This window comes from Macaca fascicularis, chromosome 1, assembly GCF_037993035.2.
Source record: "Macaca fascicularis isolate 582-1 chromosome 1, T2T-MFA8v1.1".
Lineage (NCBI taxonomy): Eukaryota > Metazoa > Chordata > Mammalia > Primates > Cercopithecidae > Macaca > Macaca fascicularis.
In genome coordinates, this window is record NC_088375.1 from 210,594,359 (window position 1) to 210,881,912 (window position 287,554).

At 46.1% G+C, this 287,554-nt stretch overlaps 6 protein-coding genes and 2 long non-coding RNA genes across 16 annotated transcripts; 4 read left to right on the forward strand and 4 right to left on the reverse strand.

Annotated features, from left to right (window-relative positions):
- Positions 1–27,562: 27,562 nt before the first annotated feature.
- On the reverse strand, positions 27,563–82,156 carry NIPAL3 (NIPA like domain containing 3). Of its 4 annotated transcripts, none has more exons than XM_045377991.3 (11): positions 82,054–82,156; positions 58,041–58,109; positions 56,057–56,228; positions 53,093–53,152; positions 48,717–48,862; positions 45,148–45,244; positions 42,397–42,532; positions 39,703–39,791; positions 38,176–38,239; positions 36,085–36,179; positions 27,563–31,536 (listed from the first exon to the last, which is right to left on the reverse strand). In XM_045377991.3, the coding sequence occupies exons 1-11, from the start codon at positions 82,141–82,143 to the stop codon at positions 31,337–31,339; spliced, it is 1,218 nt and encodes a 405-aa protein (XP_045233926.2). In that variant the 5' UTR covers positions 82,144–82,156; the 3' UTR covers positions 27,563–31,336. The 4 variants fall into 4 exon arrangements, with proteins under 4 accessions (XP_045233926.2, XP_065383778.1, XP_065383779.1 ...); XM_065527706.2 differs by lacking the exon at positions 82,054–82,156 and adding an exon at positions 78,408–78,664; XM_065527707.2 differs by lacking the exons at positions 27,563–31,536; positions 82,054–82,156 and adding exons at positions 33,824–34,551; positions 78,408–78,664.
- A 2,044-nt stretch (positions 82,157–84,200) lies between these two features.
- STPG1 (sperm tail PG-rich repeat containing 1) lies at positions 84,201–143,343 on the forward strand. 5 transcript variants are annotated; one of them, XM_074016818.1, is made up of 10 exons: positions 84,201–84,309; positions 89,092–89,210; positions 99,475–99,612; positions 109,774–109,892; positions 117,470–117,606; positions 121,666–121,836; positions 127,493–127,601; positions 131,143–131,308; positions 139,331–139,521; positions 141,736–143,343. In XM_074016818.1, exons 6-10 carry the CDS (start codon positions 121,771–121,773, stop codon positions 141,810–141,812), a joined length of 609 nt encoding a protein of 202 aa, XP_073872919.1. In that variant the 5' UTR covers positions 84,201–84,309; positions 89,092–89,210; positions 99,475–99,612; positions 109,774–109,892; positions 117,470–117,606; positions 121,666–121,770; the 3' UTR covers positions 141,813–143,343. The 5 variants fall into 5 exon arrangements, with proteins under 5 accessions (XP_073872919.1, XP_015296269.2, XP_073872920.1 ...); XM_015440783.4 differs by having other exon boundaries at positions 117,470–117,571; XM_074016819.1 differs by lacking the exon at positions 89,092–89,210.
- Positions 85,881–87,215, reverse strand: LOC123570031 (protein cornichon homolog 1). Its single transcript, XM_045378056.3, has one exon. The coding sequence runs from the start codon at positions 87,200–87,202 to the stop codon at positions 86,792–86,794; it is 411 nt and encodes a 136-aa protein (XP_045233991.2). The 5' UTR covers positions 87,203–87,215; the 3' UTR covers positions 85,881–86,791.
- A 1,394-nt stretch (positions 143,344–144,737) lies between the features above and the next one.
- On the reverse strand, positions 144,738–180,955 carry GRHL3 (grainyhead like transcription factor 3). The gene is made up of 16 exons (XM_005544433.4): positions 180,744–180,955; positions 168,484–168,670; positions 165,385–165,446; positions 163,584–163,929; positions 163,260–163,333; positions 162,622–162,775; positions 162,308–162,419; positions 160,984–161,078; positions 158,490–158,648; positions 158,002–158,080; positions 157,749–157,882; positions 155,854–155,888; positions 153,365–153,453; positions 152,467–152,552; positions 149,885–149,949; positions 144,738–145,682 (listed from the first exon to the last, which is right to left on the reverse strand). Exons 1-16 carry the CDS (start codon positions 180,758–180,760, stop codon positions 145,568–145,570), a joined length of 1,809 nt encoding a protein of 602 aa, XP_005544490.3. The 5' UTR covers positions 180,761–180,955; the 3' UTR covers positions 144,738–145,567.
- On the forward strand, positions 168,548–193,453 carry LOC102129010 (uncharacterized). Its single transcript, XM_065519961.2, has 7 exons — positions 168,548–168,612; positions 175,634–175,719; positions 177,576–177,754; positions 177,950–178,144; positions 178,432–178,668; positions 189,409–189,547; positions 192,812–193,453. Exons 1-7 carry the CDS (start codon positions 168,548–168,550, stop codon positions 193,090–193,092), a joined length of 1,182 nt encoding a protein of 393 aa, XP_065376033.1. The 3' UTR covers positions 193,093–193,453.
- A 22,624-nt stretch (positions 193,454–216,077) lies between these two features.
- On the reverse strand, positions 216,078–262,176 carry LOC141408614 (uncharacterized). 2 transcript variants are annotated; one of them, XR_012424472.1, is made up of 3 exons: positions 262,104–262,176; positions 261,778–261,859; positions 216,078–216,240 (listed from the first exon to the last, which is right to left on the reverse strand). It is a non-coding gene; the product is annotated as an uncharacterized lncRNA (long non-coding RNA). The 2 variants fall into 2 exon arrangements; XR_012424473.1 differs by lacking the exon at positions 216,078–216,240 and adding an exon at positions 252,552–252,668.
- Positions 243,252–249,882, forward strand: LOC141408616 (uncharacterized). The gene is made up of 2 exons (XR_012424474.1): positions 243,252–243,352; positions 245,400–249,882. It is a non-coding gene; the product is annotated as an uncharacterized lncRNA (long non-coding RNA).
- A 3,721-nt stretch (positions 262,177–265,897) lies between the features above and the next one.
- LOC102116449 (small ribosomal subunit protein eS27-like) lies at positions 265,898–266,263 on the forward strand. Its single transcript, XM_005544436.5, has one exon. The coding sequence runs from the start codon at positions 265,910–265,912 to the stop codon at positions 266,186–266,188; it is 279 nt and encodes a 92-aa protein (XP_005544493.1). The 5' UTR covers positions 265,898–265,909; the 3' UTR covers positions 266,189–266,263.
- The last annotated feature ends 21,291 nt before the right edge of the window (positions 266,264–287,554 follow it).

A 287,554-nucleotide genomic window follows, 5' to 3' on the forward strand; every position in this document is an offset into this window, starting at 1 on the left:
ACTGGGCTCAGCTCCCACCTGCAAGGACCCGCAGCTGCGCGGTGGTGCGCACCCATAGTCCCAGCAACTCAGGAGGCTGAGGCGGGAGGATCGGTTGAGGCCAGGAGTCTGAGACCAGCCTGGACAACATAGCAAGGCTCCGTCTCAAAAGAAAAAAAAAAGGAATGTGCAGTGCAGTTAGAAGAAAATCAGCTCTGATTACCCACTCAAGGCCTTTCAGAGGCAAAGTGAGGCACGGTGAAGGTTAACATCAAAGGCACTCAGTGCCTGCATCATGGGGCAGGAAGATGGACTAAAATGTGTACAGCACATCTAATCCCTGTTAGATGTAAACTGAGGAATCGGGGTTGGATTATGACCCCAAGGGCTCTCCAGCAGTTGAGCCCAGCACCGTCACAGAGGTATACCCAGCAGATCACCCTTCCTGCTTCCTGCTTGCTGCTTCTGTGGTTCCTGCTGCCTCCAACCCTGCTGCTCCTGCTCCCCATCTTGTCTTAACTAAGTTCTTCACTTTCATTCGTTTAACTAATGTTGATTGCAAACTGCTTCTTTTGTCAAAGTCACCCTAAGGACTGCAGTAATTTTTTTTTTCTCTAAATTCCTCTAACACAGCAACTTTTGCAAAAGTTGAGGGTTTTTTGTTTTGTTTTGTTTTGTTTGTTTTGAGATGGGGTCTGCTCTGTTGCCTAGGCTGGAGTGCAGTGGCACAATCATAGCCTCAACCATCCAGGCTCAAGCGATCCTCCCACCTCAGCCTCCTGAGTAGCTGGGACTACAGGTACATGCCACCATGCCTGGTTAATTTTTCTATTTTTTGTAGAGACGAGGTCTCACTATGTTGCCCAGGCTGGTCTTGAACTCCTGAACTCAAGCAGTCCTCCTGCGTTGGCCTCCCAGAGTGCTGGGATTATAGGCATGAGCCATTGCACCTGGCCAAAACATTGAGTTTTCACATGACATGAGATTGGAAACGGCTGCATTCCATAGCCCTGCCTGGAGATGTCTGATGCATGTTCACACACACACACACAAAATGGCCTTGAGAGATCCTAAGTCAAACAACCAGGTTAAGTTTGTTTAACTGAGTTTCCCTGAGGAATTAGGCCCTGTGCGGGTGTTGGGCTTGCATGGGTAAGGCCCATACAAATCTGCCACCTGAGGAGCCCACAGATAGGGGACACAGTGATTGTGACACAATTGTAGGTGTGCACTATTTGAAACGTTGGCGACGCGCTGACAAAGCAGAGGAAGAAGTGAGCAATCTACATGATGGGCCAGGGAATGGGGTTCACATTATCCGGTATTATTCAAGATTCTCTCTCTTTTTTTTTTTTTTTCATGGAATACATCACTCAGACTGGGTTAAGCAGCAAATGGAATGCATTGACTCACATAACAGAAAAGTTTGGGGCTTCAGGCATGGCTGGATTCAGGGGCTTAAACTACGACATCAGGATTAAGTCTTTTCTCTCCATTTCTTGACTCTATTTCCTGTTGACTTTTCATTCTTAGGCTTCCTTTTCCCCATGAGATGGCAGAATGGCTGCTTACAACTTCAAATCACACCCTTTCGAGCAGAAAGGGAGTTTCTTTTCCCTGATGCTGTCAACAAAAGTCCCAGGACTACATCTCATTGGTCTAACTTGTGTTACCCGTGCATCACTAAACCACTCTCCTGAGAAGGAGCATGGAACATTCTGACAGCTCCTCTCAAATCGCATGGGCTGAGATTTGGGGAGAGCTGGCTTCCTGTGCTAGATCATTTCTGTTGGCCCTTCCAGATCTACTCTCCACCCTTCTCCTTCCTGATTTGAGCCTCAAGAGGCCAACCTGCATGGACTGCTTCCACAGGTCCCTTGTCCTCTGACTTACAGTTGAATTCACCAAATAGAAGACATTGGAAATGAGACCGAAAGGTTGGAGGAGGAGGAATGTAAGGGTTTTATTCCTCTGGCCCCTGCCCTTCTGGGTTGCTGCAGGTTGGCAACATGCATTTATTGAAGCTTCTCTCAACTTGCCTTCTTCACACAGGTACTCTCTCCTAGTTCTAGTAAATTCTCCTTTCTCCACCTCCAGAATTATCCACCCTGGAGGTGATAATGGCTCCCCTCTGTTGCTTGCCACAGTGTATCACACCATCAGACCTGCTTTTTCCCTCAACCCTGCCCACACATCTGTATGGAACCTTTACTAAACCCTCTTTAGATTAATCATCTGCTGGGATGCTGATGGTTACATTCACCAAAGGAGATTCAAGTTTCTATTACCAAAAGAAAGGGGAATGAATCAAGGGAAGGCAACAGCACTACTGTAGTGATACTGGTTTGGAAGAAGTATCACAAGTGCAGACCAGAGATGACTGTGGCTTGGACAGGGTCGTGATGGGGGAAGCAATGAGAAATGGTAGGATTCTGGCTATATCTCAGAGGCAGTGTTAACACAGTTTACTGAGGAATTGTATGTAAATTATGAGTGGTAGAGAGGAGCTGAGGATGGAAGCAGTTGGAAAACATGCATCTGGAGCCTAGGAGTGAGCTCAATGAGTAGTGATTTGGGACGGAGGCGCGGTAGTTAGTTGAAACCACGGGCTCAGATGAAATCACCCCAGGAGCGCATGTAGAATAGAACACAGAAAAGGCAAAAGGCAGAATCTAGAAGAACAAACACCAGCCTTTCCATGGTGAACAGAGGAAGAGTTGCCATCTTGTATCTATCATCTAGATCGTGAGCAACTCTATAACTTGAGAACAAGAACAGAATCTTCCACATCCTTCCTCTTTACTATCATGTCTAGCGAGGTGATGACCACACGGTGGGTAATAAATGCTTGTTATGAATGAACTTGACACAGTTTCACATTTCTAACACTCCCTCCCTCTCCATCTCATGTGAGGTTTGAGTTACAGGCTGAGAAAAAGAGAAATTGATCCCTGTGGCTCAATCCACTGAAACCTATGCCCAGGTTGCTAAGCATTTCGCTGCCCTGGAAAACTGAAGCGGAACCTCTCAGACAATGCCACAGATCCTGAGTAGCACACCTCTTGCCTTTCAGGAGAATTTCCAGACCGGCGACTTCATTTCAGATTTTCTTATTCTTATTTGAGTAGATTTAACAGCAAATATCCTAACAAATCCTTATTAGGTTTGTTTTGGGGCTGTGCTATGACAATAATACAAGTGGCAAAAGATCTCCATCTCACATGCATACATTGCTGGTGGAATGTAAAAGGATGCAACTGCTTTTTAGAAACTGCCAGTTTACCAAGCTAAATGTACACCTACCCTATGACCCAGAAATTCCACTCCGAGATGTAGACTCGAGAAACCTAGGCAAATGTCTACCAAAAAAAGAGGCTGGTGCAATAATGCTCTTAACATCTTGGCTGGGTGCAGTGACTCACCCCTGTAATCCCAGCACTTTGGGAGGCTAAAGTGGGTGGATCATTTGGGGTCAGGGATTTGAGACCAGCCTGGGCAACATAATTAAATACAAAAATTAGCCAGGCGTGGTGACAGGCACCTGTAATCCCAGTGACCCAGGAGGCTGAGGTGGGAGAATGGCTTGAACCCAAGAGGCAGAGGTTGCAGTGAGCCAAGATTGTGCCACTGCATTCAAGCCTGAGCAACAGAGTGAGACTCCATCTCAAAAAAACGAAAACAAAAACAAAACAACAACAAAAAATCTTTACTCATACTGTTCTCCAATTGTAAATATCCCAAATGCCCATAAGAGGAATGGATAAGAAAACCATGGTATATTCAAACAATATGATACTACACAGCAATAAAAAAAAAATAATGAAATACTGATACACAAAACAACGGATAAATCTCAAAAGCAATTGTTGAGCAAAAGAAGTCAAAAAGCATAGATGTATGATTTCATTTATATGAAAGTCAAGAAGAGGCAAAACTAATGTATGGTAATAAGCATCAGATTAGTGGTTGCTTCTGAGGATAGGGATTAACTGGAAAGGGGCACAGAACATTCAGGGGTTATGGAAATGTTCTTCCCATGCCAGTAGGTTTACTAGACACGGTTCTAGGCATTGGGAATATAGCAGTGAACAAAACAAACCGAGTCCCTGCTTTTATACAAATCCATCTCAGTTCTTTTAATTGGTTGCATTGTTTAATGCATTTTAAATAGGAAAAAACGGCCTTTCTTTAAATATAGTCTATGGCAAATCTGAGGAACTTTCTTGCTTCGTTTTTAGTTGCTGATGGGAAGGCAGAAAAGTACAATGGAAAGAGTATGGGCTCCAGGAAGTCAGCTCTACCACTGACTGCTTGTGTGATTTTTGGGCAAGTTCTTTAAGCCTGTGAAGCCTTACTTTTCTCATCTGTTACAGTGGGTTTTTTAATTATGATTTTTATAATTTACAAGCAAGGTCTCGCTTTTGTTGCCCAGGCTGGTCTCAAACTCCTGGGATCAAGTGACCCTCCCACCTCAGCCTCCCAAAGTTAAATAGAATCGATGATACCTGCCTTGCAAAGTTGTTTTGTAAAGTGCCAGACACATTGCAGATGCTCAGGAAACATGACCTGGGTTATAAGCAGTTTACAAGAAAATTTTTACTTTTGCCCCAGTGAGATATGAGCAGAGGGAGGCTGACTTGGCTGGCAGAGGTACCCTTTTGCTTCTTTTTTTCAAGATGGAGGCTTGCTCTATCACCCAGGCTGGAGTGCAGTGGTGTGATCTAGGCTCACTGCAACCTCGCCTCCCGGGTTCAAGCAATTTTCCTGCCTCAGCCTCCTGAGTAGCTAGGATTATAGGCATGCGCCACCACGTCTGGCTAATTTTTGTATTTTTAGTAGAGACGGGGTTTCACCATGTTGGCCAGGCTGGTCTCAAACTCCTGACCTTGTGATCCGCCCACCTCGTGTTCCCAAAGTGCTAGGATTACAGGCATGAGCCACCGCGCCTGGCCCAACCTTTTGCAGTTCTTTCTTCTAGCCTGCAATGTGAACACGATGGCTGGAGCTCCAGCAGCCACTTTGGACCAGGAGGTAATCTTGAAGATGGAAGCCACATGTCAGGATGGTGAATCCAAAAGATGAGGAGCCTGTATCCCTTGTGACACCAGAGCTGCCATACCAGCCCTGGGCTCCTCCATCTATACTGCCTTCATATGGTAAAGATATATTCTTGTATCTTGTTAGGTGTCTGTTGCAGCCAAACACAATCCCAACTGATATTCACCATAAATGATTCCATGGCTCCCTGTAGTACTTTTTCAAAGCATCTATCACAATTGTAATTAATAAAATAATTATGCAATTACTGGTTTAATGCCTAAGTCCCAAGTAGAATATCAGTTCCATGCGGGCAGGGATTAGTCTGTTCATGGATGTATTCCCAGCTCCTATAACAACATCTGGTTCTGGTAGGTAGTAAGTGCACAATAAATGTAGTGGAGTGAAAGGGAGAGAGGAAACGGAGCTGCTTCTGATGAGGAGAGAAATCGCTGCATGAGAGAGCATGCAGTGAGAAAGAGAGAAGGGGAAACTAGAGGCCTGCCTGCTTTAACTCTAGGAATCGATCGATCTCTATCTCAGACTCATTAATATGCATCTGGGTGTGCTGGATATTTTAGTTCATGTTCTGCCACACACTCTAGATCTCCTATAGGATTTGCATCACAGATGGCACCTTTTCCTGAAGAGCCTTAAATTAACCTGCCTCCCTGGTAACACCCTCATTTGTCTCCCATTCCTGGCAAGTCAGCCATTCCCCCAAGAAGAGAGTTGCAACACGATCCAATAGTTTGCTGGAGGAGTGAAACTTCTTATCAGCACCACATCCAACATTGGTTGGGAGATGAGTCATGTCGATTCTTGATATTTAAAATTTTCTCATCAAAATTGGACTTGGCCTTTATAGAACATTTGAAAACAAAAAGATAAATAAAAAAAATTCAAATCACGCACAACCGCAGGATCCAGAGATAGTCATGTGCAAGGAAAATACCTTGGGTCCCCCAAATCACTAAGCTAAAGGGAAAAGTCAAGCTGGGAACTGATCAGAGCAAACCTGTTTCTCATTCTATTCAAAGTCACCCCTCTGCTCACTGAGATAAATGCATATCTGATTGCCTCCTTTGCAGAGGCTCATCAGAAACTCAAAGGAATGCAGCCATTTGTGTCTTATCTACCTATGACCTGGAAGCCTCTTCCCCACTTCAAGTCGTCCCGCCTTTCCAGACCAACCAATGTTCATCTTACATATGTTGGTTGATGTCTCATGAGTCCCTAAAATGTATAAAACCAAAGTGTGCTCTGACACCTTGGGTACATGTTGTCATGCTGTCAGGACCTCCTGAGGCTGTGTCATAGGCATGTGTCTTCCACGTTGGCAAAATAAACTTTTTTTCTTTTTTGAGACAGAGTCTCGCACTGTCGCCCAGGCTGGAGTGCAGTGGTGCAATCTTGGCTCACTGCAAGCTCCGCCTCCCAGGTTCATGCCATTCTCCTGCCTCAGCTTCCCTAGTAGCTGGGACTACAGGTGCCCACCACCACACCCAGCTAATTTTTTTATATTTTTAGTAGAGACGGGGTTTCACCATGTTAGCCATGGTGGTCTCAATCTCCTGACCTCGTGATCTGCCCACCTCGGCCTCCCAAAGTGCTGGGATTACAGGCATGAGCCACCGCACCAGGCCCAACCTTGGCAAAATAAACTTTCTAAATTAACTGAGAACTGTCTTAGATTTTTGGAGTTCAGAGTCACTATTCAATATTTTAGTATAGAGTATTTTTCTCCAATTTTTTGGGTAAGATTAGTATACCATTAATCAGCCAATTTGGATCTCCTATCTATTTCACTTAACATATTGCAAACATTATCTTGTGCTTTAAAATACTATTTAAATTTTTTAATGACTACATAATATTGCATTGTGTGTTCTGTTATTTATCTAATTATTTCCTTATTGTTGTAATCAAAGTTTCATTCCAATTTTCTCTTACATGATTAACCGTACAATGAATATCTTTATATGTAAAATATACTGTTGCATGTATGATTATTTCCTCAGCATAGATTCCCAGAAGCAGTTACTAGGCAAGGGGCATGAACATTTAAAAAAACTCTTACCGGAAAATGACAAAATGCATTTCAAAAAGGTTGTTACTGTATTTAGTTATAAGTGCCTTTCCTGATTGATAGGCAAAAAAAAAAAAAACCCAAAAAATAAAAAACCTTCCCAAACATGACATCTTGATTTTTCATGTGCTTCATCTGAGATCTGCCCAGGTTCTCTGTCCATTCTTCCACTGAACTATTAGCATTGTTTGTTTATAAGAACATATACACTGTGGATAGTAACCCTGTGATTACATTTGTTGAAAATTTTCTCTTCATAATTTCCCTTTCAAAAATTTTCTTTTTTTAATATAAAGATGTTTTAAAATTTTTATTTGGCCAGGAGTGGTGGCTCATGCCTGTAACCCCAACCATTTGGGAGGCCGAGGCAAGAGGACTGCTTGGCTCCAGGAGTTCGAGATCAGCCTGGGTAAACAAGTGAAATCTTGTTTCTACAAAAAATAAAAAAATTGGCTGGGTGTGGTGGCATGCACCTTTGCTTCCAGCTACACAGGAGGCTGAGGTGGGAGCACTGCTTGAGCCCAGGAGGTCAAGGCTGCAGTGAGCCATGATTGCACCACTGTACTCCAGCCTGGGTGACAGTGTTTTGAGACCTTGTCTCAAAACAAACAAAAAACCCATGTAATCCTAGCACTTTAGGAGGCCCAGGAGGGAGAATCACTTGAGCCCAGAGGTTCAAGACCAGTCTGCGCAACATGGCAACCCCCCAATCTCTACAAAAAAAAAATTAGCCTGGGCATAGTGGCAGGCTATACCTGTGGTCCCAGTTACTCAAGAGGCTGAGGTAGGAGGATCACTTGAGCCCAGGGAGGTTGAGGCTGCAGTGAGCTGTGATCACACTGCTGTACTCCAGCCTGGGTGACAGGGTGAGACCCTGTCTCAAAAAACAATTATTTGTATACAGTGTATTGATCTTGTACTTTATGATCTCTTAGCTTGCTGAAGGCTGATTAATCATGACCTTTACTTTCTTTTTTTGGAGACAGGATTTATCAAGATGTAACACCAACATAAGTCAAGGTAAGCCTCAAACTTAAATACTATTTCCAGTGGTTCTAACATTAATAATGAAAGAACCCACTGCTTCATATATATGCAATTTAGTACAGATGCTCCTTGACTTATGATGGGTTATGTCCTAATAAATCCATTGTAAGCTGAAAATATCGCCGGGCACGGTAGCTCAAGCCTGTAATCCCAGCACTTTGGGAGGCCGACACGGGCGGATCACGAGGTCAGGAGATCGAGACCATCCTGGCTAACACGGTGAAACCCCTTCTCTACTAAAAAATACAAAAACTAGCCGGGCAAGGGGGCGGGCGCCTGTAGTCCCAGCTACTTGGGAGGCTGAGGCAGGAGAATGGCGTGAACCCGGGAGGCGGAGCTTGCAGTGAGCTGAGATCCAGCCACTGCACTCCAGCCTGGGTGACAGAGTGAGACTCCGTCTCAAAAAAAAAAAAAAGAAAATATCGTTAAGTCATAAGTGTATTTATTTATTTAGAGATGGAGTCTCACTTTGTTGCCCAGGCTGGAGTGCAGGGGTGCGATCTTGGCTTACTGCAACCTCCACCTCCTGGGTTCAAGTGACTCTCCTGTCTCAGCCTCCCGAGTAGCTGGGACTACAGGCACATACCACCACACCAGGCTAATTTTTTTATTTTTAGTAGAGACAGGGTTTCACCATGTTGGCCAGGCTGGTCTCGAACTCCTGACCTCAAGTGATCTACCCGCTTCAGCCTCCTAAAGTGCTGGGATTGCAGGCGTGAGCCACCATGCCCGGCCCATAAGTGTATTTAATACCGTATATGTAACCCACTGAACATCATAGCCTACCTGAAGCATGCTCAGAGCACTTACGTTAGCCTGCAGTTAGGCAAAATCATCTAACATAAAGCCTATTTTATGAAGTGTTGGATAGCTCACGAAATTCATTGGTGACGGTACTGAAAGTAAAAGCAGAATAGTTGTGTGGGTACTCAAAGTACAGTTTCTACCGAATGCGTATCGCTTTCACACCATTGCAAAGTGGAAAAATCATAAGTTGAACTATCAAAAATTAGGGACCTGGGCAGGGTGTGGTGGCTCCCACCTGTAATCCTAGCACTTTGGGAGGCTGAGGCAGGAGGATTGCTTGAGTCCAGCAGTTTGAGACCAGCTTGGGTAACTTGGTGAAACCCCATCTCTACTAAAAATACATACACACGGAAAAACTAGTCGGGCATGGTAGCATGTGCCTGTGGTCCCAGCTACTTAGGAGGCTGAGGTGGGAGGATCACTGGGGAGGTGAAGGTTGCAGTGAGTCACTGCACTCCAGCCTGGGTGACAGAGTGAGACCCTGTCTCCATAAAAAATAATTAAAAAAGAAAATTGAAGGCTGTCTGAATATATAAGAACATACTACATGTATATTTCCAGATGATTTCTTCTGTTGCATTGATCTAGCTGTTAATAAAAACAGTTTAGATCATTGTAATTTTATTACCTGGAAGGGAATGTCGGTGCACATATTTCCAAATACTTTTCAGAAAGGTTGTACCAATTTCTACCTGCCTCCTCCTGGCTCCTGCCCTGACTCTGTGTCCCCCTTCCACAGTCTCACCAGAGCTGCAGGCATTTTACTTAAAAATCTTCACATCCTCACAACACTCAGGCTCCCATCCTGCTTGCGCTGCTAACTACAAGTGGCTGTTACACATTGAGCAAACCTCACATTCGTTAAGCCTGCCTCTTCAGCTCGGTGGAAATAACAGTGCTACTGCCCTTCTAAGATGGTTTGGAGGCTCAAATGAACCGTTTGTGACAGCACCTAGAAAAGTGTAAACTTTCAATAACAAGGCTGGCAATCAATAACTATTGCATTTTCATTAAAAAGAAACACGTCTAAAAAAAAAAAACCACTCCGGCATACTTTTGAGGATCAGGTATGGAAATATGTCTTCAGCATGTTTGGAAGCCTGGATGCTGGATAAGGTTTCATCTTGCAGCGCTGCTCTAAATTAGAAAGAATCAATCCCATTTGCCCGAAGATTCGGAAGCTGCTGAATTAACTACAGATCTGTTATCTTCAAGGGCATCAGTACCTACAGCTTCACACTGGAAGGAGCTGCTCTTTAAATGCTGCAATCCTGGAATTTGGGGGGAGGAGATTTTATTTCCTGATTAATTTGAGCTGCAGATGGTGAAGAATAAGAGCTAGATGGCCATAATCAGAAGGAAGAAGGGACAGGCAGAGAGCAAAGGAGAAAATGGAACATTAAAAATGGGCAGCTGCTTGAGCAGCCCAGGGATTCAAATGAGTCTGAATTTTCTTAAGTATCCATCAGGGTTTGGTCAACAGACAGAAATCACATCAGTGAGTTAAACAGGAAGAATTTAATGTAAAGAATTGTTGGCCAGGAGCAGTGGCTTGTGCCTGTAATCCTACAACTTTGGGAGGCCGAGGCAAGAGGATCCCTCAAGGCCAGGAGTTCGAGACCAGCCTTGGCAACATAGAGAGACTCCGTCTCTATGAAAAAAAATTTTTAATTAGCGGGTGTGGGGGCGTGTGTTGGTAGTCCTGGCCATTTGGAAGGCTGAGGTAGGAGGATTGCTTAAGCCCAGGAGTTCAAGGTTGCAGTGAGCTGTGATCGTACCACTGCACTGCAGCCTGGGCAACAGAGTGAGACCTCCTCTGAAAAAGAAAAAAGAAATTGTTACCTAGACATAAAGCTATTACCTAAGTAACTGAACGGGTAAAACCCCAAAGAATCATGGTGGTAGCAACTATACAGAGCTATGTCCATTCCTAGGACCAAGGGAACCAAAGGAAGAGGCTGTAATGATTAAACTTTAGAAGAGGTGATTCAGACATGAAAAGGAAGTACGTGCTACAACTTGGGTGAACCTTGAAAGTATTATGCTAAGTCAAAAAAGCCAATCACCAAAGCCCATATATTATTTCATTCCTAGGAAAATCCAGAATAGGGAACTCTATAGAGACAGAAGATAGATTGGTGCTTGCCAGGGGCTAAGAGTTAGGGAGTACCAGGAAGTGACAAAGAGTATAGGGTTTCTTTTTAAATTGTGGTAAAATACACCTAACGTCAAATTTACTCTTTTCACTATTTTTAAGCATACAATTCAGTGGCATTAAGTACATTTTCACTGATGTGCACGGATGTAATAATTAGAGCTTCTTCCTTGGTGCCCTTGGTCTGAGGAATGGACATAGCTCTCTGTAGTCGCTACCTCCATGATTCTTCAGAGCGTTTACCTGTTCAGTTACATAGGTAATACCTTATGTCTAGGTAACAATTTTTTTTTTTTTTTTTGAGAGTAGGTCTCACTCTGTTGCCCAGGCTGCAGTGCAGGGTGCCATCACAGCTCACTGTAACCTCAAACTCCATCCATCTCCAGAACGCTTTTCATCTTGCAAAACTGAAACTCTGTAACCATGAAACTGTACCCTTTAACTCTGTACCCATGAAACCCTGGACCCATTGACTTCCCAGTTCCCTCTCCCCCAGCCCTTGGTAGCTGCCTTTCTACTTTCTGTCTCTATAAATTTGATCCTCTAGGTACCTCATATAAGAGGAGTCACATAATATTTGTCCCCTTGAGACTGGCTGATTGAACTTGGTTTAATAGCTTCAAGGTTCATCTATGCTGTAGCATGGGTCAGAATTTCCTTTTTTTTTTTTTTTTTTTTTTTTTTACGGAGTCTCTCTCTGTCACCCAGGCTGGAATGCAGTGGTGTGATCTCGGCTTACTGCAAGCTCCACCTCCCGGGTTCATGCCATTCTCCTGACTCAGCCTCCCAAGTAGCTGGGACTACAGGCGCCCGCCACCACACCCGGCTAATTTTTTTTTTTTGTATTTTTAGTAGAGACGGGGTTTCACCGTGTTAGCCAGGATGGTCTCGATCTCCTGACCTCGTGATCCACCCGCCTCGGCCTCCCAAAGTGCTGGGATTTCAGGCGTGAGCCGCTGCGCCTGGCCAATTTCCTTCATTTCTAAGGCTGAATGATATTCCATTGTGTGGAGAGACCACGTTCTGTTTATCAACTGATGGGCACTTAGCTTGCTTCCATCTTTTGGCAATCATGAATAATGCTGCTGCGAATGTGGGTGTACACATACCTGTTTGAGACCCTGCTGATATGGTTTGGCTGTGACCCCCACCCAGATCTCATCTTGAAATGTAGCTCCCAGAATTCCCACGTGTCATGGAAGGGACACAGTGGGAGGTAACTGAATCACAGGGGCAGGTCTTTCCCATGCTGTTCTCCTGGTAATGAGTAAGTCTCACGAGATCTGATGGTTTTATAAATGGGAATTCCCCTGCACAAGCGCTCTGTTGCCTGCCATCATGTAAAATGTGACTTTGCTTCTCATTTGGTTTCTGCCATGACTGTGAGGCCTCTCCAGCCATGTGGAACTGTGAGTCAATTAAATCTCTTTCCTTTATAAATTACCCAGTCTCAGGTGTGTCTTTATTAGCAGCGTGAGAACAGACTAATACATCTGCTTTCACTTTTTTGTGTATATATAACTCAGAAGAAGAATTGCTGGATCATGTGATAATTCTATTTTTAATTGTTTTTTAGACTTGCACTTATTTATTTATTATTTTTGAGATGGAGTCTCACTCTGTTGTCCAGGTGGGAGTGCAGTGGCACATCTTGGCACACTGCAGCCTCCACCTCCCAGGTTCAGGCAATTCTTGTGCCTCGGCCTCCCAGGTAGCTGGGACTATAGGCATGTGCCACCACACCCAGCTAATTTTTGTATTTTTTAGTAGAGCCAGGGTTTCACATGTTGGCCAGGCTGGTCTTGAACTCCTGACCTCAAGTGATCTGCCCACCTCGACCTCCCAAAGTGCTGGGATTAAAAGCCTGAGCCACTGCACCTGGCCTATTTTTAATTTTTACAGAAACCACCATACTGTTTTCCACAGTGGTTGCATCATTTTTCCTCTCTCTCTCTCTCGTCCTGTTTTGTCACCCAGGCTGCTGTGCAGTGGCGGAATCTCGGCTCACTGCAACCTCCACCTCCCGAGTTCAAGTGATTCTCCTGCCTCAGCCTCCTGCGTAGCTGGGATTACAGGTGTCCACCACCATGCCCAGCTAATTTTTGTATTTTTAGTAGAGATGGGGTTTCCCCATGTCGGTCAGGCTGGTATCGAACTCCTGACCTTGTGATCCGCCCACCTCGGCATCATTTTCATTCCCACCAGTGCTGCAGAAGAGTTCCCAGTTTCTGTACCTCGTCTCCAACACTCATTATTTTTTTTTTCCTGTATTCTTTTGAATTGATGAAAATATTCTAAAATTAGCTGTGGTGATGCATATACTTGTGATATACTAAAACCATTGGATTGCACACTTTAAATGAATACATTGTATAGTATGTGCATTATATATAGAAAACAGTTTTTTTAAAGAAAAGTAAGAGGAGGGGGCCCTATGGACCTGGGACATAGACCTCTGAGGAAGGAGAGCTGTTGTCTCGGCTTGGGGGAGGTTCTGTGAAGCTGGTCGTGCAAGAATTGGAAAGAATCACACAACTAGATTCAGCTGCTGCTATGCTAGAGCAAAGTTGCGTTCCTGGGGTGATGTGTGTAGAAACAGGAAGTAGATAAGAAAGAGCAAGTCCTTTCTGCCTCCTCCAGCCTCCGTTTCCCTCACAGGCCCCTCACAGGAAGCAGCTGGTAAAGCAGAGAGATGCTTTGGAGAGTTCCAGCTCCAACATTCCAAAGCCAACAATAGGTTTGGAGCTGAGAGAAAACAGCTTAAGAACTTGCACTTGATCTTGGCAACAAAGAGGCTTTTATCCCTTAGCAGGAATCAGACTGGTTTTGTCATCTCAGAGGCCCCAAGTGGGTCTTCAAAAAGATACCCACAAATTTGGAGGCACAGTTAAACTTGTAAATGTCCGTTGAGAAGTGGATCGATATCTTTGGAATAGTAATCCCTCTCCCTCCCTGTTGTGTCCAAAATGTAGCCTCAAGACCCACATGAAAGGCAGGAAGCTACAAGGGAGGTACAAAGCTCTTTGCCTTCTGCCTGGCGGCTGCATCTCTACTTACACTGCTCCGTGGCTTAAAGAAAAATAGTAGCAACAGCTAACATTATTGGCCGGGTGCGGTGGCTTATGCCTGTAATCCCAACACTTCAGGAGGCCGAGGCGGGCGGATCACGAGGTCAGGAGTTCAAGACCAGCCCGGCCAACATAGTGAAACCCCGCCTCTACTAAAAATACAAAAAAAATTAGCCAGGCACCTGTAATCCCAGCGACCTGGGAGGCTGAGGCAAGAAGAATCACTTGAACCTGGGAGGCAGAGGTTGCATGTGCCATGATCCCGCCACTGCACTCCAGCCCGGGCAACAGTGTGAGACTCCGTCTCAAAAACTACAAAACAAAACAAACAAAAAAACCCAGTGAGTATTATTGAGGTCTTACCATGTGCGAGGCATTGTTCTATATTCAGTCCTTATAAACACCTACAAGGAATGGAATATTACTATCGCAGTTTTACAGATGAGGAAACAGAGGCCTGGAGGGGTTATGTACTTTCTCAAAGTCATCGCGGAGAGTGAACACCAGAGCCTGGCACCCTTTGCCACGATGCCATGCTGCCTCCCGGAGTCCTGCCCCTGTGCTTGTGATGACTTGATAGGCCACGTGGTCTTCCTTCTACCTATGCTGCAGGTAGCATCCCGAAAGATCCAGATGACATTGAAAACCCACCTATGCCTGGGAACTGAACAATGAGGACACTTGGACACAGGGTGGGAACATCACACACCGGGGCCTGTAGGGGGCTGGGGGGCTGGGGGAGGGATAGCATTAGGAGATACACCTACTGTAAATGATGAGTTGATGGGTGCAGCACACCAGCATGGCACATTTCTACCTATGTAACAAACCTGCACGCTGTGCACATGTACCCTACACCTTAAAGTATTAAAAAAAAAAGAAAAGAAAACCCACCTATGCCATCAAACCAGAGATCATGGTGAATGGTCCTGCTGCAATACACGCAGCCCCTTGAATGGTTTCAAATGCTGCCAGCATTTGCCTTGATGTTGCTGTGGCCTGACCGGCTGGATTGACATCACCCTGAATGCAATGGGTTACTTGGTGAAGACCTGAATAAAAATTCTGGGCTGGGCACGATGGCTCACACCTGCAATCCCAGCACCTTGGGAGGCCAAGATGGGAAGATTGCTTGAGGCCAGGAGTTTGGGACCAGCCTGGGCAACATAGGGAGACCCCACCTAGAGAAAAAAATGTTTAAAATTTAAAAATTAGCTGGTGTGGTGCTGAGCACCTAACTGTTCTAGAGGATCGCTTGAGCCCAGGAGTTAGAGATCGCAGTGAGCTATGATTGCACCACTGCACTCCAACCTGGGCAATGGAGCGAGACCTTGTCCCCCCCCCAAAAAAAAAATCTGAAGCTGAAAAAAATCTACCATTTGAAATGTTTTTCTTTTCTTTCTTTTTCTTTGACACCAAGTCTCACTCTGTTGCCCAGGCTGGAGTGTAGTGGCGCAATCATAGCTCATTTTAACCTCCAACTCCTGGGCTCTAGCTGTCCTCCACCTCAGCCTGTCAGGTAGCTGGGACTACAGGTGTGAGCCACCACACCTGGCTAGGTTTTTATTTTTTATAGAAACAGGGTCTCACTATGTTGCCAGGCTGGTCTCAAATTCCTGGCCTCAAGTGATCCTCCTGCCTCAGCCTCCCAAAGTGCTGGGATTACAGGCATGAGCCACCTTGCCTGGCCTGAAATAGTTTTTGACTTTAAGGGTGAAGACTTGAGTTGCCTCAGTTCTGGGAGGGCCAGAGGTGTCGGACTCTTTGAGAAAGGAGATGTAGCTTAAGTTCTTGAGGAAAGACTTGGGCCCAGTGGAATCCAACAGGTCTAGCTTCTCTGGTACTTGGAGATTCCGGGTGGAGGGAAAGAGAGCTGCCCCTGAACCGTGAAGGTTTACGTGGATGGAGGATTGGTGGGGGGAACCCTGCTCATTAAGTCTTTTGAGGTTGGGCATGGCCTGTAGGCTCACATGGAGCCATTTCCAGGGGCTGCTGAGGGCCTGTGCCCTGCTTTGTGGGCAAAACCCACGGGGGAAGGCAGAGCAGGTGGGGAGCCCCTGGCAGTGGGAGGTGAGCAGCAGGGGGCTGCCGTGTGCTGGTCTTGAGGGGCAACAATAGCTGAGCAAGATGAGAAAACCCAAGAGATGTTGCAGAGTACACGGTACGCTCAAAGCATTCCCTGAGAATGTCTCCAAAAAAAACAGAAGATGGGGATAGGGGAGAGAAAATGTCACACTGAGGTCAGATGATTTCCAGCTATTAGGAGCTTGTGATGGAGTCATCTGATACAAAAAGGAAAAGCATTATTAGCCAAAGTCATGGTATGGTGAGGCCTGAGATATAAGGGTCCAATTGAAATATAAACTTTTTTTTTTCCACTGTTGCCCAGGCTGTAGTGCAGTGGTATGATCTTGTCTCACTGCAACCTCCGCCTCCCTGGTTTAAGTGATTCATCTGCCTCAGCCTCCCTAGTAGCTGGGATTACAGGCGCACGCCACCACACCTGGCTGATTTTTGTATTTTTAGTAGAGACTGGGTTTTGCCACGTTGGCCAGGCTGATCTCGAACTCCTGACCTCAGGTGATCTGCCTGCCTCAGCCTCCCAAAGTGCTGGGATTACAGATGTGAGCCACCGCGCCTGGCCAAATTAGCATTTATCCAAGCGGGACATTAGACCAATCAGGCTGCTGGTGTCAGGTGATTTGGCTTGAAGTGAATTGACTCAGAGCCCTGCCATCTGTATCTCTCTTTCACTTCAAAGGTTTCCCACGCAGTGCTGAGCTTTTTCTTGATTTACAAGTCTTTGATTTTTCAGAAGGCAGCGGTGTAGTGCAAGTGCCCACAGAGCAGCAGAGTCTATTTTCCTTCTTTCTTTGAATCACTACAACTTATTTCGATGGAAACTGATGCCTACAACTTTTAGGAACGTGCTCTTTCTCTTAGATGAGGCATGTCTTGAGCTGGCTTCAGAGCAGCTTTCACACCAAGAACCTACCAGTTTGTGACTTTTAGTCCAAAGAAGTGGGCATTCCCTGAGTGTCCTGGAAAGGCCTCCACTGGACAGATATCCGGGGCCTGCTTCCCGGGCACTGTGGGCTGTGCAGGTGCACAGTGCCCCACATTCCAGTGGCATCACACTTGGTTTAAATGCCCTGCATTTATCATCTTGAGATCCTTAACGATCTCATCTCTGAATATTTTTCCATCTGTAAGTAAAGTCAGACGGGACAAGGCAGCCATGGGCAGACTGGCACAGTATATGTGTCTGCTGTTTTTTGCTGCCCATTCACATATAGCATTCGCCATGCCCCTGAGCACCGAGTTCTGTTGGATCCATCACATGTGCACAAAGCAGGTCCAAGGTAAGTGTGTGATGGCTGGGTGCAGTGGCTCACACCTATAATCCCAGCACTTTGGGAGGCCAAGGTGGATAGATCATTTAAGGCCAGGGGTTTGAGACCAGCCTGATCAATATGGCAAAATCCCATCTCTACTAAAAAAAAAATATAAAAAATTAGCCAGGCATGGTAGTGCATGCCTGTAATCCCAGCTACTCGGGAGGCTGAGGCATGAGAATCGCTTGAATTAGGGGAGGCGGAGGTTGCAGTGAGCCGAGATCGCCCCACTGCACTCCAGCCTGGGAGACAGAGAGCGAGATCTTTATTATTTTTTTTCTTTTTTTGGAGACAGAGTCTTGATTTGTTGCCCAGGCTGGAGTACAGTGGTGTGATCTCGGCTCATAGCCACCTCTGCCTCCAGGGTTCAAGTGATTCTCCCGCCTCCCCGCTACCCAGTAGCTGGGATTATAGGCGTGCCACCACGCCTGGCTAATCTTTTTGTAGTTTTAGTAGAGGCAAAGTTTCACCATATTGGCCAGGCTGGTTTCAAACTCTTGACCTCAGGTGATCTGCCTGCCTCAGCCTCCCAAATTGTTGGGATTACAGGGCGTGAGCCACCATGCCAGGCCGACCCTGTCTTTAAACAAGGTAGGTGTGTTATGTTTATGATTCTGTGGGGGGGGGGGGCGGGGGTGGGAATGGGGAAGGGCTGGCCTAATAGGGAGGCCACGCTGTCTCCTCCAACCCAAACTTTTTTAAACACAGAAAGGCGGCTGTGGACAAGGAACCCTATCATGTCCTCCTTACTAATGTTACCTCCTGTGTCAGCCAACTGCTTACTCTGAAAATGACGACATACAGAGACAGGAAAAGGTGGGGCAACCCACAGTGGCTTTTCCTTTCAGTCTTTTTTTTTTTTTTTTTAAGTGTTGGGGTCTTGCTGTCACCCAGGCTGGACTGCAGTGGTATGATCATAGCTCACTGCAGCCTTGAACTCCTGGGCTCGAGTCATCCTCCCACCTCAGCTTCCTATCTGTGGGCAGATAGGACCACAGGCGTGTGCCACCACTCCTGGCTAATAATTTTTAGTTTCTGTGGAGTCAAATTCCTGGGCTCGAGCGATCCTCCTGCCTCGGCCTCCTGAGTAGCTGGGACTTCTGGCATTTCCTTTTAGTCCTTCTTGACTCATCAGCAAGCTGAAGGCAGAGAGAGGTGGTAGAACGTGTGCAATCAATGAAATAAACACAGTGGAGTGTGTTTCATGCAGGGTTCTCACTGTTCTGGTAAGAACAATATACGTATGTATGAGCTATGAAATACAAATTCTATACTTTCAGTGATTACAGATACGAGTTAAGTGCTCTTATACTTGCATTTAAAATGGGTATTGAAGAAAACAAAGATGAATGGGTAAAAAATTCATGCTAATCATTTAAAATTTTAATTTGCCTTTACTGAAAATGACATTAAGTAACACATTTAAAAAGTCAAGAGACTCTTATTAAAGAGAGAAAAAAGCTTTTAGAAGTCTCTTGGTGGCACTTTTTCTTGGTTTTTGAACTAAGGGCCCCTCCGTTTTCATTTTGCCCTGCGTCCTGGGGACCGGGTCAGGATAGGCTCTAGGCATGAGATACACCGCCTGCTCTGTCACTGCTAGGGCCACGCCCGCAGCTTCCATTTCCCTTTCCTGGTTCTCTCGCTGCCTGCTTAGTCCTGACACTATGAATGTCATTGCTCCCTCAGTTATAACATTCACCACACTTTATGTGGTTTGCTTTAATTTCTGACTGCTCTGCATGGGAGTGGGCACTCTCTCTCCTTCTCCACTGTATATCCAGTGCTTAGCTCCTAGTAAGTGCTCAGTGACACTAAGTTTTCATCTTTTACTCTGAAAACTTCACATAGGCCGGGCACGGTGGCTCATGCCTGTAATCCCAGCACTTTGGGAGGCCAAGATGGGTGGACCACCTGAGGTCAGGCATTCCAGACCAGACTGGCCAACATGGCGAAACCCCGTCTCTACTAAAAATACAGTAATTAGCCAGGCGTGGTGGCGGGCTCCTGTAATCCCAGCCACTCAGGAGGCTGAAGCAGGAGAATCGCTTGAATCTGGGAGGCAGAGGTTGTGGTAAGCCGAGATCGCACCACTGTACCCCAGCCTGGGCAACAAGAGTGAAGCTCAGTCTCAAAAAAAACTTCATGTAGACACAAAATAGAGAAGGTAATTTAATGAACCATTGCCCTGTCTACATTATCCTGCCACTCTTATATATTAACTCAATTATTGTATTTTTTAAATGATTTGAGACAGGGTCTTGCTCTGCTGCTCAGGCTGGAGTGCAGGGGTGCGATCACTGCTCATTGCAGCCTCCATCTCAATGGGCTCAGGTGATCCTCCCACCTCAGCTCCCCAAGTAGCTGGGACTCCAAGTGTGCACCATCATGCCCATCTAATTTTTTGTATTTTTCATAGAGACAGGGTCTCATCATTTATAGAGACAGGGTCTCACATGCACCATGCATTGTGTGCATTTTTTTAACCATGTTGCCCAGGCTGGTCTCAAACTCCTGGTCTCAAGCAATCCTCCCGCCTTGGCCTCTTAAAGTGCTGGGATTGCAGGTGTGAGCCACTGTGCCTGGCCTCAGTCATTTTAGTCTCTCAAGCTATTGAATTTCCTCTAATGTCTTGTGATTCTTGGTGGACAATCCCATTTATGAATAAAGAACCAAGTTGCTTACTAGAGATTTCCTTTGCAGTTGTGTGCGTTTGTTTACCCGAAGGCCTACCGTCATCCCCTGAATGTGAGGGGGGATTTTCATCTTGGAGGAAGTGAGCAGTGTCTGGTCATCGGCTTCCTCTTCAGGTGCGTGAGCATGGAGTTGCTGGCTGCCTTGGGACGAGTCACCTGCTGAAGGACGTGGGACTCGGCTCCGGCTCTCCACAGGTGTGTCTCCCGACAGAAGAGAGCTGGAGGTCCGTTTGTTTCCTCACCCCCTGCTCCAATATCCCCACCATGGGCTGACCACAGCCAAATCTGCCACTGTTTTCTTTTTTCTTTTTTCTTTTTTTCAGATGGAGTCTTGCTCTGTCCCCCAGGCTGGAGTGCAACGGCGCAATCTTGGCTCACTGCAACCTCCGCCTCCTGGGTTCAAGCGATTCTCCTGTCTCAGCCTCCTGAATAGCTGGGATTACAGGTGTGTGCCACCACGCCCAGCTAATTTTTTTGTATTTTTGGTAGAGATAGGGTTTCACCATGTTGGCGAGGCTGGTCTCAAACTCCTGACCTCAGGTGATCCACCCACCTTGGCCGCCCAAAGTGCTGGGATTACAGGTGTGAGTCACCACGTCCGGCCAGCTTCCCCTGCTTAGAGTAATTCTTAGGGTTCCCTCTGGGGCTGATGTTGTTCTGTGTCCACAGGACCGATAAATAGTCTTCCCATTAATCCAGATTGCTGCCCATAGCACAATTGTTCTTCGCACTTACTGTCTAAGCTCAGAGCCCCTCTGGGGCTGAGAGGTGAATGTGTGTGCCTAGGTTGCCATGTTGAACAGGAACCACTAACAGATCTTCTTGGCATGGTTAAATAATTGTTTTCTCTCCCACTTAAGGTCAAGGAGTGACCCTTTTTCAATCTGTGGTCTCCAGGGCTCATCCAGAGCCTCATGGGTCTGGGTCTCCTTTTTTTTTTTTTTCCCCTGAGATGGAGTCTTGCTCTGTCACCTAGGCTGGAGTGCAGTGGCGCAATCTTGGCTCACTGCAACCTCCACCTCCCGGGTTCAAGCAATTCTCCTGCCTCAGCCTCCCAAGTAGCTGGGACTACAGGCACGTACCACCACGCCTGGCTGATTTTTGTGTTTTTAGTAGAGATGGGGTTTCACCATCTTGGCCAGGCTGGTCTTGAACTCCTGACCTTGGGTGATCTGCCCACCTTGGCCTCCCAAAGTGCTAGGATGACAGGCATGAGTCACCACTCCCGGCCTGGGTGTCCTTTTTATAGGGCCTCTCCTCTAAGCTGAGACAGCATCAGCTAGTGAGGCTGCCTCCTCACTGCTTGAGTTTCAGCTCCACAGGGCCCCTCCTCCAGGCACCTGCATTTTAATGATTCCAACCTGTTACCTGTCTTCCCCCAGCCCTAAGGGTGGCGGCTTCTGACAGTGCTCTCTCCACAATACCTTAGCCCTCTTTTGCCCTTTCAGCTACCTTGTGAAAAAAATGTATACCTAGTTAACAATTATGTATGTATTTATTGTAGAGATAGGGTCTCACTATGTTGCCCAGGCTGGTCTTGAACTCCTGAGCTCAAGCAATCCTCCCCACTCAGCCTCCCAAAGTGCTAGGATTACAGGCATAAGCCACTGCGTCCAACCCTAGTTAACAATTATTTATATTAAATTTTCTGTTCCAATAACTGCTGTGGCTTCTGTCTCCTGACTTGACCCTGATGGACATGACTGCCTAAGAAATGATACATACCTGGGCCAGGCAGAGTGGCTCATGCCTGTAATCCCACACTTTGGGAGGCCAAGGCAGGCAGACTGCGGGAGTTTAGGAGTTCGAGTCCAACCTGGGCAACATAGCAAATCCCGTCTCTACAAAAAAATTTTTAAATTAGCTGGGCATGGTGGTGCCTCCTGTAATCCCAGCTACACAGGAGGCTGGAGTGGGAGGATCACTTGAGCCTGGGAAGTCGAGGCTGCCGTGAGCTGTGATCGCACTACTGCTCTCTAGTGTGGGCAACAGACTGAGACCCTGTCTCAAAATAAATAAAATAAAGAAATGATACATGCTGGGCACAGTGGCTCATACCTATAATCCCAGCACTTTGGGAGGCAGAGGTAGGTGAATCACCTGAGGTCAAGGGTTCGAGACCAGCCTGACCAACATGGTGAAACCCTGTCTCTACTAAAATACAAAAATTAGCCAGGTGTGGTGATGGGAGCCTGTAATCTCAGCTACTTGGGAGGCTAAGGCAGGAGAATCGCTTGAACCCAGGAAGCAGAGGTTGTAGTGAGCCAAGATTGCACCATTGCATTCCAGCCCAGGCAACAAGAGCGAAACTCTGTCTCATAAAAAATAAATAAATAAATAAATAAATAAAATAAAAAGAAAAAAGTAAAAGACATGATACACTAGGTATATCAATGAAAGGACAGATGGCCTGGCCCAGGGAGTTTATGAAGATTGACAAGCTAATAGCTGTCGTGCTACTCAGAACCTAAGGAAGTTTCATTCTGTGCAAAAAATAAATAAAAATAAAGAATTTAGAATAATTGTCTATTGATATACAATAGACTGAAAATTTTTTAAAAATACAGACTTTGAAGTCAGTCATATCTAGGTTTGAATCCAGGCTCTTCCACTTACCCACCAGGTGGCCCTGGGCAAATAACTGAACTTCCCTGAACCTTCGTTTCCACATGTGTATCATATAACAGGGGTTGAACAGCTTCCTCGTGGGGCTGTTGTGAGAAGGAAATGCATAATGCATGTAAAGTGCCTGCCCAGAGTGAAAGCTCAGTAAAGGGTAGTGGACCTAGGATATAGGAGGTGTTAAGAGGAAAAGACCAGAGATCATAAGACCTGAGTTCAAGTTCTGTGCCTGCAACTGACTAGCCAGTGACATCCTCTTTGTGGCCCTCCCTCTCCTTACACCGGTACCAAGACCAAGCGTGGCTCTGCAATGCTGCTCTCATCTTATCGGCCTGCAGCAAAACAGGCAAATAATGACAATGTCTGACATTTTTCATAAAGCTAAATTATTCTGTTTAAAGGATTACTATCTGGGATTTTGCTCTTCTTACTGTTTTGGTGTTAATGTCTTTTTTAAATGAAATGACAGGATAGTAGAGTATTTTTTTTTTCCTTTCTATATTCTGATTTGACAACATAAGTTTGAACAAGAGCAAGGAGCTGAGACTTGTCCAAACAGATTTGAAAACATATTGGAAAGCCTCGATAATTGACACAGTATTACTGGTGAATGTACAGGCAGACCAATGGAACAGAATGGCAAGTCCCAAAAATATAGATATTTAGTGTATTATAGAAGTGGCATCCAATTCTTTAGGGCACAGCTGGACTATTCCATAAATGGTATTGGCCTAGCTTGGTAGCTATCTCAGCAGAATAAAGTTGGATCCATACTTTGAACTGTGCACCAGAATAAACTCCAAGTGGCTTTCAGATGTAAACACACAACCAGACTATTGTCTAGTAAGTCCAATATTTAAAAACAACAACAACAATAACAACAAAAAAACCCTAAAAAGACTCAAAGATGACATGGGGAATTCTTTTATAATCTTGGAATAAGTTAGACCTTTCAAACTATGATTCGAAATCCAGAAGCTATAAAAGACATTCAATTATGTAATGCAAATATTTATATAAGTAAATAACATTTATATAGAAAAAATTATATGTAAAACAAAAAACACAGAAGAAAAAGTCTTTTCATAGTAAAAGTAAATACTACAAGCAAATCAAAAGGCAAGTAACAAACTGGGGGGAAATAATTGTAGGTGTTATCACAAAGAAAAGGTTAATTGATACCAAAGAGCACTTTCAAATCAATAAGAAACCAAAACAACCACAGAATGGTGAGCAAAGCATATGGACAATTTACAAAAAAAAAAACCACAACAAATAGTGGCCGGGCGTGGTGGCTCATGCCTGTAATCTCTGCACTTTGGGAGGCCGGGGCGGGTAGATCATCTGAGGTTAGGAGTTTGAGACCAGCCTGACTAACATGGTGAAACCCCGTCTTTACTAAAAATACAAAAATTAGCCAGGCATGATGGTGCACACCTGTAATCCCAGCTACTTGGGAGGCTGAGGCAGGAGAAGCGCTTGAACCTGGGAGGCGGAGGTTGCGGTGAGCCAATATCACACCATTGTACTCCAGCCTGGGCGACAAGAACAAAACTCCGTCTCAGGAAAAAAAAAAAAAGTACATGAACATGAACATATGCAAAGATGCTTAGTCTCACTCATATGAAGAGACATTTGTGACTTGACAATTTGATAGAAGATATTTTCATAATTATAAGACAATATAAGAGATTGCTATCTAGTTTTCTGAATCATCCCAGGACACCTACACAGCTGAGCTTTGTAAGATCAGAGTGTAGGGACAACCACATAGCTGTATTTCTGATGTTGTTGTTTAAAAGACAAACAGGAGAGTTAAAGATAGGGCTTTCTGGGTTTTTTGTGTCTTTTAACTTCTTAAAAAGTCATCCTGAGAATTAAGCGCATCAAAGTTTCCATCCAGAGTGCCTCACATTTCAGTATAAGCTGGAGAAGGCAAAAAGCAATGCGCTCGCTGCCATGTGAATCTTGTCTCTTTACACCTGGGCAGCTTTCACAGAACTATGCTCCTACCTGAATACCTTACGGCATCACAATGGGAAAATGTTTGTTTCTTGGCTTGCATTTGCTTTATAATTTAATTTTAATATTCTGCTTGGTGCATTTTGACATTTAATAAGGTCATGACAGAACACGGTGCTGCTGCACCAAACATCATCTTTTTCTTAAGCAAGCCTTGGACTTTGTTTCCTTTTTTACTGTTTGTTTGAACAAAGAAAGCTAATTTTGTAGTGAAACTAATAAGAAATATTAAACAGAACAAGATTAGCTACAGAAAGAGTTAGTAGCCTTTTGCCAATCTCTATTTACTTAAAAATTTTTATTTCATGAAACCAAAAAGTAAAATATAAACTAACTGAATAAACAAAAAAATTAATGAGAACAAGATTAACGACATAACCTTTTGCCAATATCAATCTCAATACTTTATTATTTCATGAAACCAGAAAGTAAAATCTAATAAAAATAACAACTGAATAAGCAGCAAAAAATTAATGAGAACAAGATTAACTATAAAAAGTAACTCTTTGTCAATCTCTATTTTAAAATTGTACTGTTTCATGAAATAAAGTCTGAGAGTTGTGGATGATTCTAAAATTCCCTCCAGCTCTGTGACAGACTGAATTTTTTTTTTTTTTTTTTTTTTTTTGAGATGGAGCCTTGCTCTGTCACCCAGGCTGGAGTACAGTAGCTCAATCTTGGCTCACTGCAACCTCTGCCTCCCGGGTTCAAGCGGTTCTCCTGCCTCAGCCTCCCAAGTAGCTGGGACTACAGGCGTGCACCACCACGCCCAGATAATTTTTGTAAATTTAGTAGAGACGGGGTTTCACCGTGTTAGCCAGGATGATCTCGATCTCTTGATCTTGTGATCTGCCTGCCTTGGCCTCCCAAAGTGCTGGGATTACAGGCGTGAGCCCCTGCGCCTGGCTGATAGACTGAATTTTATTTACTCATCTGGCTAGCAGGTGGGACCATTGCAAACGTGGTCCCCAGAGACTCAGCTAATGAGCTTCTGTCCTTCAAGTTCACACCTTCCCTTGAAACTGGGCCAGAGGTGATGTCCTAACCCATGGCAGACCTTACTCCCACTAAAATCCCACTTGCCCACACCAGGAAAGGCAGCACAGTAGAGGGAAGAGCTCAGGTTCTGGAGTCAGGCAGTCCTGGGTTCAAATACTGGCTCTGCTGTTCACCAGCTCTGAGACCTGAGTCTCAATTTTTTTTCTCTTTGAGATAGGGTCTTGCTGTGTGGCCCAGGCTGGAGTGCAGAGGTACAATCATGGCTCACTGCAGCCTCAGTCTCCTGGGATCAAGCAATCCTCTCGCCTCAGCCTCCTGAGTAGCTGGGACTATAGGTGCACACCACCATGCCTGCTAATTTTTATTATTATTATTGTTTAAGTAGAGACGGGGTCTTGCTATGTTGTGCTGGTCTCAAACTGCTGAGCTCAAGTGATTCTCCTACCTTGGTCTCCCAAAGTGTTGGCACTACAGGCATGAGCCACCATGCCCAGCCAGTCTCAGTTTCTTCATCTATAAAAGGATATGATTAAAATTTACCTTGTGGAACTGTTATAAAGGAGAAATGAGATGTAAATATGAGGTCTTAATATATCATTTGGCATACAGTAAGTGCTTAATATATGTCTGTATGACTCTGTATTTTTGTGATTATACCAATAAATATATAGGTACCATACTATACCTGCCTTTGTAAATTGGAAACTCAGAATGAAGAGACATATGTGCTTGGAAATACTTAAGATCAAAAGTGTTCATTATATAATTTAAAAAAGAATAAAGAGGATAAAAACCCATTGTTTCAATATAATACAATGCCTTGATGGGATGCTCAATATAGTTCCAAGACTTTACATCTATTAATCCCTCCAATCCTAAAACAATCGTTAATAATGCTGTTATTCCTGTTTCACAGATGAGGCACAGAGAGGTTAAGTAACTTGCCCAATGCTACACAGCTAACAAGTGAGAGAGCCAGGAATCAAACCCAAGCAGTGTACACAGAGAGTCTGTGCATTTTTTTTTTTTTTTTGAGATGGAGTTTCACTCTTGTTCACTCTTGTTGCCCGGGCTGGAGTGCCATGGTGGAATCTTGGCTCACCGCAACCTCCACCTCCCAGGTTCAAGGGACTCTCCTTGCCTCAGCCTCCTGAGTAGCCAGAATTACAGGCATGCGCCACCACGCCCTGCCAATTTTATATTTTTAGTAGAGACGGGGTTTCTCCATGTTGGTCAGGCTGGTCTTGAACTCCCGACCTCAGGTGGTCTGCCCGCCTCAGCCTCCCAAAGTGCTAGGATTACAGGCGTGAGCCATTGTGCCCAGCTGAGAATCTGTGCTTTTAACCACGGTGAGGGTTGTGGGGTTGCGGAGGAAGTGCAAGTGAGCCTCAACTGCAATTATGGGCATCTCTAGATCTGTACTGTTAATGTATGAGCTATATGGAAATGTAATTAGATGAAATTAAACATTCAGTTCCTTGGTTGCACTAGCCACATTTAAAGTATTCAACAGCCACATGTCGAGAGTGGCTACCATGTTGGGCAGCACAGACACAGAACACTTCCGTCATCACAGAAAGTTCTACTAGACAGTCTGTTCTAGATAATTCTAGGAAGTATTAGCCAAACATAAGACACGAACTCAGCTGTCACTGCATGGATTTTTAATTAAATACCACTTCATAATGTTATTCACACTTAGTACTTTTTTTTTTTTAAATAAGACATGCCATAAGTCGTGAAGTTAACAAAATATAAGCATCTGCACAGAATATATTCTAAGGTGACTTCATTTACACCGCTTCTCAGAGAAACACACAAGTAACCTTTTGTCTATCAGCCAGTGTTGGAACAGATATGGAATTCACATGGAACGCTGCCAGGCTGGTTCCCCAACACTAGCCTGATGGAGTCCTGTACCCGCGCAGCGCCGTCAAACTGGCTGGTTTCCACTAGAAAAGCAATGGAGAGTCAGCTCTCCCTTCTCTACCCAGAATTAAACTCCACACTACAAGATCTGTATAACCTGAACCTTGATGTGACAGCAACTGAAGTTTAACCCAAGTTTGGTGACCTTGCTTTAGGGACCTGGGCTGCTCGGAAGGAGACCGAGGTGTGATATTTAACATTGCTTGCAACATTCAAGAAGACTTGGGGACGTCAGAGCCGTGAGTAACAATAACGAACCAGGGCTATGAGTGGAAACCTGATGCACCCCTTCCCCATCCTAATAGCCAGTGCTGCGTATGGCCATCAGCAGACAGTCCATTTATACCACGGGACAACAATAGGGAGGAACTAGCCTTCACATCAGCTGTGCTTCCTGACTACTCAAGTGACCTACGCGTGGTTTCCACTCAGGAAACCACCATTTAACTTTCTGCTCAGCCCTTTCAAGGCTCAGCTTGGTGGGATGACGCCACTGCCCCAAACCCTCAGGCAAGGGAGCTTCCCAGGCCTCAGCAGCAGTACCAGGATCTGCAGGATCCCATGATCCACAGCCGACCTGAAATTACAGTGCACTTTATTTACTCATCTCAAGAAAGCCGGCTGGCCCAAGGCTAAAAGGCCCATACCAAAAGCAAGGGAAGGAGGGGGGCAGAGCAAGTTTGGGAGCGTATATATGCCCAAATTATTACTGATCACCTGGGTTTGACACATCGAAATAGCCTCCCTGCTCACCTTCTCTTTCTCCCTCCTGCCCCCACTCCAAGCTTTAGAAAAATCATTTGGGAAAGGAGGAATACACAAATAGCAGTGAAACCTGATTTTAATTTCTGCTTTTTGTTTTTTGTTCTTGTGGGCTCGGAGAAGGTAACTCATTCCCCCTTCTGATTCTTCCTCCACAATGAACAAGCCCTCCTTTTCCATCAGGGCTGATCCTGCCCTTCTCTTCCTCATGAACCATCAATGGCTTCCATGTCCTCTTGGATACACTTTAAACTCCTTAGCCAGGTATTCAAGACCTTCCATGATTCGGCCTCCACTGCTTATCCTTTTTTTTTTTTTTTTTTTTGAGACATGGGCTCATTGTCACCCAGATTGGAGTGCAGCAGCATGATCACGGCTCACTGTACCCTTGGCTTCCTGGGCTCTAGCAATCCTCCCACCTCAGCCTCCTGAGTAGCTGGGATCACAGGCATGCCCCACCACACCCAACTAATTTTTTTTTTTTTAATTTTTAGCAGAGGTAAGGTCTTGCTATGTTGTCCAGGCTGATATAAAACTCCTGGGCTCCAGTGATCCTCCAGCCTTGGCCTCCCAAAGTGCTGGGATTACAGGCGTGAGCCACTGTGCACAGCTTCCACTACTTAGCTTTGAGATTCGTCTCCCACCACCTTCCCTGGCTCTCCTTTCTTTGCCCTGCTCCTCTTATCTCTGTGCCTTTGCAAATGCTGGCCCCTCTGCCTCGGGGGTGATCACCCTACTTTCATATGCTTTATACAAATCCTAGATTTGCCACCCATCTATGAGTGGGACCAAAATCATCTCCACTTCTGAATACCCCTTTGGGCTCAGGGTCGGAACTTTGACAGGGTCTCCATGATGGTCATTTTCTGTGGCCCACCACCGCACTTTACACCCATCAGAGATTCCTGGGTATTTGTGCCTCCCTCTGCTGGCCTGGAGGGCAGGAACTATGTCTTATCTTTGTAGCTTGGGTCTTCCAAATGCTTAGCACATAGTAAATGCCTTATAAATCTTGTTGAATTGAGTTGATCCCCATCCTAAGGGAAGGGAGTCCACTGCCCGCTGCCGCCTTAGGTAGTTAAGACCACACAATACAGAAGTGGTTAAGACACAATACAGAAGTGGTTATCACAGACAACAGATGTCAGTTTTTGAAGTCAAGGTATTAAATCAGTACTGAATCAGTATTAAGCACAATCCACAAAGATAAGTGATCTGTCACACTGGTCTATTAACACTGTTATCATGCCTATTAAAGGCTGTCTAGGGAAGTGGTGAGTGTAGCTCTAAGTAGTATTCACTGGATGGAGAATGCCACAGATCCTATGGGGATTATTTAACCTTCCAAAGGAACCCTAGGGAGGAAACTTTCTGGCAAGGTTGCATGGGGCCCTGGGGGTTTTAGCAGAACATCTTTTTAAATTCTTAAGCTTTCCAGGTGTGAAATCTCAGGATTGTGGCATTGTAGCAGAATCACTGGTGGTACCAGTTAAGAATGCAGACCCCTGGGCCCCACTCCAGTCCCACTTAAGAGTGTCTGCAGTTGGGGTGCAGGAATCTGCATTTTACATACACTTCTAGGGGATCCTCATGCCCACTAAAGTCTGCAAACCTTTCTCTGCGCCTCTCAAAGTACACCATCAGTCTAGGGGAGGACAGTCACATAGGCAGCCAGGAAGAAAGCAACAGCCCTGTTTTTGAGAATGCTTGCTTCTCCCAGACATACATGCATGGGGATGAGGACCCAGAGAGTCTCTATTGACTTCAAGGAAATTAACCAGTAACTTGAGCTTGGCTTGTGGCTCTGTAATGGAGAGACGGAGGACAGGTGAAGAGGCTGTCTCTGAAATGAGCATCCCCACCTTTCCAGGGGGCACTGGTATGCAGGAAAAAATAACACATAAGATGGCCAGATTTTCTACCTATCCCTTTTTAAGTGGTGAAATCACCTTTTGTAAGAGTAAGGGGGACTTTTCTTCCTTAATGGGCTGAAGCATCATCACCCTCTCCTAGCCTCCTTATTCTTCCCCTTCTCCTAACTTCCTAATTCCTTTGGGGGCAGGAGGCAGACAAACAAGTAGTCCTCACAGGACCAAAATCAAATTCGTTTTCAGAGTAGATCCAATTTGAACATATCAAGCACATCTTCGCTAGAAGGGCACAGATGACTGGAAGGCAGATGTACATTTCTGAAACACAAATGGCAGAACCTTCCACCCAGGGTTGGCCCAGCCTGCCATGTGAAGGCAGCACAAGTGCTATCACAGATACGGCACCAGGAGTGTTGGGGAGAGATCAGGCATGCACGTGAAGTGGAGGAAGACGAGATTTAGAGGTGTCCAGCCTTTCGCTGGATTTGAGAATTAACAGCAGACTCTCCGTCTTGTCTTAGCTCTGAAGGATACAGCAACCTTTGGTCACTGTCGGAGGAAGCTCAGTTACCATCCTCAAGGATGGTAGACAGGCTTTCCAAATCCTGCTGGGCTAATCCAGGCAGAAGCTGGATTCTATCCCGCCCACCTGGAATAATGCTTCCATCCCCCCACCCTCATCATCTGAAATTTCCAAGACCAAGATAACGCATCCTTTCCCAGGGACAAAGGCTTTCTGAGATCATCGTCCATAGCGTTCTCAGTTAAAAACAAAATGAGACTTGAAAGGCAAGTTTTAGGATTCAGGGTTGAACCGCTGTCAGCCTGGTGGGGACAGTTATAAATAGAGGGAGGCGAGTCTCATTCCTTCTTGGTGTGCTCTAGGACTCGGTAGGGGACCCCAGAGGCACTTCTGGAGCCGTGCTCTTCTTGCATGACTGGCAGTGTGGCAGGAGCGTAGATCTCAGAAATGTTGTCATTGTTTTCCAGAGCCCCATAGGAAAAAGAAGCTTTGAGGTCAGGCTGGACAGTCATCCCTTTATCGTGCATGTTCTGCATACCTGAAATGAAATCCATTTTCCCCAAATCATTACGTGGTAAGGGGGCCAAGGAGGCCGCATCTCCCTCTATCCTGCCACAGACTAATTATAGTGCTCAGCAGCTAATCATGTGCATTGTCAATTTCCCGAATGCTTTAGATTTAAAAGAGAACACCCACAAATACACACTGGAACTATTACGGTTGCTAAGCAACAAGAGATGAATCTTCAGGAAATATGCACACAGACCAGCTGCTGTCAGGAGGAACCCTCAGTTGGCCTAAAGTGAGGTGGGAATGTCGGTGTGGGCCCCAGGTGGAATGGAACTAGCACTGTGCTTTGAACGTGGTAGATGCCAACGCTTCACTGTTGAATTAAATCAGGATCCAGGAAACTCTGTTACACTGTCGAGGAAAGAGAGTAATTTTTGTGCATGGGCACCTGAAGGTGACAGATGCATCATGATGCCCAGAGACAGCATCTTGGCCTTTAACTTTAAAGTCCCTGCTACACATACAGGGGAAGGTGAGATTTGCTTATTATTACTTCTGGGTACTTTGACAAGGGATTCCTATTTACATTTGAGGGCAAAGCCTTTAATCTTTAATTCCTTTATCTTTGTCCTACAATTCCCCTAGTCAGGTCAGGAGGGACGTGTTTTGTTTGTTTGTTCATTTATTTATTTATTGAGACAGGGTCTTGCTCTGTCGCCCAGGCTGGAGTGCAGTGGAACGATCTTGGCTCACTGCTGCCTCAACCTCTGGGGCTCAAACGATCCTCCCATATCAGCTTCCCTCCCGAGTGGCTGGTGCTACAGGTGCATGCCACCATGTCCAGCTAATTTTTGTGTTGTTTTGGTAGAGATAGGGTTTCACAATGTTGCCCAGGCTGGTCTCAAACTTTTGGGCTGAAGTGATCTACCTGCCCCACCTCCCAAAGTGTTGGGATTACAGGTGTGAGCCGTTTCGCCAGGCCGGTTACTTTTGAGGCCAACTTTTCCTGCCAGGGAATTAAGACTCTTCAAATTCTGCCTTCAGGCCGAGTCATAAGAAATTGAATGCAATGAAACTATGATGATAATAACAGCTGACATCTAACTATTTAATATGCCCTGAGCACTGGGCTAAAGGACTTTCTTTTTAAAGGCAGAGTCTATGTTTTCCAGGCTAGTCTTGAACACCTGGGGCTCAAATGATCCTCCTGCCTCAGTCTCCCATAGCTGGGATTACACGTGTGAGCTACGACACCCGACTGGGCTAAGCACTTTAAATAGTAACTGTAACAACAATAGCAATGACAATGGTTATGTGTATTGAGTATTTAATTGGTGGCAGATACTGTTCCAAATAGTTACAAAGTTCTATCTCATTTGATCCTCAGGATGACTAATAAGGAAAACGAAGCAGCAGAAATGACGCACGTAATTTGCCTGAGATCACGCAGCTAGTAAGAGGCAGTGCCAGGGTCCAAACTCGGGGCTTTCAACTCAGAAGTCCATACTCTTAACTGAATGCTGTGTGGCTTCCCTATGTACCCGCACTTAATCTCCAAACAATCCAATGACAGAGATGAACTACTGTCCTCATATTCTGGAAAGAGATTCAGAGAGGTGAAGTAACTTGCCCAGGGTCACACAGTTAATGAGAGACCGAGGTGGGATCTGCCACCAGAGCCTGTGCTCTTATCCACTCTGCAAATGGCCGGGGAAGACCCAGTCCGTGAAAGGCCCTTCGGCTCCCTAATGCGTAAGACTTAACTGATGGTTCTTTGAAGGGCACAGTTTAAGAGTCTGTGGTTTGGATTTTGGGGGAGGGCAGAAGAGGGAAGTGGAAGAGCTGAGGAGGTGCCTGTCCTCAGGCAAGAGAGTTGGCTTAACAGGTCTGGTTTACCTTTTGGATTTTGTCAATGCCCTCCAGCCAAAGACCAACGGGAATACACCTCCAGTCTAACAAATGTGGGTTTATTGACACATTGCAATGTGAGAGGTGTACATGGCAGGGAACCATGAACTATCTAAGAGGGGGTTAGAAAGGAGTTATTGTGGGGTTGGCTTAGACTAGGTGATTTTGGGGTGGGTTCAAGGAAGTGAGGCTTTGCTTTGGGTTGGATGCTGTCAGGAAGCAGGGCTAATTCTGTCATTGGGGATCTTAGTTTTTATCTAGAAGATGACTAGGTTGGAGCTAAAGCTGTGACTGGTAAAGAGGTGGCTGTCTCTCACAGCCAGGTAAGAGGGATGTTTGGTGTTTTTCATGATTTGGACAATGTCCATTTTTTGTCTGTGTTTAGACAGGATAGCAGAGTAGTCCTGTTTGTGTTCTTTCATTTATTTATTTATTTATTTATTTATTTATTTTTAACTTTAGGAAAAAAACCCTTTTCTTCCCATTCCACCTGCTTGTGTCCTGATCTGTCACAGCTGCAGAGTGGCCTTGCTTGCTGTTGATGTTCTGTGAAATTGTTTCTGCTCAACAGGAGAGGGCCAAGGCCCGGCTGAGAGTGCCAGGCCAGCTCCTGGAGGTCAGGGGCTATTTCTTGTTCTCATTTTTAAGAAGTGTTTCAGGTGCATGAATTACTCAAAGGCTCTCCAAATAGTGATGTGGTACATTTCTGGAATTGGAATATCTCTTGAACAGTAGTTGTCTGTTGTGAAGATATGAATCTAGGTAGACAAAAGGCAAGGTCCTAATGCTGACCAGGGAAACCAAGTGGCTGGAAAAGCACCTCTGTTTAGGCTGAGACTGTTCAGCAGTTTTATTCTGCATGTTCTACCTGCCACCAGGTCAAACAAATGTGTGAAACTTCCAAAGGTTTTTAAAGCAAAAGGGAAGTGAAACCAAATGTAACCAGGCATCTACCATGTCCCAGACACCGCGCAAGAGGCCTTTACACATATGACCACTAGCCTGAAAGAAGGAATCCCAGTTACAAGTGAGGATGAGAGGCCTTGGGAGGTCACACAGCAGGAAGCTGGTAGAGCTGGGATTTGAATCCAGGTCATCTGAACTCCAAGCCCACGTTCTTCACAGGACAGAACACCTACAATCGGAAGTGTCTTGACAAGCCACTGCAAGGGCAGGGTCTCCCTGATTCAACAGCTGACTTCCCACTGGTCGCAAGGTACAAAGAAAAAGCTGAGAGCCACACCCACAAACAGACCACAGAATGTTGATATCTAAGATTACCTTAGGTTACCTTCTATTTTCCACCAGAAAATACATCTATCTATCTATCTATCTATCTATCTATCTATCTACACACACAAATACTGATATTGATATATATACATACATAGTTTATAAACACACAAACACACGTATACATACACATACTTGCACACACAGAGTTGACACCTCACCTATCTGGAATTCAGCTATCCAGCGCCCTCATCTATCCGGAACACAGCCGAGAAACAAGGAAGTTAGCAAAAAAGGAATCTGAGCAGCCAGATTAGACGTTTAAAAAGTTCATGCACCAAAGCTCATGCACTTAACTCCTAGTAGAAATCTTAGGCCCCCAACTCAGAGCTCCTTCATTTTGATTTTATTTGTAATTTGAACAAGTTGGGCTGAAGGAGCGCATTGACATTGAGTTGCTATACTCAGGCAGGCTGGCTACAGCAAGAAGGACAGACAACAGCTTAATAACAAGAGAGGAGGAACTAATATAAAAAGTACACACATAAACCCTGGGGCCATTTAATGTAGGGGCACACCAGTCAGCCCTGAGAACACACCTGCATCACAGGGTTACAGCATGAAAACCTCTCGAGTAAGCAGTCCTCTAGACCATCAATGTGTTTATATTTTGTTCATGAGATTGTGTTAATGAAGGACAGGAGATTATGTTTTAGAGACAGTTCCATCTTGTATAAATAAAATTAAAATGTTGAGTTAAGTGCGAAAGCTAATGGTCACCAGCAACCTACAGAGTTTAGGTCAGCAAATCTGAGGTTGGTCCAATGTCTTAACTTTTCTAATCTGAATTCCTTTAGGCTAGACAGGCACTCTCCAGTCCTCCACAGGTCCCACCACTCCCTGCTGGGCAGTATTTGGCTGATTCACATGTTTATGTTATTGTCAGGGCTTACAGGCATTTACATTTGTGTTTCTCAGTATGAATCCTTAGCTCGCTATGAAATTAGGCTTTCCAGAATGATCCACTCCCTTGTGGCATCCAGCGAGTGAGATTATAATATTTTAATTTCATTCCACTCATTTTCCTTCCCTTCTCTGATCATTTCATTCCAACTAGATGAATGGATTTTTCCATTTGCAGGCATGAAGCCTGGGGCTGCAGATCCTAATTATAATGAGTATGAATCAGAATTTTCTTTAAAAGATCCCCAAATAGACACGGAACTGGCAAGATGTGCTCAAAACCAACTGAGGTGCCTCAGCCGTTGCCTACCCTTTTGCACAAGATTAAAAAAAAAGAAGAAAAGAAAAAAGACAGTGAGAGAACAGTCACACGATAAAGGCACAGCACAGCAGTTGGTTGTCTCTTTTTAAACAGGAAGTAGCAGTCATTCTACATGGATGGTCAGCTAGACCCATGGGGCTTTAACCTTACCTGGCATGGCATCCATGGAAATATAGGGCTCAAATGGAATGGCCTTCTTCCTGTTACGCGTGATTAAGAAGACGCCCAGGAATGCGATGAGGCACCTGAGGAATGGAGATAAGACAGGAAGAGAAATAAGGCCAGGAGCAAGGTCAGGGAGGGACACACTTTCAAGCTCAGGTGACGCGAAAGAGGTAAAAAGGCTTGCAGGCTTCGGAGGAAGGCTCACCGCCCAAGGAGCCCTGAGAGGCTGCCAGCCTGGGATCAGCAGGGGCAGATGCAAGTTGAATAACAATAGCTGGAGTGGCCTCACATGCCCTACACTCTCCATGAGCTGTAATCAGAATAAATTAGACTCTCCTGGGCGAGCTTCTCATGGCTCTTCACTTCCATTTAATCAGGATTCTCGGAACCTTGCCTTTTAAAACTTGTTTTTTTTTTAAATTGAAGTCATTCGTTTCAATCACTACTGAAGTATAGATAGTAAAAATCAACAAAAATTGGAGAGTCCGTGTACTCTTGGTCTCACTCGGCCAGGCAGGTGTATAGCCTTCCAGGTTATTTTTTGTTTTGCTTTGTTTTTTCCCTTTTTCCTATAGCTTACATAAACAAGCATACTTTCTAAACATTAAGGTATCATTTACAAGCAGCAAAATGCACCAACCCTAGATGTCTAGATGAATGGATTTTACTTGTGGAATCATCACCCAGGTCAAGACAGAAAATACTTCCATCCCCCTCAGAAAGTTTTCCTGGGCCCCTTTCCATTTCATGCCAGCCCTTCCCCACTATCCTGACTTCTCTCACCATGGATGAAATTAGTCTGTTCTTTAATTCATGTAAGTTAAATAATACACTATGTACTCTTTTATGTCTGGGTCCTTTCATTTGATAAAATGTTAAGATTCATCTTCTTTTTTTATTTTTTATTTTGATCTCTTTTTGAGATAGAGTCTCACTCTGTTGCCTAGGTTGAAGTCCAGTGGCACGATCCCAGCTCACGCAACCTCCACCTCCCAGGTTCAAGTGATCCTCCTGCCTCAGCCTCCCGAGTAGCTAGGATTACAGGTGCCTGCTACCACACCTGGCTAATTTTTTTCTGTGTCAGCACCTATGGACTGGCCTCAAGTTTTCAAAATGGCAGCATGGCACGCTATTATCTAGATATGGCATAATTTTTTAACACCTGTATTCTACTGCTGAGTATTTCTATTATTTTCTTTCTTTTTTTTTTTTTTTGAGATGGAGTTTCACTCTGTCGCCCGGGCTGGAGTGCAGTGGCCAGATCTCAGCTCACTGCAAGCTCCGCCTCCCGGGTTTACACCATTCTCCTGCCTCAGCCTCCTGTGTAGCTGGGACTACAGGCGCCCACCACCTCGCCCGGCTAGCTTTTTGTATTTTTTAGTAGAGACGGGGTTTCACCGTGTTAGCCAGGATGGTCTTGATCTCCTGACCTCGTGATCCGCCCGTCTCGGCCTCCCAAAGTGCTGGGATTACAGGCTTGAGCCACCACGCCCGGCCTCTATTATTTTCAATTGTTTGCTTATACAACTAATTTAAAAATTAATAAATAGCCCCATACATGTGTCTTTGCATCCCTGTTGAAGCATTTTTTCCAAGATAAATGATTAGAATGGAATACTGTATCAAAAAGTATGCTTGTTTGGATTTTTGTTGCTGTTGTTAAATTTTCCTCCCACATTAAAGTATGCTAACAGTGTGGTAGTGGGCTGGCCTCCTCATCCTCTTGCCAATGTGGAATACTATTAATCCTGTTAGTTTTTGCAAAAGGATGGTATCTCATGTGGTTTCAATATGCATTTCTTAGATCCAAGGTGAGGTTGAGAGACTTTTCATGTGTCAAAATGTGATATTTGAGAAATGCCAAAGAGATTAGAGTCCAAAAGAGAAGAAAGGGGAAGATAAAGCCCTTAGAGGAAGAAAATGCTTACCTCTGGGGAGAAAGCTCCCAAACCCCACAGCTCCTCTGACTCTAAAGGATGGGGCAGCTGTAGCAATAAGAGAGCAATAGAGAGCGGGGCAACCTGCTTGGAATTCTACACACGACATCTTGTGGCTGGCAAGCAGGACAGAACTCACCCCAGTGCAAACATGCAGATGTGCAGCACATCCTCCCCGATGAAGTCCAGGTAAAATATTGCACCTGCAGCAGCAAGTCATAGAAAATACCGCTGAGCTGTTTTCAAGTCACCCATTTGCAAGTCTGTCTAGGATTTGGCTAAGCTCTCTTCCCTTTAGGAAACCAAAACGATCAAAACTTATTATGACCGTGCCTTACAAGAAGAATGGAATAAAAGCCATTTAGGGGATCAGGTTGTCAACTTTTTTCCACCTTAGGCCCCTCTGATCTCCATGTTTCTTAACTTATATTGGGAGATAATATTAGATTCACAAAAATGGTGTAGAGTCCCCATGCACTCTTCCTCCAGCTTTCCCCAGTCATGTCTTCCATAACCACAGTGCATAATCAAAGCAGGAAAACGACAATCAACACTTACTAACTAAACCACAGACCCTATTTACCAGTTTGTGCCTGCAATCGTCTCCCCTCCATCTTTCTTAAGATGGATAAACAAGGCTTTGTGCTTATGTTGTTAGAGCTTTCTAACCTCGTATGGCCAGTAGATGCCAAGTCTGTGGGTCTACTCCTGTGGTATGGGCGTGGGGTGGGCCTACTGCCTCTGCCCTGAGCCAGCCTTTGTCTGGAATCATCTCACCCACACAGGCCTCCAGCTGTATTCCTGAGCTCCTGATTCCCTGCCTTGACTTGTGTTCTCACTCAACCATGGTGTTTGTGATTCCTTTCAACCTTGACTGGACTTCACGCTTCTTGACCAAGCTTCTTGACCATGACTTAGCTTATGGCTTCTGGCTGCTCTGGGTCAATGCCTCATGGCCCCTGATGCTGCTCACAGCATGAGCCCTGGAAGCTGTGTGCCTTGTGTGTTCCTCCTGTGTAGACAGGAACGGCGGCACCACTTGTCTTAAGTGCTGCGCAGAGCATAGGGCTTTACAGCCAGGCTTTCATCAAAGGAAAGCACTTAGTTCTTACTGGATTTTTTACTCTGAAGATTTTAGTTACCTATCGTGCCATTTAAACAAACAAACAGCTTTATATGATTGCAGCCTCTAAGGCCACTACAGAAAGAAAATGAAAAAAAAATTAGAGGTGAAATAGAGGAAAAGGGGGCTGTAATGCTAATGATCACTTATTGAGCATCGACGTATATAGAAGAGATGTGTGGTCACTTAGCCAGTGGGGGTTGTGGAGTTAGAAGATAGCAAAACTTGTGAAAGTACACACAGTATGACATAGGGCACATTTGGATCATTCCTATTACAATTCTCGGAGGTGTTATCACTCCCATTTTATGAATGTGGAGCTGAGGCTCAGAGAGGTTAAGTGATGTTTGCAGAGCTGATGTGTGTCTGTGCAGGTGTGGATACAAACCTGGATCTCTCTGTCTGGAAATCCTGCACATTCTCCATGAACCCATACATCACTCTATGGGAAGAACGAGTCAGCGGAATCAGCCTCTCTCCACCCTGCGATAATACCCTGCTGCTAAAGTAGAAGACAGATATCTAGCAACGGACCACCCTTACCTGCTGTGATAGCAATGGTTGTGGACAGAATGTAGCCCACACTGGCAATCAAAGAGGAGTCGTACATCTGTGAGGCTTGACTCAAAAACCTTCAAAACAAAAGCACTCCAGTCAGTGGGCTGTGGAGATGTTGGAAAGGCTAAGAGCTGACAACTGTAGAGTTTGGTTTGAAATATGAAGATGATACATTTAGGAACGTTCCTTGGGTTTCTAAAAATGCCACCCTCATGTTACAGGGCACCGTGTATCCCTGGTCTGGGGTCCATGCTTGATTCCCACTCTTCCCCTAGACACACAGCTAAGGCCCATCCCCATTTCCCAACTGAGCCATGCCATCATGGTCTCACACCTTTGGCCGCATGGTTCCTGTCACCTGAAATGCCCTTCTCCTCACCCCCCTGTATCCCCACCCCACTAAAAAGAGCCATTCCTGCATCTCTTATACCCCTGCCCCCAGAAACTCTTACAGCTCTAATCACGTTCTGCCTAGTGTTATAATTATTCGTTTCAACAAAATTTCTTTTTAATTTGAAAATGTGATCACTGCAATAAATATAGGAAAAAGAGAAAATTAGGGTCCTTCCTAATCACTCCATCTATGATAAAAAATACCCCAATTTTGGAAGATATTCTTTGCCCTTTCTCTGCATAGTTGCTTACACCATGCTCACCACTCAATTGCTTTTATTTTTTTACTTCGCTTTGTGGCCTGGGCTGGAGCGCAGTGGCACAGTGATAGCTCACCACAGCCTCTCACTACTGAGCTCAAATGCTCCTCCTGCCTCAGCCTCCTGAGTAGCTGGGATTACAGGTGTGAGCCACTGCATGCAGCTTGGCTGTACTAGTTTGTTCACTGGCTGTCCCCCAGCCAGGGCTGTGAATGCCTGAGGGCAGTGAATGACTACCCTCACCGTCCCTGGGTGCTGAGCACCCTCAGTGGGCTGCACTGGTTAGTGAATGAGTAGCTCCTTAGGAGTGGGCGGGGGCATCTGAGCCATGTTTGTGACACCTGGAGTGCTCAGCGCAGGGCCTTGGACTGGCAGGGGCTCCCTGGTGTTGACTGCAATTGTTGTAGTGGGACCAAAAATAATAATAACCAAAATAACAATAGCAAGGCCAATAATCATAGAAGCAGCTCATGTTTACTGGGCATTTCCCTAGAGACATTCTCCGTTCTCCTAAGAGCTTCATGTGATTCTCTTAAGTACGGACTGTTGTTCTCATTAGCAGGTGAAGAATCTGAGTCTTGGAGAAGCTGAGTAGGCAGCAGCAGAGCAGAGCGGTGAGGGCATGGGCTGGGGAGCCAGACACCTGGGTTCAGATCTCAGCTCTGCCACTTCCTAGCCTCTTACCCTCTGCCTCAGTTCCTCATATGCAAAGTGGGGATAATATCCTCTATGTCAAAGGAGCGTTGTAAGGACCAAATGAGCTGGTTCCATAAAGCACTGAGAAAAGAGCTGGGCTCACACCAAACACCGGGCCAGCAGCAGCTGCTCCTATGGTCCCTGGAGGCCATGTAGCTGGTGGACCTTGAGTCTGAGCCTGAGCTTTCCAGGCTGAATCAGCCTCGTGTGCTGGTGAGTCCTGTGTACCTACACAGGTTTTGTCACCTACAACATTCCTAGAGCCTCTCCTCTTCCCAGGCCCTCTGTTGGGCTCCAGGACTCAAACGCAAACAAGACACAGGCCCTGTCCTCAGGCTGCTGCCTTTTATTTAACTTCATGCTTAGGAAGAGGAGGGGGTACTTTGCCTTCCACTCAGGAAGATTTGGAGGTGATATATTGAAGGCAAGAAATGACAACTTTTCTTTCCAACCCAGAAGACAAGCAGGTGCGTCCTAGGGATGGCCATGCTTCCGAGGCCCCTGAGATGATCACCTGCCCCAGAGAAGATGGGAAGTAAGTCTGCTCCAGCCACAAATTTCTCACATTCTGGCCAGGCGTGGTGGCTCATGCCTGTAATCCCAGTACTTTGGGAGGCCAAGATGGGCAGATCACTTGAGGTTAGGAGTTTGAGACTAGCCTGGCCCACAATGTGAAATCCCATCTCTACTAAAAATATAAAAATTAGCCGGGTGTGGTGGCACACACCTGTAGTCCCAGCTACTTGGGAGGCTGAGGCAGGAGACTCACTTGAACCCCAGAAGCGGAGGTTACAGTGAGCTGAGATGGCACCACTGCACTCCAGCCTGGGCAACAGAATGAGCCTCCATCTCAAAACAAAACAAAACAAAACAAAACAAATCTCACATTCTGAGGCAGCAGGGAAAAACCCATCCACTGCTGGCTTCATATTTCTTTTTTTATTTTTTAAATCTTGTGCCTCAGCTTCCTGAGTAGCTAGGACTACAGGCATGTGCCACCATGCCCAGCTAATTTTTTTTTTTTGTATTTTTAATAAAGACAGGATTTTACCATGTTGGCCAGGCTAGTCTCAAACTCCTGGCCTCAAGTGACCCACACACCTCAGCCTCCCAAAGAGCTGGGATTACAGGCGTGGGTCACTGTGCTTCATCTTTTGAGTGACCCTCCAGGTGACAACTCAGCAACTTAGTAGCTCCTCTCTCCACGCTGGATGCCAGGCCCTGTGGCATGTTCGGCCCTCCTTGTAGCTTCACGGCATACGTCATCAGGCCCCCAAAAGAGAAGCAGCCTGAATGGTGGGGCCCAGCAGGAAAAGGATTTGTAACTCACGCAGCCTGATAGACGGCGGTTGCCACCATGCACACGAACATCACGTAGAAGATGGGGTAGTCAAGCTGCAGGTTCCCTTGAATGGACAAGACAAGCATCCCGGCCACAGCCTTGACTGTCACCACCGTCATGGAGCCTGCAGATGGGAGACAAGGGCGAGTGGGGAGCCTCAGGGAAATGCAGAGAGTTACGTCCGGAAAGCCAGTCTATAACCCCAAAGGACTTGGGGAGACAGAGGGGAGGGAACAGGAACAGAGTCAAACCGGTAGTTTGCATGGTGACAAACACCGTTTGCACTGGGTCTCGTGTGCACCTCTCCCGTGGACTCCCATGCTCTGTGCTGACTACACCCTAAAGGAGGGAGGAAAGCCAAACTCCTGAAGGGAATCCTAGATGTCACTTCTAAACTGCCAAGCATGGGCAGTAAGTTCAGTTCTCTGAGGCTCAAAGTGCCCAGCACTGTGGCCAAAAGGATCCCTGAGTGGATCAATGAAATCACGAGTCTCATAGCAACCACAGGAAAAAACATGTGCTGTGTAAACAGCTTAGGAGTTGTTGGGTTTTTTAGTGCTCAGTCACTTGTATTTTTTTGTTGTTGTTGTATTTTTTTTTTTTCCTTTTTGTGGAGAACAAGGTCTCGCGATATTGCCTAGGCAGGTCTTGAACTCCTGGACTCAAGCTATCCTCCCACCTCTGTCTCCCTAAGAGCTGGGATTGCAGGCGTGAGCCACTGCACCCGGCTGGTCACTTGTATTTTTAAAAACATTTCTCCAGTGTTTTGGAAGGCACACCCCTGTGCACATGTGCAAACATTTCCAATATGTGTGTACTTATTTTCAAATTAAAGTCATGTGACCCTGTACTTAAATGGTATGCACGTTATAAAATTTGTACAGGAATATAAATTAAAAGGCAGAGAAAAAATGATTGAAGTTCTAATATTCTCTCTGTGTACCCAGCGGAGCATCCTGCTCACCTCCCTGTGGAGACCCTCGCTCTACCCTACTGTTCAGAAATGGCTTCTAACTACAGACCATCAGACTGCCCTGCCAAACAGGAGTTAGAGACAGCCCCCAAGAGTGGTCCAAGTGAAGTCCTGGTCCCAGCTGCTCTGCTTTGCTTTCCTGTTCTTCAGCTTTGGTTTATTTCGCTTTCTCCTGCCAATACCCACCCCCGCCCACAGTGTCTCTCGGGCTCCTCACCCATTAGGCTACAGTTTCCAAACACTGGCAGCCACTTAAGCACTTGTCATCAGGGAGTCCTCCTTAGTGAGAAGGGGATTGGCCAATGGCCTCAGAACCTTCTAGCCTTCCTACGTAAGAGGAGAGGATGTTTTAGGGCCGTGATCCTTCCCATCCACTTTGAAAACAAAGTCATTGAGGAATGAAGGACTGATTCATGCTATGACGTGGGTGAACCTCAGAATTATCATGCTCAGTGAAAGAAGCCAGTCACAACAGGCCACAAAGCATATGACTTTATTTATGAAGGAGTTCAAAAAGGCAAATCTACAGGGACAGAAGGTAGCTTAGTGGTTGCCTGGGGCTGGGAAAAGGGGAACAGGGAGTGATTGCTAATAGGCACAGGATTTCTTTTTGGGGTGACAAAATGTTTTAAAATTAGATTAGGATGATGGCTTCACAACTCTATGAAATACTAAAAACCACTGAATTGTAAACTTTAAACAGGTGAACTTTATGGTATGTAAATTATATCTCAATAGAGCTGTTAAAAAATTAATTAATGAAACCCTGTCTTCAGTGACAGATATCTATTTGGCTGATGGCTTGTGGCCGTGGTAGGGTGCACAGTAGGAAGGTTGGAAGAAAAATGTACATGCACATATTAGGCACCTGTGCACATCTCATTTAACCCCTACTCCCTTCTGTGACTTGGATGTTCTCATACCCCTCTTTAAAGAAGTGGACGGTGCGGCTTAAGGAGTGAGGGTCACTAGCCTGAGGCCTGAGACACAAGACCAGCGCGGCAGCAGACTCCACCAGCCCTGACACCAGCCTGCTCCTCCACCTCTGTCCGCTTCTCCTTCTCGGAAGGATGGATTCCCCACAGCTCTATTTAGCTATAAAATTATACACAGTTCTAGCCAGGCACAGTGGCTCATGCCTGTAATTCTGGCACTTTGGGAGGCTGAAGCAGGGGGATCACTTGAGGCCAGGAGGTCAAAGCTACTGTGAGCTATGATTGTACCACTGCACTCCAGCCTGGGTGACAGAGTGAGACTGTCTCAAAAAAAAAAAAAGAAAAAAAAGGAAAAATTAATATGCGGTTCCAGCCTCAAGGTGATTCAGGAGCTATCTCTTCCACAGCACCCATCTTTGAATCTAGAATGAATTCCTAAGCTCTGGTAGGTTTTGCATGGATCTTTTCAGGGCCCAATCACTGGGGCGTGTTCTACTTCTGCCATCTCTGAAACAACGTAACTCACCTCATCCTCACTCTGCTTAATTCTTCCTCATTGGAATTGTTATTGCCCAAACTTACATAACCTATGAATTTGGCTAGGTGTTTACTGCTATTTTCTCCCTTTAGATTGGAGGCTCCTGGAGGACAGGAGTTTGTCTCCAGTCAGCAGGGACTCAGCTCCCCAGAGCCACTGATGGAGACAGAACAACCTGAGCCAGTCTCAAGCAGCTTCTGTGTCCAGGTGCCAAAGCTCTGCAAACAAAACCCATATCTCCATTTGGTGCTTCTTGGTGGTGGCAAAACTCAATCATCTAAATGCCAACTTACCGAGTAACGCCACCAAGAGAAGAATCACGACAATGTTGTTGGCGTTCTTCTCCTTGTAGAAGTAGAGCAGCAAGCAGAACAGAATGATCTCCACCAGCTGTGGAAGGCAGCGAGCAGGGGGTCAGTGGGGACCACAGAGGTAGGCGAGACCGGGAGACCCTGGTGGGCTGGGCCATCATCAGAGTTACAGGGTTGAAAGGGAATGACTGAGCTATGAGTCAGCATTTCCCAAACTACTGTTAGACATTCAGGGGAAAAGGGAAACACAGAGTGAATCTCTCTAATCCCTGGCTAGTACTGAGAAGGAATTCCCCGTTGTCCTGAGGCTGAAGCTTTGAGGGTGAGGTGCTGCCCTCATGTCCACTCTTTCTTGGAGGGCCAAGATTCATCAGGCTGAGAAGGTTTCTTCCCACTCCACTGCTCCATGGGTATCCCCATTAAAACAATGGGTCAGTCCAAGAGGGAGACACTTGTTCACCAAGCTCTTTGGTCAAGAATAAGAAGTCAGGTGCAGTGGCTCACTCCTGTAATCCTAGCACTTTGGGAGGCTGAGGCGGGCGGGTCACCTGAAGTCAGGAGTTTGAGACCAGCCTGGCCAACATGGTGAAACCTGGTCTCTACTAAAAATAGAAAAAACAAATTAGCTGGGCGTGGTGGCATCTGCCTGTAATCCCAGCTACCCAGGAGGCTGAGGCAGGAGAATTGCTGAGATCATGCCACCGCATGCCAGCCTGGGAGACAAAGCGAGGCTCCATCTCAAAGAAAAAAAGAATATGAGTATATACTCCCTGTGCCCCCAGCCAAGCTTCCAGTGTGAGGTTTAACAGAATAGAATGAGGAAGGCATGTGGAGTCAGGGAGACCTGGGTTTGACCTTGGATCTGCCTCTAAACTAGTTGTGTGACCTTGGGCAAGTCACTTAACTTCTCTAAACCTTAGTTAACCCTGTGGGAAATAGAGATAAGAATTCTTTTTAAGGAGTCCATAATCACAGCTTACACTAAATGACGTCTCCTTGTATGCCAGGTAGTATTCTAAGCATTTTATCTACCTTAATCTCATGAAATCAGCACAAGAACTCTAGGAAGCAGGTACCACCACGATCCCGTGCATGACACAGAGAAATTTAAACCTGGACAGTCTGGCTCCCAGGCCCATGCACTTTCCTGCTAGACTACACTGTCTGGAGATGGGCGGCCCAGTGCCTGCTGTTTAGAAGTGCTCTATCAGTAGAAACTTACCATTAGACGACGGCAAGTCCGAGTTTGAGAAGCTCCCCCTCCTCGCGTCGACAACTTGTCCTTGCCACCCCTTAAGAGCCCAGATATTTGCTAACACTTTCCCAAGAAGTTGAGCCAGCCCTAGCACCCAGTGCAACGAAAGCAGAAAACTTTGACAACAGCCTAGTCGCATTTGCCTACCCCAAACCCCTTATCAAAGCTCATTTAGTATAAAAAACAACACAGAAACATTAATGGGCATTTTGAAACATTTAAAACATTCCTTCTAATTAGAGACCACTAAAACACAGCTGCTTTCATTTCCCTCTGTTTCTTCTTTGTCTTTGTTCCAGGGAATCCATATTTTATCGAGTTGTCATTATAGTCAATGCGCAATTTTGGACTGGGCTGTTTTTAGTTACCATAAACAATCTTCATGTTGTGTGAAGTTGTCATAATTATCTTTAATTGCTGCAGAACACTTCATCAAGTGGATGTGCTGCCAGTCATCAACATTCCCAACCACTGTGCCTGCATTTGAGGGGCCCCAATTGTTCAGCCATTCTCCATGATGCTTTTTTTCTTTTTCTTTTTTTTTTGAGACGCGGTCTCACTGTGTCACTCAGGCTGGAGTGCAGTACTGTGATCATGGCTCACTGCAGCTTTGACCTCCAGGGCTCCAGCTATCCTCCCACCTTAACCTCCTTAGTAGCTGGTACTACAGGCACGCGCCAACACACCCGGCTAATTTTTAATTTTTCCTAATAGAGATGGGGTTTTGCCACATTGTCCACACTGGTCATTGTCCACACTTGAACACTGTCCAAGTTCCTAGGCTCAAGCAATTCTCCTGCCTCGGCCTCCCAAAGTGCTGGGATTACAGGCGTGAGCCACCACACGTGGCCCATTCTCCATGATTCTAAAATGAACGCGGGAATAGCACTGGATATTATATCATGAGATGGATGTGCCTCCCAACAGTCCATGAGTTCTGTGGGCATGTCTCGTTTATTTTTTATAACCATAGTGTCGAGCACACAGCAGACGCTCAATAAATATTGACTGAATTTGGTTTGGCCAATCTCTCCAGCTGGCAGCACTGCCTCCTGGTCATGATGAAGTAAGACAACAGAGTCATTCACTGAGCACCTACCACGTTCTGGGTGACTTAAATGCTACTTCCTGGATCTCCCAATAGCAATTCTAAGTCCAGAGATTCTTGCCATTTTACAGAGAGGGAAACAGAGAAGGAAAGCGACTTGGCTAAGGCCACACAGCACTTAGAGGATTGAAGCCCAAGACTTCCTGAGTGAAAGGCCTGTTCTGGGGTAAAGCTTTGCCCAAGGAGGCGGTCTTTTGCTCTGTCACCAACTACATGCCGGGGCTGGCTGCCAGTTGGGAAATGACACAGCCCCCATTTCAGGGGAAGTGATCCTCTGCCTTGTGGATAAACTGAGGAAAAAGGATGTTCCAGGGCCTCTAGACTCAGAGGAAAACAGTGAACACCTTTGTTGGCAGGCCACGGGGAAGGAAGATGGCACCTGAGGCCAGGCGGGCCCAGCCTTCAAATCCAACTCTGCTTTTATGGACTCTGAGCAGGTCAGCTAACCTCTTAGAGCCCTGGTTTTCTCATGCATAAAATAGGAAGAACATTTACTTTATAGGGTTAAGAGAATCTGAGATGATATATAAAAATGTATTTAGCACAGCGCAGGGCATGGAACAAGAACGTACCAATAGCTTTATCAAATACTTTAGATGTTTTCCTTAATCAGTTGATTTATAGACTTAAAATGGGATAGAACTGGGGCAGAGGACTGAGCTCTGGCAGAGGGGTTAGGAGACAAAGTTTCCCGTGTCTCCTGGGCTCCTACCAGCAGTGTGATACTGGGAAAAAAAATAAAATAACATTCTTAAATTGTTGACAGTTTTAACTTTTTCTTCCCCTTACCATCAAAGTTTGAAATGGTTACTGTAGACATTTTGGATAATTCAGAAAGATGAAGAGGAAATAAGAACTGAGTCATAACATTATCTCCCAGAGCCAACCACTGATGGAATTTGCTTTCCCATCCAGGCCTTCATAGATCTATTACATGACCATATCTATACCCACCTCTAAAAAACAAAACTGGCATCAGACTATATAATGGTTTTGATATTACTCAGGACATAAATACAACAAGCATTTCACCATGAACTGCATACTCTCCAGAAGCACGGTCTTTCATGCTGGTACAATGTGCCACAATTCACGGGACGCCCTATTGCTGGGTATTCATGTTTCTGGTTTCTAGGACTTGATCTCCCTCCTGCCATCTCAGGGGGAAGGACTGGAGGCTTCTCTTACCATGTACAAAAGGAAAGGCCAGCTCACGAGGTGCTTGGTGACATTCTCGCCCGTCATCTTCTCGTGACTGTTGGGTGCAAATGTCACCAGCAGGTAGGTACCCACGACAGCCAAACCGCAGCCAACAAAGGACAAGACGTAGCGCCCTGCGGGGAAGAGAGGCTGTCATGGACTCATTGTAACAACAAGCCCGAGATACAGTACACATTCTCAGCCACGAAAAAACAGGCTTCTCCTGCAACATACCATGACCTGATATTGTTTGTATTTTTGGTTTTTCTTTACTTTAAAAAATAAATGATCTTCCTTAATTTTGTTAAAAAAAAAAAACATTTAATGTAAAAAAAAAAAACAACAAAACTTTAATGAAGTATAACATGCATACAAAAAGTGCTTGAGGAATTCTCCCAAAGTGAACACACTCATGAAACCAGCTCCCAGATGGAGAAAGAGAACATGAGTCAGATCCTGAAATTTCTCATTTGTGGAACTGATCGCTCGACCCCACCCTCAGGGTAACACTATCTTGACCTGTAACAGCACTGATAGCTTTTCCTGGCTTTGTGCTTTATATGAATGGACCCATACAGTGTGATCTCTTTTGTATGTATCCACTCAACATGTTTCTGAGATCCATCTGTCTTGTGGGGCACGGTGGCGGTTCATTCGTTCTCACTGTGTACGGTGATCCACTGTGTAAATACAACACAATTTATCCATTCTACTGCTGGGGGGCATTTGAGGAGTCTCCAGCCTGGAGTTATAAAAAATTATGTTGCTGTGAACATTCTCGTACACGTCATTTGAGAAACACATGTATGCATTTCTGTTGAGTATAAAATGAGGGGTGGAATTCCTCCATAGGATATGTGGATGTTCAATTTGGTAGTTAGTGTCAAATGTTTTTCCCAAGTGGTTGTCACAATTTACACTCCCACCAGTAGAGCAAGAGAGTTCTAGTTACATTCTTGTCAACACTTACATTTTGTCTTCTTCATTTTAGCCATGATAGTATTGCACTGTGATTTTAATGCACATTTTATAGGTAACATTTTAAAACTAAAATCACTTTATGGGCAAATAAACCAAAAAAACAAATAAAACAAAACATAAAGGCCAACCTTCAGAGTTCAACATGTACCTTTTAAAAATTACCTCATCCTTTCCCAACTGGTTATGTAACCTAATGTCAAGGGAACTATATAATAACTATATAACTACTATCAATATTCTACTCCACAGACCTGTCAGAGACTGTTAGTGGTCCAGGTGGCATGGCTCTTGTCTCTTCCCTGGAGTCTTGTCACACTCCTATTGAACTCTGTAAGGTTGGTGAAAAGCCTCCAAGGTCCAGCCCAGCCCCAGGCAGCCAAAAAACAGCTGACAGTTCTAAGCCACACTTATGGTGACCACAGGCCTCTGGACTTTTCTGGGATAGAACAAACTTTGCCTATTTCATCCCACTGTCTAGAGAAAATGTGATTCTATGTTAAACGTCTTTTATCTTTATTCTTAGTACTAGGCCTCGTAAATGTAGGAGGTGTTCAAAAAAACGGTTGTTCAATGGTTCAATGAATGAATAAGCCACAGTTAAGCTCAACAAAGTAAGTCTGTTATCTAAAGTTTTCTTCGGGCAGGGATGGGTCTTACTCATCTCTACACCTGCAGTGTCCAACACAGGTCTAGCACTGAGTGAATGTTTGCTGAATGTAATGGAACTCCAGGTAAGACAGCCATGTTCAGCTGTGCAGGTTGCTTACTGCACAAGGGCACCTGGCTGAATGGGTGAGATGGGCTGAAATCCAGCCCATGCTCTGCTCATCAAGGCTTGTGCCTACAAAACTACGAATATCCAGAGGGGCCTTCTTTTTCCAAGTCACATAGCGTACTGCTTGCACTAGCATGGCTCTCATCCTAGGACTACCTAGAGTATTCCCAAAGGGATGCAAACTTCTATACTGGTCTTAGAACCAGCGCTAACCCCCCGCCCCATCATTAAGACTACTGAAATTCAGTCTGTCGTTTGGTCTTCTTGGCAGTAGCTCCAAAGTCTCTACTTTTTTCTTTTGGCAAAGTTCTGCTTTTTTTTTTTTTCAGACTAAAATTCTTTTCTTTTTGGGCCTCTTGGTCCCACCTTGATCTTATTCTATATCAGTGATGCAGAGTCGTCCCCAAACCTGGCTGTATATCCACAACATCTTGGAAATTTTCTCTCCCTGAAGTTCTGTTTTAAAATTTTTCAGACGTACATTAAAGTTCAAAGAGTTGTATAATGAGTACCCATAGTCCCAACAGCTAGATTCTAAATTGACCTTTCATACTTGTTTTCTCACATATCTATCCATCTCTGTATCCATGCATTAATCCATCTTATTTTTGATGCATTTCAAAGCAACTTGCAGACATCAGTATACACTTCACCCTGGTGAGCTCTGTAAGAATGCCAATGCCCCGGCCCCAGCCCAGAGCTCGGAATCTCTGAGTACAGAGCTTGGGCCACCATCACCTCACTCCTCAATTCCTCAGTATGGCACATAAGGTCTACACATCAGCCAGTCCTCCACGTCTCCCTGATCTCACTCTCACTTTATTCATTACCCTCTGGCTACACAGCCTTACTGAGACTGGACAAACCAAGCTTGTTCCTGCCTCAGATCCTTGCACCTGTGGCTCCCAGTATGTGGAAAACCCTGCCCACAGACCTGGGGATGGAAATCGCCTTAGCATTAACTGGATCTGGGCTTAAAAATCATCTCCTTGTGTAAATTAGTTCAATGATTGTGGAAGACAGTGTGGTGATTCCTCAAAGTCCTAGAGGCAGAAATACCACTTGACCCAGCAATCCCATTACTGGGTATATACCCAAAGGAATATAAATTGTTCTATTATAAAGATACATGTGCACATACGTTCACTGCAGCACATTCACAATAGCAAAGACACAGAATCAACCTAAATGCCTATCAATGACAGACTGGATAAAGAAAATATGGTAATATACACCATGGAGTACTATGCAGCCAAAAAAAAAAAGAATAATATCATATCCTTTGCAGGGACATGGATGGAGCTGGAAGCCATTATTCTCAGCAAACTAATGCAGAATGGAAAACCAAATACTGCGTGTCCTCACTTGTAAGTGGGAGCTGAATGATGAGAACATATGGACACATGGTCGGGGACCAACACACACTGGGGCCTGTTGGAGGGTGGGGGTTTGGGGGAGGGAGACCATTAGGAAGAATATCTAATGGATGCTGGGCTTAATACCTAGGTGATGGGATGATCTGTGCAGCAAACCACCATGGCACACGTTGCCCTATGTAACAAACCTGCACATCCTGCACATGTGCCCCTGAAATTAAAATAAAAACTGGGGGGAAAATCACCTCCTCAGAGAGTCTGACCCTGATCAGTCTAGAAAAGTGTTCCCATCTCCCCAGGCCCCAAAAGCATTCAATTTTCTCTGAAAAACTCACTATGACCTAAAATTATTTCATTTAGTTACTTGTTTATTGTTATCTCTTCCCTCCCCCAACACACACACACACACATACGACCATAATCTCTGTGGGCAGAAGCCCCATCTATCCTACTGCTGTGTCCCCAGCACCTATAACACAACATGGCACTCAGTAGGTGTTTTGGGGGGAACGCTTCTTCCCAACTCCTTGGGTTTCCATGTGGAGAGACCTCCATTAAAGTGACACTTCTGCCTCTTGCCCCGTTGGTCTACATTGCTCAACTTGGATGGAGCTAATCTACTTAAAAATTAAACACTGGGAATTTGATCTTTTTTCTTCCTTCTCTGGCCCAAACTATGTGAAGCAATAATTCTTGCTAAGTGTCTCCACTCTGTAAACCCAAGTGTTTCTTGGGGGGGACCCACCCAAGGTCTGACTGGGAGCTGGAGGGTCCTGTGGGGAGAGTGCAAGGACATTCCCTTGGCTGCTCACCTAAGCAGCTTCATGCTTTAATCTAGCTCACCTAAAATGCCCTAATCTAGCTTATATTAGGAGTAAAGCATGACTTCTGATCGCCTGTGTTTGACTCCCATTGCTTTAGAACTTGGTCAGGGAGACAGGGTTTCTTTTATTGGGCCTCTTAAAACCCCAATAATAGATGCTGAAAATTGATCCAATGGGGTGGATAAAAGTCCATTTTCAAAAGCTTCACCGATGATTCTGATGTGTTTCCAGGCTTGAGAACCCCTGATTAAAAACTCCAGCTTTCAGGAGCCTGTTGAGGGCAGAACATAGAACCACAGAGGACAGCAGAAGGCAGATAATCTCTGAATTAGAGTGAACTGGTTTTACAATTTTAAAAAAAAAGCATTCATATAAAATTAAGGACACAGTTCAAATCCCTGAACTTACTCAGAAAGTCTTTCGGTTTCCACTTTTCCTTGATGAATATGATTCCTATGATGGCACTAGCTGAAAAATGAAGCACAAAGAAAAGGGAATTGAGGCTGCCGTCAGTGAAAGGGCATCCCTTCGCCCAGGCCCTCTGGGTGGCTCCTTTGCACTGGAACTTGGTACTTCCTAACCTGTCACTCACGCTGCCAAGAGCTTGGTTCCTGTGTGATTCCATCTAGGAAAGGGAGGCTCAGAGAGGAGCCTTCCTTCCTGAGGATTTCCTACAAGGCCAGAAGCATTGAGTACCTGCTGTGTGACAGGCGATTTACACAAGTTATTTCTGGCATGTTCACCCTTGGGGGTGGGTACTCTCATTATTCCTATTTGACAAATGGGGACACTGAAGCTGAGAGAGGTAAAGGGCCCACTCAAGATCATGAAGGTGGTAGGTGAAGGCAAGACTTGAACCCAGGACTGCAGGAGGCTCTTACTTCTTCCACCGTAACACCCACCTCTGACATTTCCCTGGCTCTTTCCTCTTCCTGGTTCTTCCATGTTCACAGATGTACTCAAACACCCTTGGGACTGCCCAAAAGAATAGGGCTGGCAGTCACTGTGAACAGACCTGGATCACTCACTACCCTAGTTCTGCCTCTTCTGGCTGTGTGTCCTTGGATATGTCACTTCACCTGAGTCTCAGTTCTCTAATCTATGAAATACGGTGTTAGATCCAGCTGGCACCAGCTCATAGAATGTTAAATATTTTGTTAAACATTCAGAAAACCATCCGCAGTTTGAAATCAGCCACAGTAGGAGTAATAATGTCTATACCATATAAACTGGCAAGTGCTACAAATCAGGTCTTCCTTTTCTCCTTTCCACCTTTCCATCCCTTTTCTCCATCTCTCCCTCTCCTCTTCTTTTTCTTCTCCTTTGTCTCTCTGAGAGGTGGTTTACCAGCATACCATTGAAAATTACTTTTCTGAATGATAGGGGTAATTCAATGATATATGTAAGTCATTTGGCACACAGTCAATCTCAATAACTAAGCTAGTATTATTACTAAAAGTACCTGGAGCAGTGATGGTTAAGTCATAGATATCCAATAAGTGATAATCATTATTATTTTTAATATTACTCCTCACTGGATGACTTCAGAAGCTCTAGGGCCCCTTAATTCCCAGTGGCTGATATCTGAAGTTTTATCATTATAACTTGGCCTCTTTAAAAAAATAAAAGAATTTGGTTATTTGAACCTTATTAAAATTCAAAGACTAATATTTAAAGCACCAGTCACTTAGACACTTATTTCTCATTGGGAAAAAGGTTTGGGAGCCCTCTGGAGATACCTGCAGTGGGCAGAGCAGAGTGATAAGGCTACAGGTATGATCACATAGAGGGGCTGGGGAGTAACATAACAGAAACACAGAAAATGGTCCGGAAGTAAGACAATAGGGACAGGCTGAGACTCTGGCAAACTACTTGCCTCAGCTAAAGACATTCAAATTACATTTAAAAAATACTGTGTGGGAAAAAACACATGCCATGTCTGAGGACCTCATTGACTTTGTAAGCTGTCAGTTCACCAACCCGGGTTAGAAAAAACAGGGCCTTATGACAGGATCAGGGAAAGTAAATAGGTTTCTGCTCCTTTGCCAACTCCTGGTGATTGGTAGTGACTGTTGGAAACACTGAGAATTCTGAGGCCCCATCTCTGCTCTCTGGGAGGGAGTGCCATGATTGATTAATGATCTCTGCCTTGAGCACAGGAAGGGAGGGGCACATAGTTACCATGCATCTGCCATCCCTTGTATAGAAGAGAACCTCTTAACTCAAGGAGGAATAAGACCCAAAATATGACTTTCCCCTTTAAGAGCAGAGGAGAGCATCTGGGCAGAGTAGTGCTTGCCAGTAAAATAGAAAGAAATATTTCAAAGCAAGTTCATTGTCCTGGCTGCTATGCATACAAAAAAGCTATTGTTCACTAATCTACTAACATCTTTTCTTTAAGAAGAAATTCTTTTTTTTCTAATTTTGTTTTGCTTGTGTTCTCATGAACATTAAAGCTCCCTTGTCTTTTAGTTGGTTCAAAAGTTCTGATACACTGGTTCAGTGATTATGGAAATCATAGAAAGCCGGCAGATGAGAAAGTTAATGGCCAGGTGCAGTGGCTTACGATTGTAGTACCAGCACTTTGGGAGGAAAGGCAGGCAGATAGTTTGAGCTCAAGAATTTGAGACCAGCCTGGCCTGGCCCCAAACCCTACAAAAGCTTAATTTGTGTTTGTGCAATCAAAGCTCACTGCAGCCTCAAACTCTAGACTTAAGAGATCCTCCTGTTTCTGTTTCCCAAGTAGCTAGGGCCACAGGTGCACACCACCACGCCCAGCTAATTGTTTTTCTTTCTTTCTTTTTTTTTTTTTTGGTAGAGATGGGGTCTCTCCATGTTACCCCAGCTGGTCTCAAACTCCTGGCCTCAAGTGATCCTCACACTTCAGCCTCCCAAGTAGCTGGGATTATAGGTACAAGCCACTGCACCCAGTGACAAACTTAATGTATCTTGACGGTGAAAAGATACAGGGGTTAAGGTTTATCTTCCTTCTTCTTTTAGAAATAAAAAGCAATCCTAATAAACTTTCTGAATCTTAAACAGATCCTGGAGCCACACAGCCCAGTTCATATCCCAGCCCTGTTACTCACTAGTGTCATTTGGGGAAAGTAATTTCATTACCCCGTGCCTTAGTTTCCTCATCTGTTAAATGGGGATAACAACACCACCTTCCTCAACAGGTGGCTGGAAGATTAGCAGAATTAATATCTGTAAGCACTTACAGGGCCTGGTGTGTCTGAAGTCCTTTGTATTAGGTTATTACTATCCAAGCTAAAGCTGGTTTGTTCAGTGGACACCTTTGATCCTGGCAGTGGCACTCTGGTCACACAGCTGGAAGCACCCCAGGGGAGGGTGGGGCAGCCCTGGTCTTACCTATCACGGAGACTGCGCTGAGGGGCACGATGAGTGACAGCGGTGCGAAAGCGTAGGAGGCGAACACACCCAGCTCACCCAGAAGCATCAGGAACAGGCCCAGCCACCATGTCTTGGTCTTGAAATAGGCCCGGGGATCCTTGCAGCCTGCCAGGCGGATGTGGCAGTACTTCTAGAAACCCAAGAAATAATGTAATTTGCTCATATGTTTGGGGGAAAAAATGCTATGATGTAGTTACCCTAAATCTACCCCCGACTTGAAAATAAATTGGGAAGACTTGTCAGGTTCTTGTGGACTGCTGACTCACAGAAGAGTAAAACAGTAGGGATCTAAATACTAGACGGTTATTCTAGGACAGTAGTACTCCAACAGGCTGGGAATCCTTATAGGCCCCTGGGAAGCTCTGACAAAATACCCGCCTGGGCCTCATCCTGAGTCAGTCCCAGAGAGGTGTGGGTGAGCCTGAGAACAGGCATTTCTAATGCACCTCACAGGCAATGTGCAGTCTCAGGGTGGGAGCCACAGTCTAAGGATCCCCCGTGGCCTGGCCCTTGGGTCGACCCCCTCCCTTTCTCTGCAGTTTCCAGGATTCCTCATGTTTGGATGCCCAAGTGTACGGCACACTCCTTCCTGTCTACATGGCAGCAGCTCTCACTGGGCAGTTGTGTGGGTATCAGTGGACCTTGCTCTCCCTGGGGTGGTTACGTGGCTCAAGTATGATCAATATTCTTTTTTGGAGAAATGTGAACCTGTGACATGGAAACTGAGGTGGTAACTAACAGGCTAGAAAGTCACATTGACTTAAAGGACCAAGTCTGCCATTTGGGGAGGATCATGATGTGGGCTGCCCAGAGGCAGATAAATAACCAGAGATGCTGCCCTGGAGAAAGAAGAGAATGAATCATTCAAGTAGCTAAGAGACCACATGGTCTCAGCGACACATGGAAACATACACACCCCAGAGCTGAGATGCATAGGGTACAGGTGTGTGCCCATGCGTGTGCCCACAGGGATCACAGTCTCCTGCCTGCTCCAGGGCCAGGGAGAGCAGCCCACTGCAGGCAGAAGCTGGGCAGTGCTGGTGGAGTGAAGCCGGCCAGTGTGCTGTGGGATTCATCCTGTTAGCAGGTATCAAGTCTTATTTGGGTTTCCCAGAAGCAGTCCCTGAGACAAGAACGTGGGAGCAGGTAGTCTGTATGAGATGATTCCAGGGAGCTCAAGTAAGGGAGGGGGAAAGTGAGGCAGGGAACGGAGATGAAAGGTGGTTCATGAGCGAATTAGTCCCGTGGGCAACTGGGGCTCAGTCCCACAGGGGACCCTCTGAAAAACCCTGTGAATCTCACCTTAGAATCATCCTAGCAGAGGATAAGAGCCTGGGCCTTTTATTCCCTGCCTCCCACCCCTCCTGGCAGAAGGCAGCCTCCAGGGGCATTAACTGTCCCACTCCCCCAGTGCAAACCCCAGTTGTGCCTGCATGCCAGTAGCACCAGCTCCCTGGTGCCCCCATGAGAAGCTCATTAGCTATCAACTTGCTCCACACCACAGCTGCTTGTGAAATCAGACAGGCCAAGGGGACCTGGAGGTCAGTAGGGGGGTCCCCAGCAGCTATACAGGGCATCCCAGAGGCTTGTAAGTAATGAACAATGCTGTAATTCGAGTTGAGTTTGACAAAACTATGGTAATTCCAGCAGCTATGTGGCAAGGCAAAGAGAGGATGATACCAGAGCCAGGGAAGCTAGCAGGAGGTCACTGCAAAGCCCAAGGAGAGATGGTGAGGACCTGGCTAGGAGAGTGAGGGCAGGATGGAGTGGGGCCACCAAATCAAGAGAAATCCTGGAACGGCCCACAAGGTATTGTCCCAGGTGCAGCCCAGGGATAGAGTAGGCAAGGCCCTGCAGAAAGGAGGCAGCTGGACCTGGATAAGACACCCTGACTTATCTGCTGTGTCTCTGCCCCCAGACAGTGCTGGTGACTGAAACTTACCTGGAGGTTAAGTGCAATGCTGACCACAAGGTGCCCAAAGATCGCCAAGAGGGCGCCGATCAGGTTTTCCTGTAAGGAAAGTTCACAGGAGTAGACATGATTTGGGCACAAGCCAGGGGGCCCCAGGACACTTTTGACACTCAACCATTTGCTGCCCCAAAACAAAACCAGAAAAACAGTATCAGTGACAAAGCCACATTCCAGACCCACAACTGGAATTTTACTACTCCAGGTTAATCTGGCTGCTTTGCTAGTTTATAAAACGCTGTCCCGAATTGGATACTTTGGTGGCCCAATCACACTGACCTGACAAGGTCGAAACCTGCTGTGCTATTCCCTTTAAAGTATTAACTTGCCGGCCGGACACGGTGGCTCACATCTGTAATCCCAGCACTTTGGGAGGCCAAGGCAGGTGGATCACGAGGTCAGGAGATCGAGACCATCCTGGCTAACACGGTGAAACCCCGTCTCTACTAAAAATACAAAAAATTAGCCGGGCGTGGTGGCGGGTGCCTGTAGTCCCAGCTACTCGGGGGGCTGAGGCAAGAGAATGGCATGAACCCAGGAGAGTTTGCAGTGAGCCGAGATGCGCCACTGCACTCCAGCCTGGGTGACAGAGCTAGACTCCGTCTCAAAAAAAAAATAAAAGTATTAACTTGCCATCATCTTGTGCAGAAAAGCAACATTCCAAAATCAGAATTTACAAGAGAAATACAGGCCAGAGAATACTTTTTGCTATCTTGTCAACAGAGTCTTCAATTTCCCAGAGGGATTTCAATGAAACTCTTTTAACTGGCTCACTTGCTTAGGGCATTTTCAATTATTCAATTTATAAAAAGTTAATTTACATCACCTATGAGTTAGGTTCAGACTTCCTGGCATGGAATTTTTTACTTTATAAAATGAGTACCAAACACATATTCATTGTAGAGTAATTAGGAAATACATATAGATAATAATAAATTAGACAAGGTAGCATGAGAAAAAAATGAAAAATAAAAATAACAATAACACCAAAACCATAATAGAAAAGTCACCTTTAATTCTATAACCCAGAGATAATGACTATAAACATTTTGGTTCTTATTCCTGCAAACATTTTCCTGTCCATAAATTTACATATCAATGGAAATGTTAATGTACTTTATAAAAATAAGATTACCATCTGTTTTATAATCTGTTTTTTTATTTAGCATATTATGAACACATTTCCCTGTCAGGCATACCTAATTTGTCATTTTTATTAAATGTCAAATAACTCATTATTTTTGGATGTGTCATGTTTTATATCATAGCTTTGCTATTACTGGATATTTAGGTTGTTTCCTTTATTATTAATTTTTCATTTAATTTTACTGTAGACTCAGGGGGTACATATGCAGGTGTGTTACATGGGTATATTGTGTAATGCTGAGGTTTGGGTTTCTAGTGAACCCATCACCCAAATAAGTGAACACAGTACCCAATCGGTAATTTTTCAACTCTCGCCCTCACCCCAACCCTTCCCCATTTTGGAGTCCCCCGTGTCTATTATGTTTCCTTTTTAAAAAACAATGCTGTGATTGAAGAGCCTAGTGCACACATTTTTGTGCATTTGTCTGGATTAGTCCCTTGGGACAAATTCTTATAAGTGGAATTGCTGGGCCAAAGTGTACTAGCATTTAAACCACACTATAGTGAGTCCCCAGTACACCCTTCAGCCTTATTCCACCACTGGACACCAAGGAAGGCTCTATGCTGGCCATTGCTGCATCCTCCTTCCCAGCATGTTCTCTTCCCAACCCCAGCTGGCTCCCCTCCCTGGTGAAATCCTGCCCATTCTTCAAGGCATGGGACAGGCCCTAGGGAATCAGCAGTTAACAAGACAAACAGTCCTCCCTGTCATATGTTCAGTCCATCTGGAAAGACAGATAACTAGCAAGCTGCCCCGCAGTGGCCAGAGCTGGCCAAGGCTTCCTCCTCAGGACAGAGTCAGCAGTAATAGTGAAGTCAATCCTCCCTCGAAGCTTCCCTCTCCTAGATCGCGGGGCTTAGAGAGCTGAGGGCAGGTCTTCCCTGAGAAGGGGCAGTTGGCCAGGGACAGGCGAGGGCAGGAGGACTGAGAGGGAGGCCCACCAATTGAAATCACCATGGACAGTTGTCCTGAACTTCTCTCCCAACAAGGCTCAGGGCTGCCACAGAAGGGAAAAACGTGAAGCCAGGGGACTCCAGTCTAGTCCCAGCTCTGCCATCATGACCTCACCACATCTGAGATGTGTCCCCCACGTGGAAAAGGTCAGAGCTGGGAACTGATTCTGACTCATCTGATGAGCAGCAAGATGGAATAAAGCCACCTGCAGGCAGAACACGTCCTTCCTGTAGGATCACAGGATCTCAGAGCTAAAAGGTTGCTGGAGACCTGCCCAGCCAGGGTTTCCCCAGCCGAGTTCCCAGAGATGCTAATGGGGTTCCAAGGCAAGCAAAGCACCATGTAGTTAAAGGCAATGCATCCTGTACCCACTGCTGGGAGGCCCCCAGAGCATGTTAGAGGCTCTCAGAGGAGTTTCTCCTTGTCTCACTCAGGTTCTCAAACTCATTTGGCTCTAGAACTCTTAACTTGGAATCCAGCCATGGGTGTCTGGAGTAAGTATCTATGACTCTCACTTGACTAACATTTTAATCCTTTCCTTTTCTTCTGATAAAGGGCACCCTGATTTTGCTGGGGAGGACTCTTCTCCACCCCCTCCCCATTGGACACAGTCTTATTGGAACTGTCATTCCCAGTGCTCCATCTTCCCTAGACACCATGGCCCAAGTGTGAACCAAGCCAGGCAGGCCAGAATCTCTTTCTCTGGGATCCAGATCTTGGACTGAGAAACACAAAGGCTGAAGAAAGGTTGGCTCCCTTCAGCCCAAGGTGAGGCCCGAACAAATCATTAGTTGCTGCTCCTCAGGACCCTGGAGCCATCCTCGCTCTGGACCTTCCTGAAGCCAGGAACAGTCCGGTCTCTTGCTTAAGAACTTGTTTCTGTTACTTGCAACTAAAAAGCTCAACAGAATCAACACTTTGGGGAAAAGCAGTTTGGGACATATTTATTATTAGTCCAACTTCTCATAAACATGAGTGAGGTTTTTTCTTCCCCTTTCTTAGAGGCATGGCTTTGGTGGACAAAAAAGGCAATCTGCTTTTCTTTTGTAAAAAGAAATATGTTATTCAAATTTAGTTTTTTGAAATAAAACCTTACCACAGAACTAATTATTATAAATCTAACAAATTATATTTACAAATATAATGACTCTTAGTTTCAATATTTTAATGCTCCTTGCACACACAAAAAATTAGCTTATAACTTTCCATTTAAAAAGTCAATTATAGAACATCTGCTTCTGGTAAGATAGAGTAGATGCACTTTTCCCTATTCTTCCTGCTATGTACAACTAAAACCCTGGTCATCACATATAAGACAAACATAAGGCCAGGCATGGTGGCTCACGCCTGTAATCCCAGCACTTTGGGAGGCCGAGGCGGGTGGATCACCTGAGGAGTTCCAGACCAGTCTGGCCAACTTGGTGAAACTCCATCTCTACTAAAAAAAAAAACCACAAAAATTATCTGGGTGTGGTGGTGGGTGCCTATAATCCCAGCTACTCAGGAGGCTGAGGCAGGAGAATCACTTGAACCCAGGAGGCGGAGGTTACAGTGAGCCGAGATCGTGCCATTGCACTCCAGCCTGGGTGACAACAGCGAAACTCTGTCTCAAAAAAAAAAAAAAAAAGACAATTCTGAAGGCAGAGAGAAGAAGGCAGACAAGCTAGAAAAGAATGGCATATGGTGAGCTTCTTGGGTATTCTCTATTCTTTTTGCCTCATACATCCCAAACTTGTAGATGAAGCAGCCAGCACTCTGGAAATACTAACAGGGGCGGAGCAGGGAAAACAAAAGCCGCAAGAAAAGCCTCTTCTCACTACCAAAGGACAAGCTGATGGGAAGCTTGGCAAGAAAAACACTTTTAGACAATAACCTCCAAACTCCAAACACCACAAGGAACAAGGTACCTGTACGTCTGAATGTTTGAGCCAGCTATCCCCTAAGTTTATATGTTGAAGTCCTAACCCCTAAGGGGATGGTATTAGGAGGTGGTGTCTTTGGGAAGTGACTAGGTCATGCAGAGGAGCCCTCATGAATGGGATTAGTGTTCTTAAAAAAGAGGCCCAAGAGAGGCTGCTCGCCCCTTCCATCACGCGAGGACACAGGGAGGAGGTGCCATCTATGAGATGGCAGGCCCTCACCAGACACCCAATCTGCTGGTGACTTGATCGTGGACTTCCCAGCTTTCAGAACTGTGAGAAACACATTTCTGTTGTTATAAGCTACCCAGTTTATGGCATTTTGTTACAGCAGCCCAAATGAACTAAGTCAGCCCCCCAACTCCCCTGCTGGGACTATCAGGAAAGGCTAAGTAGGGAGCCAGTCCTCCTCCCCATGGTGTCAACGGAGAGCACACAGAGAGCCTAGACTTCTACCTTTGATGCAGAAAAGTTTTAAATTTTGATGAAGTCTAACCTATCTATTGTTTTCTTTTGTTGTTTATGCTTTTGGTGTCATATTTTGTGACAATAATAGCATCATGGGTGGGGGAGAGAGATGGAGCTATATAGGTGCGACATTTCATGTACTACTAAAATTAAGTTGGTGTTAATCTGAACTAGATTGTTATAAGTTAAGGTGTTAATTGTCATCCTCAGCACAATCACTAAAATGATAACTCAAAATACATAGTAAAAGAAATGACAAGGGAATTAAAATGGTACACTACAAAATATATGTATTTAACACAAAAGAAGGCAGCAACGAAGGAACTGAACTAAAAGAGACAAAAACTGTTGCCTGATTTAAATGAACACCTTTATTTCCTTCTAAGAATTTTATAGTTTTAGCTCTTATATTTAGCTCTCCAATCCATTTTGAGTTAATTTTTATGCATGGTGTGAGGTGGGAATCCAATTTCATTCACTCTTTTACATGTGGCTATCCAGTTATCCCTGCACTATTTGTTGAAAAGACTATTCTTTCTCCATTGAATAGTCTTAGCATCTTTGTTGAAATCAATTGATCATAGATGTATGGGTTAATTTCTGGACTCTGAATTCTATCCCATTGATTTATTTGTCTGTCTTTATGCCAGTACTATATTGTTTTGACTACTGTAGTTTTGTAGTAAGTTTTGAAATCAGAAGTGTGAGTTCTTCAACTTTATTCTTCTTCCTCCAAGATTGTTTTGGCTATTTTGGGTCCCCTGGATTTCCATATGGATTTTAGGATCAGCTTGTCTCAAGGTAGTTCCTACAATTTCCCTTGGATTTTTTTCATTGACTTGTTGGTTATTTAGGAGGATGTTGTTAAATTTATACATATTTGTGAACTTCCCACTTTGTTTTTGTGAATTTCCTTTTGTGATTGATTTTTAATTTCATTCCATTGTGATCAGAAAACATACTTCGTATAATTTCAATCTTTTAAATGTAATGAGACTTGTTTTCTGTCCTAATATGTGCTCTATCCCAGAAAATTTGTATTTTGCTTTTGTTGAGTGGAAAATTCTATGGATTTCTGTCAGTTCTAGTTGCTTAACAGTGTTGTTCAAGTCTTCTATTTCCTTGCTGATCTCCTAATTATTCTATCCATTAGTAAAAGTGGTGTATTCGCTATTCAAGTCTTTGGCTATTATTGTCTATTTCTTCCTTTGATTCTGTCAGTTTTTGCTTCATGTATTTTGGGGCTCTGTAGGTGCATATATTTTACAATTGTTACATCTTCTTGATGAATTTACCCCTTCATCATAATATAATGTCCTTCTTTGTACCTTGTAACAATTTTATCTTCAAGTCTATTTTGTTTAATATTAGTACAGCCACTCCAGCTCTCCTTTGGTTATTGTTTACATAGAATATCTTCTTTTTTACTTTCAATCTATTTGTGTCTTTGAATTTAAAGACAATCTTTTGTAGCACATACTTGAATGTTTTAAAATATATATTCTGCCAATCTCTGCCTTTTACTTGGAGAGTTTAACCCACTTACATTTAATAATAATTAGTGATAAGAAAGGACTTCTGTCATTTTGCCATTTGTTTTCTATAGTCTCTTTTTGTTCCTCAATTCCTCCATTACTGCCCTCTTTTGTGGTAGATATGTTTTCTAGTGTACCACTTTAATTCCCTTGTCATTTATTTTGCTATATATTTATTTTCTTAATGGTTGTGCTGAGGATTATAATACCTTAATTTGTAACAATCTAGTTCAGATTAATAGCAACTTAATTTTAGTGTTATACAAATCTTTGCTCCTATATTGTTCCATCTCTCTCCCCCACCCATTATGCTATTATTGTCACAGATTTCTTAATTCCTTTTAAAACTTAATCATCTGATATGGGTAGACGGAATTCTGCCTTCCTTTCATTTAGAAATGATATCTAATTGGAGTCTCCATGTCTCTCTTTTCTTTCCCAATCAATAGAAGGAACTCAGTTTATGTTTCCTGAATACATGACTTAATCTAAGCACAAATCAATGGCAATAATTGAGAGAGTGCTGAGAAAAAGGTGGAATGTCAAAGGAGGAATTTACTCTGGGCACCAGACTCGAACTACTTGGCTTAATATTATGTAGCAAAGGCAGTATGGAAGGACCATAGCTAAAATTTAGGCTCTCAGACTTTCAGCCCGAGTTTTTTTTACAGGCCTGGCCTGCTCTTCCAACCTTCACATGGCACCCGGCCTAAGGCAGAGCATACCCAACCCCCTCAACCAACATTTGTGGCTGAAGAGGACTGCAGAAGGCAACCTACAACGTACAGTATTTTGTGGAAACTAAGAGGACATCATAATCCTAAGGAATTGCTCCAGCACAATAAGTGTGTGGAGTGTGGTTATTCAGAGGTTAGGCTCTAGAGTCAGGCAGACCTCACCTTGAATCCAGCCTCTGTCCTTCATGACACTGTGACTTGGACATACCTTTGGGCATTTGTTTCCTCAACTGTAAAATGGAGTTATTAAGGATACTTACTCCTCAGGGCAGTTGCAAGAATGAAACAAGATAAACCCATGGAAGTAACAAAGCATGATTCCTAGCACAAGTCAGAGGGCTTACGGATACAGATTTCTTTACTATGGGGCTTCTCAGAGCCTTCGATAAATACCTTCAATAAATATTAGCTATCATAGTTAGATTCAAACATCATTAAACAATAGGGCATCGTGAGAACCTCCTACGTGTTAGGCACATGCCAGTGGGAGGTGATCGGGTTTACTAGAGAGAGCTCAGCCTTTGGAAACTGACAGACTAGGCTTGTTGTAAAGATTAGAAATCATGACAACAATGATAATGATAAACTAACATTTATCAAGCACTTACTATGTGCCAAGTATTACTCTACGTACTTCAAACATACTAACTCATTTAATCCTCATAACAACCTTTTAAAGCAGGTACTATTATCATCTAATTTTCCTCAGTGAGGAAGCTGAGGCACAGCGGATAAGAGATAGCTAGTAAGTGGCTGAAGAAGGATGGGAACCCAGGTAGTCTGACACCAGAGCCCATGCTCATAATTATTATGTCAAACTATGTAATATATAAAGCTCTATAACAGGCCTGGAACAGGGTAGGTATTGAATAAATAGTAACTGTTGTTGGGAGCTGGTGAATTGGTTCTTGACCCAGTGACTCCCAGGCTAGTACAGAATACAGACACTTAAAATATTACAATCTGGCTGGGCGTGGTGGCTCATACCTGTAATCCCAGCACTTTGGGAGGTTGAGGTGGGCAGATCACTTGAGGTTGGGAGTTTGAGACCAGCCTGACCAACATGGAGAAACCCCGTCTCTACTAAAAATACAAAATTAGCTGGGCGTGGTGGTGTATGCCTGTAATCCCAGCTACTCGGGAGGTTGAGGCAGGAGAATCGCTTGAACCTGGGAGGCGGAGGTTGCAGTGAGCCGAGATTGTGCCATTGCACTCCAGCCTAGGCAACAAGAGTGGAACTCCATCTCAAAAAAAAAAATTACAATCTATTAGAGATGGGCACAGGAAGTACAGAGAAGGGAAGAATGGCACTACAGTCATTTGTTCCTTCAGTGCCTAGTTTGTGCCATGCCCTGTCCTTGTCATCACGTAACATACATTGAACTGACTATGTAATCACATTGTGGTTAGTGCTACACAGGAGAGGCACAGGGTACGCTACATGACAGGGACCTGACCTAGTGTTTGTATTGGGGGGTGGTCAAGAAAGGCATCCCTGAAGAATGATTTCTGAAGGGAGGCCTGAAGACCTGGAGTGGTAGGGGTGGGATGGAGAAAGCCATTCCACAACGCATAGGAAGCTCCTGAGGTGGGAACAAGCAAGGGAGGGAGAGAAAGATGGCTGGTGTAAGGGGAAAAGACTCAGGGAAAAATGGGATTGGGGAACTGATTAAAGGGAACCCCCTTTAATCCAGTTTTAAAAGGGGTCCAGGGAAGATGGAAAGAAACCAGAGAAGCCCTATTCCAAGACATTGGACCTGGACCTGGGCTTAGAGAGGACAGGGAGGCTCTGAGTGACGTTATTAGGACTATGTTTCTAAAAGAGAAATCATTTCACTTGAACCCTTAGAGGTCATAAAATAAAAAAATGAATAAAATAGAAATCAGGGTTGCAAGGACTAGAAGGCCATCTTCTTTGGACTGAGGCCAGAGATTTTCTTCCACGAGGTGATGCTGACAGTTTTAAGGGACTTGATCACCTATCTTCATGTCCCTCCATGTTCTTTGCTAGCTTTTCGTTATGTTTCGCTTTCTCATTTCACCCTTCACAGCAGCTTTTTCCCATTTGATCAAAGAGAGGCTTGTCCTTCGTTTACCTTAGAATCTGACTCTGGTACATTGCCAAGTTGTAAAACCACCAGGAAATCAAGGGGAATTCTGAAATTTTGTTTCCCACGTTTCTTTGGTGATAATCAAGATGCTGTAACACCCATTCCAAGAATGACTTTTCTTCCTTCTGTCATCCATATTCCTGTTAAGGCATGACACTGGAATAGGATAGTTTGGCCCTTGTTGGAATATTCTTAAGCCAGAGTCTGGTTTGGCCGATGTTTGGACAATAAGGACTAGCTTTGTTAATTAGGTTATATTCCAGATCTGTTACATAGATTGAATGAGCTAAATTTGCTGCTCTAAGCTTTGACAAAAATATATTCAAAGTTTGTTATAAAATAAAATCATTTATACTTGAAATATATGTACAAATACTTATATACTATACTACATAATAAATGTAAAAATATATGTGCATTAAAGTATAGCATAAGCAAAGGTATAGTAAAAATAATATTTCAATTTCCCTGACCCGTTCTAGATATATCAGGTTAACACAAGGTGTCTTTAGGTGAAAAAAGTTACAGGCATAATTGATAAGCCCTTTTGGTAAACTTCACAGAAATTGTGAAAGCAAAACAAATCTTGTTGTAAATTAGGTGCATCCAGTACTTTGCTTTGAACAAAAATGAAGGTGGCTCTAATCATATTGTTAGCTGATGAAAATAGTTTATCATAACGTGATTTTTAGCATGTAACTTGGAAAGACTTTAAAGAATTTAGTGATACTGGAGCCTAGCGTGGTGGCTCATGCCTGTAATCCCAGCACTTTGGGAGGCCGAGGCGGGTGGATCACTTGAGGTCAGGAGTTCAGGACCAGCCTGGCCAACATGGTGAAACCCCATCTCTAGCAAAAATACAAAAATTAGCCAGGTGTGATGGCTGGCACCTGTAATCCTAGCTACTTGGGAGGCTGAGGCAGGAGAATCACTTGAACCTGGGAGGCGGAGGTTGCAATGAGCCAAGATCGCGCCACTGCACTCCAGCCTGGGCAACAAGAGTGAGACTCTGTCTCAAAAAAAAGAAAAAAAAAAAAGAATTTAGTGATACTGCTATACCAACACTCCTTCCATTCTAGGTACTTATACTAATGTGAATAAAGTTCTTAGCACTTTAGCTATGGGAACCAAAACTTGCAATAGAATGGATGCTAAACTCTACCTCATTCTAGCAATCAGTAATATTTATCTTGAATACAGAAATTAATTTTTAAAGAAAGCCTCATTCTTCTCATTCAGATATTCATTTCTAATACACTGTTTTTTTTGCTTAATAATCATTGTAAAACTTTATACTGCATTAACAGCTTTCAGTCAATCATACCAATAAAAAACTCTTCTGATCAAATCAACACTTATGAACTTTATATCCAAGGAAATTTTAATAAATGAAATTTCACTACCTATTCTACATCTTTCTTATACAGAAGTATGAAAAATTTTTCACTGGGAGGCCATCAGACTGAGACAGCTGTAGGGCCTTGGGTTCCTATGTAAGCAAACTGAATTTCAATGTAACCAGTAAAATGAAACTTAAGCATAACCAATCAAAGCATCAACTAACCTCTAACCTGATAGGGACTTTCCTCCAATCAGACCCAAATAAGGCAAGCACCTATCTGTAGCCAATCAAGCCATTTCTTTGCTTTGCTTCTGCACTCAACCTATAAAAGCCTGCTGCTCAGGCCACTAAAGCAGAGTTCTCTGAACCTCTCTTCTGGTTCTGAGTGCCTGCCTGATTCATGAATCATTCTTAGCTCAAATAACTCTGTTACATTTCATTTGTCCAAAGTTTTCCTTTTAATGGAAGTATGGGAGGAGTCCACAAAACTTTCAAGTATTAAAATACACAATTTTGGAATAAAATTCTGAGGGAAATAGAATGGAAATACAAATTCAAGGAGAAAAGGGAATGATGTAAAATTTCCAACACTTAAAGAACAGCTTATATATTTTTCAGAAGGCTGATAGTGGGTACTGAATGGTCTTTATACCAAGGGCTTCAGTTAAGAGTATCTAACAGTTTTTAAAAATACCAATGTTTACATTTGGCAGAAACGGTTCAATCCATTCTCCTGACTCAGACTCCTGAGTAGCTGGGACTACAGGCATGTGCCACCACGCTCAGCTAATTTTTTTTGCATTTTTAGTAGAGATGGGGTTTCTCCATGTTGGCCAGGCTGGTCTCAAACTCCTGACCTCAGGTGATCTGCCTGCCTCGGCCTCCCAAAGTGCCGGGATTACAGGCATGAGCCACCAAGCCTGGCCAATACTCAACCATTTTTGATGCATAAAGATGGTAGTTTCATATTAGTTTCAAAAGCTACCTATAACTGGTAGCTATTTTATTTTTACCGCAAGGGACCAAGATGAGATGGCCTTGGATGAATGGTTGACTAAATCCACAAGGATTTAGTCTGTGAAGGTGTTAGCCTGAGAATGTGTTAATAACTCACTACTGGTGGAAGTGCAGAGCTGCAAAAGGGCCGAGGGAGGCCACTGTGGCCACAGAGACAAGTCAGGGAGTGTGGCAGGGAAGGGTGGGACCCAGAAGTGAAAACTATAAACCTCACAAGGGTGAACCCATCTAGGCAGCAAAAACACTGGAGGCTAAAAGGTTATGTAGGGGCCAAGGGAAGACTTCCCCATTGCCCTTGGAAGGTTCGCTGAAAATCGACTGATGAAAGGCAGATTAATAGGAGAAAAGGCGTATACATTGATTTGATCATCATTTTATGTGACATGGGAGCCTTCAGAGTGAAGACCCAAAGACAGAAGAGAAGCTGTCATTTTTAGTATGGACGGCTGTGTAGAAATATGATTGGACAAAGGGGCCTGATATAATGCTGATAGACTGAGTGGGGAACCCAGCCAGGTCTGTCTGTTGAGATTCTTCTCGGCCTCTCTGGGCAGCATTCCCTCCTTATATGAGGCAGGATCCTCTCTGGAATGGGGGTCTTCTGACCTATGATCAGACAAAGTAGGTCTGATAATTTCCTTATGGCCAATTTTTACAAAGAAAAGTGGAAGAAAATTGGAGTAATATTTTAGGTTGTATAGCTGGCTTTGTGGAAGGGAAGTTCTGGTGTCTGTCTCTCTCTTTCTAAGACAGGGTCTCACTCTGTCACCCAGGATGGAATGAGGCTGGAATGCAGTGATGTGATCTCAGCTCACTGCAACCTCCATCTCCAGGGATCAAGCCATACTCCTACCTCAGCCTCCTGAGTAGCTGGGACTACAGGTGCATGCCATTACACCCAGCTAATTTTTGTATTTTTAGTAGAGACGGCGTTTCACCATGTTGCCCAGGCTGGTCTCGAACTCCTGGGCTCAAAGGCCGCCTCAGCCTTCCAAAGTTCTGGGATTACAAGCATGAGTCACCTCAGTGCCTGCAGGGATTCTGGTTTCTATGACCTGCCTTGGGGAAGAGGGACTGTAGTTTCTATGGCTAGCCTGGTGGAGAAGAGGGGCCAGAGAAAGGAGAGCAAGAGAAGGTCAGAGAGGAACTTTTGCTTCTGAGGCTTTCTTTTTCGGGTGTGGTTTTCTGATCCCCAACACTTAGTATGATAATAAAGGCTGGTATTGATGGGGCACATGGTGTGCTAAGCCCTTTCTGTGCACCCTCCTCTTAGGGCCACAAACAATGCTATGAGATGGGTGTTACTATGAATCCTATTTTTAGCATCTAAGCCTGACTTCCAGCCTCTTGATGATAATTACTCCTCCAGACTGTCTCCATTGTGTTCTATGAAGTGTCCTTCAAAGGTGGCACAGTCAATTAGGAAAAAAACCATAATCTTATCAGTGCTGCATTTCCACTAAGGACACAGGTGGCTGAGGTTTCTTTTAAAAGCCATTTCCAATAACATGTGAATGTCCACATGTAATAACCAGTTAGAGACAGACCTGATTAGCAATAGCCTAATATAACTCCACCTAAGCGTTTCAAAGGGTTTCACCAACATTAATTACTCCCCCAAACCCTTGTGAAGTGATGACGGGTCCAATTTTATGAGCATTCAAGGACAGGCCAAGAAGTTGCCACCAGCCCTGGGTTACATGGCTTGTACACACACCTACGAGACGCCCTGCAGTGCCTGACACAGGGCAATGGAAAGCAAAAATGACTCCCGCCAGCAAGCCCTTCCTCCAACACTCAGGTTGGAAACCACAAATGTGGGTGCCCAGTTCTGCTGCAGGGAGGGAATGGGTAGTGCCTGGCTAGCTCCCACCTCTGGACCCCACTGGCAGCCTTCTCAACCTATTCTGCTCCTCTTTTTGCTGAGGAACCACGCTGTATGTCTTCATTGGGGTTATTTTAGAGGTGGAGCGTTCACAAGTACACGTGCATGGTTAACCCAGAACAGGGATATTCCACCTTGGAATCAGTGACTTTGTCCCTTAAGCAAAGACACGGCGCAAAGTGGAACATATGGTTCCCAGCTGAGAGGCAGGGGTGAGAACTGTCTTGGGCGGCCCCAGGCTTGGGCACTGCCAGATCAGGTTGATTCTTCTGAGGCAACTCCCAATCAGGTTCCCAACTGTTTATCAAGTTGACAAGGCAGAGTAGAATAGACAGTGTCGATTGAGGTGGAAGAGAGGGAAGAAGGCAGGCAAATATCTCAGGAGCTGCTCCCGGTGGAGATCTGTTACCCAAGAAAGCCCAAGACTCGGCCAAAGTCACGGAATAAGCGACTGTCAGGGTCTCCCCACACTGCTCTGGTCCCAGTATTTTATGGGTGAGGAAGTATGAGGCCTCCCAACTACCAGGAGCCTTATATTTAGGGTAACTATATACCTTCCAAATAGGGAGACTCCTCGGATCACGTGAGGTCAGGAGTTCAAGATCAGCCTGGTCAACATGGTGAAACCTCGTCTCTACTAACAATATAAAAATTAGCTGGCCGTAGTGGCACACGCCTGTAATCCCAGCTACTCAGGAGGCTGAGGCATGAGAATCATTTGATCCCGGAAGGTGGAGGTTGCAGTGAGCCAAGATCACGCCACTGCACTCCAGCCTAGGCAACAGACTGAAACTGCATCTCAAAAAAAAAAAAAAAAAAAAAAGAAGACTCTGAGAATGAAAGGGGGCTTTATTAACATACATAGGCATGAGGCACAAACCAGGACCATGGTCACTCTACCCATGCTGCAGTCTCTCAGTGGGGAGGGTTACTGGCAAAAGAAGAGCTACTCACCCCAGCTACGCTGCCCATTGACTGTGTGGCCATGGGCAAGTTAATTAACCTCTCTGTGCCAGTTTCTTCACAGGTAAGATGGGGTTATAACAGTACCTATCTCATGAGAGATTTTGTGAGGATTAGCACAGTTCCTGTCCTATAAGTAAATAATGTTAGCTGCTTTTATTATGATGATTACAATAGTCATTGTTAATTGGTTATGAAAGGGTGGCTAAAGGACCTATATTTTATTGCCAGGAAGACTGACAGAGGTTTCATGGATGAAAAGGTGATACTTGCGCTGGAAGGCTGGGTAGGATTTTCCAAAGGCAGAAGCAGGGAGTGGTGCAGGCAGCTTCAGTTTGCTCATCTGTAAATTCCAGTCATTCTCATAACTACCCTAGAGGACGGGTATAAAACTTACCCACAGAGGGGTTACATGATTTTCCCCAAGTTACAATGCTAGAAAGTAACAGAGCTGGTGCAGAGAGCTATAATCACTGTGCACTCAGCCTGGGCCACACAGGAGACTCTGTCTCCCAAAAAAATAAGAAGAAAGGTAATAGAGCCAGGGTTTGAAGCCAAACCTCTGATTCCAAAGGCCATGCTCTTAACACTCTGTTGTATCTCTAATTTTGGGTCGAATTCTGTCTTGGGAGTAGACACTTGTAAAAATGTATCTTCCTCACCTCCCTCTTAGATTATAATCAGGGACAATCTGTCTTGATGATCTATATCAGGGTGTCCAATCTTTTGGCTTCCCTGGGCCACAATGGAAGAAGAAGAACTGTCTTGGGTAACACATAAAATATGCTAACACTAATGATAGCCGCTGATGAGCTAAAAAAAAAAAAAATCGCAAAAAGTCTCATAATGTTTTAAGAAAGTTTATTAATTTGTGTTGGGCTGGATGCAAGGCTGTCCTGGGCTGTGGGTTGGAAACTTTATCTACATAGTTCCCGCCCCACCCAGCACAAGCTGGAGAGAGTAGGTGCTCAGATGAAATGTCTACTCGCTCAATAGAAGAATAGAGGCCTGACTTTTCCAGGCTGAGGTAAAGCTTCCACAGTGTCAATATCCTGCTGGGAGCTGCTTCCTGGGCAGCTCAGCCTTGGGGCTTCCTGTAGCAGAGTGCCCTCCCCAACAACCAAAATTTATACCCTGATGGGCAGGGCAGAGGGCAGGGCTGCAACTCAAGGACAAACAGCTTGCTCCTAACTTCATCCCACCCATCAAGCTGGACTTAAGACTTGTCTCTCAATATTTTCCTCCTCCCAAAGGTAAGAGATGAGTTGTGAGCAGCCTGCCCAGCCCACATGACCACTTTTCTGAGACCTGCCTGTAATGGTAGAGCCTCAGAAACCATGTTTGCCAGGTGGCATCAGCTGAGTGGCACTCCTTGGCCATCACCAACTGGACCAGGTAGATACCTTACCCAAGGTGGCCACTCAGGTCTTCCCTCTTTTGAAGCGGAGGCATGAGTTCCAGCACCTTCCAAGCCCCACTGCCTTTTCTGCCACAGGGTTTCAGGAGCTACCCTGTTAGCCTTATAATAATTTTCCTTTTTGTCTCAGCTTCTCTGAAATGGGTTTTTACTCCTTGCAATCAAAATAGCCTTAACAAAATCGAGAAAGGAGACAGCTTTCCCTCAAAACCCCTCTCCCCATCCCCACGCAGAATTAACCACACCTTCGCCTCTACTCTGTGTACCTTCATCTGTTCCTCTTGGAAACCCCGTGGCATTTCTGAGTCACAGGCTTCCTACATGCCTAGTACATGGTCAGACACTGCGTTAGGTGCTTTTTCATTGATCCACACAGCTGTTGGGAGGGAAGGATGAAAACCAACATTCTAGAGATGAGATAACAGGAGCTCTGCAGTGTTGCACCATATACCCAAGGTCACTTAGCTAAGAAGGAACAGAGTGTGGATTTGGATCCAGGTCCTCTTCTCTTTACCCCACCCAGTACTTCAGTCAGCTCGATCATCATCACAACCATGCCTGTCCCTCACCTCAATTCATACATCCTTGGTAGAGTCATCATGAATTATTCATCTTTGCTCTGGCAGGAAGATATTCCATACTAGGCAACTAAATTGATTTTGTGATTAAAATGGAAACTTACTAGAAATCTCATCAGGGAAAGTGCTCTGAGTTTTCTCAGATTCTTATATTTGTCCATTTGGCATCCATTTATCACAGGGCCAATTATATTAACTGATTTTTTATATTCTAAGGAGCATGCCTCTCATATGCTAACTAACCATTCCAGAGCTGCAAACTTCTCCTTTATTAAACCCTCACACCCCAGGTCAATATTTCCCCTGCTCTAAATCAACCCAGGGCTATATACCAGACAACCCAGAGTTCTTCAACTCAGCCAGTCCTAAACTGTTCGCCCCGTCCTGCCGTGCCTTTCCCACAGAGAAACACAATAAAGGCTCTGATCTAAGCTTTCCCTACATGCCCTCCGCTTCTAACCAACTGACCTTGGTGTGTCCCGTGTGGCCCTCTGCAGCACGATGTGCCTCCTTCTTTTAGGAAACGTAAGCAACAAAAATCTTCTTCAATGGCATTAGCCATCCATGGAGTCACTCTGTCATCTCCATAAATTAAGGCCCAGGGAAAACTCAAGATAACAGCTTTTATCATTACATTAGAAATGGTGTAGACTCTGAATATCGAAAGCAGAATGGAATGTTCTGGTTCCTTCACAGAATGAAAGCACTCAGCACCTTCAATATGTAAGGCAGTCTTCACTCAAGCTGACCAGCAGCTCCTGAATTTCCTCTGAAGTCAAGACTGTGCCACCATCAATGCGTTTTCTGACTTGAAGAGAGGGTGATTACCCCTGCGGGGAGGGGAGTGATTAGCAGGGGCACAAGGAGACTTTTGGGTACTAGTAATGTTCTGTTTCTTGATTTGGGCGTCAGTAACATGTATGCTCCCTTTTCATTAAAATTTAACATCTAGAGCTTATGATTTGTATATTTTTCTGTATGCATACCATACGTCGATAAAAAGGTTAGTTAGAAAAAGTGTTTTTGGACTTGAAACCCTGCTCCATTTTGCATAATGCTCTGTGAAGCACGTGGACACCTCCAAAGATGCAAACAGTAACACTGCCTACTTGAGAAGACTGTTTTGCTCACTTTGAATATCAGTGCTAAGACGTGGTGGCCTGAGATCCTGATTTCTCAGGATGATGGAGTTGGTGCAGGAAGGAGCTTAGTAGATCATGCGGTCCAGAAATTCCCACACCTGGCTGATTATCTGATTCACCTGAAGACGTTTTACAAAATGCACGTTCTGGGTTTCTAGCCTAGCTATGTAAAACCACAATTTGCAGGGGAGTAGAGATGAGGGGGTAAAAGGGTGAAGGCAGAAAGATGAGTCTGAGGCCTAGAAATCTGCATATTTTTTAGCTCCCCGGGTGTTTCAGGTGGTTAGGCAGGATTGGGGACCATCTATGAACTCTACCTCTTCATTTTACAGAGACAGAAACTGAGGCATAGCGAAGTGATGACACTTGCCCAAGATCACACAGCCAGAGATGACAGAGCTGGGCCAAGAACTCAGGTCTCCCAGTTCTCAGTCTGATACTCTTCCCAACAGAGCCCTAGATGAATACAGCAGCTGCACAGGAAGGGGAAACAACAGGCTTTCATGGAAAGAAAATCAAGGAGTGAGATGCTAACACTGAAACAATCATGCCATCTTGGCTCTGAAACTGGTCTGCTTGGTGAGGCAGAGTCCGCTGAGAATGTCAGAGTCAATCTTTGCTCTAGAACGAGTCTACTTCCAGACAAATGTTCACAATTTCCATACATATTCCACCTGGCTGGTCAGATAGAATTAAAATGGCAAAAGCCCTTTAATGACCTGCAGAGTCCCCTCCTTGGGCACGCTGGGGTGTGGTGGCAGCAGTAGGAGTCAGGACACTGGGGAGTCAAAGCAGTGCTGCAGTTAGGAGCATGGGTTCTGCAGCCGGTCTGACTCGGGTTTCAATTCTGGTTGCACAACTTACTAGTTGTGCCAGTCAGGGCCATTACTGAACTTCTCTGTGTCTCAGTTTCCTTGTCTCTAAAGTGGGGATAAAGATGGTAACAGCTAGCACTAGCACTTGACAAAGGTTGGCCATTATGTGTGGGTCATTGCCTAAGGGCTTCACATGAATAAATTCATTTTATCCTCACCACCACCAGGAGGCAGCTACTATTCTACAGAGGAGGAAACCTGGACCTACTGTGTAGTGCTAGTGTGAAGATTAACCGAGGAAAGGCATGTGACGAACTCAGCACAGTACCTGGGATAGCATAAATGCTCAATAAATATTAGTCATTGTTATTATGATCATCATTATTATCTAAAATAATGAAGAGCTAGAGGAAGTTCTAGCTCTTCCTCTCAACTTGCTATAGGATCTTAAGTACGTCACTTCTTACCTCCCAGCCTCACTGTTCCAATCCATCAAATGAGAGGTTTGATGAGATGATCTCTAAAGTCTCCTTTAGCTCTAGGGTATTAGCAGTCACTGATCTTGTTTCTTTCTTTCTTTCTTTTTGTTTTTTTTGAGGTGGGGCCTCACTCTGTCACCCAGGCTGGAGTGCAGTGGTGCAATCTTGGCTCATTGCAATCTCTTCCTCCCTGGCTCAAGTGATCCTCCCAACTCAGTCTCCTGAGTAGCTGGGACCACAGGTGTGCACTACCACACCTGGCTAATTTTTTGCATTTTTGGTAGAGACAGGGTTTCATCATGTTTGCCCAGGCTGGTCTTGAACTCCCGAGGTCAAGCCATCCACCCATCTTGGCTTCCCAAAGTGTTGAAGTTACAGGTATTAAGGCACCACACCCGGCCTCTCTGATCTTTAAAAAAATAACTTTCAATAAATCCAAGTCATTGGATGCTGCATTGATAGGTGTTTAGAAACACTGAAATCTGACATTAAAACCCCCTTTTTAAAAAAGGTTCATTCCCTTCTGCCTATTCATTGTACCTATATGACTATATCTAAGGAAAGGATGAGAGATCAGCACAGAGGTTTACACTCCAGGATGTTCACGGTTTACAGCCACTTCAGATTAGAGACAGCCTGAATATCCAGCAATGAGGATCTGTCCAGCAAATTTTGACACAGCAGCTCAACAGATTATTGGGCAATCATTCAAAAAGTATGCTTTCAGTCACTACTCGATGACATGGGGAAATATTCCACAAGCAAGGTCAAGTTAAACAACCAAGATACAAAACTTTATGTGCAATGTGACCCCAAATTTATAATACTAGAGAAAAACAAGGATCTATACTGAAATATGAATGAAAATTATCTCCAAATAATGGAGGTGATATACATACATACATATATGTATATGTGTGTGTGTGTATATATATATACATATATATAATTTTTTTTTTTTTTTTGGCAACAGGGTCTTGCTCTGTCACCCAGGCTAGAGTGCAGTGGCGCAATCATAGCTCACAGCACCCTCAAACTACTCTTAGGCTCAAACTATCCTCTCGTCTCAGCCTCTTGAGTAGTTAGGACTTCAGGCACATGCCACCACACCTGGCTAATTTTCCATTTTTCTGTACAGATGGGGTCTCACTATGTTGCCCAGGCTGGTTTCAAACTTCGGCCTCAAGAGATCCTCCCACCTTGGCCTCCCAACGTGCTGGAATTACAGGCACGAGCCACCACAACTGGTCCAGAGTAGGTGATTTTTTTAAAAATAAAATCTACTAAGTGGGAATGCATTCCTTTTATTCCATACCTTTTATGGTGTATCTCTGCCTCCCTATTTTTACGTATTTTAATGAGCATCTCTTTTTTTTTTTTTTTTCTGTTTTGAGATGGAGTCTCGCTCTGTTGCCAGGCTGGATTACAATGGCACCATCTCAGCTCACTGCAACCTCCACCTCCAGGGTTCAAGCGATTCTCCTGCCTCAGCCTCCAGAGTAGCTGGGACTACAGGCGGGTGCCACCACGCCCAGCTAATCTTCGTGTTTTTAGTAGAGATGGGGTTTCACCATGCTGGCCAGAATGGTCTCGATCTCTTGACCTCGTGACCCACCCACCTCCCAAAGTGCTAGGATTACAGGCGTGAGCCGCCGCTCCCGGCCCATCTCTTTTCTTTTGATTACACATTCCCTTGTCTGTGTGAAGGGCCTGCCTGTTTCTGCCAGTGACAGGCATACAGACCCCATATATATCTGTTAGCCAATGCAGAGCACTGTGTAACTTTCCTGTTAGGAAAATACAAATTCCCAAACCCCAAAAAAGCCCTTGCCTTGTAGGAGAAGGAAGTCTCGCTCAGGGCGCTGGCGCTACTTGTGGGAGGCAGCTGCTGCAGCTGCAGGGCTGCGCTGTGGGCTCCGTCCATGGTGGTCTAGTGGTGCATCCCGCTGGGCCGGACTCAGGAGGTGGAGCTGCTGCTAGGCCGGGTCCAGGCCAGATGCCATCTCTCCTCGTGGTGTTCACTTCCCTCCAGCAGCCATCAATTCCTCATGCCAAAAGAATGCTTCAAGGCTCTTTTGGCTGATTTACAGCCTTCTCCTCAGCTTCACTTAGAGAAGTGCCAATCTCCGTGGCTCTCCCAGCAGACAGAGAGGGGCGTGCTTTCCAGTTCTTGCGGTGCTCTAGGGTGGTGGAGAGGAACATTAAAAATGCATGGACAAGGAAACACTGAGCCCAGCTTTGTTACCTGAGAATACCATTCAGATAAAACATAACCGGCCATGACAAGTGAGTCCATTAAAAAAATTCTGCAAAATTCAATTCTAGCAGTTAAAAACAAGTTCTATCATGCCTTTGTCCTCCCCTTAATACAAACCTGACTCATCTATCTCAAAAGCTTTCTCTCTGGCTCTTAAATGTCCCCTTTCCTCCTCCACTCTGCTTCCTTCCTCCTATCGCACCCAACTTAAATCCTCCCTTTTTCCATAGCTCTTGAGCACAAGAAGTAGAATACTAACTTCTCCAGGTCTAAAAAAAAAAAAAAAAAAAAAAAAAAAAAAAAAAAAAATTCCACTACCACAAAAAGGGAACATTTAAGTTTCAACTTAGGAAGAAAAGAATCAGAAGAAAAGCTGCCTCCACGGAAGACAGAAGAACTGGCCTGCTACCGAGGGTCGGCCTGACACAGGTGAGGAAACACTGGTCTTGGAGGTGGAAAACCTGTGTGACCAGGTAACTTTGCCTCTTAGAGATTCAGTTGCCTCCTCTGTAAAGTGGGGGTAATAACATGGCCTCAAATAAACCCAGCACTGATGATAATCCCTGCTAATTTCATTGGACTTATATTTTCAGTGCTTCCCAAACTGTTCCCTTTTTTGGAGACAGAATCTCACTCTGTCATCCAGGCTGGAGTGCAGTGGCACAAACATAGCCTCCACTTGCTGGGCTCAAGCGATCCTCCCTCAGCCTCCCAAAGTGCTGGGATTACAGGTGTGTGCCACTTCTCAAACTTTTCTACCAGAGAAGAGAAAGTATACTCCTAGTGTCCTAGGAGGCATGGCCAAAACCCTACTTAAAAGTGTTAGGGGTTTCTTTGAGGACTTGTTATACATTTTTTAAAAAATGTATTGTACTGCGTAGTCTATATTTATTTTAATAGAAAAATGTTTTAAATTGCTTTTGATGTGCCACGTGCTACCTGTTTTACCTTTGCCAGGTCATTTAACTTTTCAGCCAGTTTCTCCAGCTGTGAAATATAGATAATAATGTTCCCACCCCACATGGCAGTCTTGAGAATTTGATGAAATCATACACGTAAAATGCAGGCATAGCAAATGGTCCATGAATGTGAGTTGCTGTTAGGATTAATTTTATTAATTAATTTTATTCTCCCATGTTTAATTATTTATTAATTATTTATTTTGCCCATTCTTGTCTCTCTCATGCATTCATCCAACAAATATTTACCGAGGGCTCACTGTGAGCTAAACAATTTCTGCCACTCCCTGAGGCTTCAGAGAGCTGCCTCCTGTGTATCCTGTAGCTGTCAGTTCCTTCTGCTATCCGGCCCTAGGCCCAGGATTCAGTTGCCTCCTCTGTAAAGTGGGGGTAATAACACGGCCTCAAATATTCGTGGTGTGAATAGCACATACATATGTGATGAGGCGAACACCATGTCCAGCACTAGGAAACAACAGCTGCAGGTTTTGCACAGGGACAGCTACAGAAACCATTTGGCTTGGTTTCACTTTGTCAAAGGGCCTCAGGATGAAATTATTGCTACTACCTGCAGACGAGGTTATGTATCCAGTACACAGACACGAGATGTGAGCATTCACCGGGTAACTTTATCAGGTAATTCACACCCCATAGCTAGACTTCCCTGCCTGCAAAACCCTATGAATATGGGTTTGCAATCTTGTGGAAAGCATAATTATTCACTATACTTTCACATACATGTGAAAAGCATTATTGCGTTAAATGTCTGTAACAATGTTTTAGCATTTGTAATAACCATAAGAGCCTTAAGAGTGGCTCAGGGCTCTTTCTACCTCTGAGAGGCCCCGAGAAGCATTCGACCATGAAGCAGTCACGAAATTGAGGAGCACACACTCCAGTGAGGTGTCTGCGGAATACCCTGTTCGGTTGCTCCCAGCTGAGATCTAGCCCAGAGCCTGACAGTGACTTGTATACATACCAACTGACTCACTAAATGCAGGCCAGTTAAGCACCCTGTGCGCTGTGGCCCCTTCACAGTCAAGAATGCCTTTCTAAGGCCTAATCCACCGCAACTCCAGAGCTCCAACAAGCAGATATACTCAGCCTCACCTACAGGAGGTCAGAGAAAGCCAACAGCCCTTAGCGACATGTCAGTCAAGGGAGTGGTGGGAACCCAGGCCTCTTAACATCCTTTAGACTAGTTAGTTTGCTCAAGTGCTTTTCTGGTTTTGCTTTTGTTTGTGGTAGTTGGCATTGCTGTGGTTTAATTTTTTTTTCTAAAAAGCAGCTTCCCTCTCTGCCTCAGGAACTCCCAGGCCTCTGAGGCATCACCTGCAAAGATAGAAGGGCTCTCCCTCAGCTGGGTGGGAGTCCGGACTGAAAGCCTGGAGGAACCCTTTGCAAGCTCTACTCCCTTACAAGACACATACTCTTTGCCTGGTGACTCTCTTTTCCTGATTTTGAAGCATTTCTCCAGGACCTACATATGCCCCAGAGGCAAGCAGTCACCTCTGCATTGTCAGCCACCCCACAATTAAAGCACGTGGTCACTGACCCAAGAAAGGAATGATAATTCACTAGGTGCTCTGCTTCCATTCCCACCCCGTTTATCTCGATGACCGATTTCACCAATCGCACCGAGCACGTTTTACAGACGAGAGAGCTGTGGCTCATGGCCGCTTAGGATAGCGTCTGTATTCGAATTTGCCTCTTTCCGAACAAATCAATAAAACACAGTCTTTCCCACCACCTGACGATCTGGCTTCTAGAGGTGAGCGCCAGTTCCCTGCCAAGCTTCCCGTTCCCGGACTTTGGCTCACGAGAAGGTTACATTTTTCCGTCCCCTCCCATTGAGCTGGAAACTCTACAACTCGAGGACACAGCACCTCTGTTCCAGAAGCGGGCTTAGACCAAGAACGCCTCCCCTCATCCCACCTGCTAACTCCACCATCTGCTGCCGCCAGGAAGTCCGAGCCGTTCGGCACGAAGAGGAGAAATTCTGGCAAAGTTACTCCATGTTACTTCCTGGTTTGGTAGAGCCTGGCATCACCTTTAGTAAGGTAGCCCATGCCCCTGTTCTTCTTAGCCTCGATACAAAACTGGAAAGAACATTCTGAGGCAACGGGACCCAGGTTGGCGAGGCTGGTGACAGCAACAAGGAAGGGTATGTATACTAGGGGACATTAGGTGACTTCGCTTTTTCCAGAAAAAACGAAGGTTAAATTCAATTCCCCTTCCTCCCAGTGTTAATTACTACTCACCGGCGGCGTCTCCTCTAAGGCCCACCTATCAAAACCTTCTGAGAAATGACTTGGACTCTTCGTGCAACCCGGAGGCACAGCCTCCTTCATCCCTTCCCAATTCAGAGCTGCCAAGATGCTGCAGTGTTTTGCTTTCAGAGGTCGCGATTTGATTTGCCAGGCTGCCTGCCAGTCAGAAGTTGGCAGACATTTCGCGCAGGCGAGTGGCTGCGAGGACGGGGGGGGGGGGGTGGGCGGGACAGCCCCCGGCAATTGGCTGCGCCGCAAAGCTTGCTTGAAGGATAGGGGAGCGACCTGGGGCTAGAGTTTGGCGCTCACCTGGAGCGGGGACCCCCTAGCGGCCACAGGAAGAACGTTGCAGCGACTCCCCTGCCCCCTCTCCCGCTGTCCTAGAGAGCTCAGGTGATTGCTCGCTTCCACCTGCCCGGCAGGTGGGCCTGGTTTTAGCAGCCTACCAGGTGTCCTCCCTTCTTACCCCCATAGCCACCTTCCGGGCTTTGCTCCTGCTGTTCCCCTACCCGACGCTCTTATCAACTATTGAAATCTAAAACGTCCTTGAAGACCCAGCGCTCCCTAAAGCCCTCGCGAGACTTGGGGCCAAACATCTCTCTCCTTTCCTGCCCTCCTGGAACACCTGTTGGATACCAAGCCTCCCAGCAATCCTGAAGGTCCTGAAACGAGCCTAGCGCTTGGTTGTTTCTATAATGTACATAATTATCACAGTTATGATAATTAACATGCGCATGGAGTTTTACAGATGACAAGCTTCTCATCGCTCACACGTTGTCATATACACGCATTTGCTTTCAGATCGTCACAGCCATGAGTGAGACATGAAGCCTGTTTACATACGATGAAATGCCATTTGGACCTAGACATCTACAATGAGAAAGAGGCAGTTCTGGTCTCAGATCGCGGGGCAGAGAAAGCTCCTTGGGAACACGAGAGAGGAAAAAGCTGGTGCATTGTGGAAACTGCCCGAAGGCCAGCAGGGCTGTTAAGAGATTTTTCTGGGGGCGTGGTTGGGGCTGCTCTCTGAGGAATGGGCCAGGGACAGTTTATAAATAATATATTTGGGGCCCGGCGCAGTGGCTCACGCCTGTAATCTCAGGACTCTGGGAGGCCAGGAGCATCACTTAATCCCAAGAGTTTGAGACCAGCCGGGACAACATAGTGGGACCCCATCTCTACAAAAAAATAAAAATAAAAAATTAGCCGGACGTCGCGGTGAGCGCCTGTGGTCCCAGCTACTCAGGAGGTTGAGGCGGGAGGATCGCTTGAACCCGGGAGGCGGAGGTTGCAGCAAGTCGAAATCGCGCCACTGCACTCCAGCCTGGGCAACAGAGCAAGACCCCGTCAAACAAAAACAAAAAAAACCTCGGATTTCACCCTAAATTTAAAGGGGAGCCATTGGAGGACTTTAAGCAGGGGAGTGACAAGGTCGCTGTGGACCACCCTGCCCTGAAGCGTGTGAAGAGGGTCTCCTGGAATATCAAGTGGCTGCCCTTGTATAGTCGCCTATGTCAATCTATTTTTTTTGTGTGTGTGTGCTGTTAGAAACAGGGCTTGGGGCCGCGTGTGGTTTCTCATGCCTGTAATCCCAACACTTTAGAAGGCCGAGGCGGGGGGATCACCTGAGGTCAGCAGTTTGAGAGACCAGCCTGGCCAACATGGTGAAACCCTGTCTCTACTAAAAATACAAAAAAATTAGCCTGGCGTGGTGGCGAGAGCCAGTAATCCCAGCTACTCAGGAGGCTGAGGCAGGAGCATCGCTTGAACCTGGAGGGCGGAGGTTGCAGTGAGCCAAGGTTGCGCCACTGCACTCCAACCTGGGCGATAAAGAGAGACTGTCTCAAAAAAAAAAAAAAAAGAAAGAAACAGGGTTTGGATGAATGTTAATTCTCTTAGGTATATTCCCTGAAGCAGGATTTTTGAGTAAGCAAAATTCTAAGGCTTTTGGTTTATCACAAGATTTTTGAGGCATGGCCTAGATAAATAAATCTCTTATTAGTTCCCCACCCCGCCACAGGTCCGGACGTAATTAACCTAAACCCTAAAATTCGGCCGGCTTCTCTGCGGACTTTGAAACGCCTCTAGTGATTGGTCAATAACTTTTCACGTTAAAGAAACAGAGGATGCCATTGGCTAGAGTTACCTCCGGGACGGCGGAAGGTGGACTTGCGAATGTTAGGCCTGTGGTTGCTATAGCGACCGGGAGGTTGGGCTGGCCAGATTCAGTCGCCGGGACCGGACCAGGTAGGAGGCAGTTCCGGCGGGGGGACCGTTTCTTGAGGTCGTGGGGAAGAGGACACGGCGCACCATGTCCTCCGCGTGGGACGCCCACGGAGATCCCCCGGCCTCCGGGTTTTTGCGGAATTCCAGGGTCGAGCTAGGTGGAGCCCCGAGGGCGGGAAGAAGCCACCATGGTAGTTGCCCCTGCGTCGGGGCGTGTCCTCGGTGGTTCCACCCGAAAAGTGGTGACGGCTGGGGCTTGCCTGCTCCACCGACCTCCTGCGAGAGGCGTGGGCGTCCGACCTTTGTGGCTCAGCCTCCACGAGTGCGCAAAAGTTAGGAGGCTTCAGTGCCTGGCAGTGGGGTGGATGCCAAAGACCTGATCTCTACTCATAGGTCCACCTTTGGCGGACCTGTCTTTGGCGTCCACCCACTGCCAGGCACTGAAGCCTCCTAACTTTTGCGCACTCGTGGAGGCTGAGCCACAAAGGTCGGACGCCCACGCCTCTCGCAGGAGGTCGGTGGAGCAGGCAAGCCCCAGCCGTCACCACTTTTCGGGTGGAACCACCGAGGACACGCCCCGACGCAGGGGCAACTACCATGGTGGCTTCTTCCCGCCCTCGGGGCTCCACCTAGCTCGACCCTGGAATTCCGCAAGCACCCCCAGCTCAGGGGGTGTCCCCCAGCAAATGACTTCCCTGCTCTGGGCCTCGATTTACCCATCTGTAAAATAAAAGGGTGAGATTGGAACCTGGTGGTTACTAGCGCGCCACTAAATTTCCTTCCAGCTCCCTGACACACACATTCGAAGACTATCGAATGGGTTATTTACCTGAGAGTGCTTTGAAAAAGTGTAGACTGCTTTCAAGATGCTTATAACTGAGTAGATAAAAATCCCTACGGTCGAAACTACTCAGGACATCCAAAAAAATTCCATCTAAAGTATACATAGTTTAGTACATGTTTGTGTACCCTGTACAGTAACATGTATGATGTAAACTATGTGATAACACTTAGCATATATAACTGTTTTAAAAACATAAAAGATGATAAAATGAAACTGTGCCTATAGTTGTGACCATGTGAGCTGTCCTTATGGAATCTAACTCCTGCAGGAAAGATGAGCACATCTATACACACAATTGCCAAAAAGGGTCTACCTCTAGTATTCATTCATTCATTCATTCCACAAATATTTATGGAGAAAATACTATTTTTTAAAAAGTCTCGCCGGGCGCGGTGGCTCAAGCCTGTAATCCTAGCACTTTGGGAGGCCGAGACGGGCGGATCACAAGGTCAGCAGATCGAGACCATCCTGGTTAACACGGTGAAACCCTGTCTCTACTAAAAAATACAAAAAAAAAAAAAAACAAAAAAACTAGCCGGGCGAGGTGGCAGGCGCCTGTAGTCCCAGCTACTCGGGAGGCTGAGCCAGGAGAATGGCGTAAACCCAGGAGGCGGAGCTTGCAGTGAGCTGAGATCTGGCCACACTGCACTCCAGCCTGGGCGACAGAGCTAGACTCCGTCTCAAAAAAAAAAAAAAAAAAAAAAAAAAAAAAAAAAAAAAAGTCTCATTACTATTATTATTATTATTATTTTTTGAGTCTTAATTTCAGAGTTTTATTGTATTGCACTAAAGGAACAGCAGGATGGTTATACAATTTTCTCTCGTTCAGTTTTGAAAATCTTAAGTACCTGCAAATTCTTAAGAATACCTTTACCACCAGATTAGAACAGTAAGAATAACCAATTTCTTAATAAGTAATGTCTTACAAATAAAAACACATTTAAAATACCTTTAAATGCATTCTTCACAAGTAATTCAGCATATATTTTTATATCATGTTTACTTATGCTTAAGAATTAAAGCAAGTATATTTATTACTCCAATGGAAATATGGGAAATCTCTCATTCATGCAATATACAGGGATAATATTCAAGTAGAAGGGAAAATTCCCGCTTTTACTTTTGTAAATGGATCCGTATATAATCATCTACATGACAGATAAGGAAACCCATGAAGTTTCCCACTAGTCAGATACACATTTTCAATTCATCAGAAGCACCTGATATCTACAGCTAATTTATAATTAGATACTGTTTCAATGAAACCAAAATGAGCCCTACAAGTTCCTATGAACAAAAGCTTCCAATGTACTAGGACAGTCAGTAATTAATGCATCATTCAGAGGATTATGGCTGTTCCTTAAGAAGTGCAAGTTCAAACCTGTCAACACCAGAGGTAATCATTTTATATTAATTTATACGTAATTCCATTTAAATTCTTTATCCAAGTATAATATATGAAAACAGTCTTTCCACAAGCAAAAAATGTGGAAACATTTAAAAATAAGGAGTCATTTTTTAAAGTAACTGATCAGATTCCACAGGCTACTCTTGGACAGGATCTTGCTGGATAGAATCCCTTCATTTGGTGGCTTTTTGCATGCACTTAACTGGACCAATTCTTCTGTGTGTTGTTCTAAGAGCTCACCAAAACATAGATCATGCCGTATAGGTAGTAAAAAATGCTAGAAGATAAAAAGCTAATTTGCACCATCCTTCCTTCTGACAATATGCTAGAATATCTGCATTCATGATGGTTGTAGGGTCATAGAGTCCTGGGCCACTCATCACTGGTCTACTCATATACCTCCAAATATGATATGCCAAGAGGGGCATGTTGAGGCCCAGTGTAAGCCACTCCGCTGCACAGAGAAACATGACACAGAAGAAAGCGTGGATGAGGTACTCTGGGAGTACAAGGGGATTCAGGGTATTACACTGGTCTATAGGATTCTTGTAATCAGTCTTCAGCTCATCAAATGCTATAATGTGCCAAATGGCGAAGAAGATGAGCGCGGCAGTGAGCAGCAGCGCCAGCATGTAGCAGAAGGCCGCGAACGTGAACGCCATGGTTAGGGAGGAGGCTACTATTATTATTATTTTTGTACAGACAGGGCCTCACTATGTTGCCCAGGCTAGTCTTGAACTCCTGTCTCAAGCCATCCTTCCCCCTCAGCCTCTCAAAGTACTGGGATTACAGGTGTGAGCCACCATGTCCAGCCAATGGAGCAAATACTATATACCAGGAAATAGACTGAAGATTCAGAGATGAACTTTCTTTTGGGGAAGATCATAAATAAATAAACATACAATATAATGTTGGGTAGTGAAAAGTGCTTTGAAAAAGCAGAGTAAGGGGCTAGAGAGAGAGAGATTGGTTAGTGCTGCTTAAGAGAGGGTGGTCAGGGAAGTCATCCCTAAGAAGGTTTGAACAGACAGTCTCGTGAATTTGGTGACAGGACCGCAGGATGATGCCCCAGTACGGTGAAGAAAGGAGCTCCCCGTGCAACAAGGAAGTATATGGCAAAAGCCAAGGAGGTCCCGTGTGGAGAAGAAGATTAGTCTTTAGGTGGTGAGGCATGACAACTGCCTTCAAATTCTTACAGACTAGTCATATAGAACAGTGGCTTTCAAACAGTTTGACTGTGACTCATGGTAAATGCATTTTATATTGTGATCCAGCACGCACACACGCATATGACAAACTAAAACTTCACAAAAGACTACAGACTCTGACTTGCATTTTGAAAATCACCAATGTGGAAGAGAAATGAGACTTATTTTGAGTTGATTCCAAGGGTAGGAATTAGGACGGGTAGAAAAAAAAAGAGAGAATCAGCTTTGATTCAGGAAGGAACTTTCTAGCAATCAGAACTGCCCAACAGTGAACTTCCCCCAGGAGTTTTTAAACTGTGTTCTGATGAAACCTAGCATTCTGTGAATATTCAAGAGAGTCAAATATTTGCCCTCCACCCAGCCATCCCTTATTTGCTTCATATTTTGAAAACTATATATAATATTCTAACTTCAGAAACCCAATCAGGTCAGGCACTGTGGCTCACTGTAATCCCAGTGCTTTGGGAAGCTGAGGTGAGAAGATCGCTCGAGGCTAGGATTTCGAGACCAGCCTGGGCAGCATAGTGAGAAATTGTCTCTATGAAAAATTTTAAAACTAGCCAGGTGTGGTGGCAGGTGTCTGTAGTCTTCCAGCTACTCTGGAGGCTGCGGTGGGAGGATCACTTGAGCCCAGGAGTTTGAGGTTGCAGTAAGCTATGATTGCACCACTGCACTCTAGCAACTGAACAATACAGCAAGATCCTATTTCTAAAAATAATAACAACAAACCAATCATACCCACTCGGGTACTAAATGTCAAAATTTAGCAAGTTAATATTTAGTGTGTGCTGCCTGAGAGATTATTAGAGGTTAAGGAGTGAGTAGAAGTCAGACTTCCTGAGTTCAAAGCCTGATTCCACCTTTCTTCTAATGTGACTTTGGGCAAGTCACTTAACCCCCCACCAAACTTCAGTTTTCTCATCTGTGAAAAATGGGGATTATACCTCACTGGATTGTTGTAAAAATTGCACGAGGTATTCCATAGAAGACATTTAGGACTGTACAGGCTCAATAAATGATAGCTATTATTTTAAGTTGTTAATTTGATATCCCTGTGCATATATTAAAACCTACATTAATACAAGCCTGCTGCAGGACAGGCAGTATTAACCACTTCACATGGATCAGCCTGAGAGGAAGGTACTGTTATCACTCCCAGTTTATGGAGGAGGAAATGGGCTCAGAAGGTTAAGTGACTCATCCAGAATCAGAGCTAAGTGGCAGAGCATAATCTTGAACTCAGGACTGGATACTCTGGACTGCTGCACTGGCCCCCACCTAGGAATTGCTTAAACATATGTTGTTGATTCACAAGGTGGTATATCTTCACTGCTCTTTCTTAGATTCTAGGCCCATGCCATCCTGTCATGAACAGTTATACAAGCAAGTGGACCAGTGAGGCACATTTGGGCAGTGCTCTGTTCACATCTGGCCTGCACCTGCTCTCATCCTGCCTTCACAGGTATGCAGTGAGAAGACTGGAATAGTGTAGTCGTTTGGTGGTAGGATTGGGGATTGTTTTTTATTTGTCTGTTTGTTTGTTTTGAGATGGAGTCTCACTCTGTTGCCCAGGCTGGAGTGCGGTGGTGCAATCTTGGCTCACTGTGACCTTCACCTCCTGACCTTCTCCTGCCTCAGCCTCCTGAGTAGCTGGGACTACAGGCGCACACCACCATGTCTGGCTAATTTTTGTATTTTTAGTAGACACGGGGTTTCACCGTGTTAGCCAGGATGGTCTCGATCTCCTGACCTCATGATCCACCCGCCTTGGCCTCCCAAAGTGCTGGGATTACAGGTGTGAGCCACCGCGCCCGGCCGTGGATTGGGGATTATTTAAAATTTTTTTGTAACATCATATTTTCTTAAATGTTGACAGTGTACATACATTATTATTACAGTAGTCCTCCTTTATTCAAGGGGTATATGTTCCAAGACCACCAGTAGATGCCAGTGAAACAGTGGATAATACCCAAACTGATTACTGTCAATCAGACTGTTTCCGTTCATATCTTCCACTCACAAATTTAATGCTTTTTCCATCTTGAGTAAGCACTTGTCATGCTCTGTGGCTACTTACAGTCTGAGGTGAAGCACCAAAACTAGCACCAATTTTTTTCCCCTTTGAAATTTCATGGATAAAAGTTTTATTCTTACTGTAGATCTTAGCAGCCTCAGAATACAGTTTTTTCTTGCCTTATTAAGTCAAGAACGTTCACCTTTTCACTTAAAGGAGGCACTTTACAGCTTCTCTTTGACATGTCCAAAGTGCTGGCATCAGTACTCTTGTGCTTTGGGGCCATTATTAAGTAAAGTAAGAGTTACTTGAACACAAGCACTGAGACAACGTGTCAGTGGATCTGACAATCGTGATGGCTACTGAGTGACTAATGGTGGAGTAGCAAATACAGCTTGAATGTGCTGGACAAGGATGATTCACATCCCAGGTGGGGTGGAGTCAGACGATACGAGATTTCATCACATGCCTCAGAATGGTGCATAATTTAAAGCTGATGAATTATTTATTTCTGGAATTTTCCATTTAGTATTTTCAAACCACAATTGACCATGGGTAACTGAAACTGGAAAATGAAGCTACAGACAAGGTGGACTACTGTATAACAGGAAGCTTACTATTTTTCTAATCACTCATAATTCAGGAACACTAATGCATTGTTTAATAACAGCTTTATTAAAGCTAGGGCAGTAGATGGTTCTTACTAAAATGGCATAACATTGAGGGGTGGTAAATGAATAGTGGCTGCTTTGGTTATTTTTTGAGACAGGGTCTCACTTTGACACCCAGGCTGAAGAGCAGTGGCATGAACATAGCTCACTGCAGCCTTGACCTCTTGGGTTCAAGTGATCCTCCTGCCCTGGCCCCTAAGGTAGCTGGGACTACAGGCGTATGCCACCATACCTGGTTAATTTTTATATTTTTTGTAGAGACGGAGTTTCACCATGTTGCCCAGGCTGGTCATGAGCTCAAGCTATCCCCCAACTTCAGCCTCCCAAAGTGCTGGGATTACAGGAGTGACCCACTGCACCCAGCCCTAGCGGCTGCTGTTATAGACACTAAAAGACCCTGTTAAGCTGGATTGGTGATTGTACTTTGATCATTATTGACTCGTTTCTGTTGTTTTGAATCTCTTAATTTCTTGAAGAATGTTGTCAATAATTCTATTAAATATCAAATTTTTGGTATAGATTGTCCACCAAAAAAAGTTGAGAATTGCTGCTGTGAGGATTACAGACTAAAGTAAGGAAAAATACTGTGGGGAAAGGGACTAGTAGAGCATCAAATCATTTATTCAATCCTTTACTCATTAGTATATATAAATGGTATAAGTTTCTTAGGGAAAAAAATAGGCAAAATGAAACCCAAGTCTGCTAATGAAAAATAATTGCTATGGAAATTACATTGTGCCCTTGCTATTAACAACTAAAAAGTAGTTAACTATGTTAAACAACTCACAATGGACAACAGGCACAGTATAATAATCCCTGAAGGAAGAAAAACAAGGTGAGTCCTACAATTGCCCCCATTTAGTACCGGGGTCAGTTTTTAGGTCATATTGTAGGAAATCCAAATGAATTCCAAATGAGTTGAGAAGATAAAAATAAGAACTCAGAGAGGCCAAAGAGGCTAGAATTTATAGGGAGAACCCTAAAGGAAGGAGCTGCACCAAAAATGTTCAGAAACCTGAAAGAGAGGTCTCTTTATGTTTTTGGCTGAGCAGTAATCTGCACATGCATGAGAATGTGCTAAGATGGTCATTAGCACATTAACATAAGATTCTCATGCACATGCATGAGAATAAACTAAGACTGGGGAAATACCCACCAAAAGACCATAGGCTGAACAATTTCTGGGGCTTAAACAGATCTGGGAATGTTTCATGTTACCATAAACCAGAATGGAGAGACATGGTATTAGATAGGAATTGGGTAGAGTTCACAGAAAGGTCATGCCTTAGTAGTGGGGATAAATTATTCCCAGAGTAAAAGCTGCTCTGGACTTGCCGTAACACAGTTTGAAAGCTTGAAAGGGTCAGATGGATCTACAAGTTACTGAAAAGTGTTCCACATCCTTTACAGGAATATGTCAAAACCCAGCACTCAGCAATGTAAAATTCAAAATGTCTAATATCTAATACAAAATTACCAGACATGAAAAGATACAGGAAATTATGACCCATATCTGAGAGGAAAATCAACCATAGGAACAGACTTAAAAATGACAGATTTTATAATTAGTATAAAGAAATGTTAAAGCAGCTATTATGAATCTTACAAATATGCCCAAGGATGTAAAGAAAACTGAACACGATGAGGCTAGAAATGGAAGACATGGAAAAAGAGCCCAAATGTAACCTCTAGAAAGAAAAAATACAATATTTGAAATAAGAATACAATAGATGGGATTTGCAGCTGAGTAGAGACTTCAGAAGATCAGTGAACTTGGCTGCGCATGGTGGCTCATGCTTGTAATCCCAGCACTTTGGGAGGCTGAGGCAGGTAGATCACAAGCTCAGGAGTTCAAGACCAACCTGGCCAAGATGGTGAAACCCTGTCTCTACTAAAAATACAAAAATTAGCCAGGCATGGTGGCAGGCACCTGTACCCAGATACTCGGGAGGCTGACACAGAGAATTGCTTGAAGCTGGGAGGCAGAGGTTGCAGTGAGCCAAGACTGCACCACTGCAATCCAGCCTGGGTGACAGAGCGAGACTCCATAAAAAAAAAAAAAAATCAGTGAACTTGAAGACATGACAATATAGACTACCCAAATGAAGGGCAGAGAGAAAAGAGACTTAAAAATAATAAACGGAATATCAATAACCTTTGGGAAAATATATCTAATATAACTGTAGCCCCAGGAAAGAAGGGAGCAGAGGTAGAAAAAATTTTGAAAAAATAATGGCTGAATATTTTCCAAATTTGATGAAAACTATAACCTGCAGATTAAAGAAGTTCATTAAAACCAAACCCAAACATTAAAGACACAAAGAAAATTATGCCAAGGTACCATGAAAATAAAACTGCTGAGAGGCACATAGAGTTGTCAAAGTAATAGAAATAGAAAATACAATGGTGGTTGCCAGGGGTTGCAGAGAAAAAGGAATGGGGAAATACTGAGGAAACACCATATTGTAGGAAATACTGGGGAAGTACCATATTAGTTAATGGGTATAGCATTTGAGTTTTTCAAAATGAAAAGATTTACAGAGACGGATAGTGGTGATGGTTGCACAACATTATGAATTTGAATTCCACTCAGCTGTACACTTAGAAATGGTTGAGATGGCAAATTTTTATGTTACGTGTATTTTAACATAATAAAAAATTGGGAAAAATCAAATAGCTGAATGAAAGTAATACACAGAAAAGCTTAAAATTTGATGGATAAAAAAAGAATTATTACTTACAGAGGAATCAAAATAAGAATTACAGTGGCCGAGGCGGGCGGATCACGAGGTCAGGAGATCGAGACCATCCTGGCTAACACGGTGAAACCCCGTCTCTACTAAAAATACAAAAAACTAGCCGGGCATGGTGGCGGGCGCCTGTAGTCCCAGCTACTCAGGAGGCTGAGGCAGGAGAACGGCATGAACCTGGGAGGCGGAGCTTGCAGTGAGCCGAGATTGTGCCACTGCACTCCAGCCTGGGTGACGGAGTGAGACTCCGCCTTAAAAAAAAAAAAAAAAAGAATTACAGTGGACTTCTCATCAGAAACTATGCATGTCAGAAGACAATGGAATAATATAAAAGTGTTTGGGAGAGGTAGGAAGACAAAAGAAAAAAACTATGAACCCATAATTCTATACCCAGTAAGAATAACTTTCAAAAATAAAAGAAAAATAAAGACCATTTCAGACAGACACAAACCTCGAGAATGCAGTATCAGAAGACCTGCACTACATGAAAAGTTAAAATAATTTCTGTAGATAGAAGGACTATGACACTAGAAAGAATCTTGAATTTACACAAAGAATTGAAAAGCACTGGCCGGGCGCGGTGGCTCAAGCCTGTAATCCCAGCACTTTGGGAGGCCGAGGCGGGCGGATCACAAGGTCAGGAGATCGAGACCACAGTGAAACCCCGTCTCTACTAAAAATACAAAAAATTAGCCGGGCGCGGTGGCGGGCGCCTGTAGTCCCAGCTACTCAGGAGGCTGAGGCAGGAGAATGGCGGGAACCTGGGAGGCGGAGCTTGCAGTGAGCCGAGATCGCGCCACTGCACTCCAGCCTGGGCAACAGCGTGAGACTCCGTCTCAAAAAAAAAAAAAAAAAAAAAAAAAAAAAAAAAAAAAAGAATTGAAAAGCACTGGAAATGATAAAGTTAAAATACATTTTTTTCTTATTTTAATTTCTTTAAGAGATAATTGAGTGTTTAAAAACAATATGAAATTAATAATATATGTAGAAGTAAAATGTATACAAAAGTAACAGAAAAGATGGAAGGTAGGAAATGGAAGTGTATTGTAAAGTTCTTACATTATATGTGAAGTAGCATACTATTATTTGACTGTGATAAATTAAAGATGTATACTGTAAACCTTAAATCAATCACTATACATAATTATAGCTAATAAGTCAGAAATGAAGATAAAATGGGATCATAAGAAATATGCACTTATTCTCAAAGGATCCAAGAAGAAAGAAACAAAGGCCCATATAACAAGTAGGAAATTGATAGGTTTAAGCCCAACCTTATCAAGTGCTACATTAAATGTAAAAGTTCTAAACACTCCAATCAAAAGGCAGAGTTTGATTAGATTAAAAACCAGGACCTAATATATGTTGTCTTTAAAAAAACATCTTTAAATATAAAGACACATTCCTTCCAGCAGAAGTGTGAAGAAAACTCAATAATTAAGTATAAAAATACAAGCAGGTTAAAAGTAAAAGGACAGAAAAAATAGAGTGTGCTAATAGTAATCAAAAGAAAGCTGGAATGGCCATGTTAATATCAGAAAAATAGACTTTAGAACAAGGAATATTACCAGGGATAAAGCAGGGTATTTCGTAATGATAAAGGGGTCACTTCACCAAAAACATAAAAATTATAAATGTTCATGCACCTGGTAATAATGCTTCAAAATACACAACAACAATCGACAAAGCTTAAAAGAGAAATAAACAAATTCACAATAATATGATATGGGAATTTCAACCCTTCTCTCTTAGTATTGATAGAATGAATACATTGGAAATCAGTAAGGATGTAAAAGACTTGAACAAACTATCAGCCAGTTCCACCTAACTGACATTTATAAAAACCCCCATTCAACAACAAAAGGAAAATTCAAATCAACAACAAAAAGATAACTAGAGAATCCCCCTGACTACTTGGAAATTAAACATCAGACTTCCAAATAAGCCATGTATAAAAAAGAAATTACAATGAAAAAAAAAAGATATTTTAAACTGAAAGAAAAATGAAAACACAACATGTTAAAATATATGAGATGCTACTAAAACGGTGCTTACAGGAACATTTAAGATATTAAATACATGTATTAAGAAAGAAGAAGGCACTGGGTGCGGTGGCTCATGCCACCTGTAATCCCAGCAATTTGGGAGGCCATGGTGGGCAGATCACTTGAGGTCAGGAGTTCGAGACCAGCCTGGCCAACAGGGTGAACCCCCATCTCTACTAAAAATACAAAAGATTAGCTGGATGTGGTGGCGAGCGCCTATAATCCCAGCTACTGGGGAGGCTAAGGCAGGAGAATCACTTGAACCTGGGAGTTGGAGGTTGCAGTGAGCCCAGATTGTGCCACTGTACCCCAGCCTGGGCAACAAGAGTAAAACTCCATCTCAAAAATAATAATAATAATAGTAATAATAAAGAAGGATCTAAATTCAATTATTGAAGCTTCCACCTAAAAAGCTAGAAAGAGAAGAACAAATGAAACCCAGTGTAAGCAGGAAGAGAGAAAAGATAATCATAGAGGTCAATGAAATAGAAAATTTAGAAAAACAGTAGAGAAATATCAATAAAACCACATGCTGTTTTCTTTTTAAAAAATCAATACATTGGTAAACTTCTAGCCAGACTTGCCAAAAATATGTAAAACACAAATTACCAGTATCAGGAATGAAGTAGGGACATTACTACAGAATCTGCAGATATTGAAAGGATGATAAATAACTTTATGCCAGTAAGTTTCATGACAGATGAATGGAAAAATTTTCTTGAAATATACAAATTACCAAAGCTCAGTTAAGAAGAAATAGATAATCTGAAGAGCCTGTATCTATTAAGTTAATGAACTTTATCGTTAAAAATCTTCCCACAAAGAAAACTCCAGGCCCAGATGGCTTCACTTGTAAATTTAAGGAAGAACTAACACCAATTTTATACAAACTCTGCCAGAAATTAAAAGAGAAAAAAAACACCTTCCAACTCATTTCATGAAGCAAGCATTACCCTGATGCCCAAATCAAAGACATTTTTAAAATGAAAAAGAAAGCTACAGATTAATAGCCCTCGTGAACACAGGTGCAAAAATCCTTAACAGAATTTTAGTAAATTGAATCCTTCAGTATATAAAATATATGATAATATCTTATGACCAGGTAGCATTTATTCCAGGAACACTAGGTTGTTTTAACATTTGAAAATCAATGTAATTCAATTAATATATTCACAAAGAACGATTATATGATCACTCCATAGATGCAGAAAAAGTATTTGATAAAATTGATCACCTATTCCTGTTAAAAACTCTTAGGAAACTAAGATTAGAAGTGATAACAAGGTTTTATTAAAAAAAACTACAACTAACAAACTAACATTATACTTAATGCCGAAAGACTGAATGCTTTCCCACTCAAGCTAGTAACAAGACAAAGATATCCACTATTGTCACTTCTGTTCAACATTGTACTGGATGCCCTAGTCATTGCAATATTACAATAAAAAGAAATAATAGGCATACAAATTAGAAAGGAAGAAATAAAACATTTTTTCATATATGACATGATTATATATGTAGAAATTCCTAATTGACAAAAAAGCTACTAGAACTAAAAAAAAAGTTTAGCAAGTTTGCAGGATACAGTATCAATATATATAAATTACTTAAATTTCTGTACACCAGCAATAAACAATTAGAAATTTAAAAAATTTTAAGGCCATTTTTATGACATAAAAATATGAAATACTTAGGAATCAGTTTAAGAAAATATGTGCAGTATTTGTACACTGATAACTGTAAAATATTGCTGAGAAATTAAATAATATCTAAATAAATGGAGAGTATACCATATTAATGGAATATAACACTCAACAAAGTTAAGATGTAAATTCTCCCTAAATTGTTCTATAGATTCAATGCAATCTCAATCAAAATCCAGGGAGGTTTTTTTTTTGTTGTTGTTTGTTTGTTTTGTTTTTTTGGTTTTTTAAAGCAGAAATTGACCTGTAAGTTATATGGTAAAAGAGCTAGCACAGGAGCTAATATAGTCAAAATAATTTTGAAAAATAAGACAAAGTTGGAACTACCTGATTTTAAAACTTATTCTAAAGCAAGATCGTGTGCTGTTGGTATAAGGATATACACAGAGTTCAAAAGAACAGAATAGAGGGCTGGGCGCGGTGGCTCAAGCCTGTAATCCCAGCACTTTGGGAGGCCGAGACGGGCGGATCACAAGGTCGGGAGATCGAGACCATCCTGGCTAACACAGTGAAACCCCGTCTCTACTAAAAAAAAATGCAAAAAATCTAGCCGGGCGGGTTGGCGGGTGCCTGTAGTCCCAGCTACTCGGGAGGCTGAGGTACGAGAATGGCGTAAACCCGGGAGGCGGAGCTTGCAGTGAGCTGAGATCCGGCCACTGCACCCCAGCCTGGGCGACAGAGCAAGACTCCGTCTCAAAAAAAAAAAAAAAAGAACAGAATAGATAATCTAGAAATGGCACTATATCTATCTAAATAAACACATACACACACAGTAGATTTTTGATGAATGTGCCAAGATAATTCAGTGAAAAAAGGATATTCTTTTTAGCAGATGGTGCTGGATTAATTGAATCTCCAAATGTAATAAAATGAATCTGACCCTTACCGTAATACCGTATACAAAATTTAATTCAAAATGGATCCTAGGCCTAAATGTAAAAGCTAAAACTATACAACTTCTAAAAGAAAATGTAGGAGAAAATATTTGTGACCTAGGCAAACGTTGCTTAGATCTGACAAAAGAAATCTTAAAACCTTAAAAGAAAATTTTGACAAATTTGATCAAAATTTTAAAATTTGCATTCAAAAGATAATGTTAAGAAAATAAAAAGGCAGACATCAGCTGGGGAGCAAATATTTTCAAAACATATATGGTAAAAGGCTTGTATCCAGAATGTATTAACTTTTACAACTCAGTAATAACCCAATGAAATCCAATCGTTTTTGGTTTTTATGGTTTTTTTTTTTTTTTTTTTTGAGATAGGCTCTTGCTCTGCTGTCCAGTCTGGGGTGCAGTGGCGCTATCATGGCTCAGTGCAGCCTTGATTTCCTGGGCTTAAGCAATTCTCCCACCTCAGCCTCCAGAGTAGCTGGGACTACAGGCTGGCTAATTTTTTATTTTTTGTAGAGACGGGGTCTCACTATGTTGCTTACGCTAGTCTCGAACTCCTCGCTTCAAGCAATCCTCCTGCTTCAGCCTCCCAAAGTGTTGTGATTACAGGTATGAGCCACCATGCCTAGCCCCAATTTTTTTGTTTTAAAGGCAGAAGATTTGAATACACTTCACTAAAGAAGATAAATAAGCACATGAAAATGACACTGAGATACCACTGTAAAATCACTAGAATGTCTAAAATTAACAAGATTGAGCAAACACATGTTGGTGAAATGTAGAACAATTGGAACAAAGTACTGATCTATGCAACAATATGGAATAATTTCAAAAGCATTACACTAAGTGAAAAAAGACACAAAAGAATGTCTACTCTATGATTGTACTTGTGTGACTTTGTAGAAAGGCAACAATTGTGACAGCAGAGCCGTGGTTGCCAGAGCAGTGGTTGGGAAGGTGCTGACTGCGAAGGGACACAGGGAGCTTCTCAGCATCATAGATAGATTAATATCTTAATAGTGGTGGTATTTAACTCAACTGTAAACATTTGCCAAAACCTGGAATTGTACAACTAACACTGATTAATTTTATTTGTATATACATTGTATCTCAGTAAAGCGAAATTTAAATAAAAATAAGCCAGGCATGGTGGCTCACACCCATAATCTTAGCACTTTGGGAGGCAGAGGCAGGCAGATCACCTGAGGTCAGGAGTTTGAGACCAGCCTGGCCAACATAGTGAAACCCCATCTCTACTAAAAATACAAATTACAGGTGGTGGGCGCCTGTAATCCCAGCTACTCAGGAGGCTAAGGCAGGAGAATCACTTGAACCCGGAGGGGGAGCGGAGGCGGAGGTTGCAGTGAGCCAAGATCACGCCGTTACACTCCAGCCTGGGTGACAAGAGTGAAACTCCGAATCAAAAAATAAAAATAAAAGCCAAGCCTTCGGTAGTTCTGTCAGCAACACCAACAGTGACTTCTTCTGCAGTTCCTACTGCAGTGTGCTTGGGGCTTTGGGTCACTGGACTTGGTAGATCTCAGCCGGCACCCATACCATTTCTGTCTACCCTGTAGATAGCACAGAACCCATTTGCAAGGATTAACCAATGTGAAATGATCTCTACAAATGCTGTGTTTTGCTGTTTCAGGTGCTTAGGAGAACATGCAGTAGAGCTTTTCATCAAACAAATGGAACACGTCATAGTATTTTGCTAATATGGCCAACTCTGCACAGAAAAATGAACTCACTGGCAAACACCCCAGACGTGCCATTGAAGTACAGAAAGGTACACGTGTCTTTGCAGGGAGGAGATAGCTCCTGACATATGCTTATTTTAGTACATAAGAGCAAATTTGGGGGGAATAGTAAATCCTGGGTTATATCCACAGGGCCATCCTTATAGGCATATCAGATAGATGATTTTAGGCCCTACTGTTTCAAGTGTGATGATTAGAAGAAACTGTGAGAAGAAAGGATGAGAGAAGAAGGAGGAAGCCTCTTTAAAAATAAAAAACAAATAAACAAAACCCAGACTTGTTATTTCCATGTATCTGGTAAGAATCTCTATCCTCAAATTTAGATATGTAAGATATCTTTTTTTATTTCCTGGAACCCAACTTGAGGTATGACTGCAAACCCCCATTCTGCTGGGTTGTTGGAAAGGATAACTCCAGCCATTATCAGCATAAATCCTATCTCCCTCATGGCTGTTTCAAGTTTGGAACTTTCCCAATAGTGTAATCCCGGGAGGCTGGGTTGGGGAGGGGAGGAATACTCAGGTCATTGGTCGACCATCCACATTGGTGAGATCCCCAGTGTCCCAGCTCACGTGCTCCCTTTGGTTTTGCTAGTTTTCTGGCAAACTAGTGTTCTGGTTTGTTAGTGTATTCTGGGCCATACCTGTGGTTTAGGAATTATTGCTGAGACTGGAAACATCATTTTGAGTCCTCCTAGGCTCTAGCGCTTTTTCTTTCAATGCTATTATCACCTCCCTGGTGGGCTTCCAGAGTCACTGCTGGTCTCAAATCCAGAGAAATCTCTCTCTCTTCCTCCCATCCTCTGATTTTGCACTCTCTTTTTCTTCAATATTTCTTTAAATTGAAGCATAAGTATACATTCAGGAAAAGCGCACAAATCCTAATTGTATAGCTTAATGAATATTCACAAAGAAGACACCACCTGTGGAATTACTTCTCAGACCAAGAGAGAATGCCAGCAGCATCTCAAAAGCCCTTGTCCCTTCTCAGATATGATCTCCCTTCCCCACAAAAGTAAACACTACGGTTATCCTGACTTCTCACATCATTAACAACTTTAGTTTGTTTTTGAACATTATGTAAATGTGAGTCATACAATATGAACTCTTTTCTCTCAGGCTTTTTTCACTTATGTTTCAGAGATTTAACTTCATGTTGTTTTATCTTATGTATCAGTAATTTGTTCATTTATTACTCTTGTTTGAATATACCACAATTTATTTATCTATTCTACTACTGAAGGACATTTAGGTTGTTTCCAGTTTGGGGCTATTATGAATAAAAACTTCTGTAACTATTCTTGTGCTTGTCTTGTGGGACACATATTTATGTATTTCATGGGTCTATACCCGAGGAGTGGAACCGCTGGGTCATAGGGTATGTTTAGGCTAAGCTTAGTTGATAATGCCAAACAGTTTTCCAAAGTAGGTGCGCCAATTTTACCTCCTTACAAGCAATATATGTGAATTCCACATGTTCCAAATCCTCACCAACATTTTAAGCTCATAATAGTTTTAATTTGCATTGCCTTAGATCAATGAGATTGAGCACTTCTTCATGTTGATTGGCCTTTTGGATATTCTCTTTGGAGAAGTGACTGTTCAACTTTTTTGCCCATTTTCTTCTGATGGGTTTTTCTTTCTTTTCTTTCTTTCTTTGTTTTTTTTTTTTTGTATATTTATAGGAGTTCTTTAAACCATTCTGTCCTTATTTATAGGGGTTCTTTAACTATTCTAGAAACAAGTCATTTGTTAGCTATAGGTAAATGTCTTCCCCTATCCTGGGACTTTCCTTTCCACTCTCTTAACAATGTGCTAAGAAACGGAAACTCTTGATTTTAATATAGCCCAATTTATCAATCTCTTTATGTTTAGTGTATATGTCTATTCTATTAATACTTAAGAAATCTTTGCCCATCCCAAGATAGTTTCTTCTAGAAACTCTATTACTTTACCTTTTACATTTAGATCTACAATTCACTTGAAATTGTTTTTGTATGAGGAAGACACCCAAGTCTGTTGTTTTCCATGTTGACCCAGCACCACTTATTGAAAGGCTGCTCATTCTCTACTACTCTGTATTGCTGTTGCTATCTTTGTCATAAATCAAGTGTCCAGGCATATGCAGCTCTGCTTCTGGATTATTTATCCTGTTCAAATATCATACTGTCCTAGTTACTGTAACTTTATAATAACTCTTTAGTAGCATAAGCCCTTCAACTTTGTGCTTCTTTGTTTATGCTGGCTATTCTTGACCCCAGTGCATTTCCATATAAATTTATTTTACTTTTTAATTTTTAATTTTTATGGATATGTAATAGTTATACATATTTATGGTGCACATGTGATATTTTGATACAAGCATACAATGTGTAATGATCAAATCGGTAGCTATAAAAATTTTACAATCAGCTTATTAAAGTCTTAAAAAAATCTCTACTCTCATTCTAATTTGGATTACATTGATTCTAGAAATCAATTTAAGGATAATTTACATCTTTACAATAAATATTAACTTCTCTAATCCATGTATAGATCCTTTTAAGTTACCTTAAATTGTTCTCAATGTTTTAGACTTTTCTTTGTAGAAGTCTTACATATCTTCGTTATATCTATTCTAGGCATTTGATTTTTATGCTGTTATAAATGGTAATTTTAAATTTTATTTTAAATTGTTTGTTGCTGGTATACAAAAATATTAATTGATTTTTGTATATTGACCTTGATTCTGGCGACCTCACTAAATCCAACTATTACCTCTTATAGGGTATCCATAGATTCTTTTGCAATTTCCCCATATTCAATCTTGTCATCTGTGAAAATGACAACTTTATTTCTTCCTTTCTCATCCATATATTTTATATTTTATGTATTTTTAATATATTTTATGTAGGCATTTGTATTGGCTAGAGACCTTCAGTACAGTGCTGAATAGCAGGATGATAGCAGTTGTACTAGTTTCACTCCTATCTCGAGGGAGAGCTTTTAATATTTCACAATTTGGTATCACGTTTGCTATAGGCTTTTGTTATAGACACCTTTTATCAGATTAACAAAGTTTGCTCCTATTCCTAGTTTGCTAGAGTTTTTCTTTTAATCATCAAAGAATATTAGATTTTATGAAAAGCTTTTTCTGTATATCTACTAAACAGTTACTTCACCAAAAAAAAAAAAAGATATACAGAGGGAAAATAGCATATGAAGGAATGCTCAGCATCATTAGTCATTAGGGAAATGCAAATTAAAACCACAATGAGATACCATTACATACCTAATTGGATGCCTGCGATTAAAAAGACTTCCCATTGCTGATGAGAATGTGAAGTCATGGAAATTTTCATACACTAATAGTGGGGATGTACGAAAGTACAATGACTATGAAAAATAGTTTGGCAGTTTTTTAAAAAGTTAAACATCCGATCTAGTCATTCCACTCCTAGGCATTTACCCCACAAAATGAAAGCTTATCTCCATTTAAAGACTTGTAGATAAAATGCTAATAGCAGTTTTATTTGTAATACCCCAAAACTGGCAACAACTCAAATTTACGTCACCAACGAAAAAACATCATGTTTTTATACAACGGAATACTACTCAACAATAAAAAGCAATGGAGTATTGATATATCAGCAACAGAGATGAATCTCTTAGTAATTATGGTGAGTGAAAGAAGCCAGATAAAAAGAGTACCTGTTACAGGTATATGATTTTTTTTTTTTTTTTTATCGAGATACTCATTTGGTTTTTCTTTTTTAGTTCGTTAATATGATGAATTATATTGATTTTCAAATGTTAAACTATTTTGGCATTACTGGGGTTGGTCATGATGTATTATCTTTTTATATATTGTGTGATTCGATTTGCTAAAATTTTTCTAAGAATTTATGTATTTACGTATATGAGGGCTCTTGATCCCTAGTGATCTTTTTCCCTCTTGTAATGACACCGTATAGTTTTGGTATCAGGTAGTGGTTGCCTCATTGAATGAGTTTGGAAATGTCTTTTCCTCTTCAGTTTTCTGGGACAGCTTGTATGGAATTGATAGGTGGAGTGTTCTATAAATGCCAATTAGGTCAGGTTAGGTAATAGTTTTGTTCAAGTTTCATATATCTTTACTGATCTATCTACTTGTTTAAATTATTGAGGGAGATGTTTTGAAATCTCTGACTCTAATTTTGAAATTTTCTATTTTTCTTGCAGTTTTATGAGTTTCTGCTTCTTATATTTTCTATCTCTTTTTTTTTTTTTTTTTTTTTTTTGAGACGGAGTCTTGCTCTGTCACCCAGGCTGGAGTGCAGTGGCCGGATCTCAGCTCACTGCAAGCTCCGCCTCCCGGGTTCACGCCATTCTCCTGCCTCAACCTCCCAAGTAGCTGGGACTACAGGCGCCCGCCACCTCGCCCGGCTAGTTTTTTGTATTTTTTAGTAGAGACGGGGTTTCACCATGTTAGCCAGGATGGTCTCGATCTCCTGACCTCGTGATCCGCCCGTCTCGGCCTCCCAAAGTGCTGGGATTACAGGCTTGTTTCTATCTCTTTTTATTGGGTACATCAGCATTTAGGACTGTTAGGTTCTCTTGAGGAGCTGACCCCTCATAATGATCCCATTATGAAATGACTCTCTTTAATGCAGGTAATATTTTTTGCGCTGAAATCTACTTTATCTGATAATATCTATCTTTTGCTTAGTGTTAGCATAATAAATCTTTTTCCATTATTTTACTTTTAACTTATTTCTGGGTTGATATTTAAAGTATGTTTCTCGGAGGTAACATATAGTTGGGTCTTTCTTTCTTATGCAGTCTGAGAATCTCTGTTTTTTAATTGGGATATTTAGAGTCTTTACGTTTAATGTGATTATTGGTATATAAGTTTGTCTGTCATCTTGTGACGTGCTTTCTATTTGTCCCCTCTGTTCTTTATTTACCTTTTCTCTGTCTCTTGTGTTATTTTTAATGCTTCAATTTTATCTCATTTGTTAGCCTATTAGGAATAACTCTTTGTAGTATTTTCCTGGTGGTTACCTTAAAGCAATGGTTGGCAAACTTTGCCCCTTGGACCAAATCTGACCCCCTGCCTATTTCTATTAATAAAGTTTTATTGGAACACGGCCACCCCAGTTTGTTTATGTATTGTCTGTGGCTGCTTTTACTCCATAATGGCAGCACTGAATAGTTGCCACAGAGAATAAATAGACTGCAAAGACTAAAATATTTACTATCTGGCCGGGCATGGTGGCTCACACTTGCAATCCCAGAACTTTGGGAGGCTGAGGCAGGAGGATTGCTTAAGTCCAGGAGGTCAAGGCTGCAGTGAGCTATGACTGCACCACTGCACTACAGCCTGGGCAACAGAATAAGATCCTGTCTCAAAATATAGATTAATTAGATAGATAGATAGATAGATAGATAGATAGATAGATAGATAGATAGATATAGATGGATAGACAGATATGTACTCTCTGGCCCTTAGAAAAAGTTTGTTGATCCCTACATACTTTAGAGTTTATAGTATATATCTTTTTGTTGTTGTTCTTTTTTTTTTTTGAGGTGGAGTCTCGCTCTGTTGCCCAGGCTGGAGTGCAGTGGGACAATCTCAGCTCACTGCAAGCTCCACCTCCTGGGTTCACGCCATTCTCCTGCCTCGGCCTCCTGAGTAGCTGGGACGACAGGCTCCCGCCACGATGCCCAGCTAATGTTTTTGTATTTTTAGTAAAGACGGGTTTCACTGTGTTAGCCAGGATGGTCTCGATCTCCTGATCTCGTGATCTGCCTGCCTCAGCCTCCCAAAGTGCTGGGATTACAGGCATGAGCCACCGCGCCTGACCTTTTTTTTTTTTTTTTTTTTTTTTTTTTTTGAGATCGAGTCTTGCTCTGTCGCTCAGGCTGGAGCGCAGTGGCGCAATCTTGGCTCACCTAGGCCTCCCAGGTTCAAGTGATTCTCCTGACTCAGCCTCCTGAGTAGCTGGGATTACAGGCACCTGCCACCATGCCTGGCTAGTTTGGTGAGGAGGACTCCCAAAGTGCTGGATTACAGGCTACCACGCCCAGCCTATAATCATTACTTTTTAAATGTTTAAAATGTTATATTTAAATTATTCAATTTATACTCATAGTTTTATGTTTTCTATTTACCCACATATTTACTATTTCCAGAGCTCTTCATTCCTTTATGTGATTCAGATTTCCAAGTGGTATCGTTTTCTTTGACCTGAAGGGCTTCCCTTAACATTTCTTGTAGCTCCCGTTTGCTGATGATTAATTCTTTCAATATTTATATATTTTTTAAAGTTTTTATTCTGCTTTTGCTTTTGAAGATGTTTTTACTGGGTACAGGATTCTAGGGTGACAGGTTTTATTTTTATTTTTTTTTCCTTTTAGTGCCTTAAGGGTGTTGTTTTCAACACCAATCTGCTGTCATTCTCATATTTGTTTCTTCACATGTGACATGTCTTTTTTCTCTGCCCAGTTTTAACATTTTCTTCTTGTCACTTTTTAAGCAATTTGATTATGGTTGGCCTACAGTGTCGTTTTCTTCATGTTTCTTGTATTTGACGTTAAGTGACTTTCTTGAATCTGTGAGTCAATAGTTTTTTTTTATCAAATTTGGAAAAATTTCAACCATTTTTTCTTGAACTATTTTTTTCTGTTTCTTCTCTCCTCATATTTCTTTTTTTGAGAGCCTGATTACATATATATTAGTCTCCTCAAAGTTTCCATACAGCTCACTAATCCTTTTTCTTGTCCTTTTTCTGTGTTTTATTTTGTATAGTTTTATTTCTATATCTTCAAGTTTACTAATCTTTTTCTCTTCTAATTTGCTATTCATCTCATCTAGTGTATTTTTAATCTCAGACATCTTAGTTTTCACATCTGAAAGTTTGATTTGGATCTTTTCATTATATCTTCCATGTCTACTTAATATGTTCAGTTTTTTCTCTGGCTTCTTGAACATATGAAATACAGTTAGTATAGCAGTTACAGTGTTCTTCTCCACTAATTCTATCATCTGTATCATTTCTGAGTTGGTTTTGATTGTTTATTTTCTCCCCACTTTGAAGTATAGTTTGTCCTTCTTCCTCCTATTAATTTTTTTATCAATGCCAGGTATTTTGAATTTTACCTCTTAGGTGCTGTCTATTTTTGTAGTCCCATAAACATTCTTGTGCTTTGTTCTGAGATGCAGTTAAATTGTTTGGAAACAGTTTGATCTTTTCAGGTCTTGCTTTAAAGCTTTGTTAGCTGGAACCAGAGCAGTATTTAGTCTAGGGGTAATTTGGCCCTATTTCTGAGGCGAAATCCTCCTGCATACTCTGTGTTCCATGAATTAGGAGGTTTTCCTGCTGTGACTCATGAAAACAGGAGCTATTCCTGGCCCTGTGGAAGCCTCTGGGATTGCTCGCTTGAATTCTGCCAGGTGGTTCCTTCTCCAGCCCTGGGTAGTTTTCTCATGTGCATGTGTCGGTCAATACCCAGGAACTTACTCAGGGGACCCTGTTGCAGAGCTCCATAGCTGTCCATCTGGGTAGCTCTCTCTTCTCCGGTACTCTGCTCTGTGAACTTAGCTGTCTTGGTCTTTCTGGACTCCCAGATCCATTTCCTCACCTCAGGAAGTCCACGGGGCCCCATCTGGATCCCTTCTTCCTGTGCTGTGGTCTGGAGATTTCCTCCTGGCAGAAAGCTGGGGGCCATCTTATTGCCAACCTCATTTATTTTGCTTCTCTCAGGGATCCCTGTCCTTTGTTGCCTGATGTCCAGTGTCTTGATTGCTTTGTATATCTTGCCCATTTTTAACTTTTTTTTTCCCAGCTGGGAGGGCAAATCTAGTCCCGTTTCAGTTAGAAATAGGAATTTAGTCATCCAGAGTGTTTTTCAAAAATTCTACTTTTTTAATTGTTTCATCAAGAGGGCTGCTCTGACAAATGCCATTCTGTTATAGCCAGAAGCCTTGGATCTCCTTTCCCGTCAGGCAGAAACCTCTCCTTTCCCCAGGAGAACATCCTTCCAGTAACCTTTTTAAAGCAACTCTCTTTCTTTACTGCCTCCTCTGCACACTCTCTCAGCTGTTCTATAGGCTTCGGTTTTTAGAAACAAAAGCCAGTAAGTCTTGCAGCTGCTTCTGCCTTTGGATTTGCTGTATAGCTCTCTTAAAGCAAACAAACCCAAAACACAGCCATTCATCTGCTTAAATGGGGAGGGGAGGAGAAGAATACATTTACTGTATATTGATATCCCCAAATATTTTCTACTTAAACATGTATTCAGCTCCTTTTACTTGCTTTGTCCTCCACCCAGGCAGATTAGGCTCGAGTGTCCCTCTCCCCATTGTATCAGTCATCTGTTTATTGAGCACTTGCTAGAGGCCAGCTCAGGAAGAGGAAGCACAGTTCAGAGCTCAAGAGCCTGGGCTCATTAGGCAAATCATGTTCACACCCCACCTGTTCCCCTTAAGTGCTGGGTGATTTGGATGAATAACCGAATCCCTCTAAGCCTCAGTTTCCTCATCTGTGAAGCTGGTTCATGATTGTACCCCTCGAGGGGTCCCTATTGTCTTCAGGCTTCCCACTCTGAAAAGGAGTATTGGTTTTTTTAAAAAAGTCAGAGATGAAGAAATGAGCCTTACTGATAGTCTCCATACACACCACCCTCTGCTATGGCTAACGCATACTTTCTTCTTTCCTTCCCTTGACTGTTTTTCCCCATTTCTGCACGTATTTTCTCTCTGAGGGTTAGGATTCTGGTGTTAAAATAATTTGGCTTACTGTTGTGAACAGCCTACAGAGTCAGGATGCACCCTCCCACCCAAAATTTGGTTTGGATGTCAAGACTTATGGTGCCACACACATGCTCAAGAGTGTAGGAAAAGGCTTATCACCCACATAGTGAGGCCTTCTGAGGACAGCAGCACAGCCTTCCTAACCCGATCCAATGATGGCTTGAGAGAGCAGGGAAAGGAGCCTAACTTGGGGGTTTTCTTCTTCTTCTTTTTTTTTTTTAGACGGAGTCTCGCTCTGTCGCCCAGGCTGGAGTGCAGTGGCCGGATCTCAGCTCACTGCAAGCTCCGCCTCCCGGGTTTACGCCATTCTCTTGCCTCAGCCTCCCGAGTAGCTGGGACTACAGGCGCCCGCCACTTCGCCCGGCTAGCTTTTTGTATTTTTTAGTAGAGACGGGGTTTCACCGTGTTAGCCAGGATGGTCTCGATCTCCTGATCTCGTGATCCGCCCGTCTCGGCCTCCCAAAGTGCTGGGATTACAGGCTTGAGCCACCGCGCCCGGCCGACTTGGGGGTTTTCTTGTGGTTGGAAAGCGGGGCTGGACTGAGGGCAGGGGTTTGCATGGTCTGAACTTCCAGCTGCTGCCACAGGAGGGAGCACTGGGCTTTCTCATCCACTTGCCCAGTGTTGGGGCAGAAGGGAATGAGGGAGTGGTGAAGCTGAAGAGCTATCAGCCATCAAACATCAGAAAACTGGAGTCAGAGTCCGTTACACTTCCAGGTTAGAGTCTATAATCAACCTGCTATGCAGACAGATGCCGCCAAGTTCTAGCAGTTGTGGAAGTCTCAGCAGGAGGGGAGTTTATACATCAGACATGCATTTACACATCACAACCTAGACAAATGAACTTTTAACTTCAGTTTCTATAGATAAGCCCTTTCTGCCTTTTAACCCCATGTCTGCTCAAAGCAGAAACGAAAACTTATGCCTGTCTTGCACAGTGCCCTGGAAAGTAAGAGCCAGCCCCACGCTGGGATTTCCCTAACCTCTTTCGATTTTAACGGCCTAATGCTGGTGTCTGAATCTAGGCCAAGGAGCAGTGAGGACGTTTCCTCTGTCCTCTGACCACGCCTTGTCCAGGCTGCTCCCAGAATAGTTTTGCTGTTTCCTTCCTGCCTGGCAAGAATGTCTTTACTATTATCTCCTTGCTTTTCCCCGGGACAGCCTGCTTTAAGGACTTTATGTAACCACATCTCACTAGTGTAAGAGCTGGACGGGGGAAGTCTGATAAATTGCCGAGAGGGAAAGAAAGTGGGGAATTTTTTTTTTGTTAATCCTGTTTCATGTCTATTTCCTGTCAAAAGGCAAGTTTCTCTTCTCTACCATTTAAAATAAAACTTTAATATACACCTTTGTGTTTTCCACATTTGTCAATAATTGTTTTGTATTCATTTTGATTTTATTTCATTTTTGTTGTTTAGGTTTTACTGCTGCATATCCAACACAATCCTCCATTCCTGTTAAATATCAAGCTTCAGTAATCCCAGAATCAGAAAAAAAAGGATTCAATAGTCAAGCCAAGAGATTTTCTCAAAAGAAGGTAATGACGTTGTCTTAGGGGTTCTTTCGTTTTAGTCTGGATTTTAGCCTTGCGGGACAGGCAGGTTCTGTCTGGCTGCTGTGTCTTTCTGTGGACAGTGGAGGGCAGTGTGCTCCCAGGAGCCGCGGCACCAGCTCCACTGAGGGGCACCGACTGGACTAAGTGTAAGAATGAGCCTGAAAAATGGGACATCCAGGGAAAAAACAACTATGTCTGGATTTATGGCGCCAAAAATATTGAACTGGACCAAAACTATTTAAAGGAAAAAATATATTTTAAAAATAATTATAAAACTGAAAAATTGCAAAAATTCCCAAGTGTTATCAATTAAGTAAAACGTTAAAACAAAAATCTTCCTCATCCTTGTGAGAGGAAATCACATGACTTCAAATAACACAAGAGGAAAAGAAGAGTCAAATACATCTAGAATTACCTTTGGAGGGCTGGGCATGGTGGCTTATGCCTGTAATCCCAGCACTTTGGGAAGCTGAGGTAGGAGAATTAATTGCTTGAGCCAGGAGTTTCAGACCAGCCCAGGCAACAAAGCAAAACCCAATCTCCACAAGAAAAAAAAAAGTACAAAAATTTGCTGGGCGTAGTGGTGCGTGCCTGTAGACCCAGCTACTCAAGAGACTGAGGAAGGAGGATCACCTGAACCTCAGGAGGTTGAGGTTGCATTGAAGCAAGATAGTGCAACTGTACTCCAGCCTGGGGGACAGAGCGAGACCCTGTCTGAAAAAAAAAAAAAAAAATTACCTTTGTAATGAGCCCTGCCCTACTTTAAAACAACAACAACAACAACAAAAAACAACTTCCTTAAACAATGTGTTATTAGCCAGGTGCAGTGGCTCATGCCTGTAATCCCAGCAGTTTGGGAGGCCAAGGTAGACAGATCACTTGAGGTCCAGAGTTCGAGACCAGCCTGGCCAATGTGGTGAAACCCCATCTCTACTAAAAATACAAAAATTAGCTGGGAGTGGTGGCGCGTGCCTGTAGACCCAACCACTGCCTCTCCTGAGGCAGGAGAATCGCTTGAACCTAGGAGGCGGAGATTGCAGTGAGCTGAGATCACGCCACTGGACTTCAGCCTGGGCAACAGAATGAGACTCCATCTCAAAACCACCACTACCACAACATGTTATCATATTCCTGTGTTACCCACCTCCCCCCCTTCCCTAAATCTTGCCGCATCTCTTTTCCTCTCTAACCTAGAAAGTTCTGCGTGGTTCCTGACCGGTCCTTATTTAATCTTTGGGATTTATGGGACCTGACTTTCTCCTCTCTCACCATCAGGGGACAGAAGCAACCAGAAGCAACTCACAGGCATCCTTAGAATCTAAAAAATTTTTCATTCCTTCATTCATTTCAGCAAGACCTTTAGAATAATGTTCTTTTGGAGGAGTCCTCATTTAACATGTCTTTTGCTGCTCTCTGAAAATGGTTTTCATGCTATCACCTTGCCCAGATGGCAGAGGAGGAATGAGGAGATCTAGGTTCTGAATGGAGCCAAAGCATGGACTGAGGGGCCTTGGCTAGCCCTGGTGCCCTCAACCTGATTCCTCCTTGGTAGATGAGAACGCTGAACTAGAGAAAGTTTTAAGTTTCTTCCACTTCTGATATTTTAGGATTCTAAGAAAGCAAATAATAAAGAATAGAGTGTACACACACAAATACACACACACAGTTTTAAATCACTTGCAGGTTTTCTCCAAAGACAATACATATTTGCTCAGGAGTTTTCTTCTCTCTCTAGTTTCTCTGTTTTAACTGTTTGATTCTTTCCCATTTTCTGTCTGGTTTCCCATTTGTCAATTTAATGGTAATATATTGTCCATCTCTAGGATATTTGCAGCCCAGCCTCCAATAAAAACAATAGCAGCCACCATTTACTTATCCTTACCATGTGTACTTTTAGACTGCCTTTTATCTCTAATCCTTGGAACAGTGCTGAAAGGAAGGGTTTATTATTTTAATTTAACACAAGAGGAAACCCAGGCTTGGGGAAGTTAAATGACCCACCCAAGGTCACACAGCGCAGAGTTTGGCACATAAGAGGCTCAAAAGAAATGTTTGCTGAATCAATGTTGAAAGAATTAGACCTCAACCCAGGTCTAGTTCACTCCAAAGCCTCTTGCTCTTTCCACACTGCACCACGCCTACCTTTGTGGCCCGCAGAGCTGTAACTTTGTCCTGTGAAAGTCAGCAAGTTTCTGAAAAGGCCTTAGCAAAACAGACCAAGCTGAAGACAGGGGAGGATGTCAGCTAGCGTGGATGAGCCCCATCCCCCATGATCTAGTTCTGAGCACTCAAATTCAGAAAGCAAACGGGCTGACTTCTCAAGTTAGTGTTTGAAAAGATGATTGCTTCTCAGAACGTTTTCAACTGAACGAACCAAGGAGGCGGGTAGCCAAACCTACAGGCAGCATTGAATGAAGACAGGAATTGCTCAGAGATTGGGTTCCAACTTTTAAAATGTGGTCGTATTACCTGACAACATGAAAACTTTCATCTCGGCATTTGTAAACATTTTAGAAATAAGGATGGAATTTTATGGAAAGGGCAGGGGATCCATCAATCAGGCTTTCTGTGTCCTACTCTGTCACTGACTGTGTGCCTTTAAACCAGTCACTTGACTTTTCTGGGCTTCAGTCTCCTTAACTGAAACATAAAATTTGGATTATATAATTTTTGAGGTCTCCTCAAGTTATAAAAACAGAAAAAAAAATCCTATTCTATGGTTCATTCTCATTTTTCCTGAGGGAAATAGGCATTGAGAAGTTAAAGATCTTGTTTAACATCACCTGATAATTTAGTGAGGCAATACAAATTAAAAACAGATTTTAAAACTCCAGGGCTTCGCCACCCTTCTTAAAGAATTAGTCGCACGCACCCTTGCTCCAGGTCGAACATGGCTGCCTCCTCACAGTAGTCCTGTGGCCCACCTTAGCACATCTTTGACGCAGAGAATCAGTGCCCTTTGAAATGCGCACTTACCTTCTGAGGCTAACTTTGCAGTGAACCATCAGGGCCCCCTTGCCCAGCTCACATTCCCCATGAGAATCTTACTGCAGAGTACAAGGAATCCTTCACAAAGCTCAGTGTCTGGAATGGCAATTTTGGCTGCTAGAAATGAAGTCTGTTTTCCTGAACATTTTCGAGTTATTTACAGATGTGCTGGTAACTTTGCGTAGGTGAAGAGACACGCCTGATCTGTGTGACAGAGCATGGCCCGGCGGCCTGTTGGACATTTTCTACCCCCGCCTCCGTGTTTCTGTCTCCACTACACCCTGGATTGTGGTCACTGTTTCCGAAACTGTGTACCCCTAAGGACACCACTTAATGTCTTTGCTTCTCTGTTTCCTCATCCTAAAAATAAAGATGTTGCAATAGGTAGGTAAACCCTTGCCAGGAATGACTATTTCATGGTTCTAAACCTCATCCCTTCCAGGCTTGAATAAATAAATACTGGTAGAACATCGGTACCATGTGCTCTAGATGGGCACAACTTAAAAATGTATGTTAATACCATTACATAGTAAATCTCCCCTTCCAGACGGGAAGCCAGCCAGTGGTTAATTTGTGATGAAATCATACAAAGTTAATATTGTTCACTTATTAACTTGATATGACACTAGACCAGGGATATTTAAATGAAAGGAGGTTCAGTTTGCGGAAGTCACCATGTTCAAGCGGACAGCCGCCCCAAGTGTGCCCTCAGCTGCATATCTGACCCACAGTAGGGTCTGCCCTGCCTCCCTGCTCTGTGAAGCCTGACTTCTCCATATCCAGTCACCAGCACCCCTTCCAAAGGGATCTGCAAACACTGGGCTGGCACTCATGACATGCCAGGTCCCCCTCAAAGACCTTTGCACTTGTTACCTCATTTAATCCCCATAATAACCCTGTGAGCTAAATCCCCTCATTATCCACACTTTTCAGATAATGATCCCGAGACAAAAACAGGGGGAAGTAGCTTGTGCAGTCGAGGCTGGGCAGAGTGAGGATGAACCCAGGTAGCAGCTCCTGGTCCTCAGATCCTGTTTCCCCAGCATCTTCCCCAGGTGGAAGTACCTCCCACAGTCCGTCTTATACCCTTGACACGAGGTTAATGTGTGTGCTGTCTTACCTCCACCACCTGCCTAGGGGCTTCTTGGGCAGTGGTCATTGCTGTCCTTTCCAGACCCCACAAATCCCTCAAAAATGGATTGAATGACCCCAACTCAAGTCTGCACATTTCCCATCGAGTCACGACCACACATCCATCCATGAGTACTGTTGTGATGCGTCTCCTTCCTCCCATTCCTAGACCTTGTGAGCTGCTAACAGGTTGCGCCTGTATCTTCTACGCTTAGCACAGGTCCTGATGCACAGTAGGTTTCAATCAGTGTCTGCTAAATTGCATGTTTGCCCCATTCCACTCAGGGGACTTCAAGAGGCTGCTAATAAGCTGCTCAGTCCCACTCTGAAGGTTTGTGACTCCCAAGGGAGGGTCCTGGCTCCATAGAGGCAGTAGTAGGCAACGTCATGCATGGTGATGGTGGTGATGGTGATGGTGATGATGATGGCAGGCTGCATCGGTGCTATTCCACCCGCTTTATGTGTATTGACCCCTTTAATCCTCACTCTAAGAGGCAGCGAAGGAGACAGCTGGTAGGGCATCCGGCACTGGGCTTCCATAGTGTGCTAGTAAATGTGAGTTATCTTCCCGTCTCCCTCCCCATACGTGTTTTTGTTTTGTTTGTTTATTTGGTTTTTGCCAAGAAACCAAGGAGTGGCTAAGTTCACACCAGTCACAACTTGGATTCTCGTTCTCTGGGATTTGCTCTGAGAGGCCTAAATTCATCCAAGTCACAGAACGTCAGTTGCAGGAACTATTATCGCACAGGCGAAAGTTCTCTCCTAGGGTGCTATCCGCCCACCTCTAGAAGTTGCAGGAGAATGCTTGACATTCCCCTCCCAGAGACCTACTTGGGCATTGCACGAAGGTGGTGGTGTGCTGGTCAACCACCATTTACCCTCCTTGAAGAAGACTGCTGAGTTGTAGCATCTGCCCATTTTTGTGGTATAAATACTCCCATCCTGGCCAGTTTCAAGCCACCACTAGCAACATTTTGGAATTTTTAACAGTTTTCCTCACAAGCTGCCGCTGGCCAGCTCCAGCTGCTGCTGCCTGGAGGACTGTCCTTTTGCTTGCTAAGAACAAACAGGCAGCACTCCGTTCCTCCGGGCGAGGTGGTAACAGTCCTCTTCTCATTTGCCCTGGACTCAAGCCAGTTTGCAAAGTGGCAGAATTAAAGTGTGGTTAAAGCACAGGAAGGTTGTGAGCTTCAGCAAATGAAAATACAAGATGTCCAGTTAAATTAGAATTTCAGATAATGGCAACTCTGTTAGTACAAGTATGTCCCAAATATTGCATGGGATATACTAAAATCATCATCTGCAGTTTATCTGAAATTCTAATTTAACTAGGCAGGTAGGATGGAGCAGGCATTTAGGTCTTGTATTTTGTCTGGAAACCCTGGCTCCTCAGACACATAAGCGTGCTCAGAAAATTCTTGCAAACTGATGGTCAGGTTCAGAGCGTGGTGATAACCGGGAGCTAGAGGTGTGTGTCTTCACTGTCTGCTATTTAAACCTAGAAGAGTCACAGTGACACTTCCTGCGTCAGCTTTCCTAGATTCAGGGACTCCGGAAGCTCAAAAGCACCCCAAGGCCCAACACCTTGGACTTACAAATAAGGAAGCCCAGAGAGGTGACTTGCTCAGTATCACTTAGCGTGTGGCAGCACCGAGACTACAATTTCTGATTCATAACCCAGTGGGGATTTTTTTAATCCTATACAATCTCATTTGAAAGTTAGTTTGGTTTCGTGGTTAAGAGCAGACTCTGTGGTCAGAGTGCCTCGGTTCTGGCTCTGACATTTACTAGTTATGTGGGCCTTATCTCTTTTGGCCCCAGCTTCTTTACAATGGAGATTAAGTGAGCTAATAGTACATGTAAAGTCCTCAGAACGGTGCATGGCACACAATAAGCACTCAATAAATTGATGCTTGCCTTGAAAACAGCTGCCTAGAAAAATCTCTTCCTTGTCTCCCCATAGCCCTTCGCATCTGCATCCACAACAGCAGGGTTCTCCTGAGCTCTTGGACTGGGGTGCTGGAGTACCTGGCTCCGCAGTGCCTCCTGCTGCCTGCCTCACTCTCCATGACAGTCAGTTCCTCTTCTGTCCACCGGGATCATTCTCACCTAAAGCAGGAAGCAGCTCCCCTGTCCCTACCTGCCATGGGGCAAGGGTGAAAGGGCTCACTGCATTTAAAAGGCAGCACAGAAGAACCTGTTAATTGCACTTTGACTCTATCCCCTATATGAAACCATAATTATACACTGTCCAGCCAGACTGGAAAGTCCTGGAAGGTACTGATGGTACCTTGGGCTTTCTACCCTAAGGCAGGCAGTAGGGACGGTAGACACAGGACAGGCCGGAGTGGCAGAGAGTGGAGATGGCAAGTTCTGGAGTCGGGCTGTCTCGGTTCAGCTCCGGGGTTTGCCACTTACTAGCTATGGCCCAATGTCTCTGGGCCTCACTTTCCTTAAAGTGGCCCTGACCATATCTCACGGTAAAAAGCTTGTGTGAGGAGTAAACAAGACAGCACACACCATGCACTTGGCACTGAAGTCAGGTACTGCCACTTACAGCAGTGGGACCTTGGGCAAATTCATCTTCATGTGCCTCAGTGTCTCCATCTATCAAAGGGGCAGTAATCCCCTCCTCACTGACTGATGGTGAACATGAGACCAACTTGGAAAAGCTTCTAGCACCAAGCAGGTACCCAGGAGCCTCTTGTGACAGTGGAGCATCCGTAGCGTTTCACACTGCTCAGCCAGCTTCTGTCAACATTTACCTCCCCCTGGTAACTAGCATGGGAAATGCGATGAAAGCCCAATGAGCTGCCGCAGCAGAAATGAACTTGGAAATGACCTCTCACTTATTCCTCTCTCACATGCCTGCATCGTTCAGCGCTTGAGCCTCAAGAGCTAGCCTCTTTTTGTCTGAGAGTTAGAAACGGCCTGGTTTGGGATGAAGGTTGTTTTTGTTTCATTTTGCTTTATAAACAGAGACACTCCCTGGTTTCTCTTCTGAAAGGCTGAGGAGGAAGCTGAGTCAGGTGGGGTGGGGTGAACGTGAAATCGCTCACCCTTCCCTTGCCGTGGGTCTGGCTTACCCAATCACTGCACACTGCCTTGTACATCAGCCATGTTCAGTGTCCCACTTTAGGCCCATTTCTCTAATGACATGAAAAACAACTGTGTTCTTTCGGAATGTGGCAGGGCATAGTGGAAAGAGCAAGGGCTTTAGGAGTCTTAGCCTGGCTTGGAATTCCAGCCCCACCACTTGGTAACTGAGCCGAAGATCGGGCAAGTCAGGAAATGGTACAGCCAGGCTGTCACCCGCCAAGTGGTGGTAGCGCCTGTGCTGTGGGATTACCGTAAGGTTCAGTGTTAATGGATGTAAATCCTGTGGAAAAGCACAATGGAATTGAAATATCTCCATGACGCCACCTTCTCTTCCCTTTCAGAATGAAATCCCAGGTCCTGGATTCTACAATGTCATTCACCAGTCACCAGTGTCCAACAGTGTCTCATTGTCCAAGAAAGGAACATGCATGTTTCCCTCGATGGTGAGAACCACTTCTCTTGACTAAAGCATTAACTGGTCAGTAATTTCCTTCATTCATTGCATAATTATATCTTGGACATCTGGTCCTTTCTCTCCAAAGGCCCATGGTTCTAATTAGGAGAGTAACTGCCTCCTCAAATTTCATGCAGGTAAATTGGACCCTGTGTCTCTAAGTAACTTTTTCCCATCTCTACCCATTGCCAGGGTGGGAAGAGAAACCAGAGGAATCTTCAGGACTTGGTCCTGCCAAACCAATTTTGTCATCAGTGAGTGGACTAAGCAAGTATTTTCCTGAGATGTTTAGGCATACCAGGAAATTGTTACTCTTACACATCTTGGTGTAATATGATTTTTACAATGCTTAATCTAATTGGTTGTCAAACTATTGAGAAATCTGATAGGACTAAAAAGAAAGCCAGCGGTGGGCCTGAAATGTACTGGCCCCACCCCATTCCTTCTCTTTGTAAGATATGGGACTTAATTTTGGTTGAGGGCTGTAGCAATCAAGCAGCTGTATGAATTGCCAATGACTCTGACCAGAGTTGGGCAAAGATAGGCTTCTTAGAAATATTTATACATTGTCAAGAAAAACAGATACAGCAAAATAGATAAATGATCAAGAAAAATAGATACAGCAAGGGGAAAGATACAAACTAGGGTAAGGCTACCTGAGGAAGAAAAGTGAAAAGTGGACAGGCATGGTGGCTCATGCCTATGATGCCAGCATTTCAGGAGGCCAATGCGGGAGCATCACTTAAGCCCAGGAGTTCAAGGCCAGTCTGGGCAACACAGTGAGTCTCCATCTCTACAAAATAATTTTAAAATTAGCCAGGAGTGATGATGTGTGCCCATAGATCCCAGCTACTCAGGAGGCTGAGGTGGGAGGATCACTTGAGCCCAGGAGGTTGAGCCTGCAGTGAACTATGATTTCACCATCACACTCCAGCCTGGATGAGAGAGGCAGACTCTATCCCCCCACCCCCTGTGCCAAAAAAAAAAAAAGTGAAAAGAAAGCAAGCCCAGACTCTAACATTAAATTAATAAACATATGCCATCTTTTTCCTTTAAAAGTTATAATAATTTCTTGCACAGATGTATTCTGATGCCTGACATTGGAATTGATTTTTTTTTAACCACACAAAGGGATCATTTAAGATACACTAAACATAGCCACGTCTTATTGGAATTCGAATTTGGCAGAGTTGGATACTCAAGGAACAGACCAGCTTTGGAGTTAACTCCCCATTACCGAAGAAGCTGAGTTTGTACATGGCCTCAGTAGGTTCACAGAACAACCATGCCTCTACTTATTTTTCTGCCACCAGCTCTGCTAGGAAAGAAATTCAAAAGAAGTGCCGTCTCATGAAGTCCTGGTGTAGAAGACAAGACTTCAGACCTGATCCTGCCTCAGCTGTGGATTCTTGACGTGACCTCAAGCACGTCACCCTTCTGTGTCCCAGTTGCCTCATGAAAGTGGAGACTCCCTGGAGGCACTGGGCAAATTAACATTGCAATGAGTGAAATACTCTTTGAAACAGCAAAGCATTATAAACATGCTGAATATTATGATTGTTACCACCTGAGTCACAAACAATACTTCCTGCAACACCTAGGTTTTCTCTCCGAGAACTTCTTTGCTAAATAATGGCACTGCCCATTCCTTCTTGGTGCCAAAAAAGAGACTGAATCAGAGGACATGATTGGTTGTCTACAAGGCTTTGCGTGCGGTAACTTTCCAAAGGAAAAGCCGGACTATCTGGAGGAGAAGGGGCCCAAGGCAAGAGCTGAGTGTTACAGAACCTAGCCACACCTTACAGGCCTTTAAAAAATTCAGAACCAAACCCCAAAGAAGGCAGACTTTTGAGCTGTTCAGGCTTCCCCCCTCCTCCCTTTCACAAATATGGGAATTTGTATTTATAGTTACGTTACACTCAAGTATAAACACTTAAGGTCCTGTAGCTGGGGATGGGTGCCTGAAGTGGTCGATGGAGATCTAGTAGGAGATCCCTGCATCTTACCTCATTCCTGTGTGAACTGGATGAGAATTTCATATCCCCCCACCCCACTGCCTCTTTCAGTAACTTTCACCTTTAGCACCTCCTCCACTTCTGGATCCCAAGACGTGAAGGGAATTAAAAGTAGCTCTCATCAGAGAAAGATCAGAATGACCAGTAGGAATGTGACTATGGGTGAGGCTGACCAAAAAACTCTGTGGGTCTATAAATTTTTGAAACTTCCTCATGACTGTTGAAACAACTACACCCAACCTTTTGAGAGACCTGTCATCTCTCTAAGTCCGAATGATATAAAGAGCTTTATTAGTATATTCCAAATCTTTGCTCCAGAATCTTCCACAGTACTGACTAGGAGCAGTGTATGAGGCAGGTGGGTGGAGAGTTTGATGGCCTGTCTGTATTTGCATGCTGGCAGGAGTGGCTCTAGAAAAGTTAGTAGGTGCTGGAGAGAAGTTCATAAATGCCGGCGTATGGCCAGATTGGAGGCCACAGGTCTGGCAAGTAAACCAAGGGGTGTGTAGTGTTGGTGAGTGAGTGTTACTGTAGCCACACTCTGAGACTAATTCTATTACAATACTTTATAAAACATTGCCTCTACTGGAACTTTTTCGGGAAGAATTTTTTTCATTTTCAAAATGTAAGTTGTAGGTGTTCTAAACCAAAAAAGAGTCTATGATTGAAAGGGCTTGCTGTTACCCCAGGGCCATACCACTCGACGTTTTCCTCTTTAGAATGGGATCTCTGATCCATGTCATGTAATGGAGGCCGACTGCTTGGGTAGGAATGCTGGTCCTCCACCTGAATTAGCTAAGGAAGTTCAGCTTCCTGATCTGTAAAAGTAGAGATAATCATAAGATCCACTGCTCAGGGTTGTCGTGAGGATTCAACACAAAAACCCACCAAAAGTATTGGTTAACTCTTGGCCAGAATGAAAAAGACAAAGCATGTTCAAGGCTGGGGTGACCTTACTTCTAGGAGCATCAGCAAATCCTTACACACTGCATGCGGCCACTTCTTATTAGAATTCGAGTTTGGCAGAGTTGGATACTCAAGGAACAGACCAGCTTTGGAGTTAACTCCCCATTACTGAAGAGGTTGAGGTCGAGCTGGGGCTTGAACCCAGGTTAGGCTCTGAACAACTTAGGCTCTGGACAAGAACACTCCCACTTCTGGTGATGCTACACCCACCCAAATGCTAGGGGTGGTCCATAAACCAGACGCTGAGGACCGTCACCACCAACCACAGAGTGAAGTAGGGGGGCCCTAATGCCTTCCTTTGGGCTCACCCATGTTCTGTGTTTGTGTAGTTATTGATTCCTATCAAGTGAGAAAATCCAGGGCAATGTTCTCCAGCTTTTGACCATTAAATAGTAGGAAATATTTTGTTTTATCAGACTCTAATATTTGCTATCTTAGGGGAAAGTGATGTTATCACTGAGTTTCTGTAACTTTTGTCCCTGTTCTTTTGACAAACATTGATTCTGTTTGTTTTTTAACTGAAGATAATTTATCGTGGCTTCCTGAAAGGAGTGGGATTGGTTGTGTTAAACAGTGAAAATACTGTAGGATTTGATGAAAACAGTAATTTGGTGGAGAGTAAGAGGCACGGAGGGACAACAAGCCCCCTGAGCTTTGTTTGAAGCAAACTCGTTGCTTAGGCAGTTCAGATCATTTAATCTTAGAAACAAGATGTGAGATTTTACTCAGAAGAAAAGCCTAGGCTGAGAAGAGCGTCTAAAGCTTCCTATCACGTAAATTACCCAACAGCTGATGAGTCAAGGGTAAGTGGCCTGGAACAGGATTGGGTGGAAATGCATTTATGGCAAAATCATTTTTGCCAAGTCCCAAACAGAAGATGAATAATTTGAGTTAGTTTACAGAAGCGAGTACAGGTCTCAACTTGTGTTTTCCAAGGGAAGATCCTTAAAGCCCGAGGTCAGTTTATCGTTGTTACCTGCCAGAGTTTTGCCTTTCATAAAATGCATTTAGACCTTGTGCTGGTCACCATCTCTTTGACATCTGTCCTTCAGAGCCAAAATATTATGTGACAATGCTGATTCCTTTTGTTGTCTCCTTACAGCGCGCCCGATTGGACACCATCATTTCTAAATACCCTGCAGCGAATGCATACACTATCCCATCGGACTTTATTTCCAAGAGAGACTTTAGTAATTCATGTTCCAGCATGTTCCAGTTGCCAAGCTTTATGAAAGTTCTCAAATTTGAAACTCCTGCACCAAACTATTACAATGTAAGAACTCTGCCTTTGCTTGCTAAATATAGATCAAATGAATGGTTTACTGAAATAAAAGAAAGAGGGGATCTTGGGGACATCATATTTTAATGCAATTGTCAAGCCAGTTAGCATTTGTTGACTACCCAATGGGTGCCTAAGGCTGTACACGTCTCTTTCAGGAAGTTTGCAGGCCCCGGAGATCAGGGTGGGCAATGTGGAGGCCAGTATAAAGTGGGGAGGCCACTGCCCTGAGAAACACATATTCTAATTACTCTCATCCTGTAACCTTTCTGGGACATAGTTTTCTCATCTGTAACAATGGGTGTATTATTTACCATTTTGTCTGCAGCCACTAGTGATTTACTTTTTAGGTTCTTCTAGGGAAAATAAACTTTCATATCAGAAAATAGGTGTTTTAACAGTTGTGCTCTGCTGTGCCAATTATGATCACTTTGTATTCACTGAGGCAGAATGGCATGGATGGTTAAGAGATGGATTCAGGAAGGTTTGGTTTAGCTCTCGTCTCTGCCACTTTCTAACTGCGTGGCCTTGGGCAAGTCCCTTAACCTTTCCAGGGCTTAGTTTATTGATCTGTAAAATGGGGATGTATGTTCACCTCATCGTGTCAATGCAAATATTAAATGAGATAATGTGTGCTGCATGCCCAGGACAGCACCAGTCACACAAGGACCACACAATACATGGAGATTGGTAGGGCTGTCTTTGTTAGTACATGAAGGGTATTTACTTACCCTTAAATATGAGGCAAGTAAGTCACAGCCCCCACAGTACAATGGAATCAATTCTACTCGCCCTACAGCGTTACCATAAGGCCACGAACATGAAAGCACTCTGAAGTGCGTAAGACATGAATTGTACTTAAGATATTAATGTTACTATGCCATTTTCCAAGCTATTTTGGTTTTATACCTTTATTATGCCATTTCCTTTTTTCCTTCATAATATTTATAATTAATAATTATCTTTCTGACTACAAAGATCCTGCCCACCTTCTATGATGGATTCAAGCAATTATAATGTGTCCCAAGTAATATAAGTGCCTGCTAGGCCAGCACTGTCCACTAGGAGTGAAATGGGAGCCACAGACATCATTAAAGATTTTCTTTCTTTTTTTTTTTTTTGAGATGGAGTCTCGCTCTGTCACCCAGGCTGGAGTGCAGTGGTGCGATCTCGGCTCATTGCAAGCTCCGCCTCCCTGCCTCATGCCATTCTCCTGCCTCAGCCTCCTGAGTAGCTGGGACTACAGGCACCCGCCACCACACTTGGCTAATTTTTTGTATTTTTAGCAGAGACAGGGTTTCACCATGTTAACCAAGATGGTCTCGATCTCCTGACCTCGTGATCCGCCCGACTCGGCCTCCCAAAGTGCTGGGATTACAGGCATGACCCACTGTGCCCGGCCTCATTTAAGATTTTCTAGTAGCCACATCTAAAAAGAAAAAGGGACAGATAAAGTTAATTTGAGTAATATAGTTTACCCAACAGATCTAAAATATTATCATTTCAACACTAATCAATATAAAAGTTATGAATTTTATATTTGAGGAAGATTATTTTCCTTGTACTGAGTCTTTAAAATCCAGTATGTGTTTTATTCTTCCAACACATCTTAATTTGGGCCAGCCACATTTCCAGGGCCAATAGCCACATGCAACCTGTGGCTACTATACTGGGCAGTACAACTCCAGGCAGTCTTCCCTCGGCATAATCAGAGCCTGAAAATAATGATGATGATGAGGAGGAGAAGGATGAAGCCCTTCTCATGTACTAAGTGCTGGTCTAAGAGTTATATATTAATCATATTTAATACTCACAAGTGAATCCATAACGTGGATTATCTTGTTCCCAGTATAAAGAAGTGAAAGCTGAGGCTCAGAGAGGTGAAGGGACTTGGCCAAAATTCCCCAGCTTGAAGGCATCATTTGCACATCAGTGGGCACTGGTGGATGACTGGGGTGGAAAGCTGGGGAAAGGTCAGAGTCACCTCATTCCAGCCCTGACAGGCTTCCCTCCGTGGATCCTATTGCTCCTCCGTGCCAGGCTGGTGATACAGCTTAGATTCCAGTGGGAAATTCAGAAAAGAACAGGTAAACAAACAAAATAATTACAAACTGTGATCAATTTGAGGGTCAGCTGGAGCCTGAGGGAGAATATGTGGGAGATATGGAGGTTGGCAGTACCACATACTTTAGACTTGGTGGTCAGAGAAGGTGCCGAGGCTGAGACCCAAGGATTGAGGAAGAGCCAGGGTTGGAGAAAGAGCATGTGCCAAGGTCCTGGGACAGCAAGGAGCTCAGCCCACGAGGACCTACAGGAAGGTCGAGTGGCTAGTGTAGCATGAGCAAGAGGAGGGGGAGAAGGGGGCACCAGACAGGCAGTGGCCAGTTCACGCAGGGCCCTGAAGATCCCAGGAGGAAGTTTACATTTTGTTCTCTGGGTCCTAGGAAGCCCATGAGGGGGTTGGAGGTATGGGGTGGCGTGATCTGATTTATTTTTTTTTAGACAGGGTCTTGCTATGTTGCCCAGGCTGGAGTGCAGTGGCACAATCTTAGCTCACTGCAACCTCCGCCTCCCCAGTTCAAGTAATTCTCCTGCCTTAGCCTCCCAAGTAGCTGGGATTACAGGCGCATGCCACCATGCCCGACTAATTTTGGTATTTTTTTTTTTTTTTTTTTTAGTAGAGATGGGGTTTCACCATGTTGGCCGGACTGGTCTCGAACTCCTGACCTCGTAATCCACCCACCTCGGCCTCCCAAAGTGCTGGGATTACAGGCATGAGCCACCGCATCCAGCCATTCTGATGTGTTTTTTTAAAAGTTCCTTCCGGCTGCTGTGTGGTGAATGGACTGCAGTGTGGGTTGGGGGTTCTGAAAAACCAGTGAGGAGACTATTATGCTGACAGGAGAGATGGCAAGGTGTGGTCCAAGAAACTGATCAGAAAGGGGCTTAACCATTGCCCCTTTGCCAATCCCAAGTGGCAACCAGGCTACTAGGGAGACAGATACAGGAATGGACTGTTTGTGCGGATGCCCCTCTCTGCAGCCTCCCAGTTGTAGCTGAGGGACGCCACCGTCAGTGTTTCATGCGCCATTCTCCCCAAATCGCTGTCTATTCCTTCACCTGGCTTCCTGTCTCCAATGCCCAGCACAGGTCCTGGGATGCAGTAAGCATCCATCAGTGTTTATGATATCAAAGGAATAACTTTCCAGTAATATACAGTTGTTAATCTAGAAAGGACCACTTCCCAAGTCAGAATTGTGTCCTTCTGCCAACAGATACATTTAGGTGCATATTTTTTGTTCATTATTGTCTTAATATGACCCTGAAAATAATACACGCTCATCAAAAAATATATTCAAGCCCTGTAGAAACCCATGAATTAGAAAGTGGAAGTCCCTTATAATTCTATTTCCCAAAGCAAACCACTGCGGTAGAAACCAGGTGCAGACTGGGCACAGTGACTCATGCCTGTAATCCCAGCACTTTGGGAGGCCAAGGCAGACAGATCACCTGAGGTCAGGAGTTTGAGACCAGCCTGGCCAATATGGGGAAACCCTGCCTCTACTAAAAATACGAAAATTAGCCAGGCATGGTGGCACACACCTGTAACCCCAGCTACTCGGGAGGCTGAGGCAGGAGAATTGCTTGAACCCGAGAAGCGGAGGTTGCAGTGAGCCAGCATCGCACCATTGCACTCCAGCCTGGGCAGCAGGGTGAGACTCCATCTCAAAACAAAACAACAAAACAAAACAAAGAACTAACCAGGTGCAGTTTCTTTCATATTCTCTCCTACCTCTGTCCCTCCACCAGTGTTAGCATTATGCTGTACACAGCACACATGCATTTTCTTCTTAGATTTCTTTCCATGGCAATACAATAAATCTGCTTCAGTCTTTTTTAACCTGCTGAATATTTTCCTGGCCCCATGGAGAAATCTTCCAGTGACGCACACTCAGCGTATACAAAAATGTTCCCTTTTTCAGTTGCTTTTCTGTCTGGGTGAAAAATAAAGCCGACATGCTGTTTTGTCTACAGGTGGCTTTTTTTCAGGCCAGGAGAACAATGGTTGAGTCAACTGGTGAGGAGTAGAAATGCAGTAATCCTGTTAGCCACACTGTGCTTTGAGGTCTGTCAAAGCCTTTCTCTGCCTTTGCTGCCACCATCCCTCATTTGTATATTCGAGTCCTCTTCCTTGGTACTGTGTTATTACCTTCTCTCCGGCAACCTGGCTCCTCTCCCCACTCCCCACGTCCAGTAATTAACCTGTCCCATCTGGTCTCTTTGTTTGCCCTCTCTGCATGCCGTCTAGCCATTAGGGCCCTGGGAAAAGCTAAATTCCTCCACCTTTGTAAACACAAAATCAAAATGCCATCTGCATTTCTCAAGAAACATTTTTTTTGACAAAGGAGTATCACAGCAAATCAAACCATCCTGGCCCCAGCAAATAGTTTCACTCATTCAGCAAATATCCCCAGCAATCACAGGTTTAATTTGTATTGCCTCTGTTCTCCAATGAATACAGGAGACTGCAAATTGGCATTTAAAATATTTATGATTCATGTGTAACAGAAGAATGATCTCAGGGTTTTTTCCTATTATTTTTAGAGTTCTGAACACATCGCACACTCTCAAATGTATTTCATGAGTCGGCCAGAATGCTTAATTTCTGATCAGTTCAGGAAAGTCGAGACAAGGGAGTGCTTGCAAATGTGATCACAATGTTAAATGATACGACTTTCTTGTGTGCCCCAAATGCTGCATTTATAGAAGGGCTATTTGAACAGTGAGCAGTGCACCTAGGAATGAGGATGGGGATGGGTAGGACTGTGTGTCCTGAAAACAGTAAAAATAGTAGAAAACCAAGTGCAGTGGCTCATGCCTGTAATCCCAACACTTTGGGAGGCCGAGGTAGGCAGATCATTTGAGTGTAGGAGTTCAAGACCAGCCTGGGCAACATGGTGAAATCCCGTCTCTACAAAAAAATACAAAAAAATTAGCCAGGTGTGGTGGCGTGTGCCTGTAGTCCCTGCTACTCTGGAGGCTGATGTGGGACGATTGCTTGAGCCCGGGAGGCAGAGGTTGCAGTGAGCTGAGATGGCACCACTGCCCTCCAGCTTGGGCAACACAGTGAGACTCTGTCTCCAAAAAAAAAAAAAAAAAAAGTAGCAACAAAATGAAGATAATTTTCAGGTGTAGCATTACACACTTCAAAAAAAAAACCACTTTCCTAGAGGTGATCTCTGTTGGCCCACCCCTACTCCCTGATGGAACTCCACAGCAAGTGGAGCCGACTGTCCAATCCGTTTTACAGATGACGAAACTTGGTTTCAGAGAGGTTACAGATGCAGGACCACACAGCCTGTCCTAACAGAAGTGAGCCTGGAAGCCGGCCTGCAGCTAGCTGTGTGCTCTGTTCCTTCTTGAGTGACCAGCATTTTCTGGGGATCACAGACTCATAGACCACTTGAGCTGGGATGACGGGGAAGCCACAGCCAGTGTGACCTTTACAGCTCACATCTTTACGTTTGCTAAGAAGGACAGGTTTCAGTTTGATTTTTTTTTTACGTACATTTGCCACTTGTCCAGGCATGATGACAAAGACAAAGAGAGGAAAGGCACTGAGTACATTGGGTGTATTTTCTCCCCCCAGGCCTCTGTCTCTTGCTGCAAGCAGAGAAACAACGTCTGTGCCCGAGCCGGGTTTATGTCAAAAACCCAAAGAGGATCTTTCATTTTTGCTGAAAAAGGACCTCCCCCAGGTAAGCAGCTGCTTTGCCCTGGCCTTGACCTAAGGGTTGAGTGTACCAGATTTGATTTGCAGGGCACCTACTTCTCCATAGGGAGTCTTTGGAAGGATTTAGTCTTTGGGTGGGGAGGAGTAGCAGGCAGGTACTGAACAAAGAGGAGAGGGGAGAAGACAGCCAGCTCTCCCCACCAGGAGGACAGGCTGGCTCTGGAAATGGGCCTCCAAAGCAGCCTCCGGGCCTCCCCTTTTATGACCTGGCATACCTGCTCTGGGCAGCCAAGTGGAGAAGTGACTTCTCACCTCAGAAGTGCGCACATTTGTATACCCCAGGTGCCATCAGAGGCCACTGGGGAGGGGTGGGAGATACAGGGCATGACCATACACCCTGTTCCTTCTACACTCAGCTGCCATGTTCCTTTTCTCCTGTGCCAGAGGTGACTTCATCATTAGTCGTGAAACGGAGGAGGCAGCTCTGTTTCCGGGGCACCCACTCAATGGTTTCCATGCAGTCTTGCAGGTCTGCCCTCGTAGGTTCGTCCACTTAGCCCTGCTTTTCAGATGCGGAAATGGAGGCTCAGAGAGTTGAAATGACTTGCCCAGTGTCACACAGCCGGTAAATGGCAGACACAAGCCCAGAGAGATCTCACTAAGGAGCCCACGTCCTCCATCATTCCATTGTCCCTTCTGGAACCTCCAAGATGCAGGAATAACAAGAGCTTTCCTCCAAGTGTTTCCCCTGCTGGCCTTGGGGCAAGGTGTTGCACCTCTCCTGTGCTCTCTGACCGCCAGTCCTGGAGCACTCATTATGTTAGATTATCCCAAATAGGTCCCACAGGCCACGCCCCACCCCCAGGATCCTTGGGCACCAGAGCTACCCCAGGAGCCTTGGGCCCAAACCAGGAGGAGCAGGGAAGGTTTGCTTCTGCAATCACGCCTCTTGCAGAGGGGTGTGGATAAAATTGTAGTGCATGTCAGATTTCAGCAAATCCAGATTAAAGTTGAAAAGATCAATCTGAAGCTGAATAACAAAACCAGCGCTAATTAGGAAGCTCAGCCCCAGTTCATGCTCCCCTGCCTTGCATCATCCATGGGCAAAACCCCACCTTGTCTGTTTATACAGAAGAACAAAGCCCATCCCTGGGGTTGGCCAGAGTCCCTGCCAGTGAGCCTTGGGATGCGGGCACCTCCACAGTCCACCACCTGCTCCTGCTCCCTCCTGGGGGGGGGGGATCCTGAGAAGCCCCCAGCCCCTTATAACACAGAACAGGAGGGGAAGGGCGGGTACTAGCATCTGTTAAGCTCCCCGTGGGTGCCGGGGCCTTACATTCATTATCTCATTGAATGCTCCAAAGCCCCATGGAGCAGGCACTCACCACGTAATCATGTGCTCAGAAAGTGTGAGCTGTTCTTACTTTATCCCCACTTCACCGACAGAGGTGATAGAAAAGCAGATGATGGGCCCAGTGTCCCACAGCTGGATTTCTTTTAGTTTTTGTTTTTGTTTTTTGGAGATGGAGTCTTCTCTGTCACCCAGGCCGGAGTACAGTGGCACGATCTCGGCTCACTGCAACTCCGCCCTCTGGGTTCAAGTGATTCTCCTGCCTCAGCCTCCCGAGTAGCTGGGATTACAGGCATGCGCCACCACGCCCAGCTAATTTTTGTATTTTTAGTAAAAACGGGATTTCACCACGTTGGCCAGGCTGGTCTCAAACTCCTGACCTCAAGTGATCTATCTGCCTTGGCCTCCCAAAGTGCTGGGATTACAGGTGTGAGCCACCACACCCAGCCCCACGGCTGGATTTCAATCCAGGCTCATCTAGTTCAATACCTGGTACCTTCTCACCCCCACCCCAGCTTCCTGGCGGCTGGCTCTCTCTGGTAGTGGCAGCATAAATGCCTTCTATTCCTTGCTTTTGCTTTTCATTGTTTTCCGTATTTTGTAATTCAAGTGTTGCTATAACCTTTTTAGTAGAAATATATATATGAAACAAAGAATATGAGAGTTATCCAATATTGTAAATGCTGCTGACATCTGCTTTTTTAAAAATTTAAGTATATACTGGGAACTTCTTTTTTTTTTTTTTTTTTTTTTTTTTGAGAAGGAGTCCTGCTCGTGATCACCTAGGCTGGAGTGCAGTGGTGCATCTCAGCTCACTGCAGCCTTCGCCTCCTGGGTTCAAGTGATTTTCCTGCCTCAGCCTCCAGAGTAGCTGAGACTACAGGTGTGCGCCACCACACCTGGCTAATTTTTTTTTTGTATTTTTAGTAGAGATGGGGTTTCACCATATTGGTCAGACTGGTCTCAAACTCCTGACCTCAAGTAATCCGCCCACCTTGCCCTCCCAAAGTGCTGGGATTATAGGTGTGAGCCACTGTGCCCAGCTGATACTGGGAACCTGTTTTCATGTTAGTAAAAATCCTTTTGGAACATCATTTTAAATAAATATATAGTATATTATTATATGATGGTACCATACATTAAGGAAGCAGTATTGTCTTATTGGAAATTGTGATTGTTCTGAATTGATTGCTAATATGAATAGAGTAGTGGAGAACATCCATGCACAGCGCTACTGACAACTTAGGGGTGAGATGGCTTCCTCTTCACCCCAGTTTTGGTCATTCTCTTCTTCCTTAAAGCTTTGTACACAAATTCATTTTATTCTGTCACAGTTTCTCAAGACAGGGCATTGTGGCACGGTGAGGAAGTGTGGGCTCTGGAGACAAGCAGACCAGTCTCTACATAGTGGTGCTCCATACATACATGTTAGCTGGGCATAATGGCTCACACCTGTAGTCCTAGCACTTTGGGAGGCTGAGGTGGGAGGATTGCTTGACCTAACGAGTTCAAGACCAGCCTGGGTAAAATAATGAGACCTCGTTTCTACCAAAAAAGAAATTTTTTTTTTTTAATTTTCAGGACGTGGTGGTACATACCTGTAGTCTCAGCTACTCGGGAGGCTGAGATGGGAGGATCACTGAGCCCAGCAGGTTGAGGCTGCAGTGAGCTGTGATCATGTCACTGCATTCCAGCCTGGGCAACAGAGCAAGACTCTATCTCAAAACAAACAAAAAAGATAGTTGTTGATTGCATGATATTTACAAAGCAACCACTATATGCTAGGAACTTAAAATATTATTCAACTATCATAACAACTCTGTTGTCAGAAGAATTATTATTCTTACTTTGTAGAGAAGGAAAACTGGGCTTCAGCAAGGTGGAGAGATTTATCTAAGTCCCTGGTTAGATGAATGTCCTTTGGCAAATTATTTAATATCTCTGAGTCTCGGTTTCCTCACATTTAGAATGAAAGCAGTAATACTCATCTTGCCAGGCTAGTGCGAGAACTAAATCAGCTAAGTGTGTGCTTCCCCTGCCATCTGTTCTCTGCTTGGTGAGGACTGTTTTTGTTTATCTCGGGCAGCCCTTCCACTTGACCATCCTAGAGTGATGTTGCCTTACAGCCATCAAGTGTGTTCTTAGGGGTAAGATACTACTTTTTATTTACTTGAGAAGAGTTCCTTATTCTGTCATAAAATTTCTTTCTCCGTAGGGCATTATGATATCAACGAATCCCTTGTGAAGCAGTCGCCAAACACATTAATGTCTTGTTTTAAATCAAAAACCAACCGTGGATTAAAACTGACGTCAACAGGCCCGGGACCCGGTTATTACAACCCTGGCGATTGCACAAAAGTTCCAAAAAAGACTCTTTTCCCGTGAGTCCCGATCATTCTGATCTTTCTTTTGAAAGGTGGTTGTGGGGAAGGAGCCCAACATAGAGAAAAGGCAGGGGTGTCACTGCTTGGCAGAACACAGTGCCAGGCCACTCTTCAGGGGCCCTTAGTCACACATAATGGTGCTCAATAAATGCCTGTTGAATGCCTGATATTTATTGAGCAACTACTGTGTGCCAGGAACTTAAAATTGTATTCAATTATTACTATAATCCTGTTGAAAGAATTGTTATTCTTACCCCATAGAGGAGGAAGCAAGGCTTCGGATTTGGCGGGAGATTTGCCTAAGTCCACACAGCTAAAGTGAGGAGCCACAGGGAGTTGGCTCAGGACGATGTCTGTCCTCATTCCCTGTGATGCTGGATTCCCCTGGTGCTGACATCGTTGTATTTTTGTAACATAAAATCCTCGCTGGAGTGGCAGGACATTCAGAAGCAGTCCGGCTCTCGCAGCTTTATACTGATGGAAGTTTGAGCCCCGACTTTGGAGTTGGTGATACCTGCTGGATTTGTACTTCAGCTCTGCTGTTTTTATGCTCTGTGACCTTGGGCAGAGTTCTAACCTCTCTGAGCCTCCATGCCCTCATCTGTAAAGTGGGAATAATTCCTGCCTCATAGGATTGCTTTCAGAATTAAAAATATATGTTTGGCTGGGCGCAGTGGCTTGCGCCTGTAATCCCAGCACTTTGGGAGGCCGAGGTGGGTGAATCACTTGAGATCAGGTGTTCGAGACCAGCCTGGCCAACATGGTGAAACCCTGTCTCTACTAAAAATACAAAAATTAGCCAGGCATGATGGTGCATGCCTATAATCCCAGCTACTCAAGAGGCTGAGGCAGGAGAATCACTTGGACCTGTGAGGCTGAGGTTGTGGTGAGCCGAGATTGTGCCACTGCACTCTAGCCTTGGTGACCGAATGAGACCCTGTCTCAAAAAAAAAAGGTAAATAAAATATATGTTTGGCATTGGCATTGCAGCTGGTGACTCAATATTAACACAGATTTTTAAAAATAAACACAGGGATTTGTGTTACCCTGTTTAATATCCTGCACATTTTATATTACTCTCACCTAAGAGTCTCAAACACTCACAGGGCTTATTTATTTCTTGAATGGTTCTAGAACTTCTGGAACTAACAGCAGTTAGGGTTAGTCCTCCTGTTACCATCTCAGCTCTCACCCTGGTGCAGCCCCTCCAGACACAGCTGGCCAATGGGAGGGCTGGCCAGGTGGGACCAACCATATATCCACCTGGGCCCCTCCGGAGAGATCAGGCAGGTGGTGGGAGCCATAGCCACAGTGGGTCAGAAGTCCAGGCAACCCAGGGAGGCTGACAACATTGGGCATAGTCTGATCATCAGCCTAGGGCAAGGGGACCACTGTTAGAGAGAGGTGAGAGTTGTGAATCTGCCAAGTTGAACTTAGAATCTGGAGAGGGGATTGAGACCTCCGCTGGAATCCACCAGAGGAGTCCCTTCTGCCCTCCAGGGCTAGGGCTCTGCAGGCTGGCCTTGTACAGGCTGTAGGGCCAGGGGCTGGGGCAGGCCAGTCTCCAGGAACAGCTCTCTCTCTGGAAAGCCTCTCTCCAGAGACCTCCTGCCTCCAGGTTGGCATGCGGCGTCTCTACAAGCAACTGTTCCTTTACTCTGCCAGAGGAAGGTGGTCAAGAGGACAGGTATTGGGGTTGGCCGACCAGAGTATGAATCCCAGCTCTGTACCTTCCAGAGACTTCTCTCTGAGCCTGAGTTTCATGTTATTAAGTAGAGATAAGAATCTTGTAGGGATTCCGTGAAGATTCGATGAGAAGATGTTGGAAAATAGCTATTACCGGCTGGGCGTGGTGACTCACGCCTATAATCCCAGCACTTTGGGAGCCCAAGGCAGATGGATCACTTGAGGCTAGGAGTTCAAGACCAGCCTGGCCAACATAGCAAAACCCCATCTCTACTAAAAATACAAAGCTGGGTGTGGTGGCGGGCGCCTGTAATCCCAGCTACTCAGGAGGCTGAGGCAGGAGAATTGCTTGAACCCAGGAGGTGGAGGTTGCAGTGAGCCAAGATCACACCACTGCACTCTAGCCTGGGTGACAGAGCAAGACTTGGTCTCAAAAAGAAAGAAAATAGCTATTACCCTTATAATGATAGCTGTGGTTATTGTATATCCTATAGACATATTAGGCTATATTATACAATATGGCTGTTATTTGGCATGGCAGCTCAAGCCCCCAGCCCAAATTTGGAAGCTTCTTCAAGGAAAATGGTGAAATAACATAAGAGTGGAGGACACTTGGTTTTTAACTGTTTTATCTGGAGAAGTATCTTCTGGCTTTTGCTCAAGTTTGAGCAGGTGGTTTGAGATCATTCTTATTTTATGGTGGTTGCATTTGTCAGTCATCAGGCTCTATAGATTTCTAGTTCTGTACTGGAGGCTCAGGTGAACAGGACACCACGCCTCCAGCCAGCCTCATCTGGGAACAGCCTCGAAGCCAAGTGGGGGAGCCTGCAGCAAAATGCTGGGTTAGGTGGCCTCAGGGGTGTGTGGCCATGCACATCCCGTGGGGCCGTCTTCCCACTGGGCAGTGCAGCGGGGCTGCGTGTCTGGGGCTTCTAGGGATCGCTGGCTGTCTGTCAATGCTTCATAAATAAAAGGTCTTTGGTTAATAAGTCTGAGAAGCACTGCATGGTAACCCTCTGCCCCTGAGAACATCGCAGTCTGCACAGGCATCTTAAAGGCTCTGAGAAGGGCAGGGAACAGCTGATCCCTCCTGGGGAGGCCATGGAGGCGGCGTGGGCAGTGGATTGATTAGTGCAGACTCCAAAGTCAGTACCGTGGAACCTCCACTTTCCCCTCTCACCAGCCAGGTGGGCCTGGGGGAAGGGAGGTCACTTAAATCCCAGTGAATTCAAAGTCGTCTTTGGTGAACGGGGATAAGAGTACCTCATAATGTGGTTGCAAGGATAAAAGGAGATAACCCACAAAACTCACATGGTAACTTGTATTTTTATCAAAGCAGGTGAGCAGGTCTTCCGAGTCTTCCTAGGGTTTCTAGTGTGGCCCCTTAGGGCAGATGCTGTGCTGGGGGCTGGCTGTTTGTTAGCACTGGCATTTCTGAGCTCCTTAGCTAAAGGTCACACCATCGGGTGTTCCTTGGCCATGGCCACCTTGCTGAATCAAAAGCTAAGAGGATTTCTCAGCTACCAGGGTGTCTTCAGAAGCAAAGTGAAGTGTCAGCCAAGGTTTCACTTCTGAGGTCTTCAATATCCGTCACAGTGGTGACTCAATGACTTAGGGTGAGTCAGGGTGAGAGTTTTGGAGATCAAAATAGTTCCTCCTAGGCACTGCCTTCCAACTCATGCTCCCCGGCAAGGAGGTGCAACACTCAGGGTCAGCTTTCTAACCCTTGATCTGCTTCCTGGAGTTTTAAGCCACTGGATTTGCACAGACACGCTGTCTTGTCACAGCTCGAGCTGAAAAATCAAGCCCCGTTGGCCCCACTCCAATTTTGGTAATTAGATTGGGCCCACCTTAACTTCCCCTGGGATTTTCAATTCGATATGGGATGCTTCCTCCCAAGCGGCTGTGATCTGTCACCCGCCACCCTGTTAAACAGATACTGCATTCCACCCCAGAGGCAATCGGCTGCCCTTTAATGATGAGAAAAATTGCCCCTTTATCCCTCCCAACCCTGGGAATCCCTGAGGCAGAGTGAATGTGTGCCTGGGAGTGGCTGGAGGGTCTCGGATGCCTTCCCCAAGTGGCCTGCTGAGTCCTCGAAGACATTCATTATTCTTAGGTGATTTGCAAACAGCTCGCATTGGAAGCTGCAAACACATTTAATCCAGCTGTGGCCAACTCAGAGCCTTTGATAGATGTTTTCTTTCCACGGGGCAGGGCCAGGTTGGCTTTTATAACTGAGTAATGAGGCTCATAAAAGCCCTGGTCACAGTGCACTGTGGGCTGCCCTGGGTTTGATCTGGCCTGACCTTTGTGATTTGCCAGCCCCACCTCGACATGGAGGGACCAGCCCTGGATGAGGATGAAACTGTCATGTGGGCCTCAGATGCCTGGGCGCCTTTACTTGCTGCCAGCCCTCTGCTTTTCTCTGCACTTCAGCAAATGTTCCTAGGATAGGGCTGGGGGCCTCAAAGCTGAGGAAGACACATTCCCTTCCCTTAAAGAGCTAGGCAAGTAAAAGCCATAGAAAATGCAACATTTTAAGTGCAAAGGAATAGCCAGAATGTATTCAAGGGCCGTATACTCTGAGCTGAGAGCTCTCAGATGCGATCTGCCATCATCCTTCCACTTCTCCTCCAGGTGGGCATGTCACTCCGAGTTTACAGTGAGGTGCAGGCTGTTTACCGTGGTGGGGCTGGGATTTGAATCCAGGTCCCTCTGCCTCCAAAATCCATCTCCAAAACCCATGTTCCTCACTTGAGTCACAGGATGGGAACATCCAAGACAGTCAGGTGCAGGGTGGTGAGATGGGTGTCGGTGGAGGAGAGAAGTTTCCCTGAAGGAAGTGAGAACGTCAAGAATTGAATTCAAGTTTGCGGGGAAAGTTGGTGTTCCTCACAGAAGGAACAGCAGGGACAAAGGCATGGAGTTGCTGAACTGTGTTGTGTTGGGTGTTTCTGGAAGGTAAAACGGAAGCAGCAGTACGTGGGAGATTAGGCTGGATTGAGAGGCCATAAATAGATCTTGCCTTTAACTTTTCGTCAGGGTTTGTAAGTGGGGAGGGTCAGAAGCCAGTGAACAACCCAGGAACTCGCCGGTGGATGGAGGGTTGAAGGCAGTCTAGGTGCTCAGCGTCTGTCTCCTTGTGTCCCAATTCCTGCCATAACGGCTACAGCTTTCCCCATTCCATGCTTTTGCACCTGCTGTTCCCTCGGCTGGAAATGCCCCTCACCTGAAGACTTTCTGGATTTCTGGGTGGATTTCTGGATTCATCCTGTTGGAATTAATGTCCGTCTGTCTCTCTCTCTTTCTGCTCTCAATGCAGTTTTGTTTGTTTGTTTTGGAGTTTTTTTGGTTGTTTGTTGTTTGTTTTTGTTTTTTTTTAACCTCTATTCTAACAGATTTCATGTTTTTAAACAAATGTTACAAGTAAAGCACTAGTTAATCTTCCTAACAATCTGGGTGGAAGTATTATTTCCACCATTTTACAGATGAGGAAATTGAGGCTTAAGGAGGTTAAGAGCCTTTTCTAAGAACACATAGCTGGTGAATGGAGAAGAGGGGATTCAAACCCAGTTCTGTCTGAGTGCAAAGCCCGTACTGCCTGAAGTTGTCACCAGTCATGGCTGTTGCTGGCAGCGGATTGTCAAGCCCTTAAGGACACTCGGGTCCGTGTCTTAGTACAGAACTGCCTGGATTCCCAAGCATGTCTGGCCCAGAGTCACACACATGGCTGGTGCTCATGAAAGATCCATAGAGCTAGGCTGAAGGTTCTGAGCCTCTCCTGGGCATATTGAAGGAATGGAAGGCAAGGGACCTCTCTAACCCATCTTGCCAAGAACACTGGTGAGTCATTAACTCAGCGTGCTCCAGCCTCCTGCAGGCTGTCCTTGGCTAAGAAAGCAGACACCTCATGGTGTTCTCAAAGAACAGGGTGGGAATCTTGGGCATGGAGTGACCCAGACCAGTGATGGGGTGACCTCATACAATGGTTGGTTCATTCCAGCTTTAATTTCCAGGAATCAAACCTGTCTCTCTATGATGCCAGCCACAAACTCATCAAATGTCTGGAGGTGTTTTGAAGGGGGAACCGCAAGCCAGAACAAGGAGAAGCCAGCTTTTATTTATAAGGGGAGAGGTTGTTGATTACACCCTATAACCAGTTCTTCCATGCAGATTCACAGCAAACAGGGAGGCAGCATGTCCCTGCTTTCCCTGTGGGTACCTTTGTTCTAAATATAAGCATCCACGCCAGCTGCTCCTCCACCACAAGATGTGAACCCAAGCACATTTATGATGACTTTTAGTGTCCTCCCTGACAAGGGGGGTGTCCCCTGCCTCAGCATGACTCTGAGGTGGAAGGGCCCTAAATCAGTCTTTTACGAGGCTCAATTGCCTGTCTGTCACCAAGCAGCACACAGTGACGCTGACACAGGGATCATCAGAAGAATAACAACTATCTTTATTGAGCACCTACTATGTGCTGGTGCTCTACTAGGTGCTTTACATACTTTTTCTCTAGTCATCGTAACTCTTTTATAAAGTTAGTGTCATTGCTCCGTGCCATGCTGTGTATACTGACACTAAGCTATGGAGAGATCAGGGGCCTTGTCTTACAGCCAGGAAGTGGCATGACTAGAATTCAGCCTCAGGTCTTTGTGACCCTTAAACTCAGTCCCCTCCGCCATCATGCTTTCCTCCATATTGCTAGGTGCCAAAGACTTGAGTTCCATGCCAGCATTCCTATGAACGTGCCTATAACTTTGGATCAGTTGGATCTGGACACCAACATTTTTAGAAAACTAAGGAGGTTGAAGAAGATATCACTTGGGTCCCCTCAAGCTCTCTGTGTTTGAGAAGTTGTTGGCTAAAGTGCAGTAGTGCCCCCGTGGCCAGGAATCCCAAGTCCCCTCCTTTGCTTGGATGGGTTGGCTCCCTTGGTCGTTGAGTGCTGGGGGAGGCTCCTTTGGCCATTCAGTGCAGAGTACCTCCTCTCCCCTTTTGGTGAGAAGCCTTTTAGAAGAAGCCCTGGGTGTGAGCCAGAAGGAGGCAGCCCTTCTATTGCATGGTTGGGAGAGTAGCATGATTCCTGTAACAAGCCCAGAAATCTCTGACAACCCAGTAGAACTTTGAATCAAGGCCTGATGAAAGGTCACAGCAGGAAGGGACCTCAGAGGTCATCTTGTCTAATTCCTTCCTTTTACAGATGGGGAAACTGAAGCCCAGAATGAATTAATGACCAAGCTGGGACTCAAGTACAGGTCCTATTTCTCTTTCATTTAATGTCTCAATATCAAAAGTAAAAGATAGACTCCCTTTCTTTTTTTTTTTTTTTTTTTTTTTTTTGAGACGGAGTCTCACTCTGTCGCCAAGGCTGGAGTGCAGTGGCCGGATCTCGGCTCACTGCAAGCTCCGCCTCCCGGGTTCCCGCCATTCTCCTGCCTCAGCCTCCCGAGTAGCTGGGACTACAGGCGCCAGCCACCTCGCCCGGCTAGTTTTTTGCATTTTTTAGTAGAGACGTGGTTTCACCGTGTTAGCCAGGATGGTCTTGATCTCCTGACCTCGTGATCCGCCCGTCTCGGCCTCCCAAAGTGCTGGGATTACAGGCTTGAGCCACCGCGCCCGGCCGATAGACTCCCTTTCTTGAAGGAGGGGAAGACAGACCTGAAAACAATGACAGTGTAAGTGTAAGGGTTATGCAGTCTCTTGATTTCCAGCCCAGTGCTTTTCCACTCATGCCTCCTGCCTCCCCAGGATGATATTTAGTAGGATTCTGGAACATCAATGTTACAGTGGCCTCTAAAGACCTGCTGGTCTTGGGATGGCAAATCTCTGGGCTGTGGGATGCTTCTTTCTCTTCCCTGATCATGGCAGACATCACAAGTGGCTCACCAAGGCCTCTTCGCATTGAGTCATGTGAGGCCTCAGTTTCTTTCACAGAACTCCAGCTAGGCACTACCAATCAATCAGAGTTGGCACATGAGATATACACTGCCTGCCATTTCTGATTAGCTCCACGTCTCCAACAATGCACACCGAGCTCTCACTGTGTGCCAGGCCCTGTCCTGAGTGCTGTGTTTTAGGTGCATCATCTCATTTATCCTGACAACCCTGACCTCAAAGTAGTTACTATCATGATTGCCATGTGCAGATGAGGAAACAGATCCCGGGGTTCCCAGCTCACCAGCAGTGGAGCTAGGACTCTGCCCAGGTGCCACGTCCAGTCCTCTTTCAGACAACCTGGTGCTGTGCAGGCCTTGGCTGTGTCTAGAAACTATGCCTTCCCCACTAGACTGCCTTAGTGACATCTTCCCATTTTTATCTTTCCCAAAGGAAAAACCCCATCCTGAACTTCTCTGCTCAGCCTTCGCCTCTGCCCCCGAAGCCGCCTCTCCCAGGTCCTGGTCAGTATGAGATCGTGGACTACTTAGGCCCCCGCAAGCATTTCATCTCGAGCGCGTCATTCGTGTCTAATACCAGCCGGTGGACAGCGGCGCCCGCTCAGCCAGGCCTGCCTGGCCCAGGTCAGAGGATTGTTTTAAATGATTATAAAAACCAAATCTTCTGGAATTGTCATTCTTGGGTCGTCACATGCCCCTGATTTATAGGTTGTTTCCCAAATAGGTGACAGGGATGAGAGTAGTTTGGAAGCGTTATCCGTTCACATTTTCACAGTACAAAAGTGTTTTGTTTTTTAAGGTGAAGGGGCTCTTAGAGATGGTCCAGGCCAGGGATTCGTACTGAGGACCATGAACATCTAAAAGGCTCAAAGATAGTCTTGAAGGGGTCTGTGACTCTGCAGTTGGCTGCAGACTTGGCACATATAGACATTATTTTCTGGGAAAGGAGGCCATAGCTTTTGTCAGCGTGTCAGAAAAGTTCTTTGTCTTTGTCATTATTAATTTTTTTTACTTTTTTTTTTGAGATGGAGTCTCGCTCTGTCACCTAGGCTGGAGTACAGTAGTGCAATCTTGGCTCACTGCAACTTCCACCTCCCAGGTTCAAGCAATTATCGTGCCTCAGCTTCCCGAGTAGCTGGAACTACAGGCACATGCCACCACACCCAGCTACTTTTTGTATTTTTAGCAGAGACGGGTTCTCTATGTTGGCCAAGCTGGTCTCGAACTCCTGACCTCAACTGATCAGCCCGCCTTGGCCTCCCAAAGTGCTGGGATTACAGGCGTGAGCCACTGTGCCCAGCCAGAAAAGTTCTTTTTCTTAAAAATATTTAAACTACTGGTCTAGTGTGGCCAGGTTATTTTACAGCTGAAGAAGCCCTGGAGAGCAGGTTGGCCACAGGTCCGTGGCGAATTCATGGCAGGCAGTGCCAGGCGTTTCCCCATTTGTGCCTTGTTTGTTAATAAAATTAACCAGGGATTGTCCAATGGAGCAGCACTTTTCAGCCATCTAGCGCCACGCCCTTTTTACAGGCAAGCATAAGTAGGGATCACCTGTTATATCTGGGATCTAGCTGGGAGCTAATATCAGGAGAGACTCACTCCAATGGGCAGTCTCTGTGCTTCCTGACCTATTTGTAGCTCTCTATAGAGCGCTTTTGCTATTACCACACCCTGACCATGGCCAAAGCATTGGGGATTGACATGTGTGGCAGGTGGCACAGGAGGACGAAGGCAGAGCTGTGATGGCCGCCAGCTTGGTTACACTCAGCCTTTCCGTGAATGTTGACGATGCTCCTGTGCTCGGGAGCCAAGATGACCTGGGCCCTGGGTTTGCCCCCAGAGGCTGCAGTCAGGTAGGGAGACTCCTTCCGCTCCATACTCACAGGTGAGACTAACATAAGGCAGACTGGGCAGGGAGAAAGTCACTCGCATAGCTTTGGCCTTGCAAATGTGGTGATAATCACACCAGCAAGGCTATAGAGGTTTGATCTGGGGCTCATCTGGTCAGTCAAGGAGAACTCAGCATTGCAAACATGTATATCCTCTATACAAGGGGTGAGCTCCAGAGAGGGCAGGGCATGGGCAGGGATCCTGGCTTGACCCTGCTCGGCCACATCCTCTAGGAGCATTGCCCGAATGACTTTTCCATGCCATTTGTGGTGCTAGACACCTGGCACACAGAGACAGGCAGCCCCTGCTACTCTGATCACCCATGCCAAGGTGGGCTTCTGCGAGGGGTTTCCTGGGCACATGTATGTGTCGGCATCTGCCTGCTCAGCTTCCAGTAAACTCAGATATACCTGGACTGCCATGGGCTCCCCTCAGCAGCTTCCCAAGTATAGGAACAGAGAGGCCGCACTCAGGACCCTCATTAACCAGGTCAGTATCAACAAGAGAGTTTCCGGTCACCTGGGGCTGTGATTCCCAAGCCCTGTTCATCTCCTAGAGAACCATGTCTGCAACTGTCATGGCTTCTGCTTTTATGGAAACCCCTGAACTAAATCAAAACAAGACCCCATGAAGCTAATACTTTGCTTCAAGAATATTGTTTTACTCAATTTCTTTTCGAATTTCATAGAAAATAGTTTTGTAAATTTTGTTCTGTTAAAGAAGTTGAAAAGAATTAAAGAAGGTAGGAAGCCAGAGTTTGACTCCTGCCTGGGCCCGTTAAGAGCCAAATAACCTCGGGCCAGTTCCTTCCACTCTGTCTCCCCTCGTGTAATATACAGGGGCTGGCACAGGGCTCCCCAGGCCTTTCCAGCTCTGAGGTAGAATGCCAGAGACCGCAGCACTGGGCCTTTTCTCTCTTAATGCCTCCTCCTCTCTCTCCCCTCGCAGCCACGTACAAACCAGAGCTCCCGGGAAAGCAGTCCTTCCTCTACAACGAGGACAAGAAATGGATCCCGGTGCTGTAGGGATGTCACACAAGGTCGAGGAGAACCCCTGCCATCAGCCCGTCCCGCCCAGCTTCCCCAGGACATTCCTCAGGAGGAGACTGACCATGTGTGTGGCAGCTGACAACTTGGGGGCCAGCTCTACCACTCTGGCCTGGCTCTACCACTCTGGCCTGGCGTGCTAGCCGGACTGCTGCCATTGCCTTTGTCTTGAGCTGGAGACATTGCTCCCTGGAGACTGCACCCCAGCCCCACGGACTCCAGTGGGTTCCTGAGCAGAAGGGAGGAGTGGACAGAGCCCCTGGCTGCTTCCCCACGCACCCATCCAGGCTGGCTTCCGGCACGACTCCCTGCCACAGACTGAAGGGACTCCTGAGGTGCAGACTTCAAGGAGGAGCAGTCCACCCTGAAGGTGGCCAAGCCTGGAAGCCCCACCCTTCCCTGTGTCATTCCTTCATTCATTTACACATTCATTCATTCCCTCACTCCTGCCTTTCTCATTTGTCCCTTCCTGACCTCACTCACTCACTCACTCACGGTATATCTACTGGGCGAAAGCTACCTGCAGGCAGGCGATGCTTTTTCCACCAGTCCACAGCTTCCTTTCTAAAGTGACCACCTGTTTGGAAAGGCCTCGCTTTACTCCTTTTAGACCTTTTTCTTCTTTGGAGTGGGAGATCATCTTGGAATGGCAGTGGCCGGGCCCAGGGGCTGCGCTTTTCCCTGACTTCCTCTGCCGGCGGGACTGAATTTTCTCAAGGCTTGCAGGCCCCTCCATGGAGTCCACATGGCCTGTCTAGGCCTGATAGCCTTGGTCTCTTTATGTGGAGGCCAAAAGAAATGTGCCCTGGTGGTTTTGGTGGAGGCTGCACAGGTGCACGGTGGGTGGGGAGCTGCCAGGTTCCTTCCCTCATCTCCCAGCAGACTTTGACTGACGCTGTAAGTCTCTCTGTGCATTCACCCCGCCAGATCTGAGAGGTTACAAAGGCTCCAGGGCCTGTACGTCTGTGGCCTCTCCAGAGAAGTGGTTCTCCGCCTTGACTGCGCACTGTAACCACCTGGGGACTTTAAAAAGTACTGAGGCCTGGGGCCCACCCACAAATGCTGATTTAACTCCTCCAGGGTGGGGTCTGGGCAGTGGGGAGGCGGGGGGGTAAAAGCCACCCAGGTGATTCCAGTGACAGGTGAAGGTTGAGCAGTGACACCTTCCAGCTTCTTGACTGGCTCTGGGAGGGGAGCTGGGAAGGACAGGAGGTGGGAACTTTATACACACGGAGCACCTACAGCGTGGCTGCGGTTCCACACTCCTGTCATTTAACCTCCACGCATCACCTCATTCTGACAGCACGGGGGCGTCACAGCCACAGTGAGGCCTGGCCTGGCAGAGCAACTCTGGGTGCCCCACTGGGGGCACGCCTAATGGGAACCCGAGGCAAAAGGAAACATCAGTAATACGAATCCTGTCTTCAAAACTGTGATGTTTTGTTCACCATGCATTTTTTTTTTTGCCCTAATTTAAAAAATATTGCATTAAACTTATTTATCTTGATTATTGAGCTTTTGGGCACTCCTTAATTTTTGTGCCTTAGGCTAGAGACTCACCTGCCCGTAGCCTTGACTCTAGGTAGGGGCTTGGGAATTAGGACCACAGACTCTGTCAGCGCTGGAAGGTTCTTATAGGCATCATGGTTTTCACACTTCTTTTAAAAAAAAGTTTTATTCAGACAAACGTTTACAAGAAATCCTATTTAAATGGGGAGAAGCAGAGCTGTGGTGATGGAGTTGGGGGGCGGATACACAGGGCCTACTGCAGCCCCTTCCTCACTTTGTAGTGACCTTGGAGACCCACCAGTGAGTCCTGAGGCTCTGAAGATGATAATTACAAACAAACAACGGAGATCATGTCCTGCATTTCATACCAGAGAAACTGAGGGCTACAGGTAGCAGTGGCTGGAAAGTCTGCTCTCCCAAAGGAAGAAAGACGCACTTCAACTTGGCAGCTTAAAAAAGCTAAATGAGGCAATGAAGGAATTGAACTAAGAGACAAAAACTGGCCGTTCATGGTGGCTCATGCCTGTAATCCCAGCACTTTGGGAGGCCAAGGGGGGGCGGGGGGGTGGATTACAAGGTCAGGAGTTCGAGACCAGCCTGGCCAATATGGTGAAACACCGTCTCTACTAAAAATACAAAAATTAGCCAAGCATGGTGGTGGGCACCTCTAGTCCCAGCTACTCGGGAAGCTGAGGCAGGAGAAATCGCTTGAACCCGGGAGGCGGAGGTTGCAGTGAGCGAAGATCATGCCACTGCACTCCAGCCTGGGTGATAGAGTAAGACTTCATCTCAAGGAAAAAAAAAAAAAAAAAGATAAATGAAAAGAAAGCAAGCCTGAATCTGTGATTTGTTCTCTAAGGAAAATAAAGGCCTTGACTTGTAGCATTTGTCAGTTTCTGACTGTCACCATGGCTGATTTCAGTGTGCCAGCACGACCACACTGCTGCAGAGTTGGGACGAGACGCGTGCGATTGCTTCTGTGAGCTGTAGGAGCTGGCTCCGGGGAAAGTGGCTTGGCCTAGGGAATAGGGGCAGAGCTGGCACAAGACTCAGGTCATGTGGCTCCCAGCCTTGGGTGCTGCCTGCTGGCCCCAGCTGTGAGGTCCTCTTCAAGCTCATTCTGCACCCTTCCCAGGACTTTCTCTTCAGAGTCAATGATCCTGAGGTTGTAACAGTCAAAGACAAACATCTGGGCATCAGGAATCTGCTGCCTTCCAGAGGCGGCACCTCTGCTCCACTGGTGCCCTGCACGTCCCAGCATCCTTCAAGTCCAGGACAACCCGCTGTCAGCACAGAGCCAGAGCGAAGGGAGACAGAGGAGCAAGACCCCGACCACTGTGGCCCTCTCTTCCCAACAGACTCTCCCAAAAAGAACGAGTGCAGCATGTGAAGTAATGTGACGTAATACATAGGTAGATTTTATTACTAAATACCACGTGAGTATACAAAACGCATCACTGAATAACAGCTAAAAAACAGCCCAAGAAATATGAAATACACATTTTTTGAAATGATAAAAACATATCCATGAAAAATATAAAATGTTGCATATATGTACAATATATTTATATATATATAGATAACATAAATGAAAATCGTAAATAAGAAATGTATACAACAGTAAGTGGCAAGGCAGTAGTTTCACACAGCGGTCACTTTGTCCAGTCAATCGTTGGTGCTATTTACATCTTGCGTTGAGGAAGTCTGGGAAAGAGACTCCACTATAGTGTCTTTTAAAAGTCATTTGCACTGAAAATCAAGAGTTTTCAAGTTAACTGACCAAAGGGTGAGAAACCCTTTGTCTGAAGTTGAAGGAAGACGGAGAGTGGGGGTCGCACCAGCTGGCGTGATGCTGCGGGAGGGAGCGTGTGCCGCCACCATGTTAACGGGCAGCCTGCAGGAGCGCCACTGCAGACAAGGGTCTTGGGAGGAGGGAACAGTCTTCTGGGTAGGTGGTAACCACGGTGACATTGTTTTGGGCTACGGGGAGGCACTGGCAGGAAGTTCAGGGAGCAGATTCAAGCATGCCATGGGGGTTCAGGCCAGGGAATCCGCCAGGTCTCTCCCTGGCCCTGAGGTCTATGGGTCTGTGACTCAAGGGCTTCCTCCCTCAGGGAAGGCATTCAAGTAACAGCGCTGAGGCATGTGGAGAGGTTGTGTGTGGCGTGGGGCCACGTCCCTGCTGGCCCCTTGCAGGTCGCGAGGGTTTGGATGCTCGAGAGGCCTTACAGCTCCTTAAGGATGATCTGAATTTTGCCATCCAGCTCCCCCATGTCCAGCAGGAAGGCGACGTGGTTGCTGTAATGCTGAATGATGTTGTTGTCCATGTTGACTAAGATTCTGGAAGGGAAGAGGGGATGTGGTTGGAACACAGCAGGCGCCCTGTTTTCAGGCCTTCTGAGAGACCAGGATGAGTGACGGGTCATACCCAGTGGGTACCTGCCACATTTTAGGCACCTCACAAACTTTCCCTCTGATCCTCACAACAACCCCGCAAGGTCGGGGAGTCACAGTCTCCTTTACTGCACAATGCCCAGTGGCCGAGCCACAACTCAACCCAGGCCTGCTGGCCCCCACGATCACAGCTATTGCGCCGGATTGCCTCTGTCCTGGTGCACCCGAGGATGGACACTCAAGCAACTAGTATGTAGATCTGGGGGGGATGCAGTGCTCCCTTAGTCACCATATTGAGGACTCAGACATGAAGTGTGAGTTCAAGTCCAGGAGGGGTGGTGGTTTGGGTTCAACAAGAGGCCTAGATGTGTCACTCAGCCATGCCTGCTTGAGCCTGAGGCAGCTGCCACACAAGCCCCTCCCAGTTCCATTCCCAGGAAGCTGAAATCTCAGGAGGATTGTCCAATAGACTTGAGGGGCTAGGCCCACTCTCTCCCCATATTCTCCAGGGAAGGACCTGGGTCAACCTGAGAGAGACAGAACCTTCATGGCTGTGGGCCCCTGCAGGGAGTCAGAGCCATTGTTTATGCCAAAGAGCAGCCCTCTAGGAGCTGCTCCTGATGAAGGACCCACCAAGATGTGACTTGAGCTGATCACATCAATCTTCTCTTTGCCCCTTCCCTGCTGTCTTCTGAGCATGTAATGGAGTTGGCTATATCCACCCACACATTCACCATCCACCATCCATTCACATATAGCCCCTATCCATCATCCACCCACCCAACCACAGCCCCACCTACCATCTACCCACCCATACACACCTCCATCTACCATGCACCCACCCACTCACATCCCCATCTACCCTCTACTACGCACCCATCCACCCACTCATGCACCATCTACCCACACACTCACCCATCCACCATCCTCCATCCACCTGCCCACCTGGCCTTCATCTTCCCATTCACCCCTATATTCACTGAGGCCTTTCCATGTGCAGGGCCTTGCTCAAAAACAAGGACCATAGGGAGATGAATTAGACCTAGTTCCTGCCTTCCAGGAGTTTTGAATCTAGTAGGGACTGGGAGGATGAATACTTATATTACCCCAGTTCATAGATGGGGAAGCTGAGGTTCAAAGAAACAGTTATTTGTCTAAGGTCACACATTTCCTAGATGGAAGGGCTGGGATTTGAACCTCTGTCTCTTTCTACTGTATCATTTTTAGAAGGAAACAAAGCCCTATAAGTACAAGTTCGGAAGCAGTGGATAGAAGGAGGGCAAAATCCAGGGCTACGGGAGAGTTCTTTGAAGTGGCGCAGGAGCGGCAGGCATGAGGACCCCCGACCCGAAGGCATGGCCCACATCCAGTTTTCTCTCCCTGCCACTTTCAGGAAGGAGATCCAGGCTTGTGCTCTCAGTGGTTTGAGTGCTGACTGCCAGTGTGTAATCACAGGCTCCCCTTTCTTGGGTCCTGCCTGGAGTTCCTTCATTTCACAGAGGGCTCTTTGTCTGGGCACTGGAGGTCGGAAACAGACCAGGGGAGACCAGAACTGGGCAGAGGGGAGGGCGCTTTGTCAAAATCAGGGTGCTTTTGTTTGCCATTTATTGGGTGCTTCTAGGTGCCAGGCGCTGTGAAGTACCTGATGTGCACCAGCTGGAAGGCTGGATCCCTCCCACTCCCCAGCAGGGCCTCCCAGCACGCTGAACTCACACCTGCTCACACCTGCCAAGCTCACACCTGCTCACACCTGCACAAGAGGGTTTCCAGATGGGCTCACAGACCCCTCCTCTCATAAGTCAGTGACAACAGGCCCCTGAGAGGCAGAACAACTGTCACCAAATGTGGGCCTCTTATTATTTTCCACCTTCTAGCTGTCTTCAGTCCGGGGTCACATTAAACCCCTGGCCAGCTGCCAGCAAAAACAATGTATTTGTTCATCTTTCCAGCACTTTGTGGTGCCTGTAAAGCTGATTCTATCCACCTTCATCCAGAGGACTTTCGGGAGGGTTTCATGAAAATAAACCAGGCCTTTGATCAGAATTTCCTGTTTCTCACATGAGGACTTGGAGGGAGGCAGAAGATGAGCCTGGACTCTCCTAAGAGGTATTTTGGGGAACACTGTCATTCAGACATTTCAGACAGTCCTGGGGCTGAGGTTTTCATGGCCATGGGGGTGTGTGGGGTGCCTCTGAAGGCTGCTGAGTGATGCCCTGGGCTATGGTGCTGGACAAATAAACTGAGCAGCCTGGCTGCATCCTTTATTTGCACATTGCTTAGCGGTTAGAGGAACAAGCAGGAGGCAGGATAACACAGTGGATGACTGTACAGGCTTTAGAAATCGGGGATGCTTCTGCCAGTTCCTAACTCATGACCTTGTAACTACTGCAGACTTCAGTTTCCCCATACATACAAACGGAGATAATCATACCCAGCTCAAAGGGTCTGTGAGTGGTGCTCGGGAGGGATGCAGCCCAGTGCCTGGTGTGTAGGAAATGCCCCATGAATGGGAGGTTTTAGAATTATGATTTCAATAGCTGGCTGGGGCTTAAGGGGAAGCCTCTGGCAACTCAGTCAGTGGGGCTGGGGAACATCCTTTATGCACACCCCACCCTCCCACCCCCACCCCCCCACGCAATCACACAGCCTGGCCTGGAGTGGGATTGGTAAGGGAGGCCTGCCACAGGTGGGGCTGGAGCCAGGGGGCGTGGGCACCGGTGCTGAAGGGAGAGTGCGGCTGGGCTTGTCTGGGCAAAGCAGAGCCTGCCCTTCGCCATGAGGTGGATTTCACTCTACAGAGCATGTGAGACTCAGTTGGAAACCGAAACTTGGAAAAAAAGACACACAAAAAACTAGACATGTATGCGACTAAAAGCAAAAAAAAAACCCTTCCCAGGGGCTACAGGGATGGACACTTTGCCCCACGCTCAGCCTTCTGTGGAAGGCTAGGTAGGAACCAAGGAGGAGGAAGGCAGGCAGGGCTGGGCCTGTGAGGAAGGCGGCCAGGCCTCTAGGCCTGATGAGATGGGGACTCAGCTTGAGTATAAAACCTGCCTCACTTTGCAGAGTCTTCTAAAAAGGAAGATCCACATGCAATAGCCACAGGGCAAGCGGCTGAGCACCTCCGAGGGGCTACTAGCAAATGTTGCTGGAGTTAGACTGTCCACAGCAAGAGGATCAGATTGGAGCTATGCGCAGAGGGGCTGGGAGTGCATTTCCCAGGGCTCTGGTTCCGGGGCCTCTGGGCTGGCAATAGCAGTGACAATTCCTCACTGTCTGGGGGCCCTATGCCAGGCTGGTGAAGTCACCTACTCAGGAAGGGCTGCAGAGGCCAGGCTCACTGACTCTGACCAGGGGACAGATGTCTGGAGGACAGTTACCATGTGACCCTACCTCTCTTTCCCAAGGGATCTTCTGAGCAGACAACAAAGGTACTGTGGTCCTCAGGAGCCCACGGTAGGCAGCCAGGCACTGCCTGCCCCTAGAGGGTACAGCTTTACTCTTGGCCTAGTCTGGCTAGCAAAGGTGGAGGAGGCCTGTGAAGCATCCCTGGCTGGATTCCCTCAAAATGACTCCCAATCACAATTCCTTTTCCAGACTCATCGCCAGCCACTCCCTTCCTGCCTACGGCTCTGTTAGTAGCAACTTTGTTGGGCCTGCCTGCCTCATGCCTTTGATCCACTTCTCCTGCCCCTGAACACTGCTTATTACCTCTGAGCCTCAGTTTCCTTATCTGTCAAATAAGGACTCTTAGTGTGGCTGTGAGGGTTAAGTGGGGTGTGTTCAGCCTAGTGTCTGACACATAGTGAGTGGTCAAGTGGATGGTGGTCACTATAATCATTATAATCAAATGGCTTGATTTCCCAGTGGCCTTGAACCTGGGTCTTCTGACACATGACCCTCCACTTCTCTCTCCACCCCACACAGCAGATCATATGTAAAGACACTTCCACTTGTCTCCCACTCCCATCCTTCCCAATTGTGACCCATGTCTTGTCTCTGCAGATGGAGAGGTGACCAGTGGCCCTGGCCTGGCTGGGGGGCTGTCCACCCCAACTCCACAGCCCCTCAGCCCCTTCACAAAGGCCAAGTACAAACATTGCTCAGCACTGAGCAACAAGCTGGGGGAGGGTGAACTAGGCACTCACCCTCGCTTGCATTTCTTGTAGACTTTGTAAATGTTCTCTTCAGGGAACCCATACTTCTCAGAGATCTGGAAGGAAAAGATAGGTGATTCATTGCCTGCTGCCCACGCTAGATTTAGACAAGTCTTTTATGCCATCACTTTTTTTACTTCCTGATTACAAAAGTAAAATATATGCATATTGTGGACAAATATGAAGAAGAAAATTACAACCATCTATAATCCTGTTTCTCAGAGACAGACACTGAGTATGTGTCTTCCCATCTTTTCTTCATGTGTACGATTATGTGTATAAATGTTTCTAGGCTCCACCTGGTTTTATATATCTTTTTACTTATCATCCTATTACAAGCCTTCCTATATCACAACAAACAGTTGTCAAGCAGCATTTTTAGTGGCTGAAAAATAACCTGAAGAGCATCTATCACTGCCCTGAACTGGTCCATCAGACACTGAAACTGTCCTAGTGCTGCGGGTGCACCCAGGTACCAGCTGGCCGGCCTCGTGCAAGCTACCTGTGGACACAGAAACAGTGCCCACCTCAGAGGGTTGCTGGAAGAATGAAGTGGATTGATCCACATTAAACACTTAGGACAGCTCCTGGCGCGTACTGAGACCTGAATAAGCGGTCAGTGTCGTTTTTTTTTAGAAGCAGAGCAATGAGGATGCTTCTTGCCCTGCTGTGACAGGGGAAAGCCCAGACATCTGCCCCGTCTAGGCCGGAATTATTAACCCCATTTGATGGGCGAGCATGCGGAGCTCAAACAGGATAAGCCACGCACCCAAGGCCTAGACCCCAGGTTAACTGACTCCATCACATTTGAAAATGTTGGAACTTAGTTCCCTGCATGAGGAGACTATGGGTCAGAGGCTTGTTGAGTGACCTGCCTGAGATGACAGAGCCAGCGTCAGCCTGTCTCCCCAGAGCTTCTGAAGATTCCTCTGGGGCAGGCAGATCCAGTCTGGTCCCAGCTGAGCCACCTGAACATGCAGAACATTGGACGGGTCACTCTTACTTCTCTGAGCCTCGGTCTCCTCACTTATAAAATGGGCATAGTAATAGGATGTACACACAGGGCAGTTCTGCACATGAACTGAGACAAATACGTAAAGGGCTCAGCCCAGTGCCTGTGCCAGGGTAACAGCTCTGTAAGACATCGGTGTGGATTAGTACCAGCTGCCTAGAAGCTGCAGCAAACCTCAGGTCCTGGGTTTCAGGTAGAGGTCATCCTCTCTGGCATTTTAGAAACAGGATCGGGTTCAACTCCTCAGTTATTCTCTGCCCTAACAGAGACTCCTCCTGGCAAGAAAAGTTCTTAGACTACTATTTCTTTTCATGATGATGTGACTGAAAGCTACCAGGAAGAAGATCTCAAGTCAGTCTAAGGAAGAACTCAGGAACTGTCTCACCCCAAATTGGACAAATTGGACAAAGACACCATGGCTGCCCCCCAGGTAGTGAACTCTCCATTCCTAGAAGTACACAGGTCAGAAGTGGGCACCAGCTTGGAAGCGCTGCTGGAGACAGGGAGCGCAGGCACTAGATGGGGAGCTGACCCTTTAAGGTATTGTCCAAAGCCTCTGAGTCCATATTTAGGTGACATTAATGGTCTTTGTGAGCCCAACTTCCTGGGGCTGATGCCAAGCAGGGCTGACGATGTGTAAAGAGCACGCAGCCGAGCAGTGTGAGGAGAGCCTGGGCTGGCATCCCGGCTCTGTCACCTGGAGCTGAGGAACCCTGGCAAGTCACCCGACCTCTCGGAGGCTGTATCCTCAGGAAATGAGGAGATACAAATAGTACCCACTTTTCAGGGTTGTTAAGGGCACATGATGAGCCAGCACAGGCGGCATGTCTGACCAGCTGCCTGGCACATAGTAGGTCTTCAATAAAGGTCGGACCAACTGCCTGGCACATAGTGGGCCTTCAATAAAGGTCAGCTAGTGTTACTATTTGATGCCATTTTCACTCTGCCAGCCTGAAATCTTGACACCATCTGGCTTTTCTGAGTGGTTTTACCTTCAGACACAGCTGGCCCTGGTAGAGGCTGTTTGCTTAGTTTTTGGTGGAGCCACAAAGCTGGCTATGGGTTTTACTCAGGACTGGGCTGTTCTGCCCGCTCTCTGGTGGTTTAGGGGGCTGGGGAAGGTCTCCTTGCACAGACGTTGCCTTCAGCCACCCCAGCCAGTGGCCCCCAGCCAGCCACAAGCAGGCGGAATGAGGCCCCCTGGGAAAGAAAGAGAGCCTCTCTGGGGCCTGGCCTTTTTGGGTTCCATTCCCATTAAAACAGAAACAGGTTTACAAAGCCAACAAAAAACCCTGGCCTGTCAGACAGCAGCCATCAGATTAAGGAGGATTTATGGTGTGTGCGATTCCCAGGGTGCAGTCAGGGTTCTGACTGGGAGATAACATCACGGAGGCACACCCCCGCCGGCAGGGCCCCTCAGGCCCCCTGAATGGGGTGGGACGGGTAGGCCACCGACAAGCCAAGGTTCCCTCCTGTGGGAAATCAGAACTGCATGGTGAGGAGTGGGGACAGGAGCCTAGAGGGGGTCTGCCATGGTGGGCGGGGTCCACAGGCAGCTTACCGCATTCCTCAGCCCCTTCAGGTCTGGGGTCTTCAACATGAGGGCGTCAAACACCTCCTCAGTCTCCCTCCGCACATACAACAGAACTGAAAAGAAAGGGGCAGCTTGAGGAGTGCAAGGAAGAGAATGTGAACAGGATCATGTCAGGGGCTGCGGAATCTGAAAACGTTACTTGAAGACTGACTTCTGCTGAGGGGCTGTGCCCAGCTGGGACGCCCTTCGGCCAGCTCTGCAGATTCCCATGTATCTTCTTAAGCTGTGCTGATGTGAGGGTGTCTGGACCCTGCTCTACTACCTGCCAGCCAGGTGACCTTGCAAACGTGATGTTAACATCACGGAGTCTCATTGTATTTGTTTATAAAATGGAGGCTCTGTCCGCTGTTTCGTAGAGTCACTGTGGGAATTGATGGCGGTGTCTGGAAACACGAGCTGCCGCGCATAGCTCGATTCACGGCTGCTGGAAGCTTTTGAGCTTAGCTGCCAGTTGGTTGCTTTCTGACGGTCAGCTACAGCCTCCAGAGGTTTGGGCTTGTTCCCTACCCCGAGAAGTCACAGATTTAGAGGGTCAAAGCCAGAAAGCCAGACATCAAAACCCCACCCTTCTCCCACTCCCCATTAGAAAAAGTGGGGGAGGGGGGCCCGCCCAGCATACTGAGCCTGTTGACTATGCCAGCTGCCCAGGGTGCCCACGTCCACACGAGTTCAGGAGACAGAAGCCACCAGTCCTGTGGTGGTCTCTCCAAGAGGCCTGAGGTGCCCTCCTTACCCCCACCCCCAAGTCTTGACCTAAACCTAGCTCCAAGGGGTAAGGCAGCTCCTCGTGCCCTCTCCAGGACGCCATGAGGGAGGGGGAAGCTGGGGTGGGCTCGGTGAGTAAATGTGGAGGGCGGGCGGTCACCTCTCTGAAGGTCGTCTTCCTTGGCCTGCTTGGAGGGCAGAGGCTCAAACTCCTCAGTGAAGGGCGAGCAGGTACGCTTCAGAGGCAGCCTGTGGGGATGGTAGTGGGGGAGCTTGTGAGGAACTCGGGGGCCCCTAGAGGCTGAAAGACACTGCTGGGCCTCCAGGGGCCCTAGAAATGGGGAAGAAAACACAAGGGTGGACACAAAGGAGAGGGACAGTGGGGATAAAGCAGCAGGTCTGGAGTTGGACTGCCTGGGTTCAAATCCCAGCCCTGCCACGCACTAGCTGTGTGACCTGGGTGCATCTATAAAATGGGGTGATGAGAAAGCAATGATAGCAATACTTCATAGAGTGGTGTGAGGCCACAGGAGACCATGCACACTGCTCTTAGAACACTGCGATGCACAGTAGGGCCTCAATAAATGTGGACTCATCGTCATCATCATCATCGTTCCTTTTTAAAAGAATTCAGGTCAGATGTGAGGCAGTGGGGATGGAAGGACTGTGGGCTTTGGAATAAGACAGACTTGGGTGCCAGTCCTGCTGCCGTGACTTAACAGCTGTGTGACTAGAAGGCACTTCACTTCTCTGAGCCTCAGTTTCCTCATCCATAAAGTAGGGCAATAACCCTGCTTGCCTAACTCTTAGGCTGTTGTGAGGTGACAGGTGACACAATTTGGGGTGAAAGCACCATCTAAAAAGTACATTTTGTTCATAGGGAAGAAACTGATCATAACAACAAATGATCTTCATAAAGCGCTTTCCCACTTACGAAGATTCCATATCCACGCCACCCTCCTCACCCTCTCAAGGCTGTTTTCCTCATCTGACAAATGTGTAGGCTGAGGCTCAGAGAGGGGAAGGGACTGCTCAGGGCACTAAGTTTGTGGCTGACAGAAGGAAGGACACGAAGGCCCTTCCTAGGCCCCAGCTAGGCCCCCCAGTGGGTGTGTGTTGGGGAAGGAGATGGCGGGTTTTCATCCCCTAAGCCTCCAGCACAGCTTCCCTCTTCTCTCTGAATCTGCACCGCCACAGACTCTTTTCCTTTCCCTTTTTTACAAGCGGGTGTCTCGCCAGAGATTCGCCAACTTTTCACATAAAACAAACCCATAAAAACCCAGGCAGTTTCAGTGAGAAAGGAGCAAGGATCTAGCTTGGGAGCTGGGGTAGGAAGCCTGTGGCTTCCTCCTCTGGCCCCACGCCCTAGCGTACAAGGAACAGGGAGAAAAGTAGGCTAGGGGCAATGGGCATGGTACAGAGGGCACAGGTGTGGAGGGGGCACAGGTGTGGAGGGGACACAGGTGTGGAGGGGACACAGGTGTGGAAGGGCACAGGTGTGGAGGGGACACAGGTGTGGAGGGGGCACAGGTGTGGAGGGGACACAGGTGTGGAAGGGCACAGGTGTGGAAGGGCACAGGTGTGGAGGGGGCACAGGTGTGGAAGGGCACAGGTGTGGAGGGGACACAGGTGTGGAGGGGGCACAGGTGTGGAGGGGACACAGGTGTGGAAGGGCACAGGTGTGGAGGGGACACAGGTGTGGAGGGGACACAGGTGTGGAAGGGCACAGGTGTGGAGGGGGCACAGGTGTGGAAGGGCACAGGTGTGGAGGGGACACAGGTGTGGAGGGGGCACAAGTGTGGAGGGGACACAGGTGTGGAGGGGACACAGGTGTGGAGGGGGCACAGGTGTGGAGGGGACACAGGTGTGGAAGGGCACAGGTGTGGAAGGGCACAGGTGTGGAGGGGGCACAGGTGTGGAAGGGCACAGGTGTGGAGGGGACACAGGTGTGGAGGGGGCACAGGTGTGGAGGGGACACAGGTGTGGAAGGGCACAGGTGTGGAGGGGGCACAGGTGTGGAGGGGACACAGGTGTGGAGGGGACACAGGTGTGGAGGGGGCACAGGTGTGGAGGGGACACAGGTGTGGAAGGGCACAGGTGTGGAAGGGCACAGGTGTGGAGGGGACACAGGTTTGGAAGGGCGCAGGTGTGGAGGGGGCACAGGTGTGGAGGGGCACAGGTGTGGAAGGGCACAGGTGTGGAGGGGGCACAGGTGTGGAAGGGCACAGGTGTGGAGGGGGCACAGGTGTGGAAGGGCCCAGGTGTGGAGGGGGCACAGGTGTGGAAGGGCCCAGGTGTGGAGGGGGCACAGGTGTGGAACGGCCCAGGTGTGGAGGGGGCACAGGTGTGGAAGGGCACAGGTGTGGAGGGGGCACAGGTGTGGAAGGGTCACAGGTGTGGAAGGGCACAGGTGTGGAAGGGCACAGGTGTGGAGGGGGCACAGGTGTGGAGGGGGCACAGGTGTGGAGGGGACACAGGTGTGGAGGGGGCACAGGTGTGGAGGGGACACCGGTGTGGAGGGGACACCGGTGTGGAGGGGGCACCGGTGTGGAGGGGGCACAGGTGTGGAGGGGGCACAGGTGTGGAGGGGGCACAGGTGTGGAGGGGACACAAGTGTGGAGGGAGGTGTGTGGTTGCTGCTCTCCATACCTGTTGGAGCTGCTGGGTCCTGCCGAGGGGGCTGCCTGCAATGAAGCGAAAAAGACATTTTCCATCACACACAGAAGATGAGAGGGGCCCCTGGCTGCTGGAGGCTCTCTGGGAGGAATATTTTTGGTGGGAGGTGGGGAGAATACTGTTACAATGCCTTTCTAGCCCATTCTGCTCAGACAAGTGCCCTTAGGTGACCTGAGATGTTGAGTGAAAAGGAATCACCCAGCCCAAGCTGGACGGGTCAGGGACTCAGTGAACACACAGGAGGTGCTAAAGCTGTGTTGTCAGAGCAGAGCCGCCCTGAGCCCCACCTGGGCCCCAGCACGCCCAGAAGGGCCGGAAATTGCAGATGGTCCTGTGGCCAGTATCTAGGCAGTTGGAGCTGAGGGCCAAGGGGGCGATGGGAAGAGGGGTTTTTTTTTGTTTTTTGTTTTTTTTGCTGGAGGGAAGTCTTCCAGGCTGGAGCGCAGTCCCACCATCACAGCTCGCTGCAGCCTCGACCTCCTGGGCTGAAGCAATCCTGCCGCCTCAGCCTCCCAAGTAGCTAGGATTACAGGTGTGTGCCACTAAGCCTGGCCACAGGCCCTCTTCTTGGACCCTACAGTGTACCTGGCACTGTCGGTCTGGGGCAGGCATTACCCAGTCTTGTGAGGTAAGAAGCTGAGGCCTAGAGAGAGCAGAGAGCCTCTAGAGATGACACACACGGCAGGAGGAGGAGTCGGGGTTCAAACTCAGGCTCTCTGTTGGCTGTTGCCCTGGGCTTCCCCTCTCCCAGGCTCACAGGTGTGGAAACTGGCCTGCCCTCATCCCCCACAGGTTGACTGTCAACCTAGCCACAGGGGCCTTCACCCTGAGTGGTCATCTCCTTACTTAGGGCCTCTAGTTGGTGAGAGAGTGAGGAGAGTCAAGAGAGAACAGGTTCACACAGCCGCCTGTGCTGTGGGGTCACAGTGCTGCTCCCAAGGCGGCAGAGAGAGGAGGGACACAGGCAGTGCTCTGCGCCTGTGCCAAGCTCTGTCAGCACTGGCTGCTCTTCTCAGCGCCACTGTCTACCTCACTGTCCTAAGTCAATACACTAAACATGCCTTGTACACCGAGGTCCATTTGTATAAATATTCCTGAGGAAACAGTGCGGAGCTGTACCCCTAAAGGAAGGAAGTGCTCAGACTCTCCAGAGGAAGGGCACTGGGAGACAGGCTCTGGGGTCTTGACCCTGCCACTGAATTGCTGTGGGACCGTGCCTGGAAAAGGGGGTAGGTGCAGTCTCTCGGAGGACAGCTGTCACAGGGAACCCAGCCCACTCCTGGCTGCCAGGCACTCAGTCCCGGCTGCTTGAGAGACGGAGCAGCTAGTGGGGAAAGGTGTGGATTCTGAACAGGTGCCTCAGTCCAGATCCTGGCTCTGCCACTCACTAGCTATGCAATCTCAGGAGGTTTCTTAACTTCTCTGTGCCTCCATTTCTACCCCACGGATCCAGGGAGACATTATTATTGACTTCACAGGGCTGTAGAGAAGGGTAAGGAAGGTGATGCCTGGGAAGCACTCAGAGCCACACCTGGCACACGGTGAGCACCCCAAGTGCTGCCATGAGAATTCCATGTGGCTGCAGTCAAATTTGGGGTCAGATATCAGAAGCCTCCTCTTTGTGTGCCCTAACCATGAACATTTTAATGGTTACGATATCTGTTTCTTCATAACATTCTTCTCTTCAGTTCAATAGGTCACTGAAGCTATAGGACCATAAATACATGTTTAAACCCCTGTGATTCAATAAAGGTCTTGAAACTGGCTGAATGGCAGGCTGCTCCCCACTGGTCTGCACTAAGGCAGGCCCCACCCAGGAGCCAGGACCCTCTCTCGGCCCCTCCCCGAGACCCCAGCCCTGGCCTCACCCCTCCAGAACGCTGCAGGCTGGAGAAGTGCACGTTGGGGATGAACAGCACAGGTGGCGTCTCCAGGTCGGTCTCTGGCCGAAGGTACGTCGTCTCATTGCCCCTGAAGCCTGACAGCAGGCAGCCCTTGACGCCTGATGGGAGAAGGAAGCCCATGTGCCCCCAGGTCCTTCCACTCAGGTCCCTCCCACCTCTGGTCTCCTTCTCCCCTTCACGCCAGACCAACCCACCCAGGCCCTGGATCCCCACTGACCACTGTTACTGGAGTCAGGGCACTTGACCTTCCTCCGGAACTGCTTCCGCTCGTCATCGCGCATCTTCCTCTCAGCTCCCTGCAGGGGACAAGGAGAGAGGGTCACCAAGGGCCCGGGAGGGGCTAGCTACTTTCGCAGCTGCTGCCTTGCATCTTAAATATGGGCCAGGCTTCTGGTCCTTCTTTTTTCCAGAACAAGACCAGGAAATGGGAAGGTACCAGCACTTACCTGGCCCAGCCTGGCCAGTGGGGCCTGGCCCTGCTTGCCTGAGGTCAGCAGAGACCATGAGAGAGGCAGACAGAAAAGAAGAAACTCAGAGAGACAGAGAGATGGAGGAGTGGGGGTGGAGGAGGAGACAGAGAAGGAGGAGGAGAAGGGATAGAAAAACAGAGACAGACAACCCAGAGAGGCTAGGAGGATGCGCGGGTCAGGGCTTGGCCCTTCTACCTCCCCGGGACCCAGCAGAGGGTCTGCCCGGTCCAGTCACCTTGTCACAGAAGATCTTGATCTGGCAGACAGCACGGTGTACCAGGCGCTCAGTGCCCGAGCCACAGTCATAGGTATCAATCTGCAGGTTCAGGGGGACACCCTTCACCCCCTTTTGTGAGGAAAAGTCTGTGCTCAGACAGTTTACGCCAATAAACACCTGGAGACAGAGGGGGCCGCTGGGTAAGTGGCCTGCCCAGGTGGCCAGCCCCACCGTCCCACAGTGGTCCTGTTTTTCTAGCGTTCTGTGTGCCTGCTGCTCACCCTTACGCCTCACTGGGCCCCTAGAAGGCAAACATCAGCACTCCTCTTTCACGGATGGGGAGCTGATGCTCGGCGGGGGGCAACTTTCCCGAGGTGACACGGGCAGTGTGTGGTGCAGCAGGGGTTTGAGCCCAGACTCACAGCCCAGGCCCTTCACCTCTGTTGGTACAGTTTCTGCTAGACTGCCAAGGGCAGCCCAAGGGGTGGAGACTGGGGGGGATGTCAAGAGTCCTGTAGGAGCTTAAGATCCAGAGCCTCATTTTTCTGCAACTCAGGACAAGGAGGTGGAAAAGGGCTGAGTCCCCTGTCCCCAGCACAGGGACACCACTTTCCTGCTGGTCCAGAGACACAGCCCCTCTCCACCCCAGCCACCCACTCCAGCCACAGCAGGACCCTCTAGTGAGAGGTTCTGCCCGCTGATTTGATCCCACCCCACACACAGCAAGGGAGCGTCCTAGCCACCCCATCTTACAGTCGGGGAACTAGAAGCTCTGCGCGGGGCCATAATTGCTGCTGTTCCCCCAGGAAGTCAGGCGTGAGGCATCACAAAGTGAGCCGGGCGGTGGGGCCGCCCACACCTGCCGCAGGAAGCTGGGCTCTGCCGCTCACTAGCTATGTGTGGCTTCAGACAAATCCTTTCACCTCACTGAGCCTCAGTTTCCTTGTCTGCAGAATGAGGATAATGAAACCTATCTTGTGAGGCTGTCGGGGGATGTATGCTTGATATGTTGTGACTATTGCCATGGGAGGGACAGCTGGAAGTCTCATCCCAAAGCCTATGCCCAACTGATGGTCGCCTGGGGTCGGTCTCAGCTGGGCAAACCCTGGCAAGATCACCTGGTGACTGTCCTTCTCCGGGGCTCCATGGGAACCCCGGCCCCTGCACCGCAGGCTGTTCCCTGGTCTTTGGAACATTTCCTTTGGAAATGACCCTGACCCAAACAGGATGTAGGGGGTGTGTCTGAGCAGACCCCCTTCTTTCCCTGGCTGTGCGGCCCAGGCCCCCAGGCACATGCCAGACATACCTCCCCCTCAGCCAGCTCTGCCCTCATGCAGCCCCCGCCCAGCTCGCACCTGAGAAAGACCCAAGCCTGGGGGCTTAAGAGGCTGTGAGAAAATCCCCACCGAAACCCATTTCTCCCTTCCCATGAAACTCCCCACCTCCCTGAACCCGAGGCCCCAGCTTCTCCTCCAGTCGGTGCCTGTCTGAATAATAATAATCCCTGCCTTTGTGCTCCCTTTGTGTTTTCTGAGCTCCTGTACCTCCATCTTCTCCAGGCAGCTTGGCCATCCCTGGAGGCAGGCAGAGAGGCAGGAGTTAGCTCCCCAGCCTCTCCAGGCCAGAAATGCCCCTGAGATGAGCTGGACCTGACCCTGGTGAGTGAGGTAAGCCTGGTCCAGGGAGAGAAGGGACAGGCCAAAGGTACTCAGCTCCCGACTCCCACACTAGGGCCTCTCCACCAGGCCGGCTCTCTAAACAGCAAACTAAGACACAGCGAGGCCCATGAGCACACGGCAAGCCCGCGGCTGGGCTCAAGCACTAAAGCTGGAAGGATCTTAACAGCTTAACTAGTGGCATGAAAACATCACCAGAGGCTCCATCTCTCAGGCCTCTCCGGTTTGTAGACATGCATGATCTTGTGGGGTCTGCACTCCAATCCTAGCAGGCAGGTTACTGTTCTCATTTTTATGAGCTCAGAGAAGTGAGATAACTGGTTTTCAAGCCCTCATTCACCGGACTCCTTCGCATTTCTCCTACATGTGACATTCTGCACTGGCCAAGAAGTCAGGAAACCTGGGTGCCCCCAGTGAACATGCAGAAGGCTCAGTTTTCCCATCTAGCAAATGGGTGGACTGGAGTAATATCAACAGCTGCCACTTTTGGGCCAGGTGTATGCTCCACCTGTTACTTATCTCACCTGCTCCTCACTACAACCTACCAGTTGGTGCTATGATGCCACTCCTATTTTACAGGCAAAACAACCGGGGCTCAGAGGGACTAAGGCACTGGCCCAAAGTCACACTTTGGACCAACAGGTGGAAAGGTGGGATGCAGACCCAGCCTGCCTGGCTCCAAAGCCTGAGCTTCCACACCACACTACGTCCTGCCTCCTCCATGGTTACACTCGTCAGAGCAAATGCCACTCTCCTAGGTGCAAGAAAGCCTCTCCCCCAGAATAGGGACTTCCGGGCAGCCCAGTCCCATCCCAGCCACTGCCCTCAGCACTGACCTTGGCCTCTTCATTCACGTTCCACACAAAGGACAGCGCATTGTAGGCCACCTCCTCGATGTGCTCCACAGTGTTGAAGTTTTCTTTGCAGTCAGCTGAAACCACAGGAGACCAGAAGCAGAATCAGGAAGGAAGGGATCTGGGGCCACTTGACTGGGCCTGACTCTTGGCAGGGGCATACATCCTCTCCCCCAAGAACCACACTTCGATCCAGGGAGGAAAAGGGATTACTGTGCCCTGGATTACAGATGGGAAAACAGATCCAGCCTGAGAAGCAGATCTGCCCCAAGCCCCAGAGGGAACCCCAAGCTTTGCCAAATAGACTCATCATATTGGGGGTGGAGGTTGTACTTTTCACCATGGCTGTGATTTGGGAGTTCTCCCAGATGAAGCGGCAGCAGCAGTATGGTAACAACAGTAATAGGGGTAGTAAGAGCAATAGCAAAAGTAGTAGGATTAGCAAGTACCATTCCTTCAGCACTTACAACATGCTAAGCCCTTAGTTCATCCTCACAACTATGCTTTGAATATTCAGTTTATATATGAGGAAAACGAAGCTCAGAGAGGTTTGGTTACTTGGCTAAGGTCACTCAGCTAATAAAAGGCAGAGTAGGGGCTGGAGCTCCGATCTGTCTGGCTCCTGAACCCATGCTCCTTACTACTCTGCTGTCCAGCCTCTCGGACAAATCGTTAAACAGTCCCCTGTGTGTATTGTGTTCCCCAGTGCACACAGCTCCAAAGCAGAAATCAGCACTGTAAGCAGGCAAGGCAGCTGGCCTCAGCCCATTTGAGAGGTGAACAAACTGAGGCTCAGGAAGGTGAGGTGACACAGGTCACACAGCCAGGAAGGGAGTAAGGGAGCCAGAAGCTGAAGACTTGAGGGCGGGCTGTGCCTCCCACTTGTTTCAGGGCTAGGGATGGGGACCAGGTGGCACCCACAGAGAGCCTTTCCTCTGCCCAGCTCCCAAAAGCTGAACATCCTGTGCTGTGCCTCAGGCCTTCTGAACCACCTGCTGCCTGCACCTTATCTTGTCCCTTTGTGTCTTCATCAGCCTCCTGATGGGGACAAACAGGCCAGCATCTCAGGGGCCTATTTATTTCACACTGCTAGGGTCCCCAGGGCCCTGTTTATCCCAAAGCAATACAGAAGAGAGGCCACGACTTCTCGTCAACAGATGCAAATCCTTGCAAACCCCACAGTGTTTGACCTGGAGACAGAGGTCAGAGCCGGGTAGGGAAACAGGGGTGAGCAAGAAAAAGGCCTGATTGGTGCGGGGTGGGGGGAGAGAGAAGAGCTGGAATGGAGGCTTGAGAAGGCGCTCACCCACGTCGATGACCCGCTGCTTGGCAGTGGGTTGCCGGGAATGCCAGTGCTTCCAGAAGCGCAGCTGCTCCACTGGGACCTTCTCATTGTCGAAGACAACCATCACCACACTCTGCAAGCACAGTTGGTCACAGTCACTCCCGGCCTCTTCCTAGAGCCTGGGTCCAGTGGCCTGCCCTTTTGCCTCAGTTTCCCCAACCCTGCGGCCATGGGCTATTATCAAACAGCCTTTCCCCAGGGTCCGTGGCTAGCCCAAGGAGGAGGTATATCTTGCCCCATTCCAGCCCTTCCGAAGCTGCTCCACGCCAACGCACCTTGACTTTGTTGGAGGACAAGGCAAGGCCTTTGCCACCTGCTGGGGTCCGCAGGGTGACGGGGTAGAACTGGCCTTTGTTGAGGTAGGCCATGGGTGACTCGCCTGACTTGATGTGGATGGCTTTGGGGGAGCCCAGGGTGTATTCAAAGTCACTGCAGGGAGGAGGGAGAGGACAGTGAGGCTGGGCTCCCAGGCAGGAAGTACCCTAGAGAGCAGTGGGGCAGGAAGCCTGAGGCTGTGTTACAGACTTGCTGTCCGACCTTGGAAAATAACTTTACTTCCTTGGGCCCCAGTTTCTTCAATGTTGGGGTTCTATTTAACGGCTTTGTTGAGCCACAATCCTGCTGAATAATGAGGGCCCAGTGAAAATTAGAGAGAACCTTGAGAGGTGACAAAACCAGGGGCAACTAAGGATAAAAGAACCTCAGTTTTCTGATAAGGTGCAAGTTCTGAGCTCCCTGTCACAGCCCAGGGACAGGAAGTGGGAATTGTTCTCTCTCCCTCTATCTATCTGCCTTCATCTCCCACTTCTCATTAATTGATTGTGCCTGCTATGCCCTGGGGACAGTGTGGGGCTCTGTCTGCAGCCTCCTGCCCACTGCCCAGGTGTCTGAGGGTCCAGGGAGGCCAAGTTACCTTTTGAGGCTGGGGTAGTCCTCTGGACATGGGGGTTCCGGGGAGGTTTTCAGGATATCCGGGAAGAGCATCGACTGCAGAGAAACGTAGCCCCAAGAGAATAAATGATCACATTCACTCCAGCAAGCCTCAGCCCAGGGCTGTGCATTACAGCTGTGCAGGTTTTACAGTGTACAACTTGGACAATAGTACATGGCAATCCTGTCTCAGCTCTAGGATGCTTTCCCCCATGGATTCCAAAGCTCTGATCTGTTCACTATCTTCTCTCCTTCTGTACATGCACACACCTATCTATGCTATAGGGAAATGGGGATGGGCCCTCACCTCCTGTGGGTCATCTTTGAAGGTGCTGTCTGGCTGCCAGCGCTGTGTGGGCGGTACCCCATGAATGCTCTCAAACAAGGAGTTGAGGGAGCCATTATCATATATATCACTGGTGGGCAACAGGTAGCTGTCCACAGAGCCGGTCTCCAGCTTGCTGGGGCCTGCAGGGAGGGGAGTTGCCTTGCCAGGGGTGGGCAAGGCCCCTTCCAAGCTCATCAGGTTATTCTTCTTGAGCAAATCTGGGTACTCCGGGGTTCCAGACACGTTCTCTGTCAGGAATTTCATGAGGTGTGTGGGGCTTTCAAGCGGGGTGAGGTCCGTCTCATATTCCATGCCATGGTAGTACCTGGGGAGAAGGAAAAGGGGCTCAGTATACTTCTCTCTGGGGGTAGAGGGGGGTCCTTGGCTAGAGTGGAAGGCAACTGACACGCTGGCCTTCGATCCAGTGTAATGTTCAGGCCCATCCAACATGCATGAAATAAGTCACTGTAGCAGCCCAACTGGCTACGGGGATGAGCAGGGAGGTGTTGAGAATGGAACCAAGTACAGGCTCAGGGTTAAGGGAGCAACATCTGTTTTATCTATTACAGTACTTGTTAATTTAAACAAACAAACAAACAAACAAAAAACCAGAAAACAAACAAACAAACCAAAAAAACCCTGAAAGTTTAATCATTTATTTTTAGCCAAAGTCAAATGTCTCTGTGTCAAAATGTCCCTACTTCAAAACAGCTGTATGGAGTCAACCCTAGCGGGGTGTGTACGAAGTAGGGAGGGTGGGGGAAATGTGTATCTGTGAGTATAGTTAACACATGTTTAGAAAAAGGTCTGGAAGGATGTACCCCAAACTGTTCAGCAGGAGAGGGGTACAGGATTATAGAAATTTTTTTTTTTTACTTTATACATTTCTGAAGAGTTTGAATCTTTTGCAAGAGACTGGTGTTGCTTTTGTAATCAGAAGAGCTAATGATATTTTTTAAAATTAGTTTTGAGAAAGGTCCCCATGTACCCAAACCCACTGTTCCTGGCAGTGGAGGGGACTGGCCCTGAGCCAGCTGCAGGCCCAGGCTGGGTTATGAGAAGAGCTGCAATGCCTGTTTGAATTTTTCAAAAGGCTTCCCAGCAGAGGCACGACAGGGTCATTTGTGAGAAGTCACCTGATTGGCCAGGAAGGAGAAAGTGGAGAAAGAGAGGCAAGGTCTTTCCAGTGCCCATCTAGCCATAAGCATGGCCTGGGCTGCTCTCTGAAGGAAAGGACCGTCAATGCCCTGGGGCACTAATGCCAGGGGAAGAAGTATGGGAACCCAGATGTCCCTCCCCCAACACAGGTCTCCCTCTCCAAGAGGCTGTGGGACTGCAGGGGAGAGGGTTTTGAAGCTGAGAAAGAAAAGCTTTTCTATTACTAAGGCTTTGAAGTTTGTTTTCAGTAAACTCCAGCCACATGACCTACAGGCATCTGGGGGTGTGTGTGTGTGTGTGTGTGTGTGTGTGTTTTCAAGCTGAGTTTCATTAGGACTTTCAAGAGCCCTAGGCTCTGCCTTCACTGGCCCCTTCCAAAATATTTAAAAATATCTTTAATAAGTACATTGGTATAAAGACAAATATAATCCAAGTTGGATTATATTGATTTTTTTTCTTTTAATTTTAAAAGAAATGAAAACACTATCATGGATCCCAAAATGTGTTGTGGGCCCTCAACACTGCGCCTCCTGTGCCTAATGGATAAGTCAAACCTGTGTGGAAGAGGCCCCAGGTGGAGGTGGGGAAGGGCAAAGAGGCAGAGGGTGTGGGCAAGCCTCACCTCTTTCCTTGGTCATTCCTGCCCCCAGTGCTGGAGGACAAGATCCGCTTCTCCTTGGGACCCTGAGAGGAGAGAAAGGAAGGATTTATGCATGGCTAAGCTTTTGCTGGTAGGAGCCTCAACCCCCTTTTGCAGCTTTGGCCAGGCAGGGGAGTAACTTTGGTGATATGGTTCAGCTGTGTCCCCACCCAAATCTCATCTAGAATTGTAGTTCCCATAATCACATGGGAGTGGGAGGTAACTGAATGACGGGGGCGGTTACTCGCAGGCTGCTGTTCTCATGATAGTGAGTTCTCATCGTATCTGATTATTTTATAAGGGGGCTTTCTCCCTTTTGCTCGGGACTTTTCCTTGCTGCCGCCATGTGAAGAAGGATGTGTTTGCATCCCCTTCCGCCATGATTGTAAGTTTCCTGACGCCTCCTGGCCATGCTGAACTGTGAGTCAATTAAACCTCTTTCGTTTAAAAATTACCCAGTCCTGGGTATGTCTTTATTAGCAGTGTGAGAACAGACTAATACACTTGGTCACTAGAAAACCCTCCAGTCCTTCCCACTGGCTGGAGCTCTAGCTATGATTAGTCTGAGCCCCAGGTCAGGGAGTGGGAAGAAGAACCTCAAGCTTAGTAGTTCAGGAGCATGAAATTTGGAGTGAGACAGGCCTGGCGTAAGTCCTAGAAATGCCACTTGAAAATGCAGTGTGACTCTGGATAAATGACTACGCCTCTCTGAGACTCAGTTTCTTCTTATGTCAAGTGAGTGGTTATAATACCTACTTAAAGGGGATTATAAATATTTGTTAATAAAAAATACTCACTTTTTTAATAGAGTACTTCTTATGGGCTAGGCCTCGTACTAAAGTGCCTTCTCATTTCTAAGTTAATCCTCACAATCACTCTGAGATGTCTACTAGTATCATCACCATTCTATGGATGAGGAAGTGGGGGCTCAGAGAGACTCTATTGTCTTAGTACTTATGAGCATGGACTCTGAATCCAGATTTCTTGGGTTCAGTTCCTAGACCTACCACATGCTAGCTGTGTGACCTTACACAAGTCCCTTAACCTCTCCATTCCTCATATCCTCATCTGTACAGAGATCATAATATAATACCAACCTCAGGGGTCACTTTGAGTGCTCAGAATAGCGTCTAGCACATGGAGAGCACTATATAAATGTGACCTTTCACGAGTATAATTATAATATTGTTATATCTTAGAACATTCTAATTCATTTGTCTCTAAGGCTGTTACAGCTAGAACCAGGACCCCAACCCAGCATAGCCTCCAAAGCCTGTACTCTTCATCACACTCCATGAGAGTATGAAGGAAGGTGCCCGACACAGTGGTGGACATTCAGTAAGAAATGGTAACCAGTTGCCTTTAGCACTATATTGCCCAAAGCCACATTTGTGGCAGGACTAGGTCTCAAATTCCTGACTTAGTGCTCCTTCTATACCATCAGACCATGTCCTCACTGTCCAGGGGGCTGCTGTGAATCCAGAGTGCTCTGGAATGGGGAGGCCAGGGCAGGTGTATCTCACTGAGACACTGTACTTCGCGAAAACCAGTATTATCGGTGGCACCTTCAGAGCCTCTCTTCTACCATCCTGGCCCCGGAATGGCTTCTTGCCAAGGGGACAAGGAGTCAGGTTGTAATTTATGGTCCATTCTCAACCTATAAATCCCAGGCTGGAGTTTGAACCTAGATCTAGAATTCTGGCTCCTACCATGGCCCCAAGCTGAGGCAGCCATTCAAACTCCTCTTCCACTGACCTGGGCTGAACACTCACTGGATGCTACCAGTCTGCTGGGGAGGAAGGAGGGTAGGGTAACCAGACCATTCCAGAAGGAGAACCAAAGCCAGAGGATGGTTTTGGGCTTTCTCCTGTCTGGAATCCCCTTGGCCTCTGAGTTCATGCAAAGAATGTGCCTTTATTCTTGAGGTACAGTGGATAAAATACTTCTTGGGCTAGTTAAGTTTGAGGTCTTATGTACAAGGTGGCTTTAAATCTTCAAGTTTCTCAATAATTGGCTAGCTGTGTGCCCCCATCCCCCAATCTAGGACAGTTTCTTGGAGCAGTTACCCAGCCCAGGGACAGCATGTCAGTTTGCTGTCTTGTGACAATTCAGACAGATGGGTAGGGCCTACCTGGACTACTACATTGACAAAGATTCTGCAGCCACCTGTACCCTTCATGAGAATGCAGGCTGCAATCCATTAGCAATGTCTGGCACATGCACTGGAGTTGGGAGGGGGGTTGTATCACGTATTATACCCTTGTGATTCCTGACTGGCCCAACCCCCTACTTATCAGATATAGGAGGGCCTAATTCCTATTCTTAGGAGCCAACAGCCTCCCAGAGACAAGGCCAAGACCCTGGAAGTAGTTAGAGAACAGTAAAAGACATAATGTCAGCTGGAGTAGGAAGGACAGTAAGACCCTTGGGAGAGGGAGATGAGGTGGCAGATGGCTTCTAAGAGAAGGTGGGCCTTGGGAAGGGCCCTGAAGGAAAGTTAAAGAGCAGGAGGTAGGCTCCAGGTGGTGGGGCTATACCACATGGGTGGGGATGACAGGGAAACGTAAGATCCGAGGGACAGGGGCAGAAAGAAGATGGTAGGGTACAAGAGTGTTGCTGTCATAGAACGTGCTTGGACCAGGCAAAGGGTGGGTCAGGCACTGTCTACTTGGTCAGCATGTGTCATGCACCGTGTGGCAGGCTGTATGGTGGGCTGAAGACTTGGTAATGATCCTCTAGGAGCTCAGTCTCATGCAGAAGATGGAAGAAATAAATGTGTAAACAGCAAGCTTCTAAGCATTCTTGATAGCATCAAGGATGACGATGGTGGTTGCTGAGGGCACCCAGACAAGAAAGCCTCCCCTCCAGTAAATGAATGAAGTGACACTTAAGCTGAGACCCAAAGCTGAGAGTAGGGATTAGCCATGGGAAAGGGAGGGTGCCAGGCAGAGGAACAGCACTGTGCAAAGGCCCAGAGATGAGGGGCTGGGGTGGTCATGGTGGGCTGCTGAGCCATGAGGCCTGAAAGCGAAGACACCCATTCAGTCAAAAGGGGGGCATGCCCAGAGGGGGCAGGCGTACCATGTAGTAATCGTAGAGGAAGCTCAAGGCTGCAACGCTGTCATCATCTCCATTGACTCTCATCATGGCCTTTGTGGCAGCTGTCAACGGGTTTTCTAGGTACGTCTTCCAGGCCTCATCCTCATTAGTGTAAGAGAATTTCTGTAAGTTGACTGGATCGTTCTTTAGCAGCCGCACAGACCTGAAACTGAATGCAAGTAAGGAGGGTCAAATTTAGGCTATCCCAGAGGAAGGTCCATGAATGGGCAACTGCAGGCCAATGCACAGGAATTCAGAGTTATTAGCTTTGAAAACATGAAACTGTCTCTTCTGCCACCATTAGGCAGTGTGGGGCAGTGGAAGGGACACAAATTCTGGTGCCGGATCAATTCCAAATGTTGCCGTGTAGAAGCTGATGACCTGGGCCTTAGTTCCCTCATCCACAGCATGAGGGCCATCATCCTGATCTTCAAGACTACAGAGTGGATTCAATAAAATACTTTCATAGTAGGTACTTATTCAAAGAGAATTAGTGTAAAGAATGGGAAATGCCAATGACAATCTGCAATGTGATAGGAATAAAATTTCCAGATAACCCCTCATGAGTTCTACTGAAGAAGTTGTCCTCAAGACTGTGAAAGGCACAGAAGGCTGTAGATCATTTCAAGTCTGGGAGAAAGTGTGGTCTATGACAGAGACAGCCAGGGCAAGGAAGCCCTTAGGCAGAACCTGGTCTGGGAAATGCCATTTCAGACCAATTTTATTATAGAGTTTCGAGCAGCTGCTCAGAAGCCAGGAACTGGAGTTGAAGGCTACAGAGCACACAGAGGCAGGCAGGACCCAGGTACTGGTGCTGAGAAGCTTGGACAAATACAAGGCATTATATCGCTTGAGAGACAAGCCACAAGGGCTCAAAGGAAAGAGATCAGGAAAGGCTTTCTGGAGCAGGCAGACATTTTAGTTGGGGAAACTCAGCACAGGGGATTATTTCACTCAGCAATCGGGGGAAGGAGGAGGGACCTAACACAGAAAAATAATGAGAATGGTAAAAATAAAAGTATTCTTTATTGAACACTGACCATGTGTTAGGCACTAGCTAAGCACATTTCATAAATTACCATGTTACTTGAAACAACCCTGCAAGGCAGATACTATTATTATTCCTATTATACAGTGGAGGAAACTGAAGCTCAGATAAGTTGAGAGTTGTCCAAGGTCCCAGCAAGTGAGTGGCCCAGAGGGGATTCAAGCTCCTTCAGGGTGATGCAATGGTACAGAATAATGTTCTCAAACTTTAGCTGCATGAGAATGACTTGGAAGGCTTGTTAAAACACAGATCGCTTTCACAGCAGGGTGACTACAGCAAAGAACAATGTAGTGTATATTTCAGGATACCTAGAAGAGTAGATTTGTAATGTTATCATCCCAAAGAAATGATAAATATTTAAAGTGATAAATATGGCAATTATCCTGATTTGGTCATTATACAATGTAAACGTGCATTGAAATCTTACACTGTACTCCATAAATATGTACAATTATTATGTGTCCTTTATTTAAAAATTAATTAAAAACACACAGATTACTGGGCCCCACCCCCGGGGTGTCTGATTCACTGGCTCCGGGTGGCTGAGAATGTGCATTTCTAGCAACTTCCCTGGTGCTGCTGATGCTGGTAGGCTGGGGACCACATTTTGAGGAATCACTAGTTACTGCACGTGCTCTTAACCACAAACAAAGGCATAGAAGCAGAAAAGTTCTGGTTGTGTTCCATTTAGAGCAAAGAGTATATGAAGATGGGATGGTCCAGGCTATGAAGAGAGAGCCCCAGTGATGAAGTGGGCACTGACTGGTCTCCTAGTTTCCCAGTGCCTCCCTTTCTACATGGGCCAGGCAAAATCTCCCTTGTTAGGAACCTAAGAACAAGGCCGGCTGCCACTTACTATGATGCATATGCATGTTCTGTGTTCCTTAGCCCTGCTTCTTACAAGGACAGTACAAGGTAAGGATCATTTGCGTCTGTTAAGGTAAAGGAACCTGTGTCTTGCAGAGAACAAGAAAATGTCCAAGATCATCCAGCTGGTCCATGAGACAACCAGGATTTCAACTCAGCCTTATCGAGCACAAAGGCACACACTTGCCACTCGGCCACACTGCTTTTCCGTTGATGCAGGGGCACAGTCTTTATCACAGCAGAAAAATGTGTTTGTGGTAAAATTGCGGCACAGCGGCAGACTAGTGGGTGGGCAGAGACCCCTATAATCAGGTGCATGAAGTACCCTCCTGCTGCCAGGCCACTCGGGCCCATATCCTCAGACTGCAGTGGGAACAGCCGGCCAGGCCATACCTCAGCACACAGGAGGCGGCAGCTCTCCCAGCGGCTTCATCCAGGACAGTGTCTCCCATCCCACCGGCCCCGAGGTGTGAGGAGTTGGGCTCTGAGAGGAAGGGAGGTGGAGCTGTCACACAGGAAAGAGAAATGACAGAAACTTTCCTGTTCTAGGGGTGCGGGAGGCACACCCTGAGTTTCTGTTGCTATAAATCAAGGGGCCTCAAGGAGAGGTGCGAAAAGGCCCCTCCTCATTGCCTCCTGGGCCTGGAGTTTAGAGGAGTTTACTGGGCAAGTCCAGGGTGACCACCCTCACTGTCTGCCCAACCCTGAGCTAATGGAAACTCCCAACCAACGAGGCATGGGAAAAGCAGGGAAATGCCTGATCGATCCCACCCCCTGGGTCAGTGAGGACCACCAGTGCTTAGCAGTGTTCCTCATTTGTAAACAAATCTAATAAAAGCACCCTCCACTAACATAATGAGGATAATGCATCAGCACAAGAAAAATGCTTAAAACTGTGCCTGGCACAAAACAAGTGTGCAATTCATGCAAGCCATCACTGCGTTCCAGGTCAGCTTGGGGTGAGACATGGAGGGGCTGCAAAGTAGTAGAAGACATGGTTACTCTGCAAGTCAGTGGCAGGTCTGGCCCTGGAGCCCCAATCTGCTGACTCTAGGGGTTGACCATTATCAGCTTTGATGCTGAGTTATCTTACCCTTTAAAAAAGATAAATTTTAGAAGACAACAATAAAGTAACACCGAAACAAAAGAACAATGTCTGCTATTCACCTGGGTGGGTCTCCTGGCCTATAAGGTCTCCAGTCTATCCTGTTGGGATCTCAAAGTCTGATTCCTTGATAAACAGCAGCTTCTGTACTTTAAACACTTACCACTGGCAAACACAGTGCCATCTGTTTTTGTGTGTCATCTCATCTACTCCACACAATAGCCCCGAGAGACAGGAATTATCATCTCCTTTTATAGAAGGGGAAACTGAGACTCAAATAGGTGACATCACCTGCTCAAGGTCACTCAGCCAATAAGTGACGGAGGCTCAGCTTGAACTTGGAGCTGTCAGACTACACAGTATAGCGCTCAACCCCTGTGCTAGTCTCTTCTCCAGATGCCTTTCCTATTCTGGAAATTTTCCTTCTCAAAACACATTGAACTAATTCTCTGCTGCAAGGCAGAAAGGAATTTCCCACCCACACAAGGCAGGAGGAAGGTGGCAAGATGATGACTGTAAGAGTTTCTGGTCAGGGGCTGGGAGTCCCAGTGTCCTGGTTCCCATACCTGCTCCTGCCACCAATAACCTCATGTTCTAGAACTAAGCATTTGGCTTCTAGAAAGTCTTAATGGATAAGGTTAGTATTGACTTGTGTGCTGAATCCTAAAATCCAAGAACTTTTGGCTGTCTACTCTCTGCTCTCTTAAAGATTACAAATGAGTATTGAGGAGCCAGGAGGTGAGAGAGAGGAAAAAAAAAAAAAAAAGTCGTCCCAGGAGCTGATACTGGATCAATGTGAAAAGAGTTCTAAGAAGGAGTGAGTCCTACTCACGGGTGATAGGGCCAGAAGAAAGAAAGGAAACCAGGGGACTCCCAACCTATGAGGTCAGCTTCCCCAGGGCCTCCACAGATTCTCTGTTGGTGTCCCTGTCCAAGACTGAACTAAACTATCAGAAAGTGAAAAGGAAATGAGGGAGGAGGGAAGACCTGCCATGGACAGCCTGCCATCAGATCTCTACCAGATACAGCACACCAGAACCTGCACCACCATAGAAGGAGGCAGCACCAGGGTCACAGTGTATGGGTGTGTTAACTACATGTCCTTGGGTAAGGCACTTAGCCCTTCTATTTCCTCATCTGTTAAATGGGTCTACTGAGTGTCTTCTATGTGCCAGTCAGGGACTCTTCTGGGCACTGGGAATCAACTAAAATGAGACAGATAAGTCTCTGTTTCCATGGAACTTACAGTCTAATTGGGGAAGACAGACCATAAACAAGTAGGTAAATTAGTTATTTTTAGTTAGTAATAAGTGCTGTGAAGAAAATTAACATAGTAAGATAATGGAGAGTCATTAGGGGTGGCTAGTTTAGAGTAGGGTTTGTCTCATGGGTTGTTAGGAGAATGAAGTACATTAAGGTAAGAAATGTGTTTAGCCTAGAGCCTGCCAGAGAATAATTGCTCAGTTAATAATAGCCATCATCACCATCATCATCCCAGAACCTCCAAATGGGAGTAAAGGGGAGATTCTGCCTGAGGTTCTTATCATCCCCCCACCAGCCTCCTGTCTGTGAATGGGGTTCTGTTCAAAAGAAACAAAAGAGATAGTGTAATAACACCTTGCCCAACTTCCATTATCTCACAGAGCCTCCCGACATATGTGATGTGTTATTATCCCTACTTTACAGACCAGGAAATATACAACAGAGATGTGAGGTGATCTGTTGCAGGGGACTGGATGACTGAAGCCAGGACTTCTAGGGTCTGGCCTGGGAACTCCATGGCTAGCACTTTTCCAAGAAGGAAAAAACCACTACTTTCCATGAAGGGATGTAGGAGAGATTTAAAAAGCAATAAACCTGGGTGGCATCCATCCATGTAACCATCCATCCCTCATTTTCAACAAATATTTATCAAGTAACTACTATGTGCCAGAACCTGTCCTGGGAGAAAAGATAAGGAGGTCATCCCTGCTGACATGGAGGTTGCATTTTAGTGGCAGCAAGACATACATGACCACAAAAACAAGCAGTTAACATTAGATAGGTGAGGAGAGCTATGAAGAAAAAGAAACAAGAGGACTTCTGACCTGCCTCAACCCAAGGGAGTGACGGATGTTGGTTGAGAAGAGGGGTGGAGGGGAAGAGGGAGAATGGAGATGAGTTGGGAGGACCTTGGACCTTCCAGATGAAAGGAAAGGCAAGATCAAAGGCATCAGCCTGGGACAGCTCCCAGAGCTTGTCCGCCTACTGTGTGCTAGGTGCTTTGCATATGCCACCTTGTTTTAAGGAAAGCCAGCCCACTAAGGAGGAAATCCAAGATTTGATAATCCCTCACATTTGCATAGTGTTGTATTTTTCAATGTGCTCACACATCTGTCATCACCTCTGATCCTGCAACGCCCTTGTCAGGGAGGGAGGGAAGGTATGACTGTCCTCGTTTGAGGAAAAACTGAGCCATGGAGAGGGCCACTGTCTTGCCTAAGGCCACCCAGCTGGTACCTCAAGGCATCAGGCGTAGAACTGAGGTCTCTGGCTCCCAGCATCCAGAACCTTCACAGAGCCGCCTCCTCAGAGTCTCCCGTCTGGCTTCTTCTCCATTTAGGAGAGAGTTGGCAACAAGATCAAGAGAGAGGAGCTCAGGGGTCTACCTGATAGGCCTCACTTCCTGAGGCCTCCCGTCCAGTCTGTGGGGAAGTGCAAATTGCCAGGGCCCCTGCTCTGGGAGGGGGGGATAGGACCTTTCCCCAGTTCACTGGCTCTCAGCACAGCAGGGGTGTGGTGCCAGCTGCTCCACGTCCAGTCAGCCTCAGCCTTCATGGCTCCAACATGCCTCATTCTGGGCACCAGGATGGTGAAAGTCTAGAGTGGTAAAGTGGGTTTTCATCCCAACAAGTCTCTTCTGACTCAAAATGCCCACTGCTTTCTGGCTGAGCTACTTAAAACCCCCAATAAGGCCAAGGAAATGCCGTCTCAGCCATTAGTTGAGAACTTTTGGTGTCTTTTCCTTCTGTTAGAATCCTAGCAATTGAGGATGCAGAGAGACCTCAGAGATCTAGTTCCAGAGAGGGACCTGCCTAAGGACATGAAGCATACGGCAGGATGGGACTCCATAGTTAAGCTACGGAAAAGAAAGTACTCCATTTTCCAGAAGGTGGGAAGAAAACCCAACACCAAAGGAGGTGGTCTCAAGTTCCACCAAAGGAGGTGTGTGGCACAGGACAGATCCAGCGGGCTAGACCCCACTTCCCTTCGGCCAGAGGAGGAAGAGTCCCAGGGGCCGCCTGAGCTGGGTGTTGACACCCAGATACTCCCAGTCAATGACTTGCTAAATCCTCCCATGAGCCACCCAACCTCATTAACGGTGATCAATCACTCTCTAATCACCCACAGGGAGGCCCTGACACAACTGCTCACAGAGGAATCATTTTCAGTCAGCCCCACACACGATGTTCCCTGGGCACAACAGGGGTGCCCCAGGGTTCTCGTGCCTGCCAGTGGCCCATCTGGTTTTCTGGGTGTACAGATTGTGAAATGTGCCTTGTCACATGGGCTGGGGGCTCATTTAGGGGCCTCAGTGGGGAAATGGCAGAGTGTAGGGCATGGCTCTGTAATGACTCCAGTTTGAATGAGGCAGTATGAACTCATTGTTACGGGAGTGGGCCCAGAGTTTCGCAGACCTGGGTTCCAGGTCCAGCTCTGCTACTTACTGTGTGACTTCAAGCAAGCAACCTGACATCTCTGTGCCTGTTTTCTTACCTGTAAAATGTGAGGCGATGAGAATGCGAACCTCACAGAATTATTATGAGAGCTACCGTTCACTGAGGGATTACCAAGTACCAGGTGCTGGCTGACAACAACTTCTAATCATTGTCTTATGTTTTTACAACTTTGTGAAGTATTACTGTTGGAAGATGCAATGAGATAATGCAGGTAAAGCAATCAGCATAGTGCCAGCACCTAATAATGTGAACTATTTTTATTATTATTACTAATACATTGTAGGGCAGTCCCCAGCAAATTGCACAACTCACAGCCTTTCTCCAGCCTATGAATTGGGATACCTCTTCCTAGCTGGCAGAATCAGACCTGATGCTTACAGATTTCCATTTAAGAGGAACACGCACTACCAGCTTCATCGTCAGGAGCCAGGCGGGCAAGCTGACGGTGGTCAGGCTCCAGCGGACACTTGTAGTTGCACGTAAATTATCTAGGTGCCCTTTCCTACTTACAGCAGAAACTCTCTTTCTTCGCTTTTAAAAATTCTTCTCTGTATGGGAATTTTTCCTTCGTGCTATATTCTCCTCTTGGTGTCTTCTCTAATTTTCCTTACCGCGCCCCCCGCCCCCATCTATTGTTCAATTGAGGTGTGAAAGAAGTTGAAATCCACCTCTAAACCCCGGGGTGCCACATCCCTTCACTTATTCACTCACAAACATTTACTGAGGATTACTCTGTAAATGGCCACGTACTGGGTGCTGAGGACAAAAAGGTGAAGGCCACTGCCATTCATGTGGCTACACTGTTCTGTCCCCTTTCAGCTTTCAGTCCCTGCCCTGGCAGTTCCCAATTCTTGCTGACCTTCTGGAAGCCTAGCAAAATAGCACCAAATAACAGTGAGATAATTTCCCTTCAAGATTTTCACTAGGTCAGTTGTTCTAACCTTTTTAGGAGGCAAAAGGAATAGAGGGAGGCAGCCAGCCAGGATTATTTGCTGCATTTTAGATGGGAACGGTGAGTTCCAGAGAGAGGAGGGAAGGCAAGAGAGGGAAAGGAACTCAATCATTTAAGAGTCAGGCCTTGTGCCTTTTTATTCTCATACATGCCTTGTGAGGTGGCTTTTTTTTTTTTTTTTTTTTTTTGAGACGGAGTCTTGCTCTGTAGCCCAGCCTGGAGTGCAGTGGCCGGATCTCAGCTCACTGCAAGCTCCGCCTCCCGGGTTCACGCCATTCTCCGGCCTCAGCCTCCCGAGTAGCTGGGACTACAGGCGCCCGCCACCTCGCCCGGCTAGTTTTTTGTATTTCTTAGTAGCTAAGAAATACGTAACACGGGGTTTCACCGTGTTAGCCAGGATGGTCTCGATCTCCTGACCTCGTGATCAACTCGTCTCGGCCTCCCAAAGTGCTAGGATTACAGGCTTGAGCCACCGCGCCCGGCCGAGGTGGCTATTTTTATCATCGTTTTATATGCGCAAAAACTGACAGGTTAAGGAGCTCATCCAAGCCACCCAATCTATAGGTGGCAGACCTGGGCTTTAAACACAGGTGTGATCTTAGAACTAAGCTCTCAGCCTGCTGACTCAGCAACAACACTGCAGGTCAGTAGTGGATTTGGGAACCTCCTGCTTCCCAGTCCTCTGCCTGGTCTCCCAGGCCAACAGTTTTACAACTTGGACACGCATCAGAATCACCTGGAGGGCCTGTGAAAACACATAACGCTGAGCCGTACCTCCAGTTTCTGATTCAGTAGGTCTAGGGTGGGGCTGAGAATTTGTATTTTTAACTAGTTCCCAGGTGGTGGTGATGATGATGATGATGATGGCCCACGGGCCACAGTTTGAGAACACTGTTCTAGGTGTTCTCTTTCAAAATAATGACTCCCTCTTCCCCCTAACAATTCCAAAGGTAACATAGGTTTGTAAAATACAACAAATACATAAAATGTGGAACCTACAGAAAAATAGGAAGAATGGAATTCATCCACATTCTTCTGCTCAGAAATAACCACTCTTAACAGTTTGGCGTATTTCTCTGCCTTCTTTTCAGAGTCTAAGCACAGAGGAAGCAGGGTGGCTTATGGCTGCTCGGCTAAGACGCGGTTATAATCCCAGTGCTTCCGTGAAACCTTGGGCAAACCTGAACCAAGTCTGGGTCCCCTCTTCGGCAAAACTGCATTTACACTCCCATCCCTCATTAGTTCGTTGGGAGGGTTAAAGAAGAGCGTGTATTTATCAAGGACTCGACACAATGTCAGATGCGGAGTCAGCGCTCCATAAATGTTGGCTGTCATTTTTGCTCTAACATAAGAGAAAGCTGGATGATCCCATTTGGGTTTCAGCCCTGTTGCCCCTCTTCACTCCTCCGGTGGTTCAGTGGGAGCTCTGCCGACCGCCTGGCTGCGGCCACTCACTGCTGGGACTGCGCGGCCTGCCCCTGGCCTGGGTCCGGGCGCCTGTCCGCTCCCAGCAGCTGGTGGAGCCGCGGGACCCCCGCGCAGCCCGGGCCGCCGCCGTTAGGGTTGGCTCAAGCCTCTCGGCCCAGTCCGCCAGTTTTATAGCCCGAACTCAAAGAGGGCTTTTAACTTTTCATTCAGCAGCAGCGTAGCTCCGACTTTTAATAACACACCTCGTGCACGACAAAAATTTGCTCCTGGCAATCATGGTTTCGACCACAAAACCACAGCGGGGAGGCGTTCCTGGTTAACTCTTTCAGCGCTCCAGGCAGTCTGGAGCCGGCGCTCCTGGAGATCAGATAGACCGGCGGCGGCGGCCGCGGTCAGGACTGCGACGCTTCTCGGCCCCATCCCCCAACCGAGTCGCGCCTCTGCTAGGCTGGGGGGAGACTCCAGGCGGCGGCGGTGGGGCCCAGAGAGCACGAAGCGAGGCTGCGGGGGACGTTCCGGCCTCGGTGCCTTAGACCTACTGTGTGCCAAGCCCCTTTGCGGCGAAACTCTACTGGGCTGTCAACGGGGCCTGCCTGGAGGGCCGGGGGATGGCAGGCGCTCCAGCGGGGAACAGGAGGTCACCAGCGAGGTCGCCAGCGGCTCCAATTCCCCGGGGCCCCGACGCACCTTCAGGAAAACCCGACGGCAGCCACCTCGCGGGCTCTAGCTGTTTTCCCGCGATACCCGGGCGGTCGGCAGCGACTTCCGGCGCCGTCGGCCGCAGCCCAGGATCCTTTGCGCCCTGCCGTAGCCCGGGGCTGCCCAGGGCTGCGGGCTCCAGGCACCCAGAGCGCTGCGACCACATGAAAGGCCCGGCGCTCAGCACCCGCCAACCACCGCCAGCTGGTTTCTAACTACACCGCCGGGGCCTCCATGCTTCTCAGGGGCCAGCCTTCGAAGTGCCGCCTTACACCCGGGGCCTGCCCACCGGGCGGGCGCGGATGGCGCTCCCGGGCCACACTGGGGAGCTCACGGTTGTTCCTGCCAGGTAGGTGTTACAGACAAATGAGCAGACTGAGAGTCAGGGAGGACAAACAAATTCACCAGGATCCTGCTGTTGGTAAGTGGCAGAATTTAGAGTGACAGGCAAGTCTCACTTTTTCCACTATATCAAGGCCTGGCCAGAGTTGGCCATTCCGTGAGGGCCCAAGCTGTAAGCTATGGCCAGTCCTCTTGGCACTTTTTAGGAGAATGCCGAGGCCGCAGCAGCAACAGCAGCTCAGAACTTGCAAGCCAAGCACGGGGTGTCCTCCCCTTATCAGTAGGGGCAGCCGAGCCCCCAGGCTCTGCCATTGTAATCTCAAATGGTGGCTTGGAGTCCGCCTGCAATTACTCAGCAGGCAACTGGCTTTCCCTCACCCCACCCCAAACTGAGAAGCCTCAACTGTCAGCGGATCTGACTTCAAATCCAAACCATTAGGGAGGAGAAAAGCAGGAAACCTTTCTGTTCAAGTAACCCAGCTTCGGAACACATACCCCCTAACGTACAGCAATGAATAGATTCTGTAGCCTCCGCAGTTTTAGCCAGCAAATTTAAGTGGGATGGAGACACATCTCAAAGATTTTTTTGTGTGTTCAAAGTATGGAAAAATAACAAGAGGTTCGGGAATGCTCATTGATTGGTTATTTCTACATGAAGGAACAATGGTGTTACTAGCATGTTCTCCACCAGCCTTAAAAGCAATCACTATTCTAAAGTTGTCAAATCCCCTAACAACCCCATGAGGTGGACACTACTGTTGGCCACAATTTACAGGTGAGGAATAAGTGACTTGCTCAACATCACACAGCTGTAAGTGCTGGAGCTGGGACTTGAACCCAGGTGTCAGCACCAATGCTCCTGCTCTTATTCTCATTGTGGTCCAATTGTCAATACATTGTCAACCCCGGGAAATTCATTCGAAAGAAATGTGCCTGTTAAACCAAGTGATTGTGCTGTGAACATGAAGAGCTGAAGGGCTAGCTAGAACATAGAATCCTGTCTGCAATCAGAACCTGGCACTGCTCTGCCCACAGATCTTCAAGTTCTTAAAACAGTCTGTTGAGGAGCAGTTAGGAAAAAGATGGTACAATCCTTGCCTCTGCCCACTCACCTCTGAGGGTGGCAGGAAAAGGAGAGCCTATGTTTAAAGGGTTCTGGCTTCTCCTGCCAGCAACCTGAACCCAATCTAAAGCAGTCCAGATCCCAGCCTCATCCTACCTTCTCTAAGGTCTGGACCCTAAGAAGGACACCATGGTGAAGATGAGCATAAGTCAGTCAGGATCTTAAATCTCAGATGTGGGCAGGAAAGCACATGCATCCTGCCAGCCCACAGAGGTGACCTACCAAAAATCCCTTCTCAGCTTCCCCAGCCTTAGAACTGCCTCTGAATAAGATGAACCACATTTTACTGAACGCATCTTTAGACCATAGCTTTACGCTAAGCATTTTACAGCATTTATCACACTTAACTCTTTCAAGAATTCTACAAGGCATTCTTGTACCTGTTTTCCAGATGAGGAAAATGAAGCCCAGAAAAACTGAGATCACCCAGGGACAGAGCCTGGATTTGAACTTAGGTCAAGCCCACTACAGAGAGTACACATGCTTAACCACCACACTGTAACCTTCCCACTTGGGACTGTTCCAGCCCACTAAACAAGTCCCTTTAGAGAAACTCAACTCTGCCTAAGACAGCTCTTAGAACTACCTCAAAGAAGTTCCTTTTGGCAAGAAGATAGAAAGCCTCGATGGGACTGGGATTGTCTGATTTCCAAGGCCCCTTCAGAGGATCAAAAAGTGGTGCCAGAAACCTTCACAGTTTCAGTCTTGTGTTTCCCTGCCTGGCTCGAAACTGCTCAGCAAAGAGAATGAGAAAAACTATTTTCCCAGGGAAACACTCACCTCTAGCTTGAGACTGGGGCTTGCCTTGACACGCCAAAGTAAGATCGTCAGCCCATTCATTTACCCTTACAAATTGCTCTGTGAATCCCGGTGCCGGCCTCCCCGCTCTTCCCCCTCCAGGAAACCCCATCCAGCCTCCACGCCCCGAGAGCGGCAGGTATCCACCGATGTTTACTCACTCAAGTTCATTCGACATCTTCCTGCTCCCAGGCTCCGACGATCAGCACTGAGGTTCTGCTGACCGCTTGTCTCTAATTCTTGCCTGACACAGACATTCTCTGCCCAGGGAAGTGTTTGATTTATGTTGAGGTTTGGGTGTCGAGATTTTGCTGACAGGTAGGTTCCCAGCAGCGCTGGCGCTGATTGGCTACAGGTACAGGTGCCCGCGACTGGAGGTATACCTCAACAGGTGCAGCTGTTAACTCTTAGCCGGCCGAGGAGGGCGGAGCTATGGGGGACTGGCTGGGTGGAGCTGGCCAATTCCTTCCTTGGTGAGGGGGTGGGGGGTGGAGATGAGGGAGGAGGGATGGAGAAAAAAATGTTGGAAAGAAGCAAGATAACTAGAGGAAAAGTACAGGGACAAACAGATAACCTGGCTTAAAGGAAAACTTGATTCCTGTTTCTAGTGGTCCCAGATACCCAGAAACATCCCCACCCGCACATTTCTTTGCCCCCTCCTTCTGTACCACTGGGGAATTCTCAAAGGAGAGAGCAACTTTTCCCAGGTAGATCTTTGTATAAGTTCCCTTTTTTTCGGTTTCCCCTTTAAGATAATACTTACGAATAATCTTTTACAGTTACTCAAGTGACTTCTTTTGGTTCTTAGAGTAACCCACTGTGATAGATTTATTATCGCTTCCCCCTTCCTCTTCAACACACATTTTACAGATGAAGGAGGAAACGGAGGCCAGAGAGGCAAAGCACCTTGCCCAAGGGCACAGCTAGCGAGGTCCCAGCCCAGATCCAATCTGCGGTCATCTCACTCCAAGTCTGGCTGCCCCTTGGGCTGAAGTCAGTGGCCTCAATTCAGCAGACATCCATTGAGCACCTGTTGTGTGCCAGACCCTACTCTGGGTTCTGGAGAAACTGAGGCCAGAAAAACAGGGTTACTGTTCTAGAGGAGTTTACAAGAGTTAAACGAGTTTATCTGGGGGGGATGTGTGTTGGTGGCAGGGGGTGGGGGAGTAAAGGAGACCAGGCTTTTATTGGGTGTGAAGGGGGTGGGGGCAAGCCACATACCTCTGCCTAGCACAGAAGGGATAGAAAAGTTGAAGGCACCTCCGAAGCCTCAGCCAGCTGGTCATTTCACAGGTGCCAAGTGCTTCGTTCTGTATGGGGAACTTGGGAGAAATTCAATGCCTGATAGATGAAGTAATTGTGGAGTAATTGCTGTGAGCTGTCTTCTATGAAGAACAAGCTTGGTAAACCCCAGAATATCCACAAACACAAACAGGAGAATGTTAGAGCTTTTTAAAGAGCTTCTTCCAGGATTAGTTTGAAATTAAATCTAAGCCAGAGATCTTGGCATCTTTGTTTCCCTCTCTCTTTCAATTCTCCCCTCCCCCACCCTTCCCCTTTTGGCAAATTATCTCTTTGCTCTATCTTCCTGGGAACCTCAACTTGGCCCACTCCTCTCTTTCTCTTCTCTGGGAACGGCAAATGAGGTTTCAGCTACTCCTGCCAATTTATGGAGGTTTTTCAGGGTAAAGTGGGAATTCAAAGGAGCCCTCTTGGGGTGGGGTCAGGGCTGTGGAGAGGGGGTACTGGGTTTGAGAACTCTCGGAGGTTGGTTTCTCCCTGGAGGCTGTGTTGGGGGAAGCCCAGGGGACCCTAATAAATAATAGTAAATAATTGCTAATAAAGCCACCTCCTCAGAACAGCTCTCTTCAGTCACCCTTGTTAATAAAGTAGACATTCAGTCACTCTGGATCACACTACTGTTTGTTCTCTGCAGAGCCCTTTTGACTTATGATATAATGTAATATGACCTATGATATTTTTCTAATTGTTTATTGTCTTTCTTCCCTTCCTCTGGAATGTAAACTCCATAAGAGCAAAGACTTTGTTTTGCTCACTATGGAATCTCCCGTGTCTAGCACCTAGTAGGTGCTTCATATACCACAGGCACCAGGCTGGGCATTGTGCCAAGCCTTTGCATGCATTGTCTCACCTAATCCTTACAGCAACCCTGGGAGAAAGACACTTTTGATATCTCCATTTTATAGATGAGGAAACTGCAGTACAGAATACTGAAGTAAACTACTCAAGCTGCAGAGCTAGGCAGTGGTAGAGCTAGAGCTGGGATTTAATCCAAGAGCGGAGCCTGGGTACCCAACCGCTTCACAGAGGTTATTGGTGGCCGAAGGGCTATTGGGTGCCAACTGTAACTGCAAAACTTATTGCAGTCCAAAGGATGGCACACTCCTCTGTATGTACCTGTCTGCCCACCTCTTGGAAGGCTGTGGAGTTTCTGTCAGCCGTGTTGCAACCCACAGGTGAAGGGCTGTGGGTGACTCATGCTGGCTGGGCTTAGGGGAGGCTGGGATTCCAGGTGGCGTGTCTGTGCTCGCTAGGCTTTTAAAAATGGGTCCTCTCCCTCTGCCTCTAGGTCTTGCCTCTTTCATCACCTGTGCCCATCTTCAGAGATCAGCAGAGACCCAAATCACAAGGCAGAGGGCTTCTATGTCTCCACACACAGGAAGGCCACAGAAGTATCCTGGATGGGATAGAAGGACCGGTGGTCTGGGCTAGGTAGGCAGGGATGCCATGAGCCAGTTTGTAAGGTCACCAGACCCCTCAATAGGAGTTACACCTCCTGGGCAGGAGGTACAAGTGCTGTTCCAGGCCTTCATCCCAACAACCCAGAAATGCCAGGCCTTTAAAGAGATGCCCCCCATGCTTTGCTGCTGCCCCCTTCCTGCTCCTGTGGGGCTAAATGAGGCTGGCACCTACTTCCCCTTCATGGATCAGCACAGCTCTTGGTTCCTCTGCAGAGGAGCTTTAAAACAGAACAGCTATTCCAAAAACAAAACAACAAAAAAAAAGTTTAAAAAAACATAAACAGAGACCAGCCAATTACATGTAACATAATAATTATATCCACAATAACGACAGTAAATAATGAGGGCTGCTGTTTAGTTAGCGTTTGTATTTTGCAAGCACTGTGCTAAGACTTACCTATGTGATAAGATAGTATTGTTCTGAGACTCACAGGCCTCCTTTCAAATCTCAGCCCAACCACCTACTAGCTACATGATGTTAGGCAAGTGGCTATAGCGCTTTGAGCCTCAGTTTCCTCACCTGTAAAGTGTATATAAAAACTATTCCCCCTTTATGGGGTTATTGTGAGGAGTAAATGAGATAATGCGTGTGAAGCACATTATCTGTACCTGGCATCTAGCACTCAATACTTGTTAGAAAAGCCTTTTTCTTTTTCTTATTTAATTCTCATTTAAATCTAATGAGGACGGTATTAACCTTATTTCACAAGTGAAGAAACTGAGACTCAGAGGTTAAATGATTTGTTGGAAGTCAAAAGTTAGCTGGGTGCGGTGGCTCATGCCAGTAATCCCAGCACTTTAGGAGGCAGGCAGATCATTTGAGATCAGGAGTTTGAGACCAGCCCGGCCAACATGGTGAAATCCTGTCTCTACTAAGAAAACAAATTAGCCGGGCATGGTGGTATATACCTGTAACCCCAGCTACTTGGGAGGCTGAGGCAGGAGGATTGCTTGAACCTGAGAGACGGGGGTTGCAGTGAACCAAAATTGCGCCACCGCACTCAGCCTGGGCAAACAGTGAGCTTCTTTAAAAGAAAACAACAACAACAACAAAAGCTAGTAAGTTAAAGAATTGAGATTTGAACCCACATCTTTCTGATTCCATTCTTGCAGGACTGGACTAAGTTAGGGAGTGCCCTGGGCTCAAGTTCTGCCTGGCCTCTGGCCACTTACTGTGTGACTGAGTAAATTGTCTCCTCTCAGAGCATCAATTTCCCTCTCTGTAAGACCAGATTAGTGAATCACTATGAGGGTGGAGTTCCCTATCAAAATCATCTTGATTTGCTTTTCTAGATTACTGATGTTCTTTCTCCAGACGTTATGATCTGCCCTCTTGGAGGATTGCACAGTCCTTCATCCCTCCCCTCATTTCCACGATCATGCCTGTCCAGAAGCCGCTGTTCCCAAAGAGTATGACACTTCTCCGTGGCACGCTGGGGAGCAGTAAAAGTTAGGGCCACTGTAAGGGAGTCCTGAGAGGCAGGGCTCCTCTGTGTGTCTGTGAAAGTGGTGTACTGAACAATGACGGCACCGTTTACCAGACGGGACACGCGCTGCCGAACACGAGGACCCTGCTGACAGCCGTCCTTTTCTAACACTTGAATGCTTTCTAATTATCCGGAACTCTTAATGCAAATCTGTTGACCTATATTCAAGTATTGAAAGAACATATACCCATATGTCAACAGTGCTTCTCTGTGGGCACTGAAATACTAGGATTTCAGTATTTTCCCTGTCTTCCCCCAAATGGGCTACGTTGAACTTGCATTGCTTTTGTAATTAGAAATTCTATACAAAGCCCCAGTTTAAATGTCATTAAACCAAAATAATTTCCCATTGACAAATGACCATTGTGTCCCCATCCTTCCTGGGGCAAGGGCAGGGATGAAGAGAGTGAAGACTGAGTCCTTGCCCAGAGATCCCCAGGAGGCACAGGAATGGAGACGGGGGGCTGTCTGGCTTGCAGGCTCTCAGCAGTGAGCTTAGCTATCTGATCTCATTTTGATTTTCCAATTAAAATTGCTATCATTTATTGAGCACTTAACGTTGTAATGCTAGCTGTAGATGCTCTATCCCATTCCTACCTGTAAAATGGGGTCACATGGTTGGCCAAGTTACTAAAGAACGTCAGCTCTGAGGGTGACTGCCTGAGGCCTTGGACAAGCAACTTCGCTTCCTTCTACCTCAGTTTGTCCTCAGTGAAATGATTGCTGTGAGGATTAGATAACAGTGTCCACAGATATATATGTCAAGCACTATTCTAGTGCTTGACATGTATATCATGTAATTCAAGAGGCCTCGAAGTAGCCGCCATAAGTATCCCTGTTTTACAGAAGACGTTAACAGTCCCAAAGCGGTGATATAACATCTAAGGTCACCTGGCTCTCCCCTTAGTGACAGATGAAATCAAACCAAAGTTGGCCTCATCCCAAAGTTGTGGAAATAGTCCTTTCAAGCTTCCTACTCCCTTTCTGGAACAAGGTCTAGGATAGATAAATAGAAGGGAGACTGGAGGGAGGGAGGGAAGAAAAGCAGATAGGTTGGTTGATAGTATCTGCAAGGCAGATAGGATTTGTAAGCTTCTGGAGGGCAGAAACCATACAAGGAAAAATAAATCTCACATAGCACTTGTCCTGTGTCTCAACATAATAGGTGTTCAATAAATGTTTGTTGAATAAATGAAAAACGGATGAATGAATATAATCTCACACATTACTGACATTTTTGGCAAATTAAGTATTGCCTTCTACCCCACCCCCCACCACTACCCAAGGGAAGACCTCCAAAGTTTGAATTCCTCTGCTCCCTCTTATTATCATGCACCAGTGCCTTCTCTTTGCACCCATGACTTCATGTCTGTAAGTAATTTCCCATCATACTTCAGTGGAGTCAGCCTGGGGATTAAATTAAATGAGATATTGACATAAAATCTATGGCAAATAGGTACCCAATAAAAGATAGCTAGTGTTATAGGGAGCAACCAGCTTAGAAAAAAGGCCTCTCAGCCACTTGCCATTTCCAGCCCCAGTGCACAGCTAACTTCACAGCATTCAGCCCTCAACCTCCCTTAGAAACAGTCTCTGCTAGATGCAGAGCTCTTTTCAAAGTGTTTTCCTGTGCTTCGTCTCCTCTGATCCATACAGCTGCCCCCCGAGGAGGGGACAAGAGTGCATGGTTGGCCCCATTTGTTAGACAGGTTCAGAGAGAGTGCCCCTGGTTACATGTAGAACTTTGGATTGACCCTTGACTTTTCGGACAAAGCATCACCCTAGATATAATTATGGGTCCTAAGGGATCACAGAAGTGCTGTCCTGGGCACTCATTCAAAGCTCATTAAAATATTCTGTAGCATTTCATTTGAACGTTCAACATTTAAAGTAAAAGCTTCATTATAATGTTCTTAAGCAGAGGGATAGGTCACACACCCTACATAGAGAATATGACCCTTTTTTTTTTTTTTTTTTTTTTTTTTTGGAGACGCAGTTTCGTTCTCGTTGTCCAGGCTGGAGTACAATGATGTGATCTTGGCTCACCACAACCTCCGCCTCCCAGGTTCAAGCAATTCTCCTGCCTGAGTCTCCCTAGTAGCTGGGATTACAGGCATGTGCCGCCACGCCCAGTAATTTTGTATTTTTTGTAGAGATGGGATTTCTCCATGTTGGTCAGGCTGGTCTCAAACTTCCAACCTCAGGTGATCCGCCCGCCTCGGCCTCACAAAGTGCTGGAATTACAGTCATGAGCCACCGCACCAGGCCATGAGAATATGGCCCTTCTTTGAAGGCATGGATGGACCTGGAAGTTGTGCCTGCAGAGCAGCAGGACATGAAAAGGGCAGCTCTCAGGCCCTTTTATATTCTGTACTTTAGATTGTTATCACAGTTCTTCCAATAACACCACCTACATTCCTTCCTGGAGCTTTCTTGGACATGAGGAATCATGGAGTCTAAAGTCACCCTGAAAGCTCTTCCTAAAAATAAAAGTCTCTGAAAGCAAACAAGCAGTTTTTTTTTTTTTTTTTTTTCATTTATCCAGTTGATAAAGATGAAAGAAAATGCTAATCACAGTATTGGCAAGGGAAAACAAGCGTGCTCCTTGCTGGAAGGAGAGTGAGCCCGTCCAAGCTTTGGCTTTCAAGTTTAGCTCATCCTTTGATCTAGCAATTTCACTCATAGGAATTTTGTCTGAGCAAATAATCTTTGTGTGCAAAGAGTTACCTACAAGGATATGCGTCAGAGCATTGTTTATAATCCTGAAAAATTAGAATTAATAAAAATACCCTTCAGAGGAGATTCAGTGAAGTAAATTAAGATACCTGAATGTAGCTGCATGCCCCGCTACAGTTTAAAAGGATGCTACGGAGGCTTCCTGAGTACCATGGAAGTTATTTACTGTGCTTTCAGTACAGTTGTTAGCAATTATGTGTCCTTACGATGTTCCAGGCACTGGGCTTAGTGTTTGACCTCATATTATTCTCACAACCACCTTATGATGTAAGTACTATTATCTTTATTTGGAAAATGAGGCCCAGGAGTGAAACTTACTAAGGTTATTTTCAGGGAGTTTCTGAGCTAAGTCTTGAATCTGGGTCTGATTCCCTACTTTTAAGTCTTCCGTTTACTCTACTTTTAGTAAATTAGTCCATTCCTCTTTTAAACATCCATTTATATGAATAGAGAAAACAATAATTCACCCCAGGGAGCATTATGGATATTGGGGTCAGTGGTGATTTTTTGCTTTATTTTTGTTTCTGTGGACATTATTTCTTCTGTTAATAGGAAAAAGAAACTTTATTTAAAAGTAACAAATCAGAGAAGGCTTATCCTCTGCTCAGGCAGAGAAAGAAGCAGCAGCCAGAGTGCTGTCTTGAGATTCTTCCTCTGTTGCCAGGAACTAGCCAGACCAGGAGGCAGCCAGGGAGAGGGGAGCCGGGGAGAATGCAGCCTCAGTCCTGGAAGGAAAGGGCCTGTTGGAAAGAACAGAACCCAGCTGCCTTGGCTGCAGGTGAGCCCTCACCTGTGCCTCAGGCCCCAGCAACCCAACCACTATGCTGGGTCTGTCTTAAAAGAGGCCATTAAACAAGACACTGCCCACTTCCAAATAAAAGACAGCATCGTGGAGAACAACGTATTTCTCCCCACTACCCCCACAGCAACCAACACTGAAAATGTATTTCCTCCTCTCTGCAGGGGTCAAACTGGGGCCTGGAGGGTTAAGATGAGGATTTCCTTGAAATGCTACAGAGGAAAATTGGCCAAGGTCTGGCTTGGACAGAGGGTCTTGGTGCCCCAGTGCTGAATGGAGTGAGTAGGTGGCTAGGGTCAGTGCTGCCTTCCTAGGTTAGGGTGGGGTGGGGTGAGGTGGGGCAGGGCAGGGCGGGACCTGCTCTGCTTAGAGAGGTTCAGATAGGCACAACTAATCCATAAGGTCCTAACCCATCCTGTTTCTTAGGAGTGTTCCTTCAAAGGCTGCCATTGGTGTTTGTTTAGATCTGATATCACTGGAGAGGGTAGGGAGAGGGAGAGTTTTGCTGAGGCCTTTCTGGGCCCTGTATCCCCTGCTAGGAAGGCAGAGGCAGGCCATGTGGTCAGAGGTTAAGCGCTCAACCTTGGGCCTTGAACATTCAGGTGAGGGGTTTTCTGAATCCACCGCTGGCCTGCTAGGGAATTTTTCAAGGCCATCAGTTTGGGGCCCTATGGTCCAGCAGTGGAGAAGACGAAGGACTTAGAAACTGTGGCCTGCAGGGGCCTAAGAACCATATCTTACGTCAAGATCAGGCCCCTCTGGCTCTTCCCTCAGGACGGTAACCGCTCAGAAGTCACCATCAATCTCCCCACCCCTCACTTGCCCCTGCTCACCCTTTCAGCCAGTGCTCGGGACACGCTGTCACATTGCTAGGCGCATGCGTTATTCATTTATCCATTCAATGAGTATGGAGAGTTATTTAATCATCACCAATTATAATAGCAGCTCTCATCTTTTGAGCACTTAACTCTCTGCCTGGGTCTGTATACTTTACCTGTCCTGTTTCACTCAGTCCTTACGAGTGCCCACTTCTATTTTATAGATGCAGAAGCTGAGACTTAAAGAAGCTATGAAACTTGATCAGGTCCTGCAGCGCCAGAGGACCCAAGCTGGGATCTCAACCCAGGCTGTTTGGCTCCAAAGCCGAACTGCTACATTATGTTGCTTCAGCAGTCATTCAGGTAACTTGGTGAGGACGCGCTCAGTTCAAGCAGCTATGCCACAGTCTGGGGAGATAAATGAATAAGGTATATTCCTGTACACAAGCCCAGTGGGGGAACCTTGATGAAACCCTTCTACTTGAAAACTTTTCCTTGGCTTGCAACTAGATGTTTGGAAACATTGTTTTGTTGTCAAGTTTCATAAAATCTCTTGTGTTGGAGGAGTCCATCAGACTTCTCTAATTTCACCCTTCAGGTGATGCAGAAGTCTCTACTGCCGACTCCCTGCCCTCACACACACACACACACACACACACACACACACACACACACACACACACACACACACACACACAGAAGGTGGAGCACATCGAGCTTGGATTTTAGAGCCAGTCTACGTGAGTCTGTATCCTGGCTGTCAACCCTTTACTACTTGTGTGACCTTGGGCAAGTCCTTTGAGCTCTCTGAGCCTCAGTTTCTTCATCTGTAAAGTAGGCATAATTTCACTGTTGTGAGGTTTTTGCAAATAAGGTAACACATGCAAAACATTCAGTACCACTCTGGTGTATAGTTAAAACCTGATAAGCGTCAGCCATTGTCTTTTATCATTAGGGATGGGCATCTCTTGCCACCCCAGTGAAACAGTTCCTTGTCTCTTTCTTTGCTTCTGCCACCTGGGGCACTCAGCCCAAGGCAAATGTGCCTGATGATGGGGGTTAGTCATCAGGTTCCCCTGCCTCAGAGGATGAGAGCATGACTGCTGCTCTCTGCCCAGTCTCCTTAGAAATCTGATTCATGCCTTGCCAATACTCTATGAATATGCATACTTCACCTGCAGCCCTGTCTCCTTTCACAATGAGCTCAGTCATTTGCACCTCCTGGGTCATGTGCAGACATCCTCAGTATTACCCACTGATGGGCGCTGGAGAAACCTCTAAGAAGATGAGTCTTGATAGGCAGGTGACAGTGGCTTGACTCTCTAACCTATGGCTTTGCCTGTTTGGCCATATTTCAAAACTACCAGGGGCCTCTGAATTGACTGATTACCCAGCATAGGGTCACAGTGTTTCATTTGGCTGCTCTTGGACTAAAGTGACAACTTGGGATAGCCCCATCAGAATGGGACCCGTTTGGGAGCCTTTTGTTTCACCCTCTTTCTCTCTCCAGTCCTTATGGGTTCCCTGAAACCTGTGAGGTGGTTTGGGGTGTTGAAAGTTAAGCCCCTCAAAGAGAAGTCTTATGCCTTAGATTAGTGTTAGTGATTACAAGCTCCGGGTTTTGAGACTGATCTGGTTTGAAACCTGGCTCAGCGTTTTGTTAGCCGTGACCCTAAGCTTCATAACTTGTTTCTCTGAGTCTGTTTCCTCATCTATAAATGGGATTAAGGCTGGGCATGGTGGCTCATGCTTGTAATCCCAGCACTTTGGGAGGCTGAGGTGGGCGGATCACCTGAGGTCAGGAGTTTGAGACCAGCTTGGGCAACATGGTGAAACCCTCTCTCTACTAAAAATACAAAACTTAGCCAGGCATGGTGGCACATGCCTGTAATCCCAGCTACTCAGGAGGCTGAGGCAGGATAATCCCTTGAACTCGGGGGATGGAGGTTGCAGTGAGCCGAGATCGTGCCACTGCACTCCAGCCTGGGTGGCAGAACACTCTGTCTCAAAAAAAAAAAACAAAAAACAAAAAAAAAACTATAAATGGGATTAGTAGTAGTATTTATTTCATAGGATGGTTTTAAGGATTGAATGCATATAAAGCACTTAATATATTGCCTGGCACACAGTAAATGCTCCATAGCGATTATCAATATTATGCAGCAGGAGAGACAGCACAGGACCGAGGGGCAAGAGATCAAGGTTTGAGTTCCAGCTCTGCTGCTTGCTGGCTGTGTGACCTCAGGCAAGTCATCTTCCTTCTCTGAGCCAGTTTCTTCAACTGCGAAATGAATGGTTTGAGTTTGAAGGTCACTCAGGTCCTTTCTAACCATCTGAGATCTGTGACTTTGAAGGTGACAAAAAAAGAAAACAAAAGAAAAAATAACAGCAGATGCCTTTATCAGCCAAGATAACATTTCATAAACCCCAGGGCCTTGACACCATCTTCAAAAGTCACCCCATCCTGCAGTTTCTAGGCAGGACCTTCTCTAGCAGATAGGGTGAATGAACTGTTTGCAAGACCGCAGAAAGCTTTCTGGAGCCCCAAGGAGGCCTCAGGGAAGGTGTAAGGCTAAAAAGCGAAGCCTGCATCACAAAGGGAGCAGGCCTGAGAAAACCAGCTGACCCCAAACATCAGACCTGAGGGATTCTGCTTTTTGGTGCCTTGGGCAAGAATCATCCTCCACTTGACCAGAATGGATTAGTTTATGGTGAGGGAGGGATGTTGTTCCTAGAGCCTGGGGATGTCCCCATCTGTTGTAAAACAGGCCCCACCTGGGAAATAGAACATTTTCTTTTTTGGGGCCTAGTGACCTCTGACACCCCCACCCCCTGCTTCCTGGCCCACTACGCAGTCTGAGTCACACCCAGCAGGAGACCAATGCTGGGAATGGAGGAGGCATTCAGCATCCCCCTTACTCACAAGAGTCTCCACCGAGTTATTCTTAAGCCCTGCTTGAACCCTGAGGGGGATGACACGGGTGGGATTTACAGAAAATAAAACACAATCAGTTTCAACTCGTTCTACCAGTTTTTGCCCCTTATAGTACAAAGTCTCTTAACCATCTTAATGTAACAAATTTCCCTTTACAGAGACAATGGGCTTTAGAGGAGTTTAGTGATGTTACTAACAAACATAAGTACCTTTTACTAAGCTCCTGGTGCCCAAGTGTTTCAGGTGAAAAAACCTGAAACATGAAAAGCCCAGAGAGGTAAAGTGACTGGCTCAAGGTAAGTGGTGGGGCTGGTATTTGCTCCCAGATACCCTGTTACTTCAGCACCTCAACTACCGTGGTGACTTTGTGTGCAAACCTGTCTGAAGCCTATTGGTGAAGTCTGCCAGCTATGAAGAGGCACAGATCTGCCTGCCGCCTTTGGAAGGTTCAGACTCTTTTTCTGGAAGGCCTACCTTTTCATCCTTTGATGGTTGGGGGAAGCAAAGCACAATGAGGGAGGTGAGTGTGCCATACAATGAGAAGACAGAACTCAGCGCTCTTCACTTCTCTGCCTGTGGGAAAGAGGCCAGTTCTAGGGGTGGGGATCACGAAGGAGCACACTGCTTCCCTGTCCTTGTCACATCCCATGGCCAGTAGCCATGTACTTTTTCCTCCTTTTTCTCCTGCCCAGCAAATATAGGCTCCAGCTGCAGCCACTTTGAAGATAAAGTTTCCTCCATAGGAATTCTGCAATACAGATGGCTTTCCATGGTCCCAGTTCAGCCCTGCACCAGTTCCTTTTCCCGCTGGGAAGTTTCTTTCCTCTTCCTGCTTCCATGCAACTGCGAGGCAAGGCTCAAGCACACTTCCTTCTCCTTTTCCTGTGCCTTCCTGTGGAAGGAGCTCCCTCTTCTTCACTGCTCCGGGCTCTTCCCTACTCTGGCCCAGCCTTATGGACATTTTGCTCCATAACTCTCCTGGATCTGAACTGCTTTGATTTCTCTCAAGTCATGTCAGCAAATCTCACAAATGCATTCTGAGAAATACAGGAATGCCTGAGATGTTCCAGGCAGAAAAGATTCACGCCTCTTCTTAGAAATGAACAAGGCATAGTCATCAAGCCTCTGAAAAGTCCTGCAGTCAGGAAACCTACTTTGTTTGTTTTTTAACCCAGTATTTCCCAAACTGAGATGGCCATGATTTCATTTCCTCCATCCCCACTGAATCCTATAACAACCTGCAGAACCAGTGATCCACTGTGGAACACACTTTGGGAAACACTGTCCCCAGCCCTCCAAGAAGGCATAGAGTTGACCTTGCCTTCATTTATTTAAACTCTTCCTGTTTCTCTGGGCTATTTACTTATTATCTCACATATAAAATAATCTAAGGTGATACCTGCCCAATTGAGTTTTTAGAAAAGATATACCCAATGGGAATGAAGATTTTCTTAGCAGGATTTGATGAGCCCACTACTAGAAAAAAAAGGATTTCCCAGAATTTTGGGGTGGGGAGAGAATTTGATGCAACCAGCAGAGGCTGGGTGCAGTGACCCATGCCTGTAATCCTAGCACTTTGGTAGACCAAGGAAGGAGGATTGCTTGAGCCCAGGAATTCAAGACCAGCTTGAGCAACACAGTAAGATCCCATCTCAATTTTTAAAAAAAGGAAGAACCAGCAGAAACGGTTTAGCAAACTTACTTGTTTCCTAGTCAATGGATAAAGCCAGAGATGTAATGGTCAGAAACCAAAATCTAGAGTTCAGTACCAGATAAATACTTTTTGAGTGAATGAATGAATGAGCAGACTGTTGATCACAAAGTTGGCAGACATCGTGAATGAATGGATGAACTAATAAACAATCAAATAACTGGTCTCCAGGCCTCCAGACTTCCTGAACTTCATTGTATCTACCTGCTGTGGCCACATACACATCTTCTCAAAACCCAGATCTCATCAGTCCACTCTTCTGTTCCCTGGCTGGCTCCCTGTTGCCTTCAGGATAAAGTCTACATGCCTTTGTCCTGGCATTGAAAACTCTGCAAAACAAAGCTCCAACCTTTCCATCCTTCTTTCTCTTCCCCATTGGGTACCCCTTTCTGTAGTCACACCAGTCCCCAATTCACTTTTATCTGTCTCCTTTTCTTTCTCAAGCTATTCCCTATACCTCATATTTTCTCCCCTGCCTCCATGGCTGCTTATTCAATCCTAGCGGTGCTTTCAGGCTCAGCTCAAACCTTATCACCCATGTTAAATGAAAGAAGCCAGACACAAGAAGAGGACATTCTGAATGATTCCATTTGTATGAAGGTTAAGAACAGGCAAAACTATTGTGGGGAAAAAACAGAACTGTGGTTGCCTTTGGGGAGGGAGGATTGATTAGAAGGGATTTTTAGGGTATGTCAGTGTTCTTGATCTTCATTCCAGTGGTAGTTTCATGGGTGAATACATTTGCCAAAATTCATTGAATTGTACACTGAAGATCTACATTTCTCTATATTGTCAATTTAATCTAAAAATAAAAATCTTAGCACCCAGATCTCCCTGGCAAGAATTCACTACTTTGTCCCTTATTCTCTCAGTGCACTTTGTCTATACTGGCAGCACTTCGCTTAACATAGACTGCCTTCTTTGAGAATAATTTATGTATATGTCTGTTTGCCTTCCCCACTACATAAGAGCTTGCCTCTAGGGCCTTCACACAGACACTCAACAAACATTTGTGAGATTGAGTTAAGGCCCAAAAGCAACAAACAACAGTAGTTTTCATGTATTAAGCACCTATTATGTGCCAGGCTGCATGCTAAGTTCTTTATACACATATTTAATTTTATAATATAAAAAAATATATATATATCTCCCATGAGTTCAGATCTATCTCATGAGCTACTCTGTATCTGAAAAGAGGAAAATATGCATAACAAATGTGAATGGTATAACTCGATTACATTAAAAGACAGGCAAAATAAGTGTGTTTCCAAACTTTATGGTTACTGTGTGATTAAGGACATGTATGTTTAATTTTCAGTCTCTAATTTACATTGGTAATACTGAGGCCCGAAATACAACAGCGTATAGTGCTGGAAATAGGATACAAACCCAGGACGGGCAGATCTCAAAGCCATCAAGCTTGAGTACCTCCAAAGTGGCATCACATAAATCTAGGGAAAACAAAACAAAACAAAACAAAACAAAAACCTTGTGAGATCTTTCTGGCCAAGAGACTTGAAAACAGCAAGTCTTGAAATTGAAAATGTGTGTAAAGTGTGTATATGAAGCACGCCCTGAGAAGAGGCTCTCTGGGGGCTCCCCAGGCCTCCAGGTGGGTGGTTAGCAAGAGGAGGACTTGAGTTTATGATCCTAACTGCTCCATTTAGCAGCTGTATAACCTTGAACAAGTTATTTAACCTTACTCAGCCTGACTGCTCTCTCACTTGCAAAACTGGTGTAATAACAGTGCCTACCTCATGGGGTTTTAAGGGAAGATTCAATGAAATAATGCATATAAACCCCCCAGCATGTGTAAGTACTCAGGAAACATTCGTTGTAGTTTATTAACATTTTGCTGCTTTTACTATGATTACAACCACCTGTATCCCTCCTCCGTGTCTTCCCTTACACCTCCACACCCCCCACAACGGTATTTTGGCCTTCTCCCCACGCCTTCCTTTCCTCAGGTGGTAGAAACCCAGCAGGTAGTTCTCTAACAGCAGTTGTGATGGACAGTTTCATAATGAACAGCTATCACAATAGCCAGTCAGCCCTGTGAGTACAAAAAGGGGTTAATTTCCTGGTGGGTAGTGACTCTAGGGATCCCTAGCTAATTTGGAGAAAAAAAAAATCTTTGTTTTTAAATAATCTTTGCCACCTGCTTTGGGCTTTCCTGCCTAACTCACTCTCAAATGAGGTGGTGGGAAGGCTTCCCACATGATGAATGGGACCACTGAGCTCTGGGTGCCCAGCTTTGAATTGCTAGCGAAGACTGGGCTATGGAATTCAGGGCTGATGGGAAGACAGGAACCTGCCGGTTGGAAACTCGCCCTTTGGGATTTGGCTTGAGGGCTGGCTGGGGATGAGGGTCCTCCATTGGAGTTCTGAAGACCAGACATTAGGGTTTTCTGTCCTCCATCTGAAACAACCCTCTGGCAGGTGGAGGACTTGCCAAGGATAAACTCTCTTATATTTCAAGCTTTTCATTTTTGTGATTTCTGAGTTCAACAGGCCAATGTTATTTGAAATAACTTTTTTTCTCCTAATTACAAAAACAACCAATGCTTATTGAGAGGAAAAAAAAATCAGTGAAAATGCAGATAATTATAATGAAGAAAAAATTAAGTATTCATAATTCGCCATCCCAAGAGAACCACCATTATTCTCCTGTATGGTTTTCTTTGCCTATAGGAAAGCAATTACATCCGAGTTAACCGCACAGGCTCTCAGAGCCAAACTTCAATCCCAGCTATAACATGTGGGCTAGTCTCTTACACTCGGAGAGCCTCAACTTTCTCAACTGTAAAATGAGAATAAAAAGAGCACCTATGAGGCTGGGTCCACACTGGTGGGCTCAGCTACTTGAGAGGCTGAGTCAGGAGAAACACTTGATCCTAGGACTTTAAGGGTGTAGTGCGCTATGGTCACACCTCGAAACAGCCGCTGTACTCCAGCCTGGGCAACAGTGAGAGCGTCTCTAAAAACAATATTTATTTATTTATTTATTTATTTATTTATTTATTTTGAGATGGAGTCTCACTCTTGTTGCCCAGGCTGGAGTACAGTGGCGCGATCTCAGCTCACTGCAACCTCTGCCTCCTGGTTTTAAGCGATTCTCCCGCCTCAGCCTCCCAAGTAGCCGAGATTACAAGCGCCTGCCACTACGCCCGGCTAATTTTTGTATTTTAGTAGAGACGGGATTTCACCATGTTGGTCAGGCTGGTCTCAAACTCCCGACCTCAGGTGATCGGCCCACCTCAGCCTCCAGAAGTGCTGGGATTACAGGTGTGAGCCACCGCGCCTGGCTATTTATTTTTTTTGGAGACAGAGTCTTACTCTGTCACTTAGGCTGGAGTGAAGTGGTATGATCTCAGCTCACTGCAACCTCCGCCTCCCGGGTTCGAGCGATTCTCCTGCCTCAGCCTCCCGAGTAGCTGGATTACAGGCACGGACCACCACACCGGCTAAATTTTATATTTGTAGTAGAGACGGGGTTTCACCATGTTGGCCAGGCTGGTCTTGAACTCCTGACCTCAGGTGATCCGCCTGCCTTCGCCTCCCCACAAAAAAAAAATTTAAAGAGCACCTATGATAGTTAAGAGTTTATTAAACAATTTTTTAAAAACGAGTATCTGTTACAGGGTTGAAATAATGCCTAAAAGTGACTATAGATGTTAGCTCTTACTGTAGAAAACATATATTCTTTTTTGTCTTTTTGAGATGGAGTCTTGCTCCGTCGCCAGGCTGGAGTGCAGTGGTGCAATGTCACCTCGCTGCAACCTCCGCCTCCCGGGGTCAAGCGATTCTCATGTCTCAGCCTCCCAAGTAGCTGGGATTACAGGCACCCACCATCACACCCAGCTAATTTTTGGAAAAAGCATATTCTTACTGAAAAAATGCTGCCACACTATCTGATGGCATTTTTGTATCCTGCCTTTTCTCCTCACTGGGTAACAATGTGAACCTCTGTAGCATTAAATATTCTCTGGTGACCTTTGTGTGGAAGACCCGTGCCTAATGTACCAGTCCCCCATTGACGTACAAGGGTGTATCCAGTATTTCATTATCATAACGCTGCACAAACATAATTATGGCTAAACCTTTGTGCACAGCCATAATTATTTCCTTGGGGCCAATTTCAAGAAGTAGAATTGCAGGGTTATAAGGGTAGGCACAGTTTTATGACTTTTGATAACTGTTACTGAACTGCCCTCTAGAAAGTTTGGACCATGTTCCTTTCCCACCAGCAGGGAATAAGAGTGACTGTTTCCCTACACAGTCACCAACACTGAGTTTTATCATTTTTGTCCATCTTTAAACAATTATTCTTGAGCAAGGGAATGTCTTCTATCTGCCTGATTCAACTGAGAACTCCCAGCGGGCAGGGCGGGAAGTAGTTCCTTCATCTCTGCATATTTCCAGTGCCTAGTACATGCTCTGCCCACAGTAGACACTCAAGAAATATTTGAGCTCAATCTTAGAAGCAGCCAAGAGTGATTTTAAAAGCACCCTAGACAGCCAATTCTTACTAAGTGTAACACTTAACAACTAAGAATTGTACCTGGATGAAATTCAGAGAATATGCACTGAGGAAGGCAAAGGCATTTCCAGAAACGCGGCCCTGATATTCAGATATTAATCAGCCAAGCGATACTTTCTGAGATCAGCCTGGGTTGGGGCTGCTTATCTGCCAATTGATTTGCATGTGTAATTTGAGATCCACTCCAGTTCCAAATACTTGGGGGAACTCTGAGTCAGGGTATCTGGGTTTTGCTCTGTCACCATTTTGGCGGTGGTCCAGAGCTCATCAGTTCGTCCTGTTGAGTTTGGTTTCTCCATCTGTTTAATGGGGAACATACTAGCATTTCCATCAGAAGTATTTTAACAGTCATAGAATTCTGCCTCCCTCTCCCTCCAGCATTTATTGAGGACATAGCCTCCTACCTGTACTGAAAGCAGGTTAGCATGGTGGACGAGGAAACAGGTTCTGGAGCTGGACTACTTGGGTCCAAAATCCTCTCTGTCACATTCTCACTATAGGAACTTGGGTTTGCTGGGAGGATTAAATAAGCTCATCTGTTCAAAGCACTTAGGACAGTGTTTGGTAATAGTAAGCACCAAGTGTTGGCAACAGTTACCTTATTTAAACCTTAGAGTAACCCTGTGAAGTCACTATTTATTATTTACTCCATTTTAAAGATAGAGAAACAAGGCACAGAGAAGTTACACAGCTGGTAGGATAAAGCCAGGCTTTGATCCCATCTCTGTCTGACTCAGGACTATTTTCAAAACTCTAAAATGTTAAAGCTGGAAAACACCCTATAGATTATCTAATCCAGTCCTGTCATCTGACCCATGAGGAAATCAAGACCCAGAGAGCAGAAAGAACTTGCCCAAGGACACAGCAAAATAGTGACAGAGCAGGGCCTGGGCTCTAGCCCTGCTTCCCAGAGACAATGAAGCCTCTCATGTTGCTGCCTTTGCTCCCCCGCAAAGGAGAGGAGCACAGGAGCTTGCAGGTACTTGAGCAAAAAGTGCCTTGAGCAACTCCGCAGCCTGGCGCAGGCCAGGTGCCAGGAGAAGGCAGTGTTGTCATTGGCCACTCCGGTTACTCCTTTTGTTCAATTAATCCAGCCCTGAGTCCCCTCCCAGGGGGAAATCTACCAACGCCTGCCTGGACTTGTGCTTTCTGCAGCTCCCCTAAGTGCCAAGGCACAGTGACTCCAAAAGCGGCTGCTCCTCCCAGGCCCTCCCTCGTCCCTCATTCTAAGTCCACCATTGAGTGCAGGAAGTTGAACAAAGAGACCTGCGGAGGAAGGTCCCTGCCGTCCCTCCCCTACAGTCACACCTCCTCTGCTTTGTTTCTAGGCTTGTTTTTTTCAATGGTATATTTTACCGAACTCCATATACAAACAATCTTATTTTGGGCCGGGCATGGTGGCTCACACCTGTAATCCCAGCACTTTAGGAGGCCGAGGTGGGTGGATCACCTGAGGTTGGGAGTTCGAGACCAGCCTGACCAACATGGAGAAACCCTGTCTCTACTAAAAATACAAAATTAGCCGGGCGTGGTGGCTCACTCCTGTAATCCCAGCTACTCGGGAGGCTGAGGCAGGAGAATCGCTTGAACCTGGGAGGCAGAGGTTGTGGTGAGCTGAGATTGCGCTGTTGCTCTCCAGCCTGGGCAATAAGAGCAAAACTCTGTCTCAAAAAAACAAACAAAAAAACTTATTTCAAAATGTATTGAATATAAATAAGTTATTGAGGTATTTTTATTATTTTTTCTATAAGTCTGATTTACCCTTACAACACATCTCATTTGAATGCTATATTTTCAAGGGCTAGTAGCCAAAAAAAATGGAAACACCCAAATGTCCATCAGCTGATGAATGAATAAACAAAACCTGGTACAGTCATACAGTGGAATATTATTCAGCCATAAAAGGAGTACATCATGGTTGAACCTCGAAAACATATACTAACTGAAAAGAGCCAGACATAAAAGACACATATTAAGTGATTGCATCTATGTAAAATGTCCAGAATAGGCAGATCCATAGAGACAGACAGTGGACTAGTGTTTGCCTGAGGCTAGGAGTTAGGGAGGAATTCAGACGGTTGACAGATACGGGTTTTATTTTGGGGGAGGGGTGATAAAATGTTCTGGAATTAGACAGTGGTGATGGTTGCATAACCTTGTGAATATACTAAAACCACTGAGCTGTAACACTTTAAAATGGTGAAATGTAAAAAAAAAAAAAAAAAAGCCCAGGTTAGTGGCTCACACTTATTATTGCAACACTTTGAGGGGCTAAGGCAGGAGGATTACTTGAGCCCAGGAGTTCGAGAGCAGCCTGGGCAACATAGTGATATCTTGTCTTACTAAAAGTTTTTTTAAAAATTGGCCAGGCATGGTGGCTCACACCTGTGGTCCCAGCTCCTCAGGAGGCTGAGGTGGGAGGATCCCTTGAGCTGGGGAGTTTGAAGCTGCAGTCAGCTGTGATGGTGCCACTGCACTGCAGCCTGGGTGACAGAGCAAGACCTTGTCTCAAAAATTTAAAAATGAGTAACAAAATGGTGAATTTTATGGTATGTGAATTACATCTCAGGAAAAAAAATTAACAATAAAATAAATAAAATTAAGAAGTAGTTCTACCAAAACAATACAGTTATATTTAATAGGAAAATCTTTTACACTGATTTGGTTTCTAAATTTAAATGTAAGTTAATTAAGATATAAAATTAAAAGTTAACTTCCCTCATTAAGGCAGCTACATTTCAAGTCATAATAGCCATGTGGGACCAGGGGCTACCATAAAGGATGTTGTACCTCTGAGAGCTCACTGCCCCTGGACACCAAATGAGGTCCTGAGTGGCCATCCTCGACCACTCCCTGGGTAAGTCCTGAAGGAACCAAAAGCAGGCTGATAAGAGGACGCTAGAGTGAACAAATGAAACTATACCCTACAGACCCTTTTTCTTTCCACCAAAATGCAGAATCATATCAATTACATCATTTTTTTCCAGCAACAACTCTATCTTATAGGTGAAGAAATCCATACAATGTCAAAACCAGAAGGAATCTTTGAGACAACCAATTTTTTTAAAAGTTTAAAAAAGTACAATTCAGGGCCGGGTGCGGTGGCTCAAGCCTGTAATCCCAGCGCTTTGGGAGGCCGAGGCGGGCGGATCACAAGGTCAGGAGATCGAGACCATCCTGGCTAACACGGTGAAACACCGTCTCTACTAAAACAAAAAATTAGCCGGGCGCGGTGGCAGGCGCCTGTAGTCCCAGCGACTCGGGAGGCTGAGGCAGGAGAATGGCATGAACCCGGGAGGCGGAGCTTGCAGTGAGCCGAGATGGCGCCACTGCACTCCAGCCTGGGCGACAGAGCCAGACTCCGTCTCAAAAAAAAAAAAAGTACAATTCACTCTTCATGGCATACAGTTCTATGGATTTTGGCAAAGGTATGGAGTTGTGTCCCCTCCACCACGATCAACACACAGAATGGTTCCATCACCCTCAGAGGTCTCTCATGCTGCCCAGTTATTGTTTGAAGCTTTCGTTCATTTCTTGACTATCCACTGTTTACCAGGCTCCTGCTCTGCACTGTGAACTTTCTTTTTTTCTTTTCTTTTTTTTTTTTTTTTTGAGACAGAGTCTCACTGTGTCACCAGGCTGGAGTGCAGCGGCCTCGGCTCACCACAACCTCTGCCTCCTGGGTTCAAGCGATTCTCCTGCCTCAGCCTAGGACTACAGGCACAGGCCACCATGCCCAGCTAATTTTTGTATTTTAGTAAAGATGAGGTTTCACCATGTTGGCCAGGATGGTCTTGATCTCTTGACCTCGTGATCCACCCGCCTTGGCCTCCCAAAGTGCTGGGATTACAGGCGTGAGCCACTGCACCTGGTCAACTGCAAACTTTCTTAGTCTGCCTAACCACCCTGTGTAGTGGGTGTTCGGTTCCCCTTTGCTCAAGGCCACACAGCTCTTGGTGGCAGAGCTGAGATGTGAACTCAGATCCACCAACTCTAATCTTAACTAGGAGTTAACTTAGTAGTTCTTAACTGCTGCTGTCCAAGACTCCTTCATTTGCTGACTGCCCACTAGAGCCTGGGTGTTCACTGAAATATTTATTAGCACCAGCTATGCGCTGCCCTCTTCCAGGAACAAACAGGCCATGGTCCCTTCTGGACTATGCAGCTTCTGCCCTGGTCCCAGACTGCGGGGGTGTTGGGCTCTCACCTGCCTCACCAGGGGCAAGTTCAGTGGTACAAAAGCACAGGGCTGCCCTCTCTTCTTCCTTCTCCTCCTCCTCCTCTTCCTCCTCCTTCTCCTCTTCCTCCTCCTCCTCCTCCTCCAGCTGCCCTCCCCTCCTCCTCCTCCTGCTGCTTTCCTTCTCCATGTGCCAAGCCTGACAGCTTTCACCAGTAGAACTGAGAAGCCTCTCCCGAGATCCTTTTCTGTTAACAGTGAGCTAAGGGCAGGTCCCCTCTGTCGTCCTTTTCCAAAGGAGAGGAAGATGCCCCACTTCACCAGCCCTCCTCCTCACCCAAGCCTTCCTTAGGGAGGACATAATCTCCTCAGAAGCAGCAGCAGGGCTGCAGGACCAGGCGCACAGGCGGCGGCTTGGAGGGCTCTTGCACAGACCACTGTGTTTTGCAACCAGGAGCAGAAGGGAGGCTCAGAAAACATCCCCAGGAGCAATGACCCTGGTGGCCTGAGGGCTGTTTCTCCCTGTCGCATAAGCAACTACTGTCTGGGGTTTCAAAATCCCTTTTCAGGCTTCATCACTAAAAAGTGTTTCACTCCCAAATGACCTGTTGTCATCCTCCTGATCGTCTAGAGCTTTTTTTTTTTTTTTTTAAATAAACCCCTCCCCTTGCTCAAGGTGAGGTGATGCCAAGACTGTCCAGGCTTCGCTTCAGGCTTCCAGCTGAGGAAGCTGAAGAGATTTAGTAGCGGAAGCCTCATAAAGAGAGGCTTCCCCCAGGGTCCTTCTTGTTCCTGGCTCGGGCTGAGGAGCAGACACAGGTCAGAAAGGCTGGGAGACAGCGCTGGTTCCATACTCAAAATCCTGGTTGCCTTAATCTGGGTTTAAACAGCACATTTTGATAAACAGCCCCACTCAGAACTGTACAGTGTTGCTAATCCCAGCCTCTCAGGGTAAAGCAGAGGCAAGGGGAAAACAAACATTTTATGGCTGTGGAAAGACAGCCACTCCTGCCCCGTGCCCTTCTGTGACAGCTCTCATTATAGGAGAAGCTAGGCCTAGAGGGAAAAAGGGGCCACTGAGTCAAATACAAATGGCAAACAATGATTTCCCTTTTTTGGTTTTGAAATGGAGTTTTGCTCTGTCGCCCAGGCTGGAGTGCAGTGGCGTGATCTCGTTCACTGCAACCTCTGCCTCTGGGGTTCAAGTGACTCTCCTGCCTCAGCCATCGGAGTAGCTGGGATTATGGGCGCCCACCACCATGCCCTGGCTAATTTTTGTGTATTTAGTAGAGATGGAGTTTCACCATGTTGGCCACGCTGGTCTCGAACTCCTGACCTCAGGTGATCCACCCACCTTGGCCTCCTAAAATGCTGGGATTACAGGCGTGAGCCACCGCACCCAGCCTAATGATTTATCTTTAGCTTCAACTCCCTGGGCTTTTGGGGCAGCAGGGCTGAATTGAAGAAGGCATAAAAGCAGAAATTAGCCACTGACCTTGAGATATTTTTGTCTGAATTTGGGAGACAATTTTAAGCTAAAGCTGGGGTTGGATTTACCAGAAATATCTGGGGGGTTACTTTTATTATTTATTTCAAATGTAATATATGTTTGTTGGAGAAAATTTTCAGAATTACCAAAGGCAATAAATAACTAAAAATTTAAAAACGTTACTCCACCATTCAATGTTGATATTTTAAAACCTTCCAACCTATTCTTTCCATAGTAGATTGTTTTCCACAAAAATGAAATCGCAGACAAGATACTATGTTTTATAAACTTGCTTTTTTCTTTCTTTTTTTTTTGAGATGGAGTCTCACACTCTCACCAGGGCTGGAGTGCAGTGGCACAATCTCAGCTCACTGCAACCTCCACCTCCTGGGTTCAAGCGATTCTCCTGCTTCAGCCTCCCAAGTAGCTGGGATTACAGGCACCCGCCACCACGCCCAGCTAATTTATTGTATTTCTAGTAGAGACAGGGTTTTACCATGTTGGCCAGGCTGGTCTCGAACTGACCTCATGATTCACCCAGCTCGGATTTCCAAAGTACTGAGATTACAGGCATGAGCCACCGCGCCTGGTCTAAGCTTGCTTTTTTCAAAAAAATGTATCAATAGATTTTGTTGTTATTAATGACCATATCAATAGTTCTTAAGCCCACTGGGCAAATTATTAATACTCTATAACTAGAAAATGGTTCCCCTGCAGCGTCCTGGGAGATGAATATGGTTCTGCACAGTGACTTCAGGAGATAAACTCCTCCATCTTGTTAAGCATGTCTGTTCAACAGTTCAAGCTCAAGATGAAAGGCAAGTGGCATGACTGAATCAGCACTTTGGCCCCACCGTGCCTGCCACCTGTTTTATGAAGCGTGCCAGTGTGTCAAGTGCTGAAGTATGAAAAGAAAGGTGGTGTTGTCAACCAGGACTTCATCCCCTCACTCCAGTCTTTCCCTCAGCCACCTCAGCTGGAGAGGCCTTGAGGCTGAAGAAAACGTGCCTTCCGGGAAAGCAACTGCACACACTGACCTCAGAAAATAGGAAGCCCCCAGGAGCAGTGAATGAAACATTGCTTTGTTGTCTTTGGAGACCAATTTCCAGGTCTCTCCATTTTAAAAGGAATGCAGATACAAAATCTCCTCAGTCCCATGTAGCCGCGTGGGTTGTGTTTGTCCCCTTGGGACAGAAAATGGTGAGTTTATGGCCTTTGGTGAGCAAGAGCCCCCCTTGACCCAAAGCAGCTTCCATCTGCCCCTCAGCCTCCCCCTTCTCCTTTCCAGTAAAGAAACCCAGTTGCCTGTTACAGTGTCAGACTTTGCAAGGCTGTTAACGACCTATAAAAGTCCAAAGACAGAATACTCCGGAAGGAGGAAACACTAATTAAGGAAATCCTGAATGCCCTAAGCCTGCTCATTAACAAGAGGCGCATAATAACAGCCAAAGTGGAGAAGCTCATAAATTACCCAAGGAAGCCCAACGCAGTTGGGAGGTGGGGCCTGGCCAATGGAACCCAGGGTTCACTTCTGGGGTTAATGGAATCCTGGCTGGTCCCCGGGATTGCCCAAGGCCAGGCGTGGTGTTTCCTTCCTGCCTTGCTGGGAGAGGTGAGTAAGTTTGAGGGAGGTGATTATTCAGAGTCACCCGCAAATCAGGGCGATACTTGCTCTGGGCCACAGAGGGAAGTGGGTCACGCACGGGAGAGTATTAGAACTCCAAGCTTTGTCTTGGCGATGTGCTCGCAGATAAGTAAACAACATCCCTCCCTTTCCCTCCCCCTACTGGGCATCTTCCACTCCCAGTCATTTATCACAGGCTGAAGGAAACACATTATTCAAAAGAAAAGGGAGAGGCGGGGAGAAAGACCTAGGACTTCTCAAACCCCTTTCCTTCCAAGAGCTCCAGGCTCGATGCTATGATCACTATGAGCTTCCCGGCAAAAGATTGACACATTCAGCTAGAGAGAAACCAAGCGACACAGAGGTTCACTGACGGGCGTCCGCCCCCCACCCCCGCCCCAGCAAACCGGGGGATGAGTTTAATTTGCTTTCCATTAAAGCTCCTGCTGCTTACTAAAGATTTCACAACGTGTTGGCTCAGTCTAAGCAAAATGGAAGCCCCATGCATGACTCAGCCCACCTTTTCATGACTCAGGATCTGGAAGAAATTGGAGAATGTATGATCAAATCTCACCCGTGGCACATCCAGTACGAAGATGTTTCCCAATGCCCTGATTTTTGTGTCTGTGTATTCGGTGATTTCATCACTCCACCAATAAAGCCTAACAGTATCAACAACAGCAAAAGAATGGCAGCTGACTCTTATGGAGCCTTATCCATCCCAGGCATTAATAGACACTTACACCTGTTTCCTCCTCTGGCCCTCACGCTGAACTCAAGAGGAAACCTAGGCTCAGAGAGGCAGCGTGACTGTGCAGATCGCACAGGGTGAGAGCCACGGCCAAACTCGGGGCCCAGTTTCCTAACTCTTTGACTGCAACCAGATTTTGGGGCCATATTTGATGCAAACTCAGGTAGAGGTTAAGATCATGGGCCAAAGAGCCCAAAAGTCCTTGGAGACTGTCTTGGCCACATACTTTAGGGTGAGTCACTTTGCCTTCCTGAGCCTCACCTGTAAGATGGGGGAAATAATACCGTTGGTGAGGATTAAATGAGATTCTTCACGTAAAACGCTTAGAACACTTGTAATAAGTTGTCAGTAACTGTAGGTTGCCATGGACTGGGAGTGCCGGCTTCTGGGGGCACCCAGGTGAGAGGGGTTAGGGAGGGCCCCAGCAGGGCCCTTAGAGGAGCCGCAGAAAGCAGCGCTTGTCATTTCCACAATTTCGATGAAACCCATAATTATAACCCCTCCTGCCGTCCCTGGCCCTGGGGCAGTGATAGAATCTTGCTGCTTTCGGGGTCAGGTCTAATCACCACATGGATGGGCAGGCACAGGGTGCTGTGGGAGATGGGTGGGGGACAGGTGGGAGAGGGCACTTGTCTCTGAGTCAGGCAGCAGGACACACCCAGAACTGCACCGTGGGGCACCCACCCAAATGGAGAAGCTGCTGCGGCCCCTTTCACAGGAGATCGCAGAGTGAGATTGCAAGCCCTAGAATTGCTGCCCAGGTTTTTTTTCTCCCCCCACCCTAGCAGCTCATATGTAACATGCTGAATTTGAGCCAAAGTCATATTAAATAACAGCTCCTCTGAATTGAGTTCTTACTGTATACCAGGCCCTAGGCTGGACACATTTTATTTATATTCTAATTTAATCCTCACAACCGCCCCATGGGATGGTATCAGTTGGGTACATGTATGTAGCAGTTACTATGTGCCAGGCACTGTTCTTAGCATTTCATGTCTATGACTTTTTCCACTCCTAAGAGGGGAGTACTATTATTACTCCCTTTTTCCAGCTGGAGAAACCCAGGCACATAGAGTTAAGTAATCTGCTCAAGGTCACAGGGCTGGAAAATGAGGGAGCCAGGTCTCAAAGCAGGGCAACTGGACCTGTGCACACACTTAACCTCTATATTACAAACCTTCTTTACCCCACAAGCTACTGTTATTATCCCCACAAGCTACTGTTATTATCCCCGTTTGGCAGATGAGCAAACTGAGGCTCAGAGACCAGAGCCAGGATCTGGCGCCAAGACCCATGCTCAAATTGTTATACCAGACTGGCCTACACTCCGACTGCAGTGGGTCTTTTTTTTTTTTTTTTGTGAGACAGAGTTCTGTTCTTGTCGCCCAGGCTGGAGTGCAGTGGCGCGATCTCACTCACTGCAACCTCCACCTCCCGAGTTCAAGCTATTCTCCTGCCTCCGCCTCCCAAGTAGCTGGGACTGCAGACGCATACCACCATGCCGGACTAATTTTTTTGTATTTTTAGTAGAGATGGCGTTTCACAATGTTGGCCAGGCTGGTCTCGAACTCCTGACCTCATGATCCGCCTGCCTCAGCCTCCCAAAGTGCTGGGATTACAGGCATGAGCCACTGTGCCTGGCTAGTGGGTCTTTTTTCAGTTGGACATGAATGATGTGATTTAGGGAGAAGAGAGGGGCAGAGAGCCCCAATGCCTAGAAATAACCACAACCGGTAGCCCTTACACCTGTAGGTGTTACTTTTCTTCTCATTTTATGTATGAAAAAAATGAGGTCCAGAGAGGTGAGGTCCCTGTCCTGCCAGGGAGCAATGGGGCTGAGACTTGAACCCCTGACTCCTGAGCCGAAGCCCCAGTGCGTCTCTTCTTCCAGGCAAGGTGTCTGAAATTCCACTCTAAGAAATTCATTCTTTGGATCCTGAAAGTGTTTGGCCTTCAAATCATTTAAAAAGAATTTGTTGAGCAGCGACCTTATTCCAGGTGTGGTGCTGAGTCAGGGGTTCTCACACTGTGTTGTGAGACCCGGGAGCTCCAGAGCTCTGAGAGAGCGTCCCTGGTGGGTCTGAGATGGTCACACAGGCAGGGCTGCCCCCAGCCCCCTTCCCCATTCTGCCAAGAACTGCTTTCTTGTATCTGTTTTATATTGAGATACCTATAGATTTTGCTTTTGAAGAGAGAGTTCCACCACTAAAAATGCTTTAAAATCACTGTATCTGGTCCTGGGGACATAGAGGTGGTCTGTCATGTCCCCAGCCTCAAAGACCCACCTGGGACAGACAGACAGGAAAACTCACTGCAGTATAGCTTAGCAACCACCCAGGCAGGTGTGAAGTGCAGAGACAACACAAAAGAAGTGATTTAGCTCTGGGGCAAAGGAGGGAGAAGGCTTTCTAGAGGAAGGGACGTTGAACTGAACTTGGGAAGACTCTGGATTCTCTGAGCAGCCGAAGCAGGAAGAGCATTCCAGGTGGAAGGAACAGCATGGCCAAGGATTGTAGTGGAAAGTGTATTGAGGGAACCTGAAGGAATCCTGGAACGGAAGGTGAGGGACACCAGCATGTCATCATCAGCTAGTGACTGAACACAGAGTAGGTCACTTTTAACCATCTTTAACTGTCAGTGTACTTATGCCGGGTCCTATGCTGTGCAGCGGGGACAAGGATGTGAGCTAGACAGAGCTCCTTGCTCTCCCATATCTCAACATCTGGGGTGGGGAGGGGTGAAGCAATTCAGTCCAGCCGCTGGTCAATGAGAGTTTCTTAGGGTGGGATGTTGGGGGCTGGAGATGATCAAGAGTTAGTTATTGAAGCCCAGAGCAGGGCAAGGCGCAATGCATTTTAAACAGGAACGGCCAGGAAGGGCTTCACAGGCAAAGTGGCACCTGAATTGGACTTGGAGAGGTGGGGATGATTGTGAGAGTCGGGGGTGGTAGAACACATTCCAGGCCAAGGAAGGAACAGCAGCAGCAAAAGCCTAAACACAGGAATGCACAGGGTGTGAGCAGGGAACAGGGAGCAGCTGGGTTGGGTGCAGCATCGGGTACGGGAAAGGAAGTAGAAGGAGATCAAACTGAAAATGTCTGTTAGAGCTAGACTGTGGAGAAATGGGCAAGAGGCAAGCAAAGGAGTCCACACCCGAGGATCTGAGCAACAGGATGAGCAGGACACAATACCAGGCCTGTGTCATCACCACCTGTGTGGGGGTCCACCTCCTGAAACACCTCGGAGGGACCAAAGTAATCCCAGCCCAGAGGGCAGCCTCTGGAACCAGCTGCTCCACTGAGCAGCCACATGACCTTGAGCTTGTTACTTGGCTTCCTGGAGTGTGAAATGGGCACAGAAATACGTCTCCTAGAATTGGTGTGAGAATTAAATTAGTTAATACACTCAAAATGAACAGAACACAGCTGGTCACATGGTAAATACTCCTATTATGCTAGTGCTTATTATTTAAAAGACCAACTTATTTAATTTCTCTCCTTTTCCAATGATGAGAAGGAGAGCTCTCCAGAGAATGAGAGCTACGAGAGGAATTCCATTTCATTTGTTTCTTGGTTCTTTCATACTTTGATCATCCAGTTGGTAGGTCAGGCATGCTTCTTATTTCCTTCCTTTTCCTCCCTTCCTCCCTGCTTCCACAAATCCTTTTTTTTTTTTTTTTTTTTTTTGTTGAGATGGAGTCTCGCTCTGCCACCCAGGCTGGAGTGCAGTGCACAATCTTGGCTCACTGCAACCTCCGCCTCGTGGGTTCAAGAGATTCTCATGCCTCAGCCTCCCCAGTAGCTGGGATTACAGGCACCTACCACCACGCTTGGCTAATTTTTGTTTTTTCAGTAGAGTTTCATCATGCTGGCCCAGCTGGTCTTGAACTCCTGACCTTAAGTGATCCACCCGCCTCAGCCTCCCAAAGTGCTGGGATTACAAGCGTGAACCACCGTGCCCGGCCCACAAATACATATTGAGTGCTAACTCTGTTCATTGCTTTCTTTTCTGTGTCAGGGAAGTTTGGGTGAGATGCCCAGTACACTCTAGGTCACTATTTTTTCAACTCATGGCCTTTCACAGGGCACTGATCTCTGCCAGGCCCTGTGCTGAGTATGGGGAATACTGATGTGTAAGCTGCTTCCTGCCCTGGGCGAGTTGCCATCCTGGCCCTGCGCCCAGGACTCTTGAATGTTAACCATAACCCAGTGGGATCCATGCAAAGTAGTCCCATGGGAAGCTCAAGGGGAGAGTGGAGAGCCAGGGCCACAGCAGAGGAGAGGAGAAAGGTGTCATTACAAAGGAGAAAAGTCCTGATTTGGCCTGTGTCATGAAATCATTTTATTGCCTACAAATTTCAACATTCAGATTATTTTCCGAGTACCCAGAGAGGGGCTGAATGGGACGATGAATTTATGAAAATGATGCCAGCCCAGAGTTCTGCTGCAGACAGACCTTCCCCAAACCTTGGTTAAAACCACCCTGCCACCCAGAGTATAGAACACAGGGTCCCGGGCCAGTGATGATAATAGTAACAATGCACTTTTTTTGTTTTTTGCTTTTATGAGACAGGGTCTCACCGTGTCACCAGTATGATCATGACTCACTGCAGCTTCCAGCTCCCAAGCTCAAGTGATCCTCCTGCCTCAGCTTCCCAAGTTGGAACTACAGACATACACCACCACACCCAGCTAATGTTTAAAAATTTTTTTTTTCTAGAGAGGGGATATTGCTATGTTGCTTAGGTAGGTTGCTCTTGAATTTCTGGCCTCAAGTGGTCCTCCCTCCTTGGCCTCCCAAAGCACTGGGATAACAGGCATGAGCCATATCATAATGGCCGGTTTTTTAGCACCTACTATGTGTCGGGCACTGTGCTAGGTGTTTTACAGACATCATTTCACTTAATTCTCACAACGACTCTGCAAAGGAGAGGAAGTCTAGTTGAGATATTGACACCCAAGGTCACACAGCTCTGGCATGGCACCAGGGAGCTTGTAGAATGCCAAGTCGAACCTCAAAAGTATCGCCAGTCGATCCTCATCCTTTGCAGATTCCATATTTGCAGATTTGCTTGCTTGCTAAAATATATTTGCAACACCAAAATCAATATCACAGGGTTTTCACTGTCTTTCACACACATGCATGGAGCAGCAAAAACTTTGAGTTGCCCGATGCTACATTCCCAGCTGAGTCTGAACAAAGCGAGACCATGCCCTCTTGTTTCAGCTGTCATACAGTCAACAAATGTCATATCATGCTCTATTTAATTCTGCACTTTTCACTTTTTGTGCTTTTTTTGGTGATTTTGCTGTTTAAAATGGGCCCCAAGGCTGAGTGCGGTGGCTCATGCCTGTAATTTCAACACTTTGGGAGGCCGAGCTGAGAGGATCGCTTGAGCTCAGGAGTTGGAAACCAGCCTGGGCTATATAGTGAGACCCTGTCTTTACAAAAATAAAAAAAAAATTAGCCAGACAAGGTGGTGCATGCCTGTGGCTCCAGCTACTCAGGAGGCTGAGGTGGGAGGATCACTTAGGCCTGGGAGGTCAAGGCTGCAATGAGCCGTGATCACACCCCTGTACTCCAGCCTGGGCAACACAGCCAGTCCCTGTCTCAAAATAAATAAATAAATAATAAAATGGCCCCTAAGTGTAGGGCTGAAGTGTTGTCTAGTGTTCCTAAGCTGTGATGTGCCTTACAGAGAGAAAATACACGTTAGATAAGCTTCATTCATTCATGAGTTATAGTGGGGTCAATGTTAATGAAGCAACAACTTACACTAAATAAAGTGTGTTTAACAGAATCACACATAAAACAAGGTTACATGTTGCTTGGTTGATGAAAAGTTGTGATCAGTGGCTCACAGGAATTTCACCTTGGATTTATCCTAGGAGCAATGGTTCTGTATTTGGGAAGTCAGTGTTTGCAGTGACTTTATAGGAGGAGAACTACCATAAGTAATGAGTGTCAACTGTACAGAACAACACAGAAATTCTTCATTCAATGATTCAATGTACTTCTCTCTGTCTCCTACACATGCACACACATATATACATAAACATTTATACTTTTTTTTTTTGAGACAGGATCTCACTTTGTTGCCCAGGCTGGAATGCAGTGGCACAGTCTCTACTCGTCAGGCTCAAGTGATCCTCCTGCCTCAGCCTCCTGAGTGGCTGGGACTACAGGCGTGCACCAGTACACTCAGCTAAGTTTTTTTTTTTTTTTTTTTTTTAAATCAAGACAGGGGTTTCACCATGTTGGCCAGGCTGGTCTTGAACTCCTGACCTCAAGTGATCCACCCGCCTCAGCCTCCCAAAGTGCTGGGATTACAGGCATGAACCATTGCATCTGGCTGGTTTTTGAAACATTTTTTTTTGTAGAGATGAGGTGTTCCTATGTTGCCCAGGCTGGTCTCAAACTCCTGAGCTCAAGTGATCCACCTGCCTTGGCCTCCCAAAGTGTTGGGATTACAGGTGTCTCTACACACACACACACAATGGCCAGGTGTGGTGGTGCACACCTGTAGTCCCAGCTACTCGGGAGGCTCAGGTGGGAGGATCACTGGAGCTGGAAAGTTCAAGACTGCGTAAATCGAGATTGCACCACTGCACTCCAGCCTGGGCAATAGAGGGAGACCCTATCTCAAAAAAATTATTAAATAAAATAAAATAAATGAACCTAAATGGGATCCTACTGTGTATATTCTTTTGCAGTGTTCTCTTTTTGCTTCACAGCAGGCTGTATGTGCTTTCTGTGTTGCTGTGCCCAGAGACCAGCCTCACTCTTTTTAAATATCTGTGTGATGTGAATGTTCGTTCTTATGTGTTTAACCATTTGCCCCTTTGACATTTAGGTTGTTTCTATTTTTTCATTATGACAAACATTTCTTGTTGATGACAATAGGGATCTGTAATGGGCCCTTCCATTCCTTCATAGAGGGTTTTCACTGGGAAAGACTGGGGCCAAGACTTGCTCCGATCTCCGGGCAGAGCTAGAGCCACCAGACCCAGAATCCCAGCAGAGCTCCAGTTACCTGTGAGAGAAATAGGTGCCTGTGAGGGCAGGGAGGGTGGGCGGAGGGCGGTGGGCACAGAGCCCCGCTCCCTGGCAGTGCGTGTGGTCCCATTCCTCAGGTCCTTGTGCAAACACCGCTTTGTCCCTGGCTGAATAGGAAAGTCAGCCCCAAATTAGCACTAATGTGAGGGCGTTTAACCCTCTTGTGAGGCCCTTTGAGAAAGCACAAAAGAACTTTTTCAGGGGCTGGGCTGTGCAGCCCAAACAGGTCTGACTTGGAGACACATGCCTAGCAGGAATGCCAGCCCTAGGGAGACTCAGCAGCTGCCCTCTCCCGGCAGGTAACCCAGCAGATGGAATCTGAACACAGCCCCCGGTCCTGGAAGGCCTGCACCCCGAGGGCTGTGGCAAGCAGAGGCAGGCCACGGTGCCAGAAGGCAGGATGTCTGGTTAACTAATGCTTTGACATCAGGGAGATCTGGGTTCAAATCCTAGCTCTGCTGTCACAGACTGAGACCCTCTGAGCACATCTGTTCCCCATCTGAGCCTCAGCTCTGTCAGCCATAACATGGGGATGAGAATAGTGATGACCAGAGGAGCTTATTAAGAAGGTGACCTGAGACGATACAGTGTCACCTTCTCCGGGAGCCTGATCAGGCTGTTTAAAACCACAACATTAGGTGGGGCACAGTGGCTCACGCCTGTAATCCCAGTATTTTGGGAGGCCAAGGTGGAAGGATCTCTTGAGCCCAGGAGTTTGAGACCAGTCTGGGCAACATGAAACCCTGTCTCCACAAAAAAGAAAAAAAAAAAAAAAAAACACCTGGGCACGGTAGTGCACACCTGTAGTTCCAGCTACTCGGGAAGCCGAGGTGGAAGGATGGCTTGAGCCTGGGAGGTTGAGGTTGCAATGAGAGCAGTGATTACACCACGGCCCCCTAGCCTGGGCAACAGAGCAAGACCCAGTCTCAAAAATAAAAACATTAAAAAAAAAAAAAAAAACCACAGCATTCCCCTGCCCAACTCCACTCCTCTCTCCTCCTTTCCTACCTTATGTCCATCCATAGCACACGCCCCTTCTAACCTGCTATGTAAGTTACTTGTTTGTTTCACTTACTATGTGCCTTTCCCCACCATAAGCTGCAGGAAGGCACAACTTCATACTTCCTCTGTTCATCGCTGTACCCCGAGAGCCTTACACAGAGCCTGGAGCACAGTGGGCCCTCAGTAAATATTGGTCATGTACAGAGGGCTTACTTAGCACAGTGCCTGGCACATAGAAGTCTTTGATTTTAAAAGACAGCTTTGGCAGCTGCCACTGTTGGCATTGTTCTTATTCTCAATGTAATTCCCCAGGGCACACAGACAACCAAGTCCCTGTGCCACTGGGCTGTGCCTATCAAGAAAGAGAAATATTTGGGCCCAAGCAAAACCACAGCAGAGGGCTGGGCCTTGCCCAGAAGTTGTCTCCAAGTAGAGTCTGTATGTGCGTGCGCGTACGTGTATTCGTTGACCTGTCTGTGTGTTTTCCTATCAGCACAGGTGCCTGCTGGGGCCACACTCTCCACCACAGGCTCTCCTCTCTCTCAAGATGGAGGTCGGGGTGTAGCTGCATTTGGGGAGCAGCTGCCGCATTTCCTTAGGCGTGTAGCAGCCTGCATGTGCTCCGGAGACGGAGCAGCGTGGGTGAGGCTCAGGGTTTGCCCGCCCCAGCGGCCTCTGCTCCAGAACAGGCTTGTCTGGGCCTGCCCACCTCTAATCTGACCACAGAATCAGGGAACTGACTGAACTTCAAGTTCTAGGGGGGCACAGCTTGAACGCCAAGGCTTATGCCACTGTCTCCATGGCCTTGGCCCGAACGTTATCCACAAGAGGCCAAGTCGAAGGGCCTCATGTGGGTGTTGGAGGTTCCAGACCCACAGGCCATCTCCTGGGTTCTGAAAGGGTCACTCGTGTTTCCCAAGTGCCCACTAGTGCCAGACCTGCATGAGGAGTGGGATGGAGGGATGAGCAACAGAGACCCAGCCCTACCCCATGGGGCTCCTGGGCTGGGCCAAGGAGGCAGATGTTAAACAAAGAGTTACTTAAATTACAGATGTGATGAGGCTGAGAAGGAAAAGTTCAAGGGACTGTGTGTGCTTTGAATTGTGCATCTGCGCTGGGCTGAGGTGCTCTCTGAAGAAATAATATTTATGTATTTATTTAATGTTGAGACAGGGTCTTGCTCTGTTACCCAGGCTGGAGTACAATGGCATGATGACAGCTCACAGTAGCCTCAACCTCCCAGTCTCAAGCAATCCTCCCACCTCAGCCTCCTGAGTATCTGGGACCACAGGCACACACCACTACACTGGGCTAATTTTGTTTACTTTTGTAGAGACAGGGTCTATGTTGCCCAGGCTAGTCTTGAACTCCTGGAGTCAAGCAATCTGCCCACCTTGGCCTCCCAAAGTGCCGGGATTACAGGCATGAGCACCTGGCCAGAAATGATATTTAAACTACAGCTGGAAGGATGGTTGGTGTTAACCAACTTGAGAGGCTGGAGTGGTGATGGGAAGAGAGGAATTGTGTCTCAGAAAAAGGGAACAGAATGTGCAATGGCCCCGAAGTGAGCCTGATCCACAGTGTGATTGTATCGAAAACTGCAACACCCTGAGAGGGAACTTTTTATTTTGCTGATGAGAAGACAAGGCTTGAGGAGGTTGGGCCACCGGCCTGGGACTCTGCACGTTGCATCCTGAGCCCCTGGGTTTTCCTGAGGACTCAGCCTGAGTCACCCAGGACTCAGCTGAGTCCAGAAGACCAGCCTCCTTTACCTGTGGAAAATGTTCAAAAAGTTTCAGGGTTAGTGAGGTTTCTGGGGAGGAAACTCATTGTGAAGGAGAAATCATAAAAAAAGAGAAGAATCCTGATTCTGAGGTGACTGAGGAGGCGATTCCGGGATTCCAGCATCCTTTCCCAACCCGGTTCCTCCTTGGATGTGGTCCCATCTGATACAGCTTTCCCAGAATGAATCATAATGCAAAACTGTCCAGATGCATGTAGATAAGTAAATAAATAAACCCAACAAGTGGCCCAATTCCTTCTTCCCGGAGGAAGTAGCTCAGTAGAGTCTACAGATACAAAACAGAGTGTGTCTTAAGATTTTAACTAATCACATTGTTGGTTTTCCCTGGGTTATTGAATAAGATCCACTCGGAAATAATGAAGACACCAATGTGCCCGGGCTCCTGGGCGAGTAAAGAGAAGGCAGCATTTGGCAATGCCTGGTGAAGGCCTAAGTGAGGTGTGGGTCATTCACTGTGATTTGCTCCACATTTATTTACAAGCCCAGCAAGCTGTCCCTACTGTCCCAAGGTAGGCAACCACAGCTTGACTTCCTGGGCTAGAGCAGGTGGTGTCTTTTTTGAGGAGGCCCCAAATGGCATCCCCCATACTCCCTGATATGATGACTATGACTGGGGCCTCCAAGTAGTGGGTGAGGCCTGGGCACCCACCTGTCTTGGGGTAACCACACCTACCTTGGTAAGCATTGGGTAACTAGGCATGAGGCACCCATCTGCATGGGCAATTTGTGCAATTACCCTGTGTGCCCAAGTGAATCAATGTTTACTTGCTGCAAAGCTGGGGAACCTCAACCTCGCCTGTGGTCCAGGGACCTCTAGGACAGCAGCACGAGAGGAATATCTGGTCCAAAGGGCTAAGGCATTCCTGGCCCAGTTTCAGGTACAGACTCCAGCAGACTCTCCTGTATCCATTCAGGGTTGAGAATGTTGAGGAACCTGGAGATATTTGAAAAATAACTCCAGAAACAAATGAAGCAATTTTTGAAGACAGGGCACAGTGAGGTGAATTAACTTGCCCTAGGTCACACAGTGAATACACAGCAGAGTCAGGACTTGAACCAGGCACAGGCAGACTCCAGCATCCCCTTCTACTCTTGGGTTAGTGTACTTATATCTATGGTTGCATATGTATGGAATAGAAGGTCTGGGAGCATGTACATCAAAGTGATTTTTCTTTACTAGTGAGATTATTGGGGAGGGAGGGGGCTTTCACTTTCTATTTTTCACAATCATGTATTATTTCTTCTTTTCACAAACTGTGTTAATTTTATATTTAGGAAAAAGTGAAAAGATGTGGTTTTGACCTGGTGCTCCAAATTGATAATGTTTATCAAATGCTTTAAAAATGTCCCAAGGGAATAATCACATGTAGTCAAGAGGATACAAGGCTGTTTCTGGAATCACTGATCTTCAACCCACTGCTTTATCACCTGACACAGTGCAGCACCTGTTGCTGGAACATTCCAGAGCCTTTAGGAGTGGAGCTTTGAAGAACATGCAATGACATGAGAAAATGTTAATGACATAGAGTTAAATATAGAAAGGAGGGTATGAAATTGTATACGGAGTATGATGCCATTGGTGTTTTTAAACAATTCTAGGCTAGGCACAGTGGCTCACGACTGTAATCCCAACACTTTGGGAGGCCAAGGTGGGAGGATAGCTTGAGCCCAGGAGTTTCAGACCAGCCTAGGCAACAAAGTGAGACCCCATCTCCACAAAAAAATGAAAAAATTAGCCGGGCATGGTGGTATGTGCCTATGGTCCCAGCTACTCAGGAGTCTGAGGCAGGAGGATTGCTTGAGCCCAAGAGGTTGAGGCTGCAGTGAGCCGAGATCATGCCACTGCACTCCTCCCCAGGTAACAGAGTGAGACTGTATTTAAAAAAATAAAAATAAAAATTTTAATCCTATGTACAAATACTAGAAAAATGTGCCAAATATTAATAACAGTTATCTTTGGGTGTCAGGGTTATAGTAACTTTAAGCTTCTTTCTACTTTTCTTCATTTTCTATGATTTGTAGAAATTGCGTGTAACTTTTCTACTCAGATAGAACAATAACAAAACAACTAATGTTTACTAGTGTTTTCTGTGCTAGGCATGTTACATGTTCTGTCTTATTTAATCTTCACCACAAACTTATGAATAGATGTGAGGGAATGAAGAGTTAGAAATGGGAAGTAATTTGTCCATTGTCACACAACTGGTATATGGTGAGGCTGGGATCTGAACCCAGACAGTCTAACTGCAGAGGCCACTGTCAACCACTATAAATGCTATTTTTCTTTAAAATAAATACAGTACTTCAAGGGCTGACTCCTGTTCGTTTTGCCCAGTAGGCACCATGGAGACCTGAAGCACAGCTACTATGGGTCATTGGGCAGGCTGTACTCTGCATGACAGAGCATGTACTCTGCTTGCTAAGCTGTGAGCCTTGGCAAGGAACTGTATCCATCTGGAGAAAGAGGTGCTTTTAATAAAAATGTGAATTAAAACTACAGTGAGATGCTACTACATACCTACCAGAAACATTAAAAAGATGGATAATACCAGCCAGGTGTGGTAGCTCATGCCTGTAGTCCCAGCACTTTGGGAGGCTGAGGTGGGGTGGATCATTTGAGCTCAGAAGTTCGAGACAAGCTTGGGTAACCTAGTGATACCCCGTCTCTACAAAAAATAGAAAAATTTAGCCCAGCATGGCCACACATGCCTGTAGACCCAGCTACTTGGGAGGCTGAGGTGGGAGGATCACTTGAGCTTGGGAGGTGGAGGTTGCAGTGAACTGAAATCATGCCACTGCACTCCAGCCTGGGTGACAGAGCAAGACTCTGTCTCAAAAAAAAAAAAAAATTAGACCAAATGTTGATGAGGCTGTGGAGCAACTGGAACTCTCATTCATTGTTGGTGGTGAAGTGATACATTGTTGGTGGTGCAATAAAGTGATACCACCACCTTGGAAAAAGATCTGTCATTTTTAAATAAAATTAAACATACACCTACCCTGTGACCCAGTCATTGTACTCTTAAGTATTTACTCAAAAGAAATGAAAGCATATGTTCACAAAAAGCCTTGTACAAGAGTGCTCATAGCACCTTTCTCATAATAGCCCCAAACTGTCAACAGCCCAGGTGTCCATCAATAGAAAAATGGACAAACTGCAATATATGCCTACAAAAGAATACTCCCCATTAATAAAAAGGAATGAATTAATGATATGCAGGAACAACATGGATGAATCTCAAAACGTTACATTGAATGAAAGAAGCCTTACATGAGAGATTATACAAGGTATGATTCCATTTATATGAATTTTCAGAACAGGCAAAACCAATCCACTGTGGAAAAATATTAGAACAGTGGGTTGCCTAGGGTGCTGGAGGGGAAAGAATTGACTGGGAAGGGGCATGAGAGAACTTTCTGGAGTGATGGGAATGTTCTTTATTTTGATAGAGTTTGGGGTCACAGGTGTATACATTTATCAAAACTCAATAAAAAGCACTTGTGCATTTCATCATAAATTTTACATCAAAAGGATAAAAGTTGTGAGCAAATATATGTGCATGCTGAAGTAGTTAAGGAAATTGTACTGATGCCTGCAATTTACTTTTAAATTCATAATGAAGTCGGAGCATTAATGAAAGTCTAAAAGAATGGCTTTATGAAAGAAAAGCAAGTGCAGTACAACATTCATAGTAAAATTTAAATGGTGAGTTTAAGGATATTCACTATAAAATGCTTTCAACTTTTGCTGTGATGTTTGAAAACTTTCATAATGAAACGTTGAAAAACACACTTGCTGTACACAAACATAATGTATGAAAGAAGTCAGGCACAAAAGGACACACGATATGTGATTTCATTTAGCTAAAGGACAAAATGAACTGATGAGATTAGAAGTCAGGATAACGGTCAGGACAGGGGGATGAGGGTGTATGTGTCTGTTGCTGGGAAAGTTCTGCTTCTGCACCTTGGGGTGGATAGCAGTGTTCAGGTTGCGAAAATTCATGATTGGTGCACTTTTCTATAATGTATATTACACTTTTCTGTACATATGTGTATTGTACTTAATAAAAACGGGTTTTAAAAGACTTGCCATGTTACCAACTCCTGCTTCAATCAGTATGTGGTAATAATTCACCATCTGTCTTACTCACAGAGAAATGTGGGTTCAAATTCTGGTTCTGCCACTTACCAGCTGTGGGATCAGGGACAAGTAACCTCCATAGGTCTGTTTTCTCCTCTGTTAAGAGGAATAATGACATCTCTTTCAGGGGAGGTGATGTTGAGATGGAAGGAGACAATACACACTTGTTGCTTGGCCCTGAGCCTGCCACATGGTATTAGGTTGGTGCAAAAGTTGCTGAGTTTTTGCCATTAAAAGTAATGGCAAGAACCGCAATTACTTTTGCACCAACTTAATAACTGCTTTCAGTGAGATTAAATGGTGGTGATTAATCAGTACCCTCAGGCTCCCCCTGTTTTCAACACCACCAGGGATGTCATGACTGGACAGCAAGAAAGGCTTTTGGATTGGCTGAGGTCCTTTGGGCCACTTGCTTAACTTCAACCTCTCTGAGCCTCAGTTTCCTCATCTACAAAGTGCAGATGATAATTCCTGCTGGGCGGGGTTGCTGTTAGCACCAGAAAAACTTTAGATCCATTAGCTTGAAGACGTCCAGGGTTTTCTGAGGACCTTCTTGTTTTGTTTTGTTTTGTTTTGTTTTTTTGAGACAGGGTCTCACTCTGTTGCCCAGACTGGAGTGCAGTTGCACAATCTCAGCTCACTGCAACCTCCAGCTCCCAGGCTCACGTAATTGTCCTGCTTCAGCCTCCCAAGTACCTGGGATTACAGGCATATGCCATTACCGCCTGGCTACCTTTTGTATGTTTTAGTGGAGACGGCGTTTCATCGTGTTGGCCAGGCTGGTCTTGAACTCCTGACCTCAAATGATCCACCTGCCTCAGCCTCCCAAAGTGCTGGGACTACAGGCATGAGCCACCGCGCCCAGCACCTTCTTGAAGTTTCAAACCCCACTGGGGATAATGGATGTAGCTTGGATGTCTTGGAATGGAGGCTCTGGGGTCCTCCCCAGGGTACAGTGACAACCCTTGTGGCACCTGCCCCTGGAGGCCAACACGGTAGCCTTGCTGCGGCAGCCTAGCGATTGCTCCAGTTATTAAATCAGGGATTGCACTTCAGTGAGTAACCTGTCACCCAGGAGCAGTTATCCACTGCTGCCACCACACAAAGGAAGCTCTGTTCAGGCACAAAGTGACTGCTCGGGGTGCTGGCGACCAGAGCTTCCCTCAGGCCAGGACTTGGGGCTGGGTGTCTGGCCCTGAAGATGGGTCTCAGCTTCCCAAAGGTGTCTGCCAAGCTCAGAGGCATTAGGATGTGCTCATTCCTGAGCTTCAAGACAGCTTGTCTACCACCCACCCACTCTGCCAGGACCCAGGCTGGCTTTCCTGGGGGCAGCTGGTCATTCTAGTGTGGTATGTATGCCAGCCATGGACCAGATGGTCTACAAGCCAAGGATCCTCAAATGGAGACCCTTGACCCCAGCCCAGGACTCCTCAGATGGAGAATCAGCCCATTCCTGCCCAAGAGGGACAGGTGCTTAGGACCAAGTGGGCAGTCAGTAAACACACATTAGAGAGAATAGTAACTAAGGGCTTAATTGCCAGGCAGCATGCCAAAGCATTACACACACTGTCACATTTGGACTGTTATTTATCCCATTCCTCAGATGAGGAAAATGAGGTTTAGAGAGATGATGTTACCTGCCCCAGAATCCATGGTTTGAGCCCAGCTTGGGTGACTTTGAAGGGCCCCCAATCTTTTTTTCTTTTTTCTTTTTCTTTTTCTTTTCTTTCTTTCTTTTTTTTTTTTTTTTGTTTTTGTTTTTGTTTTTGTTTTTGTTTTGAGACAGTGTCTCACTCCCATCACCCAGGCTGAAGTGTAGTGGCCTGATCATAGCTCATTGCCACCTCGAACTCCTGAGCTCAATTGATTCCACTGTCTCAGCCTCCTGAATAGCTGAGACTACAGGCAAGTGCCACCACACCCAGCTAGTTTTTTTGTATTTTTAGTAGAGATGGAGTCTCATGATGTTTCCCAGGTTGGTCTTGAACTCCTGGATCCACCCACCTCGGCCTCCCAAAGTGCTGGGATTACAAGCGTGAGCCACTGTGCCTGGCCAAGCCTCCACTCTTGCCCACCTTGTTATACTAGCAGCAAGTGATGACAACAATGATACCTGACTTTTAAGCACAGATAGTACATATGCTAAGCACTGTACATTCATTATTGGATTAAATTACTCGAACGACCCTATGAAGTAAGTATGATTATTCCTCATTTTATGGAAGAGGAAATTGAATAAATGAATGGCTGGTGGGCTTGGCCTCTCAATAACTAATTTTTATCACATACCTTCTCAACAGAATTGGGTATTAGGACAGGCACACTCATAGTGATGACCACCTTTCATCTCCACAACCCCAATACAACGTCAGTGTTAGTTCTTTCATTTTCTAGATGATATAACTGAGGCTTGAACAGTTAAGTTTCCCGTTATACAGCTAAAAGTGCTAGAGCTGCGATTCAAACCCTAGGCAATCTGCCCCCAGAATGCACATTCCTACCATTCTAAACTACTGTGCCAAACCTACAAGCCAGTTGCCTTTAGCCATGCTTAATTAAAGAACGGTGCCAGGTGAAATATGCCTGGCTGGGCTGGTTAAATTAATCGAGTGTCAACATATCTGGGTGGACAGTAAGACAAGTCAGTGTGAGTCGAAAGGACTGCGTAACTGCCCCAGGCCCCTGGTTTTTGAGGGGCAGTATTGCTTCGTGGTAAGGAGCCCAGAGTGCCAGAGCCAGCCTGCGTGGGTTCAAATCTCAGCTTTTCCACTGACCAGCCATATGACCTTCAGCATGTTGCTGAACTTTTCTGTACCTAGTTTATTCATCCGTAAAATGGGTATGATGATGGCAATATAACAGTGCCCATCTCCGAGGGCACATCTCCTAATATGAGAATTAAACCAGTTAATGTATGTAAAGTACTTAGCACACAGCCTGGCAGGCTGTCAGCATTGTATAAGCATCTGTGATTCCGTCCACGAGTTGGGCAATGGATGCAAGCACTTGAGTTTTGCCACATGCAAAAATATCTTTGCTGAGTTGTGATGTGATGTTATACCCTAGTTTTTATAGAGGGAGGATGTGACAAATAGTTAATGAAGAATGTGTCAGTGTCACTGGCGAAGCTGAGGACATTGTTCACCACGTTGCACAACGCCCTTTATCTCAACATTCCCATGCTCTCTCTGTTCCTCCCGGAGCTGAACACCAGGAAAGAGCACCTCTCTCCAGACCAGCACGTGTGATGTCTGGGAGCAGCACAAGACCCCTTTGGCTGTCAGGAATTTGGAAATAAAATGAAACAGGATGTTCGTTGGCTTAAGCTCAGGTCCTAGGACATTCTCCTTTTCCTATTGGTTGTTTTCTTTATCAAAAACATTGTTTCAACTTTGATGTTTTTGAAATGGCAATTGTTTTATAGATTATTTCTGATTTTAAAACATATGTATCTTGATTGTAAAGAAAAGAATTAATATTTCGATGTATGCCCTTACAGATGTTTGTGTATGCTTTGGGTATGTATAATGTGTGTGTGTGTTATGTATATTATATGCATGTGTATGTATAAACATGGATATGTGTGTGCATATGTTTTTGGAAACAAAATTTTAGAAAAGGGAAAATAGTGCCATACTGTTTTGAAACCTATCATTATCGGCCGGGCGCGATGGCTCATGCCTGTAACCCCAGCACTCTGGGAGGCCGAGGTGGGTGGATCAGGAGATCGAGACCATCCTGGCTAACGCGGTGAAGCCCCGTCTCTACTAAAAATACAAAAAATTAGCCGGGCGTGGTGGCGGGCGCCTGTATTCCCAGCTACTCGGGAGGCTGAGGCAGGAGAATGGCGGAGCTTGCAGTGAACCGAGATCATGCCACCACACTCCAGCCTGGGTGACAGAGCAGGACTCCATCGCATTAAAAAAAAACAAAAAAAAAAAACCTACCATTGTCTTTTAAGCTTACTGAAGACATTTTAAGGAGTTACAATATCTCAGGGTATGCTTGTTGAAAAGGAAAAGAAGTTACAATAACCACAGTCATCATTATTCATTCATTTAGCAAAATATGTATGATTCCCGTAAATATTTTCTAGGCACTCTCTCGAGGCTCTGAGAACATAAAACTGAACAAAATAGATAAGATCTGCCCCTCATAGGAGCTATCAAACCATAAACCACTAAAAATGATCATTTCAAATGTTGCTATGAAGAAAGTGATGCTCATGTGTTGAGGGCAACATTGAAAAGGGGATCATAAAAGCCTGCTTAGGTGACGTGCAATGGCTCATGCCTGTAATCCCAGCACTTTGGGAGGCAGAGGAGGGTGGATCACCTGAGGTCAGGAGTTCAAGACCAACCTGGTCAACATGGTGAAACCCAGTCTCTATTAAAATACAAAAAGTAGCCAGACGTGGTGTCAGGTGCCTGTAATCCCAGCTACTCAGGAGACTGAAGTGAGAGGATCACTTGAACTCGGGAGGCAGAGGTTGCAATGAGCCAAGATCATGGCACTGTATCCCAGCCTAGGTGGCAAAGTGAGACTCTATCCCAAAAAATAAAAATAATAAATAAATAAACATTTTTTAAAAATAAAGCCTGCTTTGAGAAAGGGATGTGTGAGCTGAAGTGTGAGTCATGAGAATGGGACAGCCTTGACCACATCCTGGCAGGAAAATGGAGGAATTGGCAAGTGCACAGGCCCTGTGGTGAGCGCAAGCGTGGTCCATTCTAGGAACAGCAAGAAGGCTACTGTGGCTGGAGCTGATCAACACACAGGTGGAGAGACTGGAAGGGGCCAGTTCTTGCAGATCCTGGGGAAGGGCTTGGATTTTTCTTTCAGTGTCATGCTCTGATTTAGCCATCCGAAGATCAAGATCACTGTGGCTGCTTGGTGGGGACTGCAGGGACCAAGAGTGGAAGCAAGGAGAACAATTGCAGGAATCTGGGTGGCATGCACTGGAGTGGCAGCAATAGACATGCCAAACCCTGGCTGGATTTAGACTTAATTTTGAAGTAAGTCAAAAGAGGTACTTGCAGAGGTAAGGAATAGGGGGTTCAAGGACAGCTCTGAAGCTTTGGATAACAACTTATAGTCAGCACTCTGTACCCAAGGATTCAGCCAACTGTGGATGGAAAATATTTCTTAAAAATACAGTAACAAGTGGGTGGCTGACAAGATGGCTGAATAGGAACAGCTCCAGTCTGCAGCTCCCAGTGAGATCAACACAGAAGGCGGATGATTTCCGCATTTCCAACTGAGGTACCCAGCTCATCTCATTGGTACTGGTTAGACAGTGGGTGCAGCCCACGGAAGGTGAGCCAAAGCAGGGTGGGGCATTGCCTCACCCAGGAAGTACAAGGGGTTGGGGAACTCCCTCCCCTAGCTAAGGGAAGCCATGAGGGATTGTGCCTTGAGGAATGGTGCCTTCCGGCCCAGATACTACACTTTTCCCATGGTCTTCGCAAACCATAGACCAGGAGATTCCCTCAGGTGCCTACACCACCAGGGCTCCAGGTTTCAAGCACAAAACTGGGTGGCCATTTGGGCAGATGCCGAGCTAGCTGCAGGAGTATTTTTTCATACCCCAGTGGTGCCTGGAACGCCAGCAAGACAGAACCATTCACTCCTCTGGAAAGGGGGCTGAAGCCAGGGAGCCCAGTGGTCTAGCTCAGCATATCCCACCCCCATGGAGCCCAGCAAGCTAAGATCCACTGACTTGAAATTCTCGCTGCCAGCACAGCAGCCTGAAGTCGACCTGGGACACTCGAGTTTGGTGGGAGAGGCATCCGCCATAACTGAGGCTTGAGTGGGTGGTTTTTCTCTCACAGTGTAAACAAAGCCTCTGGGAAGTTTGAACTGGGCGGAGCCCACCACAGCTCAGCAAAGCCGCTGTAGCCAGATTGCCTCTCTAGATTCCTCCTCTCTGGGCAGGGCATCTCTGAAAGAAAGGCAGCACCCCCAGTCAGGGGCTTATAGATAAAACTCCCTGGGACAGAGCACCTGGGGGAAGGGGTGGCTCTGGGCGCAGCTTCAGCAGACTTAAACATGCCTGCCTGCTGGCTGGGAAGAGAGCAGCGGATCTCCCAGCACAGCGCTCGAGCTCTGCTAAGGAACAGACTGCCTCCTCAAGTGGGTCCCGGACCCCCAAGCCTCCTGACTGGGAGATACCTCCCAGCAGGGATTGACAGACACCTCATATAGGAGAACTCCAGCTGGCATCTGGTGGGTACCCCCTCATACAGGAGAGCTCCAGCTGGCATCTGGCAGGTGCCCCTCTGGGACAAAACTTCCAGAGGAAGGAACAGGCAGCATTCTTTGCTGTTCTGCAGCCTCTGCTGGTGATACCCAGGCAAAGAGCATCTGGAGTGGACCTCCAGCAAACTCCAGCAGACCTGCAGCAGAAGGGCCTGACTGTTTTAAGGAAACTAACAAACAGAAAGGAATAGCATCAACATCAACAAAAAGGATGTCCACACAAAAACCCCATCTGAAGGTCACCAACATCAAACACCAAAGGTGGATAAATCCATGAAGATGAGGAAAAACCAGTGCAAAAAGGCTGGAAATTCCAAAAACCAGAACACTTCTTCTCCTCCAAAGGATCACAACTCTTCGCCAGCAAGAGAACAAAACTGGAGGGAGAATGAGTTTGTAGAATTGACAGAAGTAGGCCTCAGAAGGTGGGTAATAACAAACTCCTCTGAGCTAAAGAAGCATGTTCTAACCCAATGAGAGAAAGTTAAGAACCTTGAAAAAGGGTTAGAGGAATTGCTAACTAGAACAACCAGTTTAGAGAAGAACATAAATGACCTGATGGAGCTGAAAAACACAGGACGAGAACTTTGTGAAGTATACACAAGTATCAATAACTGAATTGATCAAGCAGAAGAAAGGATATCAGAGATTGAAGATCACCTAAATGAAATAAAGTGTGAAGACAAGATTAGAGAAAAAATAATGAAAAGGAACAAACAAAACCTCCAAGAAATATGGGACTATGTGAAAAGATCAAACCTACATTTGATTGGTGTACCTGAAAGTGGCAAGCAGAATGGAAACAAGTTGGAAAACATTCTTCAGGATATTATCCAGGAGAACTTTCCCAACCTAACAAGACAGGCCAACATTCAAATTCAGGAAATACAGAGAACACCACAAAGATACTCCTCAAGAAGAGCAACCCCAACACACATAATCATCAGATTCACCAAGGTTGAAATGAAGGAAATAATGTTAAGGGCAGCCAGAGAGAAAGGTTGGGTTACCCACAAAGGGAAGCCCATCAGACTAACAGCGGATCTCTCTGCAGAAACCCTACAATCCAGAAGAGAGTGGGGGCCAATATTCAACATTCTTAAAGAAAAGAATTTTCAACCCAGAATTTCATATCCAGCCAAACTAAGCTTCATAAGCGAAGGAGAAATAAAATCCTTTACAGACAATCAAATGCTGAGAGATTTTTGTTCTCATCAGGCCTGCCTTACAAGAGTTCCTGAAGGAAGCACTAAATATGGAAAGGAAAAACTGGTACCACCCACTGCAAAAACATACCAAATTGTAAAGACCGTCAACACTATGAAGAAATTGCATCAACTAATGGGCAAAATCACCAGATAGCATCATAATGACAGGATCAAATTCACACAACAATATTAGTCTTAAATGTAAATGGGCTAAATGCCCCAATTAAAAGACACAGACTGGCAAATTGGATAAAAAGTCAAGACCCATTGGTGTGCTGTATTCAAGAGACCCATCTAGGCCGGGCGCAGTGGCTCAAGCCTGTAATCCCAGCACTTTGGGAGGCCGAGACGGGCGGATCACGAGGTCAGGAGATCGAGAGACCATCCCGGCTAACACGGTGAAACCCCGTCTCTACTAAAAAAAATACAAAAAACTAGCCGGGCGAGGTGGCGGGCGCCTGTAGTCCCAGCTACTCGGGAGGCTGAGGCAGGAGAATGGCGTAAACCTGGGAGGCGGAGCTTGCAGTGAGCTGAGATCCGGCCACTGCACTCCAGCCTGGGTGACAGAGCAAGACTCTGTCTCAAAAAAAAAAAAAAAAAAGAGACCCATCTAATGTGCAAAGACACACATAAGGTCAAAATAAAGGGATGGAGGAAAATTTACCAAGACCAAAAAAAAAAAAAAAAAAAAAAGCAGAGGTTACAATCCTAGTCTCTGATAAAACAGACTTTAAACCAACAAAGATCAGAAAAGACAAAGAAGGGCATTACATAATGGTAAAGGGATCAATGAAACAAGAAGAGCTAACTTTCCTAAATGTATATGCACCCAATACAGGAGCACTCAGGTTCATAAAGCAAGTTCTTAAAGACCTACAAAGAGACTTAGACTCCCACACAATAATAGTGGAAGACTTTAACCCCACTGTCAATATTAGACAGATCAATGAGACAGAAAATTAACAATGATATTCAGGACGTGAACTCAGCTCTGGACCAAGTGGACCTAACTGACATCTACAAAACTCTCCACCCCAAATCAACAGAATATGCATTATTCTCAGCACCACATCACACTTATTCTAAAATTGACTACATAGTTGGAAGTGAAACACTCCTCAGAAAACACAAAAGAACAAAAATCATAACAAACAGTCTGTCAGACCACAGTGCAATCAAATTAGAACTCAGGATTAAGAAATTCACTGAAAACCACACAACTACATGGAAACTGAACAATCTGCTCCTGAATGACTACTGGGTAAATAATAAAATTAAGGCAGAAATAAATAAGTTCTTTGAAACCAATGAGAACAAAGACACAACATACCAGAATCGCTGGGACACAGCTAAAGCAGTGTTTAGAGGGAAACACTTTTTAGAGGGAAACATTTATAGCACTAAATACCCACAGGAGAAAGCAAGAAAGATCTAAAATCGACACCATAAAATCACAATTAAAAGAACTAGAGAAGCAAGAGCAAACAAATTCAAAAACTAGCAGAAGACAAGAAATAAGTAAGATGAGAGCACAACTGAAGGAGATAGAGACACTAAAAACCCTTCAAAAAATCAATGAATCCAGGAGATGGTTTTTTAAAAGATGAAAAATATAGATAGACCACTAACCAGACTAATAAAGAATAAAAGAGAGAAGGAATCAAATAGACAATAAAAGATGATAAAGGGGATATCACTACTGATACCACAGAAATACAAACTACCATCAGAGAATACTATAAACACCTCTACGCAAATAAACTAGAAAATCTGGACGAAATGGATAAATTCCTGAACACAACACCCTCCCAAGACTAAATCAGGAAGAAGTCGAATCTCTGAATAGACCAATAACAAGTTCTGAAATTGAGGCAGTAATTAACAGCCTACCAACCAAAAAAAGCCCAGGACAAGACGGATTCACAGCTGAATTCTACCAGAGGTACAAAAAGGAGCTGGTACCATTCCTTCTGAAATGATTCCAAACAATAGAAAAAGAGGGACTCCTCCCTAACTCATTTTAGGAGGCTAGCATCATCCTGATACCAAAGCCTGGCAGAGACAGAACAAAAAAAGAAAATTTTAGGCCAATATCCCTGATGAACATCGATGTGAAAATCCTCAATAAAATACTGGCAAACCAGATCCAGTAGCACATCAAAAAGCTTATCCACACGATTAAGTCAGCTTCATCCCTGGGACACAAGGCTGGTTCGACATATGCAAATTAATAAACGTAATCCATCACATAAGCAGAACCAATGACAAGAACCACATGATTATCTCAATAGGTGCAGAAAAGACCTTCAATAAAATTCAACACCCTTTCATGTTAAAAACTCTCAATAAACTAGGTATTGATGGAATATATCTCATATATGTAATAATAAGAGCTACTTATGACAAACCCACGGCCAATATCATACTGAATGAGCAAAAGCTGGAAGCATTCCCTTTGAAAACCAGCACAAGGCAAGGATGACCTCTCTTACCACTCCTATTCAACATAGTGTTGGAAGTTTTAGCCAGGGCAATCAGGCAAGAGAAAGAAGTAAAGAGTATTCAAATAGGAAGAGAGGAAGTCAAATTGTGTCTGTTTGCAGATGACATGATTGTATATTTAGAAAACCCCATTGTCTCAGCCCAAAATCTCCTTAAGCTGACAAGCAACTTCAGCAAAATCTCAGCATAAAAAATCAAAGTGCAAAAATTACAAGCATTCCTATACACCAATAATAGACAAACAGAGGGCCAAATCTTGAGTGAACTCCCATTCACAATTGCTACAAAGAGAATAAAATACCTAGGAATACAACTTACAAGGGATGTGAATACCTCTTCAAGGAGAACTACAAACCACTGCTTAAGGAAATAAGAGAGGACACAAACAAATGGAAAAACATTCCATGCTCATGGATAGGAAGAATCAATATCGTGAAAATGGCCATACTGCCCAAAGTGATTTGTAGATTCAATGCTATTCCCATCAAACTACCATTGACTTTCTTCACAGAATTAAAAAAACAAAACAAAACAAAACAAACAAACAAACAAAAACTACTTTAAATTTCATATGGAACCAAAAAAGAGCCCATATAGCCAAGACAATCCTAAGAAAAGAAGGACGCTGGAGGCATCATGCTACCTGACTCCAAACTATACTACAAGGCTGCAGTAACCAAAACAGCATGGTACTGGTACCAAAACAGATATATAGACCAATAGAACAGAACAGAGGCCTCAGAAATAATGCCACATGTCTACAACCATCTGATCTTTGACATACCTGACAAAAACAAGCAATGGGGAAAGATTCCCTATTTAATAAACAGTATTGGGAAAACTGACTAGCCATATTCAGAAAACTGAAACTGGACCCCTTCCGTATACCTTATACAAAAATTAACTTAAGATGGATTAAAGACTTAAATGTAAGACTTAAAACCATAAAACCCTGGAAGAAAACCTAGGCAATACCATTCAGGACATAGGCATGGACAAAGACTTCATGACTAAAACACCAAAAGCAATGACAACAAAAGCCAAAATTGACAAATGGGATCTAATTAAACTAAAGAGCTTCTGCAAAACAAAAGAAACTATCATCAGAGTAAACAGAATGGGAGAAAATTTTTGCAATCTATCCATCTGACAAAGGGCTAATATCCAGAATCTACAAGGAACTTAAACAAAGGTACAAGAAAAAAACAAACAACTCCATCAAAAATTGGGCAAAGGATATGAACAGACACTTCTCAAAAGAAGACATTTATGCAACCAACAAATATATGAAAAAAAAAGCTCATCATCACTGGTCATTAGAGAAATGCAAATCAAAACCACAATGAGATACCATCTCATGCCAGTTAGAATGGCTATCATTAAAAAGCCAGGAAACAATAGGTGCTGGAGAGGATGTGGAGAAATAGGAATGCTTCTTTTTTTTTTTTTTTTTTTTTTTTTTGAGATGGAGTCTTGCTTTGTTGCCAGGCTGGAGTACAGTGGCATGATCTCAGCTCACTGCAACCTCCACCTTCTGGGTTCAAGCAATTCTCCTGCCTCAGCCTCCCAAGTAGCTGGGACTACAGGCGTGCACCACCATGCCCAGCTAATTTTTATATTTTTAGTAGAGATGGGGTTTCACTGTGTTGGCCAGGATGGTCTTGATCTCTTGACCTCGTGATCTGCCTGCCTCAGCCTCCCAAAGTGCTAGGATTACAGGCTTGAGCCATCATTCCTGGCCAGGAATGCTTTTACACTGTTGGTGGGAGTGTAAATTAGTTCAATCATTGTGGAAGACAGTGTGATGATTCCTTAAGGATCTAGAACCAGAAATACCATTTGACCCAGCAATCCCATTACTAGGTATATACCCAAAGGATTATAAATCATTCTACCATAAAGACACATGCACACGTATGTTTATTGCAGCACTGTTCACAATAGCAAAGACTTGGAACCAACCCAAATGCCTATCAATGATAGACTGGATAAAGAAAATATGGCACATATACACCATGGAATGCTATGCAGCCATGAAAAAAGGATGAGTTCGTGTCCTTTGCAGGGACGTGGATGAAGCTGGAAACCATCATTCTCAGCAAAGTAACACAGGAACAGAAAACCAAACACTGCATGTTCTCACTTGTAAGTGGGAGTTGAACAATGAAAACACATGGACACAGGGAGGGGAACATCACACACCAGGGCCTGTCAGAGGGTGGGGGGGCAAAGGGAGGGATAGCATTAGGAGAAATATCTAATGTAGATGATGAGTTGATGGCACAGCAAACCACCATGGTACGTGTATACCTACGTAACAAACCTGCATGTTCTGCACATGTACCCCAGAACTTAGAGTATAATTTTAAAAATACAATAACAAATAACTTTACAACAATAAAAATAATACAAATAAAAACCAATATGATAGAACAACTATTTACATAGAGTTTACATTGTATTAGGTATCATAAGTAATCTAGAGACGATTTAAAGTATACAGGAGGGAGCTGGGCAGAGTAGCTTATACCTGCAATCCTAGTACTTTGCAAGGCAGAGGCAGACAGATCACTTGAGGTCAGGAGTTTGAGACTAGCCTGGCAAACATGGCAAAACCCCATCTCTACTAAAAATACAAAAAATTAGCCAGGTGTGTTGGCACATGCCTGTAATCCCAGCTACTCAGGAGGCTGAAGCACAAGAATCCCTTGAACCCAGGAGGTGGAGGTTGCAGTGAGCTGAGATCATGCCACTCTGGGTGACAGAGTGAGACTTTGTCTCAAAAAAATAAAAAATAAAGTATACTGGAGGGGACTGGGCACAGTGACTCATGCCTGAAATCCCAACACTTTGGGAGGCTAAGGGGGGCAGATGGCTTGAGCTCAGGAGTTCGAGACCAGCTTGGCCAACATGGTGAAACCCTGTCTCTACAAAAAGTACAAAAAAAATAGGATATGGTGGCATATACCTATGGTCCTGGCTATTCAGGAGGCCAAGGTGGGAGGATTGCTTTTGCCCAGGAGGTCGAAGGTGCAGCGAGCTGTGATCACACCACTGCATTCTAGCCTGGACAACAGAGCAAGACCCTATCCCCTAAAAAAATATATATATGGGAGGATGTGCGTATGTTATATGCAAATACTACATCATTTTATGTCAAGGACCTGAGCATCCTCAGATTTTGGTATCCTGGAGGGGTCCAGGAACCAATCCCCCTCAGACCCCGAGGAATGACTATATTTACTGAGAAGTTACTAACACCAAGAACTGTGCAAAGCCCATGTATAGATTGACTCCACAGTTCCCCAAAGTAGGTCTGTGGTCTAAGGTATTAGACCCACCTGCTATGGTCCTGAAAACGCAGGGATTTGTATTCATATCATTATTCCAGGGATCTCATTTGTAGCCAAGCTTGGGGGTATCTGTGCTCATTTAATCATTCAATAAGTCCACAGGTAGGACTTTGTATATTAGTTATACAGAGTGGGAAACTGAGGCTCTGGAAGCATAAGTGACTGGCACTAAGTTGACAGTCCCTCTGACTTCACAGCTGGGCACCTAGGCACTGCAGTCCAAATACTGGCAAAAAATATGGCACCACCCAGTGACTTAACAGCTGCCCTGGATTCTACTTTATGGATTGCCTGGCACTAAGTAAACACAATCTTGCCTTTTTACCTTTTATTTTCATTACTTAGGGGTGTGCCATGGACTTGGGTTCCAAACCATGGGCTTAAAATCCTTTCTAGATGTAGCCAGAGTGAAGCACCACTTCAGTAGCAGTTAATTACCTTTAATGATAATTGGTAACACTAATAATTGCAGCTCCCATTTACTGAGCGCTTACTACAGGCCAGGCCCTGTGCTACAGGTGATGTGTGCCCTTTGAACACATCATCTCCTTCATCCCGCCCAGGTGAATGTGGGCTGGGGATACTCACATCGCCCACAGCTCCCTCCCTCCCTCCCGGGTATGTGGGGAGACAGTGATACCATCAGGTAAGCCTGATGATGAAGCATCTTGGGCCTTTGCTACTATTTCCATAAAGAGGCAGTGGCTTTTGACCTACTTTCTGGGCCAAAACCCTCTCTGGGGATGTGGTGGCTCTGTGGCAAAATCTGACCACTGGTCTATCTCCTTGTGGTCAAGAATCAGGGTGGGGCTGTGGGTGCTGGTGGAGAGAAAGGGGGAGGAAAGATTGCAGCATGAATCAGGCCCTGGCTCCACACTTAATGGTCACCAAGAAGTCTGGCCCACCGTGGTGGCATTCCAGAGGCCAGAAGCCGGCATGACTCCTGCAGCTGGAATCTGACCACTGTGGCGTCCACCATAATGACACCTTGAGAGAGGCTTAGTGGTCACATGGGGTGTGTTTTATTCCCTACTCTTTTCCACTCTCAGCTGGGCCCTTGGGCTATCCCTGGGGAAGGGAGCAGAGAGCTATTCAAGCAGAATGCTCGGTAGGCAAGCACTTCCTCTGGGGACTCTTGTATTCATGCAGTCATTGGTTCCTCTGCCCATCCATCCATCCATCCATCCATCCTTCCATCTATCCGTCCACCCACCCATCTGTTTATCCATGCAGCAAATGCCTATGTCTAAGGCACACTTGTAGATATTTGGGGCTATGGGAAATACAGAGGAGTAAGATACAGACCCTGCTCTCAAGGAACCTGCACTCTCATATGGGAAACAGAAGTAAACTGACAATGCCGTAAACTTTGGGAGTAGTTTCTAGGAGACCTATTAAGCTGTGCTGAACAAGTTCCTTTGAATTACTCAGAGCCAGTTTGTCCTCTGGAGGCACACATCCCTGCTCAGATCTCAGCTCCACCAATTATCATCTGCATGGCCTTGGGTAAGGCACTTCACTTCTCTGAGCCTCAATTCCCTCATCTGTAAAATGGGAGTAATTATAATACCTACTTCAATGACTTGTGAGAATTAAAAGGAATATGTATATACAAGACAATGCCTGGCCTATAGTAGATGTGCAATCATTGGTTATTTCATTTCTCTTTTCTTCTTGAAGCTCTCTTGGCAGGGTACAGAAACAGATAAGCTCTGGTTCCTGTTACAAAGGGACTTAGAATGTAGTAGGAGAGAGTGACCATGGGTTTAGCCCTTGCTGTTTGCCAAGTACTGTAAAATGCTTCCTGTTTATTTTCACATTTAGTTTGTACAACACAGTGAAGGCTTTATAATTCCCATTTCACAGATAAGGTAACGGAAGCTCAGAGAGTTAAATTACTTGCCAAGTTTGCACAGCTAATAAATGGCAAAGCTGGGATCTGAACCCTGGTTTGTTTTACTGCAGAGTCCACAGTCAAACACTAGATTATAGTGTCTGTACACAGCTATGCATGGTAGAAGGTAATAAGTATCCTAATAAAGTGTCAAGCATATTGTTCTGAAAACACAGAGAAAGAATTTCTTGGGATTTTTTGGAGAAGATGGTATTTGAGCTCCATTGTGAAGGAGAAAAATCTAGAATATCAGTCTCATCTCATAGAAATCGCAGGTGGCAACTGTGGTCTTCCAGGCAGACAGTATAGCTTGGATAAAAGCATGAAGGTGAAAAGTGTGCAGTGCTTTGGGGGAGTAATCCCAGGATCATATACCATTTATAAAACCCGAATATTATGTTAGTCCGATCCCATTATCTCACCGGTGACAAAACCAAGGTCCTGACCCAGGCCCCATGGTAATGAGTGGCAATGCTGGGGTCAGCCCAGCATTGTTGGGGTGCAGAGTGTGGGATGGATAAGGCTCACCAGAAAAGTGGGAGTCAGATTACAGAAGACCTCGATTCTAGTGTGAGGAGTTTGGAAATGGAGAACTGGTGAAGGTACCTGAACAAGGTGAGTTCCAACCTATTGATGGCGGAACTGGAGGGACCACAGCCCCATGTGATGGGAATCCTGGGTGGGGTCCAGCAAACCCTTGACTTCGTGGGATTTTAGCCACTTCAACTGGTCTGGAGCTCTTCATCATGGGGACATTCATTTGCTTATCAAAACAATAGGTTCGCTTGAGGACTGGCAGTTCTAACAAGGTGTTTCAATTTTTCGATTTAGAGGTTTCCCCTGTTAAACAGATGCCCCCATAGAACTCTGTATTTTCTCCTTTGGAGCACTTATCACACTGTATCATTAAAGCTAATTGTATGAAAGTAGTGGATGTCTGGCTCCATGGTCGGATCAAAACTCTAGGGTGGGAGGGACTGCCGTCTGTTTTTTTCAACACTGTATACCTAACATCTAGCAAGGGCCTGGCATAGAAGGGCTTAATCAACATTTTTGAATGAATCAATGAACCAACCAATGAATCAAAACTAAGTTCAGCCCAATCAATTTCCAGGTAAGAAAACTGAGGTCCAGAGAGAAGCAATTCCTTCATTCAACTTGACACATATTCCTTGACCTACTATGCACCAGGCAATATCATAAATATAATGAACAAGACAGATGAGGTCCCTGTCCTCATATGGATTACGAGTGAATAAACAATACATGAGTAAACAGATAAATTGAAAAGGCAGTTCTGTTAGGTGCCTGTCTTGAGAACAAGGTTTTCCTTGGAAACAGGATGGGCTGGCCAGAGATGACTCTTCTTTTCCTTACTACACACTTCATCCCTCTACTTCCTCCAAACATTTTGAAGGTTTTAGTTTAAATCAACATGTGGAATCAACTCTCAGGCATTTTCTCCCAAACCAGATTGAACATTTGGAGTTCTGGGATGATGGGTTTGAAGCCACCAACAGCATTTGTGGAGCACACTATCTGCTTCTAGAAATATAGGCAGGCCAGGCACAGTGACTCATGCCTGTAATCCCAACACTTTGGGAGGCCAAGGCAGGCAGGTTGCTTCAGCTCAGGAGTTCAAGACTAGCATGGGCAACACAGGGAGATGCAGTCTCTACAAAACAAAATACACACACACAAAAAAATTAGCTGAGGTTGGTGGTGTGCACCGGTAGTCCCAGCTACTTGAGAGGCTGAGGTGGGAGGATCTTTTGAGCCCAGGAGGCGGAGGCTGCAGTGAGCCATGATTGTGCCACTACACTCCAGTGACAGAGTGAGACCCTTTCTCAAAAACAAACAAACAACAACAACAACAACAACAACAACAAAAAACCCAGAAAGAAAAAAAAAAAAAGTAGGGGAGACCAAGAGATAGAGCCCACAGCTTATATCATCTCAAAGGTCAGATTTCACTTGATGAGGCAAAAAGAACCATGGAGGTTCTCATTATTGTTTGAGTTTGCATTTCCTTGATTATGAATGAGGTGAAGCATCATTTCATGTGCTTCCTGGCTGTTTGAGTTTCCTCCCCTGAGGAGTGGTTGTTCATGGCCTTCTTTTTTTCTATGACCTCCGCCTCCTTTTGCACAGGAGGAAACTAAGGTTGACAGTCACATGACTTGCCTAAAATCAGAAAACTATTTTACATAAAATTACAGAAAACTATGTTATCTATTGTATGGTGCCTTCCTCAAGGTAGGTCCCTGCTCAAGACCTATGTGTTGAACTGAATTTAAATGAATAGAGAACAACCCTGAATGTGAGACACCATCCTTGGGTGGTGAAAAGAACACAGATCTGGAGTCAGCCAGCCCGGGAGGGCTCTAAACCTGGCTGTGCTGTGTGATCTTAGATAAGCACCAAGCCTCTCTAAGCCTCTGTTTCCTTGTGGAAATGTAAGAATCTCTATCCCCAGGTGAATCAGGGCACCTACCACAGGGCTTGCTCAGGGACCATTCCTTTTTCCCTCTCGCCCCTTCCTGAAGGATGCAGAACAGCCAAGTGCACAGGGTTGTGGAGGCCAAATCAATAGGTATGAATAGGAAGGCAGGCTAGATGATGGCCCCCAAAAAGTGCAGTCTTAATCCCCAGAGCTTGTGAATATGTTACCTTACTTGCTCAAAGGGACTTTGCAGATGTAATTAAGTTAAGGATATTGACATGAGAGATTATCTGGGTGGGCCCAATGTAATCACCAGGTTTATGGTCAGAAAGGTCAGAGATACAGAGAAAGAAGTGAGGACAGAAGGCAGAGGCTAGAGTGATGTTCTTTGAAGATGGAGGAAGGGGCCACAAGCCGAGGGATGGAGGCAACCTCTAGAAATTGATAAAGAGAAGAAAACAGATTCTTCCCCGGAGCCTTGGAGGGAGCACAGCCCTGATGACATCTGGGTTTGATCCAGCAAAACCCACTTCAGACTTCTTTATTTTTATTTATTTTTACCTCTTCGAGACAAGGTCGTGCTCTGTCACTCAGGCTAGAGTGCAGTGGCACAATCATAGCTCACGGCAGCTTCAACCTCTCAGGCTTAAGCAATCCTCCTACCTCAGCCTCCTGACTAGCTGGGACTTCAGGCACGCACCACCACACTTGGTTAATTTTTTTACTTTTTGTGGAGATGGGGTCTCACTATGTTGTCCAGGCTGGTCTCAAACTCCTGGCCTCAAATGATCCTCCCACCACAGCCTCCTAAAGTGCTGGAATTACAGGCATGAGCCACCACACCCAGCCCCATTTCAGACTTCTAATACGTAGAAATGTAAGAGGATACATCTGTGTTGTTTTAAGCCACTAAGTTTGGGGTAATTCATCGCAGTAACAGTAGGAAACCAGTAGAGATGACATCTTGGAAAAATCAAGTTTTCTGAAGGAAGGGAGAAACATGAATGGTGGTGAAGAAACAATAATAGCTCCTGTGTTGTTTTTCTTAGTGTTTATTTTATACCAAGAAGTGTTCAAAACCCTTGTTTCAAATTATTTCATTTAATCCTCACATCACCAAGTGAGGTAAAAGCCATCATCCCATTTGCCAACTGAGAGAACAAAGGCCCAGCAAGGGTGAAGAATTTAGTCCCATTAAGTCAGTAGAGGAGCTGTCATCAAAACACCATGATTTTCCTGAAGTGGAAGTCTATGGATGGCCAGAGGCCAGAGGAAGTCTATAGGCTTTAGTTTTAGAACTGGCAGGTTGCTGCCAAGTTCACTTATCTATGCCTAGCACTGCACTAGTGCAGGGGAGACCCACACTTCCTGGGAGATAGGATGTGGTAGAACACAGAGACCCAATCTGAACGATTCTGAAAATATAAGCACGTTCTAAAATGCCTAATTGTGCTTAAATAAAGTGGAGAGGGGAAGAAAAATAGAGATTGTGGCTAGCAGGGTAGGCTTTTGAGAGAAGGTGGAGCCTTAACTGGTCCTTGAAGAATGTATAGGAATTAGGAAAATGCGGAGAGGCCCCTCTGAGGGGGAAAGGGCTAGAGAAGGGGATGCTGCCTGTGCCATCCCAGGCTGCGATGTAGCAGAAACTCTGTCCTGGGAGAACTTACACAACTCCACAAGAAAAACCTTGAATGCGCCGAAAGCTAAATGGATGAAGGAAAGGAAAGGTTAGAAGACAGGAATAAGCAATTCACAAACACATGGAAAGATGTTCTGTCTCATTAGTTATCGAAGGAATAAAAATTAAAACGAGATGCAAATGGTTGCCTACCAAATCAGCCCAGATTTGAGAAAACGATAGTAGCCAAGGTTGCCAAGGGTGTGGTGAAAGACGAACTCTCATTCATGGCTGGTGGGAGTAGAAATTAGCAGAACTGTTTTGGAAAACAGTTTGGCAATGTGTCTTAAAAGCACGGGTATGTTGATATCCTTTGATCCTGTACCTCCTCCTCAGGGAGACTGGCTCCGGTTACTGTGAATAGGGGAAACCTTCGTATATGAAATTCTCACTGCATCCTTACTTACACAGTGGAATAACCACCACAGTGTCCCAAAGGGGAATGTGAGGTACATTATAGTGTCTCAACCTAGTGAAGTATTATGTATCCATTCAAAATAATGGCAGCAAAAATCTAGATTTGCTTTAATATTTTACATTAAGTGACTACAGCAGGACAAAAAACTTCATATCTGGTAGAGTAGCCATATGCAAAGTGTTTTTTGTAACTGTGGTAAACAAAACAAAACAAAACAAAACAAAAACTCCGCAACATAAATTTACCCCCTTAACTATTTTTAAGTGTACAGTAGTGTTAATTTTATGCACGTTGTCATAAAACAGAGCCCCAGAACTTTTTTTTTTTTTTTTGAGACAGAGTCTCACTCTGTCACCGGGGCTGCAGTGCAGTGACATAATCTTGGCTCACTGCAACCTCTGCCTCCCGGGTTCAAGCAAGTCTCCTGCCTCAGTCTCCTGAGTAGCTGGGATTACAGGCACCCGCCACCACGCCTGGCTAATTTTTTGTATTTTTAGTAGAGACGGAGTTTCACCATGTTGGCCAGGCTGGTCTTGAACTCCTGACCTCATGATTTGCCCGCCTCGGCCTCCCGAAGTGCTGGGATTACAGGCGTGAGCCACCGTGCCCAGCCAGCTCTAGAACTTTTTAATCTTGCATGACCGAAAATCTATACCCACCAAACAACTCCTCACTCCCCTCTCTTGAGTCCCAGGCAACCAGCACCCTACTTTCTGTTTCTATGAGTCTGAATGACTTCAGATACCTCACAGAAGTGGAATCATGCAGTATTTGCCTTTTTGTAACTGGCTTACTTCACTTAGCATAATCTCGAAGTGTTTTTTAAAGGATTCAAATAAAAGACGCCAAAACTTGTGGTTGGCTTTGAGTGGTGGATCTAAATATGGTTTTAAAACTTCTTTCTACATTTCCCTTTTTCCAAATGGTTTAGACTCATTTCTTTTTAAGGAAAAAGGACAAGAAAGCAGGTCCCAGAGGCCTAGGAAGTAGCACATTCTTAAATTTGTCACATGCTATGGAGGTGATAGGCTGGCACAAAGAAGACCTTAAGCTCAAGAAAAGACTCCAATGTGAGACCCAAAGCATCCAAGCTTCCCCCTGTCATCTTGCCTTCCCAGAAAGCCAGCTGCATTCTAGGTAAGGCCTGAGAGCTGGGGATGTAGAGGACACCCTGCCCTGGTTCTTTTCTCCAAGAATCTACCACTTCTGGGCCCAGTATTGATTAGTGACAGGGCCAGTTGACATTCACCGCCCAAGACAACTATGATTCATTCCTCCCTCTCCCAGGGAATGTTAAATAGCTGTCTGCTCTTGGCTCTCTCTAAACCCACCCAGCCAAGCAGCCCTCGGGGACCTAAGCCATGCTCCACCTGCTACGTGCAGAGTTAAAAGGAGGGACTGATGCTGAGTGGGTATAAATTAGGAAGTAGGTGGAGGGCACAGAAATACATCCGCCCAGTACTGTTTTTTGGGTCCACTGCTGTATTGGAAAATCCTTGCGGGCCCAGATCTTTTGTTGTCCAGCATCTCCACCCTCCAGCCCTGATTACAGGGTTGTAGACCTTGTGGAGACTTCATAAATATTCATTCATTGGATGAACCAAGAGCATCCTATCATTTGGGCAAACAGCTCATTTGAGGTGTGGTGCATTCATCTTGGGAAATCCACCAAGACACTGGAAAGTTACAGCAACAGGCAGATGACAGGCAGGGGGAGGAGACCTCAGGCAGAGGACAGGCAGGGAAGAGACCTCAGGCAGGGAGCTGGAAAGGACGCCAGGCACAGCAGAGGGGCTCTCGGTTACCTTCCATCCTGCCCTGCTTCCATGTTGCTACCTCTGAGTGCTAGACCCCTCCCCAACTTGATGTCTACTCCTATCCCTAAGAAGCATGATATGAACACAGGCAAGCACATTTCTCCCATCCTATTCAGGTCAGCTGGAATACAATAAGCACCAACTGCTACCATCCCTCAGGACCAGGAAAACCGAGTGTGAGTCCCAGCTCTGCTGCTTACAAGCTGAGTGACCTTGGGCAAGTCATGTATCCAAGGGGCAACACACTATCTAATAAATATGTAAGGCATGCCTAATTTTAAAATATTGATTTTTTGGGTTCTTGGAAACTTTACAAATAGCACCTACTTCTCGCAATGCCCTGTGACAGAGAGACTATTCTTATCCCCATTTTACAGAGAAAGAAAGTCTAGATTCAGAGAGGTTTAGAAAATTTCCCAAAGTCATAAGGCTATGAAGTGGTAGAGCTGAGATCTGGACCAGGTCTGATGACTTTACAACTTGGGCTCTGCCACCAGGCCATGCTGCTTTCCATCCACACCTACCTACAAAGCATTGCTGTAAGGCTCAAAAATGGGGTCACATATGTGAAAGCATGTTGTGAACTCCAGTGCACCGTATGATTATTAGGATGGCTGTGGAGACATTCACAGGACAGGGAGAGGGGAAGGGACTGGAAAATCTCAGGACCACCTACCACACCTGCATCTGTCCGTATAAGCTTCTCAATTTCCATGACGGTGTTTGGCCCCGAGGCAGCCCTCCCTCCTAAGGTGGGCAGGAAGAAATTCTCCCTGCTCTGAAACTAAGAGCAGTTTCACAACTAGGGCTGTGTCCCATGGGCTCTCTGCATCAACCAACTGACCTTTCCATCAGCTGACAAGGTGTCCTGAGTGCCTAATATGCATTCAGCACAGCGCCAAGCCCTCTGCCTTCACTGGGGGGCCAGGCCAGGCTTCAGGAGACAGGCTTTTGCCCCAAGGGAGCTGCCTAACTCCAGGGCTCTGGGGAAAGAGAGCCTGACTAGAGAAAGACCTCTTTCAGATGTCACTGGAGGTAAGAACACACAGATGACAAAATCACACGCTTTGTAGGTCTGGCTGCCTGAACTGGCTGTTGATTGACTCAACTCTACAATTCATCACCCATATATCATGGTTACTGAACAACTTCTCAGCAAAGCTGGGTGGCACAGCGATCAACTACGTGGGCTCCAGAATCAGACAGACCTGTGTTGGAACTTGGCACTGTGTTAATGAAATTACTTCAACTTTCTGTTCCTTAGTTGCCACATCTGCAAGATGGGGTAATATGATCCATTCACAGAATTTCTGTGAGGAGTAGAAGAGATGATGCACATGGAGGCTTCAGCACAGTGGGCATGTGGTAAGTGCTTCAGCATGTAGTAGGTGCTCAGTAAATGTATCTGTGTGTGTGGCCAGAGCTACTTAGTTAGATGGGTAACTAAGATGAATAAGAAAAAGGCTTGCCTTCAAGGATTATACGTTCAGTAGCAGGGTCAGAAAACTACAATCTATACTATAATCATGACTGTACTTAATATTTATATTTAATTATTCCATGCAATCCTTGCCCAATCAAGGTCAGGCAACGAAAAAGTTGTAGAGCCAGGATTTGAACCCAAGTATGGCTTACTAAGATTGAGACATTAATTTGGAGAAAAGGATCAGACCCCGAATTAGGAGACCCAGGAATGAGTCCTCTTTTTGGACCAACTTTCCTAGCTGACATATACATATATATATGGACATTTGGAAATGAATGTGCTGTGTACTTGTCAAGTTGATAATTATTACATATGATGGTAGAAACTGAAACCAGACAGTCCTACAGATAGTAAATTAGAGGCAAGGTCTGAAATCCTTTCTGACTTCTGAGCCTATGCTCTTTCCCACGTGCTATGTCGACCTGCCAGCCTTGAAAGTCTGATGAGAAATTCACCACGGATCTGCCAAGAAGCAATAGGCTCACCAGTCATTCATTGTTTTACTCTCAATCACTAGTTTTGAGGAACTGATGGATTTATACTAAGGTAATTGTGTCTCCTGGGTGACCTAATCATGACACTGGGCAATGAAGCAACGAGACAAGAGAGAATACTTTCACGGAGACTGCATGTATTCATGACCTACTGTGTGCTCAGCCCTATGCCAAACCCCAGCATACAGATGTCATGCCCTCCCTATGCTTCTAGGTTTGTGGTGAGCCAAGGCAAACACTGAGGAAGTATCCAGCCACACAAGACTCTAACCAGAAGCTCAGTTTTACTTTGAACTGTAATTATGAAGACCTTGGATTCCTACAGACCTGGGTACAAAACTGGGTTCTGATACTCAGTGCCTGTGCAGTTTTGAGCAAGTCACTTCACCTCTCTGAGCCTGTGAACTGGAGATGAGAGGGATGTACTCAGGGACGTTGGCTGACAAAGACTTCGTTGGGTTGTGCAAGACAGCGTGGGTTCCAAGACCACCTAGGGGGAACACTACAGCCTTGTGGTTGCCAACTAAAGAAAAATCAGGCATTTAAATAGTTTTACTTTTTCTATTTTTTATTTTTTGAGACAGAGTCTCGCTCTGTCACACAGGCTGGAGTAACATGGCGCGAGCTCGCTCACTGCAACCTCCGCCTTCCAGGTTCAAGCGATTCTCCTGCCTCAGCCTCCTGAGTAGCTGGGATTACAGGCGTGTGTCACTACGCCCGGCTAATTTTTGTATTTTTAGTAGAGACGGGGTTTCACCATGTTGCCCAGGCTGGTCTCGAAGTCCTGACCTCAGGTGATCTGCCCACCTTGGCCTCCCAAAGTGCTAGGATTACAGTTGTGAGCCATCGTCCCCTGCCTAATAATTAGTTTTATTAAGAGGATTGCAACCTGGTAGTCTTTCAGAGAGTTTATGTTAGACTGCTTCAAAACAGTATTTAAGTCCAGTTTATATGAAGATAGGGGTGGTTCTGCATGTGCTCAGAAGTTACATCAAACCTACTCAGAAGTTACATTAGAGCAAAACCTTATGAAAGTTTGGGTGCGAGGGTACATGTGTTTATAGATTACTGAGGCACAATCATTAGTCCTGTCAGTATCTTATGCAGAGGAAGAAGCAAGGGCCAGCCAGGATCATTGAACTTATTTTTTTCTAAAAATGCTGTAATTCGGGCAAGAGATGTGGGAACCTGTGCTCTATCCCGCTCATCATCTTATGAGCAGGAGGACTGCGCTGTCACAGAGTCAAGGGCTTTGTGAAATTCTGCTGGGAGGCAGAATGAGCAAACATTGCTCCTTAGCTCTGCTACTTTGTCTTACGTGGTTAAGAGTGGACTTGTGTAAGACAGACCGGGTACGGAATACTAACTGCTCCATGATAGCTGCGTGACTATGCAATTTATTCAATTTCCCAGGTCTCTCTGTTTTTTACAGGAACAGAATGCAGTGACAACAAGCTTCCTGGAGGAGACAGAGATCACAACACGGAACAGGAATAGCAAAACTCCAGGGACAAGGCCTCCAAAGAGCGCACCTATGATATTCAGCTGGACTTAAAAAAGAGAGAGAGAGAAAGAGAAAGAGAGAAAGAGAGAGCCTGGGGGTGCCACCAGCCCTGCAGCAACCCTGTAACGGCCTCATGCAGCCGACTGTGGGTGCGAGTGCCCGTACCTCCACAGGCAAAGATGGTGGCCCAGAAAAACCACTTTTGGTGTTAACGGCTGAGTGTAAATTTCCAGTCCCAGGCTGCACCAAGCGGCTGAGCTCCTAATGGAACGCCCTGATTGGGTCTGCTTGCCACCGTCCAACATTGAGCTCTCCTATTGGACAGAGCCTCTACACCAGCACGCCTCTCTGTATCACCATGAGCCAATTAGCTGAGGCCGGGCTGTGAGGTCACCCAGGGGACAGGGTTGGCTCCAGCTATAGCTGGGAAGGAGCCGTTTCCCGTAACGTCCAAGACTCCTCTGCAGTTCACAGCTTGACCTGGCTTTCTTCCCTGTGTGCCAGCTCCTCACGGCCATTGACGTGCAGATGGACTCGAGTCTGTCCTTCACAGGCACATTTATGAGGCACTGGCCAGAGTGGTGTCCTCTGTGGCCCTGGGACAGAATTTGTGTGCTTGGCAGCATTGCCTATCCAAGACCAAGATGGTGGAAATTACCCGTGCATTACTTGGAAGTCTGGATAAGACTCGATTGATGGCTGCCGTGACCCAAGCACCAAGAGGGGCATCAAGATGATGCAGATGTGCCCGTGTCCACAAAGAGCATCTGCCTCCTTGCAGAAAGAGAAAAACAGTTGCAGAAATGTAATACAAAGTAGAAAATATCCATGCCTCAAAAGAGGTGAAGATAGCGTGCAAAAGAGGTGAGGATGTAGAGCTCTGGGAAGACTGCTGGAGCTCTGGGGCAGGAAGGACGAGAGCAGATGGCTTTTTAGGACAATGCCACTCTGGCCATCACTGAGTGCTGCGAGGAACTCACAGTTCTAACAAGCTCTCTCTCAGTGGGAGACAGAGGAGTATAGTGGTTGGAAGCACAGGCCTTGGAGTTGGCCCACTGGTTTCAAATTCCTCTTCTATTTTCTAGCTCTGTGAACTTAAGAGGTTTAAGTGAGATGAAAGTACCTCAGTGCCCGGCATATAGACGAATGGCTATTATCAGTTGTCAAATGAACTATCACACGCCCTCAGATAACGCATCACAAACTCCAGGATCCACAACGACAGGACTAGAACCTTAGCCTCTTCCAGTTCTTCGGTAATCTGCAATTCAGGTTGAAGGGTGAGAAGAGAGGATGGAACAGACAGACCCACACGGGCCTTTACTCAACTCCACACCTCCTCTCCGGTGGCCTTAAGTGAGGCAGGGAAGGCTCACCTGGATCCCTGAGGTCAGCGCTCCATCTCGCCCTGATGTCTGCCTGGTCTGTGATGCTGCCCTGGCCTTCCTGCATGCCTTGGTCCGGGCTGACCTTTCACCAGATGAAATGGGCCCTTTCAATGGTTGAGGAAGAGAAAGACTGGCCCCTGCCTTCTGTAGCTTGTCATTAGGGGGCAGTCAGCAGCCTAGGGACATGCAAAAGTTTCCAGCCCTTTAACTCTTGATTCTCAACTCCTTCCTTCCCCAGCTCTCCCCCAGGTATATTACGAGCAGTGGGGGCTTCTAGTGTGAAGATAATCCCTCCGCAACTTTAAGACTTTAAGAGTTTCATAACACTCTCCTTCCAGTTGTTCGTTACCATATTCACATCTGTAAGAGGTATATTTTAAAGCCCCAGCAAGGAAAGAATTGTTGGGCCTTGCTCTGTGTTTTGCAGTTGCCTTTATTTTAGTACTAACCTGAAAATAATTATCTGTGGCTAAGTCTGCTTCCACTGGGGTCCTCAAGGGCCGGATCTGTGTCTGATTCATCTCTGTGCTCCCGGAATTGAGTACAAGACCTGGTACGGGGTGGGGGTGGGGAGGTGCCCCATGAATACTTTGAGGGGTGGATGGATGGATGGCATAGCTCATCCATTTGGGCCTAGACACTTGGGAGCTCATATCACAACAGAAAACTGTCCCGATTTCTCACCCTCTGACCTGATCTAGGTTATTGCCTAAAATTCCCCCATTTGACAGTTCATCTCTTTGAATTCATCATTTACCGCCTCGGCCTCCTGGAATTTGGATTCTCTTTTAAAATCAGTTCGTCAGGGGTTCTGGAGAGTTTTAAGTGTCTGGAGGGTTTTAAGAGTTTCATGAGTCCCATGAAAGTGTTTGCAAGATTTTCAAAATGTGTGGGTACAGTTTCCTGGTGGTGAGGTTACCACTAGCTTTCGTCAGATTTCCAAAGGGGCTGTGACAAGAAGAGGTGAGGAAATGCTTTCTGAGGACCCTGGATCATCAGTCCTCTCATTTATAGAGGGAAGAGAACGACACTCACAGGATTGTCAGAATTCAGTGGTTTTGGTGCTTCCTCAAACTGTATTGGGTCTCCTACATACACCCCTGAGTGCACACTGGAACCTCCTGGAAGGATTTCCATTGCTCTTGAAGCCTTCCTGTGGCCCACGTGGCCCTCCAGGCCCTCTCACAGCTTGCTCTCCTGTCTCTCCCCTCAAGCCACAGCTCTTTTTACTTCCTTGAGTGACCCTTGCTTCCTCCCATCATGGGATCTTTGCACTTCCTGCTCCCTCTTCCTGGAATGCTTTCTCAGAGGTGCCGCCCTCATTCCCTCTTTGCCTGAATAACTCTTGCTTCTCCTTCAGATCTCTGCATACTTATCTCTTCTTCAAGGATGACTTCCCTGACCATCCTGACTAGACTAAAACCCTCCTTCACAGGCCCTTAGAGCACTGGGAACTGCTTCAGCACACTACTGAAGTAGTTTTATGATTTTATATTGACTTTTGTGATTCCTTAATTGGTGTCTGGCACCACCACTGCATTGTGGGCTCCAGCAAGGCAGGAGCCAAATGCATACTTTTCCTCTGCATTCTATTCCCAGGACCTAGCACAATATATACACGTAATAGGTGCTAAATAAAAGGGTATTGGGAGCATCAAAACTCTTGTTTTCATGTACTAGAGCAGCCCTAGCTGGAATACTTTCTCTAATGCTTTCTTTGTTGTTTCTGCAGAATTCATGAGGTGGGCTTATTCTCATGAATAGTGTGGGATGGTCAGTCTGGGTGTGGACTCTAGAACCAGACCGCCTGAGTTCAAATTCTGGCTGTGCCTCTTACTAACGCAGTAACCCTGAGCAGATCATTTAATCTCTCGCTGACTTGGTTTTCCTCATCTATGATAACATATGGATACGATAACAGTACCTACTTTATAGGGTATTTGTGAAGATTTGATTAATTCACACACATAAAGCCCTGAACAGTGCCCAGCATGTGGCTATCATTATTAGCCTCCTCCTATGTTTGGCATTGACTACTTGAATGCACCTAAACGTTAGGAACCAGCAGTTTTTTAGACTTCTTCACTCTCTTTTCATTTACTTAACTAGCACAAGTAGTGAGGTAATGGCAAAGCCATTGCTGATATGCAGATCCTGGGGGCTTTGTTAGGCTTATTAGCCAAATAAACCACTATCTTCCAAACTCCAGCCTCCCTTGTGGAATTCAAACATTAGTTTCAGCAAAATGACACCTGACCACATGTCGGGTCTTGGAGTTTTCTTACTAAGAGATGAAACTCCAAATATTATATTAGTATATGGAACCCAGGGTCTTGAAGACAGAATTCATTAATGCCCCTGAATCTTCAGCATGAATAAGGGCCCAGACTTTTCCTTTGAGCCTGGGAAGGAACTAACACTTGTTGAGCATCTACTATATCCCTGGCACTCTACAGACGTAATTTTCTAATTCAGTCCTTATGTCAATCCTACATTTTGGAAATGAGGAAAGTAAGGCTCAGAGAGGTTAAACTATGTACCCAAGGTCACACAGTGGAAAAAACTAGGATTTGAAAATAATAGGACTGACTCCAAAATCTATGCTGTTTTCATTCTAATACCTGGGCATTTTTGTTAGAAAAAAGCTCTGAAAGTTTATTTGGGGCGATAGAACAGTTCCGTATCCTGATTGTGGTGATGGTTATACAAGCCTGTACATGTGATAAAATTTCAGAGAAACATGAGCACACACACATAAGAGTGCATGTAATGTAGAAACTTGTAAAATCCAAAGAAGGTCTGTTTTTGAGTTAACAGTATTGTACCTATGTCAATTTCCTGGTTTTGACAGTGTACTTTGGTTGTGTAAGATGTTATCATTGTGGGAAGCTGGGTGAAGGGTACGCAAGAACTCTTTTTGTATGCAACTTATTATGAGTCTGAAACTATTTGAAAATAAAGAGTATTATTTGTTAAATGAATTCTGACAGTTAATAAAGGGGGAGCTGAGAGTGGCTAATAAACAATGGACATCACTATCTTACTTAAGGTCTCTTGGGCTGGGGGTCAGGAGACTTGCAGAGGCTGAGGAAGAGGCCACCCTGCCCTTGTGCCTACCCACAACCACAGCGGCCCACAGCATGTCCAGTGGACACCCCTGGAGTGATGCAGTTGACAGTCATGCTCATTAGTAAGACAGACTCTGGTTGGTCTGGTCTAGGAGTGTGCTTAAGCCAGCTTGAACCAGCTCTCCAGAGCCATTATGTTCATCTCTTCCTAACTCTGCATGTAGTAAAGTTAGAGTAATAGCTTAAAACTAGCCGTGGTGGGAGTCTCTACAGCATAGAAATCAGCAAATGCAACAGATCAGAGTTGGTTTTTTCCTGAACAGCACACCACTACCCCAGTCTACATCATATGCCCACAACAGAAAGATTATCTTGTGCTTCTCCAAGGATGACAGGGTTCCTATTATAGGCACTGGCTGTAGCACCAGCCCAGTGTCCAGCTGTCTTTAGCAAGCCACAAAGATCTGACAGGCACTCACACACAAGGCCTTGAGCTATGGCACTAGTTAGTGCCTCAAAATCTGCAGATGAGGCGCGGTGGCTCAAGCCTGTAATCCCAGCACTTTGGGAGGCTGAGATGGGCGGATCACAAGGTCAGGAGATCGAGACCATCCTGGCTAACCCAGTGAAACCCCGTCTCTACTAAAAAATACAAAAAACTAGCCAGGCGAGGTGGCGGGCGCCTGTAGTCCCAGCTACTCGGGAGGCTGACGCAGGAGAATGGCGTAAACCCGGGAGGCGGAGCTTGCAGTGAGCTGAGATCCGGCCACTGCACTCCAGCCTGGGCGACAGAGCAAGACTTCATCTCAAAAAAAAAAAAAAAGTCTGCAGATGACAAATCAGGTGAAGTCTTCATAGCTGTGTTCTGAACAAGCCAGAGGGACTGCAGTGGGCAATGTGGCACAATAGACATAGTCTTGGACTAGAAGTTCTAGGCTTGGTTCTACAGCACCTTGGGCAAGTCACTTCTCTCTGGGTCAGTGTCCTGAGGAAGGGAAGGAAAGAGCATTGTGCTAGATGGTCCCTGAAGGCCTTCTCTAAGAACGATTTACTTTCAAAATAAGAACTCAGCCCTGGATCTGCCATCTACTCCCTGCGTGGCCTCAGACAAGTCCCTTCACCTCTCCGAGGCCTCAGTTTCTGCATCTGCAAAAGAGGATAAGAATCCCTTTTTCAAAGAATTGTTCTGAAGCATAAATGAGTTTTAGAAGGTGTGTCCCCTGCCCTCAAGGGGTCCCAGTCCTGTAGGAAACATAAACCCACCCAGATCAGTGAATGCTGAGTTTCCTGAAGTATGAGCCAGGAGATGATTTCAGTTCGTGTTCAGACTCATGTTTTCTGTTAATAATTGCATATGTATACATTTATTTTAAGGTACCTCAGGAAAAATTAATAATGATTCACCCAAGAGTGCATGGACACTATTGCTAAGAATAATAATTTTTTAAATTGAATTGTTTAAAATCCAACTTAGAAATGTTCGGTAGCTGGGTGCAGTGGCTTACAGCTGTAATCCCAGCACTTTGGGAGGCCAAGGTGAGCAGATTGCTTGAGCCCAGGAGTTTGAGAGCAGCCTGGACAACATAGAGAGACCCCATGTCTACAAAAACTACAAAAATTAGCCGGGTGTGGTGGTGTGCACCTGTAGTCCCAGCTACTTGGGAGGCTGAGGTGGGAGGATTGCTTGAGCCCAAGAGACAGGGGTTGCAGTAAGCTGAGATCACACCACTGCACTCCAGCCTGAGTGACAGAGTGAAACCTGGTCTCAAAAAAAAAAAAAAAAGTTTGGCAAATGAAAACACAGATTGTAAGGGAAATCTCAAAAGTGAAGCTTTGTAGATGCTGAAATGAAAAGTCCTTTTCAAAATGGAGGCTCCTGGCTCCTTCAGTTCTGACGCTGTGGGAAAATGGGTGGGAGATGTGGAGAGGCAAATTTGGGAGTCATACATGAAAAACCTTGACAGCAGTTCTACCTGTTAACCAGGGAGAGAGGGCGGGCTCTGAGGGGTTTCTGGCCATTGACAAGGTTGTTCTAGAAGCCATCAGATCAGCAAGGGTGCTCTGGCTGGGAGTAATAGAAACTGTGACTCAAAGTGGCCTCGACAAGGAGGGATCTTATGGGCCTCATCACTGGAAGTCCAGAGGCTGGGCAGGCCTCAGGGCTGGTCCTGTAGCAGCCCCACAGAGCCTGTGGGGTCCCAGCTTCTTCCTGTCTTTCTGCTCTGCAGGGCACAGTGCTGGTCCCGCCTAAGGCTGGTTCCTTCTGCAACCTTTGAAGGATGGTCACCTTCTGATTTTAGTGTTTCCCCTGGCCACATGCTTTCTTCTTCACAGCTGGAGGAAGAGAGAGTGCCTCTTCCTCAACCGTCAAACAAAAGTTATTTTCAGTCTGACTGGGACAGGGTCCCCTGCCCACCGCTGAGCCCGTAACTGTTGCCCAAGGAACGCCATTCTCTGCCAGCTTCAGCCTAGGTTCCTTAACCAGTCACTAGAGAGGGAATCACTATGAGTGGCTTGGACTAATCTGGGCTGAGGAAGACTCCTCCACTGGATGAAACAGCGAGAGACAACCATGATGTTCATCACCGTCATGACTGTCAGATGGTCACCAAGCTCACTTCCTCTTCTTCCTGGGCACACAGCTGCACTATATTTCCCAGACTTCCTTGCAGTCAGGCATGGCCACATGATAGTTCCAGGCAATGGAATATGGATGTAGGTGATGTGGACCACTCAGCTCCCTAGAATAGAAATGTTTCTAAGGCAGGAGCCAACAAATGTTTTCTGTAAAGGATCCGATACTAAATATTTTCAGCTTTGCAGGCCACAAATAGTTTCCATCATATCTTCTTCTCTTTCTCTTTCCTCTTCCCTTTCCTTTCTCCTAGCTCCATCCTTCCTCTCCTCTCTTTCTCTGCCTTAGTCACAACCCTTTAACAATGTAAAACCATTCCTAGGTCTAGGGCTATACAAAACAGGCTGCTGGCTGGGTTTGGCCCAGGGGGATAGTTTGCAGCACCTGCTCTAGGCTGGCAATGGGAGCCACGTGTTGAAGATGGCTGGCAGAGGCATAAGATGCCAAAAAAGTGGGTCCCTAAAGTTACTGCATGGAAGAGAGTCCCCAAACAGAGCACCCTCATTTAGATATAACTACCGTGAAGAATGAACTCTTTTTTAACATTCTTTTTTTGTGTGATAATACATAACATACAATTGATCGTTTTAACCATTTTTAAGGGTACAGCTCATGGTATTCACACTGTTGTTCAACCATCACCACCATCTGTTCACAAAACTCTTTCCTTTATAAAGCTGAAACTCTGTACCCATTAAATAACCACTCCCCATCTCCTCCCAACCCAGTCCCTGACATCACCATATTCTACTTTTTGTATCTATGAATTTGACTACTCTAAGTACTTCATGTAAATGGAATTATATAATATTTGTCTTTTTAAAATTGGCTTAATTCTCTTAGCATAGAGTCTTCAAGATTCATCCATGTTGTAGCATGTTGTAGCATCCATGTTGTAGCATCCATGTTGTAGTCGCCTTCCTTTCCCTTTTTTTTTTTTTTTTTTTTTTTTGAGACGGAGTTTTGTTCTTGTCACCCAGGTTGGAGTGCAGTGGCATGATTTCACTCATTGCAACCTCCACCTCCCAGGTTCAAGCGATTCTCCTGCCTCAGCCTCTTGAGTAGCTGGGATTACAGGGGCCCACCACCACGGCCAGATAATTTTTTGTGTGTTTGTAGTAGAGATCGGGTTTCACCATGTTGGCCAGGCTGGTCTCAAACTCCTGAACTCAGGTGATCTGCCCGCCATGCCCTCCTTTTTTTTTTTTTTTTTTTTTTTGAGACAGAGTCTCGCTGTGTCATCCAAGCTGGAGTGCAGTGGCATGATCTCGGTGACTACAGGCCACTTTTTCTATTTTTAGTAGAGATGGGGGTTTTACCATGTTGGCCAGGCTGGTCTTGAACTTCTGACCTCAGTTGATTCACTAGCCTCGGCCTCCCAAAGTGCTGGGATTACAAGCATGAGCCGCCATGCCTGGCCAATTTCCTTCCCTTTTAAGGCTGAACAATATTGCATTGTCTGAATAGACCACATTTCATTTATCCATCTGTCTGTCAATGGATATTTGCATTGTTTCCACCTTTTGGCTATTGTGAATAACGCTGCTATGAACATTAGTGTACAAATATGTGTGCCTGCTTTTAATTTTTTGAGGCATATACCCAGAAGTGGAATGACTTCTATTGTTTTAAGCCTCTGAGACTTTTGTTGCTTATTTGTTATAGCAGCAAGTGTTGAAAAATACAATTGTCATTATTATCATCATCATACTTTTAAACCATTTCTTGAACACATAGTGTGTGCCAAGGACTAAATCAAGGCTTGTATATGAATTTTCCAGCATGATCTCATTTAATCTACAAAATGACCTGGTGAGGGAAATGCTATTTTATCCCCACTTTAGAAGTCAGTAAACTGAGGCTTAGAGAAGCTAAATGGATTATCCAAAATTACATGGGATCTCTGCACGTGAGTAGCTCACAGGCTACTGAGGAACAGAGACAAGAAACAGACAATTCCAAGGCAGCATGGTGAGTAGTGTGCTCAACAGAAAAAATGTTTTGCAAGTCTTCAGCTCAGGAGGAAATAGTGGGCAGTGGACAGAGAAGGCTCCCTAGAGAAAGTGAAGTCTAAGCTGAGCCCCAAGAATAGAGAAGGTGTTACTTGACAAGGAGCTGGGGAAGAGGGCTCGGGCAGGCAGGCCAGCATGTGCAAAGGCCCAGAGGTGAGTTAGAGACAGCATGATTTATGTGGACAACTGGCAGGATAGGCAGATTCCAACCCAGGTCTGTGGGTTCTGAAGCCTGTGTTCAACCACAGTGTTGTCCTGCCTCCCCTGAAAGGAGGAGAGGGAAGGGAGTGAGAAAGGAGCAATGGTCCCTGAGATTCCTTCCAGACCTGAAGCTCTAGTTCTGTGATTGCCTGAATCAAGCTCTGTACAAGTATCAATGTGGGATCCTTCATCATCATTCTCAGGAAACACAGGCAAGTGGGAATCTGGTCCTCATGCCTAAATGTTCTGTGAGTGCATTTTCAAACACCTGAGGCCATACGCGAAATTCAGATTACTCTCCCAAGTTTTGGGGGATTTGGCCTGCATGAGAGCAGCCCACCAGGCCTACCACGTTGGTTCATCAATATTTAATACACAAAACCTGCCTGGGCTCAGGCTCAGGCTCAGTGAGTGTGTCTAAATATGTTATTTTTTTTCTCACCTTCCAAAGGTCACGAGAGGCCAGGTGTGGTGGTTCACGCTTGTAATCCCAACACTTTGGGAGGCCGAGGTTGGTGGATCGCTTGAGATCAGGAGTTTGAGACCAGCCTGGCCAACATGGCAAAACCCCGTCTCTAACTAAAACTACCAAAATTAGCCGAGTGTGGTGGTGCATGCCTGTAATCCCACCTACTCGGGAGGCTGAGGCAGGAGAATCACTTAAACCCGGGAAGTGGAGGTTGTAGTGAGCTGAGATTGTGCCACTGCATTACAGCTTGGGTAACAGAGTGACACTCTCTCAAAAAAAAAAAAAAAAAAAAAAAAAAGTCACAAGGAAAGGTCCCCGGGAAGGACAAAGGGTCAGGCAAGGGCTTTATCCTTCTCTGTGGAGCCTGTAGGCAGGTGGGCAACCTCCTGGCCTCTTGGCTTGGTTGCACTTCCCCAGGCCCACCTAAGCCCAGTGTTGGGCTTCTCTGCCCTTCTGCGCGCAGGTGCGCAGGGGCAGCCTCCAGAGTGTCCCAGTGTCCCCGTTCCCAAGAAGCAACCACTAATACCCACTGAGGGTTACTGTGTTCTGCCACTGTTTTGAGGGAATATCCCCACGTTGGCTTTTAAAATCTCATAACAGGCTGGGCGCGGTGGCTCACACCTATAATCCCAACACTTTGGAAGGCTGAGGCAGGCAGTTCCTTTGAGGTCAGGCATTCGAGACCAGCCTGACCAACAGAGTAAAACCCCACCTCTACCAAAAATCGAAAAAATAAATAAAAATTAGCTGGGCATGGTGGCACAGGTCTGTAATCTCGGCTACGCTGGAGGCTGAGGCATGAGAATTGCTTGAATCCAGGAGGTAGAGGTTGCAGTGAGCCAAGGTCATGCCACTGCACTCCAGCCTGGCCGACAGAGTGAGACTCTGTCTCAAACACAAACAAACAAACAAACAAAAAAACCACTCTCATAACAGCCCTATGTGTGAGGGATAATTAATATCACTGTTCCCATTTTAGAGATGAGAAAACTGAGACACATAAAGGATGGGTGACTTGCCCAAAGTGAGGTTCAAACAAGGCTGTCTTGCTCCAGAGTTTGAGCAGTGACTCAACATGCCATCCTGCCTCTGTAGGGTCCCTACAGATAAGAGCAGGGGCTAGAGTAGAAATATTTGGAGAAAGGGAAGATTTGGGGTTTGACAGCCCTGAATTTGAGCCCCAGCTCCTCCATTGTGCCTGTGCCACCTCTGACAAGTTGCTTAACCTCTCTGGGCCTCTAGGACTCAGTTTTCTGATCTGCAGAGTGGAGAGCATAATGAACATCCCCCTTCCCACCAGGATTCTTGTAGGCAGTAAATGAGATGACAGATACAAAGTGCCTGGCACACAACAGGCAGGCAGTAAATGGTAGCCCTTACTAAGAATTACACAATTAATCGGATCAGGACTTTTGCAAGAAGACACTGCAGATCTAGGCCCGTTCCTGGTAATCAGTCTCAGGGACAGGAGCCAGCACAGGATTACAGAAAGTGCTCCGGACCAAGAATTGAGAGTCCTGGGATTGCGTTCCAGTTCAGTCACTTGGGGCAGAGTGCTGCTCGGCCCTCAGCTGGAGGGAATCCCCTTTTAAATGGGGGAAAGGGGTCAGCCTAGATGTTTCTAAGATTAGTCCCAGCTCTGGCATTCTGGGATTCCTGAGGTAGGACAGACACATTCGGTCATTCAACAAACACCAAGTACCCAAGTGGACAAGACACTGCAGAAAGTAAAGCATTTAAGGTAGTATTTGTCTTGAAGAACAGGGAAAAAATTTGCTGGCAAATGGCTCTTTTTCACCACTAAAAGCAATGTGCAAGTGGATATTCATATGCAAACAAACAAACATGAAAAACTTTATCAAAAAGTTTTTTGTCACCATTGCACTCCAGCCTGGGTGACAGAACGAGACTCTGTCTAAAAAAAAAAAGTAAGATACACAAACATAAAGATAATAAAATAAATACAAAGTAAAATATAATAAAAATTATAAAATGCAAAAGTAAAATACAAACAATAAAATGTTTGCAAATCATATACCTGATAAGGGACTTTCATCTAGAACATATAAGGAACTCTCAAAACTCAATGGTAAGAAAACAGACATCCCAATTAAAACTGGGCAAAAGATTTGAAGAGACACTTCACCAAACACAGTGCTAAGATGGTAAACACATAAAAGATGCTCAACATACAGTTGTGAAAATTAAAAAGACTATAGCTTTTTGTTTGTTTTTAGACAGGATCTCGCTCCATCACCCAGGCTGGAGGGCAGTGGTGTGAACACGGCTCACTGCAGCCTCAACCTCCTGGGCTTAAGCCGTCCTCCCCACTTAGCTTGGCTTGAGTAGTAGCTGGGACCACAGGCATGCATCACTACACCCAGCTAATTTTTTAATATTTTTGTAGAAACAAGGTCCCACTATGTTGCCCAGGCTGGTCTTAAACTCCTGGGCTCAAACAATCCTCCCACCTCAGCCTCCCAAAGTGCTGGGATTATAGGTGTGAGCCACTGCACCCGGCCAAAAAGACTGTATGAAGTATTGGTGAGGATGTGGAACAATCAGAGTTCTCATACACTGTTGCTAGCAATGTAAAATAGTACAACCACTTGCAAACCAGTTTGGGATTTTCTTAAAAAGCTGAATATACCCCAGCTATGTGATCGAGCCATCGCAATCCTAGGATTTACCCAAGAGAAATGAAAGCTTGTGTCCATTCAAAGATTTGTGCATGAATATTCAGAGCAAATCTGAATAAGAGGATATTATTTTTCATAGCCCTAAACTGGAAACAGCGTAAATGTTCATCAACTGGTGACTGGATAAACAGATTGTAGTATATTCAGACAATGGAATACTATTCAGCAATAAAAATTAATGAGCTTTTTTTTTTTTTTTTTTTTTTTTTTGTGAGACGAGTCTCACTCTGTCACCCAGGCTGGAATGCAACAGCGTGATCTTGGCTCACTGCAACCTCCGCCTCCCGGGTTCAAGAGATTCTCCTGCCTCAGCCTCCTTAGTAGCTGGGATTACACCCAGCTAAGTTTTTGTATTTTTAGTAGAGACAAGATGTCACCATATTGGTCAGACTGGTCTTGAACTCCTGACCTCCAGTGATCTGCCCATGTTGGCCTCCCAAAGTGCTGGGATTACAGGCATGAGCCGTCGTGCCCGGCCGTAAGCTATTTATACATGCAACAACATGGGTAAATCTCAAAATAATTATGTTGACTGAAAGAAGCCAGATGGAAAAAAGTACATACTGTTTGATTCCACTTCTACGGAAATCCAGGAAATACGAACAGTTAAACGATAGTGACAGAAAGCAGATGAGTAGGCTGCCTAAGGATGGAGAGAGAGGGCCAGTGAGGGAAGGAGAGGTTCCCACGGGGCCTTTGGAGTCAATGAATATGTTAATTGTCTTGATTCTGGTGATGATTTCACAGTGTATACATATGTCAAAATTTATGAAATTGCACACTTCAAATAGGTACAATTTATTATATGCCAATTATACCCCAAAAGCTGTTAAGAAAAATCACTGTACAAAAATCGAATTGGTAGTAACAGAAAAGACAGTCCAAATATGTTGGATCGAAAAAGCACCTTCCAAGATAGCAAATATAATTTTATAAATACACACAAAAATGTAGCAGAATATTTTATGATTAAAAATGCACACAAGGCCGGGCGCGGTGGCTCACGCCTGTAATCCCAGCACTTTGGGAGGCCGAGACGGGCGGATCATGAGGTCAGGAGATCGAGACCATCCTGGCTAACACGGTGAAACCCCGTCTCTACTAAAAAATACAAAAAACTAGCCGGGCGAGGTGGCGGGCGCCTATAGTCCCAGCTACTCGGGAGGCTGAGGCAGGAGAATGGCGTGAACCCAGGAGGCGGAGCTTGCAGTGAGCTGAGATCCGGCCACTGCACTCCAGCCTGGGTGACAGAGTGAGACTCCGTCTCAAAAAAAAAAAAAAAAAAACCAAAAAAACACAAAAATGCACACAGGGCTGGGCGCGGTGGCTCACGCCTGTAATCCCAGCACTGTGGGAGGCCAAGGCAGGTGGATCACCTGAGGTGGGGAGTTTGAGACCAGCCTGGCCAACATGGTGAAACCCTGTCTCTATGAAAATTACAAAAATTAGCCAGGCATGGTGGCGAATGCTTGTAATACCAGCTACTTGGGAGGTTGAGGCAGGAGAATTGCTTGAATCTGGGAGGTGGAGGCTGCAGTGAGCTGATATTGCGCCACTGCACTCCAGCCTGGGCGACACAGGGAGACTCTGTCTCAAAAAAAAAAAAAAAAAAAAAAATGCACACAAACCCTTCATCCTGGCAGTCTAATGTTTAGGCGTCATCCTATAGGGGGAGAAAGAAACAGAGTGTGGAAGATGAGACTACCATATAAGGATGTGCAGGTTGTTCACTGCACAAGAAGGACACCAGATTGATGGGGCATGTAGGGCTGGAATTTGGCCTACACTCCACTTGCCAAGCTGCGTACTTTATTACAGGCTGGTGTCTACAGGAGGGGCATTTTTTGCTAATTTGCACAAAGATGCTACACGGGTGATATGGTTTGGCTGTGTCCCCACCCAAATCTCTCTTGAATTGTAGTTCCCATAATCCCCGTTTGTCGTGGAAGGGACCCGGTGGGTGGTAATTTAATCATGGGGGCAGTTGCCCTCATGCTGTTCCTGTGATAGTGAGTGAGTTCTCAAGAGATCTGATGATTTTATAAGGGGCTTTTCCTTCTTTTGTCTGGCATGTCTCCTTGCTGCTGCCATGTGAAGAAAGACATGATTGCTTCCCCTTCTGCCATGATTGTAAGTTTCCTGAGGCCTCCCAGCCATGCTGAACTGAGTCAATCAAACCTCTTTCCCTTATAAATTACCCAGTCTCGGGTATGTCTTTATTAGCAGCATGAGAACAGACTAGTACAATGGGCTAGCACAGCCCAGTCTTTAAAGACATATATCTCAGAATGATTACTGCAACATTGTCTGCAATAATCACTGCAACAAATCAGAAACGACCTGGATGCTATCAGTGGAAGAAGGGGTGAATCAAGTCACCCAGCCATGTAATGAAAAAGTATGAAATAATTAACAAGAATGAGGTAGCATCACAAGAGTCAACCTAGAGAGAGGTCCAGGGAGAATGTTAAATGAAAGAAGCATATTGTGAGGTGCTGTGCATTGAGTGGACGCAAGGTTCCCACACGCGCTTCTTGGAAGTCACCCAATAAATCCCCTTGATTTTCTGCATGTGTTTTCCTTTTCCCTCATGTTTCTCCAAACATCTCCCTTGTTGACAGTTGGAGGTCATTAAACCAGCCTTGGATGGCTGTATTAAGGCCTTCAATTAACAGAATATATAAATCTTATACATAAAGACTATTCTGTATATATCAACTATGATTTCGGGGCAGTCCCAGTGGCTCACACCTGTAATCCCAAAACTTTGGGAGGCCGAGATGGGAGGATTGCTTGAGCCCAGGAGTTTGAGACCAGCCTGGGCAACAAGGTGAGACCCTGTCTCTACAAAAAATTTTAAAATTAGCCAGGTGTGGTTAATGTATCGAAACCTGCATAATTTCATAGCAGGCAGACCAAGAAAATTGTAGCCTCTTCACATCATAGCTTTAGGGTCACTTTGGCAGGTGAACAAACACACCAGCCACCTTTGTCGATATTAGTCTCGAAGTATGTGAGCTTGAAATGATGTAAGGTCTTTAGTGAAAGGGCTTTCATATTTTAAGAAATTCATCCTCCCAGGATTGTAAAATTCCAATGACATACTTTATGTCCAGCGCCTAGGTTAGTGCCTGGAAAGAGTGCTTCATGTGCAAATATCTACTCGAAAAGATGACTTGGCCTCCTGCCCCCTGGGGCCTGGCAGCCACCCTGAGACCCCATCCACCACTGCTGGTCCTACCTTTCCTACAGGGGAAGGGGCTGCTAGTATTCTACCAGCGAGGGTCCCATCTGGTTCTCGCCCCAGAAACAGAAGGTAAATAGGGGCTGGGGGCTTGCAACAGAAATCCTGGAACTTCTCCTGGGCTGGGAAGTAGTGTCCTAGCAACAAGTCAAAAGTGGGAGCAGGGGCATATGGTATGTGACCCCAAGATGCTCCTCTTCCCCCTTGCTTGGGGGTCCCTACTTGTCATTAGTTTATACGTCACCTCCTCTGGGATGCCACTCTAGCTTCCCTCTCCCCATCCTGCAACCGGAGCCTCTTCTGGCTTCCTCACACTCTGCTTACCCCATCACAGCACTGGGTACAATCCATTCCGATAACCTGTCCGCTTGCTCAATGCTACACTCCCCGCGCCTCCCACCTGGTAGACCAAGAGCTTCGAGGACAGGGAGTGCGTTTCATTGTCTGTATCTCTGGCATCTAGCACAGGGCTCAGAGTGGGCCCTCCACAATCAGGAATGTGAGTAACACCTGAGCACATGAGTACATGAGTAATTTGGCACAACTTGTAGGGCAGAGGTTAAGAATCTGGGCTTCAGAGCCAGACAAACCTTGATCAAATCCCGGCTCTGCATCTCCCTGGCATGGAACTTGAACGAGTTCTTTCCTCCCTGGGCCGTGTTGTCTTCATGGCTAAAACGGAAATAATAACAGTTCCCAAAGTACCAGTTATTGTGAGGGTTAAAGGCGGCAGTCACAACAAAGAATGAGCTCAGAGCCTGAATGCAGTAAGTATTCCACAAATGCCCTCTGTGCTGCTGTCTCCCCAGCTCCGAGAAGTGTGGTGGCTGGAAGCCTCCATCCCCTCCACCCCAGGAATGTGAAGGGCCCGCCTTGGGGGCAGTGTAGGGTCAGGGGAAGCTGGTGGGCCTCTGACCTGGATCCACTGCTCCTTTCAGAGACAAGGGTAGAGACGCTGGTCTCAGCCTGCCTCACCCTTCCTGAGCCTCAAAGGCTCGGGCTCCCTCTCTCCTTGTCAAAATTAGCCTATCACATCCTGTGAAACTCAGGTGGGTGACTCAGAGACAGGCGGGCCACCTCGATTGCTGTTCCCAGGGCTGGGCTCATGGGCAAGGTGAGGCATGGGCCCTCCACACACACCCACACCCCACAGGGACCCAGGGCCAGCAGCGAGCACCCCTTCTTCGCTCTCAGAAGAAGCCAGGGAAGCCTACTTCCCCCCACTTTTTCTCCTCTTTTCTTTTCTTCCCACTTGTCCAGCCTCTTGTTTTCTGCCCCCAAGGTGAAACGTGAGATCTGGTCTTTGAAATTACAATGACTGACTATCTAGCAGCTGACAGCATTGAGGAGAAGGGAGGGGTGGGGTCTGTGAGGCTGGCTTAGTGGGTTTTTCCCCATTCCTTCCCCCGACTGCCCTCCCAGGACGGCAGAGCCAGATGTGTTCACATCCAAAACACACTAATTGTTTCTGGAAATCATCTGGGAAGATCTTCCTACAGCTGCAGTTCTCAAAAGGTGGTCTGTGGACCCTTGGGCATCCTGAAGTCCCTTTGAATGTTTCACCTTTTACCAAAGACCGTTGGAGGGGACCACAAGATCAAAACCATTATAATCATCCTGAGATGATGTCTTTATCACTGTCATTCACTCACAAATATTTAATGGAGTTTTCCGGGAGCTCTGTGACATGTGACATTGCAACAGATTGAATGCGGAAGTAGATACAAGAATCCGGTGCGGTGGCTCACACCTGTAATCCCAACACTTTGGGAGGCTGAGGCAGTTGGATCACTGGAGACCAGGAGCTCGAGACCAGCCTGGCCAACATGGCGAAACCCCATCTCTACTAAAAACACAAAACAAGTAGCCAGGGATCGTGGCACACGCCTATAATCCCAGCTATGCAGGAGGCTGAGGCATGAGAATGGCTTGAACCCGGGAGGCAGAGGTTGCAGTGAACTGAGATTGTGCCACTGCACTCCAGCCTGGGCGACAGAGTGAGACTCTGTTTAAAAAAAAAAAGGAGAAAAAATAATCCAGCTGTCTCTTGTGAAGCCAATCATGAAAGAGACCTGCAAAAATACAGTAATAATGTATTATTACATTATTGTGCATAATAAATAATACCACTCCTTTAATTGGTTTTAATTTGGAAAATTGTGTTATTTCTCATAAAACTATGTTTTGTGTTAACGTGTGATGAATTTATTATCCTCACTTTAAATCAGTTTCTCAACCTTGGCACTATTGACATTTGGGCCAGACAATTCTGTTTATGGGGAGCACATCTGTGTGTGGTAGGATGCATCTCGGATGCTTAGCAGCATCTCTGGCCTCACTACACACTAGATGCTGGTAGCATGCCCCATCCCCGGCTGTGACAAACAAAAATGGCTTCCAGCCTTGTCAAGTGTCACCTGGGAGATAAAACTGCCCCTGGTTGAGAACTACTACTTTAAATAAATAAACTAATTAATTAATTAAAATTTCTCAGTTTCAATTTCTAGTATGACAATTAGCAACAAATATAACAAAACTCAACGACTTTTCTCTTCTTTTTTTTTTTTTTTTTTTTGAGATAGGGTCTCACTCTGTTGCCCAGGCTGGAGTGCAGTGGTGTGATCACAGTTCACAGCAGCCTCAACTTCCTGGGCTCAAGCAATCCTCCCACCTCAGCCTCCTGAGTAGCTGGAGTCCCAGCTACTCGCCACCATGCCTGGCTAATTTTTAAATATTTTGTAGAGATGAGGTCTCACTATGTTGCCCAGACTGATCTCAAACTGCTGGGCTCAAGTGATTCTCCTGCCTCAGCCTCCCAAATTGCTGGGACTGCAGGTGTGAGCCACTGTGCCTTGTCACTCAGTGATTTTTAAGAGTGTAAAGTGGTCTGGAGACTAAGAAGTTTGGAGACCTCTGCCTTAAACCACACACAAGGCATCATGGGTTTGCAGATGAGGACAAAGGACTGGCAGCTCCCACGTTTTTCACTGCCCTGTTCCTGCAGAGGAGCACCCCTCACTGTGTAACTGTGGGAGGTGTGAGTCAGTCTCCCACAGAGGGGATTCTTTTTGTCCTTTTAAATAACATTTATTTTGCTTTTCCAAATAACAAAACAAAATCAGCACATACTCAGGGTGGCATATATACAAAAACACAAGGGGGTGAGAAAGAACCTCCAGTGATTCCACCCAAGGAATAACTACACTTCACATTTTGGTGTATTGTCTTAATAGTTAAGGAACTGAGTGATATGGTTAGGATCTGGTCCCAGATCGCGTGTGAATTGTAATTCCCAATGTTGGAGGTAGGGCCTGGTGGGAGGTGATCAATCATGGGGGTGATTTTCCATGAATGCTTTAGCACCACCCCACACAGCCCCGCCCGTGCTGTTCTCGCAATAGTGAGTTATCACAAGATCTGGTTGTTTAAAAGTGTGTGGCTCCTCCCCCCTTGCTCTCTTGTTCCTGCTCTGGCCATGTGACGTGTGTGCTCCCCCTCCAATTTCCGTCAGGATTGTAAGTTTCCTGAGGCCTCCCCAAAAGCTGAGCAGATGCCAGCATTATGCTTCCCAGACAGCCTGGGAAATGGTGAGCCAAGGAAACCTCTTCTCTTTAAAAATTACCCAGTCTCAGGTATTTCTTTATAGCAATGCAAGAACGGTCTCATACACTGAATCTCTATCAGACTGTGGCACCAACATGGTCACACTGGGCACTGTGAGATGGCTTTCTCCCCAGCTCAGCTGGGGAAGCATCTCAGATTTTCTGGGGTGACTTAAGCTGCTCTCTGCTGCACTGGGTGGGGTGGGGGTGGGTACTGAGGATGACGTGGTGAGACTCCCTGAACTGCACAAAGCCAGCTGTGACTGCAATTCACACCTGCCCCAAGGCCTCCTTGGCCACTGGGTGGTGCCTGAAAGCTCACCATTTGCATGGCATTTCTTTAACTTGAGGTTTTACTCCCTGGTAGGCCTCTAGGGGTATTCACAATCTCCCTGCTTGAAACGCTTCTGGGTTCTTCATTACCTGCAAGTTGAAGTCCTGATGCATTTGCATAAGTGAGTAGTAACAGTTCCCAATCACAGTGTATTTCCTGTGTACCCGGCCCTGTGCTGAGTGCTTTTCCTATTATAATGCGTGTCATCACATAAGGTGGGCATCACAACTTCACTTTTCAGATGAAGACAAGGCATAGGGAGGCTAAATGACTTGTCCAAGGCCACACAGCCAATGAGTGGCAGGTTGAACCCACTTCTGATGACACGGAAACTTGTGTTCCTAGATGCCACACTTTACACACACACATGTCCCTTACTGATCCCGTTTGCTCCTGCAGCTTCTCCCAGGAGCGTCAACAGTACAGCTTTGGACACAAATGGATTCTAGCCTTGACTTCATTTTTTTTTTGAGAGTCTCCTCTGTCTCCTGGGCTGGAGCGCAGTTGTGTGATCTCGGCTCACTGCAATCTCCACCTCCCAGGTTCAAGCCATTCTAGTGCCTCAGTCTCCTGAGTAACTGGGATTACAGGCGTGTGCCACCACACCTGGCTAATTTTTTTTATATTTTTTAGTAGACATGGGGTTTTGCCATGTTGGCCAGGCTGGTCTTGATCTCCTGGCCCCAAGTGATCCTCCCACCTCTGCCTCCCAAAGTGCTGGGATTACAGGCATGAGCCACCACGCCTGGCTTGACTTCATCTTAAAAATAACTGGCTTTTCCAGCGATGACGACCTACCCACACGAGAACATGCCTCTCGCAAAGGATCTCCTTCATCCCTCCCCAGAAGAGGAGAAGAGGAAACACAAGAAGAAACGCCTAGTGCAGAGCCCCAATTCCTACTTCATGGATGTGAAATGCCCAGGATGCTATAAAATCACCACGGTCTTTAGCCATGCACAAATGGTAGTTTTGTGTGTTGGCTGCTCCACTGTCCTCTGCCAGCCTACAGGAGGAAAAGCAAGGCTTACAGAAGGATGTTCCTTTAGGAGGAAGCAGCACTAAAGGCACTCTGAATCAAGATGAGTGGGAAACCATCTCAATAAACACATTTTGGATAAAAATAAATAAATAAATAAATAATAACTGTAGGTCAGGTACAGTGGCTCACACCTGTAATCCTAGCACTTTGGGAGGCTGAGGCGGTGGATCACCTGATGTCAAGAGTTCGAGACCAGCCTGGACAACATGGCAATACCCCATCTCTACTAAAAATACAAAAATTAGCCAGGCATAGTGGCATGCCTGGGACCTGTAGTCCCGGCTACTCAGGAGGCTGAGGCAAGAGAATCACTTGAACCCAGGAGGTGGAGATTGCAGTGAGCCAGGATCATGCCACTGCACTCCAGCCTGGGTGACAGAGTAAGACTCCATCCCCCACAAAACAAAACAAAAACTGTGTAACCTGGAGGAAGTCACTCGGCCTCTCTGAGTCTCAGTTGCCTCATCTGCAAAGTGGAGTGATAATGATACCGACTTCATAGGGCCATTGAGAGGACTCAGTGATGCAGGCACGCTAGGGCCTTTGGGCTGAACCTGGACACTCGTAAATGTTCTGTAAGAGAAAAACAATCCTACAACCAACCACACTGAGATCCTTGTGGTTCCCCAAACACCCTGAGTTCCTTGAAACCACCCCGCGTTGTAGGCAGTACTCCCTCCACCTGGAATGTTCGCTCCTTCACTTTCAACTCCTATTCATCTTGCTCCATCTCTTCTTCAAAGTCTTTCTTGCCTTCTTTCCCCATGGTAGTCCCAAACCTTCCTGGGCTTCAGAACCACAGGTTTCATGTGAAACCTATGTACAGCCACCCTACCAGCTGAATCAGAACATCCAGGGTGGGGCTTGGAGCCCATCCATATTGTGACATGCTTCCCTGCTGATGAGGACGCGGAGCCAGTGTATACCCTCTAGGCCTGCAGCACGCCTTCCTATGAGGATTTGTTTCCCAGGATGCTCAGCTTGGTCTCCCACAGACGGTGGGGAGGACCTGGAGAGCAAGATGGGGTCTCCTTGTTTTTGAATCTCCCATGAACTCTTAACATTTCCTGAGCACTTACTTGCTGTATGCCAGGTACTGTTCTACTGCTATGCTCATATTATCTCATTTAACCCTCAAATTACCCTAGGAAACAGGCATTGCTATCAGGGTGGGTGCTGTGGATTCACTTATTCAAACTCCATTCCACCCTTGAGCACCTGGAGGGGCAGCCATGAGCACTGCCTTGCAAACTTCCTATTACAGGTAATGGAACCGCCCAGAGTCTCAGCGGCTGTGCTTTGAAATCTATCCCCATGGGATGTTCCTATCCATGACTGAGTAGAGCAGGGATACTTAACTAACCAGACCCATTCCTTGGGGATGTGGGACTTGCTTCACGACCAACTGTGGTTCAAGGACTCCCAGATGGCTTTGCAGAAACTTTCCAAGTTTGCACAGCCTACAATGCTTCTTCTACCCAACCCTCTCTCCTCTTTTCTTCACTTACAGTCAAACTTGCTTTGCAATCTGAGGGCTCTCCAAGCCTTGCCTGACTCGCTCCCTATTTTCTTCCCAGGCATTTCCCCTAGTAAAATCCTTGCATGTTTAATTCTTGTCCTCTGCTTCTCACAGGACCCAGACTAGGCCACTTTTTTTGTTGTTGTTGTTGTTGAGATTCAGTCTCGCTCTGTCGCCCAGGCTGGAGTGCAGTGGCGCGATGTCGACTCACTGCAAGCTCCGCCTCCTGGGTTCATGCCATTCTCCTGCCTCAGCCTCCCGAGTAGCTGGGACTATAGGCGCCCGCCACCATGCCCGGCTAATTTTTTGTATTTTTAGTAGAGACAGGGTTTCACTGTATTAGCCAGGATTGTCTCGATCTCCTGACCTCGTGATCCGCCACCTTGGCCTCCCAAAGTGCTGGGATTACAGGCGTGAGCCACCGCGCCCGGCCTAGGTCACCTTTTATTGACAAGATTAGAAAACTAAAAACTGCTTTTCCTAAATTCCCTTGTACCTAGGATTTTGGATATGAATTAGGTTCTGCCAATTAGATGCTCTAGTGTGATTTTTGTGGGTGGAAAAGAAGAAAAGCCTCTTTCCCCTCTCTTTTTAGTTATTTCTTCTGACATGCAAAGTTTGGGAAATACGAGATTTTTCTCCAGTAGTCTCCAGTGGCCCTTATGCATGGGTGCCAAGAGGCAGCTGCACGCCAGGTGCGGTGGCTCACGCCTGTAATCCCAGCACTTTGAGAGGCTGAGGCGGGCAGATAGCTTGAGCCCAGGAGTTTGAGACCAACCTGAGCAACACGGTGAGACCTTGTCTCTACAAAAACAAATAAACAAACCAATAAATAACAGTTGCAGTGGTGGCCTCTAAATCTGCCTTCCCACCTCCTGACTGGCAGTTAGGGTGTTTGTCTTGAGCAGGACCCAGAGGTAACAGCTCCCCAGAAGGTCAATTCTAAATGCGGTTTCTGGAGGCCCTAGAACTTGCTCCCTCAGCCCTTCAAATCATTTTGTAAGCCCCTCATTCCATGTGTTAAATCTTGCTTACCACACCCTGAATGACTTCTGTGTCGTGCACTGATACCACCATGATTCTTCTCTCTTTACAGGTGAGAAAACTGAACCTCGGGTGGTTGAGAAACTTCCCGAGTTGAGAAACTTCCCGTGATTGGTGATTGAGTGGGAACTGGCCATAGAACCTGACTGTCGGGCTTTGGAGCCATGTCCCCAGCCACTCCACCACTCTCTGAAGCACCCAGCACAGGGCTCAGCATCTCTTACACTCTGGAAACTTCTGCAGTAATTAGATGGGAGGAAAACATATTTCCCACTTTACAAACATATTTTACCTTGGGTTTTTTTTGTTTTGTTTTGTTTTTGGTTTTTTTTCAAGATGGAGTCTCATCTGTCGCCTACGCTAGAGTGCAGTGGTGCAATCTCAGCTCACTGCAACCTCTGCCCCCTGGGTTCAAGCGATTCTCCTGCCTCAGCCCCCCGAGTAACTGGGATTACAAGTGCCCACCATCACATCCAGCCAATTTTTGTATTTCTAATAGAGACGGGGTTTTGCCATGTTGGCCAGGCAGGCCTCGAACACCTGGCCTCAAGTGTCTGCCTGCCTCGGCCTCCCAAAGTGCTGGGATAACAGGGATGAGCCACTGCGCCCGGCCTCTACCTTGTATTTTTAATAAAATCATTTTTCACCCTTCACCTCATGTCATAAGACTTCAGGTGGTTTTCACTTATGCAAAACAACCTTCCAAAATACAAATCAAATCAAATGTTGTGCTGTGCTTAAGAATTACTTTAAAATATAGGGCAAAAATGCAAAACTCAGAAAAAATATGTATGTTTTTAAAACTAAGATGTTTGGTTGTTTTCTTATTCTCAAGGCAATATACATTCATCCCTCAGTATCTGTGGGGGATTGGTTGCAGGAAACCCTGAAGATAGCAAAATCCATAGATGCTCAGGTTCCTCATTTGCATATAACCTATGTACCTCCTCCCATATTCAGGCAAACCTCATCTTACTGCAATTTGAAGATACCATGTTTTTCACCAATGGAAGGTTTGTGGTAACTCCATGTCAAGCAAGTCTCCTGGCATCATTTTCCCAACAGCATGATCCTACTTCATGTCTCTGTATCACATTTTGGTAATTCTTGCAATATTTCAAGCTTTCTAATGATCATATCTGTTACAGTGATCTGTGATCGGTGATGTTACTATTGTAATTGCTTTGGGATGCCACGCACCGTGCCCATACAATATGGCAAACTTAATCCGTAAGTGTTGTGTGGGTTCTGATTGCTCCACAGACTGGCTGTTCCCCACCTCTCTCCCTCTCCCCAGGCCTCCCTATTCCCCGAGACACAACAGTATTGAAATTAGGCCAATCAATAATTCTACAACGGCCTCTAAGTGTTCAAGTGAAAGGAAGAGTTGCATGTCACTCCCTCTAAACCGAACACTAGAAATCATTCAGCTTAGTGAGGAAGGCATGTGTTGAAAGCCGCGATAAGCCAAAAGCTAGGAGTCTTGCACCAGTGAGCCAACTTGTGAACCCAAAGGAAAAGTTCTTGAAGGAAATTAAAAGTGCTAATCCAGTGAACACACAAATGATAAGAAGGTGAAACAGCCTTATTGCTGACATGGAGAAAGTCTGAGTGATCTGGATAGAAGATCCAACCAGCCACAACATTCCCTAAAGCCAAAGTCTAATCCAGAGCAAGACTCTAACGTGCTTCAATTCTATGAAGGCTGAGAGAGGCGAGGAAGCTACAGAAGAAAAGTCTGACGCTGGCACAGGTTGGTTCAAGAGGTTTAAGGAAAGAAGCCATCTCCGTAACATAAGGCGGCCGGGCGCAGTGGCTCAAGCCTGTAATCCCAGCACTTTGGGAGGCCGAGACGGGCGGATCACGAAGTCAAGAGATCGAGACCATCCTGGCTAACCCGGTGAAACCCCGTCTCTACTAAAAAACACACACACAAAAAAACAAAAAACCTAGCCGGGCGAGGTGGCGGGCGCCTGTAGTCCCAGCTACCTGGGAGGCTGAGGCAGGAGAATGGCGTAAACCTGGGAGGCGGAGCTTGCAGTGAGCTGAGATCCGGCCACTGCACTCCAGCCCGGGCGGCAGAGCGAGACTCTGTCTCAAAAAAAAAAAAAAAAAAAAATACAAGTGCAAGGCAAAGTAGCAAGTGCTGATGTAGAAGCTGCAGCAAGTTCTCCAGCAGACCTAGCTAAGGTCATTCATGAAGGCGGCTACACTCAACAACAGACTTTCAATGTAGATGGAACAGTCTTCTGTTAGAAGAAGATGCCGTCTAAGATTTTCATGGCTAGAGAGAAGTCAATGCCTTGCCTGGCTTCTAAGCTTAAAAGAACAGGCTGACTTTCTTATTAGGGACGAATGCATCTGGTGACTTAGGTTGAAGCCGGTGCTCACCCACCATTCCAAAATTCATGGGGCTTTTTAGAATTATGCTACATCTCTTCTGCCTGTATTCTGTCAGTGGAACAACAAAGCCTGGATGACAGCACATCTGTTTACAGTAAAGTTGACAAAATATTTCAAGCCCATTGCTAAGGCCTATTGCTCAGGAAAAAAAAAAAAAAAAGATTCTCCTTTCAAAGTATGACTGCTTATTGACAATGCACCTGGTCACCCAAGAGCTCTGATGGAGAGATACCAGATTAATGTGGTTTATATGCCTGCTAACGCAACATCCATTCTATAGTTCATTGGTCAAGGAGTAATTTTGACTTTCTTTCTTTTTTTTTTCAGACGGACTCTTGCTCTGTCACTCAGGATGGAATGCAGTGACGTGATCTAGGCTCACTGCAATCTCTGCCACCCTGGTTCAAGCGATTCTCCTGTCTAGCCTCCCATGTAGCTGGGATTACAAGCGCCCACTATCATGCCCAGCTAATTTTTTAATTTTTGGTAGAGGTGGGGTTTCAGCATCTTGGCCAGGCTGGTCTTGAACTCCTAACCTCGTGATCCACCTCTCTCAGCCTCCCAGAGTGCTGGGATTACAGGTGTGAGCCACTGTGCCTGGCCTTAATTTTGACTTCCAAGTCTTGTTATTAAGAAATATATTTTGTAAGGCTATAGTTGTCATACATAGTGATTCCTCTCATGGACCTGGGCAAAGTAAATTGAAAACCTACTGGAAAGGAGTCACCATTCTATTAGATACTGTTAAGAGCATTTGTGATTCATAGGAGGAGGTCAAAATACCAACATTAACAGGTGTTTTGAAGAAATTGATTCCAATCCTTAGGATAACCTTGAGGGGTTCAAGACTTCAGTAAGGGAAGTCACTGCCCATGTGGTAGAAACAGGAAGAGAACTCGAATTAGAAGCGGAGTTTGAAGATGTGACTGAGTTGCCACCATCTCATAATGAAACTTGAATCGGTGAGAGGTTGCTTCTTAAAAATGGGCACAGAAAGTGGTTTCTTGAGATGGAATCTATTCCTGGTGTGAATACTGTGAACATGGTTGGCATGACAGCAAAGGATTTAGAATATTCCATAAACTTAGTTGATAAAGCAGCAGCAGGGTTTAAGAAGATCGACTCCAACTGTGAAAGAAGTTCTACCATGGATAAAATGGTAAGCAGCACCGCATGCTACAGAGAAATATTTTATGAAAGGAAGAGTCCATTAATGTAACAAACTACATTGTCTTATTTTAAGAAATTGCCACAATCACCCCAGCCTTCAGCAACCACCACCCTGATCAGTCAGCAGCCGTCAACATCAACGCAGGACCCTCCACCAGCAAAAAGACTCACTAAAAACTCAGCTGATTGTTAACATTTTTTAGCCATAAAGTATTATTTAATTGAGATGGGTACATTGTTTTTAGGCATAATGCTATTACACACTTAATAGACTACAGTATAGTGTACACATCACTAGGAGGCCAAAAATTTGTGTGACTCAAGTGTACTGCAATATTCACTTCATTGCAGTGTCTCCAAGGTATGCCTGTACTTTAAATCATCTCTAGATTACTTATAATACCTAATGCAATATGAATGTCGTGTAATTAGTTGCCATCGTGTATTGTTTAGGGAATAACCACAAGGAAAAAAGCCTGTACATGTTCAGTACAGATGCAACCACTCATCTTTGTTTCTGGATATTTTTGGCGCATAGTTGGGTGAACCCACAGATGCGGTACCCATGGATACGGAAGACTGACTCTATGTTTGTTAACAGGCAAGCATACAAACAATGAAAAAGTACAGACAAGTTATGCAAAATTCTATTTCCCCGGGAAAAACCACTGGTAATAGCGTATGGTGGCCGGGCATGTGGCTCATGCCTGTAATCCCAGCATTTTGGGAGGCCGAGGCAGGTGGACACTTGAGGCCAGGCATTTGAGACCTGCCTGGCCAACTTGGCAAAGCCCCGTCTCTATTAAAAATACAAAAATTAGCCAGGCATGATGGCGCACACCTGTAATCCCAGCTACTCAGGAGGCTAAGGTATGAGAATCATTTGAACCGGGAGGCAGAGGTTGCAGTGATTCGAGATGGTGCCACTGCACTCCAGCCTGGGCGACAGAGTGAGACCCTGTCTTAAAAAAAAAAAAAAAAAACCTTCCCAATAGGCTGTTGCATGTGTGTGAAGCCATCCTTCTAGATAATGGTGAAATTGTTTCGGGTGCTTCCCCAATCCCTCTAGGTCAAGATCTGAACCAGCTGCTCACCGTGGGGAGGGTGGTTTCTGTGATGAATCTTCTGGCCAAAGTCCTCTGCCTCCACAGTTGTTAATGGAGTGGGGACAGCTCCAAGTCCTGTCCTTCGAGATTCCACCTCTTTTGGAGACCTCTCACTGAACCCTGCTGTCCTGGGGAGCGGAGCACAGAGCTCCCTTTGGTGGTCTGCTTAAAGCACAGCCTCGGAGCTCTTGCCTTCATTCCCCATAGCACAGCTGAGCTCTTTTAAACAAGAAGTTGGTGGGAACAGGGGCTCACACCTGTAATCCCAACCCTTTAGGAGGCTAACGCAGAAGGATCGCTTGAGCCCAGGAGTTTAAGACCGGCCTGGGCAACATAGTGAGACTCTGTCTCTACCAAAAATACAAAAAATATAGCCGGTGTGGTGGTGCGCATCTGTAGTCTTGGCTACTGGGAGGCTGAGGTGGGAGGATCGCTCAAGTGCAAGAGATCGAGGTTGCAGTGAGCTATAATCACACCACTGCACTCCAGCCTGAGTGACAAAGTTGTCTCAAAAAAAAAATAAAATAAACAAGAAGTCACTAAGTCCCTGGGTGGGGGAAGGGAGATAGGAGGGAAATAAACACAGACGGCAGCACGAGACGAAGTTACCTGTGTCACCTGCCACAGCACTCAGCCTCAGATTCAGCAGCCTCAGCAAGCGCTCAGCTCCCTGTCTACCTCCATATGCAGGAGGCCCCTCTCCATCCCCCAGAGCATCCCCCACCAAAACATCCAAGCTCCTCCAGGCCCAGATAAGAGTGAGTGAGGCCCAGAAGGATGCGGAGGCCCCTTCCTCTGCCAAAGCCCTGCCTTCCTGACCCAGGACCTGCCAGAGGATCAACGCCCTCTAACCCCAAGGCAGGGATGGAAACAGCTTGCCACACTCCTCATCTCGCACCCAGGCCAGATGGCCCTGCTCGTCGCTGAGCCCACTTATGGCCTGGGAATCCTCAACACGGGCCCTGCTGAATTCACTGGGGTCCTTGGGTTCCATTAACCCTAACTATCATCCCTGACTTATGGCCTCAGTAGGACAGCCAGCTCAGATGGTAGCCCCATAAACCCAGATAGAAGAGGTATTATTTCTCCCCAAAATTCACCCTTTAAAGACACCAGTTGCCTAACAAAAATGGGATACCAAGGCCCCAGATATGGTCCGTCATTGCTGCTTCCACAATGTGGGAAGGAAACCTCTATGGAAATGCAGGAGAGGAGACAGTCAGGGAGACCAAGGATACAGTTCAGGGGAATTTGTCCCCAAGTGTAAAGGTCATCCCCAGTGAGCCTAGGTCAGCCACTGATGGCTTCAGAACAGCCACTTATGACTTCTATTCTGAGATATGATCCCATTGGAGCCTCCTGGCAATCTCTGTGGAGTAACTTATGCACAACCTCTAGGGCTTCAGAGCTTGTGCTCTGCCTGGCACCTGTGGACCTGGGTGTAAATCCCAGCCCAGCCACTTGCAAGCTGTGTGATCTTGGACAACTCTCACCCTCTCTGAGCCTCAGTTCCCACAGTTCTAATATTTTCTCAGCTGGGGCCAATTCTGTGCGAGGGGCATCTGGCAATTTTTGTTGTCATGACTGGGAGGTGGGGGATGCTACTGGCATCTGGTGGGCAGAGGTCAGGGATGCTGCTGAATTTCCTACAACGCACAGGACAGCCCCGCAAACAAGTCAACAGTGCCAAGGATGAGAAGCCATGCTCTCTATTAAGAGGATAACAGTATCCATCTCATAGGTTGATTGTAAAATTAAATGAGGACATGTACATAAAACACCTGGAATATATGAAGTCCTCAATAAATGAGAAATATTGCCGTAGAAGAACCCCCACCGGAACATTGACAGTGGGGCCCACAAACTCCAATCTTTTCAAATGCAATCTTGCATTAGCTTATGTATAGCCACCTGCTGGTCTTGACTTCTGGGGACCTGGATCCAATTGCCAATGGCAGTTGACCTGGATTTACATTATCATGGGGTTTTCCTGAATTTTTGTTATTCCTATTTTATGGATATGAAGCCCAACTTCCTGCTGGAATTGTGTTTGTTTGTTTGTTTGTTTGTTTTGTCTTTTTGGTTGTTTTTGTTGTTGTTGTTTTGAGACAATGTCATGCTCTGTCACCCAGACTGGAGTACAGTGGTGCAATCATGGCTTACTGCATACTTGACCTCCTGAGTTCAAGCTGTCCTCTCACCTCAGCCTCCCAAGTAGCTGGGACTACAGGCAATGCCACTACACCTGGTTAATTTTTGTATATTGTGTGGAGATAGGGTTTTGCCATGTTGCTCAGGCTGGTCTTGAACTCCAGGGCTCAAGCAGTCCTCCCACCTCAGCCTCTCAAAGTGCTGAGATTACAGGCGTGAGCACCGTGCCCAACCTGGAATTGTTTCTGTACAAGTACTTCTCTATCTTCCAGGATGTCTTCCTCTCCAACTTGCTTCTTCTAGTCTAAGGTGGGCTTGAAAACCTTAATGAAAGTTGTTTGTAAGCCAAGAGTAACTAGGTTACAAATGAGAGTCAGAGGGTATTTCTAGGAAAGAAGTCATAAGTATTGGCGCATGAACTTTATACTCTTGTGTGTGTTCAGAGGTCTTTTCTGCTTGTTTCCTGGTTCACAGATGAGGCTTCCTGATACTGGGTCTGAAGACTTGAGGTATTATCATCACCTGAATAAATTCTATCTACTTTGGAATGCAGTGTATGATTTTTGTGTGTGTGTGTACCTGAAAACTTCCTTAAGTTGGACTTAGAAGAATTTTTTCAGCAAATATATATTAAGTGACTACTCTGTTCCAGGCATAGTGAGTGCAGAAAGCCAGCCAAACCAGTATGGGATCCAGACCCGCATATACAGCTCAGCACGGTCAACAGTTATCCTCGTTCATTCATTCATTCACTCATTCATTCATTCATTCATAAGAAAAGTTTAGTAAGCACCAGTGTGTGCTAAGCACTGTTCAAAGAACTTCACTTAATTAAATCCTCTATCTTAAAAATTACCGAGCAAAGTAGGTGTAATTAGCCCCCCTTGAATTAGACGAAAAGACTGAGGGTAGGAACGGAGAAATCGCTTATTCAAGATCACACCTCCAAGAAGGGGTAGAGCCGGGCCTAAGCTGTCAACCCTGCTCCTTCCTCTTCCCACTCCCTGCCACCCCCACCCCCACCACAAGGCTTCCAACTCCCCCAAGAAAGGTTTTCATAATTGCTCTCCAAGAACCTTGCACAGAGCACTTAGCTTTGCCTGGCTCTGAGAGCTGTGAAACGGGTATTTCGTTAAGCTCTTTATAAACTTCTCTGGTTCCACCCTTGAGAGATACCTAAGCGCCAGCCTCCCATGACAGAGGGGAAACCCAGCAGTTCGGGGGCGCTGGTGACGCTGGCCTAGTGCCAGCTGTCCCAGTTCCTGAGTAGAGCCAGACCTGGTCACAAGGACTGAGGGCTGGTGAAGACGGAAGACATGGGGAGGGATCTGTGATCAATCAGGACAGAGTGGGTCTGTGAACCTGCTATGGAGAACAGTTTTGCCTCTGAGGAACACCTGTGTTCTTACCTGGTTTTGTGGGAAAAGTGTGGACTTTGGGGCCACAGACCCTACTCTGCCTGCCTTTAGCTGGGGGACCTTCTAGCTGGGATGTGCTACATAATCTCTCTGTTCCTCAGTCTCTTCACTTATAAAATGAAGATGATAAGTCCGACCCATGAAGATTAAATAAAATCGGCCAGGTGCATTGGCTCACGCTTGCAATCCCAGCACTTTGGGAGGCCAAGGTGGGTGGATCACTTGAGGTCAGGAGTTTGAGACCAGCCTGGCCAACATGGTGAAACCCCGTCTCTACTAAAAATACAAAAATTAGCCGGGTGTGGTAGTGTGCACCTATAATCCCAGATACGTGGGAGGCGGAGGCACAAGAATCACTTGAACCCAGGAGGCGGAGGTTGCAGTGAGCTGAGATTGTGCCACTGCACTCAGCCTGGATGATAGAGCAAGACTCTGTCTTTAAAAAAAAAAAAATTAAATGAAATTAAATTATGCCCTACTGTAGTCGACATACAATTTGCCAGGAATATGAAATGTGCAGCACAGCTAACTCCCCATCTCCCCTCCTGTGCTCATGGCAGACATCACTAACAGATCACAGAACCCTTCTTCACCAAAACAAACCCATCTCAGCTTCAGATGCCTGCTCAAGGGAGCGTCCCAGGCAGCCACTTCCCATAGATCAGAGTTGACATGTGTCCCAATAACCTATTACAAAGTTGTTGATTTAAGACAGCATTTTATTGTACCTTGTGATTTTGTGGGTTAGGAATTCAAGCAATTCTTCGGTTTTATGTAGCGTTGACTGAGGTTACTTGGAAATACTCAAATGAGCTCATCTGAAGGGTCCACCAGCTTTTCTCACACCCCTGACAGCTCGGTGGGGGCTGCTGTGAGGCTGGGCTCACCTGAGCCCCTCTTCATCTGCAGCAAGGTGGTCAGCCTTCTCACCTGGCCACTCAAGGCTCCAAATGACAGGAAGTGAAGCTGCAGTCTCTCAGGGTCTGAGCCAGGACCTGGCCCAGCATCACTTCTGCTGTTTCCTGTTGGTCAAAGCAGTTACAGGCCCCTTAGGTCCATGGGAGGCATGTCGGAGAATTTGCAGCCATCTTTAATCCCTGCGGCATGAGAGATGAAGTGTGTTAGCCCCAAAACAAACAGCAAATGCTGGGGCTCTTTGTACTTCCTCCTGGGTACCCACTGCCCCCGTCTGTATTTACTCCGAACCTTCTCTATGGGAGTGAACAAGTGCCATGCTCGGTGGGGATACAGGAATCAGCAGGACCTGGCCCTGCCCTCCAGGAGCTGACTGTGGGTCTGAGAACATGGGCCACATTCTGTAAGGAACTGAAAACAGGGCCACAGGGCTTAGCCTAGGGAGAGAGACACACAGGCTTTGGTGGCTTCCATCTGGGGAGAGGGTGGGGGCAGATGGCATCTGAGCTGCATTTCCAAGATGGTCAACACTTTACAGCTGGAGTCTTGCATTCCACAGAGCACTTATGAGGTGCCTACTGTGTGCCAGGTACAGTTCTTGGCTCCGAGGAAGCAGCAGCAGACAGGACAGAGTCCCCTGCATGAGAAGCTGACCATTCTGATTGGAGAAGACTATGAAGAGGCAAGCAAGTGAGTAAACAGAGAGCATAGTTTCCGATCACGATAAAAGCTGCAAAGAAAATAAAGTGAGATAAAGGAACAGAGCAACTTGCTGGGGGAGAAGGTTGTAGGTGGGGAGTCTGGGGAGGTCCCTGAGGAGGTGGTGCAGGAGCAGGGACATGACAGGCGTGAAGACCCTGGTCAGGTGGCACTGAGACTCTGTGTGCCAGGCAGGCAACCCCAAATGCCCAGGCCATAGGGGCAGTGGTTGCAATTTTTTTTTTTTTGACATAGGATCCCACTCTGTCACCCATGTGGGAGTGCTGTGGCACAATCATGGCTGCCTGCAGACTTGACCTCCCGGGCTCAAGTGATCCTCCTGCCTCATCTTTTTTGTTTTTTTTTTAAGAGATGGGGTCTCACTATGTTGCCTAGGCTGGTCTTGAACTCCTGGGCTCAAGCGATCCTCCCGCCTTAGCCTCCCAAAGTGCTGGGATTACAGGCAATTCTGTCTCAGGAGCAAGGCCAGTGAGGATGACGCCCATGGGCCGGCAGAGGAAAGGTAGGCAGGGCTGGGTCAGGTAAAGACCACCATAAGGCCTGCGCACTGGACTCGAGTCACATCTGAAGAAGACCCTCTGGTTGCCTGTGGAGAGTGGATTGGAGGGGTGGGGTGGAATCAGGCTCACGCGGAGTTGCTACACTGTCTGTGGGAGAGAGAGATTTGGGGTGAACAGCTGGATTTGGGATGGTTTTGGAGAAAGTGCCAAAGCATTTGCTGACGACAGATGTGGGGTATAGAAATCAAGGAAGATAACCGGGCGTGGTGGCTCATGCCTGTAATCCCAACACTTTGGGAGGCCAAGGCAGGCAGGTCACTTGAGTTCAGGAGTTCAAGACCAGCCTGGGCAACATGGCAAGACCCCATCTCTACAAAAAATACAAAAATTAGCCAGGCATAGTGGCGCACACCTGTGGTCCCAGTTACTCAGGGGGCTGAAGTGAGAGGATCACCTGAACCCCAGGAAGTCGAGGCTGCAGTGAGTTGCGATCGCGCCACTGCACTCCAGCCGGGGCAACAGAGTGAGACCCTGTCTCAAAAAAGAAAGAAAGAAAGAAAGAAAGAAATCAAGGAAGACTCCAGGGTGTGGGGCCTGGCTGAGCCGGGTTGCGGAGTGGGTGCCATTTCCTGCAATGAGGAAAACTAGGGAGGAAGAATTTAGCCCAAGTCAGACTGCATTGCTGTCATTTGAATTTTAGCTTCAATTTTTCAAGCACCTATTAAAAGTGAGATACGGTGCTTTGCGGCAATGATCACTCGTCAATGTCATCTGTGAGACAGGCTTTTTTAGGCCCACTTTGCGACTGAGGAAGCCAAGGCTCACACAGCTCCCGCACAAGCCCCACAGCCAGCAGGAGCAGGGCCAGGTGCGACCCCGGGTGCCCCAGTCCCTTTGCAATATACTATACATCAGTGAGTGGTTCTCAACCAGGGGCCCCTGCAACCGCCATCCTCTGGGGACATTTGGCAATGTCTGGAGACATGTTTGTTTGTCAACCCGGAGAGATGCAGCTGGCTTTTAGTGGGTAGAAGCCAGAGATGTGCTAAACCTCTTACAATGAGCAGAAGGGTTCCCACAATCAAGTACGATCCTGCCCTAGGCTGGGCGCAGATGCCTACTGTGTGCCAGGCACAGTTTTTGGCTCTGAGAGGGCAGCAGTAGACAGGACAGAGTCCCCTGCATGAGAAGCTGACCATTCTGGTTGGGGAAGACTATGAAGAGGCAAGGAAGTGAGTAAACAGAGAGCATAGTTTCTGATCACGATAAAGGCTGCAAAGAAAATAAAGTGGGATAAAGGAACAGAGCAACTTGCTGGGGGAGAAGGTCCTAGGTGGGGAGTCAGTCCCCTGACGAGGTGGTGCCTGTAATCCCAGCACTTTGGGAGGCCCAGGTGGGCAGATCACCTGAGGTCAGGAGTTCGAGGCTAGCGTGGCCAACATGGTGAAACCCCATCTCTACTAAAAATACAAAAGTTAGCTGGGCCTGGTGGCGGGTGCCTGTAATCCCACTACTCCAGAAGCTGAGGCAGGAGAATCACTTGAACCCGGGAGGCAGAGGTTGCAGTGAGCTGAGATGGCGCCCCTGCACTCCAGCCTGGGTGACTGAGCAAGACTCCATCTCACAAAAAAAAGGAATGATCTCTCCCCAAATGTCAGGAGCACACTGAGATTGAGAAGCTTTGACACAAAGCTTCCAAGAGAGGCAAAGAACTGCATGGTAGGGTGGGGGAATGGGACGGAATTTTGATGGCAAGGTTTGAATGAGCAAAGGCACCAAAGCCAGAAAGCCCAAGTGAGCGGGAAGAAGAAATCCAGGTTGGCCATGGGGGCACGTGTGCCTGTTGGGAATGCGCACAAGGGGCGCGTGGGGACCAGACCCCATATGGGCTGCAGGCCGGGCTGGGGAGCCTGGACTCCCCTCAGCAGGCAGCAGAAGTCCTGAGGGTCTAAGCAGAGGAGGAGGGCCTGGAGGGAGGGCATGCTTGCCCTTCCCATACCTGCTCTCAGAAAAACAGCTAACAAACTCCTTTACACTAGGGACAAATGGCAGAAGACTGGATGGGTGACCCTTTCCTGGGCTCTCTGTATTTTAACCAGGGCAAAGTCTTAAGCCAAAGAAGTGAAGCAATAATGGTGGGATTTCAGGCACCATCATGATGAATGTGGGCAAAGCCTGACAGTCCCTCTCAGGCTGGGCTGAGGTCGGAGGCCTGAACTGGGTTTAGGGAGCCCAGGTAAGCAAGCACCGCTGTTTTTCCATCAGTCAACATCCACTGTGCACTCAGGCCTCTCTTCCAGGCACAGACCCTGTAGGCCCCACAATCCTGGGAGGGGGGTTCTGCTAGAGAGGACCTCCCCAAGGCACTCAGGGATTGAGTGGTCCTAGAACTCAGGCAGCACCCCTCTGGGCCTGTGTTCTTTATCTTGTCCAAGCCCAGGGCAACCATAAGAAGTGCTATAATTTATGGAGTCCTCCCTACTTGTCAGGTATTTTAAGCTTTGCATGTAGCAGCTCATTCATTCCTCAGGCAAGCCTATCAGGTAGAACCACTATCATCCTCATTTTACAGGGTAGGAAACTGAGGCACAGAGAGGGAAGTAACTTGCCTAAGGTCACATGGCTTGTAGGTGCAGGAGGCAGCCAAGCCAGGGCTCAGAGCTAGGCAGTCCCACTCGAGAGCCACCCTCTTTGCCCTCCTGAGGAGCTGGAAGCCCTGGGCTTTGTGGGAGGAAAGAGGAGGACCTGCCATTCCGGGGCTTCCCAGCATAGCCGCTCTGCTCTCACGCTGGCAGATTAGTGCCCTGGAGATCTTAGACACCAGGGATGGGGTGGGCACTGGGGAGGGACCAAGGAAGAAAATACAGGACACATTCTTGGCTTGAGGCCAGTGCTGAAAGTTAAAGAAAAGACCAAGAAAATTCTCCTTTGGGGGCCTGGCGCTGTTTTGCAAGGTGTTGCTTTTCTCCTCGACTGTGTTTACTTTGCCAAACTGGAACGCCTTTCTGAAATCTAGCAGCCCAGGAGGCTCGGGGCTGTTTGCCAAGGGACCAGAGCCAGGGCAGGAGGGGAAAGCAGAAGGCAGGGCCCTGCATCTCCGCAGGGGCCCACCTGGCCGCCTGCTCCCGGCAGATGTGCCTGGAGGGTTGCAGGAGTGAGAGAGAGGGACAGAGCATCTGGCGGGGAGTCAGGAGGCGGGTGGCCTTCCTGTCCTGTTTCTACATCGATGCCTCTCAAGTGCTTACCTCTCCGGACCTCTGCCCCAGCCGAGACTTACAGACCCACCTGTCCATTCTCCTGGGCCGCCTGGGTGTCTCATTAACCTCTCAAACTTCACAAGTCCCCAGTCAAAATCTGAGCCCCACCCCCTCATACCTGCTCACCACGCGCGCCTCAGCCATCCCGTCCCTCCAAGTGCTCAGACCAAAACCCCAGCAGGCACCCTGGATTCATCTCCTTTCCCTCACGCCCCACATCCTGTCCATCAGCAATTCTCCTGGGTCCACTGTTTATCTGTTTATTTTGAGACAGAGTTTCGCTCTTGTTGCCCAGACTGGAGTGCAATGGCACAATCTTGGCTCGCTGCAACCTCTGCCTCCCAGGTTCAAGCAATTCTCCTGCCTCAGCCTCCCAAGTAGCTGGGATTACAGGCATGTGCCACCACATCTGGCTAATTTTGTATTTTTAGTAGAGATGGGGTTTCACATGTTGGTCAGGCTTGTGTCGAACTCCTGACCTTAAGTGATCCATTAGCCTTAGCCTCCCAAAGTGTCAGGATTACAGGCGTGAGCCACCGAGGCTGGCCGGGTCCACTGTAAAAATATGTCCCACATCGAACTCATCACTTCTACCACCTCCACCAGCCTGGTCCGTGCTACCAACCACTTCTAACGTGCCATCTTGTCCACCCTTGCCCCTCTATAGCTCTTCTGCACACAGCAGCCAGAGTGGTATTTTAAGAATGCAAATCAGATTGTGTGACTCCCCTGCTCAGAACTGTCCGCTGGCTTCATGTCACAATAGAGGAAAAGCCACTGTTCTCACCATGGCCTCCAGATCTTGTCTGCTCTGGCCCCTGCCCTCCTCTCCTTCTGCTTCAGTCCCCACTGTTAGCCTTGTTCACTCTGCACGAGGCACCTGGGGCTTCTGGCTGTGCCCCCTGCATTAACATTTTCCTCTTTCTAGAATGCTCTTCCTCCAGAACTTTCGATGGCTCCCTTCTTCCCATCATTCATGTCTCACCTCAAATGTCAGCTCCTCAGAGAGACCCCTTTGACCACTATGGTCAGTTACTCTGTATCCCTTTCTCCTTTAAAAAAAAATTCTCCATAACACACATTATATTCTGAAATTACTGAGTTTATGTATTGTCTTTCCTCTGTAGAATGTCAGCTCCTTGAGATCAAGGACTGAGTGTCTCTTGTTCGCTGCTGTGTCCTCAGTGCTGAGAGCAGGGACTCGCACATAGTAGGTGTGCAGCATATTTTGTTCACTAGGTGCATGAAGATGCTTTGTGGGCATCTCCCTGAGCAGGTGATGGGCACTGCACCCCGGTTCTGTCATGTGTAAGATGAGGCAACTGAGCCCCGTCTGCAAGGGGCCGACTCCCTCTAACACCTCTGTGAGTCTCTTATTGTTCAGAATCATAAAAGGCCAGATCGAAGACGTAGCAATAGAAGCAAAAGAAAAACTGAGAGAGATGGAATTTTCTGAAAATAGTAAAGGAGGGACTCGGAGCCCCACGTGAGCTCAGGTGTGAAAAATGTCGGTGGAAGAGCTGGAATCAGGAGAGCTCTGTTTGAGTCCCGCGCCCTGGCCATTTACCTGCTGAATGATTTCAGATGAAGAAGTTTGCCTCTCAATGCCTCATTTTCCCCCTCTATAAAATGCAAGCCCTGCTTCCTTTGCAAGCTTGCAGAGAGGGTCAAATAAAAACCTATTTTGTAGGTCATAATTTTATGAACAATTATATGATTAAAAAATTGTTCTGGAGAAATCTTTACTGAGTGTCTGGGAACCAGACACTGCTCTGGGGCCTGGGGGTACTGTGGGGAGTGACCCTTTCCTTCAAGGAGGAGGATAATCACACAGACAAACATGTACTCACCAATAGCAAAAGGTGTGTTGAAGGAGGGATGGCATCCCCTGAGGGACTAGTCTAAGCTTCAGATCAGGGAGGGCTTCACTGAGGAAGTACCCTTTGGACTAAGAGGTAAAGGATAAGCAGGAGTCAAATAGCAAAGGGCAGGATGAGGGCTGGAAAGCGTGTTCCAGGCAGCAGATACAGCTCAGGCAAAGGCCCTGAGGTGGGAAAGAACAGAGTGCAGGAGACTCCATAACTGGCGTGGCTGCAGAGGTAGAGAGGAAGCATGCATCAGAGAAGCTGGCCAGGTTAACAGAGGCCAGGTCCCGTGGGGCCTCACAGGGCATGGGAAAGCATTATCATAAAGGCAGTGTGGCCCCCAAAGGTTTGGGTTGGGGGAAGTGGGAGGTAATGATGTAGTCAGGTTTGTATTTCAAAAAAGCAACTTTGGCTGTTGTAAGGACAGAAGATGGAGGGGAGCAAGGGGAATGTGGGAAGGCTGTTCACAGGCTACTGCACCTGTCCTAGCAAAAGTGGATGAAGCTAAAATAGGATGAAGTAGGAACTTGCACATAGCATGTTCAAGAGGGTAATTTCTGAGGGACCAATTTGCAATCTGAGGCAAAATAGCAAATGTGTAGACACTTTAGTCAAGCAATTCTGCTTCTACAACTTGATCCTATAGAAATGCTGGCACAAAAGTTCAAAGACCTCTATACAAGATGTTCATTGTATCACTGGTTATAATAGTAAAAACTAGAACAACTTGAGTGAGCATCAATTGACGTTGACAGAATTATGCAGGGGAATACTATGCAGCTGGTAAAAAGAATAAAACAAATCCACGTATACCGATGAGAAAAATAGACACGACAGATTGCCAGGTGACAAACAGGTTACAGAACTGCATAAATATTATTAAACCATTGATTTTTGAGTATATATCTTCCTCATGTTTCTGTATACATAAAAAGGCCGGAAGGCTGGGCACAGTGGCTCACGCCTATAATCCCAAAACTTTGAGAGGCCGAGGCGGGTGGACCACTTGAGGTCAGGAGTTCAAGACGAGCCTGGCTAACATGGTGAAACTCCGTCTCTACTAAAAACACAAAAATTAGCTGGGCGTGGTGGCGGACGCCTGTGATCTCAGCTACTTGGGAGGCTGAGGCAGGAGGATCACTTAAACCTGGGAGGTGGAGGTTGCAGTGAGCTAAGATCACATCACTGCACTCCAGCCTGGGCCACAGAGCAAGACTCCATCTCAAACAAAAACAAAAAACAAAACAAAAAAAGGCTGAAAGACTGTACTCCCTTGTAACTAGTGGCAATGTCTGAAGTAAAAGAATAAAAGAATACAGAGAAACTTTCACTTTCTCTGTATTGTTTGTATTTTTTTACAGTGGACATGTATTTTTCAGCAAAATGCACACAGTAGGTGCACAGCATATTTTGTTCACTAGGTGCATGAACATGCATTTCTTTTAAAATATTAGCTGCTGTAATGAGATGTTTTAGTCTGTTCAGGATGCTATTACAAAATGCTAATAAACTGGGGGGCTTCCAAACAACAGCAATTTGTACTTGACAGTTCTGGAGGTTAGAAGTGCAAGACCAAGGTGCCAGCAAGTTCAGCATCTGGTGAGGACCTGTTTTCTGGTTCACAGATGATGGTTCCTCACAACATCCCCACCTGGCGGAAGGGGCAAGGGAGTTCTCTGGGGCCTCTTTTATAAGGGCACTAATCCCATTCATGAGGGCTGTGCCTTCATGATCTAATTACTCCCCAAGGCCCTCCTCCTAATACCCTAATATCCTCACACTGGTGTTCAGGTTTCAACATATAAATTTTGGGGGCACACAAACATTCAGGGCATAGTAAGGTGGCTTCATCTATCATTCACCCCACTACCGGTAACATCCCATCAACCTCACCACTATCACCACCTCTACCATCTCCTCCATCATCACCCCCATCACCGTCACCACCTCTATCACCATCGACATCACCACCTCCATCATCATCACCAACTCCATCACCATCAACACCTCCATCACCCTTACCACCTCCATCACCACCTCTCTCATTATCACCATCACCACCTCTGTCACTGCCTCCATCACCATCACCACCTCTCACCACCTCTATCACCATCACCAACTCCATCACCACCTCTATCACATAACCACCTCTATCCATCACCACCACCATCACCACCTCCATCACCACCTCTAACATTACCTCCATCACCTTCACCACCTCCATCACCATCTCCATCACCCTTACCACCTCCATCACCACCTCTATCACCATCACCACCTCTGTCACTGCCTCCATCACCATCCCCACCTCTCACCACCTCTATCACCATCACCAACTCCATCACCACCTCTATCACATAACTACCTCCATCCATCACCATCATCATCACCACCACCATCACCACCTCCATCACCACCTCTATCATTACCTCCATCACCCTAACCACCTCCATCACCACCTCCATCACCCTCACCACCTCTATCACTACCTCTATCACTACCTGCATCACCCTCACCACCTCCATCATCACCTCCATCACCACCTCTATAACTACCTCCGTCACCCACACCACCTCCATCACCACCTCCATCACCCTCACCACCTCCATCACTACCTCTATCACTACCTGCATCACCCTCACCACCTCCATCACCACCTCTATAACTACCTCCGTCACCCTCACCACCTCCATCACCCTCACCACCTCCATCACCCTCACCACCTCCATCACCACCTCTATAACTACCTCCGTCACCCTCACCACCTCCATCATCACCTCTATCACCCTCACCACCTCTATCATCACCTCTATCACCCTCACCACCTCTATCATCACCTCATCACCACCTCCATCACCACTCTTTCACCACTCTGTCACCCTCACCACCTCCATCGCCACCTCTATCACCAACTCTATCACCACCTCCATCACCACCTCCATCACCACCTCCATCACCCTCACCACCTCCATCGCCACCTCTATCACCACCTCCATCACCACCTCCATCACCACCTCTATCACCCTCACCACCTCCATCACCACCTCTATCGCCACCTCCATCGCCCTCACCATCTCCATCACCACCTCTGTCACCACCTCTATCACCCTCATCACCTCCATCACCACATCTATCACCACCTCTATCACCACCTCCATCACCATCACCACCTCCATCACCACCTCCATCACCTCCATCACCCTCACCACCTCCATCACCACTTCTATCACCCTCACCACCTTCATTACCACCTCTATCACCACCTCTATCGCCGTCACTACCCCCATCACCACTATCGCCACCTTTACCCAAGAGACAGGC

What these genes read in the sequence shown, in the direction of transcription:
- NIPAL3 (XM_065527706.2), bottom strand. Translation starts at nt 78,500, where the DNA reads ATGGACGGAGCCCACAGCGCAGCCCTGCAGCTGCAGCAGCTGCCTCCC. An exon ending in CAGCGCAGTCTCCGTGATAG is followed by an intron (nt 53,153 to 56,056) that starts GTAAGACCAGGG and finishes TTCATTTTTCAG; the next exon opens with CTAGTGCCATCATAGGAATC. An exon ending in GAAACCGAAAGACTTTCTGA is followed by an intron (nt 48,863 to 53,092) that starts GTAAGTTCAGGG and finishes TCTTCCCCGCAG; the next exon opens with GGCGCTACGTCTTGTCCTTT.
- LOC102116449 (XM_005544436.5), top strand. Translation starts at nt 265,910, where the DNA reads ATGACGACCTACCCACACGAGAACATGCCTCTCGCAAAGGATCTCCTT.
- LOC123570031 (XM_045378056.3), bottom strand. Translation starts at nt 87,202, where the DNA reads ATGGCGTTCACGTTCGCGGCCTTCTGCTACATGCTGGCGCTGCTGCTC.
- LOC102129010 (XM_065519961.2), top strand. Translation starts at nt 168,548, where the DNA reads ATGGCCTTTGTGGCAGCTGTCAACGGGTTTTCTAGGTACGTCTTCCAG. An exon ending in CCCGGGCCGCCGCCGTTAGG is followed by an intron (nt 177,755 to 177,949) that starts GTTGGCTCAAGC and finishes TAACTCTTTCAG; the next exon opens with CGCTCCAGGCAGTCTGGAGC. An exon ending in CGGGGGACGTTCCGGCCTCG is followed by an intron (nt 178,145 to 178,431) that starts GTGCCTTAGACC and finishes GCCCTGCCGTAG; the next exon opens with CCCGGGGCTGCCCAGGGCTG.
- STPG1 (XM_015440783.4), top strand. Translation starts at nt 99,543, where the DNA reads ATGGCCAACTCTGCACAGAAAAATGAACTCACTGGCAAACACCCCAGA. An exon ending in TGCCATTGAAGTACAGAAAG is followed by an intron (nt 99,613 to 109,773) that starts GTACACGTGTCT and finishes TTTGTTGTTTAG; the next exon opens with GTTTTACTGCTGCATATCCA. An exon ending in CCAAAAAAGACTCTTTTCCC is followed by an intron (nt 131,309 to 139,330) that starts GTGAGTCCCGAT and finishes TCTTTCCCAAAG; the next exon opens with GAAAAACCCCATCCTGAACT.
- GRHL3 (XM_005544433.4), bottom strand. An exon ending in TCAAGATCTTCTGTGACAAG is followed by an intron (nt 158,081 to 158,489) that starts GTGACTGGACCG and finishes TGTCCCCTGCAG; the next exon opens with GGAGCTGAGAGGAAGATGCG. An exon ending in GGAAGACGACCTTCAGAGAG is followed by an intron (nt 152,553 to 153,364) that starts GTGACCGCCCGC and finishes CTTTCTTTTCAG; the next exon opens with TTCTGTTGTATGTGCGGAGG.